The 255,931-nt window shown below is 43.4% G+C and overlaps 1 protein-coding gene across 5 annotated transcripts; it reads left to right on the top strand.

The window, feature by feature from the left end:
- Positions 1-31,726: 31,726 nt before the first annotated feature.
- On the top strand, positions 31,727-220,492 carry LOC110521846 (discs large homolog 1-like protein). 5 transcript variants are annotated; one of them, XM_090232125.1, is made up of 21 exons: positions 31,727-32,480; positions 47,144-47,449; positions 102,299-102,352; positions 126,870-126,920; positions 132,048-132,172; positions 136,128-136,297; positions 136,777-136,913; positions 142,440-142,584; positions 143,598-143,724; positions 150,384-150,540; positions 150,690-150,792; positions 190,668-190,782; positions 205,655-205,831; positions 207,533-207,590; positions 211,461-211,482; positions 213,460-213,510; positions 216,770-216,871; positions 217,216-217,388; positions 217,467-217,576; positions 217,735-217,826; positions 219,344-220,492. In XM_090232125.1, the coding sequence occupies exons 1-21, from the start codon at positions 32,379-32,381 to the stop codon at positions 219,448-219,450; spliced, it is 2,484 nt and encodes an 827-aa protein (XP_090088251.1). In that variant the 5' UTR covers positions 31,727-32,378; the 3' UTR covers positions 219,451-220,492. The 5 variants fall into 5 exon arrangements, 4 of the variants coding, with proteins under 4 accessions (XP_090088251.1, XP_090088254.1, XP_090088253.1 ...); XR_016495291.1 differs by lacking the exon at positions 211,461-211,482; XM_090232127.1 differs by lacking the exons at positions 31,727-32,480; positions 47,144-47,449 and adding an exon at positions 81,961-83,483.
- Positions 220,493-255,931: the final 35,439 nt, after the last annotated feature.

Genomic DNA, 255,931 nt, shown 5'->3' on the forward strand with positions numbered 1-255,931 from the left:
TCCGTCAGACTGCCAGATGATGAAGCGTGATTCAGAGAACACGTTTACACTGCTCCAGAGTACAAAGGCGACAAGCTTTACACCACTCCAGCCGACGCTTGGCTTTGCGCGTGGTGATCTTAGGCATGTGTGCGGCTGCTCGGCCATGGAAACCCATTTCATGAAGCTCCTGACAAACAGTTATTGTGCTGATGGTGCTTCCAGAGGCAATTTGGAACTCGGTAGTGAGTGTTGCAACCGAGGACAGATGCTTTTTACACGCTATGCGCTTCAACACTCGGCATACCCATTCTGTGAGCTTGTGTGGCCTACCACTTGGCGGCTGAGCCGCTGTTGCTCCTAGACATTTCCACTTCACAACAGCAGTACTTACAGTTGACCAGGGCAGCTTTATTTGGCCAGAAATTTGACAAACTGACTTGTTGGAAAGGTGGCATGCTATGGTGGTGCCACGTTGAAAGTCACTGAGCTCTTCAGAATGGGCCATTCTACTGTTAATGTTTCTCTAGGGAGATTGCATGGCTGTGTGCTCGATTTTATACAGCTGTCAGCAACAGGTATGGCTGAAATAGCTGAATCCACTAATTTGAAGGGGTGTCCACATACTTTTTTGTATATTCAGGCAGGTAACCTCGAGGTTAGAGCGTTGGGCCAGTAACTGAAAGGTCACTGGTTCGAAATACCAGAGCTGACAAAGTGAAGAACTGTTGCTGGGCCCTTGAGCAAGGCACTTCACCACAATTGCTCTAGGGGTGCTGTACAATGGTGACCCTGGCCATGACCCCACTCCCTGCGGTTGTCTAAGGGGAAGTTGGGATATGCAAAAACACATTTCAATCACATACGTGTGTGACAGGACAAATATAATCACCCACCCAAATTAATATTATTTATTCATCATATAATCCAGAATATCAGTTCAATAATCGAAAAATAAAGATATTAAGAAAACACAAACATAGAATATTTTCATTACTATGCTCACTCACCTGCTGGATATCTATGGACATGACCGGCGCTCCCTGATCAGTCCACAAGCAATGCACGGCGGTGAGTACAGGTCGGCGACACAAAGTAACTTTCAACTATACACAATGTTACAATTTTTTGTATCGCCTGTGATCTTTTATGCAACAACTGTAATGCATGTTAAGGCTCTAACAACAGGATCATGCTTATACACACAAGGAAATGACTCACAGAAATGTTTGCAAACATTTTCCATATGTGTTTGGCACCAATGAGGGGTTAGCAATGGAGTGAAATGTCCCACGTGACAAGCACTCTTCAGTCAAGTCTGACTGTTACAGTAATCATCATTAGGCCTGGGATTAAATACACCCACTCTCACTGATCAGAAGACTTTGATAGAGATGTTTTTGTTGTTTCTTACTTAGAGTAAGTCCATGTGTGCAGTGCATGTCTGTATTTGAATTGAAATAATGTGGATTTGTTTTTTTTGGGGTGGGGGGGGGGGTTCTCCTCTTATTTCTTTGTGGAATCCCTCTGGCTGTTCTGTTTAATGTTTTGCATGTTACTGCTTTAAAAAAAATAAAAAAAAATAACAAAACATCTGCATGGCACCAATCGTGTCAAGCCTGCCCTATCCGCCACAAAGCTGTCCACTGTTGCTTTGGAAGTGTTAAAGGATGACATAAAGGAAGCAGTACAATTTTATTTTCCAGATGAGACTTTTGTTCAGATGGCAAACACACTTTCCTGCAATGGTACCAACTCCTCGGTTGGAATGATCCTAACCTACGGATCGGATCCACTGGAGGTCTACCAGACAGTGTTGAAATACTTCTAATGATTGTTGTTCATGGTGAATTTGCTTTTACTTCCAAGTGTCAGAATGCTTGGTATAATGAGCACCTTACAGGGTTTGAGCTGTAATCCACACAGAAGCTTAACGTCATTGAGCGAAAGGAATTGGCAGACATCTACCCACTAACAGCATACGCTGTAGGCCAAAAGCACATGGTAACCCTGACGCATCATATTTGCCTGCAATATTAGGTAAATATATTTTTTAATTAAATAGTTTTAAATGTGGTGATGCTCCAAATACTCAACTAGTCTGAAGAAGGCCAGTTGTATTGCTTCTTTATTTAGCTCAACAGTTTTCAGCTGTGCTAACATAATTGCATAAGGGTTTTCTAATGATCAATTAGCCTTTAAAATTATAAACTTGGATTAGCCAACACAGTTGTGCACTGGGGCCTTCCACTCCTCTTCCTATTCTGGTTAGAGCCTGTTTGCACTGTTCTGTGAAGGGAGTAGTACACAGCGTTGTACGAGATCTTCAGTTTCTTGGCAATTTCTTGCATGGAATAGCCTTCATTTCTCAGAACAAGAATAGACTCACAAGTTTCAGAAGAAGGTCCTTTGTTTCTGGCCATTTTGAGCCTGTAATTGAACCCACAAATGCTGATGCTCCAGATACTCAACTGGTCTAAAGAACGGCAGTTTTAATTTTTCTTTAAACAGCACAACATTTTTCAGCTGTGCTAACATAATTGCAAAAGGGTTTTCTAATGATCAATTAGTCTTTTAAAATGATGAACTTGGATTAGCTAACACAACGTGCCATTGGAACACAGGAGTGATGGTTGCTGATAATGTGCCTCTATACGCCTGTGTAGATATTCCATAAAAAACCTGCCGTTTCCAGCTACAAAAGTAATTTACAACATTAACATTGTCTACACTGTATTTGTGATCAATTGTCAATTCCTGTTTAAAAAAACAGCTTTGTTTAAAATTTTACTCCATATACACTACTGGATATCTGAGATTATTTGTCAGATGCAAGCTATCTGGATGTCACTTTACCTAAAGAGGCAAGGTGGAGTTATACCCAGAATGTTTATACCTGTCAAAATAATATGTCCATACGGGCTTCGCTAATGCATATGGAGTCAGGTTTAAGGGACAATTTGGCATAGATTTTGTAACAATATGTGCAATATATGTTTTGAAAATGTTTTTGTTATTTTAAAACAGTTTGAATGAGGGTGTATTTGGCGAGACAGTCTACAGAGGTGAGGGCTCTGGGTGTGTAGTGCCTGGAAAACAACCTCTCACTCAACGTCAACAAAACAAAAGAGATAATTGAGGACTTCAGGAAACAGCAAAAGGTGCACCCCCTATCTACATCGACGGAGTACAGTGGAGAAGGTGGAAAGCTTCAAGTTCCTTGGCGTACACATCACTGACAAACTGAAATGGACCACCCACACAGACAGTGTGGTGAAGAAGGCGCAACAGAGCCTCTTCAACCTCAGGACTCTAAAGAAATGTGGCTTGTCACCTAAAACCCTCACAAACATTTACAGAGGCACAATTGAAAGCATCCTATTTGGCTGTATCACCACCTGGTACATTCAACTGCACCGCTCGCAACCGCAAGCCCCTCCAGAGGGTGGTGCGGTCTTCCCAACACATTACCGGGGGCAAGCTACTCGCCCTCCAGGACACCTACAGCACCCGATGTCACAGGAAGGCCAAAAAGATCATCAAGGACATCAACCAGCCGAGCCACTGCCTGTTCACCCCGCTATCATCCAGAAGGCGAGGTCAGTACAGGTGCATCAAAGCAGGGACCGAGAGACTGAAAAACAGCTTCTATCTCAAGGCCATCAGTCTGTTAAACAGCCATCACTAGCACATTAGAGGCTGCTGCCTATAGGCATAGACTATAAATCACTGGCCACTTTAAGGAATGGAACACTAATCACTTTAATAATGTTTACATATCTTGCATTACTCATCTCATATATACATACTGTATTCTATACTATTCTACGATATCTTAGTCCCTTAATGTTTACATATCTGGCATTACTCATCTCATATGTATATACTGTTTTCTATACTATTCTACGGTATCTCATTCACTTAATAATGTTTACATATCTTGCATTACTCATCTCATATGTACATACTGTATTCTATACTATTCTACGATATCTTAGTCCCTTAATGTTTACATATCTGGCATTACTCATCTCATATGTATATACTGTTTTCTATACTATTCCACTGTATCTTAGTCCGTTCCGCTCTGACATCGCTCGTCCATATGTATATAGTCTTAATTCATTCCTACTTAGATTTGTGTGTATTGGGTATATCTTGTATAACTTGTTAGAAATTACTTGTTATTACTGCACTGTCGGAGCTAGAAGCACAAGCATTCGCTACATCCGCAATAACATCTGCTTATCACGTGTATGTGACCAATACAATCTGATTTTATTTGTAGTTATACCCAGAATGCTTACAGACTACAAAATAATGAGCTCTCCACAAATGCATAAGGAGTAGGGTTTAAGGGGCAATTTTAGATTGAAGTTTGAAGAAATGATACAATGCTAACATTTATTTTATTCAATATAAAGGTGTTGAAGTTTGAAGTTGAACACTGTTGTTTCTTTTTCATATTCCCTTGTATAGAAACAATACTTTTAGTAAATTATCCCAAGTATATTGAAGTGACTATTTGCACCAGCTTTTTAAGTATAGTTGTGCGTATATATTTGAGTAGTAGGAACCCAATTTAAATACATTTTACTCACCTGAGTACCATAAGTAACTGAGCAAAAAACATTTGTAGATAAAACGTAGAATATCAATTATGATACTGAGTAAATTCAGCAAATTAAACTTACAATATTAGTTCTGTAACTGATTACATTAAGTATATCAAACATATAACATTAGTTCTGGCACTTGAAGGACTTAAGCAGGTAAAAAGAAACTGTTCTGAACCTGATAAAATTAAGTTGAATGAAAGGAATTTTTGAGATATAGTTAATTGTTTGCACTTATTATATTTGAGTTTGTAATACACTCAAAGTTAAGTATATTATACTTAAAAGATCCTCCTTGTTGGATTTACTTTGCTGATGCAAAAAGTTACCAAAATGCTTTTAAGTAGAAGGGGCACAATATTTTTGTGTGTGTTCTTGTACTGTACTTGTCTATTAATGTTATTTATTAAGTCATATTTGTGTGGACCCCAGGAAGAGTAGCTGCTGCTTTAGCAGTAGCTAATGGGGATCCTAATAAAAATACTAAGTACTAAATTAAGGCCTTAGTGTCTGTTGGTTCTCTTTTCTCTTCACGCAGGGCTGTTAGTCTCTTTTCATTTGCTGTAAATTATTCCATAAAGGTACATGGTGTCACTAAGACCTGATAAGTGAGGGTGGGGGGAGGTAGTAGCTTGATCTGGAGTGAATCTCTTTGGATGGATTACATAAGGAAGTTGACGAGTGTTAATATTCTGTCCCAAATTGCCTGACAATATCAGAATCTTATTCCCGGGGTACTTCCCCTAGACCAGAAAGCTACCACGCATCAGGTAGATGGGATAGCTCGCTGCCTTGTCCTCTTTCACTGGAAGTCTGCAAAGCCGCCCTCCTTCATGCAGTGTGTTAAGTAGGTGTCATTTGATGTCATTTCTGCCTCTGGAGGAGGTTAGGTACACTGTGCATGGGTCCCGACAAAAGTTTGACTTAACCTTGTCCCCATTAATACAATACGTGGAGAGCCGGTCTTTTACTTAGTGTAACTTGCATGGTTTGGTAAGCAGGCATGTCTGTTCTAGTGGCCATTTCATCTAATAAGAATTTTTGTTTCCATTGTTTTTGTTTCTATTACTGTTTGTTTCTGTTTTTCATTCCTATTTAACTTACTTTTATAGATTCTTTGGAGGGTGGGTGGTTTGGGGGGGGGGAGGGAGGGGATGGACAGATGGATGGGAGAATGAGGGTTGGGGTTGTTCTGTTTTTGTTGTTATATCTGAAAATCTATAAGGTGAAAAAAAAAAAAATAATAATAATCTTTATCCCAAATACAGATAACTGCTAAAAATAAAGGAAACACCATCATAAAGTGTCTTAATAGGGCGTTGGGCCACCACGAGCTGCCAGAACAGCTTCAATGCACCCTGGCATAGATTCTACATTCAAATGTCTGGAACTCTATTGGAGGGATGCGACACCACTCTACCACATGAAATTCCATAATTTGGTGTTTTGTTAATGATGGTGGAAAACGCTGTCCCAGACGCCGCCCCAGAATCTCTCATAAGTTTTGAATTGGGTTGAGATCTGGTGACTGAGACACACACACACACACCCTTTAAACACCTTATGCTCTTATTACACCGGCCAAACCCTAACCTGGGTGACGCTGGGCCAATTGTGCGCCGCCCTATGGGACTGTCATATAGCCTGGAAACAAACCAGTGTCTGTAGTGATCCCTCTAACACTGAGATGCAGTGCCTTAGACAGCTGTGTCACTCGGGAAGCAATGCTTTCAATGGACTTTGTATCCCTCATTTAATCAAGTGTGTATTTGGGCATTTACCTGTGGATTGTGATTTGACTATTTCACTACACTGCTTTCTGTAATGTGTACTATCTTCCAGTAGATGTCAGCACATCATTACTGTTAGCCAGTACACACAGCAAATGACAACTCAAGTGTGTGTGCATGTGTTCTACTCAGGGCCGGCTCTAACCTTATGGGGGTCCTAAGTGCGATTTGTTTGGTTGGGGGTGGGGGGTGGCACAGCAGAATGGCTTTCCAAGAGGTGTTGAGTGTTCCTGAATGGTCCAATCTCCATCCTGATTTAAATCTGCAAAACAAAATGAAATGTTATCCCTTTTTAGATTTAATTTTAAGGAAGCAAAATGTGTAGACATTGTGTGTAGACATTCAATAGCACCTGTGTGTAGGTGACAGTATAATGTGTTGTGGGCTGTTGGGTCAGTAAGCTTACAGTGCCTGCTGATCTTAGATTCCCCCAAAGCACACTTCACTGTAAGTAGCTCAGTGTCAAAGAGCACTGCCTGAGAGAGACCACTTTATCTGACATTCTATAGTGACACACGTGTGTGCGCACGCACACACAAACACACACTAAAGGCTTTGGATTAGATTACTTTATACAACTGTCTCATTGTAAATGCATGGGGAAGTTTGGAACTGTAGGATTATAGGTTAATCCTTTATTGTCTGTTCCCCAATCCCATCACCTTCTCTTCCTCTCTGCCATCTGATTACTCTAATAGCTCTATAATAAGCTCTAAATAAAGCTTTGTGATGGTGAATAATAGTGGTCTAATTCCCTTCACTATATGTATTTTCACTTCACCACATGGCTTTGTGTTTGTGCTTCTCTCAGAGGAAGCAGAGGTGTTGTAGTTGGCTGGTTCTCCTCTCTGCTCTGCTCTCTCAGTGGTTATAAGGCTGTGTTGTAAAGGCTGATATTGTTCTGACTAGAGGTCAACCGATTATGATTTTTCAAAGCCGATACCGATGCCGATAATTGGAGGGCCAAAAAAAGCCGATACCGATTAATCGGACGATTTAAAAAAAATGTATTTGTAATTGTAATGATTGTCATTGGGAGAAGGAGAAGAGGACCAAAGAGCAGCGTTGTACGTATTCATGATGATTTTAATAAAGATGAATACTGGAACAAAAACAACAAACCGACAAACGAACAGGTCTGCAAGGTGCAACAAAAACACTAAACAGAAAATAACTACCCACAAATCATAGTGGGAAAACAGGCTGCCTAAGTATGGTTCTCAATCAGAGACAACGATAAACAGCTGCCTCTGATTGGGAACCATACCAGGCCAAACACAGAAATACAAAAACATAGAACAAGACATAGAATGCCCACCCCAACTCACGCCCTGACCAAACTAAAATAGAGACATAAAAGGAACTAAGGTCAGGACGTGACAGTAACCCCTCCCCAATTCGAGACCTCGAGTGCGCCTCCACGGCCTGGTCTATCCTGTGCCTCCTCCGAGGACCAGGCTGCCTCTCTGTCTCCTCCCTCCAGGTTCTCCCGCCTGTCCGGCACTTCCAGAGTCTCCCTCCTGCCGGAGCTGCCCGTCAGTCAGGAGCTGCCAGAGCCGCCCTTCACTCCGGCGCTGCCGGAGTCGCCCTTCATTCCGGTGCTGCCGGAGTCGCCCTTCATTCCGGCGCTGCCGGAGTCTCCCGTCTATTCGGGGCCTGCTGCGAGGGTCCCCAGTCCGAGGTCGGCTTCGAGGGTCGCCGCTCCAAAGGAGCCACTTAAGTGGGCCAAGACTATGGTGGAGTGGGGTCCACGTCCCGCACCAGAGCTGCCACCGCGGACAGATGCCCACCGAGACCCTCCCCAGACCCTCCCCTATGGGTTTAGGTTTTGCGGCCCCTCACCTAAACCCATAGGGAAGGGTCTGGGTGGGCATCTGTCCGCGGTGGCAGCACTTTTTTAAAGTTAATATAATACATAAATAAAATCAATTTAGCCTCAAATAAATATGTTCAATTTGGTTTAAATAATGCAAAAACAAAGTGTTGGAGAAGAAAGTAAAAGTGCAATATGTGCCATGTAAGAAAGCTAACGTTTAAGTTCCTTGCTCAGAACATGAGAACATATGAAAGCTGGTGGTTCCTTTTAACATGAGTCTTCAATATTCCCAGGTAAGAAGTTTTAGGTTGTAGTTATTATAGGAATTATAGGACTATTTCTCTCTATACGATTTGTATATCATATACCTTTGACTATTGGATGTTCTTATAGGCACTTTAGTATTGCCAGTGTAACAGTATAGCTTCCATCCCCCTCATCGCACCTACCTGGGCTCGAACCAGGAACACGTCGACAACAGCCACCCTCGAAGCAGCGGTACTCATACAGAGCAAGGGGAACAACTACTCCAGGGCGAGTGACGTTTGAAACGCTATTAGCGCACACCCCGCTAACTAGCTAACCATTTCACATCGGTTACACCAGCCTAATCTCAGGAGTTGATACTGTAAGCTTGAAGTCATAAACAACACAATGCTTGAAGCATTGTGAAGAGCTGCTGGCAAAAAGCACGAAAGTGCTGTTTGAATGAATGCTTACTAGCCTGCTGCTGCCTACCATCGCTCAGTCAGACTGCTCTATCATATTGTAGACTTAATTATAACATAATAACACGCAGAAATACGAGCCTTTGGTTCATTAATATGGTCTATTCCAGGAAACTATCATCTCGAAAACAAAACTATTATCCTTTCAGTGAAATACGGAACTGTTCCGTAATTTATCTAACGGGTGGCATCCATAAGTCTAAATAATCCTGTTACATTGCACAGCCTTCAATGTTATGTCATAATTACGTAAAATTCCGGCAAATTAGTTCGCAATGAGCCAGGCTGCCCAAACTGTTGCATATACCCTGACTCTACGTGCAATGAACGCAAGAGAAGTTACACAATTTCACCTGGTTAACTTCTTGATGCACCCATCCCGTTAGCGTGATTATTGTCGTCAACATCCGCTGAATTGCAGAGCGCCAAATTCAAATTAAATTACAAAAAATATTTAATTTTCATGAAATCACAAGTGCAATATAGCAAAACACAGTTTAGCTTGTTGTTAATGCACCTGGCATGTCAGATTTCAAAAAAGCTTTTCGGTGAAAGCATACCAAGCGTTTATGTAAGGACATCTCTCTCAGCAGACAAAACTTAACAAACAGCTAGCAGCCAAGTAGATTGGTCACGAAAGTCAGAAAAGCAATAAAATGAATCGCTTACCTTTGAAGAGCTTCGGATGTTTGCACTCACGAGACTTCCAGTTACACAATAAATGTTCCTTTTGGAACAAAATATTATTTTTTATATCCAAAATACTTCCATTTGGTTGACCCGTTATGTTCAGAAATCCATAGCCTTGAGCGGTCACGACTGGGCAGACAAATTCCAAATAGTATCCGTAAAGTTCGTAGAAACACGTCAAACGTTTTTTTAATTATCAATCCTCAGGTTGTTTTTAGAATATATAATCGATAATATTTCAACGGGACGATAGCTTCTTCAATAGGAGAGAGCGAAAATGTCTGCTCCACTCTGTTGGTGCATGCAAAACGCTGATGGCAAGTTTACATCCTTTTTTCTCCCCAATTTCATGGTATCCAATTGTTAGTAGTTACAATCTTGTCTCATCGCTCTACTCCCGTACCGGCTTGGGAGAGACGGAGGTCGAAAGCCATGCATCCTCTGAAACACAACCCAACCAAGCCGCACTGCTTCTTAACACAGTGCGCATCCAACCCTCCCTAACCCGGACGACGCTAGGCCGATTGTGCATCGCCCAATGGACCTCCCGGGCGCGGACGGCTGGAACAGAGCCTGGGCTCGAACCCAGAGTCTCTGGTGGCACAGCTAGCACTGCGATGCTGCGCCACCCGGGAGGCCCCCCCCAAAATAATATATACTTCTGTGTATTGATTTTAAGAAAGGCATTGATGTTTATGGTTAGGTACACTTTGGAGCAACGGCAGTCCTTTTTCGCGAATGCGCACCACATCGATTATATGCAATGCAGGACACGCTAGATAAACTAGTAATATCATCTAGTTATAACTAGTGATTATGATTGATTGATTGTTTTTTTATAAGATAAGTTTAATGCTAGCTAGAAACTTACCTTGGCTTCTTACTGCATTCGCGTAACAGGCAGGCTCCTCGTGAGGCAGGTGGTTAGAGCGTTGGACTAGTTAACCGTAAGGTTGCAAGATTGAATCCCTGAGCTGACAAGGTAAAAATCTGTCGTTCTGCCCCTGAACAAGGCAGTTAACCCACCGTTCCTAGGCCGTCATTGAAAATAAGAATGTGTTCTTAACTGACTTGCCAAGTTAAATATTTTTTTGAAATCGGCGTCCAAAAATACTGATTTCTGATTGTTTTGAAAACTTGAAATCGGCCCTAATAGGCCATTCCGATTAATCGGTCGACCTCTAGTTCTGACTGTCAAGTAGCACGACCCAGCAACACTACTGTGTGTTTTAGACCTTGACTACAGTGTTAGTGTGTGTGTGCGCGTGCATGCATGTGTGTGTGTGTGTGCTTGGAAATGAGTGTGCTCTTCCCCACCCTCTTGTAAACCCAGCACTGTGGCCATAGAGTCCTCGGAGGGATTGAGTGATGTGTTGTGTTGTTGATTGGAGCCTTCTAGACTGTGCATTAGGGTGGGATGGGAACAAAAGACACAAGCGCGGATCAGAACAAGGTGGAGCCATTCACCAGGCTATTACCACATCATAAATGATTCATTTACATCATCATGTAAGTCAGTGATTCTCAACTGGGGGGTCGTGACGTCCATGGGGGTCTCGGGAGGATTTTATGGGGTCGCTGGACTTATTTTGAAAGGATACAGCTGCACTGCTTATTGTTGCTGACTTTACATGTGCAGTGCGTCCGCATTGGTGAAATTTCAGATTCCAAGGCTTTTCGCGCTTCACTCACTCACTGACCAATACAATAACGTTCTCACCCCCCACCCCCCCCCCCCCCCCCCTCATGTAGGCTCGCTGTCAGAGTAAACTCATGGACAAGTTTTTAAAATGTGCAGCTCCCTCTTCATCTACTGCTGTTTCCAATGTCAACAACAAGGCAGACAACTCGGTCCCTGTCAAGAAGAAAAAATACGACCCTCACTTCATCAAATATGGTTTTACATAGGCTCGTTCGTAAATTGAAAACGGATGCAGGTTAAAATATTATTGAAAAACAACTAATAACATTGTGTGACTGTGATATGAGAGTTGCGTGAATGTGAAATTGAGTCTTAATCTGAAGTTTGGATAGTAACATATAGAAATATGCTTAATCAGATGATTGAAATTTGGATAATAAGCTTTGATATAACGTTATCTTGGGGTTCCATTCCTTCACTGCCCATTATAGAATATCACAGGGTGGTAATGAGAGCAGGATGATATTTTAGAAAGCAGCGGAAGGTCTATAGTTCCTGAGAGGCTTGAATTTTGCCGTGGTCTCTGGGAGGTTAGAGAACAGTTGAAGATCCCATGATCCAGCTGGGAGTATGTTTGGAGAGCTGCTTCGTAGCTGTGAAGTCCTTGAAAAAACAAATGGAATGGTTGTCGTTAGTACCTAAGGATTTCTTATGTTTTATGTGGATTCTGTGAAGATATGAAAATATGATGAATTGTATGTGTGTATAATCAATTACTAGAGATTTGATAAAGTAATATTGGGAATATAATTAGATACAATTTAAACCACCCATATGTAGCCGTACGTAGGTTTTGAGTTGGTATCTTTAATGGATAATTTTTTATAAAGGTGAGGTTTAAGCAACCCCTCACTCATGCTGCCAAACATACCCTCGTAAAACTGACTATCCTGACGATTCTTGACTTCGGCGATGTCATTTATAAAATAGCCTCCAACACTCTACTTAGCAAATTGGATGTAGTCTATCACAGTGCCATCCGTTTTGTCACCAGAGCCCCATATACTACCCACCATTGCGACCTGTATGCTCTCGTTGGATGGCCTTCGCACATATTCGTCGCCAAACCCACTGGCTCCAAGTCATCTATAAGTCTTTTCTAGGTAAAGCACCGCCTTATCTCAGCTCACTGATCCCCATAGCAACACCCACCCGTAGCACACACGTAGTATATTTCACTGGTCATCCCCAAAGCCAACACCTCTTTGGCCGCCTTTCCTACCAGTTCGCAGCTGCCAATGACTGGAATGAATTGCAAAAATCGCTGAAGTTGGAGACATTCTGAACCTTGTTTGAAGTCAGCAGGTCACATGACCAAGGAGCTATCGACATTTTTAAGTTTGAAAAATTCATGTAAAAACGTGTGAGATGAAAATGGACAAACTAAAGGGTGTGCAATATAGATGGGTATTCAGTGGACATTCTGAACCTTGTTTGAAGTCAGTAGGTCACATGACCAATGAGCTATTGAAATGTTTAATTTTGAAAAATGTATGTAAAATTGAGTGAGATGAAAATGGACAAACTAAAGGATGTGCAATGTCTAGGCCCACTGAGTGGACATTCTGAAACGTGTTTGAAGTCAGTAGGTCATATGACCAAAGAGCTTTCAAATTCAAAAATGTAAATAAATAGTTTAAAATAGTGTGAGATGTAAATCGACAAAAAAAAAATGTGTGCAATATGTGTCTATGCCATCGGGTTAGCCTCAACCAGTTTTGAAAGTTTTAGGAGTAATTGTTAAAAAGCAGGACAAGTCGAGCAGGACAACTTCCTGTGAAACTGGAGAGCGCGCGCAATTCAAATAAACAATCATAAAAATTATGGACATTAAACATTTAGGTACATATACAGTATATCACAAAAGTGAGTACACCCCTCAAATTTTTGTTAATATTTGAGTATATCTTTTCATGTGACAACACTGAAGAAAGGACACTTTGCTACAATATAAAGTAGTGAGTGTACAGCTTATACAGTATAACAGCGTAAATTGCTGTCCCCTCAAAATAACTCAACACACAGCCATTAATGTCTAAACCGCTGGCATTTACAGTAGCTATTACAATGAAAACATGCCATGTGATTGTTTGAGGACGGCACCCCACATGATAAAATTTTTCCACCAGCACAGGTTTTTATAAATTCACAAATAGAGATTAAATATTACATTATTTTTTGAAAATCTAAAACTGATATTTCTTAATCATTTTGTTAGTTGCATGCCTGAAACCTTGAAAATAGACTGCTGACACCCTGTGGAAGCCATAGGAATTGCATCCTGGGAGTATGCCCTTATACTTGCCTTTGTAAGAGCATGGTCTCTCCAAAAAAAAAATTCTGGTTGGTTTTTCTTTGGATTTTCTCCTACCATATCTATTGTGTTATATTCTCCTACATTTTAATTGTTTTCTTTCCAATGGCCAATGGTACCAATTACAGTGGGGCAAAAAATTATTTAGTCAGCCACCAATTGTGCAAGTTCTCCCACTTAAAAAGATGAGAGGCCTGTAATTTTCATCATAGGTACACTTCAACTATGACAGACAAAATGAAAAAAAAAAAAGAAAATCACATTGTAGGATTTTTAATGAATTTATTTGCAAATTATGGTGGAAAATAAGTATTTGGTCACCTACAAACAAGCAAGATTTCTGGCTCTCACAGACCTGTAACTTCTTCTTTAAGAGGGTCCTCTGTCCTCCACTCATTACCTGTATTAATGGCACCTGTTTGAACTTGTTATCAGTATAAAAGACACCTGTCCACAACCTTAAACAGTCACACTCCAAACTCCACTATGGCCAAGACCAAAGAGCTGTCAAAGGACACCAGAAACAAAATTGTAGACCTGCACCAGGCTGGGAAGACTGAATCTGCAATAGGTACGCAGCTTGGTTTGAAGAAATCAACTGTGGGAGCAATTATTAGGAAATGGAAGACATACAAGACCACTGATAATCTCCCTCGATCTGGGGCTCCACGCAAGATCTCACCCCGTGGGGTCAAAATGATCACAAGAACGGTGAGCAAAAATCCCAGAACCACCTAGTGAATGACCTGCAGAGAGCTGGGACCAAAGTAACAAAGCCTACCATCAGTAACACACTACGCCGCCAGGGACTCAAATCTTGCAGTGCCAGACGTGTCCCCCTGCTTAAGCCAGTACATGTCCAGGCCCGTCTGAAGTTTGCTAGAGAGCATTTGGATGATCCAGAAGAAGATTGGGAGAATGTCATATGGTCAGATGAAACCAAAATATAACTTTTTGGTAAAAACTCAACTCGTCCGTGTTTGGAGGACAAAGAATGCTGAGTTTCATCCAAAGAACACCATACCTACTGTGAAGCGGGGGGGGGGGGGGGGGGGGGGGGAGGGGTGGAAACATCATGCTTTGGGGCTGTTATTCTGCAAAGGGACCAGGACGACTGATCCGTGTAAAGGAAAGAATGAATGGGGCCATGTATCGTGAGATTTTGAGTGAAAACCTCCTTCCATCAGCAAGGGCATTGAAGATGAAACGTGGCTGGGTCTTTCAGCATGACAATGATCCCAAACACACCGCCCAGGCAACAAAGGAGTGGCTTCGTAAGAAGCATTTCAAGGTCCTGGAGTAGCCTAGCCAGTCTCCAGATCTCAACCCCATAGAAAATCTTTGGAGGGAGTTGAAAGTCCGTGTTGCCCAGCAACAGCCCCAAAACATCACTGCTCTAGAGGAGATCTGCATGGAGGAATGGGCCAAAATACCAGCAACAGTGTGTGAAAACCTTGTGAAGACTTACAGAAAACGTTTGACCTCTGTCATGGCCAACAAAGGGTATATAACAAAGTATTGAGATAAACTTTTGTTATTGACCAAATACTTATTTTCCACCATAATTTCCAAATAAATTCATTAAAAATCCTGGGAATGTGATGAAAGAAATAAAGAAATAAAAGCTGAAATAAATCATTCTCTCAACTATTTTTCTGATATTTCACATTCTCAAAATAATGTGGTGATCCTAACTGACCTAAGACAGGGAATTGTTACTTTGATTAAATGTCAGGAATTGTGAAAAACTGAGTTTAAATGTATTTGGCTGAGGTGTATGTAAACTTTCAACTTCAACTGAATAATCAACCTCCTCCATATCCTGTAGTTTGAAGAAACTAAATTGAATTAAATAATATCCTAAAAATGCTCACCCAGCTGTCACTATTCATGTCAATCTCAATCTATCCAACAATGTCACCAACTCACCAAGATTCTGAATCCCACATGCATTGTATTAGGTTCATTCAAATCAAATCAAATCCAATCAAATTGTATTTGTCACATACACATGGTTAGCAGATGTTAATGCGAGTGTAGCGAAATGCTTGTGCTTCTAGATCCGACAATGCAGTAATAACCAACAAGTAATCTAACTAACAATTCCAAAACCACTGTCTTATACACAGTGTAAGGGGATAAAGAATATGTACATAAGGATATATGAATGAGTGATGGTACAGAGCAGCATAGGCAGGATACAGTAGATGGTATCGAGTACAGTATATACATGAGGTGAGTATGTAAACAAAGTGGCATAGTTAGTGGCTAGTGATACATGTATTACATAAGGATGCAGTCGATGATATAGAGTACAGTATATACGTATGCATATGAGATGAATAATGTAGGGTAAGTAACATTATATAAGGTAGCATTGTTTAAAGTGGCTAGTGATATATTTACATCATTTCCCATCAATTCCCATTATTAAAGTGGCTGGAGATGAGTCAGTGTCAGTGTGTTGGCAGCAGCCACTCAATGTTAGTGGTGGCTGTTTAACAGTCTGATGGCCTTGAGATAGAAGCTGTTTTTCAGTCTCTCGGTCCCAGCTTTGATGCACCTGTACTGACCTTGCCTTCTGGATGATAGCGGGGTGAACAGGCAGTGGCTCGGGTGGTTGATGTCCTTGATGATCTTTATGGCCTTCCTGTAACATCGGGTGGTGTAGGTGTCCTGGAGGGCAGGTAGTTTTCCCCCGGTGATGCGTTGTGCAGACCTCACTACCCTCTGGACAGCCTTACGGTTGTGGGCGGAGCAGTTGCCGTACCAGGCGTTGATACAGCCCGCCAGGATGCTCTCGATTGTGCATCTGCAGAAGTTTGTGAGTGCTTTTGGTGACAAACCTAATTTCTTCAGCCTCCTGAGGTTGAAGAGGCGCTGCTGCGCCTTCTTCACGATGCTGTCTGTGTGAGTGGACCAATTCAGTTTGTCTGTGATGTGTATGCCGAGGAACTTAAAACTTGCTACCCTCTCCACTACTGTTCCATCGATGTGGATAGGGGGGTGTTCCCTCTGCTGTTTCCTGAAGTCCACAATCATCTCCTTAGTTTTGTTGACGTTGAGTGTGAGGTTATTTTCCTGACACCACACTCCGAGGGCCCTCACCTCCTCCCTGTAGGCCGTCTCGTCGTTGTTGGTAATCAAGCCTACCACTGTTGTGTCGTCCGCAAACTTGATGATTGAGTTGGAGGCGTGCGTGGCCACGCAGTCGTGGGTGAACAGGGAGTACAGGAGAGGGCTCAGAACGCACCCTTGTGGGGCCCCAGTGTTGAGGATCAGCGGGGTGGAGATGTTGTTGCCTACCCTCACCACCTGGGGGCGGCCCGTCAGGAAGTCCAGTACCCAGTTGCACAGGGCGGGGTCGAGACCCAGGGTCTCGAGCTTGATGACGAGCTTGGAGGGTACTATGGTGTTGAATGCCGAGCTGTAGTCGATGAACAGCATTCTCACATAGGTATTCCTCTTGTCCAGATGGGTTAGGGCAGTGTGCAGTGTGGTTGAGATTGCATCGTCTGTGGACCTATTTGGGCGGTAAGCAAATTGGAGTGGGTCTAGCGTGTCGGGTAGGGTGGAGGTGATATGGTCCTTGACTAGTCTCTCAAAGCACTTCATGATGACGGAAGTGAGTGCTACGGTAGTCGTTTAGCTCAGTTACCTTAGCTTTCTTGGGAACAGGAACAATGGTGGCCCTCTTGAAGCATGTGGGAACAGCAGACTGGTATAGGGATTGATTGAATATGTCCGTAAACACACCGGCCAGCTGGTCTGCGCATGCTCTGAGGGCGCGGCTGGGGATGCCGTCTGGGCCTGCAGCCTTTGATCCTTTGATGTCAGTTCATACTGCAAAAGCTTTGATTGGTTGGAGAACGTCCTCTGGAAGTCACCACAATTACATTGTAGGTTTATGGAAGGGGGTGAGGAGCACGAGCCTCTTAAGCTTTGTATTGAAGTCAATGTAGTCAGAGGATGGGAAAATAGCTGTCCTCCCGCTATACCGTGGTGATACTCTAGGGGTGCTGTTGAGACTACTGTAGAACATTGCAAAACAGTGTGTTTTAATCAGGTTTTTGGTGATGTGAATATATTTTGTATAGTTTTATCTAAAAAGGATAACTTTTTAAATGTTTTTTTTTCTTCTGAAATTCATTGAGTAGGATGGTCCTCCACTTCCTTCTCTGAGGCTTCCACTGACCAACCACACACAGACACCACACTCACTCACAGCAGTAAATGGATAGGAGAGTGATCTAGAATGACTTCTCATTCACTCAGTCACTCGCCCACTGAGGGAGGGGAGATAAGAGGGAAAGGAAGCGGCAGAGAGAAGAGAAGAAAATGAGAGAAGAAAAGAGAGGGAATGAGAGGTCTTTGTTACACCCATTTCTCTTCCACTGGGTAATTCATAATTCAATGCTATGTAGGATAATACTGCATAATTTAAAGTAATTATATATATTCAAGTCTTCACAATACAGCCATAGAAAGGCAATGATCAAAGTTCTGCTTGATGAACTTACACGCTAAATGTATGGAACTCTTGACTAATGTGTGGCTTTTTCACTAAACCATTTAGTACTCAACATTTTATAGATTTGTCAAAGTGAAGCATGTCCTCGTTTATATGGAATTTTACAGCCAGGCTTTAAGCAACCTTGACAAACTGTCTGTCCATCCTTTGCTCTCCTTCTGCATGTGGAAATAGACAAACTTCACAAGGGACATTTCTGCTGAGTAAGAAGATTATAAACCCTGTGAGGTACAGGAGAGGAAGTTGTGCTGAGATGGACTGAACTACCTCCTTCCTATTTTTCTGAGATGGTGGAAGATTTCTCTGAGATGTATCTCTTTGAGATGTTATTTCTCCTTCTCTCTCTCTAATTTTATATATCTTTCTCTCTATTTCTCTCTCTCTCTCTCCCTGGCTGTGTATCTGTGGTGGCATCAATGTGGCTCAGCACTCTGTGATCTAGATAGAAGCTGATTGGTTGACAGGCCCAGAGCAGCGATTGGGATCTCCCCACACCTGCTTCCTATCTTCTAGCACTGTCATCAGAAAGAGGAGGACTGTATACGGTGTATGTCTGTCATTTTTTTAAAGTGCTGAATACACGAACACACACACACACACACACACACACACACACACACACACACCCCTCTGAATATAGCTTTGCCTTGTAACTTTCATTTTCCCCTCACTCAATATCCAAACTTATACATACAAACAACAACTTACAGGATGTAAGTTGTGTGCCAGCATTATTGTTTTCCACTTTTTGCCCATGGTATTTCAATAAGAAAGCATTAGATTGTTCCATTGTGTTAATGATGCCTGATTCATTGATTTCCACGTTTTTAGTTTATGTTTTGTCATGACGTGGCCCTTTTTGGGTATAGCTAGTGGCTTCCCCCTCCCCCTCTCTCTCCTACACCCAGGTTCTGTTATCTCAGGTCATACATTCCTGGAGGAGACTCTCTCCCCCTGGCCATGCAGAAAGAGACACATAGAGAGAACAAAGGATTTCTAATTTGAACTCCAATATCACCAAAATAATTATTTGATACTCTATGTCCACTCATGAGAAGGTGGGAATGGTCTGTGGACACTTAAGGGACAGGGTATGATGAGTGTGTTTCCTTTGTTGACCTCAGAGAGGACAGGAAACACACATGACTATATCGCTGAATATGAACATTTCTCAATTAGGGGTTTGCATCTACTTGTATAAAATGAATGAGTAAAGATAAAACTATTTGTGAAATGATGTTACATCATGGAAATGATCTAGCATCATGGAACAGCCCTTTTCTACTGTTACAAATAAAAAACCCTCCTGAAGAAATCCTCTTCAGAACATGCTTACTTCGGTCAGCTAAGGGGGCAAAGGTTTGAGTAGAGACCAAAAAAACCTCAGTGTCTGCTAAGGTTACCATGGTTGTTGAATTCCTAACCATACCATGTGGAGCATTGGCTACACAGGTGGAAATGGTTAAACTCTGAGACTATCATTCCCGACAGAATAAGAGCAAATCTTAGATACTTATTACTACTTTGCAGCTAGAAATTATGTCAACCTGGGATGCGAAGACCAACAACCGCCGAAACAACTATTTTATGAGAACATTTCTGAATGATACTCTGAAGGATACATTCTAACCACCTGTGACTTCAGGGAAGCAGCGAGAGAGACGCTCTGATGAACGGACTCTCCGCAGACTGCCAATTCCAACAGAGATCACGACGACACACTGGGCATAAATATATATTGATTGCAGTTATTCCCGAATGAGTGAGCGTTCATGTGCAAAGGATTAGCATTTCAATTAATATAATTATCAACTGTGTAGTGACTCCTTTTGTCTTTCCCGCCCTTTTCAGTCCACACCCACTTCTCTTTTGTCCGCCAAGCCGTCATATCGGTTTAGCCCACTAGGGAACCTCCCCTATCATTTCCTTGTAATCATATCTACTGTGTTGTTTGTTTATGCATTTCTGTGATTATTTAGTTAGTTAGTTAGTAAATAAATGATTAAGACAAAGGGTGTATGGATGATTCATACTAAAGGCTGGGTTCGTGCAGATAACCAACAATTTACGATGTTTGGAATTAGACTAACGTGAGGTAAAGAATAATTCATTCATTAAAAGACTAATTTATCAAATATAAAAATATATGATGAGTTATATTAGGAAAAAAAATTATAACTTTGTAATCTGAAGATTTTCCTTGGTGCCCCGACTTCCTAGTTAATTACATTTACATGGTTAGTTTAATCACATAATAATAATTACAGAGAATTGATTTGATAAAATAACAGTCTTCACTTTACTGATGCCAAAGACAGGACAGTTTTTTTCAAGATGAGTGATGAGAAGAGAATCGTCCAGCCCATTCGATATCACCCCCATATGCCTTGAAATATGCATTGAGATGGATTAAAAGTAAGTTTACATTATAATACTTCTAACAGCCAACGCTCTAGCTCCGCCCACAACTTCTGGAGTTTATAGCATTCCCAGAAAGCGTGGATTATTGAGTCATTATTCGTTTTACAATAAAGACAAGACATACCATTGTATTGTATGATTTGTGGATTTTTTCTCTTCTATACATTAGTTTATCCTGGACTAAACATACTTTTTTTTTTACTGTAATTTCGTTAGTTATGCTCCAACTTTTCCTCCATCTTTTGCCTACCTCAGTCATTTTTAAGTCTTTGTTCTAATAGTTAATATTTTTTTCTAAGAGATTGTGAGTTGGATATGCTCTCAACAAGGTTTTGTACAGTTGAAGTCGGAAGTTTACATACACTTAGGTTGGAGTCATTAAAACTCGCTTGTCAACAAACTATAGCTTTGGCAAGTCGGTTAGGACATCTACTTTGTGCATGACACAAGTCATTTTTCCAACAATTGTTTACAGACAGATTATTTCACTTATAATTCACTGTATCACAATTCCAGTGGGTCAAAAGTTTACATACACTAAGTTGACTGTGCCTTTAAACAGCTTGGAAATTTCCAGGAAATGATGTCATGGCTTTAGAAGCTTCTGATTGGCTAATTGAAATAATTTGAATCAATTGGAGGTGTACCTGTGTATGTATTTCAAGCCCTACCTTCAAACTCTATGCCTCTTTGCTTGACATCCCCAAGCATACTTCCAAAGTTGTGGCAAAATGGCTTAAGGACAACAAAGTCAAGGTATTGGAGTGGCCATCACAAAGCCCTGACCTCAATCCGATAGAAAATGTGTGGGCAGAACTGGAAAAGTGTGTGCAAGCAAGGAGGCCTACAAAGCTGACTCAGTTACACCAGCTCTGTCAGGAGGAATGGGCCAAAATTCACCCAACTTATTGTGGGAAGCTTGTGGAAGGCTACCTGAAACGTTTGACTCAAGTTAAACAATTCAAAGGCAATGCTACCAAATACTAATTGAGTGCATGTAAACTTCTGACCCACTGGGAAAATAAAAGCTGAAATAAATAATTCTCTCAACTATTATTCTGACATTTCACATTCTTAAAATAACTGACCCAAGACAGGGATTTTTTACTATGATTAAATGTCAGGAATTGTGAAAAACTGATTTTAAATGTATTTGGCTAAAGTGTATGTAAACTTCCGACTTCAACCGTATGTTCTCATTTCAAAAATGATGCAATTAGACAATGTACATGAAGCTAATCATTATACTAGATTTTGTACATGCTGACATTACATGTTTGGGTGCAAATCCCACCTTTGTAATCTAGGGGGTGAAATGTCTGAAAGCGGGAAATGGGATCCTTAGCTTAAACGTCTTTGGGACTTGGGGGCAGTATTGAGTAGCTTGGATGAATAAGGTGCCCAGGGTAAACTGCCTGCTACTCAGGCCCAGTTGCTATATATATGCATATTATTAGTAGATGTGGATAGAAAACACTCTGAAGTTTCTAAAACTGTTTGAATGATGTCTGTGAGTATAACAGAGCTCATATGGCAGGCAAAAACCAGAGAAAAAAAACAACCAGGAATTGGGAAAGCTGAGGTTTTAGTTTTCAAATCATTGCCTATCGAATATACAGTGTCTATGGGGTCTGGCTTCCACCAGATGTCAACAGTCTTTAGAACGTTGTTTGAGGCTTCTACTGTGAAGTGGGGGCTAATGACAGCTGAATGAGTCAGAGGTCTGGCAGAGTGGCATGTGCTGATCATGCGCGCTCACGTGAGAGTTAGCTGCGTTCCATCGCATTTCTACAGACAAAGGAATTCTCCGGTTGAAACATTATTGAAGATTTATGATAAAAACATCCCAAAGATTGATTCTATACTCCATTTGACATGTTTCTATAAACTGTAATATGACTTTTTGTCTGAACTTTCGCCTGGATTGCCCGCGCGTCGTGAGTTTGGATTGTGTACTAAACACGCAAACAAAAAGGAGGTATTTGGACATAAATTATGGACTTTATCGAACAAATCCAACACTTATTTTCGAACTGGGATTCCTTGGAGTGCATTCTGATGAAGATCACCAAAGGTAAGTGAATATTTACAATGCTATTTCTGACCTCTGTTGACTCCACAACATGGCGGGTATCTGTATGGCTTGTTTTTGTGTCCGAGCGCTGTACTCGGATTATTGCATGGTGTGCTTTTTCCGTTAAAGTTTAAAAAAAAATCTGACACAGCAGTTGCATTAAGGAAAAGTGGATCTAAAATTCCATGCATAACAGTTGTGTCTTTTATCAATGTTTATTTTCAGTATTTCTGCAAAATCACTGGATGTTTTGGAACTACTGAACATAACGCGCCAATGTAAACTGAGATTTTTGGATATAAATATTAACTTTATCGAACAAAGCATACATGTATTGTGCAACATGAAGTCCTATGAGTGCCATCTGATGAAGATCATCAAAGGTTAGTGATTGATTTTATCTCTATTTCAGCTTTTTGTGACCCTTCTCTTTGGCTGGAAAAATGGCTGTGTTTTTCTGTGACTAGGTACAGACCTAACATAATCGTATGGTGTGCTTTCGTCGTAAAACCTTTTTGAAATCGGACACTGTGGCTGGAATTACAACAAATTGATCTTTGAAATGGTGTAAAATACTTGTATGTTTGAGGAATTTTAATTATGGGATTTCTGTTGTTTTGAATTTGGCGCCCTGCAATATCCCAGAGAGATTAAAACATACTATTGCCAAGTTCAATGCCAGATACTTTTCTCCAAGAGGGTCTGAGTGGCACTTGGAGGTGCCAATGTGAAAATGAAGATGGTTTGCCCTAAGACTGCCACAACAATTACATTGCCTATGCTAAATGTGTTTAAAATAGTTGGGCTATAAGAAATACGTTTTATTCAATGGGTCTGGGGAAAGCAGAATGACAATATACTTCTCATTTCACCCATACAACAATATAGCTTATTTTTCAAGTACAGTATGTTTACAATATCGTAAACAATAGTCTTTACACATTTTCCAAATGACATTTTATATATTCATACGGTTTAAGGGGGCACTTTTGTCATGACGACAAGGTGAAGATGCTCTACACAAATGGCACAACAGAATCGTTCAGATTGACCGAAGCACAGCATATAGCAACCTTCTCATATAATTGAGGGATGGTCTCCATTCATATCTGGAAAAGGACAAAGTAGTAAAGGAGAAACAGGTGCTGCTGCAGCATTGCTTCTCTTCATAGTGGGAATCCAGTTGACATGAGTGTCTTGATAAGAGGTCAGCTGGTGAACCTACAGTAGTGTCATGTACTGTCATGTTGTGTCTTGTCTCTGTCCTTTCCCTTCACCCTGTCTCCCTCTGCTGGTCGTTGTTAGGTTACCTTTTCTCCCCCAATTTCCACCAGCTGTGCCTTGTCTCCTCCTAACCACCTCGTCACCCCGTTTCCCACCTGTTCCCTTTTTCCCTCTGATTAGGTCCCTATATCTCTCTCTGTTTTTGTTCCTGTCCTTGTCGGATTCTTGTTTGTTGTGTTTCATGTCTGAACCAGACTGTCGTCATGTTTGCTGTAACCTTGTCTTGTCCTGTCGGAATCTGCCGGTCCGTCTGAGCCTACCTATGTTTGGTAATTAAAGAAGCTCTGTTTAAGTTAATTCGCTTTTGGGTCCTCATTCACGCACCGTAACAGAAGAATCCGACCAAGAATGGACCCAGCGACTTCGGATCCTCTCCACTCAGCCGTCGGGATCCAGGGAGCGATGCTAGGCAGACACGAGCAGGAAGTGTCTGCTGCTCGACATGCCGTTGAGACCCTGGCCACCCAAGTCTCCAACCTCACAGAACAGGTTCACCATCTCCGCCTCGATCCACCGGCCACTTCCAGGGCTTTCGAATCTCCGGAGCCCAGAATCAATAACCCGCCGTGTTACTCTGGGGAGCCCACTGAATGCCGCTCGTTCCTCACCCAGTGTGATATTGTGTTTTCTCTCCAGCCCAACACTTACTCCAGGAGCACTGCTCGTGTCGCCTACGTCATATCTCTCCTTATTGGACGGGCTCGTGAGTGGGGCACGGCAATCTGGGAGGCAAGGGCTGAGTGTACTAACCAGTATCAGGACTTTAAGGAGGAGATGATACGGGTTTTTGATCGATCTGTTTTTGGGGAGGAGGCTTCCAGGGCCCTGTCTTCCCTATGTCAAGGCAATCGATCCATAACAGACTACTCTATTGAGTTTCGCACTCTTGCTGTCTCCAGTGGCTGGAACGAGCCGGCCTTGCTCGCTCGTCTTCTGGAGGGTCTCCGCGCAGAGGTAAAGGATGAGATTCTCTCCCGGGAGGTTCCTTCCAGCGTGGATTCCTTGATTGAACTCGCTATTCGCATTGAGCGACGGGTTGATCTTCGTCACCGAGCTCGTGGAAAGGAGCTCGCGCTCTCCGTCGCCCCCCTCTCCGCATCACTACCATCTTCCTCTGCCGGCTCGGGTGCTGAGCCCATGCAGCTGGGAGGTATCCGCATCTCGACTAAGGAGAGGGAACGGAGAATCACCAACCGCCTCTGTCTCTATTGCGGTTCCGCTGGTCATTTTGTCACTTCATGTCCAGTAAAAGGCCAGAGCTCGTCAGTAAGCGGAGGGCTACTGGTGAGCGCTACTACTCCTGTCTCTCCTTCAAGATCCTGCACTACCTTGTCGGTCCATCTACGCTGGACCGGTTCGTCAGCTTCCTGCAGTGCCTTAATAGACTCTGGGGCGGAGGGCTGTTTTATGGACGAGACCTGGGCTCGGGAACATGACATTCCTCTCAGACAGTTAAAGGAGCCCACGGCCTTGTTCGCCCTGGATGGTAGTCCTCTCCCCAGGATTCAGCGTGAGACGCTACCTTTAACCCTCACTGTTTCTGGTAATCATAGTGAAACCATTTCTTTTTTAATTTTTCGTTCACCTTTTACACCTGTTGTTTTGGGCCATCCCTGGCTAGTTTGTCATAATCCTTCCATTAATTGGTCTAGTAATTCTATCCTCTCCTGGAACGTCTCTTGTCATGTGAAATGTTTAATGTCTGCTATCCCTCCTGTTTCCTCTGTCTCTTCTTCACAGGAGGAGCCTGGTGATTTGACAGGGGTGCCGGAGGAATATCACGATCTGCGCACGGTGTTCAGTCGGTCCAGGGCCACCTCTCTTCCTCCACACCGGTCGTATGATTGTAGTATTGATCTCCTTCCGGGAACCACCCCCCCCCCGGGGTAGACTATACTCTCTGTCGGCTCCCGAACGTAAGGCTCTCGAAGATTATTTGTCTGTAGCTCTTGACGCCGGTACCATAGTCCCCTCCTCCTCTCCCGCCGGAGCGGGGTTTTTTTTTGTCAAGAAGAAGGACGGGTCTCTGCGTCCCTGCATAGATTATCGAGGGCTGAATGACATAACAGTGAAGAATCGTTATCCGCTTCCTCTTATGTCTTCAGCCTTCGAGATCCTGCAGGGAGCCAGGTTTTTCACTAAGTTGGACCTTCGTAACGCTTACCATCTCGTGCGCATCAGGGAGGGGGACGAGTGGAAGACGGCGTTTAACACTCCGTTAGGGCACTTTGAATACCGGGTTCTTCCTTTCGGCCTCGCTAACGCTCCAGCTGTCTTTCAGGCATTAGTCAATGATGTCCTGAGAGACATGCTGAACATCTTTGTTTTCGTTTACCTTGACGATATCCTGATTTTTTCACCGTCACTCCAGATTCATGTTCAGCACGTTCGACGTGTCCTCCAGCGCCTTTTAGAGAATTGTCTTTTTGTGAAGGCTGAGAAGTGCACTTTTCATGCCTCCTCCGTCACATTTCTCGGTTCTGTTATTTCCGCTGAAGGCATTAAGATGGATCCCGCTAAAGTCCAAGCTGTCATTGATTGGCCCGTCCCTAAGTCACGCGTCGAGCTGCAGCGCTTTCTCGGCTTCGCGAACTTCTATCGTCGTTTCATCCGTAATTTCGGTCAGGTGGCAGCTCCTCTCACAGCCCTTACTTCTGTCAAGACGTGCTTTGAGTGGTCCGTTTCCGCCCAGGGAGCTTTTGATCTCCTCAAGAATCGTTTTACATCCGCTCCTATCCTTGTTACACCTGACGTCTCTAGACAGTTCGTTGTCGAGGTTGACGCGTCAGAGGTGGGCGTGGGAGCCATTCTTTCTCAGCGCTCCCTCTCTGACGACAAGGTCCACCCATGCGCGTATTTTTCTCATCGCCTGTCGCCGTCGGAACGTAACTATGATGTGGGTAACCGCGAACTGCTCGCCATCCGGTTAGCCCTAGGCGAATGGCGACAGTGGTTGGAGGGGGCGACCGTTCCTTTTGTCGTTTGGACTGACCATAGGAACCTTGAGTACATCCGTTCTGCCAAACGACTTAATGCGCGTCAGGCGCGTTGGGCGCTGTTTTTCGCTCGTTTCGAGTTCGTGATTTCTTATCGTCCGGGCTCTAAGAACACCAAGCCTGATGCTTTGTCTCGTCTCTTCAGTTCTTCAGTAGCCTCCACTGACCCCGAGGGGATTCTCCCTGAGGGGCGTGTTGTCGGGTTGACTGTCTGGGGAATTGAGAGGCAGGTAAAACAAGCGCTCACTCACACTCCGTCGCCGCGCGCTTGTCCTAGGAACCTTCTTTTTGTTCCCGTTCCTACTCGTCTGGCCGTTCTTCAGTGGGCTCACTCTGCCAAGTTAGCCGGCCACCCTGGCGTTCGGGGTACGCTTGCTTCCATTCGCCAGCGTTTTTGGTGGCCCACCCGGGAGCATGACACGCGTCGTTTCGTGGCTGCTTGTTCGGTCTGCGCGCAGACTAAGTCCGGTAACTCTCCTCCTGCCGGCCGTCTCAGGCCGCTTCCTATTCCCTCTCAACCGTGGTCTCACATCGCCTTAGATTTTGTCACCGGACTGCCTTCGTCAGCGGGGAAGACTGTTATTCTTACGGTTGTCGATAGGTTCTCTAAGGCGGCTCATTTCATTCCCCTTGCTAAGCTTCCTTCTGCTAAAGAGACGGCACAAATCATCATCGAGAATGTTTTCAGAATTCATGGCCTTCCGTCAGACGTCGTTTCGGACAGAGGTCCGCAATTCACGTCTCAATTTTGGAGGGAGTTTTGCCGTTTGATTGGGGCTTCCGTCAGTCTCTCTTCCGGCTTTCACCCCCAGTCTAACGGTCAAGCAGAACGGGCCAATCAGACTATTGGTCGCATCTTACGCAGTCTTTCTTTTCGCAACCCTGCGTCTTGGTCAGAACAGCTCCCCTGGGCAGAATACGCCCACAACTCGCTTCCTTCGTCTGCGACCGGGCTATCTCCTTTTCAGAGTAGCCTCGGGTACCAGCCTCCGCTGTTCTCATCTCAGTTCGCCGAGTCCAGCGTCCCCTCCGCTCAGGCTTTTGTCCAACGTTGCGAGCGCACCTGGAAGAGGGTCAGGTCTGCACTTTGCCGTTATAGGACGCAGACTGTGAGGGCTGCTAATAAGCGTAGAACTAAGAGTCCTAGATATTGTCGCGGTCAGAGAGTTTGGCTCTCCACTCAGAACCTTCCCCTTAAGACGGCTTCTCGCAAGTTGACCCCGCGGTTCATTGGTCCGTTCCGTATTTCTCGGGTCATTAATCCTGTCGCAGTTCGACTTCTTCTTCCGCGATACCTTCGTCGCGTCCACCCTGTCTTCCATGTCTCCTGTATCAAGCCCGTTCTTCGCGCCCCCGCTCGTCTTCCCCCCCCCCCCATCCTTGTCGAGGGCGCACCCATCTACAGGGTCCGCAGGATTTTGGACATGCGTCCTCGGGGCCGTGGTCACCAGTACCTCGTAGATTGGGAGGGGTACGGTCCTGAGGAGAGGAGTTGGGTTCCCTCTCGGGACGTGCTGGACCGTGCGCTGATCGAGGATTTCCTCCGTTGCCGCCAGGTTTCCTCCTCGAGTGCGCCAGGAGGCGCTCGGTGAGTGGGGGGGTACTGTCATGTACTGTCATGTTGTGTCTTGTCTCTGTCCTTTCCCTTCACCCTGTCTCCCTCTGCTGGTCGTTGTTAGGTTACCTTTTCTCCCCCAATTTCCACCAGCTGTGCCTTGTCTCCTCCTAACCACCTCGTCACCCCGTTTCCCACCTGTTCCCTTTTTCCCTCTGATTAGGTCCCTATATCTCTCTCTGTTTTTGTTCCTGTCCTTGTCGGATTCTTGTTTGTTGTGTTTCATGTCTGAACCAGACTGTCGTCATGTTTGCTGTAACCTTGTCTTGTCCTGTCGGAATCTGCCGGTCCGTCTGAGCCTACCTATGTTTGGTAATTAAAGAAGCTCTGTTTAAGTTAATTCGCTTTTGGGTCCTCATTCACGCACCGTAACAAGTAGTTCATAAACAAATGAAAAGCAAACCTGATGTTAGAATATCACTTCTTCAGGTCACCTATACCATCAGGGCTCTTAATTATTTGCTTCTGTTTAGTTCATTCAGGTGTCATATAAAGATTACATCTATTGCTGGGGTTGAACAACCAACACAGCAGGTTGTCATATCCCATCGAGACCTTTTTCCTATGCTGTAATGTCCATACATAACTTTACTCATAAGAGCAGGGAAAATGTATCATTTGGTTATCAATGATAATTAGGGTTTCCTGAAATGCACAAAACCTTATGAATATATGATAACCACTGGAGTTTTGGGGGAAAATAATGTCCTCCAGGCTACCTGGACATCACATTGTACCATTTGCGTCTCCCCTGTCATGGCTAGAAGCGATCCAGCTTTTGTCAAGTTAACGTCATATTTGACATTTCGTAGCAGATTAGGAGAATTTAGGCAGCAGGTTAGGAGAATTAGGTTATGGTTAGGGTTAGCTAAAACGCACAAAAATTACTTTTGACAATTTGACAAACGCTGGATATCTTTTAGCCAGGAACCCTTTTTCAAGGTCATTTTTATTGATCTGTTGTCAGTGTCAGTAGAGTAGGCCTAGGCTACCATCTTATTAAAAAAGATTCTGCTAATTTCTCCGGTCATATAAAGTGTAGGTAGAATTGCATGAAATCTTTTGTCAAGTTAACGTCATATTTGACATTTCGTAGCAGATTAGGAGAATTTAGGCAGCAGGTTAGGAGAATTAGGTTATGGTTAGGGTTAGCTAAAACGCACAAAAATTACTTTTGACAATTTGACAAACGCTGGATATCTTTTAGCCAGGAACCCTTTTTCAAGGTCATTTTTATTGATCTGTTGTCAGTGTCAGTAGAGTAGGCCTAGGCTACCATCTTATTAAAAAAGATTCTGCTAATTTCTCCGGTCATATAAAGTGTAGGTAGAATTGCATGAAATGTTTATCTCACGCCACATTTTTCCAGTGCAAAGGAGACGTCCCTGATATAGCCTATAAACCTATGCCACCAAGCACTTACTAATAGCCTAAATTATCACTATCCAATCTACTCATAACATTAGGAATAGTATGATTACATTTGTCTGCAATTGTGATAATAGAGGCGTGCAATCCTTTGTTATAAAGACTAATTTATATGGTGAAATCATAGCTTCCCCAAAACTTTAAACTCACGCGACACATGCTAATTGCTAGACTACAAGTTATCTAGATAGGTCATTTTGGCTAACGTAGTGTTGTTGTTAACACCTGGTTAACTTAAGAGCTAAACTAAACTCGAAATCGATCAGACTTAACTTACCAGTGATGAAATGATCGTAGCAGACCCGTTACTGACAGCTGTCAGGGTTCAGGACTTGACAGGCAAAAAGGTTTATTCGCTTTCCTGACAGTTCTTGAGTCTTATCTTGATGTCACCAATGATGTTTCATGATTGAGGGTAATCTGTACACATCTTGTTTTTCGGTTGTCTTTCCTGCATTGTTAAAGCAGCCAAATACTCTACAGAAAATGACCGTGGTGATGAATCAACTAGTTTTAGGCACTGTTGTCATGCAGTTTGGGGTAGCCACTTGGTTGCTGTTGTCAGAAGAATTAATGTGGTGGTCTTCCAACATGGCCACCAGGACGCGTTGTACGTCAACTGCAAGCCCTCGATTCCGCTTTGATTTAGAAGATACTATTGCACAAACAACATGAAGATTTAGTCTACACCATCACTGGTATTACCAGGCTGTTAGCCAGGTAACTAGCGATTAGCATTAGTGGCTAACCTAGATTTAGGCCAAACTTTCTAAGAAAAGAGAAACTAGCTGTTTGCAGGTGTAAGAGAAACACAAATGAATGATGTAATTATAGAACACTAGGGGATTTATATTAAGAAGCAAAGTGAAAACAGCATCATTGTTATCAACATTGTTGCATGTGCTGCATTGACCATGGAGACTGGACTCAAGTGTCTCGTGGTTGAGGAACAACAATACCAGTATATCGTCAATACCAGTATATCGTAAAATATGGTATATTGCCAAGCCCAATGTAGAAATAAAAATGTTCAGCCTCTTTGGCAGGCTCCTTAAGTCTTGTAACTTTCTGCAGGGTTTAACTCCAAGGTGCTCTGCTGGCATGTACTTGCACATTTCCGTAACTTGAGTTATTCTGGCTAAGGCTAGGTCTAGGTTTAGCTCCCTAGGGGTAGCTGAACATGTTTAACTACACCAAGGTTGTGTGCACAATTTGTTTGGGTCTACTATATCCTTGCAGTCCTCTCTCTCTCCATCCTTCACTTTCTCCTTTCTACTCTTCGGGCTTCCAGTGTGTGTTATAGGGAGAGGTTCATTTCACTATGAGTGTGCTGCTTTGATATGCTCTTGGGAGAGTGGATAGGTTTCTCTTGACTCCTGAGATCACATCTCCCTTTCCTGGGTAACTTTCTCCTCTCCTCTCTTGTTCAGTTTGTTTGTTCGGTCAGTCCTGTCCACTGGTCTGTGTAATGAGCCCCTTCCCCTCATTTCCCCTCTCTCCTCTCCTCTCCTCTCCTCTCTGTTCCTCTCCTCTGTTGTTCAGTGTGTTTGTTTGGTCAGTCCTGTCCACTGGGCTGTGTAATAAGCCCCTCCCCCTCATACAGTCTCTCTCTCTCTCTCTCTCTCTTTGCTTGCTGCCCATGTTTGTGTTTTTTTTTTGTGTGTGTGTGTGTGTGTGTGTGTGTGTGTGTGTGTGTGTGTGTGTGTGTGTGTGAGTGCACAAGTCATGGCAGAGCCTCCACTGCAGCAGGTGGAGAGGTAGTGATGGAATGAGTGGAAACGCAGGATGAGCGAGAACACACGCGGTCCCCCCCCCCCACCTCCTTCCACATCCATCCCCCTGGCCCAGGGCTCTCTTTCGCTCTCCCTCTCTCCGCCACCATGGTTCTTCCCTCTCTCTCTCTCTGAGCTCATTGATCTGACTGCCTCAACGCAAAGCGCGAGTCAGCCGAGCAGAGAGCGAGGGAACGAGAGAGAAGTAGAGTGAGAGGCACAGACACAGCCTTTGATAGCTGAGCTGTGAGCTGGGCTCACAGAGAGAGAACTGGGACTGCTGTGCTGTGTACTAAGTAAGGAGTGAGACGGGGGAGACGGAAGGACAGAGACTGACGGAGGGAGGGAGAGGACGAGAGACTGCCTCTACCTTTGACTGCCTACAAGGATTATGAGGATGGTGGTTGTGATGAAGAAGAGACAGGGGGAGCAGGCTGGAGGCAGGAAGAGCCAGGACTGACAGACCGAAAGAGTGACAGACTGACAGTTGTACAGAGGGTTCCTGGCTCGGGGGGTGGGGAGGGTGGGGGTGGGGGGTGGGGGTGTGCAGAGAGAGAGAAAGAAAGAGAGAGCGAGAGAGAGAGAGAAACCATGATGGAGGTGCCCAGGCACTGACAACACTATGACACCCAGCATCAAGCACTCGGATTGTTTTACACCAATGTTGTGCCACTGTAAAGTAGCATGCACCAACAGCACCATCTCGCTTATGTTCGGATGCAAGGTAGGAGACAAGCACACACACACACACACACACACACACACACACACACACACACACACACACACACACACACACACACACACACCTCACACAGCGTGTATGCTCAGCGTGATGGAACAAAGTCTGTTTGATCTTCATACAGTTCTAGCTAGGGAAGCATGGATGAATGGTGGTCAGTATTTGTTTACATGTGTGTGTGAGTAAGAGGGAGTCTCTGTGTAATGTACTGTAATAGTCAGCCAGATGGGATCTGTGTGTAATATTTACCATGTGTGTAAAAGAGAAGAGAGAAAGAGATAAAAGAAGCGAGAGAAAGGGAAAGAGAGAGAGGGAGAAAAAGATGGTGTGACAGAGGGAGAAAGAGAAATGGAGGAAGAGTTGACCCAAACAGAGCTGTGTTAACCCAAACAGAGCTGACGCACATGCTCCAACAGCTCTCGTTAGGCTGCTCAGTCTGTGAGCAGAAGGAATCACCGTGTGTGTGTGTGTGTCTGTGTGTGCATGTATGTGTGTGTGTGTGTGTGTGTGTTAAGACCCTCATAGCTTTTAAGATCACATCAAGCATAAATAATGTTTGTATTTCCTCTCTGTGCCTTCACACACGCACACACTAGTGATGTGCTCACTTTAAGAAGCTCAAATTGTTAATCTGGTTGGAGTTTAGTCATGTTTTTCTGGCCACGCTAGACTGAAGCTGAATCCTGACACACTGACATATGACAGCCTCTGTGTGTGTGTGTGTGTGTGTGTGTGTGTGTGTGTGTGTGTGATTAGCTGTTTTTGAGTCTGTTGCATCAAGTCAAGCAGACACAGAGAATGTATCACTCCCAATGTCCTCGCCAAACCAAGTACGCATGTACTGTAGGATGCTTGCTGCATCATAATTAACATGTCATAATATTGATGCACATAAAGCATGCTTCCATGCCCTCAGTAGCGCCTCTTAAAATCATCCAAAACAATTATTCTCCATCTTATATGTTTTGCTGCCTTCCTATCGTTCTGTCTGTCTCCTATTTCTGTACATGTTTGTGCTTTTGTGTGTGTGTTCTCCCTGTGTTGTCATCCGCTTTAGAAAACTCACACAGTAAACCAAACAGCTACTTCAGCTGATTACGCAACAACCTCTCGCTCTGTTCCTCTCCTCTGGGGGGTTCCCTGCCTCCCCCATCCCTCCTCCTCACCCCTCTCACTGTCTTATGTCATAACACTCCAGCTAAAGCACTCTGGCTAAAGGCATCAGCATGGTTCAGTTCGGCTGGCGCCTAGCCGAACTTGGCTAGGCGAACCAAACGAGTGTGCTCACATAATCCCTTAAAAGACCTTTGCTTGAGAAATTAGAAAAAGCAGCAGTAGTACTGTTTGTCCATTTTGAGATGCTGTTGCCAGTATACACTTCCTTAAAAGAGTCAGAAATAATCAAAGATAACTCAAGAAATCGGTCATTAACCTGTTGAGTGTAGGGGCAGTATTTTGATGTTTGGATGAAACACATACCCAAATGAAACTGCCTATTTCTCAGGCCCAGAATCTAGAATATGCATATAATTGGGATAGGATAGGATAGGATAGGATAGGATAGAAAACACTCTAAAGTTTCCAAAACTGTCAAAATATTGTCTGTGAGTATAACAGAACTGATATTGCAGGCAAAAACCTGAGGAAAATCCAACCAGGAAGTGCCTAAGAGAAACGAATCTCCCTGTTCCATTGCATGCCTTCCCTCTATTTAAAGGGATATCAACCAGATTCCTTTCCCTATGGCTTCCACATGGTGTGAACAGTCTTTAGACATAGTTTCAGGCTTTAATTCTGAAAAATGAGCGAGAACGATCACATCGCGTCAGTGGATGGTTGGGTGCCAGCAGAGTTTTGCATGCGCTACAGCCTGGAGCAGACATTTTCTCTCTCTCTCCCATTGAAAAAGCTACAGTCCGGTTGAAATATTATCAAACAGAGGTCTGATTATAAAAAACGTTTGACATGTTTCTACGAACTTTACGGATACTATTTGGAATTTTCGTCTGCCCCGTCGTGACCGCTCGAGCCTGTGGATTTCTGAACATAACGCGCCAACCAAATGGAGGTATTTTGGATATAAAATAATCTTTATGGAACAAAAGGAACATTTATTGTGTAACTGAGAGTCTCGTGAGTGCAAACATCCGAAGATGATCATAGGTATTCGATTCATTTTTTTGCTTTTCTGACTTTCGTGACCAATCTACTTTGCTGCTAGCTGTTTGTAATGTTTTGTCTACATAAACGCTTGGTATGCTTTTGCCGAAAAGCTTTTTTGAAATCTGACACACCAGGTGGATTAACAACAAGCTAAGCTGTGTTTTGCTATATTGCACTTGTGATTTCATGAAATTTCTTTTTTTTTGTAATTTAATTTGAATTTGGCGCTCTGCAATTCAGCGGATGTTGACTAAAATGATGGGTGTGCCAAGATGTTAATTTGGACTTTTTTGCCAAGGAGGTCTTAGTTGCGTAATTTTATATCCAACTAAGATTGTTGGTGCAGTAATTGTCATTGAAAAAAATTGCATGAAAACGAGTTGAACGACAACAAAGACTTTATTGACGAATCCCTACTATTGACCAATCACAGACGAAGGGGAACAGACCTTTGCTATTGACTTCAGCTTGTCTCAAATAAATGTGCCCGGACTATCGAAAAAACCCTTACTGAAGTCCAAAACAAACAAAAAACATCACAATGTGGTCATAATATATGCACAAACTCTTCTGAACTGTTTCTGCTGGGAAGCATGCGGATGCCTTAATTAACACACTCGCCTCGCTCTACACTGGAGAAAATTATCTCTCAGAAGTGTTAGTAGGAAGGCAGGCCAGTACAGTGGACTGGTGGTTTTATTTATGTGAGTCTAACTCTTTGTTTCCCAACTGTTTCAGTGAAGACAGGACCTCCCGTAGCAGAGTGACTACCAGAGCTGTGTGGGTAGGATCAATTCAGTGTTAGTCTTGGTCTCTGAAATCTAACTGGTAGGGTAGAGCTGAGCAAGGCAGTGTAGTGCAGACCAGAGTACATGTTCATGTAATGCTCTGTACGTAATTGGCTGCTGGGTTGGCGTATGTATATGGGAAGGCTCAGGCTGGGTTGGTGTGTAAGGGAAGGCTCAGGATGGGAGTTTGTCTTTTAGAAGAAACGTCAGCCATGGGAGATGGAGAGACTGTTAGCGGCTGCAGTTCACCTGAATATGGAATTGCTGAAGACAAGTAACTTAATTAATAGATGACCCGAGAGACGAAACTCTTCTGTCTGGGTGTCCTCTGTCTGCTGCTGGAGGTTTCTAAATAAATCACAATTATTCAGTGACTGCAGGTTTACTCTTCCCTCTTCCTCCTCCTCCCGTCTCAGTGCTGTCAGTGTGTAAAGAGATTGGGAGGGGAGTTACTGCTCAGAGCGAACAGAGCTGGAGATGAAGAACAGCGCAGAGAGACGAGACAGTTCGATCCATTGCCCATTTCTTCCGTTCCACCAACTTCTCCATAGCTTCAACTGTACAGCTCTACAGGAAACAGACTGAGGCCATTCACTGAAACCAACTTACTGAACTGGGGTGTATGCAGAAAAAAGCTGTGTGTGCCTGCGTCCGTGCGTATGTGTGTGCGTACACATGTATCTACAGAACGTGCATATGCATGTACAGTTGAAGTCGGAAGTCTACATACACCTTAGCCAAATGCACTTAAACTCAGTATTTCACAATTCCTGACATTTAATCCTAGTAAAAATGCACTGTCTTAGCGCTAGTTGGGATCACCACTTTATTTTAAGAATGTGAAATGTCAGAATAATAGTATAGAGAATTAATTATTTCAGCTTTTATTTCATCACGTTCCCAGTGGGTCAGAATTTGACATACACTCAATTAGTATGTGGTAGCATTGCCTTTAAATTGTTTCATTTGGGTGAAACGTTTATGTTAGCCTTCCACAAGCTTCCCACAATAAGTTGGTTGAATATTGGCCCATTCCTCCCGACAGAGCTGGTGTAACTGAGTCAGGTTTGTAGGCCTCCTTGCTCGCACATGCTTTTCCAGTTCTGCCCACACATTTTCTATAGGATTGAGGTCAGGGCCACTTAAGGATCGAACCCTTTTTTTCAATTTTCACGTAAAATGACATACCCACATCTAACTGCCTGTAGCTCAGGATCTGAAGCAAGGATATGCATAGTATTGATACCATTTCAAAGGAAACACTTTGAAGTTTGTGGAAATGTGAAATTAATGTAGGAGAATATTATACATTATATCTGGTAAGAGATAATACAAAGAAAAAAACAACTGTTGCTTTTTTTGTTCCATCATCTTTGAAATGCAAGAGAAAGGCAATTATCTGATTTAGGACTAGGCACAATTTAGATGTTGGCCACTAGAGACAGCAGTGTATGTGCAAAGTTTTAGACTGATCCAATGAACCATTGTATTTCTGTTCAAGATGTTGTATCAAGTCTTTTTTTTCCTTCACCTTTATTTAACTAGGCAAGTCAGTTAAGAACAAATTCTTATTTTCAATGACAGCCTAGGAACAGTGGGTTAACTGCCTGTTCAGGGGCAGAACACTTTGTACCTTGTCAGCTCAGGGATATGAACTTGCAACTTTTCGGTTACTAGTCCAACGCTCTAACCACTAGGCTACCCTGCCACCCCAGTCTGCCCAAATATGCCTAATTAGTCAATATATACATGTTTCAAGTACATAAATGAGCGCTCTCCGCAAACAATAGATGGCATATTTTCACTGTAATAGCTATTGTAAATTGGACAGTGCAGTTAGATTAACATAAATGTAAGCTTTCTGCCCATATAAGATATGTCTATGTCCTAGGAAATGTTCTTCTTACTTACAACGTCATGCTAATCATATTAGCGCACATTAGCTCAATCGTCCTGAAGGTGGGACACCGATCTGTAGAGATCTTTAAGAGCTTGAGGCCATTCTACTGCCAATGTTTGTCTATGAAGATTGCATGGCTGTATGCTCGATTTTATACACCTGTCAGCTACGGGTGTGGCTGAAATAGCAGAATTTGAAGGAGTGTATAGTGTAGCTGCCATCTGATGGGCCTACCTACCGTACTGTACAGATCCCCCAGCATGCGTGTGCAATGGCAGAGTGGTACAACCTGCCATGTGGCATCCTGTCAAACAGCTAACCACCCACTCAGATAATCTCAGGTTGTAGCTATAGTAAAACATGATACAAACTGAGAAGGCTACAAACAGACGTACACTTTCTATTCTGTCCTTTGTGAGTCTAGCTGGGCTTGTTATGCCAGGCTATGTGACTGTGTGTGAGAGGCGGGGGCAGAAATAGGCAGGGTTTGCACGTGTGTGTGTGTGTGTGTGTGTGTGTGTGTGTGTGTGTGTGTGTGAGAGAGCTGAGGGGGGCGTCCCATAGCCAGAAGTGTACTGAAGGCCTCTCTCTCCTCTCCCTCAATCTCCAGTCACGCAGCCCAAACCAGCCCTGGCACAATGACTCAAAACCTCACACATCATGTCTGCTCCAGTCCTTACACTCTACTGCATGACACTAATTTACATAAGAGCCTGAGCCTCCCACTCAAACATAGGTATATTTATGGCTTGTTTCCCCGGTCCTCGAGGTACAGCACGCAATACAAGTGAGTGAGTGAGAGAAACCCGGAAAGAGGAGTGAGAGGAGAGGAGGAAAAGTGAAAATGGATAGAGAAGGAGAAGATAAGAGAATGAGATGATTAGCAGCATCTGATGTGAGGCTCATTAAGGAAGCCAAGAGACAAGGGGTTTTGCTCGCCTGAGATAGAGTATCTCATGATAAGCTGTAGATCACACTATTCACCAACAGTTTTCATCTTTATTTTTCGTAACTGTCGACATATTACCACAAATGGATGCTGGCACTAAGACCGCACTCAATGAGCTTCATATGGCCATAAGCAAACAGGAAAATGCTCATCCAGAGGTTGGCGCTCCTAGTGGTCGGGGACTTTAATGCAGGGAAACTCAAATCTGTTTTACATAATTTCTACCAGCATGTTAAATGTGCAATCAGAAGGAAGAACAACTCTAGACCACTTTTACTCCACACACAGAGACATGTACAAAGCTCTCCCTCGCCCTCCATTGGGCATATCTGACCATACAGTAGTTCTATATTCCTGATTCCTGCTTAAAAAGAAAACCGAAAGCATGAAGCACCAGTGACTTGGTCAATAAAAAAGTGGTCAGATGAAGCAGATGCTAAGCTACAGGACTCTTTTGCTAGCACAGACTGGAATATGTTTTGGGAATCATCCGATGACATTGAGGAGTACATCACATCACTCACTGGCTTCATCAATAAGTGCATTGATGATGTCATCCCCACAGTCACCATACGTACCCCAACCAGAAGCCATGGATTACAGACAACATCTGTACTGAGCTAAAGGGTAGAGCTGCCACTTTCAAGGAGTGGGACTCTAACCAAGTAGCTTATAAGAAATCCTGCTATGCCCTCTGACGAACCATTAAACAGGAAAAGGGTCAATGCAGGACTAAGATCGAATCGTACTACACCGACTCCGACGCTCATCGGATGTAGCAGGGCTTGCAAACTATTACAGACTACAAATGGAGGCACAGCCATGAGCTGCTCAGTGACACGAGCCTACCAGACGAGATAAACTACTTCTATGCTCGCTTCGAGGCATTTAAAACTGAAGCATGCATGAGAGCATCAGCAGTTATGGACGACTGTGTGATCACGCTCTCCGTAGACGATGTGAGTAAGAACTTTAAACAGGTCAACATTCACAAGGTCGCAGGGCCAGACGGATTACCAGGACGTGTACTCTGAGCATGCGCTGACCAACCGGCATGTGTCTTCACTGATATTTTCAAACTGTCCCTAACTGAGTCTGTAATACCAACATGTTTCAAACAGACCACCATAGTCACTGTTGCCGATGACACAACAGCCTGATCACCAACAATGATGAGACAGACTATAGCAGGGGTGTGCAACTCCAGTCCTCGGGGGACTGATTGGTGTCACACTTTTCTCCATCCATAGCAAACACAGCTGATTAATCAAATTGCATTCTAAACTGAAGATAATGATTAGGTGATTATTGGAGTCAGGTGTGTGTTAGCTGGGGTTGGGGTAAAACTGTGAAACCAATCGGGCCCCAGAGGACTGGAATTGCCCACCCCTGGCCTATAGGGAGGAGGTCAGAGACCTGGCTGTGAAGTGCCAGGACAACAACCTCTCCCTCAACATGATCCAGACAAAGGAGATGATTGTGGAAAAGGAGATGATACAGGAAAAGGAGGACCGAGCACGCCCCATTCTCATCGACGGGGCAGCAGTGAAGCAGGTTGAGAACTTCAAGTTCCATGGTGTCCACATCACCAACAAACTATCATGTCGTGAAGAGTCGTGAAGAGGGCACGACAAAGCCTATTCCCCCTCAGGAGACTGAAAAGATTTGGCATGGGTCCTCAGATCCGCAAAAGGTTCTACAGCTGCACCATCGAGAGCATCCTGATGGGTTGTGTCACTGCCTGGTATGGCAACTGCTCGGCCTCTAACCGCGAGGCACTACAGAGGGTAGTGCATATGGCCCAGTACATCACTGGGGACAAGCTTCCCGCCATCCAGGGCCTCTATTCCAGGCGGTGTCAGAGGAAGGCCCTAAAAATTGTCAAAGACCCCAGCCGCCCTAGTCATAGACTGTTCTCTCTGCTATCGTACGGCAAGCGGTACCGGAGTGCCAAGTCTAGGCTTCTTAACAGCTTCTACCCCATACGACTCTTGACCTGCTAATCAAAAGGCTACCCAGACCACTCTTATATGCTGTTGCTACTCTCTGTTTATTATCTATGCATGGTCACTTTAACTCTACCTACATGTACATATTACCTCAATTACCTCGACTAACTGGTGCCCTCACACATTGACTCTGTACTGGTACCCCCAATATATAGCCTCTTATTTTGTTTTAACTTATACATTTTTTACTTAACACGTTTTTCTTCTTAACTTCTTAGCATTGTTGGTTAAGGGCTTGTAAATAAGCATTTCACTGTATGGTGTTGTATGTGACAAATAACATTTGATTTGATTTGACAAATTACATTCTAGACGATTCTGTGCTCCCAACTTTGTGGCAATAGTTTGGGGAAGGCCCTTTCCTGTTTCTACATGACAATCGCCCCATGCAGAAAGCGAGGTCCATACAGAAATGGTTTGTCGAGATCGGTGACCTCACCCCATCAAACACCTTTGGGATGAATTGCAACGCCTACTGCGAGCCAGGTCTAATAGCCCAACATCAGTGCCCAAACGCACTAATGCTCTTATTGCTGAATGGAAGTCCCCACAGCAATGTTCCAACATCTAGTGGAAAGTTACAACACCAAACTGCAGTCAGGTCAAGACCCTGGTGAGGACAACGAGCATGCAGATGAGCTTCCCTGAGACGGTTTCTGACAGTTTGTGCAAAAGTTATTTGGTTGTACAAACCCAGTTTCATCAACTGTCCAGGTGGCTGGTCTCCGACAATCCCCCAGGTGAAGAAGCCGGATGTGGAGGTCCTGGGCTGGCGTGGATACAAGTGGTCTGAGGTTTTGAAACTGAGTGTACTTCCGTAAATTCGCTAAAATGATGTTGGAGGAGACTTATGGAAGAGAAATGAACATTAAATTGTCTGGCAACAGCTCTGGTCGACATTGTTGCAGTCAGCATGCCAATTGCATGCTCCCTCAACTTGAGACATCTGTGGCATTGTGTTGTGTGACAAAACTGCACAATTTTGAGTGTCCTTTTATTGTCCCCAGCACAAGGTGCACCTTTTTAATGATCATTATGTTTAATCAGCTTCTTGATATGCAACACCTGTCAGGTGGATGGATTATCTTTGCAAATGATAAATGCTCATTTAACATCTTGACACACCCATCCCGTTAAGCGGGATCATTTTCATCAACATCCGCTGAATTGCAGGGCTCCAAATTCAAATTGAATTACTAAAAATATTTAATTGTCATGAAATCACAAGTGCAATATAGCAAAACACAGCTTAGCTTGTTGTTAATCCACCGGGCGTGTCAGATTTCAAAATAGCTTTTCGGCAAAAGCGTACCAAGCGTTTATGTAAGGACATCTCTCTCAGCAGACAAAACATTACAAACAGCTAGCAGCAAAGTAGATTGGTCACGAAATTCAGAAAAGCAATAAAATGAATTGCTTACCTTTGATGATCTTCGGATGTTTGCACTCACGAGACTCCCAGTTACACAATAAATGTTCCTTTTGTTCCATAAAGATTATTTTATATCCAATTGGTCCATTTGGTTGGCGCGTTATGTTCAGAAATCCACAGCTCGAGCGGTCACGACGGGCAGACAAAAATTCCAAATAGTATCCGTAAAACATTTTATAATCAATCCTCAGGTTGTTTTTACAATATATAATCGATAATATTTCAACTGGACTGTAGCTTCTTCAATAGGAGAGAGAGAGAAAATGTCTTCTCCACTCTGTTGGCGCATGCAAAACGCTGCTGGCACCCAGCCATCCAATGACGCAATGTGATCTTTCTCGCTCATTTTTCAGAATAAAAGCCTGAAACTATGTCTAAAGACTTCACACCATGAGGAAGCCATAGGAAAAGGAATCTGGTTGATATCCCTTTAAAGGAGGGAAAGCATGCAATGGAACAGAGAGCTTTCAGGAAAAATAGCACTTCCTGGTTGGATTTTCCTCAGGTTTTTGCCTGCAATATCAGTTCTGTTATACTCAGAGACAATATTTTGACAGTTTTGGAAACGTTAGAGTGTTTTCTATCCTAATCTGACAATTATATGCATATTCTAGATTATGGCCTGAGAAATAGGCAGTTTCATTTGGGTACGATTTTCATCAAAACATCAAAATACTGCCCCCTACACTCAACAAGTTAACAGGGATTCAAGCAAATTTGCGCACAACATTTGAGATAAATAAGCTTTTGATGCATATGGAACATTTATAGGATCTTTTATTTCAGCTCATGAAACATGGGACCAACACTTTACATGTTAAGTTTATATTTTGGTTCAGTATATATATTTCTGAACGACTCTTCAGGTTTGTTTGAGTGCCTTGTCAATGAAGTCTCTCTTTTCTCTCTTGTTCTTCGAGCACATATTCATTAGGTATAGTTGATAAGTGAGCGTAGTTTGCGACCAATGTTTTATATTAATACACTAGATGACTAACAGGGGGTGCTGTTTTTAAACCCCCATGCCTCCATCTTGGGACTCTCCCACCATTGTAAATAACTATTTTGTAAGCTATAGAAATGTATTTATTAAAGGGATACTTTGGGATTTTGGCAATGAAGCCCTTTATCTAATTCCATAGAGTCAATGAACTCATGGATACCATTTTTATGTCTGCATCCAGTATGAAGGAAGTTATAGGTAGTTTCGCAAGCCAATGCTAATTAGCATTCGCGCAATGACTGGAAGTCTATGGTATCTACTAGCATGCTAGCAGTTACCATAGACTTCCAATCTTTGCACTAATGCTATATATGTATATAGAAAAACATATTCTTTAAAGTATAGTTTTTTAAAAGTTCTAACATTACTGTCCCCACTACAACAACAAAATGTTTAAATACATGTAATTTTTATTTAATTGAAGTACTGTATAATTCCATTAATTCCTATGGAGGACTGCTCCTTCTGAGGAGTGCCAATACGTCCGACCAGTGGCTTCAAAGCCTCTCATTGGCAAATACATAGCATCAGCAAGCCAGGGTTCGTGTACATCATTGTTTGCAACTCATCAATTAATTAATTAATTCAGTCATGAGAATGCATGTTTAGGCCTGTGCCAGGCAGTGTGATAGCTTAATAAATCAACTCCAGCACCCCTGATGAATAGAAGCGTGAGAATTTCCCATTCCATTCTCTCTCATCTAATCCTTAAGGCATCCGCATGCTTCCCATCTTCCCATCGGTCTTCGGCAGAGGGTTTTTTCGGCTGTTCGTGCACATTTTTCTTTCTTGAAGCAAGTCAAAGTTCGGTAGCTGGAGTCTTTGCCCATTTGTCGGTGATTGGTCAACTGTAGGAATTCTTCAATTAAGTGTTTATTGTCATTCAACGAGAGATCATTTTCATGCATATTTTTCACTTGAGTAATACTGATGTAAAATTGCGCGACTAAGATCTCCTCTGCAAAAAAATCTAAAATTTACGACAGATTTCTTAAGTTATCTTTGACTAATTTGGACTATTTTGAGGAAGTGTATACCAGCTACGACGTCTGACGATGGACAAACAGCACTATTTTGTCTCATTTTTCAAGTGAAGATATTTTAAGGAAGTATGTGAGCACACTCGATCGGTTCGGGCTAGGTGCCAGCCAAACTGAAGCATGCGGAAGGCTTTAGTCTGGCTAACACATAATGCTCAGCTTCTGGCTCAGCTCCTGACTTCAGTCTGCAATGAGTCGGCACAATGCATCGATAATGAAGGGGGCTGTGCTTTTACTGTTTGGCTCTCCGCTGTCATTCTCACTCAAACACCCACAGCAACACACAGCCCCTGAGCCCCACCCCTTTACATTACAACGGTTGAATTTTCAAATCCAAACAAATCCAAAAATGACATTTTTTTTCAGCTAGGTTATGCACACACAGATGTACAGTCTAACACAGTGGTATTTCCACTTTTTCAGCGGGGACACACCACCCCATATCTCTTCCACACAACCACACATTTTACATCAACAAATAACCTTCAATTAATTACATTTTCATCTCTCTGTTCAAAATGAAGAGAACCAATGAATACATTTACTCAATAGCATTTTATTTTTCAATGTTTTTTGATATGATACTTTTTTTACGTGCAGAACCCACTCCAACTTTGAATGCCGCTGCTCTAACAATGGAATGAACATTATCTCACAAAGCTACAGTATCAGGAGCACCAGTCTGCTTGTGATAATGATGAAGCAGAATGTAAACAGCTCAACTGAGCATACACATTCCCATTCGAACATCAAGTAATTTAGCAGTAGTACACATCCCAGACCTAATGTACTGTATCTTTGTGGGGTGTGTGAATATACCAGGGCATATTACTGCTGTTTGGGCCCTCTGCACTAAACCGGATTAGTACTGTGAGCTCACTGAGTCTTTTATTTTTAGGTGATTGACAGGGCTGGGAGGAGGGGAGAAGAGGAAACTGGAATGGGTTGACCCAGGAAGCAAATACAATACTTCTACTTACATCCTCTACCATTTGTATATGCTTTTCCTTAATGGCATGCTACATAAGTGTATTTTTAAATGTTTTGGGATGGCCATGTTCCCATTGCATTTTGAATGTTCTCACAATCAAATGGGAGCCAGCCCAAATGGTTCTGATTGGGTTGTTTCTTATTAGCTGGCATAGCTAATCTGCATAGTAAATTGCATGTCTTTTCTCCATCTAAGCACAAATGGTGTAGTCTTTGGTTAGAGTGCCTTCTATTGACCCCATGAAGCCAGAGTAGCCTTCTGAGTGGTCAGTTGGTTAAAGGTCAGACAGAGTGGATAAATTGCAGTATGGCTAGAGGAGAGGGATGGGATGGCACATACTTCCTGAGGCTGGCAGCTGAGTTGACACCGCAGCCGTAAACGGACTGCATTAAGAGTGTGTTTGAGTGTGTATGTTAGGGCATGTTAAATCATTTCCTAAGACGTTTTGGGATATCCGGATAGTCCATAGCGTGTTTTTTGTAACTTTGCTTATACTTGGACACTTGTTTGATGCGAAGCCTGCGCAACTCGAGAGAGATGGTGTGCGCTCCAGAATGGTGGGGGATGGGCAGGGGGCAGTGGTGTGTGTGACACTGGAGGGAGAGAGAGAAAAAGTAGCCACTGACTTCCGCTACAAACTTGTAAATGCAACAGGTTATCTCCACTACATGACCAACAGTATGTGTACACCTGCTTATCGAACATCCCATTCAAAAATCATGGCCATTAATTTGGAGTTGGTCCCCCGTTTTATTGCTATGACAGCCTCCACTCTTCTGGGATGACTTTCCACTAGATGTTGGAACATTGCTGCGTGGGCTTGCTTTCATTCAGCCACCAGAGCACTGGTGAGGTCGGGAACTGATGTTGGGCGATTAGGCCTGGATTGCAGTCGGCATTCCAATTCATCCCAAAGGTGTTCAACGGGGTTGAGGTCAGGGCTCTGTTCAAGCCAGTCAAGTTATTCCACACTGATCTCGACAAACCATTTCTCTATGGACCTCACTTTGTGCACACTGGCATTGTCATGCTGAACGGGCCTTCCCCGAACTGTTACTACAAGTTGGAAGCAGAGAATCGTCTAGAATGTCATTGTAAAACCCTTGAATGAATGAGTAGGTGCCCAAACTGTTGACCGTTACTGTTGATAATTGTATTTAATTGAGACAAAGCCTTTTCATTGTAAAAAAAACATTTCTCAAATGAATACTATCTCAAGTATTCGCATACTAACGTCCGTTCAAATATTAGAATAACCGTGCCCATCCCTAGCATGTGCGTGTGACTGTGTGTCATGAATTGCTGATTTTGTTATTGTTCCTGGAATGTGCTTGCTAAAAACAAGCACCTTATAGTTGAAGGTTATTTTCTTGAGTCCGAAAAGTGCATTGAAAATATTTTGTAACTGTGCATACTTTGGAGAGATGTGTGAATCCCTGGAGACACCAGTTAGACCCCTTATTGACAAATGCTGCGAAAATAATATTTGGATGATTTGGATGATGAACTGTTGCGTCCTTACCTTTTGTTCTGATAATTTCCCCATAATCTCCAAAGTGCTCCCTTTCAATTGCCACCATGGTTATGCATATGCTTCTCATATTTCTTCTGTTTGAAGCATTTCAATTTGACCCTGTTCACATATGCCAATTCTCAAGAGTGTAAAGGGTTAAAAAATCGCAATACTGCTGATTTCCATTTCTCCCTGGTCGTTAATTCATTGGCCAATCACTGGTCACTGATTGCCCAGAGAGTCCAAATAACTGGTGTTTTTTCCATGGTCTGAATAAATCCCACTACATGTCTGGTAGCGGCCCAGATTGACAAAGTCCTGTAGCGGTGCTGTGTTGGTTGATTGGGTGGGTATGTGCTGTCCCAGTGAGAGGCAGTGGTCAAAGTGAAAGGGAAGGGTTTTAGATGTGATCATGCTGTGTATTTTCTCAGCAACATTATTTTATTATTATTTGTTATGGCTATATCATCATGGAACAATGGGAAACACTCCTAAACATATTAGCGCCACACTGGTCCTACACCTGGGCTGCCCTACAGATAAAAACACACACACACACACACACACACACACCTCACACAGCGTGTATGCTCAGCGTGATGGAACAAAGTCTGTTTGATCTTCATACAGTTCTAGCTGAGTGACATTAAGCCCATTTAGAAGTGCTTAGTCCTCTTCCACTGTGACCTGAAAACTAACAGAAACCTGTCCCTCTCCCCTCTTTCCCCTTCACTTCTCTATTTTATCTTTGCCTCTCACTCCCTTTTTATCTCTTCCTTTCCCCTCACTATCCCATCTCTTGCCCTCTTCTCTCTGTCTCCCCCCTCTCTCTCCCCCCTTCATCTACCACTCTGCAGAAGTACAGGATTCAGGATGAAGATAGTTCAACCCCCCAGCAGGACCAAGGTCAGTCCCAGGTCTGTCCTCAGCACCCCTACCCTGGCTTGGAGGGCAGAGAGAGGGAGCTGCCGGGTAGCCACCACGGGACCCTCCGCAGCCACCATGGTACCCTGGACAGGCACCACCACAACAGGGGGGAGAGAGAGGGCACGGAGGGCAGGGGAGAGGGACTGCCAGAGCTGGCCCAGGTAGCAGAGAAGAAACTGTCCCGAATAGAGAACGTTCACGGATACGTCTCCCATGCACACATCTCCCCTACGAAGGTAGGACACAGCTATGTACTGTACATGTGTGAATTGTTAACACAGAGAAACATGCAATACATTATTGCATGCAACATGAAAGTGAAACGTAGCCTTTGTTGATGTACTGTATGACCCTGCTCCCCCTTCGTCCTCTTCTTCTTTCTCTTTATCTGGTCTTCACTTTCCTATTTACACACACTGTACCTTATCCCACACTCTTAGCACACACTCATACACAATATCATAATGGAATCCCCCTGCAGCGCTTGCATCAACACACAAAGCATAAGAGGAATGAGAAATGTTTGCATAGACTCCCCCCAGCAAACTGGGAACATTCCCAGAACATTAGCTAAGATTATAGTTAAGGTTTTAGCAGATAATGGTTTTGACAACAATATATTTTTTTATGTTTTAATTTAAATATTCTCTTTTTTTGTTGTTGAATTTTACCCCTTTTTCGTGGTATCCAATTGTTTTAGTAGCTACTATCTTGTCTCATCGCTACAACTTCCGTACAGGCTCGGGAGAGACGAAGGTTGCAAGTCATGCGTCCTCTGATACACAACCCAACCAAGCCGCACTGCTTCTTAACACAGCGCGCATCCAACCAGCCGCACCAGTGTGTCGGAGGAAACACCGTGCACCTGGCAACCTTGGTTAGCGCGCACTGTGCCCGGCCCACCACAGGAGTCGCTGGTGCGCGATGAGACAAGGACATCCCTACCGGCCAAGCCCTCCCTAACCCGGATGAAGCTAGGCCAATTGTGCATCGCCCCACGGACCTCCCGGTCGCGGCCGGTTATGACAGAGCCTGGGCGCGAACCCTTAACCACTGCGCCACCCGGGAGGCCCCCTAATTTAAATATTCTCTATAACAACCACCACAGAATATTCAAAAAAAAGTTAATTAGGTTTCCAGGTAATGTAATAGCACAATGTACCAGTAATGTTTTCCCAGCAAACCAAAATTGATTCTGTGAAAGCTCCCACATTTTGTCATATCACAAAAACTGTCCAGTTGTGCTGATGATAATACAATGTTTGTATAACACATTTGCGTGATGTTTCAAGAACGTTCCCAGACACGTTTTGCCTGTTCTGTAATGGGTCCCAGAATGTTTCATTGGGTTGTGGGAACAGTCTGGTGTGAACATTGTGGGGACATCACAAAAGATATGTCCCCAAAATACCAAATACTGTCCAGTTGTGCGGCTGATTTATACAATGTTTAATCTAGGGTGCTAAAAACATTCACCTGTGCTGGCATTCCGATAATGTTTGTATCAGAGTGCAAAAAAACAATCATTTTATGTTGCAAGAATGTTGACAGAACAGCCTTTCAGAGTTCTTTAAATGTTCCCAGAACATGAATTAGATTGTGGGAATAGTATGAGAGATTGGTTCCGAAAACAAAATATGCTCAGTTACATTCATACAATGTTTAAGTTAGCTTGCACAGGACATTCCCTTAATGTTGCAATAATATTAGTGGGATATTGAGACAGGTTGCACAAAACATTCCCACAATGTTGCATACTGTTCCACAATTTCCAAATAAGTACGTTTTTATGACATTCATATAATTTCTGTTTTAGGTTTAACATAATATTCCATTGATGTTCACGCTATATACATTTTACTTGTCTTGGAGGTCCTCCAAACATTTCTAGAACATTTAGAAAATGTTTTATCTAACATTCTCAGCATGCAAATTTGTAACTCCTTAAAGCAGATTGGAATACATCCCCATTATGTTTCTCCCCATTATGTTTCTCTCCAGATTGAATGGCAATTCACATTTGAGGACTGTATTGAAGTCCCACTACAAGGTGTGAAAGATACACATGGCATTTTAATTTCATTCATATGATACTGAAAAGCATTTAATCATACAAACACAAGTTTTACCATTCATTTGTTGACAAACTGCACATTATTTCATGGTCCTTTGGGCCTCTGTACGCCTATTTAGGCATTCCAGAAAAAATCGGACATTTCCAGGTACAATAGTAATTTACAACATTAACAATGTCTACACTGTATTTCTGATCAATTTGATGTTATTTTAATGGACAAATAAAAAGCTTTTCTTTCAAAAACAAGGACATTTTTCTAAGTGACCCCAAACTTTTGAATGGTAGTGTACACAGCAAGGCTGTCTTTCCCCTGGCCTCTATGCAAATTTTTACCAGACCACCCAAAAATTGGGGAGTAGTAGTTCACAAATCGATTTTATCGTGCAGAAAAAACATGAAGATGACAAAATTAAAATTAAATAATGTGCAGATTGTCAACATATGTGTACAAAAATATGGTTGTGCTTGTGTGATTAAAATGCCGTTCAAATGTCCTATGAATGCGAATTGCCATTAAATTTGGAGAGAAACATAATAGGGATATATTCCAACCTGCCTTGCTATGCTTTAAGGAGCTACAAATTTGCATGCTGAGAATGTTGTCGTAATATTTGGTAAAACGTGTGTTCTTGCAATGTTCTGATGACCTCCAAGACAAAGTAAAATGTATATTGCGTGAACATCAATCAAATATGCTATAAACATCATAAAAACTGAGTTTTTTGGAAATTGTGCAACATTGTGGGAATGTTCTGTGCAATGATGTGAATGTCACAATAATATTCTTGCAACATCCCAGACAACTCCCATAACTTAATTAACCTTAACCTTTAAAGAACCTAGACCAGGTGTTATGTCAACATTCTTACAGCATTATAGGAATGTCCTGTGCAACATAACTTAAACATTTTATGAACGTCATCACAACTGAGCATATTTTGTGTTTCGTGAACCTATCTCTTGTAATATACCCACACTGTTCCCACAACCAAATTACATGATATGGGAACATTTAAAAAAACTCAGTAAGGCTGTTCTTTCAACATTCTTGCAACATCAAAGGAATGTTTTATGCAACCTGATGCAAACATTATCTGAATGTCAGCACAACTGGACAGTTTTAGTGTTGTGGGAACATATCTCTTGTCATATCCCAACAATGTTGACATATCGTAAAGAAACATTCTGGGACCTGTTAAAGAACCGCCAAAATGTGTTCTGGGAATGTTCTTGTAACATCAGGTGAATGTTTTTTTACACCCTAAACGAAACATCGTAGAATCATCCGCACAACTGAATTTTTTTTTTATTGGTATTTGTATTTATTAAAGATCCCCATTAGCTGCTGCCAAGGCAGTTATTTAAACAACTTATTATGGCTGCAATCCCGTTAACGGGATCGATATGACAACAGCCAGGGAAAGTGCAGGGCGTCAAATTCAAAACAACAGAAATCTCATAATTAAAATTACTCAAACATCTTATACCGTTTTAAAGGTAATCTTGTTATTAATCCCACCACATTGTCCGATTTCAAATAGGCTTTACAGCGAAAGCAGCACAAACGATTATGTTAGGTCACCACCAACTCACAGAAAAACACAGCCATTTTTCCAGCCAAAGAGAGGAGTCACAAAAAGCACAAATAGAGATAAAATGAATCACTAACCTTTGATGATCTTCATCAGATGACACTCATAGGACTTCATGTTACACAATACATGTATGTTTTGTTTGATAAAGTTCATATTTATATAAAAAAATCTGAGTATACATTGGCGCGTTATGTTCACTAGTTCCAAAAACATCCAGTAATTTTGCATAGCCACATCAATTTAACAGAAATACTCATCATAAATGTTGATGAAAATACAAGTTATACACATTATTAATTATAGATATACCTCTCCTTAATGCAACCGCTGTGTCAGATTTCCAAAAAACTTTACGGAAAAAGCAAACCATGCAATAATCTGAGACGGCGCTCAGAATTTTTTTATTTTATTCGCCATGTTGGAGTCAAAAGAAATCAGAAATAACATTATAAATATTCCCTTACCTTTGATGATCTTCATCAGAATGCACTCCCAGGAATCCTAGTTCCACAATAAATGCTTGATTTGTTCGATAATGTCCATTATTTATGTCCAAGTAGCTACTTTTGTTAGCGCTTAGGTATACAAATCCAAACGCTTGTGCAGGTCGAGCATAACATCGGACAAAAACTTCAAAAAGTATTTGGGGGCTGGGTCGAAAGAGGCTGGGGCTGGGTTGAAAATTGACCAACCTCAGATTTCTCACTTCCTGTTTGGATTTCTTCTCAGGTTTTTGCCTGCCATATGAGTTCTGTTATACTCACAGACATCATTCAAACAGTTTTAGAAACTTCAGAGTGTTTTCTATCCAATACTAATAATAATATGCATATATTAGCAACTGGGACTGAGGAGCAGGCCATTTACTCTGGGCACCTCTGGGCACCTTTCATCCAAGCTACTCAATACTGCCCCTGCAGCCATAAGAAGTAACATTTAAGGAAGTTATATACACTTAAAAATATTACATTACATTACATTACATTTCATAACACTTTTCACAAAACATTAAATGTGTTCACTCAGGCCACTACTCTACTACCACATATCTACAATGCAAAATCCATTTGTATGTGTGTGTAGAGTGCGTGTATTATCATGCGTATGTGTAAGCGTGTGTCTGTGCCTGTGTGATTCTCTTTACAGTCCCTGCTTATCCATAAGGTGTATTTTTATCTGTTTAAAAAAAATCTGATTCAACTGCTTGCATCAGTTATGAAGAGACCTCTAGTGGCATGTCTTGTGGGGTATACATGGGTGTCAGAGCCGTGTGCTAGTTGTTTAAACAGATACCTCGTGCATTCAGCATGTCAACACTTCTTATAAAAACAAGTTGTGTTGAAGTCAATCTCTCCTCCACTTTGAGCCATGAGCAATTTGCAGGCATATGCACATTTAAGGGCTAGCCGCTCTGCCCTGTTCTGAGCCAATTTTACAAGGTCCCTCTTTGTGACTGAACAGTAGTCCAGGTGTGAGAAAACTAGGGCCTGTAGGACCCGCCTTGTTGATAGTGTTGTTATAAAGGCAGTGCAGCGCTTTATTACAGACATACTTCTCCCTATCTTAGCTAATATTGTATCGACATGTTATGACCATGACAGTTTAAAATCCAGGGTTACTCCAAGCAGTGTAATCACCTCAACATGCTCAATTTCCACATTATTTATTACAATATTTAGTTGGGGTTTAGTGAATGATTTGTCACAAATAAAATGCTTTTAGTTTTGGAAATATTTAGGACTAACTTATTACTTGCCACCCATTCTGAAACTAACTGCAGCTCTTTGTTAAGTGTTGCAGTGATTCCAGTCGCTGTAGTAGCTGATGTGTATAGTGTTGAGTCATCTGCATACATAGACACACTGGCTTTACTCAAAGCCATTGGCATATCATTAGTATAGATTGAAAAGAGTAAGGGGCCTAGACAGCTGCCCTGGGGAATTCCTGATTATACCTGTATTATCTTTGAGAGGCTTCCATTAAAGAACACCCTCTGTGTTCTGTTAGACAGGTAACTCTTTGTCCACAATATAGCCAGGGGTATAAAGCCATAACACATACTTTTTTTTCCAGTAGCAGACTATGATTGATAATGTCAAAAGTCTAACAAAACAGCTCCCACAATCTTTTCATCATACATTTTTCTGTCAATCATCAGTCATTTGTTTAAGTGCCGTGCTTTTTGAATGTCCTACACTATGGGGCTCCCGAGTGGTGCAGTGGTCTAAGGCACTGCATCTCAGTGCTAGAAGTGTCATTACAGACACCCTGGTTCAAATCCAGGCTGTATCAAAACCAGCTGTGATTGGAGTCCCATAGGGTGGCCCACAATTGTCCCAGGTTTGGCTGGTGTAGGCATTTCATTATAAGCATGCTGGAAGTCTGTTGTCAATTTATTTACTGTAAAATACCATTGTATTTGGTCAAACACCATTTTTTCCAAAGGTTTGCTAAGGGTTGGTAACAGGCTGATTGGTCGGCTATTTGAGCCAATAAAGGAGCCTTTAAGCTGTCATTGTAAATAAGAATTTGTTCTTAAATGACTTGCCTAGTTAAATAAAGGTTAAATAAAAAAAGACATGTTGATGATTTCATTCCTGTGCTGTTTGTAAGTACCCTGGTAGGGTGACTGATAACCCGAACCAGGTTGCAGGCACTGGCAACAGTTTTAAGCTTTTTCTTGAGTGGGCAGCTTGATGAAAGCCAGTCAATATTTAAAATCACCCAGAAAATAAACCTCTATGTTGATATCACATACATTATCAAGCATTTCACACGTTATCCAGATACGGACTGTTAGCACTTGGTGGTCTATAGCAGCTTCCCACAAGAACGGGCTTTAGGTGAGGCAGATGAACCTGTAGCCATGTTACAACAGTATTTAACATTTTGTGATATACCCACAATGTTCCCAACAGACCTTTCCCACAACCTAATGAAATATTCTGGGAACCTTTGAAAAACACATTAAATAATGTTCTAGGAACGTTCTTGCAACATCAGGTGAATGTTTTATACAAATATTATATAATCACCTGGACTGGACAGTTTTTGTGTCATGAGAACATTTGCCTTGACCTAACGAATGTTGTGGGAACTATCAAAAATACAGTTTTGGTAAGCTGGGCAGGTATTACACATAGTAGACAGCCATGGTAAGAACCAGAGATAGAAACAAGCAGTAGCGTATATGTATTCACTTGTTTGTGTGTTTACCATAGACTGTATTGTGTTTACATACTCTGTTGACTATGGTCTCTCTGGAAACATTTAGTCTTCAAGCCAAACCCTTTTAGATTCCAGGTAGAACCCTTTCGGTTTCTATGTAGCTGGAACCAAAAAGGGTTCTTCAAAGGGTTCTCCTATGGGGACGGCCAGATAACCTATTTAGGTTCTAGATAGCACCTTTCTTTCTAAGAGTGTAGTGTTGTGTGAGGTTCATTGTCAATAATGGATTCCTTCTCCCACCTAGTGGATCATTCCCATCACTGCAGCTGTGTGGACAATACTTCTATGCAAGTGAAATACTTTACTGAATCCCATATCGACCACTAGCACCTTGGCGCATGTAGTAGCTCGGTCAAGGTTGGATAGGTAAAAGAAATATAATAATAGCTCCACCTGGCCTTTTGAATTCTGGTTATATTTATTAAACTATTGACACAGACACTAAACATTGAAGTTCTGTACTAGATTTTAGCCATAAAGCTAATTTAGTAAACATACTGTCAGTGTTTTTATCAAGTAAACTATTCAATGATGCCTTTGACTCGTTTTAAAGATTCATTGTGACTAGTGTTTTGTTCAGTCTGTGGTCTGTGTGTCTCTCTGTGTGGTTATTTTGGTGGGGCCGCAGCTGGTGTGTTTGTGTTTGTGTGTCACAATATCATCACAGTGGTCTGCTTGGCTCTGTAGGCTCTAACAGATGGAGCAGCCATCTTGTTTCTCTCCAGGACTCTGGTACTGCAGGGCTCTGGACCCAAATGTACCTCATGTACTGGCCAACACAACACACACACAGAGAAGCATAGGAACAACTCTGTCATTTGGGACACACATTTTGCTACGGGGGTCAGGGGACATACCCCAAATTTTAAATGCTAATTTCTAGTGACTTTTGAGAAAAGGATACAGACAAAATATTAACTTACAAATGGGCAAATTTACAAGGCTAAGGGTGGCATTGCAGAGGGTCACTTACTCTGGTACAGTCCAATAAGTCTTAGGGCCATGGCCATTCATATTGTACTGAATATCAGTGTGACTGTGAATGTGGATATATTCAATTAACCTTTTCACATGTGAGTTCTAAATACACTACCATTCAAAAGTTTGGGGTCACTTAGAAATGTCCTTGTTTTTGAAAGAAAAAAAAATGTGTCCTTTAATATATCATTAATAACATGGAATTGTTTGGTTAGATTACTCGTTGGTTATGACTGCATTGTCGGAACTAGAAGCACAAGCATTTCACTACACTCGCATTAACATCTGCTAACCATGTGTATGTGACAAATAACATTTGATTTGATTTATATTTGAGGCATGCTATGCTAATTGTAAGGCGAGGATTAGCTAGATGAGCCAGACAAATGTCTCTCTTCGATGAGAGGCCAAGGTCAAGTAAGCAGACATTTGCGCATCTCCAGTCAGAACAGAACCTGGCCGAAGATTTTCCCTCTGGCATATTTTCCAGGTGGTGCCCACATTGCCTTCATTGTTGTTTTCCTTACTAATAATTACTTTGGACTTGTGTGCGTTCCTCTCAAAGTAAGCGCCTTATTACATTATAATATTTGTTTCTGTGTTGTCGTTTCTACTGTAGCACACGGTATGTATCTATTTTTGGAGCATAATGTATTGTACACTCCTTTACAGTTTTACTGAAGGAACAAACAGCAAGAAAAGACATGCCTATATGTGGTTGTCTATTTTATTGAATTAGTAATAGTGGTTGAGCAACAAAAACAAGTTTTACTAGAGAAAAGAAAACAGCAAGAAAAGACTGACAACTTATAAATATGCATAACCCATATTTCAATATGTAATTATTAAACAACAAAAACTAAATTCCCACCCCTTAAGGCATTTGCATCATGGCAGGTCACCTATCAAGTCTGTCAGTCAGTAATTGCTGCAGATGTGCTCAATAGTGCTTGAGCATATGGTACTCCCAAAAGCATGGCGAAACACACACGGGTGTGTCATAAGCTAAACACCTGTACTTTGGCAACCTCCTCTGCTTCCTTCTCCTGGTGCTGGACAGGCAGACTTTGCAGTGCCTCCGTGTGTGATTGCTTTGAGTAGCAGTTTGAGGGACTTCTGAGGGAAAATGCTGTGCATTGAGGTGTAGGCGATTGTCCGCAGCAGGACTGCCCCCAGTGGATGGACGCCGAGGGGTGTGGTGCTCCTCCAGCAGCTCTCTCATGAGCTTCTCTCTGTACTTTTGGTAAGTAATCACCTCACCTATGGGGGAGAGGGGAGAATGAGGGAGTGGTAAGGATGATGAGGGAGTGGTTTAGGTGGGTAAGATATTGTCAATATAAATGCATAATGGAACTGTAAGTGATTTGTATGTGAACTGTATGTCCAATTTAAAAAATATATTGTTCAGTAATCATCTCACCTATTAGCTGGCAGTGGTGAACTATGTGGCCATTGAGGACAGCAGTGTCGATCACATGGGGAAAAAAATCTTATACCAGTTGTGTGGGCGCATTCCACAAAACTGTTTATCATGTCCACCTTATTCAATGCCCCCATTTGGAGTTTATAGTCAAGCACAAAGTCCGGTTTGATCTTTCTCTCTCGTCAGGTGGTTCACCTTCCATGTGACCAACATGGTTGCTGTATGGACAGTGGAGAAGATATGGACATCTAGTTTGTCATACCACCTACTGCCAGCTGTCCTTGAACTCTACCTCTCCGCTCTGTATCTTCTTGCTTCCAAATTCTAGCATCCCATTCCTTTTTCAGCTAGACTGTGCCACAGGCCCCTGTGCTCTTGGAGAGCAGATGCTGGAAAAGTGTGGGACTGCTGTACCAATTGTCCACATACAAAGTGTGTCCCTTCGCGAGACGAGGAGCCAGTAAGCTCATCACCAAGCCCCTCATAATGTTGGATGTCAGTGGTGGACCCTGTGTAGACTAGACTATAATGACCTGTACAGATCCTGTTTTCACAAGACACATAACAAAGAACTAACAAACCTGTGCCTTTTGGAGGGAATGTATAGATGGAACTCCAGCAAACCCTTCCATAACATGAGGGACTTGTCAATAAATAGGTCCTTGTAAAGCACAAAGGGGCGGAAGCGTAGCCTAGTGTTTAGAGTGTTGGACTAGTAACCGGAAGGTTGCAAGTTCAAACCCCCAAGCTGACAAGGTACAAGTCTGTCGTTCTGCCCATGAACAGGCAATTAACCCACTGTTCCAAGGCTGTCATTGAAAATAAGAATTAGTTCTTAACTGACTTGCCTAGTTTAATAAAGGTAAAAAAGACCCGACCAAATGCTCTCCATGAGAAGGACTGTTACCAGGAAGTTATACATTTTGCTGATTGTGGTTGTCACCCATTTAGCATTTAGTCATTCCTGACTCTATCTTCTCCTGTAGCTACAAGGCATAGCGATTGGTCTCCTCCACTATGTCTCCCACCAGCTCCTCTGTCAAAAACAGTTTGAAGCACTCTGCCTCAACGGGCGATGGCAAGGGGTTTGCACTCCAGACTGGGACTCCTCAAAGCCAACAGCAGGGCCAGGAGGGGTGAAATGACTAGCGGCCTTCCAGCTACCTCCGTTCCCCATATTTCACCCACTGTTGGTCTGCCTCCATCACCAGCATCTTCAGAGAGACCTGGGACTTTGTTGGTGGGCAAGGGGTCCTCCGATTCAGGGTTCTCAATGGCCACAAGGTTTTTGGGGGGGGCAGTTCTTCATTGTCACTGTCAGAATCTGATTCCTGACTTTCATACCCAGAATTTCAGCATTTGTGAGTTGTCTCCTTTTGAAAAACATTGCTAATGATACAGCTTAGCCCATTAGCTACATACATAAAACAACAACACTCGCGTAACCTCTGACACTCACTCGGAGCCATTCAGTGTTGTTGTTTTATGTATGTAGCTAATGGGCTAAGCTGTATCATTGACTTCCGGCTAACGTGCTAATTGTATCAATAAATGATCAGAAAATGGCTTGTGTGGTAATCATTTATTTTTTTACTGTTTTATTCACATGTTTTCAAGTACTGGTGTTGACAAATAATGCATTCTGATTCTTGCACAGATTGTAATGGACACATACTGTATGATGTGTGTAAAACATTTTTTTTAAGGTTGTACTGATTATGATGAGTTAATGCTAAGGTAATTGCCAACTATATGTGGAGCCATGTTTGTTGACATTATACAAAGATGTTATAGCAAAACGAGGTGAAGGGAAGGTTCACTCGTCTTTTGAGTAAGAAGTGAATGATTCCACAAGTGAATGATTGTACACGACACACCCCCTTCAACATGCATACTGCAAACAGACCCAACTCATTTTGTCGCCTCTTCTTTGGTTGAAGCGAAAAAAATAACAAGGCGGATCGCACAAACTCTGGGATTACTTTAGACTTTTAGAAAGTGTTTTACTCAATTATTTCGTTCACTGGTGAGCTCACCCGTAATGTGATGAATTGTAAATAGTCATTGCTATTAGCGAATTCATATTATGGTTTCTGTCAGTAGAGAGTTAGCTAACTATGACCGCTTGTGTTATCGCACTCTTTCCTCAGTTAGCACTTGGACTAATGTAGCCTGCATTTTCCGATTTGGATGAGAATTGTGTTAAGCTGGTCCAACTTCTGTGAATGTCTGAACATTGTATCCCAAAATAAACTGATCACATTGAGGACATATAGTTGTAAGGACTGTGTTTGTGCAAATTGTTTCTGTGAAAATAAAGTGTGGCCAGCTCGAACGCTGACCATTGCGTCAATCGTATTGAGTAAATTGTTCTAATCACACCGGTTTGAGCATATGGCGCAGCGACCACCGTAGAATGCTCAAACCCTGTGCTCATATCTGCCAAAGGGTTAAACAACCACTTTGTACTCTGTCTGCTACTGTATGATGAATTTCCTAGTATTTTTATCACTTCCCCCATATCAGGTTGTTACTACTACTGCTGCTCTACATACCGTATGGTTTAAAACTTATACTATTTTCAACTTATAATACAGTTATTATACTGTAATAATAACTAGCAACATACACAGTGAAAAACAGTTGTGCGGGCCACATCTCATCATGAGGGACTGCAGTGGCTCTCCGGTCTGGGTACAGTACCCACATCCATAGGGCGTAGAGAAAATGTTGCAGTTATAAATCAAGTTTGCTGCAATTTCTACACATTTTGCCATGTGGTGGAGAGAAACATGTGCAGTTTTACAGCTAATTTCCTGCAATTCTACACATTTTGACATGGGTTGGAGTAAAATGTTTAATATATCTGAGTGAGAGTGACTAACAAAATCAATGGACCCCACCTCCCTCCAAGAAATGTTATTTGAGAGTATTGAAGTCTATCTGCTAATTTCATAGCTGATATGTCTCTTAAAATATATATAAAATAAAATTCTAACATATTTGCAGGAAGTGGTTGTGTAAATTGTAAAGGCTGTGTGGATACTCTGAATGCATTTCCATTGGGATGCATCGTGCACATACATATCACACTTCATATTCCTGGTGGCTCACACACATTTCTCATTCAACAAACGTTTCAGTTGGTTTAAAGCTCTCTCCATCTCAGGACTTGCACTCACTTTCATACCTGCTTGAGTGCCTACATGCTTTCGATTTCATACCTATGGCCTGGAAATGCTTCTTCCATTCACCATCACATTGTCTCTGTTCATCTTGCACACTCGATTCAATCTAAGTGTATTTTTGCATGGGGATCAGTCAGTGTGTGTGTGTGTGCGTGTGTGTGTGTGTGGTGTGTGTGGTGTGTGTGGAGTTCATATGTTCTCTTTGAGCTTGGTGTTCTACACAAGGGAGAAAATCTGTCTTCTCTCAGTGCTGTGTTCATAGTATTGTCTTCAGCAGGCCTGGGCAAAGGCCGGCCCGGGGGCCGTAAGCGTCCCGTGACCTGATTCGATACGGGCCCGCGGAATCATGCTCAGATCACAAAGAATTTGCGATAGTAAAGTTTTGAAAAACATATTTGTTATTCAAATTAAAAGCCCAATGAATACCTGCCTTTGTGTAATGATTTAACACCCACCGCTTGTGTAACATTTATTTTGAAGTCACGTATAAATAACAACTGCACAAGGACAGACAGTGACTGACAGGCTGACACACACATCACAGGTACAAATAGTAGCTAGCTAGAAATGGGCAAAAATCAGTTTTTCAAAGATTTCAAAGAAAAGGAAAGTAGACAATGAATGTAGGGTGTTCCAGCAAGAGTGGACATCCAAATATTTCTTTATTGAGGTATCAGGGAAAGCTGTGTGCTTAGTGTGCAAAGAGAGCATCGCTGTCTTGAAAAGACTACAACTTGTCCTGACACTTCTAGACTGTTACGGTGCGTGAATGAGGACCCAAAAGCGAATTAACGTAAACAGAGCTTCTTTAATAACAAAACAAAACGTAGGCTCAGATGGACCGGCAGGTTCCGACAGGACAGGACAAGGTTGCAGCAAACATGACGATAGTCTGGTTCAGGCATGAACAACACAAACAAGAATCCGACAAGGACAGGAGCAGGAACAGAGAGAGATATAGAGACCTAATCAGAGGGAAAAAGGGAACAGGTGGGAAAAGGGGTGACGAGGTAGTTAGGAGGAGACAAGGCACAGCTGGGGAAAAGAGGGGGAGAAAAGGTAACCTAACAACGACCAGCAGAGGGAGACAGGGTGAAGGGAAAGGACAGAAACAAGACACAACATGACAGTACATGACAGTACCCCCCCACTCACCGAGCGCCTCCTGGCGCACTCGAGGAGGAAACCTGGCGGCAACGGAGGAAATCATCGATCAGCGCACGGTCCAGCACGTCCCGAGAGGGAACCCAACTCCTCTCCTCAGGACCGTACCCCTCCCAATCTACTAGGTACTGATGACCACGGCCCCGAGGACGCATGTCCAAAATCCTACGGACCCTGTAGATGGGTGCGCCCTCGACAAGGATGGGGGGGGGGGGGAGACGAGCGGGGGCGCGAAGAACGGGCTTGATACAGGAGACATGGAAGACCGGGTGGACGCGACGAAGGTATCGCGGAAGAAGAAGTCGAACTGCGACAGGATTAATGACCTGAGAAATACGGAACGGACCAATGAACCGCGGGGTCAACTTGCGAGAAGTGGTCTTAAGGGGAAGGTTCTGAGTGGAGAGCCAAACTCTCTGACCGCGACAATATCTAGGACTCTTAGTTCTACGCTTATTAGCAGCCCTCACAGTCTGCGCCCTATAACGGCAAAGTGCAGACCTGACCCTCTTCCAGGTGCGCTCGCAACGTTGGACAAAAGCCTGAGCGGAGGGGACGCTGGACTCGGCGAACTGAGATGAGAACAGCGGAGGCTGGTACCCGAGGCTACTCTGAAAAGGAGATAGCCCGGTCGCAGACGAAGGAAGCGAGTTGTGGGCGTATTCTGCCCAGGGGAGCTGTTCTGACCAAGCCGCAGGGTTGCGAAAAGAAAGACTGCGTAAGATGCGACCAATAGTCTGATTGGCCCGTTCTGCTTGACCGTTAGACTGGGGGTGAAAGCCGGAAGAGAGACTGACGGAAGCCCCAATCAAACGGCAAAACTCCCTCCAAAATTGAGACGTGAATTGCGGACCTCTGTCCGAAACGACGTCTGACGGAAGGCCATGAATTCTGAAAACATTCTCGATGATGATTTGTGCCGTCTCTTTAGCAGAAGGAAGCTTAGCAAGGGGAATAAAATGAGCCGCCTTAGAGAACCTGTCGACAACCGTAAGAATAACAGTCTTCCCCGCTGACGAAGGCAGTCCGGTGACAAAATCTAAGGCGATGTGAGACCACGGTCGAGAGGGAATGGGAAGCGGCCTGAGACGGCCGGCAGGAGGAGAGTTACCGGACTTAGTCTGCGAGCAGACCGAACAAGCAGCCACGAAGCGACGCGTGTCATGCTCCCGGGTGGGCCACCAAAAGCGCTGGCGAATGGAAGCAAGCGTACCCCGAACGCCAGGGTGGCCGGCTAACTTGGCAGAGTGAGCCCACTGAAGAACGGCCAGACGAGTAGGAACGGGAACGAAAAGAAGGTTCCTGGGACAAGCGCGCGGCGACGGAGTTTGAGTGAGTGCTTGCTTTACCTGCCTCTCAATTCCCCAGACAGTCAACCCGACAACACGCCCCTCAGGGAGAATCCCCTCGGGGTCAGTGGAGGCTACTGAAGAACTGAAGAGACGAGATAAAGCATCAGGCTTGGTGTTCTTAGAGCCCGGACGATAAGAAATCACGAACTCGAAACGAGCGAAAAACAGCGCCCAGCGCGACTGACGCGCATTAAGTCGTTTGGCAGAACGGATGTACTCAAGGTTCCTATGGTCAGTCCAAACGACAAAAGGAACGGTCGCCCCCTCCAACCACTGTCGCCATTCGCCTAGGGCTAAGCGGATGGCGAGCAGTTCGCGGTTTCCCACATCATAGTTACGTTCCGACGGCGACAGGCGATGAGAAAAATACGCGCAAGGGTGGACCTTGTCGTCAGAGAAGGAGCGCTGAGAAAGAATGGCTCCCACGCCCACCTCTGACGCGTCAACCTCGACAATGAACTGTCTAGAGACGTCAGGTGTAACAAGGATAGGTGCGGATGTAAAACGATTCTTGAGGAGATCAAAAGCTCCCTGGGCGGAAACGGACCACTTAAAGCACGTCTTGACAGAAGTAAGGGCTGTGAGAGGAGCTGCCACCTGACCGAAATTACGGATGAAACGACGATAGAAGTTCGCAAAGCCGAGAAAGCGCTGCAGCTCGACGCGTGACTTAGGGACGGGCCAATCAATGACAGCTTGGACCTTAGCGGGATCCATCTTAATGCCTTCAGCGGAAATAACAGAACCGAGAAATGTGACGGAGGAGGCATGAAAAGAGCACTTCTCAGCCTTCACAAAAAGACAATTCTCTAAAAGGCGCTGGAGGACACGTCGAACGTGCTGAACATGAATCTGGAGTGACGGTGAAAAAATCAGGATATCGTCAAGGTAAACGAAAACAAAGATGTTCAGCATGTCTCTCAGGACATCATTGACTAATGCCTGAAAGACAGCTGGAGCGTTAGCGAGGCCGAAAGGAAGAACCCGGTATTCAAAGTGCCCTAACGGAGTGTTAAACGCCGTCTTCCACTCGTCCCCCTCCCTGATGCGCACGAGATGGTAAGCGTTACGAAGGTCCAACTTAGGGAAAAACCTGGCTCCCTGCAGGATCTCGAAGGCTGAAGACATAAGAGGAAGCGGATAACGATTCTTCACTGTTATGTCATTCAGCCCTCGATAATCTATGCAGGGGCGCAGGGACCCGTCCTTCTTCTTAACAAAAAAAAACCCCGCTCCGGCGGGAGAGGAGGAGGGGACTATGGTACCGGTGGCAAGAGCTACAGACAAATAATCTTCGAGAGCCTTACGTTCGGGAGCCGACAGAGAGTATAGTCTACCCCGGGGGGGAGTGGTTCCCGGAAGGAGATCAATACTACAATCATACGACCGGTGTGGAGGAAGAGAGGTGGCCCTGGACCGACTGAACACCGTGCGCAGATCGTGATATTCCTCCGGCACCCCTGTCAAATCACCAGGCTCCTCCTGTGAAGAAGAGACAGAGGAAACAGGAGGGATAGCAGACATTAAACATTTCACATGACAAGAGACGTTCCAGGAGAGGATAGAATTACTAGACCAATTAATGGAAGGATTATGACAAACTAGCCAGGGATGGCCCAAAACAACAGGTGTAAAAGGTGAACGAAAAATTTAAAAAGAAATGGTTTCGCTATGATTACCAGAAACAGTGAGGGTTAAAGGTAGCGTCTCACGCTGAATCCTGGGGAGAGGACTACCATCCAGGGCGAACAAGGCCGTGGACTCCCTTAACTGTCTGAGAGGAATGTCATGTTCCCGAGCCCAGGTCTCGTCCATAAAACAGCCCTCCGCCCCAGAGTCTATTAAGGCACTGCAGGAAGCTGACGAACCGGTCCAGCGTAGATGGACCGACAAGGTAGTGCAGGATCTTGAAGGAGAGACAGGAGTAGTAGCGCTCACCAGTAGCCCTCCGCTTACTGATGAGCTCTGGCTTTTACTGGACATGAAGTGACAAAATGACCAGCAGAACCGCAATAGAGACAGAGGCGGTTGGTGATTCTCCGTTCCCTCTCCTTAGTCGAGATGCGGATACCTCCCAGCTGCATAGGCTCAGCACCCGAGCCGGCAGAGGAAGATGGTAGTGATGCGGAGAGGGGGGCAACGGAGAACGCAAGCTCCTTTCCACGAGCTCGGTGACGAAGATCAACCCGTCGCTCAATGCGAATAGCGAGTTCAATCAAGGAATCCACGCTGGAAGGAACCTCCCGGGAGAGAATCTCATCCTTTACCTCTGCGCGGAGACCCTCCAGAAAACGAGCGAGCAAAGCCGGCTCGTTCCAGCCACTGGAGGCAGCAAGAGTGCGAAACTCAATAGAGTAGTCTGTTATGGATCGATTACCCTGACATAGGGAAGACAGGGCCCTGGAAGCCTCCTCCCCAAAAACAGATCGATCAAAAACCCGTATCATCTCCTCCTTAAAGTCCTGATACTGGTTAGTACACTCAGCCCTTGCCTCCCAGATTGCCGTGCCCCACTCACGAGCCCGTCCAGTAAGGAGAGATATGACGTAGGCGACACGAGCAGTGCTCCTGGAGTAAGTGTTGGGCTGGAGAGAAAACACAATATCACACTGGGTGAGGAACGAGCGGCATTCAGTGGGCTCCCCAGAGTAACACGGCGGGTTATTGATTCTGGGCTCCGGAGATTCGAAAGCCCTGGAAGTGGCCGGTGGATCGAGGCGGAGATGGTGAACCTGTTCTGTGAGGTTGGAGACTTGGGTGGCCAGGGTCTCAACGGCATGCCGAGCAGCAGACAATTCCTGCTTGTGTCTGCCTAGCATCGCTCCCTGGATCTCGACGGCTGAGTGGAGAGGATCCGAAGTCGCTGGGTCCATTCTTGGTCGGATTCTTCTGTTACGGTGCGTGAATGAGGACCCAAAAGCGAATTAACGTAAACAGAGCTTCTTTAATAACAAAACAAAACGTAGGCTCAGATGGACCGGCAGGTTCCAACAGGACAGGACAAGGTTGCAGCAAACATGACGATAGTCTGGTTCAGGCATGAACAACACAAACAAGAATCCGACAAGGACAGGAGCAGGAACAGAGAGAGATATAGAGACCTAATCAGAGGGAAAAAGGGAACAGGTGGGAAAAGGGGTGACGAGGTAGTTAGGAGGAGACAAGGCACAGCTGGGGAAAAGAGGGGGAGAAAAGGTAACCTAACAACGACCAGCAGAGGGAGACAGGGTGAAGGGAAAGGACAGAAACAAGACACAACATGACAGTACATGACATAGACGAAGCATGCAAAGAAACATAGGAATATGTCTTCTGAGCAGAGGGCAAGTGCATCGAAAGAGTTGCTTTCTCAGTTGCAAAAGTAGCAAGGACTTTTCACAAAACTTCATTCAGCAAACGACAGAATTGCAGCAGCTAGCTATGCACTGTCCCACAAAATTGCTAAACATAGCAAGTCATTCGCTGAGGGTGAATTCATTGAAGAATGTTTAATTGACTCTGTAGCAAAACTTTGCCCCGACAAGAAAGATCTGTTTGAAAACGTTTCCCTGTCAAGACGAACAGTTACACAGGGTGTTGAGGACATCGCAAAGAATATGGAACAACAGAAAGACAAGGTGAAGGATTTCACCTATTTCTCCTTGGCACTGGATGAGAGCAGTGATGCACATGACACGGCGCAGTTGGTGATATTCTTACGAGGCATAACCCCAGACTTTGAAATTACAGAGGAGCTTGCACCAGCGTGAGAAGTATACATCACTGCTGCGTGCTTTGAACGGTGAGTTCTCTCGTCGTTTTGAGGATTTCAAAGTGTTGGAAAATGACATGCTGTTGGTTTCCTCTCCTTTCACCCTCAATGTGGATAACGCTCCCACTGACCTGCAACTTGAGCTTATCGATCTTCAGTCGGATGCAGTGATTGGAGAACTATTCAAAACAATGTCACCTCTGAGGTTCTATGTATCTCTCGATGAACAAAACTGAGTCATGATCAGAAGATGTTTATACTGTTTGGGTCAACCTATGTAAACTCAGAAAAAAAAGAAACGTCCTCTCACTTAACATGTGTAAGTATTTGTATGAACATAACAAGATTCAACAACTGAGACATAACTGAACAGGTTCCACAGACATGTGACTAACAGAAATGTAATAATATGTCCCTGAACAAAGGGGGAGGGTCAAAATCCAAAGTAACAGTCAATGCAGCTGGTGGCCACACCAGATACTAAGTACTGCAGTGCATCTCCTCCTCATGGACTGCACCAGATTTGCCAGTTCTTGCTGTGAGCTATTACTCCACTCTTCCACCAAGGCACAGGCAAGTTCCTGGACATTTCTGGGGGGAATGGCCCTAGCCCTCACGCTCCGATCCAACAGGTCCCAGACGTGCTCAATAGGATTGAGATCTGGCTCTTCGCTGGCCATGGCAGAACACTGGACATTCCTGCCTTGCAGGAAATCATGCACAGAATGAGCAGTATGGCTGGTGGCATTGTCATGCTGGAGGGTAATGTCAGGATGAGCCTGCAGGAAGGGTACCACATGAGGGAGGAGGACGTCTTCCCAGTAACGCACAGCGTTGAGATTGGCTGCAATGACAACAAGCTCAGTCCGATGATGCTGTGACACACCGCCCCAGACCATGATGGACTATTCCCGCTCCAGAGTACAGGCCTTGGTGTAATGCTCATTACTTTGACGACAAACACAAATCTGACCATCACCCTTTGTGAGACAAAACCGCTCGTCAGTGAAGGGCACTTTTTGCCAGTCCTGTCTGGTCCAGCGACGGTGGGTTTGTGCCCACAGGCAACATTGTGCCGGTGATGTCGGGTGAGAACCTGCTTTACAACAGTCCTACAACCCCTCAGTCCAGCCTCTCTCAGCCTATTGCGGACAGTCTGAGCACTGATGGAGGGATTGTGCATTCCTGGTGTAACTCAGGTAGTTGTTGTTGCCATCCTGTACCTGTCCACGGGTGTGATGTTCGGATGTACCGATGCTGTGCAGGCGTTGTTACACGTGGTCTGCCACTGCGAGGACGATCAGCTGTCCATCCTGTCTCCCTGTAGTGTTGGCTTAGGCGTCTCACAGTACAGACATTGCAATTTATTGCCCTGGCCACATCTGCAGTCCTCATGCCTCCTTGCAGCATGCCTAAGGCACATTCATGCAGATGCGCAGGGACCCTGGGCATCTTTCTTTTGGTGTTTTTCAGAGTCAGTAGAAAGGCCTCTTTAGTGTCCTAAGTTTCCATAACTGTGACCTTAATTGCCTACCGTCTGTAAGCTGTTAGTGTCTTAATGAACATGCACCTGTGGAACGGTTGTTAATTGTTTATAGTTCATTGAACAAGCATGGGAAACAGTGTTTAAACGCTTTACAATGAAGATCTGTGAAATTATTTGTTTTGAGTTTATGTGAACAGACATGTTCAGTGATGAAATATAACATGTCAAGGCACAGATCAAATCTTACTGACTCTCACCTCTCAATCCTGCGCATAGCAACGTCAGGAACTATACCTGACTTCTCTGCTCTAGTCAATGCCCATCAGAGACTTCACTCCTCACACTGATTGAGTAGTTTTAAATGTAATATTGAACTCTCTCTTTCTTGTGTTTTTGTGCCTACCTGTTAACAAGAGTTCTGTCCACGGTGCTGAATGAACAGTGTACTTTTCCCTCCATGTAGTTCATTGCATGTTTAATAATGAAAAGACCTACCAAAAGGAGAACATGGATGTGGTTTATTTCTGTGCATGTTAAAAAAAGTTAAATAAGTAGCATATATGGACATGATTTGCAGTAGATATATCTGTCAACATAGTCATACACATGATGTATAATCCTGTAATATGATTCTGGCCCGCAATGGCAAAAATATACTCTTTAGTGGCCCTCCATGGAAAATAATTGCCCAGGCATGGCCTACAGTATCCATCTGAGCAATGATCTCAAAGCAGAGCAGGCAGCATCCTGGCTGGTGTCGATTTCATCTCATCATACTGATCTTCATACTGGCTGGCTGCTCTATGCATGTGGCCCTCTTTCAGTTGTCTCTGTATGTATGTGTAGACTCATTGCAGTAACAGGTTGAGTCCCTGTCCTCTGTACTGTAGCTAGTGTCGTTGGAGTGTGTCTTCGACGCTGGGTCACCTGTAGGCTATGAGGTGGTCCCTTTTCCTGACTTCTCTACACTACCAACCACGCCCTTCTACAGGTAACACCCACCGACCAACCACACTGTTAGTTCGCCCCGGAATGATAGCATCACTGTCAATTCTGCTTCTCCATTTTGCTTTGTATTTCTATTCAGTTTGTTCTTTCATTCGTTAATGGCGACATTTCTACTGTAGCTCTTCTATTCTCAGTATTCCTGCAAAATGTTGCTGTAACATTTTGAAAGCTCTAGGTGGCACGGTTGCCATAGAGAGTTTGCCAGCTTTCAGATAGATAGAGCAATGTTATTTCTGTTTACATGGATGTTCTGGCTTTGGATTGCTCATTTGTGTGGCTTTGTCATCATGTAGCTGGCTGTGCTGTCAGCTACATCCCGCCACAAGGAGTCACTAGAGCGCGATGAGCAAGTAAAGCCGCCACCGGCCAAACCTTCCCCTAACCCAGACGACGCTGGGCCAATGGTGTGCCGCCCTATGGTACTCCCGGTCAAGGCCAGTTGTGACACAGCCTGGGATCAAAACTCGGGCCTGTATTGATGCAGTGCTTTAGACTGCTGCCCCACTTGGGAGGCCTTCAACGTCATTTTCATCCAGGAAGTAGCCTAAGCTTTGTGTCATGAAAAATGTCCTCCTTGGAAATAGACCGATGAGCTGTTTGGCTGATGGTGATGGTTTCAGCGAACCGGTCATTTTTTGTACGATTTGTATTGCATGTTCCCTTCCCCTACCCATCAGTAGCCATCTCCTGTCCAGTGAGCCTAGTATATGTAATAGTAGAGGAGTCAGAGCTGTGATAATAGGACTGATGGCTCGTTCAGGTCAATAAGTACATTAATTCTCTTCAACTGCTCCATGTAATGCAGACTGGTGGAGGACACATTTCAGCAGCGCACCACCCTGAATTCCAACTAATTGCCTCCTATTCAACAGCCCTCTCTCTCTCTCGTTATATGTTGTATTGTGCTGTGCTCTGGGTCTGAGCCTATTAGGAGATGGTCCTGATGGGCTGGGTGCTATGCAGAGTACAGAGAGAGCACTTAGTGATCCCAGCACCTCTCTCTGTGTCATTAAGCTAAGCTATTAGGAACGCCAAAAAGATGGGCCGGTGCCTAATCAAGACCATAAGGAGAACCAAGGGACTGCAGTGGACCTTACTGGTAGGTAGGGAGGATGTATCTACTGTTTTATTGGTAGGTATGGAGTGTGTCTGTGTCGTAGTGAGACTAACAGCTTGTCATTGACTGACACTCTTAGCTGATGAACTGTCCAGTGTTCACTGCCCACTTACTCTTTATGCATGCAGTGAACACGTGGTTTCCAGGCCAGACCTCTTTTTTTTTTTTTTTAACCACTGTGAATGAGCAAACCACAGTGGTGTTTGTAGCTGGGTTTGTTGACCGCTGTATGGAGGTTTGTTGAGTGTTTATGTGCTAGAACTGCTTTTAAAAGTCTGTTTTCTGCTCTAAAAGACTACTTCTATGAAGCAGGCATGTTTAGTTTTGGAAACCACATTGTTATATTCTTATAGGAATGGTCATACTTTTGCTAAATGTAAAGCAGATTTGTTTTGGCGTCATGACGATGCATTGGTTTAGCTCCCTGTCCTGCTCTCACAACATGAGAACGCTCTCTCTGCTTTTCTAACAACACACACCCACACTATACGCCAGGAGTACCACACACACACACACACACACACACACACACACACACACACACACACACACACACACACACACACACACACACACACACACACATCCCAATCCTTCCACAGTAACACAATGCTCCCATAGCTCACAGACCTCAGCCCACTACTGTGGGTGTGATGCTGCTGCTGGACAGACAGACCGAGACAGATAGACAGAGCTGTGCTGCAATGTTACGTGAGCTGAGCTGCAGTAAGTAAGTAGCCCTCTGAATGAATTCTAGAGAGCTAAATAAACCCAGTTCAGTGTGCCCATCTGTCTCTGAGGTATGCATGTTGATGGTGAAGAACCAGTAATAGCAGCAGGAAGTGAGGCTTGACTGGGTGATGGATACTGTTCCCGTGCTTCAGTGGCGATGACGTGATGCTTCAGCTAGTGATTGATTAGAAGCGAGAGAGAGAGAGAGAGATATAGATGTTATAGAGCCACTATTTTTTACATGCTCAATTTACACTGAGTGTACAAAACTTTAGGAATACCTGCTCTTTCCACGACGTAGCGCAGGGGAATCCAGGTGAAAGCTATGTTCCCTTATTAATGTCACTTGTTAAATCCACTTCAATCTGTGTCGATGAAAGGGAGGAGACAGGTTAAAGAAGGATTTTTTTTAGAAGGATCTTGAGACATGGAATGTGTATGTGTGCCATTCAGACGGTGAATGGGCAAGACAAAAGATGTGTGCCTTTGAACGGGGTATGGTAGTAGGTGCCATGTGCACAGGTTTGTGTGTTAAGAGATGCAACGCTGCTGGGTTTTTCACGCTCAATAGTTGTTTCCCGTGTGCATAAAGAATGGTCCACCACCCAGAGTATATTTATGGTATTATTGTTTTCACTCATAGAATTCCAACATTTTATTCACACTCCAAGTATTTGTATTCATTCAAATGTACTTGCTTCATTAAAATGAGAGCTTTGTCTTGAAGCGAAACCATTTCAGCACCCTGCAATATTATCAGTGAATAAGTGCATGGTACTTCCATGAACCCATAAATCCTTCCATGAACCCATAAATCATTATTAATACGGTAATCCCACCACCATAGCATGGACCCAAGGCTTTTCCCAAGTCATCTAACTGAGCATCCACCTTTGATTTATATTAATGTTTGTGAGGTGAGAGACAAATGATTGGTGTGAACAAGAGCTCTGATGCTCGTTCTTTATTAGAGAGAGGAAGGGAGAGAGAGAGAGAGGCGATGGACCGTCTATCTCAAAGACAATGGTTCGATACCAATACCCCCCCCCCCCCAAATGGAGAAACTTGTGGTAGGGAGAGATATTTAACCTTAGAGAATGCGACATCAGTCGCGCGCAACAGAATCCGCCAAAGGATAGCCTACCACGTAATTCATTGACAAAGCTTTCCTTATATTTCTCATGCAACAAATATATACTTAGCATATGAGCAACAAATAAGAACCGCAAAACAATGTGGCTGTAATGTACCCATCCTCTGGCTGTGGTTCAATGTGAAGTAGTACTGAAGCTGGACTTTCATTCCATAATAGCAGTTTGACATGTAACAATCGCATATTCTTCAGTCATTTTCTGCAATTTCTTGGGGATTAATGATTAACCAGCGAAAACTAATTAAAACCACTGAACTAATATTTATACCAAACATTTGAGAGTCCATACACAGATCAGCTACATAGCTACACATCCATTCGCATACAATCTTACAAGAACCTAAAATGGTTCTTCAGCCCATAGGAGAACCCTTTGAAGAACCCTTTTTGGTTCCATGTGGAACCCTTTCCATAGAGGGATCTACTTGGAACCCAAAAGGGCTCTAAATTGAACCAAAAAGCCAAATAACCCTTTTGGAACCCTTCTAAGAGTGTACAGGAATTGTATCCTCCACGACACAATAACCAAGAAAAGAGTTAGCTACATTACTTCAGTTGCATGGCAAATATCTTTCATCTCTAGCATTTTTTTTACCTTTATTTATTTGGCGTTTGTTTTGGCGTTCTAGGCAAGTCAGTTAAGAACTAATTCTTATTTTCAATGATGGCCTAGGAACAGCCAGTTCAGGAGCAGAACGACAGATTTGTATCTTGTCAGCTCGGGGATTTGAACTTGCAACCTTCCGGTTACTAGTCCAACACTATAACCACTAGGCTACCCTGCCACCCCAATAAAGAAACATGACAGACTTTGAAACAGCAAGGCAAACTTACAGTAAATGCTTTAGCTAGATTATTTACATCCACAGGGTTTCAAAAGATAACAGCCTTGTTCGCTGGTTTGCTCAGGAGTCCATAAAAACAACACAATTACAATTCATACAAATGTCAAAAATGGCCATAAACCCAGCTAAATATAGCTAGCTTGCTAAATAGCGATTTTCATAAATCTACTTTATGACAAAAAAATATGCATTTGCATTCCTCTTAACTGTAAATGTTTTGCATGATTCATTATGAAGTTATAATTACTTACATTTGCCTTCGATCCTAGTATTTTTGTCAGCCATCTTTCCTGAAACAACTCTCCAGCCTTGGGTCGCAGTGCTTCATGGGAGTGTTGGGAATCAACACCGTGACGAGCTTTCAATTTTCATAATATGTACATACACTTTTCAATTGACATGACCAACGGACTGTCATGTGCCGAGAGAGAGTTTGAGGGCTTGGCAAAGGACATTCTTGCACTGCAGCTTAAAATTGACCATACATATCCTAGTAATGTTAACCACTAGCTAAGCATGCTTACAACAAACTATTCAACTATGCATTCCACTTTTCATCTTAACCATACATTTCTACACTCTTGAATAATACAATTATTAAAGGGTTCATTTTCTCATCCGTACAATCATAATTGTTTTGCTTCAAGACAAAAGCACAGTTACTGCTAGCTAGCTAGCTAAAGCTAAAAACATGTCTTTATCAAGTAACGTTAGCCTATCAAAAATGACTTGCTACCCCTCTCATACAAATATACAAGTACAGTAGACTTACCTTACAACAAATCCGGTTTAATTTTTTCATTAATATCATGCAAATCATTACATGTGATAAAAGCAAATTGTGACTGAAAATGTGGGTAATTCACTGTGAGTTGACATCAACTGTTTTACATGGCTCAGTGCAGCCAGCCAAAACACCATTGATCTTTTTTCCCCTTAAAGCTAAGGTGACAATTTTTAATGTGACAGGCTGTTACTGCAATTCCAGTTAACTCAATAAAACAAGTCTCAAAATACAGTACAAGGAAAATATCTATACTATGTCTTCAAAAACATTGCTCTGCTCTTACAATTTTTACTGTAGGAGTGTTTGGCTCAACAAGACAATTCTGTTTACACTGCCCTGCTCGGAGAGGGGTGCCTCTCGGAGGCTCCTCAGAGGAGAAACATCCTACTCAGTGATTTAAAAAAGATTTGTTTATTTTATTTATTTAACTAGGCAAGTTAGTTATAAAGACGGCCTAACCCGGACGATGCTGGGCCAATTGTGCGCCGCCCTATAGGACTCCCAATTACGGCCGGTTGTGATATAGCCTGGAATAGTGACACCTCTAGAATTTTGACACTATTAGTGACACCTCTAGATTTGAGATGCAGTGCCTTAGACCGCTGCACCCCTATAGTGAAACATTACAAAAGTTATCCTTTTTATATTAAACTATACAACATATATTCACGTCACCAAATAATTGATTAAAACACACTGTTTTGCAATGAAGATCTACAGTAGCCTCAACAGCACTCCCTGGATATCATCATGATGTAGCCTGAGGACAGCTATTTTCCTTCCTTCAATACAAAAGCTAGGTTCTCAATCCTTCCATAGGCCTTTACAGTAATTATAACTTCCGGAGGATGTCCTCCAACCTATCATCAGCATGAATTGACATGTTGTCCACCCAAAGGATCAGAGAATGAATCTAGTACTGAAAGCATAAGGTAAAGCCATCTAGCACAGCAGGACATAAAATGTGGTGAGAGAGAGAAATACAATAGTTGAACATGTTGAACAAATTAAATTTGGCCCACTCAAATACCTGAACGAACAGGAAGGAATGCTATTTATGTTAGCTAGCTGGCTAAGGCTATCCAACACTGGAACTCTTCCAAGTCAAGGTATGCTTTAGGTTTTATTAATTTATTGCCAATGGGGCCCGCCAGAGTGACAACGATGTACGCTGGGTGTAGCGGAGTAGCGGTTATGTTAAGGTTAGGCTTGGAAAGGTTTTTTCACCTGGTCAGACAGCTGTCGTGTACTGAAGTCCACAAGCGAAGGGAAAAGATGACGGGAGGAGACTGCGTAGATGCGAGAAGGAATTATACAACTAACAAAGTGATGATGCTGTTTTTATGTGGCTGCTATGAAAGTGAACTGTGTGTGCGGGTGATCAGAGGTGTATTTATTCCGCTGATTCTGTTTCTTATACGTTTCTTAAATGAAAGCAAACCGGGCTAAACCTATCTGAATCTGTTTAATAGAAACTCTTGTTTGCAAATCTTTGGACTAATAATTACACGCTAGATGAGCTAGATGTAAGTAAGAGTGTTCAAGGCAGTGTTGAATGTGTCTGCCACCTTGATTACTCCAATTTGTCTCTCGACCTGAGCACCTACTTCATAAACTAGAATTCATAGGCTAGGTTGTAGCAACCTCATGATGATTAAAGGGAAAATGTTAGTATCATGTAGTATCCTAAACCTATCAATGTTACATTGAGCTGGGTGAATGGAATATAAGAGACAGTCACCCAATATGCTGTAAAAGAAACGAGGCCATGCTCATAAAAAAATAATTGTCCTCCCTAATCTTAAACAACCCGACTGCCACTGCTCTCGAGGAAGGCTCACCTCCGGAGGTCGCGGTCGAGACGTAAGCAATGTGGACATTTACATTACAGTGATGTCACTCGTGAATATCTTGTGAATCTCTTTAACACTCGTCAATGTGAAAAGAGCCTAAGGCTGTAGACTGTTGAGCAGACCATTCACCAGGCAGGCTGTATTGCAGTGTTGGGCTGGGTTACATGGAACAGGAGATTGGAAGGTTCAACCTTACTGGTGTACTGTACCGGAGTACACGTTTCTCTGTTGGGATCACCTTGGAAATCTGACCAATTCGTATGCTAAAGCAATGGGTTACAGTCAAAACATGTTCATTTAATTATGTTGCACCTCCTTGGTTGCGCAGATACAATGTAGTTACACAGTTTACGTGGGGTACTTACACCGTGAACATAATTTGGCCAGCTTCCTTATTATTGTGCTGTATCTGCAACATGGATCAACTCAAAAAACGTTCTGGAAAATGTGCATGATGTAAGATCTTAATTTAAACCAGTTTGCTATGGTGGGAAAAAAAATCCTGCAGTAACAGGAAATATGAATTATTAGTGGATTATAATTAATGGATATTTTTGTAACGGTTGATACATGTCAAGTATGACATGTCCAAAGTGGAAATTCCAAAAATCAGAAGCCTTTTTAACATGTACTAACACACAGGCGTGATCTTTCTACAGTAGCCCCTGCACCGTACGCTCAAACCGGTGTGAATAGAACGCTTATTTAGAATGTCCAGTTTCGATTGACGCAACAGTCAGCGTTTGAGCTGGCAACACAGAAACATTTTGCACAAACACAGTCCTTACAACATTGTGTCCTGAATGTGACCAGTTTATTTTTGGATGTTCAGACATTCACAGAAGTGGTGACAGCATAACACAATTCAAAATAATTCTGCCGATGGGTAGTTTGTGCAATGTATAAGTAAATAAATAAAATAAAATAAAAATGTTATTGGTCACATACATATGGTTAGCCAATGTTAATAAACAAACTAGGCACATGTGGGCAGTCAAGATACAACATTTTGAACCGAAATACAATGGTTCATTGGATCAGTCTAAACTATGCACATGCACTGATGCCATCTAGTGACCAAAATCTAAATTGCACCTGGGCTGGAATAATACATTACATCCTTTCTCTTGCATTTCAAACATGGTACAAAAAAAATACAAAAGAACGCTTTTTCTTTTTATATTATCTTTTACCAGTTCTAGTGTGTTATATTCTACTAGATTCCTTTCACATTTCCATAAAGTTTAAAGTGTTTCCTTTCAAATGGTACCAAGAATATGCATATCCTTGCTTCAGTGCCTGAGCTACTGGGAGTTCGATTTGGATATGTCATTTTAGGCAAGAATTGAAAAAAAGGGCTAATCCTTAAGATGTTTTAATGTGAGTTTAGCTAAATGCCTGTGCTTCTAGTTCCTGACAGTGCAGTAATATCTAACAATTCCCCAACAACTACCTAATACACACAAATCTATAGGGATGGAATAAGAATATGTACATAAATATATGGATGAGCGGCATAGGCAAGTTGCAATAAATGGTATATTGATATGAGATGAGAAAATGTAAGAGATGTTAACATTATTAAAGTGGCATTATGTAAAGTGACTAGTGATCCACTTATTAAAAAGTGGCCAGTAATTTGAGTTTCTGTAGACAGAAGCTTCTCTGAAAGAAGATGATTTGTGTTTAGCAGTCTGATGGCCTTGAGATAGCTGTTTTTCAGTCTCTCTGTCCCAGCTTTGATGCACCTCGCCTTCTGGATGGTGGAGGGGTGAAAGGGAAGTGGCTCAGGGGTTTGTTGCCCTTGATGATCTTACTCAAAAGATGAGTGAATCATCCCTCACCTCATTTTGCTATAACATCTTTGGTCTGACAGACGTTTTCAGTCAGAATGCATTGTAAAATGTCAACAAACATGGTGCCACACATAGCTGGCAAATAGTTCAGCATTAGCTCATCATAATCAGTACATACAACCTTCAAAAAAGTATTTTACACAGATAATGTGTGTCCATTCCAATCAGTGCAATAATAATTTGTCACAAGCACTTGAAAACGTGAATAAAACAATTGTAAAAAATATGCTGCATACATACGGTATGCTACAGGAGAAACGACCACACGATATACAGAAATAAGGCACTTACTTTTGATTGGAACACACACATGTCCAAAGTTGCCAGGGGTAAAATGTTTGTGCTAGACTGCGCAAATATCTGCATACTTGATCTGGGAAAACACTGGGGAGGTGCTTAGGCTCTCATCGAAGAGAGAAGTTTGTATGGTTTAGTAAAGCCTCTAACATAAATTGTTTGCAACAGTGAAATGGGCTACTTCTATGTGAATTAATGAGGAGGTGCAACACACCTCAATTCAAACTGTTGTTAGAAAATAAAACGTGTTAGACAATCATTTCAAAACGACAAGTTGAAATATAGCCTATAGATAATTAGCAGGGAGCGTTTTGGATTGAGGGCAGCATGGGTTAACTGTCCTGTTGAGTAACAATCACATTTTGGAACAATCACATTCTGCAACAGGGAGATACAATTTTACTTTGCATAGACACTGAGTATACCAAACAATAGGAACACCTTCCTAATATTGAGTTGTAAATACCCGCATTTTGCCACAAGAACAACCTCAATTTGTCGTGGCATGGAATCTACAAGGTGCCGAAAGCAGTCGTCAGGGATGTTGGCCCATGTTGACTCCAATGCTTCACAGTTGTCAAGTTGGCTGGATGTCCTTTGGGTGATGGACCATTCTTGATACACACGGGAAACTGCTGAGCTTGAAAAACCCAGCAGCATTGCAGTACTTGACAGAAACCGATGCGCCTGGCACCTACTACCATACCCCGTTCAAAGGCACTTACATTTTTTTGTCTTGCCCATTCACACTCTGAATGGCACACATACACAATCCATGTCTCAAGGCTTGACAATCATTCTTTAACCCGTCTCCTCCCCTTCATCTACACCTGATTGAAGTGGATTTAACAAATGACATCAATAAGGGATCATAGCTTTCACCTGGCCAGTCTATGTCTTAATGTTTTGTAAACTCAGTGCATATCTCTGTCAGTGCTCACAGTGGAGAGCTGAGCTAAGATAAATACTTTTTACTCAGTCGGAAACACTCAGCGGTCTACAGCATCACTCTCATCAAATAAACATGCCCGGTGTACTTATTTAATTGGCAACGCATTATCTAACAGCTCCAATGTTTATAAGGTCAAGTAAGGAGGATGCAGATACAGACTGTGTGTCAGAGTTTTGACAGCTGCGCTGTCTGCCTGAGTACAGTATGTAACTGATAATTTAGGTACAGGAAAGTGTAACGGCTTGTATGCCTGTGTGTCATTCACGTGTATTGTGTACTGGGCACGGATGGTCATGCATACTGTGTGTAAAAGGTCTCAAGAAAAGCCTCCTGTAACATAGCGGGAAGGACTGGGAGGTAGACTCCAATGACACCACCTGTAGCTGTGGTTATCAATGTGCTAGTAACATTCTTCGAGGACACATGAATCTAGCAACATTTTACCTCATATCCATGTACTGTAGCAGTGTATGGACACAATCAGTGGCAATTTTAGCATGTCAATATAGACCCCCCCCCCCCCGTGGGACACTTACAATGTTGTTTTCTGTTAGAAACCATAATTTGCAAATCAATTCATTAAAAATCCTACAATGTGATTTTCTGGATTTTATTTCTCATTTTGTCTGTCATAGTTGAAGTGTACCTATGATGAAAATTACAGGCCTCCCTCATCTTTTTAAGTGGGAGAACTTGCACAATTGCACAATTTTGCCCCACTGTACATGGTGTAGGGCTCAATCAAGCTAATCGTCTTGACTACTTTCTTATGTCATTCTTGTTGGCACCAAAAGTTTAAAAGATTTTGATAGGGGATAGAATGTAGTCGTACCATCGGATTAACTGTCCATAAAAGCCCAGAGATCATCTTCAAATGTATGTGTGTGTGGCAAGGTTATTATAGTAAATGAAAACTGAAACTAAGATAAAAACAAAAGTTAACAACTATTTAGTAAATTGAAATAAGAAAATATTAATCGTTTTAGTTTTTTTCTTCTAATCTCTTTTCAAAAATCGAATGGTGTTTTCAAGTAAAACATTTCTAATGGGTTTTTCGAACTTCTGAATCTGGTGGGTAAATGCTGCCAGTAGATGCCGATGTTTCAAATAGTCCTAGCTTGTTCATCACTATCACTAGCTAACAGGGAAGAAATCTGAGGGCGAGCACAGAGCGGGACTGGGACAAGCTAGAACAGCTTGTGAAGTTCCTAGTGCCATTCGCAATCCATACCGACCAACTTGCTGAGCAGCTTGTGAAGTTGCTGGAGCCGTTCGCAATCCACACCGGACTTCAAACTGACAGCCAGTTCATGTCTGACGTGGTACCGTGACTTCTCAACTTTGAGGCACACTTACAGTCAACTACTGTTGCAAAACAGTTGGCACAGGTCCTCCCGAAGTCACTGCGTGAGCACTTTGCATGTATACTGAATCCTCTGGCAGCCACCTTCAATTCAACCCCTGCATCAGCTTGCCTGATGGATCCAAGTGTGTCTCTGGCACTTCGCTGAACAGAGATGGAGCCACTGATGAGGGAAGAGGTAGAGGGGGGCATGGTTACAGCGTCACCTCTCCTGTTCTGGCAGGCAAAGATAGCTGTTTATTCAAAGCTGTGCCCTGTGGCACTGGATCTGGTTTCTGCCCTTGTATCCCAAGTGTTTGTGGAGAGAATATTCTCTGTCGGTGGGCAACTCTCATCATGCTTGAGAAACCGAATGACCACCCCTCTGGAAGCAGAGTTTTCTTGAAGATCAAACAAGATTTTCTGGTTTGGTTATTAAACAGATTTCTTGTGTTTTTATTAACCCTATTTGAAGGGGTTAGTCAGTGATACAAAATATTACATAACATGTCAAATGTGCCATGACTTCATTTGTTGTTTCCTCTTTTTCTGTCAGATAAAAGTAAATGTACTTGATTCTTCCTCCATCTACTACTAAAGTTAAAAAGCATTGGATTGGTGTAAACATGGGCAAGAGAGTTTCCTTCCACCATATTTGTTGCACCCGTTTAGGGACTTGTACTTTAAATCAAAGTCATATTTGGACTGATTTGTAATTTAAACCTAACCAAACTATGTCCTGGCCACCTTTAGTGGCCAAAAGCCTGTGTTAGCATAGGCAGTGCCATTGAGGACTTTTGCCATTTTGATTTAGCCAATGGGCAGGACTTCCAACTTCATGGCTGATCCTGGCCCGTCACCATATGTATTACTGGCCCCCAGTGGCAAGAATTGACATCCCCAAAAAATAACTATAGGCCTACAACCCAGGCTACTTTCTGTCCCTAACACTAACACTAAAACTAAAACTAAATAATATAAAAACAAAATATACATGTTTTTATCAAACTGAAACTAACTTAAACTAAACTGTTTTAAAAAAAAAAATCTAAAAACGAATAGAAATAAAAAAAAATATTGAATCATATTATCATCCTACCCACAATCCATAGGAATATAAAAAAATATGTAGGACATGACCTGCAGGACATTTTGCCATATTCAACATAAAAAACTCCACACACAGGCCAATTATGTGTCTAAAGGCAAGTCTGTTTGTGACACCCCTTTCACAGACTTTCTTTTACAACCAGACAACCTACACATAACTGTATAAATGGAAATTGATCACCCCACAACCCCAATACCCCACCAGTCATACAGGAAGGATACTGACATTATCTCTGCTACTTGCCCAGAATGGCTGTGCAAACTGGTCAGGCCCCAGAACTACAACCACCAGTCTCCTCACCCTGTTAAGATACACTAATTTCCCGGTCACCTCAAATACTTATAATCAACATTGCACACTTAGTTTTAGTGTGGAGAAGAGGGCTGTACATACAGTATACACTCCTAGAGAAGCAGACTGTTGTATTACGGTTGCTTTCCTATAACTTGGTTACGCTACTGTCTGATTGTGTTGTAAGTGGCATGTTATTATATTTTGTGGAATTGCCCGTTGTTGATAAGTGTGTGAATGAGATTAAAACATGAACACACATTGAAAAGCTAGTTGGCTTAGGCAACTCAAACACAACAGAGGCATGGCAGTGCAACTCCCTAGATATACCAAGAACCTTATAAAACCCTTTTAAATACAGAATAACAGACAACCTTCCTCTAGGAGAGCTACTTGGTGTACAGGCTTTTGCTCCATAGTATTTTACTTTTTGGGATGTTAAGTGCCTTGCTCAATGCCACAATGGCAGGAGATATAATACATGGGATCAGCAGCAGCTTTCCATTGTCAATACCAGTGATAATAATGCATTTTATTTTGAAGTGTTTCCTTGCATCATACAACACCATTTTCAGTAACTTTTTTGACTTATGGTGTTACAGACCATTGTTCATTTTTGGACAAGTGACTTGAGCTATGTCCTAAGAACAAGTGGCTAAAAAAGTTAATGTCAAGCCCTGAGATGCATTTATTTCTCCTAGTTACAGTACAGCTACAGCGAGGCTGATCTGATAATCCAGACCTGACTGTAGGTGTCTTTACATGTGAATACAGACAGCACAGTGATATGTGGAAGAGGAGTCCTATTTAAACTCTCTCCCCCTCTTTGCTGTGCTCTGGATAATATATTTAGAGCAGGAGGAGCAGGAAAGGAGGCAGGGAGGAGGCAGGAGCTTTGTTGGTGAGGTTGCGGCTCTATTTGATGTGAAAGCTGATTTGCCATGGAGCTGGTCCCCAGGGAGAAGGAGAACAAGCTGTGACAATAGCTCTTACCACATTTGACACCTGTGGCGCAGGCTCCGGCTCTGAATGGAGAAGCAGAAGGATGCTTCTACTAATTCAGTGTGAGAAGAGTAAGAGGAGAAGAAGATAGGGAATCAACAGGCTTTCGCACAGACGTGGATCGTGAGTGTGTCTCTCCTTTTTCTATCTCATATTGGCACAGACTGTTGTTTTTCCATTCTGGATCGACGGCAGCAGTGTGTGTGTGTGGGAGACCAGGGAGCCGCAGTGTCTGAAAACACCTAGACTCACCATCACGCAGGACCAAAAGTCAACGTTTACCACACTGGACTGGCTAACGGCTTATACTTCCTTCCTGAATGAAACACACTCACCTGGAAAGTGTCCGCGGCATCTCACTGACTCTCTTCTTCTTCTTCTCTTCTCCATCTGTGTCTCCCTTCTGGACCTGCTAGCATGTTTAGAAAGAGGTGTTGGGTTTCAGTGTTATGCAATTCGTCTGCTGGCAGGGGCGTCAACAGCTTCCGTAATCATGTCTGGTGAAGCGAGGCTTGGGTTCTACGCCTGGACAATGGACCTGGAGTGGGCCCAATCAATGACTGCTCTCTGTGAAAGCTTTCCTGTGGCCACAAAGGTTTCTGATGAGTTGTAATACAGTTAAACTCTTCTGGGACTAAGTTAGGGGAAGGAGGGTGGTGAGTAGAGGAGGAAGAGGAGAGGAGTAGAAAACCCAGCCTTCAGATCAGAGCTCGGGATGGATCTCTCTGTCTCTCTCTCTTCCCTCCCTCTATCTATATTTAATGTAAGTGTGTAGGTTTAGAGGGGGGAGTTTCAGAGATGTTCTTCTGCTCCTAAGGAGGTGCTGTGATTGAGTCCTGGTCATTTGATTGCACTTTACTGGAGGTCCACTTACAACCAGGAAGCAAGGGAGAGGGAAGGAAAGAGAGCGAGAGGAAGAAATACAGAGAGAGCTCCCTGCTCTGTCTCCAAGACTTGTGAGGTAATCAAGCCTATTTCCTGACTTTTCGACAGGCCCACTCTCTTGTGCTATCATTCTTGAAAGGGAAGAAGACTCTATTTCTGGGGAGTTTTTGGGGGGTGCGATCTGTCTTTTTCGGTCCAAACTGCCTTCCCAGCTATTGACAATGTGGCGTCTGGTGTGTCCCCCTGTTTAGGGAAAGAAAGATGCCAACGGGGCTGTTTGTCTGTCTGTAGGTTGCAAACTAATGGATTACCCTTTGGACTTTTACTCTCTCTTATTGCTCAATAGGATGCAGTGAGTAATCTTATCCTTGCCTTCACAGCCCCCCACCTCCTCCTCCTCTTGTTCTTTCTCTCCTCTCCTCTGTGGCTGCCGGTTCAATCGCTCCATAGGCCAGCTGTTCTCTTGTTCCTGGCCCTGAGGTAAGAGAAGAAAAGAGGGGATTGTTATTCCTCTTCTTCCTTCCCTCATCTGCTCGCTCACTCCAAAGATGAATTTCATCTTTGGTAGCAACACTCAGTTCCCGCGGGGTGGGCGAAGCAGTGGGGGCGGGGGCCAGGAAGGTCCCAAGAAACAGAAGCAGGGGCCCAAGAGATGCTCCTCAGAAGAACTGCACTCAGAACACAATACGGGCTCACCTTCCTCCTCCTCCTTTTCCTCATCTCGCTGGCAGCAGCTCATCACCTTCATCTCAAAGAGAAACGCCTTCAGTGAATGCATCACGGCTGGAGGCACACAGGTAATACCAGCTCACATACCTGTACATGTACACCTGTAGTACCAACAGTGATACTGTAAATGTGATCGCAATGTGGAATCCCTGCTTTTGTTGACTGGTAATACTCAGTGTTGTGGACAAGGCAAGGGACGATTCTGGTGTGTTCAATTGTTTGGGCTTGATATTTGCTGTGTAGACTGTGGTCTTTGCTACTTGTGTGGCAAACAATGTGTCTATTTCTAGTAGATGTAGTAGAGCTGTCAGTGCTGGGAGCAGTGGCGAGAGCCCCACCCTTGATTGTCCACAAGGGTTCCAACAAGTCTTCTACTGTTGTTCTCCTCTGCCATTGTTCGGTATCCGGTGACTTGTCATGCAGTCCTGAACAGAACTACAGAGTTGATTCTCCTTTCATTCGCTCTGGAAGATGCCTCTTTGAAGATAGGCTAGCCAGCCGTGTCCATGGTTCCCAGTTGTGTGATGAGAATAGCATAATACGATGGTTTGAGTAGAGTAGTATAACGGCTAATCAGCCATACCAGTGATTGTCCCTCCCGGACAATCACTGGTATGGCTGATGAGTTTGTCTCTACCTCATGTTGAGAGTCAGAGGTCAGACCACTTTAAATGTATTTTCCGGTCTTATATGCTCATTGTTAACCCATCATTTTATACAGTTTGTTGAAAAGGGCGGTTCCGTCAGGCTAACACGCTCTCTTACCTCACTCAGGGGCGTGACTTGTCAGTGTGCAACGTTAATGTAAAACAATGATATTTTATGGCTTTTAAAATCATGTCCCTCTATTAACAAAAACACTTTAATCATTTTTCATACTTCATGCACAACGCATGGGATGGACACTTCATACATGTCGTTATACTTTCCAAGTTACAGTTGTCATGTCTCCAGTATCATTAAATTAGATGGCATTCTATTTTATCAAATCGATTACCTAACGTTTAATTGATTACGCGATTGAATTAAACCATGCAACAATTAAACCATTAATAACCTGATGCACCACAGAAGCATTAGTTTATATAGAGCAGCTATGTCCCGAATCCACTCTTAAAGATCTGAAGGTCTTTTATATCAATAGCAGTCAATCATGAATTATTCTTTACCTTCTATCAGTCTCATCTCAACGTCGTAAAATTCTTGGTTATCTGCACGAAACCTAGCATAAATTATGAATCAGCAATATAAAAATTGGCTTAATTATTTATTTACTAACTAATCAAATCACAGAAATACATAACAAACAGTATATATTATTACTAACAATGGTACAGTGCCCTGCAAAAGTATTCATCCCCCTTGGTATTATTCCTATTTTGTTGCATTACAACCTGTAATTTAAATTGATTTTTAATTGGATTTCATGTAATGGACATTCAAAAAAAAGTCAAAATTGGTGAAGTGAAAAAAAAAAAAAAACTTGTTAAAATATATGTATTTTTTTTACTGAAAATTGGTGAGTGCATATGTATTCATCCCCTTTGCCATGAAGCCCCTAAATGATATCTGGTGCAACCAATTACCTTCAGAAGTCACAGAATTAGCTAAATAAAGTCCACCTGTGTGCAATCTAATTGTCACATGATCTGTCACATGATCTCAGTAAATATACACCTGTTCTGAAAGGCCCCAGAGTCTGCAACACCACAAAGCAAGGGGCACCACCAAGCAAGCGGCACCATGAAGACCAAGGAGCCCAAAATACAGATCAGGGTTGGGTTATAAAAAAATATCCAAAACTTTGAACATCCCACGGAGCACCATTAAATCCATTATTAAAAAATTTAAAGAATATGGCATCACAACAAACCTGCCCACCAAGAGAGGGCCGCCCACCAAAACTCATAGATCAGGCAAGGAGGGCATTAATCAGAGAGGCAACAAAGAGACCAAAGATAACCCCGAAGGAGCTGCAAAGCTCCACAGCAGAGATTGGAGAATCTGTCCATAATAGCACTTTAAGCCATACACTCCACACAGCTGGGCTTTAAAGAAGAGTGACCAGAAAAAAAAGACATTGCTTAAAGTAAAAAATAAGCAAACACATTTGGTGTTTGCCAAAAGGCATGTGGGAGACTCCCCAAACATATGGAAGAAGGTACTCTGGTCAGCTGAGATTAAAATTGACCTTTTTGGCCATCAAGGAAAATGCTATGTCTGGCGCAAACCCAACACCTCCCATCACCCAGAGAACACTGTCCCCACAGTGAAGCATGGTGGTGGCAGCATCATGCTGTGGGGATGTTTTTCATCGGCAGGGTGTGTGAAAAGAGACAGAAATGAAGGAATGATGCATGGCGCTAAATACAGGGAAATTCTCAAGGCAGACCTGTTTCAGTCTTCCAGAGATTTGAGACTGGGACGGAGGTTCACCTTCGAGCAGGACAATGACCTTAAGCATACTGCTAAAGGAACACTTGAGTGGTTTAAGGGGAAACATTTAAATGTCTTGGAATGGCTTAGTCTAAGCCCAGACTTCAATCCAATTGAGAATCTGTGGTGTGACTTAAAGAGTGCTGTACACCAGCGGAACCCATCCAACTTGAAGGAGCTGGAGCAGTTTTGCCTTGAAGAATGGGCAAAAATCCCAGTGGCTAGATGTGCCAAGCTTATAGAGACATTCCCCAAGAGACTTGTAGCTGTAATTGCTGCAAAAGGTGGCTCTACAAAGTATTGACTTTGTGGGGGTGAATAGTTATGCACGCTCAAGTTCAGTTTTTTTGTCTTGTTTCTTGTTTGTTTCACAATAAAACCTATTTTTATCTTCAAAGTGGCATGTTGTGTAAATCAAATTATACAACCCCCCCCCAAAATCCATTTTAATTCCAGGTTGTAAGGCAACAAAATAGGAAAAATGCCAAGGGGGGTGAATACTTTCGCAAGCCACTGTATGTTAGAAATATTATTACAGTATTCGCTTTAGAATGTGTTCGAGTTTCTATGGGAAAAGCCTGTTGAAACAAGACATTCCTCTGGTGAACATTGGAGAGGGAGAGCTACATGTCAGTGCTTTCTGTTGTGGTGGTGTAGGGGTTGGTAAAGTTCTCTAGTTGCGCCATGATTGGCTCAGTGTTCTGTCACTCATGGGGACATTACATCACCGCAAAATCTACGGGGAGCGCTGCCTTAGAGTTACATTAGAAGTGCCCCTCCAAGAAGGCTCAAGGTCATCGGCCACAGATAAAGTTAAGTCAAATCACGTTATATCTACCGTAGCTTTGATTGGACTGATCATGTCAACATCATACTTTCAAAATCTTTGCTAACAAGCTAGCAGTCAGCATCATGAATCAAGTCGACAATCTACTGGCAAATTCTTTTCAATCCTTGTCATATGAAGAGACATTTTTAAGAGAAATTATAGATCATACGTATCAGTTCTCATCAGCCATTGGACATAAACATTACACAAGTTGGAAATCGCTGATTTAACAATTAGTTTTGCACGCCAGCAAAGCCACTACACAACACTAAACAATACATTAATTGCACTATAACGGCAACAAATGGGGCCCACAAACTGTTTGGGCCAACATAAAGCTGTCCCAACAGCAGAGCTTTATTTCCAGCACAATGGAGTAAATCCTTACCACCGCTACACATAGCTATCAGCGGAGCATTGTCTGGCAGCCAAACCTCGTTTACTGCAAATTTTGTCATCAAATAAAAGGGTTTACAATTCCGAGTTGGATGATCACTTAAAACTTATTCTCCCAGTCTGACATCCCAGTTGCAATGCGTGCAGTTAGCCACTGCCACCAATTCCTTCCAAACAACTCATTGTTGAATTTGCGATTTCCAAATTGTTGTGTAATGTTCATGTCCAATGGCCGATGAGCACCGTTACATTTTATCTATATTTTCTCTTCATTATTTCTCTTCATATGACAACAATTAAAAATTATTTGCTAGTTGATTTGATTCATGAATCATGATGATCAGTCGTATACAACAATCAGTCACAACAATCAGTCGTATATTGCACAAATATGGCCTTTATGGAAGAGTGGCAAGAAGAAAGCCATTTCTTAAAGATATCCATAAAAAGTGTTGTTTAAAGTTTGCCACAAGCCACCTGGGAGACACACCAAACATGTGGAAGAAGGTGCTCTGGTCAGATGAAACCAAAATTGAACTTTTTGGCAACAATGCAAAACGTTATGTTTGGCGTAAAAGCAACACAGCTGAACACATCCCCACTGTCAAACATGGTGGTGGCAGCATCATGGTTTGGGCCTGCTTTTCTTCAGCAGGGACAGGGAATATGGTTAAAATTGATGGGAAGATGGATGGAGCCAAATACAGGACCATTCTGGAAGAAAACCTGATGGAGTCTGCAAAAGACCTGAGACTGGGACGGAGATTTGTCTTCCAACAAGACAATGATCCAAAACATAAAGCAAAATCTACAATGGAATGGTTCAAAAATAAACATATCCAGGTGTTAGAATGGCCAAGTCAAAGTCCAGACCTGAATCCAATCGAGAATCTGTGGAAAGAACTGAAAACTGCTGTTCACAAATGCTCTCCATCCAACCTCACTGAGCTCGAGCTGTTTTGCAAGGAGGAATGGGAAAAAATGTCAGTCTCTCGATGTGCAAAACTGATAGAGACATACCCCAAGCGACTTACAGCTGTAATCGCAGCAAAAGGTGGCGCTACAAAGTATTAACTTAAGGGGGCTGAATAATTTTGCACGCCCAATTTTTGATTTGTTAAAAAAGTTTGAAATATCCAATAAATGTCGTTCCACTTCATGATTGTGTCCCACTTGTTGTTGATTCTTCACAAAAAAATACAGTTTTATATCTTTATGTTTGAAGCCTGAAATGTGGCAAAAGGTCGCAAAGTTCAAGGGGGCCGAATACTTACGCAAGGCACTGTATCTACAAATTCTATCTTTTGGGAAGGACAGAAAACAGTTTTCAACCAGCGATTGAGTTGTGAGACTCTGCTGTAGAGCTCATCACTCCACCTAACTTGGAGGGAGCCAGAGACAATTACTCGATGCCAACATCTTTCTAGCTGATTTACACGCTGAAGCTATGTTGCACTTGGTGATCTCTGACTGTTTCATCCTAACATCGTTGGTGCCGACGTGGATAACATTATCTCTACACTCGCCAGTTTTAGCTTTAGCCAGCACCATCTTCAGATTAGCCTTAACGTTGGTAGCCCTGCCCCCTGGTAAACAGTGTATGATCGCTGGGTGATTCGTTTTAAGTCTAATACTGCGGGTAATGGAGTCGCCAATGACTAGAGTTTTCAATTTGTCAGAGCTAATGGTGGGAAGCTTTGGCGTCTCAGACCCCGTAACGGGAGGAGTAGAGACATGTTTCTGTCGGCTGAATGAGCGACACCGGTTGAGCATTCCTACAGCATTTCTCTCCAGAAACTGTGAGAAAGTTGTCCGGCTGTGGGGACCGTGCTAGGGGATTTATACTAACGTTACTATCTGTACTTACTGGTGGCACAGACGCTGTTTCATCGTTTCCTACACTGAAATTACCCTTGCCTAACGATTGCGTCTGAAGCTGGGCTTGTAGCACAGCTGTCCTCGCCGTAAGGCGATCGTTCTCCTGTTTATTATGAGTACAGTGACTGCAATTAGAAGGCATCATGTTAATGTTACTACTTAGCTTCGGCTGTTGGAGGTCCTGACGAATCATGTCCAGATAAAGCGTCCGGAGTGAAAAAGTTGAATGAAAAAAAAAAGTTGAGGGAAAAACCAAACCAAATATAAACGGTAATTAAAAAGTAAAAAAAGTAAAGTTGTCAGGTAGCAAAGTAAGGTTGGCAACAAAACGCACAGCAACACGTAAACAAGTCTGCAAGTTGTGACCGGAAATGGCGTCAAAATCAGCTCAAAATCAGAGAACATGCAGTACAGAGTACAGTAATCCTCTATGGTTTTAGTCTTTGACAGAGTAGCGCTAGCCCCCAGAGACCACACATAACCAACCGTACATTGTAATCATCTTCGGACAAGAAGGTCTCTCTGGTCCTCTTCTCTCCTCCAATATGCGGGCTTTGTATATTGCCATCTTGCGTTGCCATGGTGATCGTCAAACGAAGCAAGGCAGATTTTTTTTACCGTCACGTGTTATTATTTGTTTATTTATTTTGACTCCACTAGCTGTGGGTTGTGCTGGTGCGTGTTGGGCACGCGTGTTTACACACACATACACGATGGTGGTGCATTTTCGATGGCTAGGCAGTGATGCTGTATCCAACACCAGAAGGCAGCTCACCTTAATCAAATAATAAACCTCCTCTGCTGTCCCTTCTCCCTATCAGCCATCTGCTCTGTATGATGCACACACACAAACACACACACACGCACACACACACACACACACACACACACTTAGACGCATCACACACTTAGACAAACATGAATTCAGACAGATGCACACACACACACAGAAGTGCCACCTGTTGTATTATTTTGTATTATTTTGTTACAGTCTTGGCTTCAATCAAATCAAGGTTTATTCGTCATATTCACAGTATACAGCGAGGGGTGTAAACTGTACATTGTTTACTTGTGAGCACTCCTCTTGACAGTGCAGTGAAAATATCAACAACAACTAAAAAGGGAGGAAGGGTCAGTGCAGAACGGACAGTTTGTGGTTGTATCACTGTGTCACTCTCACTGTGTGGGACGGAGACTCACTCTACCTCGCACATCAACTCTCCCACACGCACCACATACACATGCTCTCTCTCTTTCCCACATAATCTCCTTGAATTCTCAGTACCAAGTTATTTCCACCAAGGCATTGCCATACTCTCAGAGAACTACCTCATGCCCAAAGGAGAGTACCTTTGCCCTTACCTAGGCAGGCTTAGATACCGTTGCCTCCAGTTTACTGTACATTGGATATATTACATTTACTGTGCCAGCACAATCCTACTCTGTGCAAACCTAGAACCCTGAGCAGAATTGAGTTACAGTAGGCTCTCGATAAAGTTACAATATCACTTCTCCCAGTCAGTCGGGGCAATGGGACTGGAGTAAGTGATGTATATGAAAGCTCTTCAGATTATGTGGAGATTCTCCTGGATCTATCAAAGGCTGATAACGAAAGTCATCAGGTAGCAGAAGTGGCCTAGCCCTAGTTGATTGTCTTGACTCAGATGGTAATGTAACTGTAATGTAATATTGTAGTAATCTCATTCATTTCCATATACACTGAAACAGGGAGGGGGGAGAAAGAGGGGGGCGGCAGGTAGCCTAGTGGTTAGAGCGTTAGGCTGGGAACCGAAAGGTTGCTAGATTGAATCCCGAGCTGACAAGGTAAATAATCTGTCGTTCTGCCCCTGAACAAGGCAGTTAACCCACTAGGCTAGGCTGTCATTGTAAATAAGATTAACTGACCTTTTGGTTACTAGCCCACTGTTCAACCTTTTGGTTACTAGCCCAACGCTCTAACCACTAGGCTACCTGCCGCACACACTGGGTAGAAGTTGCCTATAGGCATAGATCTAGGATTAGTTTAGCCTTTCTGAATCTTAATCTTAACCATTCGGCAAGGGAAGCACAAAACTGATCTTAGATCAGTGTCTCTGAGAAGCTTCATCCTTAGTGTGAGTGCCGGTCCTTGTGGGCCTGAAGAGCCCCCTGGTGTTTAGTCTTGGTATGCTTTCTCCAGTGACTGCTAATGGGAAAGCCATTACTACAGTGGTTCGTTCCTAAAGAGAGAGTCCCAGCACATACAGCGTAATGCTACATTGTGGGCAGTAATATTGGGTTGGTCACAAGACAATCTGAAAGGCCTCAGATGGTTCACAGTGCATGGAAGTTTGAAACCCCTAAACCATACAGCCCCCCTGTACATGTGGGGGGGGGGTTGTGTTGGGTTATCCCAATACTTTACAAGGTGCTTTGAGACCTTGGGTGAAAATGCTGTGTAAATGCAGTCCATTATTTGTAATTACCCATTCCTGTAGTAAGTGTATCTCTCCCTCGCATGCCGTGCCTTTGTGTTAGGTTAATAATTACACATTTTACACATTTTGTCAATTTCTTTCTCTTACCCCCCCCCCCCCCCCCTTTCTTTTTAATGCAATTACTGGTCTTTCAGGGCTGTCCTTTGTCAGAGTGGTGTTTTTAGCAGTGCGATGCTAAGCTATTCTTCGTAGCCACTTTAACTGGCAGAATGAAATGGCCTATAGGGTTAATGCTTCACATACAGTAGAGACCTCTTGCTCTTCCCCTTCTCTCTCTCTCTTACCCTGATTTGCAGTCCTCCCCTTTGTCTCTCTGTTTCACTCACTCTCATCTCTCTTTCTCACTCAGTCGTATTCTTTCTTACTCTGGGTTTACAGTCCTCATTTCTTTTTCAGTGCCCTCAGTACTAGTGTTAGCTCTTTATAAAGACTCATGTACTAGCCAGTCTATGTGTCTCTCTGTGCATTACAATGGAACAAGTGAACAGTTCAAATTGCTCTGGTGAGGGCTAGCCATGATACACATGAATGCCACCTGCCTTGGAGCCTTATAGTGGCTTGCGAAAGTATTCACCCCATTGGAATTTTGTTGCCTTTACAACCTGGAAATACACCTTTTGCAGCAATTACAGCTGCATGTATCTTGGGGAATGTCTTCATAAGCTTGGCACATCTGGCCAATGGGATTTTTGCCCATTCTTCAAGGCAAAACTGCTCCAGCTCCTTCAAGTCGGATGGGTTCCGCTGGTGTACAGCAATCTTTAAGTCATACCACAGATTCTCAATTGGATTGAGGTCTGGGCTTTGACTAGGCCATTCCAAGACATTTAAATGTTTCCCCTTAAACCACTCGAGTGTTGCTTTAGCAGTATGCTTAGGGTCATTGTCCTGCTGGAAGGTGAACCTCCATCCCAGTCTCAAATCTCTGGAAGACTGTGAAACAGGTTTCTCTCAAGAATTTCCCTGTATTTAGCGCCATCCATCATTCCTTCAATTCTGACCAGTTTCCCAGTCCCTGTCGATGAAAAACATCCCCACAGCATGATGCTGCCACCACCATGATGCTGCCACCACCATACTTCACTGTGGGGATGGTGTTCTATGGTTTGTGCCAGACATAGCGTTTTCCTTGATGGCCAAAAAAGTCAATTTTAGTCTCATCTGACCAGAGTACCTTCTTCCATATGCTTGGGAACTCTCCCACATGCCTTTTGTCAAACACCAAACGTGTTTGCTTATTTTGTTCTTTAAGCAATGTCTTTTTTATGGCCAGTCTTCCGTAAATCCCAGCTCTGTGGAGTGCACTGCTTAAAGTGGTCCTATGGACAGATACACAAATCTCCGCTGTGGAGCTTTGCAGCTCCTTCAGGGTCATCTTTGGTCTCTTTGATGCCTCTCTGATTAATGCCCTCCTTGCCTCGTCTGTGAGTTTTGGTGGGTGGCATTCTCTTGGCAGGTTTGTTGTGGTGCCATATTCTTTCCATTTTTTTAATAATGGATTTAATGGTGCTAAGTGGTATGTTCAAAGTTTTTTTATAACCCAGCCCTGATCTTTACTTCTCCACAACTTTGTCCCTGACCTGTTTGGAGAGCTCCTTGATCTTCATGGTGCCGCTTGCTTGGTGGTGTTGCAGACTCTGGGGCCTTTCAGAAAAGGTGTATATGTACTGAGATCATGTGACACTTAAATAAAGTCCACCTGTGTGCAATCTAACTAATTATGTGACTTCTGATGGTAATTGGTTGCACCAGATCTTATGTAGGGGCTTCATAGCAAGGGGTGAATATGCACGCATAACTTTTCAGTGTTTTATTTCTTTTGATTTTTAAGAAAACTTTTTTTTTTCATTTCACTTCAACAATTTGGAATATTTTGTGCATGTCCATTACATGAACTCCAAAGAAAGAAAGAAATAAATTACAGGTTGTAATGCAACAAAAGAGGAAAAACACCAAGGGGGATGAATACTTTTGCAAGGCAATGTAGTTTTAGTGTAAGACTGCTAGAAGGGCAGAGAGTTAATAAACATGAATACCAAGTCTTTGCTTTGGTCATATGACCCGAGGTATTGTTTGTCCCATAGATGCTTGTGATTTACAAATATTAAACGCACATTGAGGAAATGTACCACATCGTGTATCTAATGTTTCTCTATATCAAATGGTGTACCCTTTAGAGATATGTGACCCAATATATGCAGAATTAGTACAGAGTGTAGGTCAGAAATAACTTATAGAGTTTAATTCTCTGTACAGTATGTACAGTACCACATCCATGATGACACACTTCTGTGCTCTTAGCGCCCGCTGTAGCGTGTTGTCTCTGTGTCGTCATACAGGGTAGACCCACAGCTGGTCATGACTGGTCACCTGTTGCCTTCCCATCCTGTTAAACACTATGGTATCTAGATAAATAAACCTCTCTCTTAAGGATAGACGTCAGGAGGACAGACACACTGGAGAAACAGTGGGCTCTTCTTCTTCACACACATCCAAAATGTGTGGCCAATAGCGCAGTCTCCACTGCTTCAAAATGAATATAGGGGAAACACTGCTAATGCTTTCATGAAAAGATAAACAAAAGCCTGTGAATGTAGATGTGAGCTTGACAGGTAACTATCACACTCCTCCTCCCATTGTAGGGAGCATGGAGGGTCAGCCACTGTCCACCGACGAGTCCTGATCCCCATATCACAGTCCCGGCTCCACATTGATTATTCATGCCTGTGTGCTGTCATGTGCAGTGCCCACTGGATCTCATTAATTGGTGAGAGAGGGAGAGGGAAAGAGGGGTGAGAGGCAGGGAGATAGAGCAAAAGAGATGGAGAGGCAGAGATGCTGAGCGATCTGAGAGGGAAGCAGTGCAGAAGAGAAAGAGAGAGAGAGAGAGTGAGTGAGAGAGAGATAGAGAGAGAGTGGAGAGAGGGGGCTGTAGCCAGAAGATAAGACTGTAGACTGGATATATCTGTGCTGTAGCCAGAGGATAACACTGGAGACTGGATATCTCTGCTGTGCTGCTGTGCTGTGGTCTCTCTCACCGGTAGCACGCTATACACCGCTAGCTAGCCTGCTACGTGAGACCGAAGAGGAAGACCAGGCTTTCAACTGTACCTACTCCTCATCTCCATCTCCAACTCTACCATTGCTACATCTTTTTTTGGACCTACCTTGGACCTTCGTCTAAGCCCCAGCCATGACCACCTACTATCATAATCACGAGTACTGCTGCGGAAGCCCTGAGGGTTGCAGTCCCAGCCCAGGAAAGGTGGTCTCTGGGCGGGGCAGGTCGCCTGGGAACCAGGCCCTGGGGAACCAGAACCAGCCCCGGGTCCAACACACCCAACAGAGGCTCCAGCAGACCAAGAGCCAGCTGGGTCTAATCCACAGACAGCAACAACACCTCCAACAACAGCAAATCCTGCTCCAACAGCAGCTCCAACAACCACAGATGCAGATTCAACATCTCCAACAGCTTCAGCACCAACAACAGCCACAGATTCATCACCACCAGCAGCTCCAACAGCAGGCACTACAACACGACCAACAACAACAACAACAGATACACCACCATCAACTACAACAACAGCAGCAGCAGCTACAGCGTCAGCAGCATCATTATCAACACTACCACCATCATCCTCACCAGATGGAGCAGACGCCCAACAGCCCTCCGTTGAACCTCCACCCGCTGCTCTTGCAACCGCTCCCCCTACAGAGCCCCCAGAGAAACTATAGCTCATGCACGCTGCCCGCCTCCATGTCTAAGAACCGGGGCAAGTTCACCAACCTGAGGGACAGCGTAAGGAAGAGTCCTACCAAGAGCACGGCCAAGGTCCGGGCCACACACAGGCAGAGTGGCTGGTGGTCCGATGACTCCCCATGGGCCACACTGTCACTGGAGAAACCACCCCAGGTATGTGTGTGTGCACAGGGGACCAACGTGGGAGAAGCCCTGTAGGTACACTACCGTTCAGAAGTTTGGGGTTACTTAGAAATGTCCTTGTTTTTAAAAGAAAAGCAAATTTTTGGTCCATTAAAATAACATCAAATTGATCAGAAATACAGTGCAAACATTGTTAATGTTGAAAATGACCATCGTAGCTGGAAATGGCTGATTTTTTAATGGAATATCTACATAGGCGTACAGAGGCCATTATCAGCAACCATCACTCTTGTATTCCAATGAAACGCTGTGTTAGCTAATCCAAGTTTATCACTTTAAAAGGCTAATTGATCATTGGAAAACCCTTTTGTCCTTCTTTAGACTAGTTGAGTATCTGGAGCATCAGCATTTGTGGGTTCGATTACAGGCTCAAAATGGCCAGAAACAAAGAACTTTCTTCTGAAACTCGGCAGTCTATTCTTGTTCAGAGAAATGAAGGCTATTCTATGCGAGAAATTGCCAAGAAATGGAAGATCTCGCACAACGCTGTGTACTACTCCCTTCACAGAACAGCGCAAACTGGCTCTAACCAGAATAGGAAGAGGAGAGGGAGGGCCCGGTGCACAACTGAGCAAGAGGACAAGTACATTAGTGTCTAGTTTGAGAAACAGAAGCCTCACAACTGGCAGTTTCATTAAATAGTACCTGCAAAACACCAGTCTCAACGTCAACAGTGAAGAGACGACTCCGGGATGCTGGCCTAGGCAGAGTTGCAAAGAAATAGTCATATCTCAGACTGGCCAATAAAAAGTCAATATTAAGATGGGCAAAATAACACAGACACTGGGCAGAGGAACGTTCCTCAGATCAGCCTCCATTTGCCGGGGCAAGGACTCCACAGGGATGATGGCCCACGTTGACTCCAATGCTTTCCACAATTGTGTTAAGTTCGTTGGGTGTCCTTTTGGTGGTGAACACAAACCGGTGCGCATGGCACCTACTACTATACCCAGTTCATAGGCACTTACATTTTTTGCCTTGCCCATTCACCCTCTGAATGGCACACATACACAATCCATGTCTCAATTGTCTCAAGGCTTAAAAACATTATTTAACCTGTCTCCTCCCCTTCATCTACATCTGATGGAAATGGATTTACCAAGTGACATCAATAAGGGATCATAGCTTTCACCTAGAGTCACCTGGTTAGTCTATGTCAAATGTTTTGTATACTCAGCATTTGTGCTAGAAGTTTCCTTCAATTACAGATCTAGGGTGGGTGGAGGATGGGGGGATATCCTACTGTGTCAGTATCAGGGGCAACCTCTGTCTATCCCAGTTTAAGCATTACTGAAGGCCTTCCAGTCTGTAAACCAGATCTTGAATGGAAGTTAATAATGGAGATTAATGGAACATCAGCTAGGTTTGTGTTCTCGTCCAAGGCACTTAAATGTGAAGTTCAGTTCAACTTGTTTGGGATGTTGAGACAGTAGTAAGAGCTGCAGGCTCTATTTCTGGACTGGGCTCCTTGATCAAAGATAACGATCCATGCTCATTTTTGTGCTGTCCTGCCGGCTAGGCAATGTTGTAACAATGCAGCTCCATTACTAAAGTGTTATGTAGCGACCTCACCGTGAGGCGTGTGTCAGGGGGTGTGTCAGGGGGGATCAGAGGGCTTTCATGTAGGAGGGCTGACACAGTGGCCTCCAGCCACAGGAAGTTAAGTGTGGCCTCAACCTGGCTCAGCCCAGTCCAGCTCAACTTAGCTCAGCATAGCGTGTGTGTTTAAAGTGCCTCCACCCCTTTCTCTCAGGGGGCCCTGGGCTCTCAGCATTAGGAATCTGCTGAGCAATAGTAAAAGAGTAATGCTGAGTGTGTGCGCATGTGACGTGTGTGTGTGTACTGTACTGTATGTGTGTGTGTGTGTGTCTGTCTACAAATCAAATCAAATTTAATTTGTCACAACCACATGGTTAGCAGATGTTAATGCGAGTGTAGCGAAATGCTTGTGCTTCTAGTCCCGATCTTGCAGTAATATCTAACAAGTAATCTAACCATTTCACAACATCTACCTTATACACACAAGTGTAAAGGAATGAATAAGAATATGTACATAAAAATAGATGGCTGAGCGATTGCCGAATGGCATAGGCAAGATGCAGTAGATGGTATAGAGTACAATATATACATATGAGATGAGTAATGTAGGGTATGTAAACATTATATAAAGTGGCATTGTTTAAAGTGGCTAGTGTTACATTTATTACAGCCAATTTTTTATTATTAAAGTGGCTAGAGATTTGAGTCAGTATGTTGGCAACAGTCACTCAATGTTAGTGATGGCCGTTTAATTCTCCCGGATCCACTAATTAGCATAGCGCAACAGTCAAAAAATATTACTAGAAAATATTCATATTCATGAAATCACAAGTGAAATATAGTGAAACACAGCTTAGCCTTTTGTTAATCACCTTGTCATCTCAGATTTTGAAATTATGCTTTACAGCCAAAGCAAGACAAGCGTTTGTGCAAGTTTATCGATAGCCTAGCATAGCATTATGTCCAGCTAGCAGCAGGATGCTTGGTCACGAAAATCAGAAAAGCAATCAAATTAATTGTTTACCTTTGATGATCTTTGGATGTTTTCACTCACGAGACTCCCAGTTAGACAGCAAATGTTCCTTTTGTTCAATAAAGATTATTTTTATACTCAAAATACCTAGGTTTGTTGGTCACATTATATTGAGAAATCCACCGGAAATTGCAGTCACAACAACGCCGAAAACAATTCTAAATTATATACATAATATCGACAGAAACATGGCAAATGTTTATTATAATCAATCCTCAGGTGTTTTTCAAATATCTATTCGATAATATATCAACCGGGACAATTGACTTTTCAGTAGGAGCGAGAGGAAAAATGACTACCTCTGTCTTTTACGCAAGAATCACTCTGAGAGCCCTCAGCTGGCCACTTACGCAATGTAGTCGTTTACGCTCATTCTTCAACATAAAGACGTGAAACTATGTCAAAATGCTGTAGACACCTTAGGGAATACGTAGAAAAGTGGTTGATATCCCTTTCAATGGCCAATAGAGGTGCATAGGAACACAACGGTTTCAACATAAGAGGCACTTCCTGATTGGATTTTCCTCAGGGTTTCGCCTGCAATATCAGTTCTGTTATACTCACAGACAATATTTTGACAGTTTTGGAAACTTTAGAGTGTTTTCTATCCTAATTATTTGTATATTCTAGCATCTGATCCTGAGAAATAGGCGGTTTACTTTGGGAACGTTATTTTTCCCAAAATAAAAATAGTGCCCCCTAGTTTCAAGAGGTTAACAGTCTGATGGCCTTGAGATAGAAGCTGTTTTTCAGTATCTCAGTCCCAGCTTTGATGCACCTGTACTGACCTCACCTTCTGGATGATAGCGAGGTGAACAGGCAGTGGCTCGGGTGGTTGATGTCCTTGATGATCTTTTTGGCTTTCCTAGCAACCACACAAGGGGCCATGTTGGGATACCAGAGACTTACTGGTGGAAGAATAGCACAGCCTGTTTGGAATGATGGAAAACATTTGTTTCAAATCTCTCTGATCCAGAAAAAAAGAGCGATATTCGATTTAAAAAAATTGTACGTACAGATCCATACAGCATAGCTAAAACGGAATGGTCCCAAAATGTGGATTTGTATCCATTTATTAGCTATTGTGACATTGTTAACTTACAGGCATACCATTTTTTCATTTATTCAAATGGGATTCACATCTTAGCAGCTAGGGTAAGTGTATTTGACACACAGTTTTCAGACCCCTCAACTTCTTCCACATTTTGTAACGTTACAGCTTTATTCTAAAATGGATTAAATACAAAAAGATCCTCAGCAATCTACACACAATAGCCCATAATGAGAAACTTCCTAAATACAGGTGTGGCAAACCTCTAGCGTCATAGTCAAGGACACTCAAGGGTGTAATCGCTGCCAAAGGTGCTTCAACAAAGTGCTGAGGAAAGGGTCTATCGATGCACTTATTAATGAAGCCAGTGTCTGATGTGGTAAACTCCTCAATGTTCCAGTCTGTGCTAGTGAAACAGTCCTTTAGCTTAGCATCTGCTTCATCGGACCACTTCTGTATTGATCTGGTACTTCCTGTTTGAGTTTTTGCTTGTGAGCAGGAGGATAGAGTTATGGTCAGATTTGCCAAATGGAGGCCGAGGGAGAGCTTTGTATGCATCTCTGTGTGTGGAGTAAAGGTGATCTAGAGTGATAAGGTGATCTAAGCCTAATTACCTTGACTAAATTTTCACGTAGAATTTGACTGCCTTCCTGACTTGTGACCGCCGGTGTGGAGGTTTATATGGTCTATGCAACAGCTCTAGTCACGCCAAGGTCCTTTGCACTCTGGAAAAGGGGACACTGTGGAGTTTTCAACCGTTATGGAGAGGTCTTGAAGTTGTCAGGCCTTCCCAGGGACGAAAAGCAGCTCCGTTTTGCGGGAGTTGAGCTTGAGGTGGTGGGCCGACATCAAAGCTGAGATGTCTGACAGGCATGCAGAGATGAGTGTCGCCACCTGACTTTCAGAAGGGAGGAAGGTGAAGAGTAGTTAAGTGACATCCACATAGCAATGATAGAAGAGACCATGTGAGTATATGACGGAGCCGAGTGACTAGGTCTATAGAGAGAAGAGGAGAGAGACTGGTACTGAGCCCTGAGGGACACCAGTAGTGAGAGCATGTGGTGCAAACACAGATCCTCCCAGATAGGATGCAATCCAAGAGTGTGCAGAGCCTCAGACACCTAGCTCTGAGAGGGTGGGGGAAGGAACGGATGGTTCACGATGTCAAAGGCAGTGGATAGAACTAGGAATATGAGAACAGAGGAGAGAGAGTCAGCTTTGGCAGTGTGGAGAGCCTCCATGACACAGAGAAGAGCAGTCTCGGTTGAGTGACCCATCTTGAAGCCTGACTGGTTAGGGTCAAGAAGATCGTTCTGAGAGAGATAACGAGAGAGTTTGTCAGAGACAGCATGATTGAGTGTTTCGGAAATACAATAAAGAAGGGATGCTGGTCTGTAGTTTTTGACATTAGAGTGGTCAAGTGTTCATCTGAAGAGAGGGGAGAAAGAGTTCAAGGCATAGGGTAGTTCTGTGTGAGTGGGACTAGTGGACTTAATAGGCATGAGGAGCGTCAATAGTGAATGAGGAGCGGATGTAGTTAGCCTTCTTCTCAAAGTGGTTGACAAAGTTGTCCGCAGAGAGGGAGGGGGAGGGGTGGAGGATTAAGGCGGGAGGATCTTACTAGGGAAATGGAAATTAGTTTCCTAGGGTTAGAGGCAGAAGCTTGAAATTTAGAGTGACACAAAGTGGCTAATGCACTGGATACAGAGGAAGAGAAGGTAAGCTGCCCGCAGCCCTGTTCTGTAAGCTCACAGAGTCATTCAGCCATGGAGCATGAGGGGAGGGTCGACCCGGCCGGGAGGAAAGGGGAGAGTGCGAGTCATGGGATACGGAAAGGGAGGAAAGTCATGTTGAAGACGCAGAATCAGGAGACAGGAGGGGGAATGATTCAGCAGAAGGGAGAGATGATAGGATAGAAGAGGAGAGAGTAGTGGGGGAGAGAGAACAAAGATTGTGACAGCGCACATAACCATCTGGGTAGGCGCTGATTGGCTAGGGTAGGAGGAGAGGGAGACAGAAAAGGAAACAAAGTAGTGATCAGAGACCTGGAAGGGGGTTGTAGTGAGATTAGTAGGAGAACAGCCTCCAGCAAAGATGAGGTCAATTGTATTGCCTGCCTTGTGAGTGGGAGGAGACTGGGAAACGGTGAGGTCAGAAGAGGCAAGGATGTTCACATCGTTCTTAGTACTCGGTCAGTAACACAGTAGTAAATACTGACTGCATCCTCCGTTGCACAGAACAACATACCAAATCCCCAAACTCTTATCAATGGATGCCCTTTGACATCCTCTCTGATGCTAGGTGGTTCAGCCCATTCTTCTCTCTCTATTTTCTCCTCTCATCCCCTCTCCATAATCTACGCACACATTTGAGCCCTCAGCAGCTGCCACTAGACAATCCAGACAATCCTCCCTCACTACCACATTATCATCACTCAGAACATTATCATATTGTCTCTCTTTCAACTTCTCTCACCTGTTTTCTCTCTCTCTCTCTCTCTCTCTCTCTGTCTCTCTCTCTCTCTCTTCCTCCCTCCCTTCTTGCCCTTCATCATGTGATGTGTTGTGTGTAGTTGTGTATTCTGCCTGTGTGTCTATGTGTTGTACCCTGACCCTCAACCTCCATTGCCATTGTTTAGCAGCCAGATGTGGTGGTCCCGCCCCCTCCCCCGTACCCATAATCCCTGTGATCCTTATACCAGCTGAGACCATTCCTGCCATCGCTCCACCCTTCTCTCCACCCGCACCCTGGTCACACAGGTCACAGGTCATACTCTCCTCTTTTTTTCTCTCCTCTTATCTGTTACTGTTTTTTTTTACACCCCTCCCATTTGGATTCTGTTTTGGTGGGGGTGGTGTAGTTTGAAGGATGAGTGTTTCTGGAGAGATATTCAGCTTCGGGTGGTTGTTTTTACCTCCAGACCTGTAGGAGAGATCAGCCCAGTGAAGCGCCAGAAGGAGTTGTCTGTTATTAAGGCTGTAGTTGGGGGTGTTTGGGTCCACGCCATAGCTGTAGGCTTCAAGCTTCAGGAGTTCGGCACAACAGAACACCATGTCATGTCGCATATGGACCCATTCTGCCGTGATAATCTCTAGCCGATGCTTTCAAAATGTTCTACCAAAACATGCGGAGAGTAAGTGATTATTTTGTCTCACAAGTTTTTTTGGGGGGCTTTGCTAAATGTATTTTTTTTTTTTGTTGTGTGAAGCTTTTGCAACATACTACCAGGGTAATCGCGAGGTGAAAAAAAAGAAGTACTTTCTCACTAAATATTTTGAAAAATTTTGTTTTTCTGTTGCAGGCAAACCCACGTCCAGTGGTGGTCAACACAGACAGTTTGGACACCCCCCCATACGTAAGTCTACATTTCTTTACACATGCACAGAAAAACACTGAACTGAAATTAGCCACAAATAAATGTATGTAGTTCTGTCCTTGAGCTGTTCTTGTCTATTGATGTTCTGTATTATGTCATTCTCTATTATGTTTTGTGTGGACCCCAGGAAGAGTAGCTGCTGCTTTTGCAACAGCTAATGGGGATCCTAATAAAATGCAAAACCAAATGGTTATTAGAGAACTCTTATTTAATTACCATGTTACCATGTAATGTCGACGATGTAGGCTATGTACCAGGAAATAATGGACTACAAATAGAGTGTAACCATCCTGTCCTTTGTTTATGAAGCACAACGTAGTTGCTGTTAAAGCGAAATACCATGTCAAAGTTATAATCTATAATTGTTACCAGCCAGAGCTAGAAATCAAAGATGCAAGCTACAGACATTGACTATTGTGTCTGATTTATCTACTGGGTGATTTGAACCTCTCTTTGTACAGTATGCAGCAACAACATTGTACTGTACATATTACATTAGAATTACTTTCTGTTACATTTCAATTGCCAGGCAAACTGAGCCTCCCGAATGTTTAGAATAGTGTATTTATCTGGGCTGGGGAAATGCCTTCCATTGAGATTGTTTATTGAGATTACAAGCCAAATAAGGATGTGTGGTCTAGTCTCTGTGCATAATTCTGCTGAGGGGAATATAGAATGTATACTCATCCCTTGTAAATCCGCTGCTCAATCTAAGGGTCAATGAATAGCACGTATATTACAGTAACTGCAGTTCCCGATGGAAATTGCTGGTGATGTGACGATTGCATAAGAACAGGTGCTGCCATAGCAGCATGGTACTATTAATAAAGAGAGGCCGTACTTTTGAGGGATACGGTTGAGGTGTGAATTACAATAACCAGGGTGCCAGTTTTACACAGAGAAGATCAATAAGGTGTGTGTGTCTGTGTGTGCGTGCGTGCGTGTGCATGCGTGTGTGTGCGCGTGCATTTCTGCCACATGACAAGATGCTTCTAAGACACCAGGGGAGTTACGGTAGCTATTGTTCTCTTCTGAGCAGGTGTTAGAGAGAGAGAAGCCAACTTCACTCTACTGTAGTTCTGCCATCAAACTGGCCACTGGCTACTGATAGTTTTTCTAACTAAACGTTGAGTTTGCTGCTACCTCCTCACAGGGAAAGTGCAGACCACCCTATGATAATAGATGTAAAACCCTTGGGTGGGTTGGATACAATACCTTGCATGTCGAATTGATTCTCTTCCCTCTGGTGTTACTCCCACCTGCTGGAGAATAGTTCTTTGCTCTGAGGGTCTTTGCTCTTACTATAGTCCTGTGCCCAGAGATTCCATTCTGTCTCAGCGCTTGGGTGTATCTAGTGTTGAATGCTTGACTTCGTCTCAGCAGCCTAGAGAGTGACTGTTTGAGTTCAGTAGTGTTGCTTGCACTGACTGCCTTGTGCATCTGTTTCCCTAGGACTCTGATGACAGCATCAGAGGCCTCAATTAAAAACGTTGAGTACGTACAAAATATACCCCAAAACATGCCAGTGTTCATGCAAAAGTTGCCATTTATAAAAACTGAACTTGAACAGAGAATTTGCTTAGCGTCCCACAAACTTCAGACCATGCATACGCACAGTTTCTAGTGGTTGAAGTACTGCATTGCAAGCAGGTAAGCAGCCTAGTATTTTGTGCAAATAGACAGGAATGCATTTGATATTTAAAGGCCTTAGAGTCTCATCAGGGAGCTTAAAGCCTGGGTTACAGGATCATACCCAAACAGCCCAAATCATGGACAGAGCCTTGTGTAACAGTGGCATGCTGGGGTTGGTTGGGAGATTAATTGTTGGGTGTTTATTTATTTTCCTTTTGCAACTTCAATTTAGGAACTCTAAACCTCTAATCCCTCCCCAGCACTGTCTGTGTGTATTATTTTATCCCTAACATTGTTGTTCAACCAAACTGATTGAAAGAAAAAGTGGAAAGGGAAGTTTCTACTACACCAGATGTCTTTAATTGGTCCTAATTTGGAGCCTATATGGCTACCCTGGCAGAGAGAGAGGGAGCAAGAGAGTGAGAGAGAAGAGCGATGTTTCTGAGATTTACCCTAATTTGGGGCCTGTATGGCTACCCTGGGAGAGAGCGAGCGAGAGAGGAAGGCCTTAGAGAGAAGGGGGATTGTAAAAGGGGAAGGGGGTACCTAATCAGTTGTCCAACTGAACGTATTCAACTGAGATGTGTCTTCTGTATTTAACCCCCTCTGAATCAGAGAGGTCAGGGCAGGCAGTATGGTCAGGCAGGCGGGTTCAGAGTCAAGGCAGGCAAGGGTCAAAACCGGGAGGACTAGCAAAAGAGAGATAAGAAAAAGCAGGCGCATGGAAAAACACGCTGGTTGACAAGACAAGACGAACTGGCAACAAACAAACAGGATTTCACCGGAATGAATACCCAGGGACTAATGGGGAAAACGGGTTGCACCTGGAGGTGGGTGGAGACAATCACAAAGACAGGTGAAACAGATCAAGGCGTGACAGGGTCATTCTCACAAATTCTCAAGTGTAGTTTTTAATAAATTTCCTTTCGGATCACTGAGATTAGGATCTGTACTTATCTATTTCTTAATTATTTATGTTTTTTGATGAGATATTATGCATGTTAACACAATTTCTTCAACTACCCACTCAAAAATTATCGTTGCCGCATCAATTTTCAACAACATAATGAACAAATAAATGGTTGACATTGCGCCCCTAAAAAAAAAAAAAAAAAAATGTAATTATTAATATTTATTTCATAATTTATCTCATTACCATAACACAACCTTTAAAAAATGTTTTTGTCACGTTCACTTGTGTATACATCTTATCTATTTGATTTATCTATACATTAAGAACAAAGGTCACACTACCAGATTAAGCCCAAATGCGTTTTCTTGTAATATTTCTTAAATATTGGTGCATTACGGTAATGATAAACAGGTTTCGGTAATGAGTGTTGCATAGTTTGCCATTGAAAATCTGTACTGATCTCAGAGATTCAGTATCCCAACAAATCATCAGAGTGTGCAATTAATTAATCCCAAATGATTTGTGGCTTGAAGTAAGTTAAATGGGGTTTATAGACCCCATATTTCACTGTTTTACAAAAAATCTATACAATAGGTTTAAGAAATGTTCTTAGTAATTAAATAAAGTTACCAGCACAGCACACCCATTGACTATATATTAGAATTATCGTATTATCATTGCCAAAATGAACGCTCTCATTACCGAAATTGACCTAAAAAGAACATAATAATGAGAAATGTGTGTTTCGGTAATGAGAGGCCATTAGCTCAATCTGCAGACAGCCATTATACTCTAGGCCGTCATTGAAAATAAGAATTTGTTCTTAACTGACTTGCCTAGTTAAAAAAAAAAAAAAAAAAGTCCTGTTGATCACTTCACTATTCCCTTTTTGTTTACAAAGCTTCCGACTTACATTGTTGAAGACTAAAAACATAACTTACCAAACCCGTTCGCAGGGTTGGTTATCTCTTGAGGTTCCTCGGGTTTCCACCGAATTAGCAAAATCTGTTTTTAGTTTTAATGAGCCTCACTGCTGGAACAATTTGCAGAACTCATCACAATTAGATGTTGTGGTGCCGCTTAGGCAGTTTAGGGTGTTAATTAAGGACCTATAGTAGTAGCTGAGGACTATAACTGTTTTTTTATGTTTTGTTTTGTGTTGATTGCTGTTTAACATTGTGTTGGTTGTTGTATTGTTGTGATCAGGGCACCCTTGAGAATGGGACCATGGTCTTAATGGGATTTCCCCTGACAAAATAAATAATAATATGAGTCAGCAAACAATTGACCACATCACTAAAGCCCATTCATGCCTCCATGTTATTGTTCTCTGACTTTTTTACAAATTTAGCTTTTTAGCCATTTAGCCATTTTAGCCCTCAACACAAGGGGGTGTTGAGAATAACAACCTCATTCTGAAGGCATATAAGCGAATACATGAACTTGTGGTCATCTAAGAACTACTACTCTAGATGATGCATGATGGGTGAATAAAACTCCATTTAATTACTGATTTTTACGTAATACATGTAATACTTTCATGTAAACTTCAACTAGAATTTTAAAAAATATATATGATTTACGGACAGTAGCAGCTTCCAGTGGATGGAATGAGCCGGCGCTAAGCACGTTATTTAGAAGAGGTCTGGGCAAGGAGGGCCATCCATCTGGAAAACCTCCTCCGGGAGCGTCGGCATCTTCATCGCTTTTCTCCCTCCTTCGGCGAGTGTTCGGGACCAGAGGCTGAACCCATGGAGGTAGGGGTGACATAACTTCCCGCGGCGGAATGACGCAGACGGATACAGCTGGGGCTCTGTCTGTACTGTGGCCAGAGAGGGCACAAGCGCCAGCGGTGTCCGTTACTTCAGAATCCGGGATCCACTAGAGCAGAGGGACGGTCACGTGATGTTACATCCCCTGGACCAGGAGTGAGTATTCCATCTGCTGCTCTTCCTGTTAGACTCTTTGTAATACCCATCACTTTGGCTGACTGTCCCTCATGCCCTGTGTCTACAGTTCTAGTGGATTCAAGATCTCTACTGTCAGCCTTTAGGATCTGGACCCATCACACACATCACCCAACCACTCACCCTCACCGTGGAGCCCAATCACCAGGAAAACATCCCCTTCTTCATCACCAGTGCACCAGTTCACAAGATCATCCTCAGAGTACCTTAGTTTCAGCGCCATAACCCTACCATCTCATGGTCGAGGATGAGAATCACCGACTGGTCACCTGAATACCGGAGGATCTGCCTCCCTGTGGTTCCACGTCGGTTGAGAGTCCTGTGGTTGCCCTCCAGCCCAACAATCCCAGAGAAATAGCAGAATCTAAGGGTGGTATTCTCAAGACCCGTGCTACCTGTCTCCCTCTTCATCGCCCCTGTGACTGTGCATTGACCTGTTTTCCGGTGCTACACCTCCATGCAGACGTACCTACCCTCTGTTGGTGGCTGAGACTCAAACCGTGGAGAAGTACAGTTTAAGTCTGAAGTTTACATACACCTTAGCCAAATACATTTAAACTCCGTTTTTCACAATTCCTGACTTTTAATCCTAGTAAAAATTCCCTGTCATTAGGTCAGTTAGGATCACCACTTTATTTTAATAATGTGAAATGTCAAAAAATAGTAGAGAGAATTATTTATTTCAGCTTTTATTTCTTTCATCACATTCCCAGTGGATCAGTTTACATACACTCAATTAGCATTTGGTAGCATTGCCTTTAAATTGTTTAACTTGGGTAAAACGTTTAGGGTAGCCTTCCACAAGCTTCCCACAATAAGAATTTTTGCCCATTCCTCTTGACAGAGTTGGTGTAACTGAGTCAGGTTTGTAGGCCTCTTTGCTCGCACACACTTCTTCAGTTCTGTCCACAAATGTTCTATAGGATTGAGGTCAGGGCTTTGTGATGGCCACTCCAATACCTTGACTTTGTTGTCCTTAAGCCATTTTGCCACAACTTTGGAAGTATGCTTGGGGTCCATTTGGAAGACCCATGTTTGACCAAGCTTTAACTGATGTTTTGAGATGTTGCTTCACAATATTCAAATAATTTCGTTCCTCTGAATGTCATCTATTTTTGTTTCTTCTGGCCATTTTGGACATTTCTCCAAAAAGTACGATCTTTGTTCCCATGTGCAGTTGCAAACCGTAGTCTGGCTTTTTATGGGGGTTTTGGAGCAGTGGCTTTTTCCTTTCAGGTTATGTCAATATAGGACCTGTTTTACTGTGGATATAGATACTTTTACTTGTGTCATGCACAAAGTAGACATCCTTACCGACTTGCCAGAACTATATTTGTTTGCAAGAAATTTGTGGAGTGGTTGAAAAACAAGTTTTAATGACTACAACCTAAGTGTATGTAAACTTCCGACTTCAACTTTACATTCAACAGAGTTTCATCCGCAGGTCCACGTCCCCTGCGTTGGCTGGTTTCTTCTTCGTTGAAAAGGAGGAGGAAGGATTATGCCCTTGTATCGATTACCGTGGACTCAATGACATTACCACAGAGTATCGGTACCCTCTCCCGCTGGTGCCGTCAGCCATTGAGCAGCTCCGCAGGGCCTGGTTCTTTACCAAACTGGACCTGTGGAGTGCCTACAATCTCATTCACTTCCGGAGGGGGATGAGTGGAAGATGCCTTTTGGCCTAGCCAATGTTCCGTCAGTGTTCCAGGCATTCGTCAACGAGGTGTTCAGGGACATGCTCGGACGTCAGGTGATTGTGTACATAGATGACATCCTGATCTTCCCGACCAACCTGGAAGATCACATCACTCACGTTCGAGCAGTCCACGAACGCCTCTTGGCTAACCACCTGATCATCAAGGCGGAGAAGTGCCAATTCCACCAGAGGGCTGTCCCCTTCTTGGGCTACAAAATCAGCCCGCAGGGAGTGAGGATGGAGGACAAGAAGGTAGATGCGGTAAGGTCATGGCCAGTCCTAATCACCATCAAGGTGTTACAATGGTTTGCCAACTTTTACCGCCGCTTCATCAGGAACTTCAGTGCCCTCGCCGCCCCTCTCACCTCCCTCCTCAAGAGTGGGCCTCGTAGGTTGGTTTGGTCTCCAGCAGCCAATGAGGCCTTTCGTGAGAATTGTCCTCTCACGTGCATCTACATTTCCTCAGGGATAAGGGATTGGCTACTGACCCGGGCACACGCAGCTGTCGTCGCTGGACCTCCAGGTATTTCTCGCACCATCCATTCCCTCACTGAGAAATACTGGTGGCCCACCTTGGTGCAGGAAGTTACGCGGTATATCAACTCCTGTTCCGTGTGTGCTCAAACTTAAGTCCCCCTGGAATGCTCAGCAGGGAAGCCCCTGCCGCTTCCCGTGCCTCAGCGACCTTGGTCCCATCTATCCATTGACTTTGTTAAAGATCTTCCTCCTTTTGATGGTTTCACCACCATTCTGGTGGTAGTGGATAGATTTTCCAAGTCATGTCAATTCATCCATTTTCCTGGTCTTCCCATTGATCTCCAGGTCGCTGAGGCACTCTTCCAGCAGGTCTTCCGGCATTATGGCCTTCCGGAGGACATTGTCTCGGACCATGGCCCCCAATTCACATATGGCGGGCTTTCTTGGAGAAGCTTGGGGTCATGGTTAGTCTCACACCCAGGTATCGGCCTCAGTCTAACGGGCAGGAGGAGAGGATGAATCAGGAGCTAGGGAGGTACCTGAGGAGTCACTGTCAGGACCTGCAGGGTGAGTGGGCACGTTTCCTTCCTTGGGCCGAGTACATCCAGAATTCTCTACGTAACTCCTCCACTGGGTTGAACCCCTTCCAGTGTGTTTTGGGTTTACAGACGGCCCTGGCCCCATGGACACCAGGCCCGACCATGGCTCCTGTGGTAGATGAGTGGTGATGGCGCGTGGAGGAGGTGTGGAACAATGTGCATGTGAGACTCCAGAGTGCCGTCAATCGTCAGAAGGAACAGGCACACCGTCACAGCAGTGAGACCCCTGTGTTCCATTCTGGGGATCGTGTTTGGCTCCCACTCCGCCTGCCCTGCAAGAAACTGAGCACCTGGTTTGTGGGGCCATTCAAAGTTCTCCGGAGGGTCAATGAGGTGACATACATACCCTCTTTTCATGTTTATTTTTTATTTTACCTTATTTAACCAGGCAGGCCAGTTGAGAGCAAGTTCTCATTTAGAACTGCGACCTGGCCAAGATAGAGCAAAGCAGTGCGACACAAACAACACAGTTACACATGGGATAAACAAACGTACAGTCAATAAAACAATAGAAAAGTCTATATGCAAAGTGTGGAAATGTAGTAAGATTAGGGAGGTATGGCAATAAATAGGCCATAGTTGTGAAATAATTATAATTTACACTGGAAGTGATAGATGTGCAGAAGATGAATGTGCAAGTAGAGACCCGGGTGCACAGGAGCAAAACAATAAATAACAATATGGGGATGAGGTAGTTGGGTGGATTATTTACAGATGGGCTATGTACAGGTGCAATGATCTGTAAGCTGCTCTGACAGCTGATGCTTAAAGTTGGTGAGGGTGATATATATTTCCAGCTTCAGTTATTTTTGCAATTCATTCCAGTCATTGGCAGCAGATAACTGGAAGGAAAGGCGGCCAAAGTAGGAGTTGGCTTTGGGGGTGACTAGTTCAATATACCTGCTTGAGCACATGCTATGTGTGAGTGCTGCTATGGTGACCAGTGAGCTGAGATAATGCGGGGCTTTACCTAGCAAGGACTTATAGATGACCTGGAGCCAGTGGGTTTGGCAACGAATATGAAGCGAGGGCCAGCCAACGAGAGCATACAGGTCACAGTGGTGGGTAGTATATGGGGATTTTGGTGACAAAACGGATGGGACTGTGATAGACTACATCCAATTTGCTGAGTAGAGTGTTGGCGGTTATTTTGTAAATGACATCGCCGAAGTCAAGGATCGGTAGGATGGTCAGCTTTACGAGGGTATGTTTGGCAGCATGAGTGAAGGATGCTTTGTTGCAAAATAGGAAGCCGATTCTAGATTTAATTTTGGATTGGAGATGTGTAATGTGATCTTTGAAGAAGAGTTTACAGTCCATCCAGACACCTAGGTATTTGTATTCTAAGTCAGAACTGTCCAGAGTAGTGATGCTAGATGGGTGGGCAGGTGCGGGCAGCGATCGGTTGAAGAGCATGCATTTAGTTTGCTTGCATTTAAGAGCAGTTGGAGGCCACGAAAGGAGTGTTGTATGGCATTGAAGCTCATCTGGAGGGTTGTGTCCAGAGAAGGCCCAGAAGTATACTGAATGGTGTCGTCTGCGTAGAGGTGGATCAGAGAATCACAAATACAGAGAATCACCAATATGTCTGCACAGTATTGTCTTTTATCAATGACAGTTATGATATCGTGTAGGACATTGAGCGTGGCTGAGGTGCACCCATGACCAGCTCGGGAAACCAGATTGCATAGCGGAGAAGGTACGGTGGGATTCGAAATGGTTGGTGATCTGTTTGTTAAAACCTCTTGTAACTACCCATCCCGGATTCAGGAGAATTGTCATCAACCGACACTAAGTAGCATAAGTACAAAAAATCTTACTAGAAAATATTCATATTCATGAAATCACAAGTGAAATATATTCAAACACAGCTTAGCCTTTTGTTAATCACCCTGTCATTTCAGATTTTGAAAATATGCTTTACAGCCAAAGCAAGACAAGTATTTGTGTAAGTTTATCGATGGCCTAGCATAGCATTATGCCTAGCTAGCAGCAGGCATTCTGGTAACAAAAATCAGAAAAGCAATCAAATTAAATCGTTTACCTTTGATGAGCTTCGGAAGTTTTCACTCACGAGACTCCCAGTTAGATAGCAAATGTTCCTTTTTTCCAGAAAAATTATTTTTGTAGCCAAAAATTTGTTCTTCACGTTTGGCTGAGAAAACGACTGGAAATTGCAGCACCGACAACGCCGAAAAATATTCAAAATTAGCTCCATAATATCGACAGAAACATGGCAAACGTTGTTTATAATCAATCCTCAAGGTGTGTTTCAAATATCTATTTGATAATATATCAACCGGGACAGAGCTTTTTTCAGTAAGACGGGTGGAAAAATGGCTACCTTTGTCTTTTGCGCAAGAAATACACAAAGAGCCATCAGGTGGACACTGACACAATGCTGTCGCTCAGGCTCATTTTTCAAAATAAAAGCCTGAAACTATGTCTTGTGATACTAGACACATTAAAGAAGCCATATAAAAAGGAATTTCATTGATATCCCATTCACTGCTCAATAGGGAAGCATAGGAAGGGACTCTTATTTAGAAACCGCTGCGTTCCTGATTTTTCTCATTCTTTTGCCTGCAATATCAGTTCTGTTATACTCACAAACAATATATTTACAGTTTTGGAAACTTTAGAGTGTTTTCTATCCTAAGCTGTCAATTATATGCATATTCTATTTTCTGGTCCTGAAAAATGGCCCGTTTACGTTGGGAACATTATTTTTCAAAAAAAAAAAAAAATGACCCCTAGACTCAACAGGTTAACTTGGCTTTCGAAGACTTTAGAAAGGCAGGGTAGGATAGATATAGGTCTGTAACAGTTTGGGTCTAGAATATCACCCCCTTTGAAGAGGGGGATGACCCCGGCAGCATTCCAATCTTTAGAGATCTCAGACGATACGAAAGAGAGGTTGAAAAGACTAGAAAAAGGGGTTGCAACAATTGTGGCAGATAACTTTAGAAAGAGAGGGTCCAGATTGTCTAGCACAGCTGATTTGTAGGGGTCCAAATTTTGCAGCTCTTTCAGAACATCAGCTATCTGGATTTGGGGGAAGGAGAAATGGGGGAGACTTGGGCAAGTTGCAGTGGGGGGTGCATAGCTGTTTACCAGGGTAGGGGTAGCCAGGTGGAAAGCATGGACAGCTGTAGAAAAATACTTATGGAAATTCTTGATTATCGTACATTTATTGGTGGTTACAGTGTTTCCTATCCTCAGTGCAGTGGGCAGCTGGCAGGAGGTGCTCTTATTCTCCATGGACTTTACAGTGTCCCAGACATTTTTGGAGTTTGTGCTACAGGATGCAAATTTCTGTTTGAAAATGCTAGCCTTTGTTTTCCTAACTGCATGTGTATATTTTTAGCATTTCGCTACACTCGCATTAACATCTGCTAACCATGTGTATGTGACAAATAAAATTAGATTTGATTTGATTTGATATTTGTTCCTTTCTTCCCTGAAGAGTTGCATATCACGGGGACTATTCGATGCTAATGCAGTATGCCACAGGATGTTTTTGTGCTTGTCAAGGGCAGTCAGGTCTGGAGTGAATCAAGGGCTATATCTTTTCTTAGTTAATTTCTTTTTTGAATGGGGCATGCCTATTTAATATGGTGAGGAAAGAACTTTGAAAGAATAACAAGGCATCCGCTACTGATGGTCAATATCCTTCCAGGATACCCGGGCCAGATTGATTAGAAAGGCCTGATCGCTGAAGTGTTTTAGGGAGTGTTTGGCAGTGATGAGGGGTGGTCGTTTGACCACGGACCCATTACAGATGCAGGCAATGAGGCAGTGATGGCTGAGATCCTGGTTGAAGACAGCAGAGGTGTATTTAGAGGGCATGTTGGTCAGGATGATATCTATGAGGGTGCCCATGTTAACAGATTTAGGGTTGTACATGGTAGGTTCCATGATAATTTGTGTGAGATTGAGGGCATCTAGCTTAGATTGTAGGACGGCCGGGGTGTCCCAGTTTAGATCACCTAACAGTACAACCTCTGAAGATAAATGGGGGGCAATTAATTCACATATGGTGTCCAGGGCACAGCTGGGGGCTGAGGGGGGGTCTATAACAAGCAGCAACAGTGAGAGACTTGTTTCTGGAAAGGTGGATTTTTTAAAAGTAGAAGCTTGAATTGTTTGGGCACGGACCTGGATAGCATGACAGAACTCTGCAAGCTATCTCTGCAGTAGATTGTAACTCCTCCCTCTTTGGCAGTTCTGTCTTGGCGGAAAATGTTGTAGTTGGGGGTGGAAATTTCAGAATTGTTGGTGGCCTTCCTAAGCCAGGATTCAGACCCGGCTAGGACATCAGGGTTGGCATCAGAGTGTGCTAAAGCAGTGAATAAAACAAACTTAGGGAGGAGGCTTCTAATGTTAACATGCATGAAACCACGGCCTTTACGGTTAGAAGTCAGCAAATGATAGCTCCTGGGGAATAGAAGTGGAATTTGGGGCTACAGGGCCTGGGTTAACCTCTACATCCCCATAGGAAGAGAGGAGGAGAAGGATGAGGGTACGGCTAAAGGCTATAAGAGCTGGTAGCCTAGCGCATTGGGGGGCAGTGAATAAAAGGAGCAGAATTTTGGGCGTGGTAGAAAAGATTCCAGGCTTAATGTACAGACATGTGTATGGTAGGATGTGAGTACAGTGGAGGTAAACCTAGGCGTTGAGTGACGATGAGAGAGGTTTCATCTCTGTAGGGACAAGTTAAGCCAGGTGAGGTCTCTGCATTTGTGTGGGGTGGGACAAAAGATCTATCTAAGGCATTTTGAGTGAGACAGTGAAATAAAACAGTAATCAATCAAAGGTGTTGATCAGGAGAGCAAAGACAATAACGGGTAAATGGTGATGAATGGGCAGAGCGGGTCAGTTGGGTACATACAGGTAAACAGAATGAGGTACCGTGTTATTCAAACAGTCCAGTTATCCCCCCCCCCTCCAGGGGGGCCGGGCGTATGCTGTCAGATCCCTATTGGATTCCCAACGTCGTGGGGTCAGTATCTGGTGGATTGGGAGGGGTATGGCCCAGAGGAGCGGTGTTGGGTTATGGTGGAGTACATTCTGGACCCCAACATCATCTGTGATTTCCACCATCGCCACCCGGACCGACTGGCTCCTCATCCTCAGGGTCGTCCCCCTGGTCGGCGTTGTCCTACGGCTGAAGCCGCATGTCAGAGGGTGGGTACTGTCAGGTCTGCTCCTGCTCCTCCTCTCCGGCGTACGACGTCGCCAGAGTACTAACCACCGGTCAATATATTACATGGATTTATTTTACGTTTTTGTGTTGAAGCCAGGAGATGATAAATGTTTTATGTTAATTAACGGTCAATTATCGTGAGACCTACAGTTAGTTGTTTGACAATCCCCGGCTGAAATGTCATGACCGCAACAGCCCTAGTGGTGTATAGTTGGGTTAGGGCAAGGACAGAGGCAGAGCAGTCATAGTGATGATGGTACTGTAGTTAGGCAGGGACAAAGCAGCCCTTCTGTGATCCTCTCTTTCCCAAACATGGCTATCACCTCTAATCCCATGGAGATTATCCCCCCGTGCCACACAGGAAGACAGCATTAGTGCTGTGCACTGCTCAGAAAGCCCTGCCGCCTCCCTGCCTGCCTGCTACAGAACGCTGCAGTATTCCCCACAGAGCAGAGGGGATTTCACATGGATAGCCAGCCTGCGCTGCCCTTTATTAAGCTGCTACTGAGGGGTCAGCTCTGCTCTGCTCTTCTCTCACCCACCCGTTGTTTGTTATAGCTAAAGTACTGCTACATACAGTACCAGTCAAAAGTTTGGACACACTTACTCATTCGGTTTTTTTATTTTTATTTTTTATTTTTTTTTAAACTATTTTCTACATTGTAGAATAATAGTGAAGACATCAAAACTATGAAATCAAACATATGGAATAATGTAGTAATCAAAAGACATTTTAGATTCTTCAAAGTAGCCACCCTTTGCCTTGATGACAGCTTTGCACACTCTTGGCAATCTCTCAACCAGCTTCATGATGTAGTCACCTGGAGTGCATTTCAATTAACAGGTGTGCCTTGTTAAAAGTTCATTTGTGGTATTTATTGCCATCCTAATGAGTTTCAGCCAATTAGTTGTGTTGTGACAAGGTAGGGTTGGTATAGAGAAGATGGTATTTTACCAAATAAGGCTAAGTCCATATTATGGCTAGAACAGCTCAAATAAGCAAAGCGAAACGACAGTCCATCAACACTTTAAGACATGGTCAGTCAATACCGAAAATTTCAAGTACTTTGAAAGTTTCATCAAGTGCAGCAGCAAAAACCATCAAGGGCTAGATGAAACTGGTTCTCATGAGGACCGCCACAGGTAAGGAAGACTCAGAGTTACTACTGCTGCAGAGGATAAGTTCATTAGAGTTACCAGCCTTAGAAATTGGCAATTAACCTCTCTGGGACAGGCAGGACGCAAATGTCCCACTTAGCCAATTGGCAGGTAAAATGCAGAGCGCCAAATTCAAATAAAATACTATAAAATTCAAACCTTCATTAAATCACACATGTAACATACCAAATTAAAGCTACACTCGTTGTGAATCCAGCCAACATATCAGATCTCAAAAAGGCTTTTCGGCGAAAGCATAAGAAGCTATTATCTGATGATAGCACAACAGTAAACAAAGAGAGAATAGCATATTTCAACCCTGCAGGCACCACACAAAACGCAGAAATAAAATATAAATCATGCCTTACCTTTGACGAGCTTCTTTTGTTGGCACTCCAATATGTCCCATAAACATCACAAATTGTCCTTTTGTTCGATTAATTCCGTCCATATATATCCAAAATGTCAATTTATTTGGCGCGCTTGATCCAGAACAAAAACAGCTTCCAATTTGCGCAACGTCACTACAAATATCTCAAAAGTTACCTGTAAACTTGCCAAAACATTTCAAACTACTTTTGTAATACAACTTTAGGTATTTTTAAACGTTAATAATCGATCAAATTGAAGACGAGTCTATCTGTTTTCAATACAGGAGGATCACAAACTAACGCTACTTTTTTAGTCTTTTCAATTCTCAAACAGTACACATAACGTTACCCTGATCCAAGATGGCCGTACTTCTTCATTACACAAAGGAATAACATCAACAAATTTCCAAAGACTGGTGACATCCAGTGGAAGCGGTAGCGGTTGCAAACAAGTGTCTTAGAAATCTCGTTTCCCAATGAAAACTCATTGAATAGACAGTGACCTCAAAGAAATTATAATTCTGGATGGTTAGTCCTTGGGGTTTTGCCTGCTACATAAGTTCTGTTATAGTCACAGACATGATTCAAACAGTTTTAGAATCTTCAGAGTATGTTCTATCCAAATATACTAATAATATGCTATCTTACATTCTTGGAATGAGTAGCGGGAAGTTGAAATTGGATACGCTATCTATCCAAAAGTGAAAATACTGCCCCCTATCCCCCTCAGAGTGCAGCCCCAAAAAATTATTCACTGAATTCAAGTAACAGACACATCTCAACATCAACTGTTCAGAGGAGACTGCATGAATCAGGCCTTAATGGTCGAATTGTTGCAAAGAAACCACTACTAAAGGACACCAGTAAGAAGAAGAGACTTGCTTGTGCCAAGAAACACGAACAAAGGACATTATATCGGTGGAAATCTGTCCTTTGTTCTGATGAATCCAAATTTGAGATTTTTGGAGGAGGAGGTGTGATGGTGTGGGGCTGCTTTGCTGGTGACAGTCTGTGATTTATTTAGAATTCAATGCACACTTAACCAGCATGGCTACCACAGCATTCTGCAGCAATACGTCATCCCATCTGGTTTGCACTTTGTCCTGTTGAAAAACAAATGATAGTGAGACTATGACACAAAACACACCTCCAGGCTGTGTAAGGGCTATTTGACCTAGAAGGAGAGTGATGGAGTGCTGCATCAGATGACCTGGCCTCCACAATCACCGGACATCAACCCAATTGAGATGGTTTTGGATGAGTTGGACTGCAGAATGAAGGAAAAGCAGCCAACAAGTGCTCAGTAATTGTGTGAACTCCTTCAAGACTGTTGGACAAGCATTCCAGGAGACTACCTCATGAAGCTGGTTGAGAGATTGCCAAGAGTGTGCAAAGCTGTCATCAAGGCAAAGGGTGGCTACTTTGAAGAATCTAAAATATATTTAGATTTGTTTAACACATTTTGGGTTACTACATGATTCCGTATGTGTTATTTCATTGTGTTGATGTCTTCACTATTATTATACAATGTAGAAAATATTGAAAATATTGAAAATTATAGGTAGGTAGTTGTGTCCAAACTTTTGACCAGTACTGTATAGAGAGAATTCTATTCGATTCTAATCACAGCCGTATATATCCCCCCCAAGCAGACACATCGATGGCTCTGAATGAACTTTATTTGACTCTTTGCAAACTGGAAACCATTTATCCGGAGGCTGCATTCATTGTAGCTGGGGATTTTAACAAAGCTAATCTGAAAACAAGACTCCCTAAATTTTATCAGCATATCGATTGCGCAACCAGGGGTGGAAAGACCTTGGATCATTGTTACTCTAACTTCCGCGACGCATATAAGTCCCTGCCCCGCCCCCCTTTCGGAAAAGCTGACCACGACTCCATTTTGTTGATCCCTGCCTACAGACAGAAACTAAAACAAGAGGCTCCCACGCTGAGGTCTGTCCAACGCTGGTCCGACCAAGCTGACTCCACACTCCAAGACTGCTTCCATCACGTGGACTGGGACATGTTTCGTATTGCGTCAGACAACAACATTGACGAATACGCTGATTCGGTGTGCGAGTTCATTAGAACGTGCGTTGAAGATGTCGTTCCCATAGCAACGATTAAAACATTCCCTAACCAGAAACCGTGGATTGATGGCAGCATTCGCGTGAAACTGAAAGTGCGAACCACTGCTTTTAATCAGGGCCCGACCCCGCCCTGTGCAACTGGGTACTGGACTTCCTGACGGGCCGCCCCCAGGTGGTGAGGGTAGGCAACAACATCTCCCCCCCGCTGATCCTCAACACTGGGGCCCCACAAGGGTGCGTTCTGAGCCCTCTCCTGTACTCCCTGTTCACCCACGACTGCGTGGCCACGCACGCCTCCAACTCAATCATCAAGTTTGCGGACGACACAACAGTGGTAGGCTTGATTACCAACAACGACGAGACGGCCTACAGGGAGGAGGTGAGGGCCCTCGGAGTGTGGTGTCAGGAAAATAACCTCACACTCAACGTCAACAAAACTAAGGAGATGATTGTGGACTTCAGGAAACAGCAGAGGGAACACCCCCCTATCCACATCGATGGAACAGTAGTGGAGAGGGTAGCAAGTTTTAAGTTCCTCGGCATACACATCACAGACAAACTGAATTGGTCCACTCACACAGACAGCATTGTGAAGAAGGCGCAGCAGCGCCTCTTCAACCTCAGGAGGCTGAAGAAATTTGGCTTGTCACCAAAAGCACTCACAAACTTCTACAGATGCACAATCGAGAGCATCCTGTCGGGCTGTATCACCGCCTGGTACGGCAACTGCTCCGCCCTCAACCGTAAGGCTCTCCAGAGGGTAGTGAGGTCTGCACAACGCATCACCGGGGGCAAACTACCTGCCCTCCAGGACACCTACACCACCCGATGTCACAGGAAGGCCATAAAGATCATCAAGGACATCAACCACCCAAGCCACTGCCTGTTCACCCCGCTATCATCCAGAAGGCGAGGTCAGTACAGGTGCATCAAAGCTGGGACCGAGAGACTGAAAAACAGCTTCTATCTCAAGGCCATCAGACTGTTAAACAGCCACCACTAACATTGAGTGGCTGCTGCCAACACACTGACACTGACTCAACTCCAGCCACTTTAATAATGGGAATTGATGGGAAATGATGTAAATATATCACTAGCCACTTTAAACAATGCTACCTTATATAATGTTACTTACCCTACATTATTCACCTCATATGCATACGTATATACTGTACTCTATATCATCGACTGTATTCTTATCTAATACATGTATCACTAGCCACTTTAACTATGCCACTTTGTTTACATACTCATCTCATATGTATATACTGTACTCAATACCATCTACTGTATCTTGCCTATGCTGCTCTGTACCATCACTCATTCATATATCCTTATGTACATATTCTTTATCCCCTTACACTGTGTACAAGACAGTAGTTTTGGAATTGTTAGTTAGATTACTTGTTATTACTGCATTGTCGGAACTAGAAGCACAAGCATTTCGCTACACTCGCATTAACATCTGCTAACCATGTGTATGTGACAAATAAAATTTGATTTGATTTGTATATACAGCTGAAGTTGGAAGTTTACATACACGTAGGTTGCAGTTATTAAAACTTGTTTTTCAACCACTCCACAAATGTCTTTATAAAAACTACAGTTTTGGCAAGTCGGCTAGGACATCTTCTTTGTGCATGACACAAGTAATTTTCACAACAATTGTTTACAGACTGATTATTTAACTCATATTTCAATGTTTCTCAAATCCAGTAGGTCAGAAGTTTACATACACTAAGTTGACTTTGCCTTTAACAAACAGCTTGGAAAATTCCAGAAAATGATGTCATGGCTTTAGAAGCCTCTGATAGGCTAATTGACATAATTTGAGTCAATTGGAGGTGTATCTGTGGATGTATTTCAAGGCCTACCTTCAAACTCATTGCCTCTTTGCTCGACATCATGGGAAAATCAAAAGAAATCAGCCAAGACCCCAGAAATAAAATTGTAGACCTCCACAAGTCTGGTTCATCCTTGGGAGCAATTTCCAAATGCCTTAATTAAGGTACCACGTTCATCTGTACAAACAATAGTACGCAAGTATAAACACCATGGGACCACGAAGCCGTCATACCGCTCAGGAAGGAGACGCGTTCTGTCCCCTAGAGATGAATGTAGTTTGGTGCAAAAAGTGCCAATCAATCCCAGAACAACAGCAAAGGACCTTGTGAAGATGCTGGAGGAAACAGGTACAAAATATTCTATATCCACAGTAAAACGAGTCCTTTATCGACGTAACCTAAAAAGCCGCTCAGCAAGGAAGAAGCCACTGCTCCAAAACCTCCATTAAAAAAAAGCCAGACTACGGTTTGCAACTGCACATGGGGACAAAGATCGTACTTGTTGGAGAAATGTGGTCTGGTCTGATGAAACAAAAATATAACTGTTTGGCCATAAAGGTCATCGTTATGTTTGGAGGAAAAAGGGAGAGGCTTGCAAGCCGAAGAACACCATCCCAACCGTGAAGTACGGGGGTGGCAGCATCATGTTGTGGGGATGCTTTGCTGCAGGAGAGACTGGTTCTCTTCACAAAATACATGGCATCATGAGGAACGGAAATTATGTGCATATATTAAAGCAATATCTCAAGACATCAGTCAGGAAGTTAAAGCTTGGTCGCAAATTTCTTCCAAATGGACAATGACCCTAAGCATACTTCCAAAGTTGTGGCAAAATGGCTTAAGGACAACAAAGTCAAGGTATTGGAGTGGCCATCACAAATCCCTGACCTCAATCCCATAGAAAATTGGTGGGCAGAACTGAAAAAGCATGTGCGAGCAAGGAGACCTACAAACCTGACTCAGTTACACCAGCTCTGTCATGAGGAATGGGCCAAAATTCACTCAACTTATTGTGGGAAGCTTGTGAAAGGCTACCCAAAATGTTTGACCCAAGTTAAACAATTTAAAGGCAATGCTACCAAATACTAATTGAGTGTATGTAAACTTCTGACCCACTGGGAATGTGATGAAAGAAATAAAAACTGAAATAAATCATTCCCTCCACTATTATTCTGACATTTCACATTCTTAAAATAAAGTAGTGATCGTAACTGACCAAAGACAGGGAATTGTTACTTGGATTAAATGTCAGGAATTGTGAAACTGAGTTTAAATGTATTTGACTAAGGTGTTGTTACGGTGCGTGAATGAGGACCCAAAAGCGAATCAACTTAAACAGAGCTTCTTTAATTACCAAACATAGGTAGGCTCAGATGGACCGGCAGATTCCGACAGGACAGGACAAGGTTACAGCAAACATGACGGCAGTCTGGTTCAGGCATGAATGACACAAACAAACAAGAATCCGACAAGGACAGGAGCAGAAACAGAGAGAGATATAGGGACCTAATCAGAGGGAAAAAGGGAACAGGTGGGGAACGGGGTGAATGGGTAGTTAGAGGAGACAAGGGACAGCTGGGGGAAAGCGGGGGAGAAAAGGTAACCTAACACGACCAGCAGAGGGAGACAGGGTGAAGGGAAAGGACAGAGACAAGACAACATGACAGTACATGACAGTACCCCCCCACTCACCGAGCGCCTCCTGGCGCACTCGAGGAGGAAACCTGGCGGCAACGGAGGAAATCATCAATCAGCGCACGGTCCAGCACGTCCCGAGAGGGAACCCAACTCCTCTCCTCAGGACCGTACCCCTCCCAGTCAACTAGGTACTGATGACCACGGCCCCGAGGACGCATGTCCAAGATTTTACGGACCCTGTAGATAGGTGCGCCCTCGACAAGGATGGGGGGGGGGGGGGAAGACGAGCGGGGGCGCGAAGAACGGGCTTAACACAGGAGACATGGAAGACCGGGTGGACGCGACGAAGATATCGCGGAAGAAGAAGTCGCACTGCGACAGGATTAATGACCTGAGAGATACGGAATGGACCAATGAACCGCGGGGTCAACTTGCGAGAAGCCGTCTTAAGGGGAAGGTTCTGAGTGGAGAGCCAAACTCTCTGACCGCGACAATATCTAGGGCTCTTCGTTCTACGCTTATTAGCAGCTCTCACAGTCTGCGCCCTATAACGGCAAAGTGCAGACCTGACCCTCTTCCAGGTGCGCTCGCAACGTTGGACAAAAGCCTGAGCGGAGGGGACGCTGGACTCGGCGAACTGAGATGAGAACAACGGAGGCTGGTACCCGAGGCTACTCTGAAAAGGAGATAGCCCGGTCGCAGACGAAGGAAGCGAGTTGTGGGCGTATTCTGCCCAGGGGAGCTGTTCTGACCAAGACGCAGGGTTGCGAAAAGAAAGACTGCGTAAGATGCGACCAATAGTCTGATTGGCCCGTTCTGCTTGACCGTTAGACTGGGGGTGAAAGCCGGAAGAGAGACTGACGGAAGCCCCAATCAAACGGCAAAACTCCCTCCAAAATTGAGACGTGAATTGCGGACCTCTGTCCGAAACGACGTCTGACGGAAGGCCATGAATTCTGAAAACATTCTCGATGATGATTTGTGCCGTCTCTTTAGCAGAAGGAAGCTTAGCAAGGGGAATGAAATGAGCCGCCTTAGAGAACCTATCGACAACCGTAAGAATAACAGTCTTCCCCGCTGACGAAGGCAGTCCGGTGACAAAATCTAAGGCGATGTGAGACCACGGTCGAGAGGGAATAGGAAGCGGCCTGAGACGGCCGGCAGGAGGAGAGTTACCGGACTTAGTCTGCGCGCAGACCGAACAAGCAGCCACGAAACGACGCGTGTCATGCTCCCGGGTGGGCCACCAGAAACGCTGGCGAATGGAAGCAAGCGTACCCCGAACGCCAGGGTGGCCGGCTAACTTGGCAGAGTGAGCCCACTGAAGAACGGCCAGACGAGTAGGAACGGGAACGAAAAGAAGGTTCCTAGGACAAGCGCGCGGCGACGGAGTTTGAGTGAGTGCTTGCTTTACCTGCCTCTCAATTCCCCAGACAGTCAACCCGACAACACGCCCCTCAGGGAGAATCCCCTCGGGGTCAGTGGAGGCTACTGAAGAACTGAAGAGACGAGACAAAGCATCAGGCTTGGTGTTCTTAGAGCCCGGACGATAAGAAATCACGAACTCGAAACGAGCGAAAAACAGCGCCCAACGCGCCTGACGCGCATTAAGTCGTTTGGCAGAACGGATGTACTCAAGGTTCCTATGGTCAGTCCAAACGACAAAAGGAACGGTCGCCCCCTCCAACCACTGTCGCCATTCGCCTAGGGCTAACCGGATGGCGAGCAGTTCGCGGTTACCCACATCATAGTTACGTTCCGACGGCGACAGGCGATGAGAAAAATACGCGCATGGGTGGACCTTGTCGTCAGAGAGGGAGCGCTGAGAAAGGATGGCTCCCACTCCCACCTCTGACGCGTCAACCTCGACAACGAACTGTCTAGAGACGTCAGGTGTAACAAGGATAGGAGCGGATGTAAAACGATTCTTGAGGAGATCAAAAGCTCCCTGGGCGGAAACGGACCACTTAAAGCACGTCTTGACAGAAGTAAGGGCTGTGAGAGGAGCTGCCACCTGACCGAAATTACGGATGAAACGACGATAGAAGTTCGCGAAGCCGAGAAAGCGCTGCAGCTCGACGCGTGACTTAGGGACGGGCCAATCAATGACAGCTTGGACCTTAGCGGGATCCATCTTAATGCCTTCAGCGGAAATAACAGAACCGAGAAATGTGACGGAGGAGGCATGAAAAGTGCACTTCTCAGCCTTCACAAAAAGACAATTCTCTAAAAGGCGCTGGAGGACACGTCGAACGTGCTGAACATGAATCTGGAGTGACGGTGAAAAAATCAGGATATCGTCAAGGTAAACGAAAACAAAGATGTTCAGCATGTCTCTCAGGACATCATTGACTAATGCCTGAAAGACAGCTGGAGCGTTAGCGAGGCCGAAAGGAAGAACCCGGTATTCAAAGTGCCCTAACGGAGTGTTAAACGCCGTCTTCCACTCGTCCCCCTCCCTGATGCGCACGAGATGGTAAGCGTTACGAAGGTCCAACTTAGTGAAAAACCTGGCTCCCTGCAGGATCTCGAAGGCTGAAGACATAAGAGGAAGCGGATAACGATTCTTCACTGTTATGTCATTCAGCCCTCGATAATCTATGCAGGGGCGCAGAGACCCGTCCTTCTTCTTGACAAAAAAAACCCCCGCTCCGGCGGGAGAGGAGGAGGGGACTATGGTACCGGCGTCAAGAGCTACAGACAAATAATCCTCGAGAGCCTTACGTTCGGGAGCCGACAGAGAGTATAGTCTACCCCGGGGGGGGGTGGTTCCCGGAAGGAGATCAATACTACAATCATACGACCGGTGTGGAGGAAGAGAGGTGGCCCTGGACCGACTGAACACCGTGCGCAGATCGTGATATTCCTCCGGCACCCCTGTCAAATCACCAGGCTCCTCCTGTGAAGAAGAGACAGAGGAAACAGGAGGGATAGCAGACATTAAACATTTCACATGACAAGAGACGTTCCAGGAGAGGATAGAATTACTAGACCAATTAATGGAAGGATTATGACAAACTAGCCAGGGATGGCCCAAAACAACAGGTGTAAAAGGTGAACGAAAAATTAAAAAAGAAATGGTTTCACTATGATTACCAGAAACAGTGAGGGTTAAAGGTAGCGTCTCACGCTGAATCCTGGGGAGAGGACTACCATCCAGGGCGAACAAGGCCGTGGGCTCCTTTAACTGTCTGAGAGGAATGTCATGTTCCCGAGCCCAGGTCTCGTCCATAAAACAGCCCTCCGCCCCAGAGTCTATTAAGGCACTGCAGGAAGCTGACGAACCGGTCCAGCGTAGATGGACCGACAAGGTAGTGCAGGATCTTGAAGGAGAGACAGGAGTAGTAGCGCTCACCAGTAGCCCTCCGCTTACTGACGAACTCTGGCCTTTTACTGGACATGAAGTGACAAAATGACCAGCGGCACCGCAATAGAGACAGAGGCGGTTGGTGATTCTCCGTTCCCTCTCCTTAGTCGAGATGCGGATACCTCCCAGCTGCATGGGCTCAGCACCCGAGCCGGCAGAGGAAGATGGTAGTGATGCGGAGAGGGAGGCGACGGAGAGCGCGAGCTCCTTTCCACGAGCTCGGTGACGAAGATCAACCCGTCGCTCAATGCGAATAGCGAGTTCAATCAAGGAATCCACGCTGGAAGGAACCTCCCGGGAGAGAATCTCATCCTTTACCTCTGCGCGGAAACCCTCCAGAAGACGAGCGAGCAAGGCCGGCTCGTTCCAGCCACTGGAGACAGCAAGAGTGCGAAACTCAATAGAGTAGTCTGTTATGGATCGATTGCCTTGACATAGGGAAGACAGGGCCCTGGAAGCCTCCTCCCCAAAAACAGATCGACCAAAAACCCGTATCATCTCCTCCTTAAAGTCTTGATACTGGTTAGTACACTCAGCCCTTGCCTCCCAGATTGCCGTGCCCCACTCACGAGCCCGTCCAATAAGGAGAGATATGACGTAGGCGACACGAGCAGTGCTCCTGGAGTAAGTGTTGGGCTGGAGAGAAAACACAATATCACACTGGGTGAGGAACGAGCGGCATTCAGTGGGCTCCCCAGAGTAACACGGCGGGTTATTGATTCTGGGCTCCGGAGATTCGAAAGCCCTGGAAGTGGCCGGTGGATCGAGGCGGAGATGGTGAACCTGTTCTGTGAGGTTGGAGACTTGGGTGGCCAGGGTCTCAACGGCATGTCGAGCAGCAGACAATTCCTGCTTGTGTCTGCCTAGCATCGCTCCCTGGATCTCGACGGCTGAGTGGAGAGGATCCGAAGTCGCTGGGTCCATTCTTGGTCGGATTCTTCTGTTACGGTGCGTGAATGAGGACCCAAAAGCGAATCAACTTAAACAGAGCTTCTTTAATTACCAAACATAGGTAGGCTCAGATGGACCGGCAGATTCCGACAGGACAGGACAAGGTTACAGCAAACATGACGGCAGTCTGGTTCAGGCATGAATGACACAAACAAACAAGAATCCGACAAGGACAGGAGCAGAAACAGAGAGAGATATAGGGACCTAATCAGAGGGAAAAAGGGAACAGGTGGGGAACGGGGTGAATGGGTAGTTAGAGGAGACAAGGGACAGCTGGGGGAAAGCGGGGGAGAAAAGGTAACCTAACACGACCAGCAGAGGGAGACAGGGTGAAGGGAAAGGACAGAGACAAGACAACATGACAGTACATGACAGGTGTATGTAAATTCTACTGTACCTAGTCCCTCACACCTCTTTCTTTAACACCTCCAGTTTGGGTTTTGAGGAATAGTGTGCCATCAAAATGAGACTTGCAGTGGGAAAGACGTTTGATCTTTCCATTCCACACCCTCTTCTGGGCCAATGGAGACAGCTCTCTTATGATCCCAACGATACTGATTGGCTGATGTCTTGTCTTTCAGGTGAATGGAACAGAAGCAGATTATGAGTATGAGGAGATCACCCTGGAACGGGTAAGTAGGAGGAACATCACATCGTAGTTGTTACTTTAAACCCATCATCCATGCCTAACGTTTTCATAAAATAGATGTCTCTTAAATTAAAGAGCCAATCACCAGTTGAAACAATAACAAAGTGAATTCCCTGCCACTGTTTTGGTAAAAAGCTGAGGGATGTGGCTGGAGAAATTCAGTCACTCTCAAATTCAAAGACAGAGCTAGGGATGACCATTCATGATATCACAATTATAGGTTTAACCATGTTTTAAGGCTATACATTGTACGTTTACATTTAATTTGTTTCCCAAATAATTGCCATAAAACAAGCTTATATTTTGGGTTCTGATGGGATATGACAAAGCTCATGAGGCATTTGTAAGTTATATTCTTTAAGAATCAATGGGTACATATCATTAATTTGTAATTCGAAAAATTGATGTAGCAACTGCTGATTGTCCCTTTAAGGTTTTAATGTAAATTAAAGATTTAAAATAAATTGAGGGTCTATATTTAAATGTAAAGGTTTAAATTTGAACGAAAATTAATTTAAAAGGTTAACCATGCAAGATATGTAATTTACAGTGCATTGCGAAAGTATTCGGCCCCCTTGAACTTTGCAACCTTTTTCCACATTTTAGGCTTCAAACATAAAGATGTGAAGAATCAACAACAAGTGGGACACAATCATGAAGTGGAACGACATTTATTGGATATTTCAAACTTTTTTAACAAATCAAAAACTGAAAAATTGGGCGTGCAAAATTATTCAGCCCCTTTACTTTCAGTGCAGCAAACTCTCTCCAGAAGTTCAGTGAGGATCTCTGAATGATCCAATGTTGACCTAAATGACTAATGATGATAAATACAATCCACCTGTGTGTAATCAAGTCTCCGTATAAATGCACCTGCACTGTGATAGTTAAATTAGATTCATTTTCAAACGCAGTTCAAGTGCAGCCATTGCTAGCACAAGCAATGTAGCGGGACCAGAATAGGATGTAGGTTTATCATCGCCAGCATCAGCTTTTAGCGGGTCAAGAGAGCCAAGGCCAAGCTGGTCCATCATGCCAGAAGAAGCAACTTTGACAGAGGAGGATACAGGTTGTCAGGTATCAGCGGATATGACCCTGAGCACAAGCCAGGCCGGACAAGCTATCCCCGGGCCGGACCGGGAGGAAGAGGTGCGGGGCGAGGCTAGAATCGTGGCATTTGAGGAAACAGTTGTAAGTGGGACAGACGGCCTTTTTACCTATCCAACTGACAGGGGGCATTATGCAACAAATATGGATGCAAAAGTTAAATGGCACATTATTGCATTAGGCTCGTGTAAGCCTACTGGCCCATTCCCAAGAGATGACGAAAGGTGGTGTTTTTCAGAGTTGTAATGCACCACTACAACCAAGGCTGGAATCAAATTACAATGTACTATGTTATTCGACCAAGCTAGATTGCGAGTAGTGTGAGCTTTGCTGGCTGTTCAGAGATTGGAGTGCCCCTTGTCTGATGCGTGGGTGAATGGGGTGAGAGATTGGCGCCATCTAACATCCAAAATAGCATGTCACGAGACATCCCAGATTCACATGGGTGTCTGTTTGGTATATGACCAATGGAAGCCCAATGGCACTATTGACGCAGAGATGGAGAGAGGCGTGCGTACGCAGCAAATTTCTGGCGACAGGTGTTGGAGCGCATAGTTAACTCACACTTGCATCATGTAATTTGGCTTTCAGAGGGCACCGTGAAAGCTGGGGCAGTCCAACAGTGGGAATTTCCTCAGTGTAATTGACCTTCTGTCATTTTACGACCCAGTTCTGATATAACTTTTAGAACGCCCGCATGGTCCTTTAACTATCTCAGTCCTCAAATCCAAAATGAGCTGATCGATATTTAAGCCGAGCGAGTGAAGTGTGACATTCAGGGAGAGATGCAGGAAGCCCCATTTTTAAATATTATTATGGACACCACATCGGATGTGTCCAAGTAGACCAGTTAAGTCAAGTTTATCGCTATGTGAGAGTGACAAGGGATGCAAATAATGTCGCCACAGATCTGACCATCACAGAGTCGTTTTTGGGATTTCTGGAGACTGCTGACACATCAGCAGCTGAGTTTCAACATAAAATCCAGGGCATTTTTCAAAGTGCCGAGAGCAGGGGTATGATGGAGCTACTGACATGAGCAGGGTCTATACGGGTGTGCAGGCCAGAATATCAGAACAAGAGCCGATTGCTGTTTATGTGCATTGCGCAGCGCACAATCTTAACCTGGCTCTCAACGACTCTGTCAAAAATGTGCCAGACATTAAACCGTTTTATGATACTTTTGAACTGTTACACACCTTCTTCTGGCATAGCATGAAGAGATGGTCAATGTTGAGTGGTACATTTTTATTTTGCATCAGAAAAAGAAAGTGTAACTCTAAAACGACTGTCCCACCCGCTGGTCATCTAGATATGATGACCGCCCTGAGTTACAGATATGTGGACGTAACGAAGGCCCTCACCAAGATTGTGCTTTGACGTGACGAGAAGGACGAGAGGGATGATGCAGCAGCACTGAAAAAGAAAAGGTTTTTAGACAAGGTTTTAGAAAATGTGAACGTCGTCTCAGCCTACTCAAGGACATGATGGAGGTCCTGTCCGGATTCCGACAGGATTTCGAGAAGGCCACAGTCACTGCAAAGACCCTAGCCGATAAATTGGGGAGCTCAGAACGCACTTGAAGACACTCTGAGAAGGAAGGCGAAGCTATGCGAGGACGAGCGACTGTCTGATGGGAGAGAAGTTTTAGAGTCAACGTCTTTAATGCAAACCTTGACAGCGTTATCCACCAGCTGTCAAACAGATGTAAATTTCTGCGGGCAACATCGAGTCTGTTTGACTCCATGCACCCCACTACCCTGGCCAACGCAGATGATGATGCGCTTTGCGAGACAGCCAGCCGGCTGGTAGAACACTACAGCAAATATATAACAATAGCAAAGCACACTACAGTGAGAGACCTGGCCAAGATGATTATTGTGGATTACAATTCTGTCACAGCTACATTTGGGGAAGTAGTTACAGCGATGCTCCTTTTTATGACTGCATGTAACGGTAGCCAGGGCCGAGCGCCCCTTTTCCAAACTGAAAATAATTCAATCATACCTGAGGAGCAGCATGGGACAGGAGAGACTGAGTGGGTTGGCCATTCTGTCCATTGAAAACACCAGGGCCAGGAGCATGGATTTGAATTGGGGTGGCAGGGTAGCCTAGTGGTTAGAGCGTTGGACTAGTTGACAAAGCTGACAAGGTACAAGAATTTGTTCTTAACTGACTTGCCTAGTTAAATAAAGGTAAAAAAAAAAAAAAGAATGCCATAGTCAACAACTTTGCAGAGAGCAAGATCTGTCGAATGCCAATCAAATGAGTGAGTAAGCTTGTATTTTTACAGGGCAGGCTACCCAGACAGTCTATATAAATCAAGCTTTATTGAGATTAGTTTACATTGCTTGTCAATCTACGACTATGCACGATCTGTCTTTGGAAACCATGTTCTGGTGCACTGCCGCTGAGCCATTTCAACGTCATCAAAGCCTATACGTTTAACTGGGCTATAAGAATAATAGTAAGCACATACGCATCACATACTGTTAAAATACACGCTGCCATTTAAGCAATCTGTTTGAATGCTCCACTTGATTGATTTGCTGGTATTTTTGCTATAGACCTCTGTGGGAGGAAGACCATTTGAAATACCAGTCAGTTTTGTCAGTTTTGCCGCCATGCATGACTTCAGCGAGCATGTACTGGGTCATTAGCTGTGTTTCCGTGTTTCTGTCAAGAGATTGATCTACATATGTATGTTTTATGATATAGGCTATTGCCTATTATTTGCAGATAAAATAGGATGTTTTTTGACCGCTTTGTGCTCTCCGTGGTGCTGATCGATTTATACGGGTTTATTTCTGATCGCGGTCCATGGTGCTGAATGTATCGGCTATATTGCGGCCTCTCTGGTAACGGCTTCAAATGTGCCCTTAGATTAGGTTCTGCTCTGCTGTTACAATGCTTAGTAATATTAACACAGACTTACCAACACAATTATTTACATTTTAAGGGAAATATGGGGGGTGATAGGGGCCCATATTTTTTGGGGGCATCTCGGGCCCATCATGATATTAAGCTATGCTACTGGTCCTAGCTATGGTGTTTAATATAATACCATATAAGTAATATAGCCCGTATTTTTCATTATTTGAAGTAGACGTGGAAATACATGTATATACTTACAGGATATACCTCAGGTCAAATTATGAAATACAAATGATGGAATAGAAATGTTTTATAATTGTATTTTAAATTAACTGAACAGTATACTCAATGTTGTACTTGAATGACTTCATTATAACATTGCAGTGCATTTACATACAGTACTGTTCAAAAGTTTGGGGTCACTTAGAAATGTCCATGTTTTTGAAAGAAAAGCACATTTTTTGGTCCATTAAAAGAACATCAAATTGATCAGAAATACAGTGTAGACATTGTTAATGTTGTAATTGACTATGGTAGCTAGAAACGGCTGACTACATAGACGTACAGATGCCCATTATCAGCAACCATCACTCCTTTGTTCCAGTGGCACGTTGTGTTAGCTAATCCAAGTTTATAATTTTAAAAGGCTAATTGATCATTAGAAAACCCCTTTGCAATTGTTAGCACAGCTGAAAACTGTTGTCCTGATTAAAGAAGCAATAAAACTGGCCTTCTTTAGAGTAGTTGAGTATCTGGAGTATCAGCATTTGTGGGTTCGATTACAGGCTCAAAATGTCCAGAATTACAGGCTCAAAATGGCCAGAAACAAAGACTCTTCTTCTGAAACTCGTCAGTCTATTCTTGTTCTGAGAAATGAAGTCTATTCCATGCGAGAAAATGTTAAGAAACTGAAGATCTCGTACAACGTGTACTACTCCCTTCAGAGAACAGCGCAATGCTAGCCTTCTGGGCAGAGTTGCAAAGAAAAAGCCATATGTCAGACTGGCCAATTAAAATAAAAAAGAAAAATTGGCAAAATAACACAGACACTGGACAAAGGAACTCTGCCTATGACATGTAACAGTTGATTTGAACCAAACCCATTTCTCTCTTCTGCCCCTCTATGTAGGGTAACTCGGGGTTGGGCTTCAGTATTGCGGGGGGGACAGATAACCCCCACATTGGAGAAGACCCCAGTATCTTCATCACCAAGATCATCCCTGGAGGAGCTGCAGCTCAGGACGGATGCCTCAGGTTGGTAACACCACAGTATATGGTTACATGATCCCAATCGCATTTCAGCCTATGAACTGAATCACATTGCAGCTTATGGGTCCATGGTGTGAATCACATTAACGGACTCCTGTTGATTCTCCCTGTGGAGTAAATGACTAATATATTTGATTCTCCTGGGTAAAGAATGAATGACTGATGTATTTGAGTCTCCTGGCTGTAGAGTGAATCTGATGTTTTTGACTAACCTGGCTGCAGAGTGAAAGATTTATGTATTTGACTCTTCCTGCAGAGTTAATGACTGATGTATCTGACCAAGGGTGAATGTAGAATTCATTTATTCCTTGTATGCGACCTCCTATGTGTGCGTGCGGATGCACCTAAAAAATGTACTGGCATAACAGGCCCTGCCCTGGATGTTCTGCCGTCCATGCGAGACAAAACATTGCCACCCCCCTCCTATCCACTCTGAACTAGAAAGGTGTACAGAGGCAATTTTTTAAAACATTTTCGAATAGTCGGAAGAATAGAACATAATAGCAGCCCAATTCATATTCCTATGCTACAAATTAAAACATTTTTAACACATCTGGTTAGTCAGCTATATAATCAGTTCAATGTCCATAACACATTTTCACTGATTAAATCACAAATGTCTCTATTACATTTGTTTTTTATATTTCTTTGTGCGCTGAATGGGGAAAAACTGCTTGCAATCAAGAGAAAAAGTCTCTCAGAAAAGTCTCACTAGAAAGGTGGATAATGAAAATAGAATTTTCAGGGAAGAATGGACTGAGAAATAGGCATACCAGAGTGTGTTGTTTGCAACAAAACGGTTGTTGTTTGCAAATAATTAAATATTATGAATTTAAACATGGCAACTTCAAAGGTTACCTTTTCACCCAATTGTAAGCTTCAACGGTTGGCTAGTCGTCCGTTGCTTAACCCAACAACAGAAGTGCCCATTAACCTGCCCATTAACATTGACGGGGCTGCGGTGGAGTGAGTCAAGAGTTTGAAGTTCCTTGGTGTCCACATCACCAACAAACTATCATGGTCTAGAACACACAAAGATAGTCGTGAAGAGGACACGGCAACCCCTTTTCCCCCTCAGGAGACTAAAACGATTTGGCATGGGTCCCCAGATCCTCAAAAAGTTCTACAGCGGCACCATCGAGAGCATCTTGACCAGTTGCATCACCACCCGGTATGGAAACCACTCGGCATCCGACCGTAAGGCACTACAGAGGGTAGTGCTTACGGCCCAGTAAATAACTGGGGCCAAGCTTCCTGCCATCCCGGACTTATATACTAGGCGGTGTCAGAGAAAGGCCCAAAAAATTGTCAAAGACTCCAGTTACCCAAGTCATAGACTGTTCTCTCTTCTACCGCACCACTGCGACATGTAAACTCTCGTTGGCTGGTCCTCACTACATATTTGTTGCCAAACACACTGGCTCCAGGTCATCTAATTATTTTCTAGGTAAAGCTCCGCCTTATCTCAGCTCACTGATCACCATAGCAACACCCACCCGAGCACACGCTCCAACAGGTATATTTCACTGGTCATCCCCAAAGCCAACACCTGCTTTGGCCGCCTTTCCTTCCAGTTCTCTGCTGCCAATGACTGGAACAAATTGCAAAAATCTCTGAAGTTGGAGACTTACAGTGGGGCAAAAAAGTATTTAGTCAGCCACCAATTGTGCAAGTTCTCCCACTTAAAAATTGCAAAAATTTGCAAAAATCTCTGAAGTTGGAGACTTACAGTGGGGCAAAAAAGTATTTAGTCAGCCACCAATTGTGCAAGTTCTCCCACTTAAAAATATGAGAGAGGTCTGTAATTTTCATCATAGGTACACTTCAACTATGACAGACAAAATGAGAAAAAAAATCCAGAAAATCACATTGTGGGATTTTTAATGAATTTATTTGCAAATTATCTCTCTCACTAACTTTAAGAGTCAGCTGTCAGAGCAACTTACCAATCGCTGCAGCTGTACATAGCCCATCTGTAAATAGCCCATCCAACCAACTACCTACCTCATCCCCATACTTGTTTTAGTTTTTCTGTTCTTTTGCACACCAGTATTTCTATTTGCATATCCTCATCTGCACATATATCACAGTGTATTTGCTGAATTGTAATTACTTTGCCTATTTATTACCTTACCTCCTTACTTAGATTTGTCTATTGTGTTATTGATGTATGTTTGTTTATCCCATCTGTAACTCTGTGTTGTTTTTGTTGCACTGCTTTGCTTTATCTTGGCCAGGTCGCAGTTGTAAATGATAACTTGTTCTCAACTGGCCTACCTGGTAAAATGAAGGTGAAAAAAAATGTAAAAATAAATAATAATAAAGTATTTTCTTAACTCTATTTGAACTGCATTGTTGGTTAAGGGCTTGTAAGTAAGCATTTCACGGTAAGGTCTACACACCTGTTGTAGTTGGTGCATGTGACAAATACGATTTGATTTGATTTGAATTGAACGCTTTATCTGGATACTTTTTATGTATTTCTAAATATAAAGCTAGCAATAAGTATCCTTTTTGCCCTTTTCTTTAACAAAAGGTATGGCATACCTTCACTCAATTTGAGCCCTGTTTTTAAACGAACACACCAAGCCCTTCCCAGACACGGAGGTATTTAAGGAGTGCATGGTGAAAGTATTGGAGGATTTGGCTATACCGACAAAATCTATGCATTGCATAATTGCGTCCATCAAACAGGTAAACCAACCTCTTATTTTTGTAGGAAAGAGTAGGCTTCAACAAAGGCATCTTGTTGCTAGTGAAGTCAAATTAAAATGAAGACAGTTGTTGAAATGAATTACTTTCAGCACCATTTGCTGTCCACGTCTGTTTGATTATGCCTCAGCCACTCAAAAGTGGATGTCTTCTCCTGCACACTCTCTCCTCAATAATAAGTTAATGATTGAAAAAGTGTCTCATGAAATTGTAATACATTTGGTCTCCAGTCTATGGGCTTCAGAAAAACCACATAGGCTACTACTCTTTCTACCGTAGGCTATATCATTTTGTTAAATTAATTTGATGGAGCGTGGTGCAGCGCCTCAGCGCTGAGTCTCTCCAATAGCACGCTGGGCATGGATAAGCTAAACATTTTGCACCCCTGCCTTTGACAAAGTGGGCTCTGCTTATAATAGGGCGGCATCAACACTCACCTACTGTAAATAGTCCTCATGCCACTGAGTGACAGAAGTTATCATTGTTTTTGGGCAGAATAATATGCGGTGTTATGTGTTGTTGGAGGTCTTGGTCAGTTTAGCTCGGAAAATGCCTCCTTGGACTGCCTAATCCTGCCCAATGGGCAGGCAGCCCGTGGGGCCTAATCATGTAATTATATTTAGAATCCATATTAATTCAATAGCATTTCTGTGGGCCTAGTCATAAAGATGTGTCAACTTGTATTGTGGCATAAACACAATCAGTCATGACTGTCAAACAATCACTTCAAATGGCTCCTTTACTAGGCTACCCGCATACATTCATCCACTCGCAACATATTTCCAGCCTCCAAATAGTTGTTCATGGAAAGAGACATCTGTTATCCAAAACATCAAAAAGTGAAATGACATTTAGTGATTGTCATTAGGCCAGAATGAATGCCTCCACTGCTGTCCGCATGCATTTCTGCCTTGGCAAATGTCAGTGTTCTCGTCTAACCACATCGCATTTTGGAGCAGAGGATATACTCTAGGCCGACCACCTGTTTTCAAGTCCATTCACTCATATTAATGCTTCTGCCATATGGTAATAATAAATAATGTTGTAATAGCCTACAGTTTTCTTAACATTTTGTTTTCATTATTGTAATATACTTTACCGGTACAGCATAACCTCACTATTTATTTTACCGTGATGCTGTACAGGACCATACCGCCTTACTTTCACCCCTGTATCTGACTCTTCTGGCTGCAAAGTTAATGACTGGTGTGTTTGACACTTCTTGCAGAGTGAATGACTGCATCTTGAGAGTAAACGAGGCAGACGTGAGGGATGTGACCCACAGTAAGGCCGTGGAGGCCCTAAAAGTGGCCGGCTGCATCGTCAGGCTCTACGTCCGCAGGAGAAAAGTCCTCTCAGAGAAGATCATGGAGATCAAACTTGCCAAAGGTCCTAAAGGTAAGAAAACCACGGAGCTCAAACTTGTCAAAGGTCCTGAAGGTTAGATAACCATGGAGCTCAAACTAGTCAAAGGTCCTAAAATTTAGAATACCATAGAGCTCAAAGTAATTAAAAGGACCAAAAGTTTAGAAAACCATAGACCTCAAAGTAATTAAAAGGTCCTAAAGGTAAGGGAGATTAAAGCTAGACACAGTGATATCATATCATCATACATCGCAGAGTGACTTCCTATACATAAGTCTACCTTAAAATGTGTTGAACTGATGGATACCTTTATGATGCTTGTTGTTGACTCTCTGACTCTCTGTGCTCCTAGTGATACCCTCTGAATGACACCCTGAGAGGATTAATATAGTTCCAATACGGTTTTATTGTTGTAATACACTCCCCTCACTCCCCTTCTCTCTCTCCCTCTCTCTACCCTTCTCTTTTCCCTTTCTCTCTCTTACTCTTTTCCTCCCTACTTCTGTTTCCAGGGCTAGGGTTCAGTATTGCGGGGGGAGTATGGAACCAGCACATCACAGGCGACAACAGCATCTATGTCACCAAGATCATTGAGGGAGGGGCTGCACACAAAGACGGGAGGTTGCAAATAGGAGACAAACTATTGGCTGTAAGGCCCTGTAACGTCATCTTCTCCTTACTGAAAGACAGTACCCACTGGGCAAAGACGTCAGTTCAATGTCTAGTTTTGATTTATATTTAATTGAGTTGTCAACTAACGTGAATTCAACCTGAAATCAACAAAAAAAATGAACCATGTCATTGGATTTAGATTTAAAGTTGTGGTCCACTGTAGCTCAGTTGCAACGACAGGATAGTGGGTTTGATTCCATCAATACGTAAAACTAAAACGTCAAATGCACACATGACTAAGTCGCTTTGGATAAAAGTGTCTGCTAAATGACATATGATATTATTATTTTTCATAAAGTTGAGTGAAAAACAGACATTTTCAAAATTCCTTTACATTGATTACTTTTTGCAAATCCAATCAGTTTTCCACGTTGATTCTAGGGCTGGGAATTCCCAGTGAACTCACTATATGATATTCTCACGATACTTAGGTGCCGATACGATATGTATAGCGATTCTCATTATGCTATATACAGTACCAGTCAAAAGTTTGGAGACACCTACTCATTACATGTTTTTTCTTTGTTTGTACTATTTTCTACATTGTAGAATAATAGTGAAGACATCAAACTATGAAATAACACATATGGAATCATGTAAACAAAAAAGGGTTAAACAAATCAAAATAATTTTTATATTTGAGATTCTTCAAAGTAGCTACCCTTTGCCTTGATGACAACTTTGCACACTCTTAGCATTCTCTCAACCAGCTTCATGAGGAATGCTTTTCTAACAGTCTTGAAGGAGTTCCCACATATGCTGAGCACTTGTTGGCTGCTTTTCCTTCACTGTGGTTTCATCTGTGGATTATCGATTCAATAACCCGACCTGGCTAGAACCACAGTTTAATTGTTCTCTGTATTTTCCTAGGCACACACATACACACACATTTATCTCCCTCCCAGTCCAACCTAGTTGGAGTTATGTTTAATACTTTAATTATCCCTTATACATGCTACATAAACTATAATCCCTAATGGTTAAGTTTCAGGGTAGAATTATTTAATCATTATCTTTAAACATATAGATTATTTTATCAATCCACCCTTAATGACTAAATAATACACACTGAAATATCAAACACCATATGTCATAAACCAAACCAATACCTGTATTTACGTTCAATAGTCATCAATGACTGTTCTATATCCAATTATAACTCTTCCTGTTAGGATTTTCATCATAGTCTTTATGAAAAGAACAGTTTGATCTAAATATTGAAGATAGTCTCATCTAACATTGGCTCCTCGTGGTTAAAAGAAACGGAGCCATCTCCTAGGCATGGAGATCTGTATTCGTCCTCCCACTAGTCAGAGCTCGGAATCGGTCCGTATCTCACCATCTGTTGCGTCATTGACTTCCCCAAAACCAACATACCATAACCCAAGATCCTCTTTCTTTACATTTTTAATGGTATTTTGTACCTTTATGGATTACAGTCAAAAACCCTCACCTTTACTATACTCCATCTGTTTCCATATTGGGTGTGTGGATTTACATGGCCTTCTCTCTCTGTGTGAGCTATGACCTGATTCCATGAATTACACAGGTACCTGCACAGATATCTTCCATAAAGGCCCATAGTTCTAGACTACCAAGGGGTCAGAGACCCCATTTGGTCTACATAGAACTCAACTGAGACATCCTTCCCTAGCTCTACTCTCACTTACTTTCTACCCAGATTAAGTGACCTTTTGTACTTTGGTAATACAAAATCCTCATCTTCTACACTATAGGTCAAGTTACCACCTTGTCTTCTCAGGTGGGTCATGGTGTATTAGGAATATGGCTCCCACAATCAGACATTTCAGACCGACCAGCACTCCTGTAAAGCCCCACCCCTTTCCGGAGAACATATCACTGGCTAGAGGCCAACCCATACTTTCACTTCTATTGAACGCACACAGTGAGGATCGGGCGGGTTAGGGAATCTTCGTTAGAGAGGTGACCTCCGAACCCTATTGGTATTTGGTTCTTCTCCTAACTCTGTGTTTGTTCGACAGTGTCAATGTGTCTTACTCTGTAATATGGACACAGGTGTCTCTTTCCGCTATTTGTACTGCACTAGTAGCTGTCACCAGTAGCACCTGGTATGGTCCTTTCCACCGTGGCTGTTTCCAGTCTTTTTTCTTGAGGGATTGGACCCAGACCCAGTCTCCTGGTTGGATTGAGTGAATCACCTTCTCCTGTAATTCACATGTTGGACACAAAATCTTGGACATACGGGTTTGGTTAACAAACAGTCTTCTCATGTGTTCTGATAGTATATCTTAAACTTCTATGTCTACCTGTTCTGGTCTCTCTAACTCTGGCATTTCTTTATGGTCTACCTGATTAGCTGAAATGTAATCCATTGTTTAAAGAAATAGATCCTAGTAAACCAACTCTAGGGATAATATCTTGACCTAATTTGTTAGCTACCATAATCGTGTCCGCCAAGGAAGTTGGGAAATTTTCTACCCATTTACTATATTTATCTATTATTAAAAAAAAAATGTTTTAAGTAGTTCGTTATCTCATAGGCCACAACGTCTTTCCTAACCTGCAGTGTTTCCTAACCTGCTCTACCATCCTTGCTCCCTGTTGACACTTGGCTCCGCCCATGTGTCAATATTGCCGCATATCTAAACAGTGACTTAGGTAGGCTGATACTGATCAATAGTAGCCAATTTGAAGTGCATATCTCTTCACCTCTCCTAGCTCTGCTAGCCCCCACCCTACCAGGTTCTGTTTGATGGTACTGCTTATCCTGGGACGCAACACAGGGGCCCCTCAGGTGTGTGTGTTTAGACCCTTCCTGTACTTCCTGTTCACCCACGACTGCATGGCCACGCACAACTCCAACACAGTGGCGGTAGGCTTGATCACCAATGGCGATGAGACAGCATAAAGGGAGGAGGTCAGATGTCAGTAAGACCAAGGGCTGTAGTGGAGCGGGTCAATAGCTTCAAGTTCCTTGGCGTCCACATCACTAAGGACTTAATATGGTCCACACACAACCGCACAGTTGTGAAGAGGTCACAATAGGTCCTCTTCCACCCCAGGAGGCTGAAGAGACTTGGCATGGGCCCTCGGATCCACAAAAAGTTCTACAACTGCACCATCGAGAACATGTTCACCTTCTGCACCACCGCTTGATATGGCAAATGCACTGCCCTCGATCGGAAACCGCTACAGAGGGTGGTCTGGACAGCCCAGTACATCACCTCTATATCAGCAGAAAGGCCCAAATAAGTCACCCAAATAAGTCACCCGATACCGTCTGGCAAACGGTATCGGAGCATCGGCTCTAGGACCAACAGGCTTCAAGACAACGTCTACCCCCAAGCCATAAGACTGATAAATAGTTAATTAAATGGTTACACAGACTATCTGCATTGACCCTATCTCAAATCAAATCAAATTTTATTTGTCACATACAGATGGTTAGCAGATGTTAATGTGAGTGTAGCGAAATGCTTGTGCTTCTAGTTCCGACAATGCAGTAATAACCAACGAGTAATCTAACCTAACAATTATCCAGACTAATAGCTACCTTACACACACAAGTGTAAAGGGATAAAGAATATGTACATAAAATATATGAATGAGTGATGGTACAGAACGGCATAGGCAAGATGCAGTAGGTGGTATAGAGTACAGTATATACATATGACGTGAGTAATGTAGGGTATGTAAACATTATATTAAGTGGCATTGTTTAAAGTGGCTAGTGATACATTTTTTACATGTATGGCAGCAGCCACTCAGTGTTAGTGGTGGCTGTTTAACAGTCTGATGGCCTTGAGGTTGAAGCTGTTTATCAGTCTCTCGGTCCCTGCTTTGATACACCTGTACTGACCTCGCCTTCTGGATGATAGCGGGGTGAACAAGCAATGGCTCGGGTGGTTGTTGTCCTTGATGATCTTTATGGCCTTCCTGTGACATCGGGTGGTGTAGGTATCCTGTGTGTGTGTGCCATTCAAAGGGTGAATAGGCAAGACAAAAGATTTAAGTGCCTTCGAAATGGATATGTTTCAGGTGCACCGGCTTGAGTCTGTGAAGCACTGCAACACTGCTTGGTTTTTCATGTTCAACAGTTTACCGTGAATGAAGAATGGTCCACCACCCAACGGACATCCATCCAACTTGACAGAACTATGAGTAGCTTTGGAGTCAACATGGGCCAGCTTCCCTGTGGAACGTTTTTGACATCTTGTAGAGTCCATGGCCCAATGAATTGAGGCTGGTCTGAGTGGAAAAAAGTGCAACGACAAAAAACTTTTTCCGTTCTGCACACACATTTTCTATAGGATTGAGGTCAGGGCTTTGTGATGGCCACTTCAATACCTTGACTTTGTTGTCCTTAAGCCATTTTGACACAACTTTGGAAGGATGCTTGGGGTCATTGTCCATTTGGATGACCCATTTGTGACCAAGCTTTAACTGATGTCTTGAGATGTTGCTTCAATATTTCCACATACTTTTCCTTCCTCATGACGCTGTCTATTTTGTGTAGTGCACCAGTCCCTCCTGCAGCAAAGCACCCCCACAACATGATGCTGCCACCCCCACAACATGATGCTGCAACCCCCGTGCTTAATGGTTGGGATGGTGTTCTTCGGCTTGCTAGCCTCCCCATTTTTCCTCCAAACATAACGATGGTCATTATGACCAAACAGTTATATTTTTGTTTGCCGCAGACCTAATGTTCTGGCTGTGCCGGGTGGAGATTATAACAGTACCGGGTGGAGATTATAACAGAACATGGCCAAGATGTTCAAATGTTCATAAATTACCAGCATGGTCAAATAATAATAATCACAGTAGTTGTCGAGGGTGCAGCAAGTCAGCACCTCAGGAGTAAATGTCAGTTGACTTTTCATAGCCGATCATTAAGAGTATCTCAACCGCTCCTGCTGTCTCTAGAGAGTTGAAAACAGCAGGTCTGGGACAGGTAGCACGTCCGGTGAACAGGTCAGGGTTCCATAGCTGCAGGCAGAACAGTTGAAACTGGAGCAGCAGCACGGCCAGGTGGACTGGGGACAGTAAGGAGTCATCATGCCAGGTAGTCCTGAGGCATGGTCCTAGGGCTCAGGTCCTCCGAGAGAAAGAAAGAGAGAATTTGAGAACATACTTAAATTCACACAGGACACCGGATAAGACAGGAGAAGTACTCCAGATATAACAAACTGACCCTTGCCCCCTGACACAAACTACTGCAGCATGAATACTGGAGGCTGAGACAGGAGGGGTCAGGAGACACTGTGGCCCCATCCAATGATACCCCACGGACAGGGCCAAACAGGAAGGATATAAGCAAGCATTTCACTGTGAAGTCGATACCTGTTGTATTCGGTGCATGTGACAAATACAACTTGATTTGATTCTTTAAGGGACTTAGATTAAGTTTTGTTGTGGCTTGTTAAAAATGCCAGCCTGTTTGCCTGCTATGTCAGCTACTGTATGTAACTACATGCTAAATCAACTGAAAAGCCAAATGACCACCTCTCTCTCCTTCCAGGTAAACAGCGCTTGTCTTGAGGAGGTGAGTCACGAGGATGCCGTGGAGGCCTTGAAAAACACCCCCGATGTGGTTTACTTGAAAGTGGCGAAACCCACCAGTGTCTTCATGAACGACAGCTTCGCTCCGCCCGACATCACCAACTGTGAGTGCACACACATACATACACACACACACGCACACATGATGATCACAATCTTTCCACTCATCCCAGGGCAGCTGTGACAGACAGCAGGTTATTTGAAAGGAGCCATGTGGTGTGGACCAAACCACATGGCTGGCTGCTGTTGCTGGATGCTGTCCCCCATAGCTACAGTAGTAATCCAGTAGTCACAGTGAGGGAGTAGGCCTATATCTTGACTAATTACTGATCATCAGAATTGGGCATACAGTAGTCGGTATAATGTGAGCCAATTTAATTATCGCTGAATATACTCCCATGGATGTCCCCCGGTCTGCACTGCACACTAAGAACTGAAATCAATCAATGACCAGTTGTGGTTTGATAGTAGCCTACATAGCAATATCAACCAACAAGGATGGCAGAGCAGAGCGTTGGTATTATTCACTTAAAACAATGCCTCCTGTCTCACAGTACTGGACTGATGAGGTTGTAGTTTGACTTTGACTAAACATAATGGGAAATATGACATTGGTGGAAAACATTGGTTTAATCACTGTTCAGGTCACATTCAAATAGGCTCTTTAAAACCTGTCACCTATAAACACCTTTATCATAGATATTGGTCACTTTTCTCACTTCAAGAAACTACAAGCATTGCTTTTAGTTAATATACCTATGATTGTATTATAAAATCCTTTATTTTTTAGTAGTTTTGCATTGTTGCCTAAGGCAACTCCCATATTTTACCTGGACAACATTATTGAGAGTTCTATTCTAGTGCTTATGCTATTATTGAAGATTGTGTTCATTTAAGGAGATTACCTACCCCTGCTAGCCATGTGTTTCATAGTTTCCTGATCTACCTCTCTGTCTACACCAGGGAAGGCTCAAGTAGAGAGTGAGTTATTAGCCTAGTGCAGCCCAGCTCCTCCCTCACTAAGCAGCATTTTATTACAGTTTATCAAAGCATTAGCCGTTAATGCTAACTTGCTATCTACACACTGAGGCCTGTTGTGTGTGTATTTTTTCTTTAGCATATTCCCCTCACAAGGACAACCATATCAGCCCGTCCAACTACCATAGCCAGCCCCATACCCCCGACACACCCGGACGCTACTCACCCATCCCCAAGAGCATATTGGGAGACGACGAGATCACAAGGTAAGCTGTGTGATAATGAACACACGCCATTTGACCACTTTTACAAAGGGTTTCAAATCAAATGTTTTTTATAACGTGCCGAATATAACAGGTGTAGGTAGACCTTACAGTGAGATGTTTACTTACAAGCCCCTAACCAACAATGCATGGACTATACATGGGGGTTTTGGTACAGAGTCAATGTGTGGGGGCACAGGTTAGTTGAGATAATACAGAATGTACATGAAGGTAGAGTTATTAAAGTGACTATGGATAGATGATAACAACAGAGAGTAGCAGCGTTGTAAAAGGGGGGTGGCAATGCAAATAGTCTGGATAACCTTTTGGTTAGGTGTTCAGGAGTCTTATGGCTTGGGGGGGTAGAAGCTGTTTAGAAGCCTCTTGCACCTAGACTTGGTGCTCCGGTACGAACAGTCTATGACTAGGGTGGCTGGAGTCTGACAATTTTAAGGGCCTTCCTCTGACACCGCTTGGTATACAGGTCCTGGATGGCAGAAAGCTTGGCCCCAGTGATGTACTGGGCTGGTCGCACTACCCTCTGTAGTGCCTTGCGGTTGGAGACCGAGCAGTTGCCATACCAGGCGGTGATGCAACCAGTGCTCTTGATGGTGCTCTTGATGGTGCAGCTGTAGAACCTTTTGAGGATCTGAGGACCCATGCCAAATCTTTTCAGTCTCACGGCTTAGTTTTTGCTCTGCAATGCACTGTCAACTGTGGGACCTTACATAGACAGGCGTGTGCCTTTCCAAATCATGTCCAATCAATTGAATTTACCACAGGTTGACTCCAAATAAGTTGTAAAAACATCTCAAGGATGATCATTGGAAACAAGATGCACCTGAGCTCAATTTCGAGTCTCATAGCAAAGGGTCTGAATACTTATGTAAATAAGGTACCTGTTTTTTATATTTAATACATTTGCAAAAATTTGCAAACATGTCGCTTTGATTATGGGGTATTGTGTGTAGAGTGATGAGGGGAAACAAATCATTTAACATTTTAGAAAAAGGGTGTAACGTAACAAAATGGGGGAAAAGGAAGGGGTCTGAATACTTTCCAAATGCACTGTACATAGGGCAGCAGCCTCTAAGGTGCTGGGTTGAGTAACCGGGTGGTAGCCAGCTAATGACTAAGTTCAGGTCAGGGTACTGGGTAGAGGCCGGCTAGTGATGGCTATTTAACAGTCTGATGGCCTTGAGATAGAAGCTGTTTTTCAGTCTTACGGTCCCAGCTTTGATGCAGCTGTACTGACCTCACCTTCTGGATGATAGCGGGGTGAGCAGGCTGTGGCTCAGGTGGTTGATGAGCTTTTTGACCATTCTGTGACATTGGGTACTGTAGATGTCCTTGAGTGCAGTCAGGGTACCCTCTCGAGAGCTGTGCGGTTGCGGGCAGTGCAATGCCATACCAGGCGTTGATACAGCCCAACAGGATGCTCTCAATTTTGCATTTGTAAAAGTTTGAGGGTCTTAGGAGCCAAGCCAAATTTCTTCATCCCTCTGAGGTTGAGGAGGCGCTGTTGCGCCTTCTTCACCACACTGTCTGTGTGGAGTGGTAGTCTGTTCAGATTGTCAGTGATGTGAATGCGCTCTGGAATATTGTCGGGCCCCGCAGCCTTCAGGGTGTTGACCTGATTAAAGACCTTTTTCATGTCGGCCTCGGAGAGCAAGATCACCCAATCCTCTGGGTCGGTAACCGCCCTCTCACCCCGCACGATGTTGTCAAAGCTTGCATAAAATGAATTGAGTTCATCTGGTAGAGAGGCATTGTTGGGCAGATCACGGTTGGATATGCTTGCTTGTGGGTAGAATAACAGTGGTCTAAGACTTTATCGCCCCTGGACTGGTGCACTTCACAGTGTAGATGGCATCATGAGGAACGCAAATTATGTGGATATATTGAAGCAACATCTAAAGACGTTAAAGCTTGGTTGCAAATGGGTCTTCCAAATGGACAATGACCTCAAGCATACTTCCAAAGTTGTGGCAAAATGGCTTAAGGACAACAAAGTCAAGGTATCGGAGTGGCCATCACAAAGCCCTGACCTCAATCCTATAGAACATTTGTGGGCTGAACTGAAAAAGCGTGTGCGAGTATGGAGGCCTACAAACCTGACTCAGTTACAACAGCTCTGTGAGGAGGGATGGCCCAACATTCACCCAACTTATTGTGGGGAGCTTGTGGAAGGCTACTCGAAACGTTTGACCCAAGTTAAACAATGCTACCAAATACTAATTGAGTGTGTGTAAACGTCTGACCCACTGGGAATGTGATGAAAGAAATGAAAGCTGAAATAAATAATTCTCTCTACTATTATTCTGACATTTCACATTATTAAAATAAAGTGGTGATCCTAACTGACCTAAGACAGGGATTTTTTACTAGGATTAAATGCCAGAAATTGTGAAAAACTGAGTAAATGTATTTGGCTAAGGTGTGTGTAAACTTCTGACTTTATTTACTCAGGGGTGTGATAAATTAGATATTTCTGTATTTAATTTTCAATAAATTAGCAAAAATGTTTCAAAACATGTTTCACATTGTCGCTATGGGGTTGTGTGTGTGGATGGGTGAAAACAAATATTTCATCCATTTTAAATTCAGGCTGTAACAACAAAATGTAACATCACTCAAGGGGTATGAATACTTTCTGAAGGCACTGTATCTCCTCCTCATCTTTCGACTACTCCTCCTCCAGCCATCCCTTTATCTGTCAGTCTCCAGCTATCTACCCCTTCTTTCCATCACTGTCCCACTCTTGTTCTCTCTCTGTCTCTGCTAACTCTCTCCCTCTCTATGCCCCATCTCTCCCTGTCTCCATCTCTGCCCTCTCCCCCCTATCTCTCTTTATCTCTCTGCCATCTCTCTGCCCTCTCTCTCTCTTGCTCTGTCTGCTGCTGGCAGATAAAGTTATGAAAGATGAATGGTGTTGAAGCTAGTGGGAGGCCAGCTGTGTAACTCCTAGGGAGATACGTCTGGGGGGCAGGGAGGTGAGCCAGACAAGCTCTGGTCACCTTGGGCGGCTTTCTCCTGCCACAGCAGAGAGAGCAAGAGAGAGAGACATACAGTGCTGTCATAAGTAGGAACAGATTGCCAGGCCACAGCAGGGACCACAGCAGTTCATTTCTCAGTCTTTCAGCCTCAAACACACCCACTGGAACTTACAGACAGATCAGACACTAAATATGATTTATACGTAGTCTACACACACACACACACACAGGATAGACACATACACAAACAGGCAGACAAACACACACACACTGAAGTGTGCTGCCAATTGTCTTGTCACTCTGCTTAGCTCCCTCTCCATGCTCGCTGTTGCCGTGAGCAATGAAATGAGAAAGAAAACAGAAAGACAGAGTGAGAGAGGCAGAATGTTTGCCCAAGTGAGAAAGAAAACAGAGAAAGAGTGGCAGAGAGAGAGGGAGAGAGAGCGTTAAGATCATAATGGTAGAGGTCATGTAAAAAACCTTGTTCAGTAAAATTGTACAAATTTCTCCTTGTAATAATGCCTGGTTTTGCCCTATGAGTCCTAACATCTCTAATACAAACAATAGGCCAGTGATCACTAATATCCAGGGAGAAAACACCACTAGCCACACATTTCTCTGGAGTATTTGTAAACATAAGGTAAATTCTTGTTGATTTAGTATAATCCCTCAGATTTGGATGTGTGGGTTTAGTAATCAACTGAGTGAGGTTTAGGTTATTACAAAAAGCCTTTAAACAGTCTGTCTTGGGTTCCCCAGGACAGGTTAAAGTCACCTACGACCACCTCCCCACCTATCCTAACCCATCTCAGAAGTAGAAAAGGAAGCTATTAAATCAGTTAACAAACATTTCTTAGTGGAGGAATGGCAGTAGACTTCCAGAACAGTTACTTTATAATTATAACCTAGTTGAAGACTTAAAGCTATAATTCAAATTGTTTAGGACTGGACAAAGCCTTTAAAAGAGACACAAAAAGGTTACTTTTTGTATAGATAGAATAGTGTGTTGTTGAAATCAGCCCTGAAAACTTTAAAACCACCAATAGTAAACTCAGAATCCACCATTTTCTAAGATAACCATGTTTCTGATCTAAATTAAAATATCTGGATCTGCCTGAGAAGCCCAGATCTTGGGTGAATTCCATCATCCCTGAAAAGTGTTTTCTGTTTCCAAATGGTATCAAAATTGTGGATAAAAGTAATGCCTGCAGATCGACAGACTTTCAGCCAGTCATGGAGCGCTAGCGGTCTACTGAATAAGCCACTTCTATGACCCAGTGGAGGAAGAGGGCCAGAGGTGAACGGACACTTCTTTAAGTCTTTCATCTTGTGAACAAGGTCTATCAAATATTTTTAAGCTGCTCCGATCTGGCCAACTTAATGTCATCCAACCCCACATTAACTATGACGCACACCTTCGTGAAGCAACCTGGTGATATCCTGATCTTTGCCCCAGGTACAGTCTTTGCCCCAGGTACAGATGTGTGCCTCACCATCGAACTCAACACAATCGCCGGAATGATCCGGCCTCTGTCGTGGCTCCAATCAGATTGCTAGGCCAGAGCCACAGATCTCACCTGAGAAGAGGGCTGAGACACAGGGTGCGTGCAGGCCGCAACAGCCAACAGCTCTGATCCAGAGAGCACGGCCTAGGGGAGGGGGGCCGCGGTGGTCCAGGTCTTGCCCAGACAGTTGCTTGACTAGGACAGTGAGAGGTAGCTGGATGGGTATCCACAGCCATGGAGGGAACATCTAAGTCCCCGGCAGAAGAAAGCGAGGACGGGCTCAAAGAGATTTGAGAGTCTTAAATCCGGACACGGGGGAAGAAGGCAGGCGCGCCTCGAACGATTCTTCTCTTTCTTTCTGCTTCCAATACGCATCCATTCACGCTCACCTGGAGTCGAACAATGCGCAGCCATTTTCTGGTTCAAGCTAGTATAGGGGTGCAATGGTGGAAATGTATCATAGTTGAGGAAGGTCCCATTATGATTCTCTTGGATGTTTTGATAGGAAGCATTTCAAGATGGCAATAGTCTCCAAGAATCTTTATTCCATTCAAGGTGCTCGGTCAAATGTTTTACTTCTTCATGAAGATTAATAATCCTTTCTTTAGCTGTATCAAGTTCAATACGTTTTTCACAAATCAAAGGTATCCATCGGACCTTTCCCCGCGACAACTACGAGCATGTCGCGGATTAAATTTGTTTTCACTGCTGAATGCCGACAGTCCAAGGAAACAAACATGTCCTGTTTCCGCCATTGTGAATCAATGAATGGGATGACGCTATAGCACAAAATCATTTTTGTTGAAATATTTCAGTTTTGTTGAAATATGTGACTTCTATCTCATTACTTCAGTGATGTGAGAAACGTTGTTGTTTGACGAGCAGGTGTCCACATACAAAGGTATGCTTGTCAGCAAGGGAGGTTTTTTTTAAATCAAATTTAACTGAATAGGCACAGGCAAAATCCTAGAGGAAATCCTGGTTCAGTCTGCTTTCCAATAGACACCGGGAGACAAATTCACCTTTCAGCAGGACAATAGCCTAAAACACAAGACCAAATATACACTGGAGTTGCTTACCAAGACGACATTGAACGTTCGTAATGTAAAATGGACTCGGGATAGTGAAGTAATGATGGTGAATATAAAGACGCAGCATAGCAGGGTCCTCTGCTGTCTATGTCTATGCTGCCTTTCTGAGGAAATAATGGACCAGGGGTACTCATTTGAGAAGGTCCAGTCATACAACTTTCCTAGGTGGCAATGGACCGGATGTATATTGTCATGTATCGGTGTTAGAAAATCCCCACCTCGCAACCCACGTGACCCCAGACTGTTGAAATTGTTCACACACCTCTTGTTGGTAGTTGAAAAGATAATTTCCTGCAATTGTACACATTATGCCATGGAACAAAAGGAAAATTTAGCCAGTTTTAAAACTAATTTCCAGAAATGTTCCATGTCTTGTGTGTGTTCATATGATACCAGGAGTCGAATGCCGACCGAGTTCCCCCCCAAAAAGTGCGACCCGTAGTCCGTATTGACCACGTTCTGGGTCCGGATATTGGTCCGCCTTTTGAGAATGGCTGTAACAGACCAGACAGAAGTGTAATGTTCGTAATCACCACTAGAGGGAATGCTACATCCAAAAATAGGACTGGAGTAACTAAACTTCACCTTTTGGGTCTGGGCTTCGACTTTGTGTGTGTATCAGTTTGTACCATGTGTGTGTACCACATGTACCATATGTGTGTACCACATGTAACATAGGTGTACCATATGTAACATAGGTGTGTGTGTTCTGATTTAATGGGTTGTACTTGTACTACAGTGTGGCTGTATAGTACCAACCTCTAACAATGTGTGTGTAATGCTATGTATACGGCAGGTAGCCTAGTGGTTAGAGCTTTGGGCCAGTAACTGAAAGGTTGCTTGATTAAATCCTAGAGCTGACAATGTAAAAATCTGTAATTCTGCCCCTGAGCAAGGCAGTTAACCCACTGTTCCCCGGGCGCCGTGGATGTTGATTATGGCAGCCCCCTGTGACCCTCTCTGCTTCAGAGGGGTTGGGTAAATGCAGAAGAAACATTTCAGTTGAAGGCATTCAGTTGTACAACTGACTAGGTATCCCCCTTTCCCTTATATTTGTGTGTGTGTTTCAGGGAGCGCAGGAAGGTGGTGTTACACCGTGGCTCTACAGGCCTGGGTTTTAACATAGTAGGAGGAGAGGATGGAGAGGGAATCTTTATTTCCTTTATCCTGGCTGGTGGACCTGCTGACCTCTGTGGAGAGCTCCGGAAAGGAGACCGCATCATCTCAGTAAGAACACACACACACGCGGAAATGTGATAGTCTCTTATTGATTTCTTGTGATTTATGAGTATTATTGACGAGGTTAAATTGACTGAAGATCTCCATTGACATGCCTTGTTCATTTGCTGTTCATTGATCAAACTGTGTGTGTGCAGGTAAACGGGGTTGAGCTCCACAGTGCAACCCATGAGCAGGCAGCTGCTGCTCTGAAGAACGCTGGACAGACGGTCAACATCGTAGCCCAGTACAGGCCAGAGGGTGAGAAATACTAATAGTCCTACAGCACATGTTTTGCCTGAGATCAAACAAAGACAGAAATTGACCAGAGGAGATATTTGCAGATTGATTAAGAGAGAGATCGACTGACAAAATAGAATTGAAAGAGAGCCCACTCATGGAGCCTGATGTGAGCGTGATCTGTGATGTGCGTTTGCTGTCCCCCGTGGTAACTGCAGAGTAAAAAAGGTCACAGCTCTGGTAAACAGGTTACACACACTGATTGGATTATCTACTCTGATGTCATGGCAACAGGACCCTGTTGGGGAAAGAGGTGAGAGTGGGCCTCCCTGGCAGGAGTGGAAGCCATAACACACACACTCACCTCACTCAGTGTCATGAGGGTGTGTAATTCCAAGGTTTTTCTTTATTTTTACTATTTTCTACATTGTAGAATAATAGTGAAGACGTCAAAACTATGAAATAACACATGGAATCATGTAGTAGCCAAAATAGTATTAACTATTTAAAATATATTTTATATTTGAGATTGTTTAAAGTAGCCACCCTTTGCCTTAATGACAGCTTTGCACACTCTTGGCATTCTCTCAACCAGCTTCATGGGGTAGTCACCTGGAATGCATTTAAATTAACCATGAATTCCAAGGCGATAAAAGTTCATTTGTGGAATTTCTTTCCTTCTTAATGAGTTTGAGCAAATCAGTTGTGTTGTGACAAGGTAGGGGGGGTATACAGAAGATTGCCTTATTTGGTAAAAGACAAAGTCCAAGAACAGCTCAAATAAGCAAAGAGAAATGACAGTCCATCATTACTTTAACACATAAAGATCAGTCAATATGGAAAATGTCAAGAACTTTGAACATTTCTTCAAGTGCAGTCGCAAAAACCATCAAGTGCTATAATGAAACTGGCTCTCATGAAGACCGCAACGAGAAAGGAAGACCCAGAGTTACCTCTGCTGCAGAGGATAAGTTTATTAGAGTTAATTAGATTCTCAGAAATTGCAGCCCATATAAATGCTTCAGAGTTCACGTAACAGACACATCTCAACATCAATTGTTCAGAGGAGACTGCGTGAATCAGACATTCATGGTCAAATTGCTGCAAAGAAACCATTACTAAAGGACACCAATAAGAAGAGACTTGCTTGGGCCAAGAAACACGAGCAATGGACATTAGTCCAAATGTGAGATTTTTGGTTCCAACCTCCGTGTCTTTGTGACATGCAGAGTAGGTGAACGGATGATCTCTGTGTAGTTCCCTACGTGAAGAATGGAGGAGGGGGTGTGGGGGTGCTTTGCTGGTGACACTGTATGATTTATTTAGAATTCAAGGCACACTTAACCAGCATAGCTACCACAGCATTCTGCAGCAATACGCCATCCCATCTGGTTTGCGCTTAGTGGGACTACCATTTGTTTTTCAACAGGACAATGATCCAACACACCTCCAGGCTGTGTAAGGGCTATTTGACAAAGAAGGAGAGTGATGGAGTGCTGCATCAGATGACCTGGCCTCAATCCTATTGAGCTGGTTTGGGATGAGTAGGACCACAGAGTGAAGATATTTTTTTTTTTTTAATCAGCCAACAAGTGCTTAGCATTTGTTGGAAAAGCATTCCAGGTGAAGCTGCTTGATATTTAATTTTTTTAAACTAGGCAAGTCAGTTAAGAACACATTATTTACAATGATAGCCTAGGAACAGTGGGTTAACTTCCTTGTTCAGGGGCAGAATGACAGATTTGTCAGCTCGGGGATTCGATCTAGCAACCTTCCAGTTGCTAGCCCAATGCTCCAACCACTAGGCTACCTGCCACCCCAATGATACAATGCCAAGAGTGTGCAAAGGGTTGCTAATTTGTTTAACACTTTTTGCTTGCTACATGATTTCATGTGTGTTTTTTAAGTAGTTTTTTTTCTCCAAAAAAACCCTTGAATGAGTAGGTGTCTTCAAACTTTTGACTGATACTGTACCTGAAAGTAAAGGCGTTCATCACAGTCCAACTACAGGACTATCACATTTCAGGAGAAGACCCAGATGCAGATGGTGTCGAAGTAACAAAACAAAACGGCAGGCCGTCTCGGGGTCAGGGCAGGCAGAGATCAATAACCCAGAGTGGTGTGACAAGGTACAGAACGGCAGGCCGTCTCGGGGTCAGGGAAGGCAGAGATCAATAACCCAGAGTGGTGTGACAAGGTACAGAACGGCAGGCCGTCTCGGGGTCAGGGCAGGCAGAGATCAATAACCCAGAGTGGTGTGACAAGGTACAGAACGGAAAGCCGTCTCGGGGTCAGGGCAGGCAGAGATCAATAACCCAGAGTGGTGTGACAAGGTACAGAACGGCAGGCCGTCTCGGGGTCAGGGCAGGCAGAGATCAATAACCCAGAGTGGTGTGACAAGGTACAGAACGGAAAGCCGTCTCGGGGTCAGGGCAGGCAGAGATCAATAACCCAGAGTGGTGTGACAAGGTACAGAACGGCAGGCCGTCTCGGGGTCAGGGCAAGCAGAGATCAATAACCCAGAGTGGTGTGACAAGGTACAGAACGGCAGGCCGTCTCGGGGTCAGGGCAGGCAGAGATCAATAACCCAGAGTGGTGTGACAAGGTACAGAACGGCAGGCCGTCTCGGGGTCAGGGCAGGCAGAGATCAATAATCCAGAGTGGTGTGACAAGGTACAGAACGGCAGGCAGGCTCAGGGTCAGGGCAGGCAGAGATCAATAATATAATCCAGAGTGGTGTGACAAGGTACAGAACGGCAGGCCGTCTCGGGGTCAGGGCAGGCAGAGATCAATAATCCAGAGTGGTGTGACAAGGTACAGGTCGGCAGGCAGGCTCAGGGCCGGCAGAATGGTCAAAAACAGGAAAACAGAAACTAGAAGGCGACAGGCGCAAGGGGAAAATCCACAGGTAGGCTTGACAAACAAAACAAACTGGCAACAGACAAGCAGAGAACACAGGTATAAATACACTGGGGAAGATGGGCGACACCTGGAGGGGGGTGGAGACGAGCACAAAGACAGGTGAAACAGATCAGTGTGCGACAACGACAACACTCCCCCTAACCAGGGCTTCTGTGCTACCTGCCACTGACATGAAAGTTCTTTTTCACTTCACTACGATTGGGTTACAGATTGGACACTGCAAGGCATGCTGATATTCCACTTGTCTACGGTACCTCAGCTCAGGTCATGTCTCTCACCTCTGTGGGTGTTCTGTTTGCTCTACATATCATTACCCTTTACTGTTTTTGGTCTGTCCACACTTGTTTCGGGCCCTTCAAAGGTAGAGGGGTTTTAAAGGGGTTCAGTGATTGTCAGATCTGGCCCTGACCAGAGGTTCAACCTTGACCAGGCCTCATTAAATCAGTATTACCCTATATATTTCTCTCTCTCTCTCTCTCTCTCTCTCTCTCTCTCTCTCTCATCCTCATCGTGCACTGTTGAGGGGCTGTAGAGTATCCTGCTGGCCATGTGGCTGGCTGTAGCCCCCCTTGCTGTAGGTTAAGGGTACTGAGGTGTAGTTAGTTAGTTATTTGCACATAGAGGAGTTAGTAAGTAGATAAGAGGCTTTCAACTAAATACTTCAACAGTAAAGAGTGGAGGGAGCTTGGCACCATAATGTGTCAAAGGATTCTGGGACTGAATGGGGAGTTGTAAGTACAGCTTGATCCCGATCCCGTCTCAGTTTCTAACGCCCATTTCTCGGCAGCTGAAAACCACGAAGGCAGAAAAGCCATACGGTGAGTGAGAAAACCAACCAGACAACAGAGCAGACAGGGAGTGTGTTAGCAGTGATGTGATCTATGATGAATGGTGGAGATTGTTTGTTTGATCATGGCAAACGAGACATAAATGTATGCACTTTGTGCATGGTGAGCTGCCATTTTGGAACTACACAGAAGTGAGGAGTTGGGGGATTGTGTGTGTGTGTGTGTGTGTGTGAGACTAGGGTAAGAGATTGAGATCAGTAGGGTTCAGTATTTTCCAAGTAATATTGATATGTGAATCAGTGAAGTTAGATCAGGCACTTAAGTAAAGAAAATACATTAAAGTACTACTTAAATAGTTTTTGGGGGTATCTACTTTACATTACTACTTATATTTTTGACAACTTTTACTTTTACTTCCCTACATTCTTAACAAAAATATTGTACTTTTAACTTCAAACATTTTCCCCGAATGCTTAGCAGGACAAGCACATATCAAGAGAACACATGGTCATCCCTACTGCCTCTGGCCTGGTGGACTCACTAAACACAAATGCATCTTATGTAAATAATGAGTGTGGGAGTGTGGCTGTTCATACATTTAAAAAAATAAGAACATGGTACTGTCTGCTTTGCTTAATATAAGGAATGTTCAATTACATTTACTTTTGATACTTAATATTTAATACCAAATACTGTACTTTTAGACTTTTATTCAAGTAGTATTTTACTGGCTTACTTTCAATTTTACTTGAGTAACTTTCTATTAAGGATGACTTTTGGGTACGTTTTCCTCATCTGAGATCAGGACACGTGTGGGTTTATTTATGTTATATATTGTTTTATTTGGACCTCCAATAGATTTAGCAGAAGCAGCAGCTACTCTTCTTGGGTCCACAAAAAAACACAAAACATGACAATGAATTAAACATTGATACACTGATAGACAAGGACAGTCTAAAAAAAAAAAATTCTCATAAAAACTAGAAGGGAAGCAGTTGATCTCTCATCAACCCTCAACCAGGAAAGACCGGCTTGCTTGTTAGTTCTGTATGTGCAGTTAAGGGCAAGACGTGCTGCTCTTTTGTAAGGCATCTGCAGCTTTACTAGGTTTTTCTTTGCTGCACTTGACCATATTACCCAAGATGGGACAAGACCAGAGCCTGAACAACTAGTACAGTTGATTTCTGTATCAAAAACAAAGAACATATTTTTTTATAACAGATGCAACATCTTCACAACAACTTTGTCAATATGACTTACCCATGATAGTTTACCATCCAATGTTATACCTGGGAGTTTAGCTTCCTGAACTTTCTCAATGGTCACACCCTTTATGCACAACTCCAGTTGAGGTTTAGGTCTTGAAGAATATTTTGAACCAAATACAATGCTTTTAGTTTGAGATGTATTTAAGACCCGTTTGTTATTAATCACCCATTCTGATTCTGATTGTAACTCCTTATTCAGAATTTCAGTGAGCTCACCGCACTGTACATATCTGATGTTAGAGAAGAAGCTTTCATTGAAAACACTCTCTTGGTTCCATGTGATGGCAGGTGATGTAAAGCCATAGCAAGTGAGTTATTTCAATAACAATTTATGATCAATAGCCAGGGTTGGGTAGGTTACTTTCTAAATGTAATCTGTTATAGTTACCAAAATTGTAATCAGTAACATAACTTTTGGATTACCCAAAACTCGGTAAAGTAATCTGATTACAAATGTATGTTACCAACTGAATTACATATATTGCAGGATAAATCAATGTTAAAGTTTACACAGCTGGCCATATATGGATGTTAAATTGTACTTTATGAGTTGGTTATGTAGACTTCTTCTAACCCATCGCTTTCTACTAAATATAATAATACGATTAAATTATATCTTTACCTTGAAAACCAAAGTGTAGCAGAATTCCAGTCATTCCAATAAATGTTACACCCCTTGATCATCAAGAATAGGACTTGGAAATATGAAAGTATTGTTTTACCTGAGCATGACCAAATTGTTTTACCTGAGCATGACCCCAAAACTAAGGACTTATTAGTCAGCCCTACTCTGTTGTTTATGGTTTTGTTGTCATGGAGGACTGATTGGGCTCATTGGTTCGTGTTGAAAAATAAATGCTGCACTCATGGAATGGCATGCTTTGCCAAGAGTTTGCAGAGCTTTTATCAAGGCAAAGGGTGGCTACTTTGAAGGATCTAAAATATGTTTTAATTTGTTTAAACTTTTTTGTTACTCCATGATTCCTTATGTGTTATTTAATAGTTTTAATGTCTTCACTAGTATTCTACAATGTAGAAAATAGTACACATAAAGTAGGTGTGTCCAAACTTTTGACTGGCACTGTATATATCATTTATAAATCCAAAAATAGATGTAGCAACTACAGATTACCCCTTTAAGTCTATCAAAAGTGTGCGAGTTTGAGCATGTGTCCATTAGGCCTATGGATTAATTTATTTAATCAGAATGAATTAGATTGAGCAATGAAAGCCCCACTTTTATTCCATAGGCTTGGATTCGATTGTAGCTGTTACAAGAGCGCATTTTTCACTGGCTGTCCACTGGTTTCAAAAACAATGATTGAAAGGCAACTTAAAAACTTCTTGAATTCAACCATTATTGGGTTCAAATACACATTTAAATTTGTGAACAGCCATCCACAACAACCAAAATCCGTAAGGTACAAACAACTAAATGAGAGAGCAGCAGTTTGATTCACCACAATGTAGATGTCAATAATAAGTTATATCCGTAGTATTGCCGTAGACTACACCACTACTGTCATCCTTTCCTCCAAGCGTTTATTCAAGTTGGATCATCTTTGGATGCCGACAACAGTCACACCATTAGAAGACGTAGCTTGGACTGTAGCCTACAAAAGCCTATTCCTGCTCTTTTCCCGCGATCCGTCAAACACATTTGGTGTGTCATCATAGTGGTCTCTGACTTGTGGTCAGACTCGCTCAGGCGGAACAAACTTAAACTTGCGCCTTTTTTCAATGCTGATTTGAATGTCATTGAGAAAACCGAGAAGTGTCAAAGATTTAAAGTGATCCTGGAAGTAATCATCTAGTTTTTCAAAAGTACCGGTAATCTGATTACAATATTTTTGCTGGTAGCGTAACCAATTACAGTTACCGTTCAAAAAAAAAAAATCCCTTACATGTAACGGATTACATGTAATCAATCTGTTACTCCCCAACTCTGTCAATAACATCAAAGGCTGCACTGAAATCTAACAATACAGCTCCAGCTATCATCTTATTATCCATTTCTTTTAACCAATCGTCAGTCACCTGAGTCAGTGCAATACAAGATGAGTAAACATCAATCGATCATGTAATTTCAGATATGTGAGTTTAGCCCATCCATTTGGCATATAGTTAGATAGCTAGCTTGCTTCATCAGGGATTAGGCTTTTGGAAAGAGCTTGACATCACGTTTCAAGGTAAGACCCAGATGCAGACAACGTCAAAATAACAACAGTTTATTAATCCAACAGGCGCAGGCAAAGACAGATCAAGGGCAGGCAGGGGTCAATAATCCAGATAGGTGGGGCAAAGGTACAGGACGACCGGCAGGGTCAGGGTAGGTAGAGGTCAGTAATCCAGATAGGTGGGGCAAAGGTACAGGACGACAGGCAGGGTCAGGGTAGGCAGAGGTCAGTAATCAAGATAGGTGGGGCAAAGGTACAGGACGACAGGCAGGCTCAGGGTCAGGGTAGGCAGAGGTCAGTATTCCAGATAGGTGGGGCAAAGGTACAGGACGACAGGCAGGCTCCGGGTCTGGGTAGGCAGAGGTCAGTAATCCAGATAGGTGGGGCAAAGGTACAGGACGACAGGCAGGATCAGGGTAGGTAGAGGTCAGTATTCCAGATAGGTGGGGCAAAGGTACAGGATGACAGGCAGGCTCAGGGTCAGGGCAGGCAGAAAAGGTCAAAACCAGGAAAACTAGAAACCAGGAACAATCGAGAGACAGGAACAGAGGGAAAAACACTGGTAGGCTTAACCAAACAAAACAAACTGGAAACAGGAGATAAAGGACTGTGAGACATGGGTTTAACTCTGGACACTTGATTGGTGGGGTGTATACAAAGGGTACGGGGCAACAGAAGACGAACAGCAGAGGCCAATGGGCCGATAAACCTGGTGGGGAGTTTGCGAGATTCCACCCGGAGGGGCAGATCCCGGGTGGATAGCCATACCTTCTGCCCGAGACGATACCGGGGAGCCGGGGTCCGATGGCGATCCGCTTGTCCAGAGCATTCTGGACCTCAGACTGGGGTGAAGGTTCACCTTCCAACAGGAAAGCAACCCTAAGCACACTCCAAGAAGACTAGATGCTGTAATCACTGCCTAAGGTGCTTCAACAAAGTACTGAATAAAGGGTCTGAATACTTATGTAAATGTGATATTTCCGTTTTTTTTATACATTTTGCAAAAATGTTTGTTTTGCTTTGTTATTATGGGGTATTATGTGTAGATTGAGATAATTAAAAAATATATATGTATTTTAGAATAAGGCTGTAATATATGGGTTATTCTTAACCTTTTCCTTGGTAGTTTATAAGAAATATAATATGGAATATGATGCTTTAATTATACAACCACTTTCCTCACTTTCTCAGTCTACTTCTAGCATGTTTTCATCTGTCTGTTTTTCATCTTGCACTCCTCTTTTCGTTTATTCTGCATGCACAAGCAGGCCCACGTCGTGTAGGACTGGAGATGCATCCCCAAGGCCTCATTTGGTTCAATTTTCACTCTGACACAAAATGTCACAGACACAAACCGTAGCTGGTAGTACAGATCTCCCACACAGCACACAGGCAGCTCATTAGGGTAGTGTTTCTCCAGTCCTCGAGAAGCCCCAACAGCACACATTTTTGTTGTAGCCCCGAAAAGCATACCTGATTCAACTTGTCTACTAATCATCGAGCCCTAAATGAGTTGAATCACCTGTGTGAGTCTGTCTTTTTTGCTCATTTTTATCAAGTGTGCCAATAATTGTTGACCTGACTGTACGTATACCATAGTAGCACTATATAAGGGGACTAAGAGAGAGAGAGAGAACTGTGTTTTTAAACTGGGCCCCAGTCCCCAGGCCTCTGAGTGTTACTCACTGGTCTAACTGACATGGATGCTAATTGCACCGTCCTCAATGAAAATGCAAATTAAAGATTTAATTCATTAACGAGCTGCAGACTGTTTTCCTGGGCATTCAATGCAATTAAAGGACATGCCGTCGGTGCAGCAGTGCCATCACAGCCGATATAGAGCCATTTAACTGTAGTGAGTTATATATGAACAGTTGTATGTGTATGATTTGTCTGCTGTTTGTCCTTATCATTCATGTGGCAATCAGCAGTTGAAACAATAACAACGCCTCTCCCTGCCCCTGTTCAGTAAAAAGCTGAGGGAAGGAGCTGGCAAAATGTTCAAATTCATAGACAGGCTGCAAGGACTGACCACCCATGATATCAAAATTATAGTTTAAACTATGTTTTGAGGCTATATGGCATTTGTTTAAATTTGCATTATTTACAAACATTTAAATAAAACAAGCTTATATCCGGGGTTCTGATGGGGTAAGACAGTTCAACTAAGCTCAAGAGGCATATAAATTATATTCTTCAAAGAATCAATGGGTGCATATCATTAATACAAATACAAAAAAAATGGATGCCTTAACTGCATATTGCCCCTTTAACTACAGTGCATTCGGAAAGTATTCAGACCCCTTCCCTTTTTCTACATTTTGTAACATTAGTCTTATTCCTAAATGGATTCAATTAATTTTACACACAATACTCCATGACGACAAAGCGAAAACCGGTGTAGGGATATTTTAGCAAATGTATAAAATAAAAAAAAATAGAACAGAAATACCTTATTTACCAAAAACCCAATGGTCACTCTGACAGAGCTCCAAAGTTCCTCTGTGGGGACAGGAGAACCTTCGTGAAGGAAAACCATTTCTGCAGCACTCCACCAATCAGGCCTTTACGGTAGAGTGGCCAGACGGAAGACACTCTTCAGTAAAAGGCACATAACAGCCCACTTGGAGTTTGCCAAAAGGCACCTAAAGGACAAGATTCTCTGGTCTGATAAAACCACGATTGAACTCTTTGGCCTGAATGCCAAGCGCCATGTCTGGAGAAAACCTGGCACCATCCCTACGGTGAAGCATGGTTGTGGTAGCATCATGCTGTGGGGATGTTTGTCAGTGGCAGGGCCTGGGAGACTAGTCAGGATCGAGGGAAAGATGAACTGAGCAAAGTACAGAGAGAACCTTGATGAAAACCTGCTCCAGAGTGCTCAGACTGGGGCGAAGGTTCACCTTCCAACAGGACAACGACCCTAAGCACCCAGCCAAGACAACACAGGAGTGGCTTCTGGACAAGTCTCTGAATGTCCTTGAGTGGCCCAGCCAGAGCCCAGACTTGAACCCGATCTAACATCTCTGGAGAGTCCTGAAAATAGCTGTGCAGTGACGCTCCCCATGCAACCTGACAGAGCTTGAGAGGATCTGTAGAGAAGAATGGGAGAAACTCCCCAAATACAGGTGTGCCAAACTTGTAGCGTCATACCCAAGAAGGCTTGAGGCTGTAATCTCTGCCAAAGGTGCTTCAACAAAGATCTGAGTAAAGAGTCTGAAAACTTATGTAAATGACATATTTCAGTTTTTTTGTTTTAATACATTTTTGGGTATTGTGTGTAGCTTTGATGAGGGAAAAAAATATTGAATCCATTTTAGAATAAGGCTGTAACCTAACAAAATGTTGAAAAATTCGGAATACTTTCCGAATTAACTGTATGTCTGCTGTTTACTTTTTTCCTCTCACCTCGACACCAACACTTTGAAAATACAAGGACGTGTCCAAATCCATATCAAGAACCGACCGACATAGATACTTCCACAGTGTAAAGTCATGGCCACTTCGGCTCCGTCATTTTAAGTGGTTTAGTGACAGCATTCCCTGTTTCCGGTTTCTGGTTGATGACAACAGCTACACAAATATGACAACAGGTTGAGTTAATTTTACGATGTTGACGTAGATATTATTTTGAGAAAAACAAGGCCGTTTGAGGCCACTGTAGTAATTTGAAAAAAGGCCATTGACACCCGCTATGGGTTCTAAAGGGTTAAACCAGAATACACCATTTCCACATCCCCTATTATGTTTCAAGGCTGTGCCAGCCCAAATGATACAGGCTGGGGTGGCTGGGGTATGGTAATGCGTTAGCAGAGTAGAGAGTTCTCCAGCCCCACACCCGTCACTAGTCATACCCAGCCAAGTGATTTGGAAGTAAAATACCAGGCAGCCTGTGCATATGTTGTGGCTGTAATGCCTAATTCCCTGCATGCATTAGCAGTCAGATGTGAGGGAATAATGGGGACTTAATGCTGGGCTGTGTTTGGCTGAGGCGGTTGTACTCACTCTCTCCTTCCCTGGCACTTAGCTAAAGACCTTTAGTCTGGGAGGGCTGTTGTGTGTGTTAAAGTGTGCGTGCTTGCGTACATGTGTAGGTTGAGGGTGTTCATAGATCATGCTGGTGTTTGGTCAGAGAGAGGGTCTCTTCATCTAGTTGACCAGAGGACCAGTGGGTTCCCAGACCTGGTACAGTCTTGCTATAGTTACTTATTCTGGTACACAGAGAACAGCACCGCACATGCCATGCCTGATGATCCACAGAGACTTGTTCTGTCTCCCAGCTGAAACAGCAGATGTGCTTAATGACTGTGTATGCAGGGGTGGGCAATTCCAGTGCTGAAGGGCCTGATTGGTGTCACAGTTTTGCCCCAGCCCCAGCTAACACACCTGACTCCAATAATCACCTAATCATGATCTTCAGTTTAGAATGAAATGTGATTAAATCAGCTGTGTTTGCTAGGGACGGAGAAAAAATGTGACACCAATCAGCCCCTCGAGGACTGGAGTTGCCCACCCCTGGGTAATGGGTTACTGGGTTCGCTGCAATGTGTGTGTCTGACTGAGCCTGCCGTGCTCAGTCAGGGGAACCAGGTATAGACTTCCTACACAGAGGCTGAGTCCCGATCCAAAGGCATCGGCCTTGTCGATACCTCTCATTCTACCTTCCCTTCAGCCAAATTGAAATGAGATGAATCGACACAATGTTGGATAGTACTGTTTTCCTAAGTGCTCTTTCTAATAAAAGGACAACGATTTGACCTACAACTGGATCGTATTGTTGGAAGTTGGTTGTGTCAGTCAGACAGACAGTTAAATCACTGTGCCACTTACAGTTCCTGTTGATCCACTCCAAAACAGCACACTTTGATCAGCACGACTTAAGTGAGCTCAGGGATCTGTGCCTAATGGTTGGAGGTATGTGTGTGTGTGTGTGTGTGTGTGTGTGTGTGTGTGTGTGTGTGTGTGTGTGTGTGTGTGTGTGTGTGTGTGTGTGTGTGTGTGTGTGTGTGTTTTAACACCCTAATGGGATGGCTGCGGTATTAGTCAGTGTTATGTACACTGCACTGGAAGAGCTTAAAAGCAGACAGACATACACAAAGACAGGCTGAGTGTTAGTCTTTCAGGAGCTGGGCTTAGGTGTTGCTGTAAGAGATTAAACATGAGATCTGCCTGCCTGCTCATGGTACAATAATCGCTAAACTCTTAGTTGATTTTGTCACAAATCTGAGAGTGTTGATACTATACTCTCCTATATGGGGTTGCTTTCTCTCTCTCCTATGCCGTTTGAACACTGTAGAAATGCTGCCTTTATTCTCTACTGTCGGATTTCCTTTCTCCCTAGAACATTACATGAAATGTAATTTCATTCGATTGTTATACTATACATCATTAAGCGGCAGCACTAATGGAGTCAATGGTCTGAATGTGAAACTGAATGATGATTGATGGTAAAAGAGGAAACTGGAGTCCTGAGAAACAATCAATGTTTCACAGATCCTTTTGCCCTCTATTGATGTGCACAGAAGGAGCACAGACAGTACTTAAAGGGATACAGCCAGGCTAGTATAAGCATTGATAACCCTAAAGCAATGCCGTCCAATGTCACTCACTTCACGCTGTCTAAATTGTAGGCCAAAATCATCAACTCATAATAACTTTGCCCATCGCTTTCGCTAAATATAAGACAGTGTTGTAAAAATACTTGAAAGTACTACTTCAGTACTTTACTATTTATATTTTTGGACAACTTTTACTTTTACTTCACTACATTCCTAAAGACAATAATTAACTTTTTACTCCATACATTTTCCCTGAAAAGTACTCATTACATTTTGAATGCTTAGCAGGACAGGAAAATGGTTTAATTCACACACTTATCAAGTGAACATCCCTGGTCATCCCTACTGCCTCTGATCTGGTGGACTTACTTAACAGGGTGAGTGTTGGAGCGTGCTCCTGTCTATCCATAAATAGAGTAAAATAGTGCCTTCTGGTTTGCTTAATATAAGGAATTTGAAAGGATTTATACTTTTACTATTACTTTTGATTATTAAGTATATTTTAGCAATTTTACTGGGTGATTTTCACTTTTACTTCTATTAAGGTACTTTTACTAAATTATGACAATTGGGTACTTTTTCCACCACTGGACTTTGATATTCTGTGTATCAGAAACCCATACTAAGCAGCGGGGGGAGAAATGCAGTGAAGACACTGAGATAGAAAGTTTCAGCCATGTTAGGAACCAGGCCGTCTACCCATCAGAAGGCTTCAGCCGCAGCTGGCCCAGAATAGCTCAGGAGAGAATGGGTGTAAGACAACCAGAAGTGTTTTTTAGCAATTACAGTTGATATCATCATTGTACCATGCTTGAGTTGGCATCAGTGTCGCTGCTGAGACATTGTAAGACAACCAGTTTGTGGCGTAAAAGCTTTCCCCCAGAGAGTAATATTGTTACTGAACGATCTTGTTTAAGACTGAGCTGGCCATTTATCCAAATGGGTGACACTTCCTTCACAAAAACAACAACATTGAACTGTGCAAAAAATACCATAAAATTCGGTATGCACTGCAGCATGATTTATGCAGTAGATTTTCTGCAACAATGTCCACGAGAGGGAGATTTTAGATTGTCTGTCAGTTTGTGGTGTTTGTAGACAAGGAGGGATTGGAACCAGATCATAGTATGAATAAAACCATTGATCCAAACTATTGTCAGCCTAACCTGGAAGACATTAAGTATGAGTTGTTTTGTCAGGATAGCCTTCTGGACTTTAAACACATACTAGAGTACTATTCATTAGCTTTCACCTTCTATTCCTTCTCTCCTCTTCTCTCTTTCTCTCAATCGCTCTGAATGTAATCTGAGTAAGATTAGATCTTCCCATCCCAACGCACTACAGAACAAACACACACACACACTCATACACACACATTCAAGGTTGTCATTTAAAAAATCTTGAAGTATCACTTTAATAAACAAAATAAAATATATATTTTCATTATACTACTGTCATCAACATTTTTATTAATTTTAACACTTTAAAATTGACATCAATAATTGCAAAACTCAACCAATTGCAAAACTCTAAGTTCTTAGAATGGAAATTCTTCATACACCCATGACTTGTATTACTATTCTGAACCATGTTATGTGATAGTGATGACTGTAAATTGCAGCCTTGGCATGTCAGTGTCAGATTGGAGAGAGAGAGAGAGCACCATCTGTGTGTGTGAGATGGAGGCTGCCAGTGTGGGGCCAGTGTGCCAGGGCAGGGACCCAGACCCAAACTGGGGCAGGAGCACAGGGGGGCAGAGCTGGGCTCCGGAACAACCAATACCCTTCTACATAATTAACGGTGTGTGTGTGTCAAATCAAATTGTATTGGTCACATCCATGTGTTTAGCAGATGTTATCGCGGTTGTAGCGAAATGCTTGTGCTTCTAGCTCTGACAGTGCAGTAATATCTAACAAGTAATATTTAACAGTTTCACAACATATACCCAAAATACACATAAATTTAAGTAAGAAATGGATTAAGAATATATATATACATATATGTCAGACCGGCATTGGACTAAGATACCGTAGAATAGTATAGAGTACAGTTTACACACATGAGATGAGTAATGCAAGATACGGAGACATTATTAAAGTGGCTAGTGCTTCATTTCCTTAAAGTGGCCAGTGATTCCTAATCTATAGGCAGCTGCCTCTGATGTGCTGGAGATGGCTGTTTAACAGTCAGTGGTGTAGTATAGAATACAATACAGTATATAGTACATATGAAATGGGTGATGCAATATGTAAACACAATTTAAAAGTGACTAAGATACCTTAGAATTGTGTGGAGTGCAGTTTATACACATGAGATGAGTAATGCAAGATACGGAGACATTATTAAAATGGCTAGTGGTCCATTTCTAAAAATGGCCAGTGATTCCTATTCCAGGTCTATAGGCAGCCGCCTCTGATGTGTTAGTGATGGCTGTTGATGGCAGTAGTCTGATGGACTTGAGATAGAAGCTGTTTTTCAGTCTTTCGATTCCAGCTTTGATGCACCTGTACTGACCTCGCCTTCTGGATGATAGCGAGGTGAACAGGCAGTGGCTCGGGTGGTTGATGTCCTTGATGATCTTTTTGGCCTTCCTATGGCATCGGGTGCTGTAGGTGTCCAGGAGGGCGGGATGTTTGCCACCGGTAATGCGTTGGGCAGACCGCTCCACTCTCTGGAGAGCTTTGCGGTTGTGGGTGGTGCATTTGCCATACCAGGCCTTCAGAAGGCCTGACAGGATGCTCTCAATTGTTCATCTGTAAAAGTTTGTGAGGGTTTTAGGTGTTAAGCCAAATTTCTTTAGCCTCCGGAGGTTGAAGAATCGCTGTTGCCCCTTCTTCACCACACTGTCTGTGTGGGTGGACCATTTCAGTTTGTCTGTGATGTGTATGCCGAGGAACTTGAAGCTTTCCACCTTCTCCACTGCGGTCCAATCGATGAAGATTAGGGGGGTGGTCCCTCTGCTGTTTCCTGAAGTCCACGATCATATCCTTAGTTTTGTTGACGTTGAGTGAGAGGTTATTTTCCTGGCACAATACTCCCAGAGCCCTCACCTCCTCCCTGTAGGCTGTCTCGTCATTGTTGGTAATCAAACCTACCACTGTTGTGTCGTCTGCAGACTTGATGATTGAGTTGGAGGTGTGCTTGGCCACGCAGTCATGGGTGAACAGGGAGTACAGGAGGGGGCTGAGCACGCACCCTTGTGGGGCCCCAGTGTTGAGGATCAGCGGAGGGGAGGTGTTGTTTCCTACCTTCACCACCTGTGGGCGACCCGTCAGGAAGTCCAGGACCCAGTTGCACAGGGCGGGATTCAGACCCAGGGCCTCAAGCTTGATGATGAGCTTGGAGGGTACTATGGTGTTGAATGCTGAGCTATAGTCAGCATTCTTACATATAGGTAAGCCACTTGTCCAGATGGGACAGGGCAGTGTGCAGAGTGGTGGCGATTGCATCGTCTGTGGATCTATTGGGGTGGTAAGCAAATTGAAATGGGTCTAGGGTGGCAGGTAAGGTGGAAGTGATATGATCCATTTCTCTAGGTGTGTGTGCGCAAGCAAGCGTGTGTGTGTGCGCCAGTGTTTAATTTGGTCAACAATAACTATGACAAAAAATGAATGATGATAACGAGACGAGATGCACCCTCCAAAAAATAAATAAATAAATATACGTAGTATATTATAGATATATAAATATATATACGCAGTACCAGTCAAAACTTTGGACACGCCTACTCATTCAAGGGGTTTTCTTTATTTAATTTTTCTACATTGTAGAATTATAGTGAAGACATCAAAACTATGAAATAACACATATGGAGTCTTACTGGAGTCAGTAAGTACCCACCCTGTACCTTGACGACAGCTTTGCACACTCTTGACATTCTCTCAACCAGCTTCACCTGGAATGCTTTTCCAACAGTCTTGAATGAGTTCCCACATATGCTGAGCACTTGTTGACTGCTTTTCCTTCACTCTGTGGTCCAACTCATCCCAAACCATCTCAATTGGGTTGAGGTTGGATGATTGTGGAGCCCAGGTCATCTGATGCAGCACTCCATCACCCTCCTTCTTGGTCAAATAGCCCTTACACAGCCTGGAGGTGTGTTGGATCATTGTCCTGTTGAAAAAAAAATGGTAGTCCCACTGAGCGCAAACCAGATGGGATGGCGTCTTGCTGCAGAAAGCTTTGGCAGCCAAGCTGGTTAAGTGTGCCTTGAATTCTTAATAATTCAGACAGTGTCACCAGCAAAGCACCGTCACACCTCCTCCTCCATGCTTCACGGTGGGAACCACACATGCAGAGATCATCCATTCACCTACTCTGCATCTCAGAAAGACACTGAGGTTGGAACCAAAAAGCTCAAATTTGGACTCATCAGACCAAACGACAGATTTCTAGCGGTCTAATATCCATTGCTCATGTTTCTTGGCCCAAGCAAGTCATTTCTTCTTATTGGTAGTGGTTTCTTTGCAGCAGTCTCCTCTGAACAATTGATGTTGAGATGTGTCTGTTACTTGAACTCTGAAGCTTTTATTTGGGATGCAATTTCTGAGGCTGCTAACTCTAATTAACTTGTCCTCTGCAGCAGAGGTAACTCTGGGTCTTCCTTTCCTGTGACGGTCCTCATGAGAGCCAGTTTCATCATAGCGCTTAATGGTTTATGCGACTGCACTTGAAGAAACTTTCAAAGTTCTTAAAATTGTCTGTATTGCCTGACCTTCATGTCTTAAAGTACTGATGGACTTTTGTTTTGCTTTGCTTATTATGGACTTGGTCATTTAACAAATAGGGTTATCTTCTGTATACCACCCCTACCTTGTCACAACACAACTGATTGACTCAAACACATTAAGAAGGAAAGAATTTCCACAAATTAACTTTTAACAAGGCACACCTGTTAATTGAAATGCATTCCAGATGACTAACTCATGAATGTGGTTGAGAGTATGCCAAGAGTGTGCAAAGCTGTCATCAAGGTAAATTGTGGCTACTTTGAGGATTTTAAAATATGACACATTTAGATTTTTTTAACACTTTTTTGGTTACTACATGATTTGATACAGTGCCTTGCGAAAGTATTCGGCCCCCTTGAACTTTGCGACCTTTTGCCACATTTCAGGCTTCAAACATAAAGATATAAAACTGTATTTTTTTGTGAAGAATCAACAACAAGTGGGACACAATCATGAAGTGCAACGACATTTATTGGACATTTCAAACTTTTTTAACAAATAAAAAACTGAAAAATTGGGCGTGCAAAATTATTCAGCCCCTTTACTTTCAGTGCAGCAAACTCTCTCCAGAAGTTCAGTGAGGATCTCTGAATGATCCAATGTTGAGCTAAATGACTAATGATGATAAATACAATCCACCTGTGTGTAATCAAGTCTCCGTATAAATGCACCTGCACTGTGATAGTCTCAGAGGTCCGTTAAAAGCGCAGAGAGCATCATGAAGAACAAGGAACACACCAGGCAGGCCCGAGATACTGTTGTGAAGAAGTTTAAAGCCGGATTTGGATACAAAAATATTTCCCAAGCTTTAAACATCCCAAGGAGCACTGTGCAAGCGATAATATTGAAATGGAAGGAGTATCAGACCACTGCAAATCTACCAAGACCTGGCCGTCCCTCTAAACTTTCAGCTCATACAAGGAGAAGACTGATCAGAGATGCAGCCAAGAGGCCCATGATCACTCTGGATGAACTGCAGAGATCTACAGCTGAGGTGGGAGACTCTGTCCATAGGACAACAATCAGTCGTATATTGCACAAATCTGGCCTTTATGGAAGAGTGGCAAGAAGAAAGCCATTTCTTAAAGATATCCATAAAAAGTGTCGTTTAAAGTTTGCCACAAGCCACCTGGGAGACACACCAAACATGTGGAAGAAGGTGCTATGGTCAGATGAAACCAAAATTGAACTTTTTGGCAACAATGCAAGACGTTATGTTTGGCGTAAAAGCAACACAGCTCATCACCCTGAACACACCATCCCCACTGTCAAACATGGTGGTGGCAGCATCATGGTTTGGGCCTGCTTTTCTTCAGCAGGGACAGGGAAGATGGTTAAAATTCATAGGAAGATGGATGGAGCCAAATACAGGACCATTCTGGACAAAACCTGATGGAGTCTGCAAAAGACCTGAGACTGGGACGGAGATTTGTCTTCCAACAAGACAATGATCCAAAACATAAAGCAAAATCTACAATGGAATGGTTCAAAAATAAACATATCCAGGTGTTAGAATGGCCAAGTCAAAGTCCAGACCTGAATCCAATCGAGAATCTGTGGAAAGAACTGAAAACTGCTGTTCACAAATGCTCTCCATCCAACCTCACTGAGCTCGAGCTGTTTTGCAAGGAGGAATGGGAAAACATTTCAGTCTCTCGATGTGCAAAACTGATAGAGACATACCCCAAGCGACTTACAGCTGTAATCGCAGCAAAAGGTGGCGCTACAAAGTATTAACTTAAGGGGGCTGAATAATTTTGCACGCCCAATTTTTCAGTTTTTGATTTGTTAAAAAAGTTTGAAATATCCAATAAATGTCGTTCCACTTCATGATTGTGTCCCACTTGTTGTTGATTCTTCACAAAAAAATACAGTTTTATATCTTTATGTTTGAAGCCTGAAATGTGGCAAAATGTCGCAAATTTCAAGGGGGCCGAATACTTTCGCAAGGCACTGTATGTGTTATTTCATAGTTTTGATGTCTTCACTATTATTCTTCAGTGTAGAAATTTTTTTTAAATAAAGAAAAATTAGTAGATGTGTCCAAAAGTTTGACTGCTATTGTAATTCTAACACATTACGAGAATTCTACGTGAGACTAATGGACATTCAAGTTGACATGAAGCTTCTTTTCATCTGTTTTGTCCAATCATAAGCATGCATTTCTTTGCAGAATACTTTCTGCAATCCTCTCATTGGCCGATAATGTCTTTCAGTTGCGCATGCTTCGTGAGCTCAATGAGCTGAACTGGCTTTCTCACACACGAGCGGTCACTTGAATCACTCCTCTCTTTTGAACTGATGCACAGCCAGGACATTTCAATTGTAACTTACCTCTATTTGTTACGGTGCGTGAATGAGGACCCAAAAGCGAATTAACGTAAACAGAGCTTCTTTAATGACAAAACATAGGTAGGCTCAGATGGACCGGCAGATTCCGACAGGACAGGACAAGGTTGCAGCAAACATGACGATAGTCTGGTTCAGGCATGAATAACACAAACAAGAATCCGACAAAGACAGGAACAAAAACAGAGAGAGATATAGAGGACTAATCAGAGGGAAAAAGGGAACAGGTGGGAAAAGGGGTGACGAGGTAGTTAGGAGGAGACAAGGAACAGCTGGGGGAAAGAGGGGGAGAAAAGGTAACCTAATAACGACCAGCAGAGGGAGACAGGGTGAAGGGAAAGGACAGAAACAAGACACAACATGACAATACATGACAGTACCCCCCCACTCACCGAGCGCCTCCTGGCGCACTCGAGGAGGAAACCTGGCGGCAACGGAGGAAATCCTCGATCAGCGCACGGTCCAGCACGTCCCGAGAGGGAACCCAACTCCTCTCCTCAGGACCGTACCCCTCCCAATCAACTAGGTACTGATGACCACGGCCCCGAGGACGCATGTCCAGAATCCTACGGACCCTGTAGATGGGTGCGCCCTCGACAAGGATGGGGGGGGGGGGAAGACGAGCGGGGGCGCGAAGAACGGGCTTGATACAGGAGACATGGAAGACCGGGTGGACGCGACGAAGATATCGCGGAAGAAGAAGTCGAACTGCGACAGGATTAATGATCTGAGAAATACGGAACGGACCAATGAACCGCGGGGTCAACTTGCGAGAAGCGGTCTTAAGGGGAAGGTTCTGAGTGGAGAGCCAAACTCTCTGACCGCGACAATATCTAGGACTCTTAGTTCTACGCTTATTAGCAGCTCTCACAGTCTGCGCCCTATAACGGCAAAGTGCAGACCTGACCCTCTTCCAGGTGCGCTCGCAACGTTGGACAAAAGCCTGAGCGGAGGGGACGCTGGACTCGGCGAACTGAGATGAGAACAGCGGAGGCTGGTACCCGAGGCTACTCTGAAAAGGAGATAGCCCGGTCGCAGACGAAGGAAGCGAGTTGTGGGCGTATTCTGCCCAGGGGAGCTGTTCTGACCAAGACGCAGGGTTGCGAAAAGAAAGACTGCGTAAGATGCGACCAATAGTCTGATTGGCCCGTTCTGCTTGACCGTTAGACTGGGGGTGAAAGCCGGAAGAGAGACTGACGGAAGCCCCAATCAAACGGCAAAACTCCCTCCAAAATTGAGACGTGAATTGCGGACCTCTGTCCGAAACGACGTCTGACGGAAGGCCATGAATTCTGAAAACATTCTCGATGATGATTTGTGCCGTCTCTTTAGCAGAAGGAAGCTTAGCAAGGGGAATAAAATGAGCCGCCTTAGAGAACCTGTCGACAACCGTAAGAATAACAGTCTTCCCCGCTGACGAAGGCAGTCCGGTGACAAAATCTAAGGCGATGTGAGACCACGGTCGAGAGGGAATGGGAAGCGGCCTGAGACGGCCGGCAGGAGGGGAGTTACCGGACTTAGTCTGCGCGCAGACCGAACAAGCAGCCACGAAGCGACGCGTGTCATGCTCCCGGGTGGGCCACCAAAAACGCTGGCGAATGGAAGCAAGCGTACCCCGAACGCCAGGGTGGCCGGCTAACTTGGCAGAGTGAGCCCACTGAAGAACGGCCAGACGAGTAGGAACGGGAACGAAAAGAAGGTTCCTAGGACAAGCGCGCGGCGACGGAGTTTGAGTGAGTGCTTGCTTTACCTGCCTCTCAATTCCCCAGACAGTCAACCCGACAACACGCCCCTCAGGGAGAATCCCCTCGGGGTCAGTGGAGGCTACTGAAGAACTGAAGAGACGAGATAAAGCATCAGGCTTGGTGTTCTTAGAGCCCGGACGATAAGAAATCACGAACTCGAAACGAGCGAAAAACAGCGCCCAGCGCGCCTGACGCGCATTAAGTCGTTTGGCAGAACGGATGTACTCAAGGTTCCTATGGTCAGTCCAAACGACAAAAGGAACGGTCGCCCCCTCCAACCACTGTCGCCATTCGCCTAGGGCTAAGCGGATGGCGAGCAGTTCGCGGTTTCCCACATCATAGTTACGTTCCGACGGCGACAGGCGATGAGAAAAATACGCGCAAGGGTGGACCTTGTCGTCAGAGAGGGAGCGCTGAGAAAGAATGGCTCCCACGCCCACCTCTGACGCGTCAACCTCGACAACGAACTGTCTAGTGACGTCAGGTGTAACAAGGATAGGTGCGGATGTAAAACGATTCTTGAGGAGATCAAAAGCTCCCTGGGCGGAAACGGACCACTTAAAGCACGTCTTGACAGAAGTAAGGGCTGTGAGAGGAGCTGCCACCTGACCGAAATTACGGATGAAACGACGATAGAAGTTCGCGAAGCCGAGAAAGCGCTGCAGCTCGACGCGTGACTTAGGGACGGGCCAATCAATGACAGCTTGGACCTTAGCGGGATCCATCTTAATGCCTTCAGCGGAAATAACAGAACCGAGAAATGTGACGGAGGAGGCATGAAAAGAGCACTTCTCAGCCTTCACAAAAAGACAATTCTCTAAAAGGCGCTGGAGGACACGTCGAACGTGCTGAACATGAATCTGGAGTGACGGTGAAAAAAATCAGGATATCGTCAAGGTAAACGAAAACAAAGATGTTCAGCATGTCTCTCAGGACATCATTGACTAATGCCTGAAAGACAGCTGGAGCGTTAGCGAGGCCGAAAGGAAGAACCCGGTATTCAAAGTGCCCTAACGGAGTGTTAAACGCCGTCTTCCACTCGTCCCCCTCCCTGATGCGCACGAGATGGTAAGCGTTACGAAGGTCCAACTTAGTGAAAAACCTGGCTCCCTGCAGGATCTCGAAGGCTGAAGACATAAGAGGAAGCGGATAACGATTCTTCACTGTTATGTCATTCAGCCCTCGATAATCTATGCAGGGGCGCAGGGACCCGTCCTTCTTCTTAACAAAAAAAAACCCCGCTCCGGCGGGAGAGGAGGAGGGGACTATGGTACCGGCGGCAAGAGCTACAGACAAATAATCTTCGAGAGCCTTACGTTCGGGAGCCGACAGAGAGTATAGTCTACCCCGGGGGGGAGTGGTTCCCGGAAGGAGATCAATACTACAATCATACGACCGGTGTGGAGGAAGAGAGGTGGCCCTGGACCGACTGAACACCGTGCGCAGATCGTGATATTCCTCCGGCACCCCTGTCAAATCACCAGGCTCCTCCTGTGAAGAAGAGACAGAGGAAACAGGAGGGATAGCAGACATTAAACATTTCACATGACAAGAGACGTTCCAGGAGAGGATAGAATTACTAGACCAATTAATGGAAGGATTATGACAAACTAGCCAGGGATGGCCCAAAACAACAGGAGTAAAAGGTGAACGAAAAATTAAAAAAGAAATGGTTTCGCTATGATTACCAGAAACAGTGAGGGTTAAAGGTAGCGTCTCACGCTGAATCCTGGGGAGAGGACTACCATCCAGGGCGAACAAGGCCGTGGACTCCCTTAACTGTCTGAGAGGAATGTCATGTTCCCGAGCCCAGGTCTCGTCCATAAAACAGCCCTCCGCCCCAGAGTCTATTAAGGCACTGCAGGAAGCTGACGAACCGGTCCAGCGTAGATGGACCGACAAGGTAGTGCAGGATCTTGAAGGAGAGACAGGAGTAGTAGCGCTCACCAGTAGCCCTCCGCTTACTGATGAGCTCTGGCTTTTACTGGACATGAAGTGACAAAATGACCAGCAGAACCGCAATAGAGACAGAGGCGGTTGGTGATTCTCCGTTCCCTCTCCTTAGTCGAGATGCGGATACCTCCCAGCTGCATAGGCTCAGCACCCGAGCCGGCAGAGGAAGATGGTAGTGATGCGGAGAGGGAGGCAACGGAGAACGCGAGCTCCTTTCCACGAGCTCGGTGACGAAGATCAACCCGTCGCTCAATGCGAATAGCGAGTTCAATCAAGGAATCCACGCTGGAAGGAGCCTCCCGGGAGAGAATCTCATCCTTTACCTCTGCGCGGAGACCCTCCAGAAAACGAGCGAGCAAAGCCGGCTCGTTCCAGCCACTGGAGGCAGCAAGAGTGCGAAACTCAATAGAGTAGTCTGTTATGGATCGATTACCTTGACATAGGGAAGACAGGGCCCTGGAAGCCTCCTCCCCAAAAACAGATCGATCAAAAACCCGTATCATCTCCTCCTTAAAGTCCTGATACTGGTTAGTACACTCAGCCCTTGCCTCCCAGATTGCCGTGCCCCACTCACGAGCCCGTCCAGTAAGGAGAGATATGACGTAGGCGACACGAGCAGTGCTCCTGGAGTAAGTGTTGGGCTGGAGAGAAAACACAATATCACACTGGGTGAGGAACGAGCGGCATACAGTGGGCTCCCCAGAGTAACACGGCGGGTTATTGATTCTGGGCTCCGGAGATTCGAAAGCCCTGGAAGTGGCCGGTGGATCGAGGCGGAGATGGTGAACCTGTTCTGTGAGGTTGGAGACTTGGGTGGCCAGGGTCTCAACGGCATGTCGAGCAGCAGACAATTCCTGCTCGTGTCTGCCTAGCATCGCTCCCTGGATCTCGACGGCTGAGTGGAGAGGATCCGAAGTCGCTGGGTCCATTCTTGGTCGGATTCTTCTGTTACGGTGCGTGAATGAGGACCCAAAAGCGAATTAACGTAAACAGAGCTTCTTTAATGACAAAACATAGGTAGGCTCAGATGGACCGGCAGATTCCGACAGGACAGGACAAGGTTGCAGCAAACATGACGATAGTCTGGTTCAGGCATGAATAACACAAACAAGAATCCGACAAAGACAGGAACAAAAACAGAGAGAGATATAGAGGACTAATCAGAGGGAAAAAGGGAACAGGTGGGAAAAGGGGTGATGAGGTAGTTAGGAGGAGACAAGGAACAGCTGGGGGAAAGAGGGGGAGAAAAGGTAACCTAATAACGACCAGCAGAGGGAGACAGGGTGAAGGGAAAGGACAGAAACAAGACACAACATGACAATACATGACACTATTAGAAACAATAATGTATTTGATCATTTTTGCTTTCATATAGGCCATTTCTGCTCTGATCACATCAGAAGTTCTATTTTGCCATGTGCACTGGGCAAATGCGAGTTGTGATATATTTTTTCTGATTATTATTATTTATTATTTAACCCCCTCCGACAGTTATAGTGGGGTGAAAATTAGAGTTGTAAATTGTTTAACCTATAGCCAAGGCCTTATAGCCTAAATTATTAATTATGGCTGACATTGGTTACTATCTGCCACTATAGCCATGTTGCCAGCTAAGTTATAAGAGGGGACAATAGGCCTAGTTGGACAAGGCTAAGAGGTACATACAGTATTATGTGATTATAATGACTGTGACTAAAACTAGACTAAAATCATCCAGAGTTTTAGTTGACTGATAACAACTAAAACTAATGAAGGATGAAATGACTAAAACACGGCTAAAAGACTAAAAGGCATTTTAGAGATACTGTGGTGCAAAAGGAGCAAAATAAATAAATACAGTATGGGAATGAGGTAGATAGATGGGCTTTATACAGATGGGCTATGAACAGGTGCAGTGATCTGTGAGCTACTCTGACAGCTGGTTCTTAAAGCTAGTGATGGGAGATGGGAATCTCCAGCTTCAGTGATTTTTGCAGTTCGTTCCAGACATTGGCAGCAGAGAACTGGAAGGAAAGGCAACCAAAGGAGGAATTGGTTTTGGGGGTGAACAGTGAGATATACCTGCTGGAGCGTGTGCTACGAGTGGGTGCTGCTATGGTGACCAGTGAGCTGAGATAGGGCGGAGCTTTACCTAGCAGAGACTTGTAGATAACCTGTAGCCAGTGGGTTTGGCGACGAGTATGAAGCGAGGGCCAGCCAACGAGAGCGTACAGGTCGCAGTGGTGTGTAGTATATGGGGCTTTGGTGACAAAACGGATGGCACTGTGATAGCCTACATCCAGTTTGCTGAGTAGAGTGTTGGAGGCTATTTTATAGATGACATCGCCGAAGTCAAGGATCGGTAGGATGGTCAATTTTACGAGGGTATGTTTGACAGCATGACTGAAGGATGCTTTGTTGCGATATAGGAAGCCAATTCTAGATTTAATTTTGGATTGGAGATGCTTAATGTTAGTCTGGAAGGAGAGTTTACAGTCTAACCAGACACCTAGATATTTGTAGTTATCCACGTATTCTACGTCAGAGCCATCCAGAGTAGTGATGCTGGATGGGCGGGCAGGTGCGGGCAATGATCGGTTGAATAGCATGCATTTAGTTTTATTTGCGTTTAAGAGCAGTTGGAGGCCACGGAAGGAGAGTTGTATGGCATTGAAGCTCGTCTGGAGGTTAGTTAACACAGTGTCCAAAGAAGGGCGCGAAGTATACAGAATGGTGTCGTCTGCGTAGAGGTGGATTAGAGAATCACCAGCAGCAAGAGCGACCCGAGAATTTAACCCTGTGGCACCCCCATAGAGACTGCCAGAGGTACGGACAACAGGCTCTCCGATTTGACACACTGAGCTCTATCAGAGAAGTAGTTGGTGAACCAGACGAGGCAATCATTTGAGAAACCAAGGCTGTTGTGTCTGCCAATAAGAATGTGGTGATTGACAGAGCCTTGGCCAGGTCGATGAATACAGCTGCACAGTAATGTCTCTTATCGATGGCGGTTATGATATCGTTAAGGACCTTGAGCGTGGCTGAGGTGCACCCATGACAAGCTCAGAAACCAGATTGCAAAGCGGAGAAGGTACGATGTGATTCAAAATGATCAGTAATCTGTTTGTTAACTTGGCTTTCGAAGACCTTAGAGATGCAGGGTAGGATAGATATAGGTCTGTATTAGTTTGGGTCTAGAGTGTCTCCCCCTTTGAAGAGGGGGATGACCGCGGCAGCTTTCCAATCTCTGGGAAACTCAGACGATACGAAAGAGAGGTCGAACAGGCTAGTAATAATGGTTGCAACAATTTCGGCAGATAATTTAAGAAAGAGAGGGTCCAGATTGTCTAGCCCGGCTGATTTGTAGGGGTCCAGATTTTGCAAATCTTTCAGAACATCAGCTATCTGGATATGGGTGAAGGAGAAATGGTGGGTGCGTGGGCGGGTTGATGTGGAGGGTGCCGGGCAGTTGACCGGGGTCGGGGTAGCAAGGTGGAAAGCATGGCCAGCCGTAGAGAAATGCTTATTGAAATTCTCAATTATAGTGGATTTGTCGGTTGTAACAGTGTTTCAACTTAGGTTGGGGTCCTTTAAACTTGTTTTTCAACCACTCCATACATTTCCTGTTAACAAACTATAGTTTTGGCATGTCCGTTACGACATCTACTTTGTAGATGACACAAGTCGTTTTTTCCAACAATTGGACAGATTATATCACTTATAATTAATTCACTGTATCACAATTCCAGTGGGTCAGAAGTTTACATACACTAAGTTGACTTGCCTTTAAACAGCTTGGAAACTTACAGAAAATTATGTCATTGCTTTACAAGCTTCTGATAGGCCAATTGACATCATTTGAATCAATTGGAGGTGTACCTGTGGATATATTTCAAGGCCTACCTTCAAACTCAGTGCCTCTTTGCTTGACATCATGGAAAAATCAAAAGAAATCAGCCAAGAACTCAGAAAAAATTGTAGACCTCCACAAGTCTGGTTCATGTTTGGGAGCAATTTCCAAATGCCTGAAGGTAACACATTCATCTGTACTAATAATAGTACGCAAGTATAAACACCATTGGACCACGCAGCCGTCATACCGCTCAGGAAGGAGACGCGTTCTGTCTCCAAGAGATGAACATACTTTGGTGCGAAAAGTGCATATAAATCCCAGAACAACAGCCAATGACCATGTGAAAATGCTGGAGGAAACAGACACAAACGCATCTATATCCACAGTAAAACGAGTCCAATATTGACGTAACCTGAAAGGCCGCTCAGCAAGGTAGAAGCCACTGCTCCAAAACCACCATAAAAAAGCCACACTACGGGTTGCAACTGCACATGGGGACAAAGATCGTACTTGTTGGAGAAATGTCCTCTGGTCTGATGAAACAAAAATAGAACTGTTCGGCCATAATTACCATCGTTATGTTTGGAGGAAAAAGGGGGATGCTTGCAAGCCGAAGAACACCATCCCAACTGTGAAGCACGGGGGTGGCAGCATCATGTTGTGAGGGTGCTTTGCTGCAGGAGGGACTGGTGCACTTCACAAAATAGATGGCATCATGAGGAACGAAAAGTATGTGGATATATTGAAGCAACATCTCAAGACATCAGTCAGGAAGTTAAAGCTTGGTCTCAAATGGGTCTACAAACCAGGAGGCCTACAAACCTGACCAGCTCTGTGAGGAGGAATGGACCAAAATTCCCCCAATTTATTGTGGGAAGCTTGTGGAAGCCTACCCAAACATTTAACCCAAGTTTAAATAGTTTAAGGCAATGCTACCAAATACTAATTGAGCGTGTAAACTTCTGACCCACTGGGAATGTGATGAAAGAAATAAAATATGAAATAAATAATTCTCTCTACTATTATTCAGACATTTCACATTCTTAAAATAAAGTGGTGATTCTAACTGACCTAAGACAGGGAGTTTTTACGAGGATTAAATGTCAGGAATTGTGAACAACTGAGTTTAAAAGTATTTGGCTAAGGTGTATGTAATCTTCCGACTTCAACTGTATGTGAGAATGCTATTCATTGACTACAGCTCTGTGTTCAACACCATAGTGCCGTCAAAGCCCATCACTAAGCTAAAACCCTATGACTAAACACCTCCCTCTGCAACTGGATCCTGGACTTCCTGACAGGCTGCCCCCAGGTGGTAAGGGTAAGTAACAACACATCCACCATGCTGATCTTAAACACGGGGACCCCTCATGCGTGCATGCTCAGTCCTCTCCTGAACTCCCTGGACAGGCATGACTCCAACACTGTCATTAAGTTTGCAGATGACACAACAGTGTCAATGGCCTGATCACCGACAAGACATCCTGTAGGGAGGAGGTCAGAGACCTGGTCGTGTGGTGCCAGGAAAACAACCTCTCCCTCAACGTGATAAGGACAAAGGAGATGATTGTGGACTAGAGGAAAAGGAGGACCGAGCACGCTCCCATTTTCATCGACAGGTTGAGAGTTTCAAGTTCCTTGGTGTCCACATCACCAACAAACTAACATGGTCCAATCACGCCAAGACAGTTGTGAAGATGGCACGACAAAACCTATTCCCCCTCAGGAGACTGAAAAGATTTGGCATGGGTCCTCAGATCCTCAAAAGGTTCTACAGCTGCACCATCGAGAGCATCCTGACTGGTTGCGTCACTGCCTGGCATGGCAACTTCTCGTCTTCCGTCCGCAAGGCACTGCAAAGGGTAGTGCGCACGTTCCAGTACATCACTGGGGCCAAGCTTCCTGCCATCCAGGACCTCTATACCAGGCGGTGTCAGAGGAAGGCTCTAAAAATTGTCAAAGACTCCAGCCACCTTAGGCATAGACTGTTCTCTCTGCTAACGCATGGCAAGCGGTACCGGAGCACCAAGTCTAGGTCCAAGAGGCTTCGAAACAGCTTCTACCCCCAAGCCATGAGACTCCTGAACATCTAATCAAATGGCTACCCAGACTATTTGCTTCCCCCCCCCCCTTTTACACTGCTGCTACTCTACTAACCGGTGTCCCCGCACATTGACTCTGTAACGGTATCCCCTGTACATAGCCTTTGCTATTGTTATTTTACTGCTGCTCTTTAATTATTTTTCTTAAATCTGCATTGTTGGTTAAGGGCTTGTAAGTAAGCATTTCACTGTAAGGTCTACCTGTTGTATTCGGCGCATGTGACAAATACATTTTGATTTGGTTTGATATACACAAGGTGTGTGCTTTTCCAAATCAAGTTTTTTATACATTTGCAAAACATTTCTAAAAACCTGTTTTCGCTTTGTCATTATGGGTTATTGTGTGTAGATTGATGAGGAAAATAAACAATTGAATACATTTTAGAATAAGGCTGGAACGTAACAAAATGTGGAAACAGAGAAGGGGTCTGAATACTTTCCGAATGCACTGTATATGTATGTTGCACAGGGCAGAGGGCTGCTATGACTATGTCAGCCCTGAAGCAAGTTGCCTTGAACAAGGGGGAGGGGTGAGCGCAGGAGTGATAGGAGGATGGAGAGAGGGAGAAATGCAGTGGGAGAAAAAGAGGAGGTGGGAGAGTGTGTTAGCATCTGTTGGTTTTTAGTTCTGGCTGACAAAAGCTGGAAGACAGACAGAGCGTAGTATCTCTACACAGACACACACATGCACGGGAGCCAACGTGGAGCAGACGCTAGAGAGAGCTCGTCTTCACTACCACACACTCACACGCCGGCACTGGAACACACACTCAGAGAGTAGCGACCAGGCGCTAATCCAGAGAGAAAAACAGTATTTTCACTCTTTCGCTCTCACCAGTGAGAAGCTATTCCTCAGCAGAGCAGCATGTAAGTACAGCCTTGTCTTTCAGAGATAAAACAATAGACATAGTACATTGGGCAGCTTGATTCCTTTCGTGTGTGTGTGTGTGTGTGTGTCTGTGTGTGTGTGTGTGTGTGTGTGTGTGTGTGTGTGTGTGTGTGTGTGTGTGCGTGCGTGCGTGCGTGTGTCTGTGTGTGTGTGTGCGTGCGTGCGCGGAGCCCCAGTACGATTGGATTACTCAGCCTTAATTAGATTCTGTGTACAGTAATGGCTTGGGGATGGGTAGTACGATACGGTACACGGCTACGCACAGACAGCAAAGTGCTCTGCTCAGCTCCTTTCTGCTGCCTGCCGCTATGTCTGAGATGAAAGAGGAGACAAACACACATGCTTTAGCACGCAACACAGCAGTTTTCTGTTTCGAAAAAGGCATTTTTAAGACTTGTTAGGAATTCAGCAGAATTCTCCCTCTTCTGGTGTTTCTATGTGACTGTTGTTTCAAACTGGATTTGCCCCATAGGGTTTTAGGGGGGGGGGGGGGTGTGCTCGCCTTAGTTTCACCTTTTAATACAACTGCCTGTGTGTGTGTGTGTGTGTGTGTGTGTGTGTGTGTGTGTGTGTGTGTGTGTGTGAACCTTTTATATAATCTAGGAAGGATTTTTAGAGTAAGTGTTTTTCTGCCTCCTATGTTTTAATGTTTGTTGCTGTAATAATCCAGGGCGTTTCTCTTGACAGTTGTTTAAAATATTACTGCACTGAAGACGGCTAGGAAACAAGACACGGTAATAGATTTGTAACCTTGGAAATTACGTCTGTCACATATGTGGCCACAAAAAAAGAGGGCCGGACTGGGCAGAGCGATGCACCCTATGACAACTTCGTGTTTTTTTTTTTTTTGGGGGGGGGGGTTAAAATAAATGGATTTATTCCTGTTTTGTGGCATTTCGCAAAGCCTCTATGTTATACCGATCACACTATACATTTTTGTTGTGTGTAGACGTGGTTGTCCTTGTTTGATAGAGCCATCGGACGTCTTTCAGTGATTTTCCTATCAGCAGATTCATTGCTAAATGTACAACGTGACACATTTTTTCCAGTTTCTGAAAGACTACAACCCAAGATGGGCTTTTTTTGAAAGGGATGCAGACAAAACACACATTCCTCTGGTCAAAACTGAAAGAACTGACCAGACCACAATGGCTTCAAAGGATTCCTCTCATCAACACAAGTTCGGTGTACAGTGCCTTAGAAAAGTATTCAGACCCCTTGGCTTTTTCCACATTTTGTTACTTTACAGTCTTATTCTAAAATGTATTAAATTGTTTATTTTCCCCATCAATCTACACACAATACCCCATAATGACAAAGCGAAAATCGTTGTTTTTACATTTTTGCAAATGTATTACAAATGAAAAAACGAACATTTACATAAGTATTCAGACCCTTTACTCAGTACTTTGTTGAAGCACCTTTGGCAGCATTTACAGCATCGAGTCTTCTTGGGTATGGCGCTACAAGCTTGGCACACCTGTATTTGTGCTTGGGGTCATTGTCCTTTTGGAAGTTGAACCTTCACCCCAGTCTGAGGATCTGAGCGCTCTGGAGTAGATTTTCATCAAGGATCTCTTTGTACTTTGCTCCGTTCATCTTTGTCTGGATCATGACTAGTCTTCCAGTCCCTGCAGCTGAAAAACATCCCCACAGCATGATGCTGCCACCACCATGCTTTGCTGTAGTGATGGTGCAAAGTTTCCTCCAGACGTGACTCTTGGCATTCAGGTCAAAGGGTTCAATTTCAATTTCATCAGACCAGAGAATCTTGTTTCTCATGGTCTGAGAGTCTTGAAGTGCCTTTTGGCAAACTCCAACCGGGCTGTCATGTGCCTTTTACAGAGGAGTGGCCCGATTGGTGAAGTGCTGCAGAGATAGTTTTCCTTCTGGAAGTTTCCCCCATCTCCACAGAGGAACTCTGGAACTCTGTCAGAGTGACCATCGGATTCTTGGTCACCTCCCTGACCAAGCCCTTCTTCCCCGATTGCTCAGTTTGGCTGGGTGACCAACTCTTGGAAGAGCCTTGGTGTTTCCAAATTTCTCCAATTTAAGAATGATGGAGGCCACTGTGTTCTTAGGGACCTTCAGTGCTGCAAAAATGTTTTGGTACCCTTCCCCAGATCTGTGTCTCGACCCAATCCTATCTCGGAGCTCTACAGACAATTGCTTCAACCTCATGGCTTGGGTTTTGCTCTGACATGCACTGTCAACTGTGGGACCTTGACAAGTGTGTGCCTTTCCAAATGTTTTATTTATTTATTTCACCTTTATTTAACCAGGTAGGCAAGTTGAGAACAAGTTCTCATTTACAATTGCGACCTGGCCAAGATAAAGCAAAGCAGTTCGACACATACAATGACACAGAGTTACACATGGATAAATGTGTAATAAAACAAACATACAGTCAATAATACAGTATAAACAAGTTTATATACGATGTGAGCAAATGAGGTCAATTGCATTTACCACAGGTTAACTCCAATCAAATTGTAGAAACTTCTCAAGGATGATCAATGGAAACAGGACACACCTGAGCTCAATTTCTAGTCTCATAGAAAAGGATTCTAATACTTACGTAAATAAAGTATTTCGGTTTTTAATATTTATATATTTATAAAATGTAAAAAGAAATGTTTTTGCCCTGTCATTATGGGGTATTGTGTGTAGATTGCTGAGGAATTTTTTTTATTTGATACATTTTAGAATAAGGGTGTTATGGAACAAAATGTAGTAAAAGTCAAGGAGTCTGAATACTTTCCTTAGGCACTGTAAAGCGAAGAGGATTCAAATCAGCGTTGGATTTAAATAGAAGCTCATCTACAGCAAATGCCAGCACGAAGATGCAGGCAAATACAGTAGCTTGGTGAGTTATTTTTCATGCAAGCCATCTAGCTGGCTAGCTTTTAGTTTATCTACTGAAACCGATATTGTGGGGGGAAATATATACATTTTTATGTTTGCTAACTCAGGTAGCTAGCTAAAATGATTGCGGTCCTATCTTGCATGATGCCTAACAGTTGTGAATAACAATTATTGGCAATTCAGAAAACTAGCTTGCTAAGTTTACTAACAGTGAGGACAAACAATACAACAATTTACAGTTTTTACATTTCTAAAACTGATAAACTGGCTTTACTAGAAACATTTCTGGCTGTAGCTAGGTACTATCTGCCTACCTAGGTATATTTGTAGGGTTTGGTCACTGCAACGGTTGAGGGTTATGCCCTATTTTGGTCTATTAGGCTATATGTTGTCCCAAATGTAATTTCTGCCTGTGCACATGTAGTCACATTGTATAGTGATTGGAGACAGGCGCAGGAATACGTAATAGTTTTTAAAAATGTTCTACACCCAAACAAAAGAGCAACGTGTAAACCTCTAAATAATACACGGGACGAAACCCGTAAAACGAGTGCACAATAACACGTAGCATGGAAGCCGATACAATAGCACAGGTACTCACACGACCAACGGACATGATAACAATAACAATAACCGACAAGAAGAATGGGGAACAGAGGGCACATACATATATTCATACTAATCAGGCGGAATGGGAAGCGTGCGTAATGAGACAAGACAGTCTGGGGTTGGTGGTAATGAATCCAGTTCAGTGATGCCTAGAAGGCCGATGATGTATACCTCTGGAGCTGGTTAACGGAATAGGAAGCAATACCTTGGGGATCCGTGACAGTACCCCTTCCCCCCGACGCGCTGCACTACCAGCGGGACACCTCGGGGACGACCACAGGGACGCGGTGCGGGCCAGTCAGGGCACCAAAGCTGAAAATCCCTGGTCAGCGAAGCGTCCAGGATGTCAACCGCAGACCCCCAGCAGTGCTCCTCTGGGCTGTACCCCTCCCAGTCGATAAGGTACTGGAGACAACCCCGCTCGACACCTCAAATCCTGGACTTCATGGACCGGGTACGCTGGACCTCCCTTGATGTCCAGAGGAGGAGGCAGGGCAACAGTGGGTCCAGCCTCAACGAGGGGACCAGGCACCACTGGCCTGAGGAGAGACGCATGAAAAGTCAGGTTAATGCGGTAATCAGCAGAGAGTTGCAAATGGTACGTTATCTCAATAACCCTCCTCGGGACTTTAAACAACCCAAAATAACCACAGGCTCATCTTCCGGCAGGGCAGGCGGAGGGGCAGGTTCCGGGTGAAGAGCCGCGCATGGCCCACTAGAGAAGAGTGTGCACAGCGTTCTAGGTCTCCTCTGTGCCGACGAAACCACTCGTCCACCGCAGGGGCCTCGGTCTGCCTCGGATGCCAAGGTGCCAGGGCCAGCTGATACCCCAACACGTGCTGGAAAGGAGTGAGGTTAGTGGAGTAGTGGTGGTGTGAATTCTGCTTGTAATCAGCCCAAGGTAGAAAACTTTCCCGCTTTTCAGTCCTGACAGTAACACCTCAGGAACCTGCCCACTTCCTGATTGACCCTCTCCACCTGCCCATTAGCTTGAGGGCGGTACCAGGAGGTGAGACTGACTGTGAACCCCAGGTGTTCCATGAATGCTTTCCATACGTATGAGGTGAACTGAGGGCCATGATTTTACACAATGCCCTCTGGGTTGCAGGAAGATGTGCGTAAAAAGAGCCTCCACGGTTTGCATGGCAGACGGGAGCCCAGGCAGAGGAAGGAGGCGACAAGCTTTGGAAAACTGGTCCACAACTACGAGAACGGTGGTGTTACCCTTGGAGGGAGGAAGGTCAGTGACAAAGTCCACCAAGTGGTGAGACCAGGGTCATTGTGGAACCGGCAGGGGAAGGAGCTTTCCATAAGGGAGGTGTATGGGTGTCTTAGACTGGGCAAAGATGGAGCAGGAAGAGTTGGATGTCCCTCGCCAAGTTTGGTCACCAGTACTTCTGTCAGGCAAGCGATGGTACGGCCTATCCCAGGATGACTCGACACAGGCGCCCAGGTAAGGAGGCGGTCCCGCACACCCATGGGCATGTAGGTGTGGTTCTCCGGACACTGTGCGGTGCGGGTTCCATATGCAGAGCTTGCAGGATGTCGGGGTCCACTTCCCACACCACTGGCGCGATGATACAGGACGTCGTAGAGGTGAGACAGGGTGTCCGCCCTTGGCGAACCCCAGGAATTGCTGGACTTCTTTCACAGAGTTGGGGATGGGCCATGACCTGACTGCACTGAAGCATTGCTCCTCCATCTCCACTCCCTCCGTGGATATGAAGTAGCCCAAAAAGGACACGGACCGCTGGAAAAACAAACACTTCTCTTGTTTTACATACAAATCATGCTCCAACAGTCTTCCCAGCACAGACCTGACAAAGGAGACATGCTGGGCACGGTCAGCAGAATAGAGCAAAATGTTGTCTATATAAAACACTACGCCCCGTTCCAGCATGTCCCGAAACACTTCGTTAAAGGCCTGGAAGACTTATGGCGCATTAGACAGGCCAAAAGGCATTACAAGTTACCCGTAATGGTCCGTGGTTGTGGAAAAGGCCATTTTCCATTTGTCACCTGCACAAATGCGAACCAGATTGTAGGCGCTCCTCAAGTCCAGTTTCGTGAAGTACTGCGCCTGTGCATTTATTTGATAACTGTTGGGATGAGAGGTGAAGGATAGCGGGAACTTAACGGTGGCTTTATTCAGAGTTCGATAATCAATAACAAAAAAGAAGCTTGAGGAGCCTGGTGACAAAAAGGGGAAGATAAAACCCTGTGGAAGGCTCTCCTGTGCGTAAGTCTCCATGGCCTCGGTCTCCACATAGGAGAGGGGATAGACGTGTCCTCTTGGGAGGGCTGCGTCAGACCGCAGGTCAATGGCACAGACCCAGGGGCGATGAGGAGTCAGGCGTTGTAGCCTGGGTCTTAGAGAAAACCCAGTGCAGATCTTGGTATTTCTCCGGTAACTCCACTTGAGGGTGTGGTCCGGATTTTCCACCATAGTGGTGTTGACAGACACCACGAGACACCACCCCTGACACTCCTTCGACAACCCAGCAGTCTCCCCTCTGACCAGGAAATAACAGGGTTATGCCAACTCAACCAGGGGAGACCTAAAACAACAGGGTGCGTGGGGGTGTCTATAATCAAAAGGTGATCTATTCTAAATGAGTGTCATGGGTCAGCAGAGAAACAGGAACAGTGATGTGATGTACCAGCTCTGTCCCTATTCAATGATTATCCAGGACTCAAACCGGAATGGGTGACTGTAGGGGAACCAAAGGAATGCGTAATGCAGTGAACTATCTAAAAGATTCCCAGCAACTCCGGAATCAGAGCTAACGGAAGTGAGGGGCTAGGGTATTTAAATGGGAAAACACACTGGTTGAGTTGACAGAAAAAGGAGGGGAGATCTTGCATCCTACCTGGGTTGGAGCAGGATAATTCCCTGGCCTGTCACCTCCTCGCCTATTAGTGGATAGAGGGCAGGTCAGGGAGAAATGACCCCTTTCTCCACAATAGGAGCAGAGGCCCAGATTCCTCCTTTTCCTATGCTCTGCCTCAGGCAAACACGCAGAGCCCACCTCCATCAGCTCTGGCCATGGAGCAGGTGTAGCCATGGGCTCCGGATTCCGTACAGGTCTTCATCGGGACCACATGAGGTTGTCCAAACGAATCGACATGTCGACATGCTGATGAGCTGGTCAAGTGACAGGTTGTCATCACTGTAGGCTAACTCCAGCTGTGCTGGAAGTGGGAAGTCGAATTTCAAAACACTGCCTATTCAAATCCCTGATAGTTATGGATTTGCATGCACTTCCCGGGGCTTCCACTAGATGTCACCGTCTTTAGATCCTAGTTTTAAGATTATACTGTAAAGGAGGGGCTCATGAGACCTCTTTTAGTGAGTGGTCTAACAGAGCGCCTCGGTCTCATGAAGCACGCTCCCGAGAGAGTTAGCTCCCGTTCCAAATCTTTTATTCAGACAATGAAGTTCTCCAGGTGGACCCTTATTTATGATATATGTTAAAAACATCCTAAAGATTGATTGTAGACATGTTTTGACTTGTTTCTACGACCTGTAACTTAATTTTTTTAGTTTTTGTCATGGAGGAAATGGTCGCTCCTCCATGAAGATGGATTACTGGGCTGAACACGCTAACAACAAATGGGTAAATGATGGACTTTATGGAACAAATCGGTAATTTATGGTCGAACTGGGATTCCTGGGACTGCCTTCTGATGAAGATCATCAAAGGTAAGTGAATATTTATAGTGTTGACTCCAAGATGGCGGAATTGTCTAATTGTTTATAAGCAGGTACTGAGCGCCGTTCTCAGATTATGCTTTTTCTGTAAAGTTTTTTTTTAAATCTGGCACAGCGGTTGCATAGAGGATAAGTCCATCTTTAATTCTGTGAATAACACTTGCATATTTTATAAATGTTTATTATTGTCACGCCCTGGTCTTAGTATTTTGTGTTTTCTTTATTATTTTGGTCAGGCCAGGGTGTGACATGGGTTATTTATGTGGTGTGTTTTGTCTAGGGGGGTTTTATAGGTTATGGGATTGTGGTTAGTGGGGTTGTCTAGAAAAGTCTATGGTTGAAATATATATAAAAAATATTTTGCGGCTGCCTTTTCAGCGGAATGTTGAGGTGGAACGCCCGTCCTAGACAGGTTTTAACCAGAGTAAAAGCTACTGGTAGTCCTCTCCTATTATCAGAATTCCTCTTCTCTTCTCAGAAAAGATGAGAGAGATTTGGTCAGACGTTGCAGCCAGAGAGACATAACCCGTGCTCTCTCTCTCTCTCTCTCTCTCTCTCTCTCTCTCTCTCTCTCTCTCTCTCTCTCTCTCTCTCTCTCTCTCTCTCTCTCTCTCTCTCTCTCTCTCTCTCTCTCTCTCTCTCTCTCTCTCTCTCTCTCTCTCTCTCTCTCTCTCTCTCTCTCTCTCTCTCTCTCTCTCTCTCTCTCTCTCTCTCTCTCTCTCTCTCTCTCTCTCTCTCTCTCTCTCTCTCTCTCTCTCTCTCTCTCTCTGGAACACAGACTCAGCCACAGAACAGCAACTAAACTAAAACCCTTTATATCTACTCTGCACAGCAGGCATGTTGACGCAAGGACTCTCTTCTGCATTCTCTCATATTTAGTGGCAAAGCAAGTGGAATAGATAAACTAATGTGAAATAAACAAATCAGAAATGAACAGTAAACATTATACTCACAAAAATGTAATTTCTCTCTTCATCCCACTGTCTCTTTCTCTCCCTTTAACTCAGAGTACAGTAGTTGCATCTCTCTGCCGTAATGCATTCATCACGAGAAAATAATAAGATCTGCTGTATACCCAAAACAGTCATACATATACATATATATATATACATATATATATATATATATATATATATACACACACAAAAGTTGATGACAGGTGTATAAAATTGATCTCACAGCCATGCAATCTCCTTGGACAAACATTGGCAGTAAAATGGCCTTACTGAAGAGCTCGGTGACTTTCAACATGGCACCATCATAGGATACCTCCTTTCTAACCAGTCAGTTCATTACATTTCTGCCCTGCTAGAACTGCTTAGTTAACTGTAAGTGCTGTTATAAGTGGAAACGTCTAGGAGCAACAACGGCTGAGTCGTGAGGTGATAGGCCACATAAGCTCACAGAACCGAGTGTTGAAGCGCATAGAGCATAAAAATAATCTGTCTGCGGACTACCGGGTTCCAAACTACCTCTGGAAGCTACGGCAGCACAAGAACTGTTCGTCGGGAGCTTCATGAAATGGGTTTCCATGGCCGAAAAGCCGCACAAAAGTCTAAGATAACCATGTGCAATGCCAAGCGTCGACTGGAGTGAGTAGTGTAAAGTTTGTCGCCATTGGACTCTGGAGCAGTGGAAACACGTTTTCTGGAGTGATGAATGACTCTTCACCATCTGGCAATCCGACGGACGAATCTTGGTTTTGGCGGATACCAGGAGAACGCTACCTGCCCCAATGCATAGTGCCAACTGTACATTTTGGTGGAGGAGGATTAATGGGCTGTGACTCTTTTTCATGGCTCAGGCTAGGCTCCTTAGTTCCAGTGAAGGGAAATCTTAATGCTACCCCATACAATGACATTCTAGACGATTCTGTGCTACCAACTTTGTGGCAAAAGTTTGGGGAAGGCCCTTCCGTGTTTCAGCGGGCAAAGTCCATGTATAAATGGTTTGTCAAGATTTGTATGGGAGAACTTGACTGGCCTGAACAGAGCCATGACCTCAACCCCACCAAACACCTTTGGGATTAATTGGAGCGTCGAATGCGAGCCAGGCCAAATCGCCCAACATCAGTGTCCGACCTCACTAATGCTCTTGTAGCTGAATCGAAGCAAGTCCCCGCAGCAATGTTCCAATATCTAGTGGAAAGCCTTCCCAGAGGAGAGGAGGCTGTTATAGCAGCAAAGGAGGGACCAACTTCATATTCATGCCCATGATTTTGGAATGAGATGTTTGATGAGCAGGTGTCCAAATACCATTGGTCATTCATTGTAACTTTCCTCTGCAGAACAGAGCCTTCTTTCCGTACAACAGATTTTCTCCGTCACTTATTTTCCAGACTATTGCCAGTTTTCAAATTTTCATGTTATTAATTTCCTCTTTTTCCCTGTTTTACAGAATACAGTCAGTTTGAAGCCAAAATCCATGAACTTCGGGAGCAGATGATGAACAGTAGAATCAGCTCAGGCTCTGGCTCTCTACGGCCCAGCCAGAAAAGAACGCTCTACGTCAGGTAATTACTACTCTATAAAACCTTTATAATTTCTTTGTCAGGTACAACTACTTGATAAACCCTTATGATCACGTCTATGACTTCATCTGTTAATGTCCTTCTCTTCATCTGCACTGATCCAACAAGATGACGCTGCAGTGGAGAGCAGCGGTTTTACGGGCTCCTGACCAATTCTTCTTTTTTGCGTGTTTTTTTTAATGCTGATCTTAACTTTTTTTGTACAAAATGTCTCCGCTATCATTTCCTATGACCGAAAGCAGCTTCTGGAAATCAGAACAGCCTCGATCACTAACCTCAATTTGGATGACAAGTTCTCCTTCAACGAGTCCGCAGCTCTGGACGTTCTGCATACTCCAGACCAGGCCCTAATCCCCAGGATTCGAAAGAGGAAGTGATGGCACAAAAGAGGCAGACGAGCCGGCATCCTGACGAGACTACGTTGGCGAGCAAATAAACTGCCTCTACCCTCCATTCTGTTAGTGAAAAAACAAACTGGACGAGTTCCGTTCAACACTATCCTATCAGCAGGACCAGAGAACTGTAATATTCTCTGTTTAACGGCTGAACAAGGACATCGATGATATACATCTCACTGGCTTTTCGGCAGCTTGAGGGGGGAGTGGTGTGTCTCTTTGTTAACAACAGCTGGTGTGCGATTTCTAATGTTAAGTAAGTCTCAAGTTTTTGCTTGCCTAAGTTAGAATACCTCATGATAAGTTAAGGATCATACTATTTACAAAGCTGTCTATTTACCACCTCAAACCGATGGTGGTACTAAGACTGCACAGGGCCAATTGTAAAATGACACCCCCAGAAGCGGCACTTTCGTGGCTGGTGATTTTAATGCAGTGAAACTGAAATCCGTTTTACAAAAATTTTACCAGCATGTTACCTGCACAACTAGAGGCGACAAAATTGTAGATCACCATTACTCCACACACAGAAACGTATGCAAGGCTCTCCCTTGCCCTCCCTTTGGAAAATCTGACCATAACTATATCCTCCTGATTCCTGCGTACTAGCAAAAACGAAGTAAGGAAGTGGTCCAACACTAGTTTGTTCATTTGCACAATTTCTCTCGTTCACTTTTGCTGGGGAAATGTCCACACTCACTGGAAATGACATTCGGTAGCTACTAGCTATGCTTGGATAACTTTATGAGCGGAATTTGCCTGTATTTGCAATTAGTTTGTTTTCGCTCATTAGCATTTAGCTAATAGTGTCTCTGGGATAACCCTAATAGGTTGTGCTAATTATGTTAGCATTCTGGTTATAGAGGCCTAAGGGGGATTTCTTGCATTTTTGGTGCCACCTTGTGTGCTATGCCGGTAATCCCGTACATCCCCAGATGAGAGAAGGATGGTAAGATACTGCCCAAGCCTAATTAGAAGGCAATATCCTCACTGAGCTAAAGGCTTGAGCTGCTGCTTTCAAGGACCAGGACACTATTCTGGACACTTTAAAAATCCCTCTACGACCTCCGCCAGCCATAAAACAGGCAAAGCAGCAATACAGGACTAAAATCGAATCCTACTGCGCCGGCTCTGACACTCATCGCATGTGGCAAGGTTTGCAAACTATCACAGATTACAAAGGGAAACTCAGCCGTGAACTGCCCGAGCCTACCAGACAAGCTAAATTACTTCTATGCTCGCTTCAAGGCAAGCAACACTGAACCATGCAAGAGAGCACCAGCTGTTCCATATGACTGTGTGATCTCATTCTCCATAGGCGATGTGAGTAAGACCTTAAAACAGGTTAACATTCACAAGGCTGCGGTGCCAGAGGAATTACCAGACACGTACCCAGAGCATGCGCTGACCAGCTAGCAAATGTCTTCACTGACATTTTAACCTCTCCCTGATCCAGTCTGTAATGTGTTTCAAGCAGACTGCCATAGTCCCTGTGCCCAAGAACGCCAAGGTAACCTGTCTAAATGACTATCACCCTGTAGCACTTACATCTGTAGTCATGAAATGCTTTGAAAGGCTGGTCATGACTCAACACCATCATCCCACCACACTGGACCCACTCCAATTTGCATACCACCCCAACAGATCCACAGAAAACATAGTGCCCTCCAAGTTCATCACTAAGTAGGACCCTGGGACTAAATACCTCCCTCTGCAACTGGTTCCTGGACTTCCAGATAAGCCGCCCCCAGGTGGTAGGCAACAACACATCCGCCATGCTGACACAACACAGGGGCTCGTCAGGGCTGCGTGCTTAGTCCCCTCCTGTATTCTCTGTTCACCCATGACTGCGCACAACTCCAAAACCATCATTAAGTTTGCTGATGACACGACGGTGGTAGGCCTGATCACCGACATAGATGAGACAGCCTATAAGGAGGAGGTCAGTAACGTGCCAAGACAACAACCTCTCCATCAACGTCAGTAAGACAAAGGACCTGATCATGGACTACAGGAAATTGAGGGCAGAGCACGCCTCCATCCACATTGACAGGGCAGTAGTGGAGCGGGTCGAGAGGTTCAAGTTCCTTGTTGTCTGCATCACTAAGGAATTAACATGGTCCACACACACACACATTCGTGAAGAAGGCAGGACAATGCCTCTTCCCCCTCATGAGGCTGAAAAGATTTTGCATGGGCCCTCAGATCTTCAAAAAGTTATACAGCTGCACCATTGAGAGCATCTTGACTGGCTGCATCACCTCTTGATATGGCAACTGCTTGGCATCCGATCGCAAGGCGCTACAGAGTGTAGTGTGAATGGCCCAGTACGTCACTGGGGCCTAGCTCCCTGCCATCCAGGATCTATGTACCAGGCGGTGTCATAGGAAGGCCCAAAGGATTATCAAAGACTCCCGTCACCCAAATCATGGACTGTTCTCTCTGCTACCGCACAGCAAACAATACCTATGCACCAAGCCTGGAACCAACAGGACCCTGAACAGCTTTTTACCCCCAAGCCAAAAGACTGCTAAATGGCTAATAACTAAATAGCTGCCGGACTATCTGCATTGCCCCTTTTTGCACTCTTGACTCATCACATACTCTGCTGCTTATGTTTGTTATCTATCTATCCTGTTGCCTAGTCACTTTACCCCTACCTGTATGTACATACTGTATCTACCTAAATGACATCGTATTGACTTGGTACTGGTACCTTCATGTTGTTTATGGTGCAGTGCAATGTTTTAGTTGGTGATGTGGACACCAAGGAACTTGAAACTCTCGACCCGCTCCACTACAGCCTACCACTGTTGTGTCGACTGCAAACTTAATGGTGTTAGAGTCGTGTTTGGCCACACAGTCGTAGGTGAACAGGGAGTACAGGAGGGGACTAAGTATATACCCGAGGGTCCCCAGTGTTGAGGATCAGTGTGCCAGACGTGTTGTTGCCTACCCTTACTACCTGGGGGTGGCCCGTCAGGACTCCAGGATTCAGTTGCAGAGGGAGGTGTTTAGTCGCAGGGTCCTTAGCTTAGTGATGAGCTTCGTGGGCACTATGGTGTTGAACGCTGAGCTGTAGTCAATGAACAGCATTCTCACATAGGTATTCCTTTTGTCCAGGTGGAAAAGGGCAGTGTGGAGTGCGATTGAGATTGCGTCATCTGTGGATCAGCACTGCAGCACCACACCTCTGCCCATGTATAAAGCTAAGTTATCGTTAGTCATTGTGTATTTATTTCTCTTGCTATAATTGTTTCTATTATTTTTCTGTTTTTCTCTCTGCATTGTTGGGAAGGGCCCGTAAAGTAAGCATTTCACTGTTAGACTACACCTGTTGTTTACGAAGCATGTGACAAATAGAATTTGTTTTGATATGAAGGAACTTGACAGGTGAAAAAGCAGACACCTGATAGACCTGCACCATACTGCTTCCATCTGTCTTGTCAGATCAGCAAAGATGAAGTGACAGAGATGAGCAACTTTAGATTATACGTGCTATATATAATATATAAAATTGTCTGGAGGCTGTCGTCTATACTCTTTGGGTACTTCGACCACCTCATTTACCTGCATGATGCTATCAATGCACTTTACCACCACTGTGGCTTTCAGTCCGAGGAGGATAGAAAAAGGAAACATTTATTGTCCACAAAATGACAGTCAATATTCCACCCATATGGATGGAGCACAGGAGCACTGACCCTGAGATTGATTGAGTCTCTGTCTGTGTTGACGCAGGCACACGGACAACACTACACACGCACACACTCAGGCCTTTTCACCACCATCTGAAATGATCTGATCTGCTGCACTGTTGATTAATGGCAGAGAACCCATTGTCCTTTTAAGTTGACTGGAGCCCCGATATGGCTGGCCTTCCTCCATTATTATGCAGATAGCATGATAATACAGACTAGGTGTATCAGGGCTAGTTTGACTGGGCCATTCAGGCCTTATCTGCATCTGCCCAGCCTGCCTCCTGTACACAGCAGGCCCAGGAGAAGGTATAATGTCACTGTTACATGCCCTACCTTGGTCCACAGGGAGAACAGTGGTGTATAAGGACCAGGGATAGAGAATGACACCCAGATCTTTAACCTCGTGTCACAATAAGACATTAAATCAGCTGTCACAAGACCTTTATCACACAGACTCAGGCAAAGCCGGGTGTCTCCAAACACTAATTTTATATGAGTAGTAATTTTGGACATGGAGTTAAAATATCATTGTGGAGTAAGCAGATCCAATCTGTTGTAACATTATGTACTGTATAACACCGGAAATACACAACGCACAAAATTGTTTACTGCAAGAAGCCACACTGAATTTCTTCAACAGTATGTACACAGCATACCACATTTTGTACCCTACCCTGTCTTTGCCAGTGGGCTCTGATGCAGTCTTAAGTTATCTCTTGTGTGTTCAACAGTGCACACTTGAACAGTTTCATCCTCCCCTGGGTGCTAGCCAGAGCACACTGATGCACTCCTTCCGCACTCTTGACCTCTCTGGAGCACATGTGCAGTCTTATTATTGGCCCCGAGAGGGCTGGAGGTTGACTCATTGACCCAGACCGTACTGTAGTGAAGACTTCACAGTTTTCTCCCAACCTGAGGAGCTCCTGTCAATCAGACCCACATGACCTGCTCTACTGGAGGAGAGTTTAGGGGTTAGAGGTCAGGGACAATGAAGCGTCCTGGGACTACAGTATATACTGGTTAAAACAAACTGGCTCCAGACTAGAGAAACTCTGATGTGACAGCAGTCGTTATACCTGCAGTACAAACATACACTCTGGAAATGCATTTGATTTGATTATATACAGTTAAATTCACCAGATACAGTAATCATTATTCCTATTTGCCAAAGCGAATGCACATCTATGAATCAGAATGTTGACGGTGTATTGTCGAGAATCTTGGTTTGGCCGAGGTTTGTTAGAAAACAGAGCAGTGGTACCAGACAGGAGATCAGCAGACTGGGTGTGACATATTGGGGCTTAGTGAGGCCCCTGGGCAGTAGGCAGCAGGCTGAGAAGAACTGTGGAGAGGACAGATGAAGAGACTGGCCATGACATCAGGGCTGTGTTAGGCCACTATAACCTTTACAAAGAGGAAATGTCTTGTGCTTGCTGGAGCAGGGCATTGGAAGGGCAGTGTGTTGAGTGTTGGGCTGCCCTTTGGGTTCAGAGCTGGCAGCACTTGATTTGAAGGTCTGCTTACAAAGCCGATTGTGACATGGCTTTTCAGTGGTGTCAGTTTCACTCAATGCGATGGTTTTGGTACGCATGCCCTCCATAAAAGGCCTCGCTCACAGTATGCCGGAGAAGGATGTATAGAGGGATACGCGGAGAAGGATGTAGTCCCAGTGGTTTTGATTCCCAGTTTCCCGAACAGGATTAGTCTCTCTGCTGGTGGATCTTTAGGAGATTGAAACCAGAACCAGTCCCTAAAACCCTCCTCCTTACTTTTGCATTGACACATACTTCCAGAAACAGAATATCTACTGCATTATGGAAATCCAAGCTTTGCAGAATTATCTCCTTTACAGCAGTCTAGAACTGCATGCAGGAAGTCATAACACAGACGGACAACAGATGACATGCAGAGAATGGCTAGCATTCCACTGCTCAAACATCTACCCTGAGTTCTAAGTTATTATGGGTTTTATTAACAACACCTCCCACTCCACATTAGAATAGCTCAATCAGTGATCCGTTTAGCTAGAACTATAGCTCAGGGGCTGTGGTACACTATAGTATCCCCTAGGGGGCAGCCCTAAATTATACTCAAGGGGCTGTGGTTCCCACAGGGCTCTACAAAGGCCAGGATTAGCAAAAAATGACAGCAGGATAATTTTGGCCAATTTGCCGTTAGGCAGCCCTGTGGATCTGGTGTATTGTAGCTTTTAGCATCCTCTCTAATTTGTGCTGCCTTCCATCTTATTACAGCAGAGGAGAATCATTCTCTCTACTATTATTTGGACATTTCACAATCTTAAAATAAAGTGGTGATCCTAACTGACCTAAGACAGGGAATTCTTACTAGGATTAAATGTCAGGAATTGTGAAAAGCTGAGTTTAAATGTATTTGGCTAAGGTGTATGTAAACTTCCGACTATAACTTTACCTGTCTCAAGACATTTATTTCACACAGAGTGCAAGTGTTTGTGCTCAGTACAAAGGTGTGACAAACTTGAGAAATTCTTATTATCAGACTAAAACTTCTTCAGGCTAGGGTCTATTTTTCTCCACTTCCTGTCTGACTGACGTGCCCAAAGTAAACTGCCTGTTACTCGGGCCCAGAAGCCAGGATATGCATATAATTGGTACCATTGGATGGAAAACACTTATTTGTAGAAAGTTTGTAGAAATGTTAAAATAATGTATGAGACTATAACACAATAGATATGTTAGGAGAAAACCAGATTTTTTTTTTTGAGAGAGAGAGCCCATGCTCTTACAATGGAAAGTATAGGGGCATTCTAGCTCTCAGGATGCAATTCCTATGGCTTCCACTAGATGTCAACCGTCTTTGTTCAACGTTTCAGGCTTGTTTCTTCCCAAACGAGGAAGATTTTTGAGTTTTAGTACTGGGATACAGACTTGGAAATCAGTCTGTGCGCGCACGACGAAGAGGATGCGCACCTGCTAATATTGTTTTCCTATTGAACATACTTCTTTCCGTATGAAATTATATAGTTTAATTACATTTTTGGGTACCTAAGGATTAGACAGAAACATATTTTGACTTGCTTTAACAAAGTTTAGCTGTAGCTTTTTGGATTCCTTTCTTTGCATGTTGAATGAGTGAATTACTCAAATCGATGGCATCAACTAAAATGACTTTTTGGGATATAAAGTAGGATGTTATCTAACAAAACGACACAACATATTTTAGCTGGGACCCTTTGGATTGCAAATCAGAGAGATTTTCAAAAAGTGAATATTTAAATCTCTATTTGTGATTTTATGAAGCCTGTGCCGGTGGAAAAATATGTTGATGTGGGGCGCTGTCCTGAAACAATCGCATGGCATGCTTTCGCTGTAAAGCCTATTATAAATCAGACAATGCAGTTAGATGAAGAAGAACTTAATCTTTAAACCGATATAAGACACTTGTATGTACCTAAATGTTTAATATCCATAGTTTTTATGTTTATTTATTTGAATTGCGCGCCCTCCAATTTCACCGGAAGTTGTCGTCTAGCCCTAAGAAGTACATTAAAATTATGTAACATTGGCAGGCACATTACTGGTTATTGCTGCTCGTTGTTCTCAGTGCTCGATTATTTAATTTGTTTTTAACCTGCCATGCATATCTTTAAAAAAATACAAATATTATACCATAATTTAATTACGGCTGTTACTATAGGATTATTACACTAGAAAGACACTGTACAGTACAGTAAGTGTGATCGCTTCTGTTTTTCCTACAGTACCTAGACTGTGTGGACCTGTAGTAGACACTATCTAATGTTTTTCCTCTTTTAGTATCCTAGTATTCCCATTTCTCAGTGCTGGAGTACATCCCTGTTTTATTGATGAAGGAAAGGCATGGGGATGATGCAGCCTGGACACTAGGGGATGGCTGTTACTTCAGCTCCAGTTCCTAAGCAGGCAGGCAGACACACACACACACACACGCACACACACACACACACGTTCGTGCCCTACTCAACATCCTGGATCTCTGTGGGCTGATTTGTCTCAGGAAAGCCACGGTTGCTTAGTCAGAACACACACACACACAATGTAAAGGTTATGCGGTTGGAAAATCTCTCCTGAGCTGTCTATAGTGTGCTGCATATGTTTATTATTGCATCTATTCAGATATGGATCACATATTCCATGCACACCTGCTCAGTGCTCAGTCATTGTGATCTGTATCTTTTTCCATCCATATTTATCATACTTCTTCCGTCTCTCGTAGACAAAAATAGTAGCTACAGACTCTCTGACCAGGACTTTTTGGACCTGTAAAACAATCACATTTTTGCTAACTTTAACAGCCGACTAATTAGCTTGCTGCCAGTTCTTAGCAAACTTATGGAAGTTATTGTGTTTGACCAGATACAATGCTATTTCTTTGTGAATAATTTAAGAACTGACTTTCATCATGCTTATAGGGAAGGACACTCAACATGTACTGCACTGACACAAATTACATGATTGGCTGAAATACATTTACAAGATTGTGGAAGCTGTATTGTTAAATTTAATTTAGTTACATTTAATTTAGTTACATTTTAGTGCAGCCTTTGATATTATTGACCATATTTGTTATTGAAAAAAAAATGTTGTGGCTTTATGTGGGAACTCCTTCAAGACTGTTGGTAAAGCTGGTTGAGAAAATGCCAAGAGTGTGCAAAGCTGTCAAGGCAATTGGTGACTACTTTGACTACTTTGAAGAATCTCAAATATAACATATATTTTGATTTGTTTAGCACTTTTTTGGTTACTACATGATTCCATATGTGTTATTTCATAGTTTGGATGTCTTTGCTATTATTCTGCTATGTAGAAAATAGTAAAAAATAAATAAAACCCTGGAATGAGTAGGTGTGTCTAAACGTTTGACTGGTACTGTATATATACATGTATTTTAAATTGAAGTTCAATAGAAATTCAAATGAAATTGTATTTCATATTTTCAATAATTTGAATGATCTTCTGTTTTTATTTCTTCAGTTTTTGTACTGAAGAGAAAATATCCAATCATGATTTTTCTTTGGCGGTCTCTGGGTCTAATAAAAATGTAGTTAGCTCAGTCAACCATTAGCTAGGCCTTCAGAAGGTAGACAGGAGGCCTCTGCCATTCTACTGTATTCAAGTAGAATTTTGGCGTGACCAATCACATTTTTACTTGGAATAGGTGGGACCTAGCCTGGGTACCAGTCACTTTAGCTAATTTGTACTCCATGTCATATTCAAATATGAACATTATATCATTAATGAGCAAGGAGAACAGAGGATTCTATCCTGATTCGATCACCCTCACAGCTATCACAACGATTATGCAAATATTGGACTATCACTTTTTTTTCTCCATAGAAGAGGTGTTTTATGTTTGTCCAGATGAAACCAGTCTTTCAAAAGTTGCGAGCTCGTGTCTAAATTCTCAAACTAAATATATACTGCAATTCCAACCATAAAACGTCTAAGTCTCAAAATGTCTCAGCCTAAAAATACAACAACTTGCCTAGCTAAATAGTAATTCTATTTTCGAGGCTCCACGTGTTGTTGTGGAAAATGTTAAGTTATTTCCAACAACCAATGAACAACTCGGCCCTAAATCCAGTGCATATTGAACGTTGAGATTGCCGAAAGTCCAGTCTCTGTGGCAATGACAAGGAGTGGCAAGGAGTAGAATATTAGCTAAAGAGACTGGTACTCAGAATAAGGCAGGGACCATAGCTTAGTGTGTGGCACCGTTCTTCTGGAAGGTCACTGACAAGCCTAGTTTTCCCATGCTTTTGTTGTAGTGCAGGGTTCCCCAACAATATTACCCCCCCCCCCCAAATTAATTAGGAATAATATTTGTTTCATTAAACAAAAAAATCAAGGACCCGAGATGCAAAAACTCACAAATGCAATGTCTCAGGAAGGATGTTACCCTACCTAAATAACTTCATGAGGAGAGAGAATGCAGGAGACAGTCAACTAATAAAGCAGGCAGCGGACCATTTTGTGGTGCTGAAATGTAAAGCTGTAACTGCAGTGCAATCAATAGGAGGGGAACAGCGCCTGGTGCTGAAAATATAGCTAACTTGTTATGCAAGTCTTCCACAGCAACAGATGGAGAAAACCTACACCAGTCAAGTAATTCATTTTAACAATAATCTTCATTTATTTCAATATTACTTTACAAAACAACAAGAGGGCTTAATTGGAGTCTATTTCTTCTGATCCTAGGCCTATATAAAATAACTTAACTGGCTGAGGTAGGCTGAGGCTTTACAGCATATTTCACAATAACAAAAAGATATGGCCTAATAGAAGTCAGATTTTTTTTATTAGGCCTACTTACAGTTGCAACTGGCCAAAAATGTAGCATCCTACATAAAACAATAATTTAAAGAAAAAAAAGGTGCTGTCTGTATCGGGATCGCCTGCTTATTTAACGACAGAATAGAACAGCTTGAGACCTAAATATCCATAGATAAGCACTCACAATAATGTTAGTATTTACTAAATACAGTCATATAGGCCACATACTGACTTACTCAATGGGAAAAGTTTATTTTCTCCTCGGACACAATCTTGTGGATGTCGCATGAGATGGGTGTGATTTTGATGCGCAGGCTGTCCTCGATTGAAAACCGGTTCCTGTCGTGAGTCTATTGCATTCATAGAGGAAAATGAGTACTTGCAGGTGTAAGTCGATCCTAACATTGTTAGCACATACTGTATAATGCAAGTTCCTTTATTGTGCTGTAGTCCTCTGAGAATTACACCCAAAACGCACACAAGGATTCGGCACTCCTGAGCTCATCCTTGATTTGGCTCGATTTCTGGAATTCAATCAGCTGAGATTGAATTGCAGTCTCATCCAGCGAGGGTATCATTTTCTTAGCAAGGGAGGAGAATTCTCCACCTGGGTGGACAGTGAGAGGTTCACGTACAAACGCAATGATATCCTTGGGCATGTCGTAGTCTTCAGATCTGGTGGAGAAGTTGTGCCTCAGCTGCTTGATGAAATCTTCCATCAACTCTGTGACAATGCTGCGGCCTGGTCCCTCTGCCTGTCATTTCTTCAGTTTGCTGAAGTGCAGTAGCCTTCCAGATGGCAAGTCCAAATCGAACAACTCAGGCTTCCTCGTAATGGCCTCAATTTTTTCCACCATGTCCACGACTGTTTTCACTCTTCCTTGTAACTGGAGATTTAACTCGTTTAAGTGACAGAATATGTCAGCCAAAAAAAGCAGTGTTTGTAGCTTGCCGTTAACTCTTCAATGATTTCTGCGTCGAGCCTGTCTGGGGCGGGAAGGCCACTTTGAAAGTTCCATGGTTAGATTTATAATGACGTCTGAGATTGAATCCCTCGCAAACGGCGACATTGTCATTGCAAATAAGACACACTGGCTTGGCATTGGGAATTGATGGTAAGATGAATGCATATTTCTCTGTATATTCTTCCCTGAAACATTAGTGTCTAGTTTGAGAAACAGACGCCTCACAAGTCTTCAACTGGCAGCTTCATTAAATAGTATGCGCAACACGCCAGTCTCAACGTCAACAGTGAAGAGGGGACTTCGGGATGCTGGCCTCCCAGCATACCCCAGTGTCCCGAGAACCCCGCAGGGAGACGGGAAAACATGCTGGTAAGACAAGACAAAATGGCAGACAGAGTACACAGGTTTAAATACACTGGGGATAATGAGGAAGATGGGTGACACCTGGAGGGGGTGGAGACAAGCACAAAGACATGTGGAACAGATCAGGGTGTGACACTTTTTTTAACATCACATGCAGCCAAACAAGTCCTGCAAGCTCTGTTTTTTCCACATCTTGAGTATTGCCTAGTTGTATGGTCAGGTGTGGACAAAAAGACAGAGAAAAGCTGCAGCTGGCCCAGAACAGAGCAGCATGTCTGGGCCTCAAATGTACACAGAGGGACAATGTCAATAACATGCATGTCAGTCTCTACTGGTTCGGAATGGAGGAGAGATTGACAGCATCACTGCTGGTCTTTGTAAGAAGTATTGATGTGCTGAATTGTCTGTTCAACCAGTTAACCTTTTACTGCAGTGGGCTAAATTAGGGTCACACAGTGTGTGTTTCTTGGTAGTCTTAAACAAATCTACTTTGAAACAAAAGTGTACACCTCACTCACTGTTATGGGCTTAAAAAAGAAGACACATGTACCATGTCAGATATAGAGTTGAAATGTATTCAATGGAGTTTGCATTCCAATATTATATATACCCATCACAGAGACTGAAATCTAGCAAAACCGTTTAACATAGAAAAACCGGATTTTCAGCAGTTTTTTCGTAATGTTTATTTATTATTCAATTATGGAAAATATAACATTCCACCCATGAGACCACTAGAAGGTGATTTGGTCATTTGACTGTAGGAAAGGGGTATCACACAGCTGAAAAGCCCATACATACCCCACAAGACAAACAATCAGGGGTCTTTTCACAGTCCCAAGTCCAGAAAAGAGGCTGGGAGACGCACAGAACTGTATAGAGCAATGACTACATGGAATTCTCTTCTACCTCAGATAATTCAGGTAAGCAATACATCAGTTTTAAAAACAGATAAAACACCACCTCAAAGAGCAACACGGACTGTGAAGACACACACACACATTACTCTGAGTATTTTTCATTTGTTATTTTTCTTTATTTTAAATAGTCGTATTGTTCTTTAGTCATAGTGTTCTTAGTTTACATTTGTGTTGCTGTTTCCTGTCCATTAGTGTTCTGTATTTCGTCATGTTCAATGTTTTGTTTGGATCCCAGGAAGAATAGCTGCTACTTCTTCAACAGCTAATGGGGACCCGAATAAAAATCATAAAATCATCACTCAATGTCGGGTGTAAAATCATGCTCACTCACTTTGACTTCCCTTCCCTGTGTGTTGTATATTTATATATATATATAAAAAATACCTACACTCACCTGATGCAGACAGTTTCTTATGAAGCTTCATGCAATCCTTGTCTTTCACACAAGGCTCCTCCTTGACTAATACAGTGCCTTGCAAAAGTATTCACCCCTTTGGTGTTTTTCGTATTTTGTTGTATTACAATCTGTAATTTAAACTTTTTTTTATTTGGATTTTATGTAATGGACATACACAAAATAGTCCAAATTGGTGAAGTGAAATGAAAATGAAAAGTGCAAAGAAATATTTTACTGAAAAGTGGTGCGTGCATATGTATTCACCCCTTTTGCTATGAAGCCCCTAAATAAGATCTGGTGCAACCAATTACTTTCAGAATTCCCATAATTGGTTAAATAAAGTCCACCTGTCTGCAATCTAATTGTCACATGATCTGTCACATGATCTGAAAGGCCCTGTAACATCACTAAGCAAGGGGCACCAACAAGCAAGCGACACTATGAAGACCAAGGAGCTCGCCAAACAGGTCAGGGACAAAGTTATGGATAAGTACAGATCAGGGTTGGGTTATAAAAATATCCAAAACTTTGAACATCCCAAGGAGCACCATTACATCCATTATTAAAAAATTGAAAGAATATGGCACCACAACAAACCTGCCAAGAGTGGGCCGCCCACCAAAACTCACAGACCAGGCAAGGAGGGCATTAGTCAGAGAGGCAACAAAGCGACCAAAGATAACCCTGTAGGAACTGCAAAGCTCCACAGCAGAGAGTGAAGTATCTGTCCATAAAACCACTTTAAGCCGTACACTCCACAGACCACAGAAGAGTGGTCAGAAAAAAGCCATTGCTTAAAGAAAAAAATAAGCAAACACGTTTGTCATTCGCCAACAGGCATGTGGTTGACTTCCAAAACATATGGAAGAAGGTATTCTGGTCAGGTGAGACTAAAATTGAGCTTTTTAGCCATCAAGGAAAATGTTATGTCTGGCGCAAACCCAACTCCTCTCATCACCCCGAGAACACCATCCCCAAAGTGAAGCATGGTGGTGGCAGCATCATTCTGTGGGGATGTTTTTCATTGGCAGGGAGTGGGAAACTGGTCAGAATTGAAGGAATGATGGATGGTGCTAAATACAGGGAAGTTCTTGAGGGAAACCTGTTTCAGTCTTCCAGAGATTTGAGAGGGGATGGAGGTTCACCTCCCAGCAGGACAATGACCCTAAGCATACTGCTAAAGCAACACTTGAGTGGTTTAAGGGGACACGTTTAAATGTCTTGGAATGGCCTAGTCAAAGCCCAGATCTTAATCCAATTGAGAATCTGTGGTATGACTTAAAGATTGCTGTACACCAGCGGAACCCATCCAACTTGAAGGAGCTGGAGCAGTTTTGCCTTGAAGAATGAGAAAAAATCCCGGTGGCCAGATGTGCCAAGCTTATGGAGAGATACCCCAAGAGACTTGCAGTTGTAATTGCTGCAAAATGTGGCATTGGCATTGGGGGGATGAATAGTTATGCACGCTCAAGTTCTGATTTTTTTTTGTCTTATTTCTTGTTTGTTTCACACAAAATATGTTGCATCTACAAAGTGGTAGGCATGTTGTGTAAATGAAATGATACAACCCCCCCCCAAAAAATCTATTTTTATTCCAGCTTGTAAGGCAACAAAATAGGACAAATGCCAAAGGGGGTGAATACTTTCGCAGGCCACTGTAGCTCTCTAATAATGTGAAAAATGTATTTTATACAGTACTGTGATTTTTCTCTCTCTGCAGGGTCGATTTGACTATGCCAAGACAAACGAGACAGTTCCACCATCATCTATTGTAGTTGTTTGTCTGTAGGGCATTGTTTGATGTAATGTTGGTTCTCCTCCAGGGCCCTGTTTGACTATAACAGGACAAAGGACTCTGGGCTGCCCAGCCAGGGGCTTAACTTCCACTTTGGAGACATCCTTCACGTGGTGAACGCCTCCGATGACGAGTGGTGGCAGGCAAGGCACATGACCCACGAAGAAGAGGTAGATGAGGTCGGAGTCATCCCCAGCAGGAGGAGGTGAGAGGTCAGGGTTGCTCAGGTTAGAAGCTGCCGACAGGCACAGATCTAGGGATGGGCAACATGCCGGTCCCTGATCAACACTAGACTTCTCAAACTTAAATCTTATTTTAGTTTGAATTAGTAGGCATCTTGTCAGTTAGCATGGCATTACTTTAAATAAGCCCTCTTACTCACCAGACTCAGCCGTTTGGGGAATTCAGTTTTAAAACCCTATTGCATGTCCTGTGCTTGCTCAGAGTGCTCACTGTATGCGTGTGCGTGTCAGCACAGCCCAGTGCTGGTCTTATCCCTGGACACAGCATGGTGCCACTGCAACTGGCAATGCACCGTAACGCCATTATGGGGGCAGAGAGTATGTTAACATACAACCACTATTTTTTTTGGTTTAGCCGAGAATTGTACTGGGGGGGTTTTATAAGTCTTTCAATGAAAAAAAAATAAAAAAGTCCAGTTGAAACAAACACACCTATTAGCCTTACACTTCCTATGTTAAATCAGATGTTTCATTATAGACTTGAGTCTCTCTCTGTATTTCTCTCTTACTCTGTCACGCTTCACCTCTATTTCCTCCCTCCGTCGCTCTCACCTGGAAGTGAGGAGTGATGGACAGATAATTGACTTCTCACCTGACTCTGTTTCATCTGTCTCCTTGGAAGCTGGATATGATGAGATGGCAGCAGTTGCAGGGTGTTTTGTAGAAAGTTGAATATCATGAGAGTGGGAGTCTATGTTAAAGCATGAGTCATTGTGAGGATAGGCCAACAGGATTGTAGATTCATATGATAGTGTTGCAGTGTGAGCCTATTTACCTTGAGCATGGCAATGTAAAACTGTTTCCGATACTTGCTATTGTAAAGGAAATTAAGATGAATATAACCTGTAAAAAAAAAAATATATATATATATATATATATATATATATATATATATAAGAAAAGAAAAGAGAGCCCGTAGCAGACATTGAACATCCGTGCTTTGGAGAGTAGCTTGTGGCAGCTGTTAACCCACATGCAGGCTTAAAGGAAAGCTGTGCTACACTAGCTGTTGAGGGCAGAGCAGAAGACAGTTAGCTTTTCTTATCTGGAGCTCTGAGTTCTTTTACTCTTCTCCCTCCTGCTCTCCAAGGCGTTGACACATTCTCCCGTGATGTCCTCATTTAACAAAGGGAACTAGGAAGTAGGAGGGAAATGATTTACATTCTAAACTAAAGCTTTATAGAGCTCTGTAGAATTGCCTTGTAGGATGAAATAAAAAAAAAAGAAAAGGCCATGCAAAGAGTCTCGTTGTTTTCTAAACGTCTTTAAGAACGATTTTGGATTTTGGAAATATTTCCTTCGGGTGTCTCATTTAAGTGAAATGAAAATGCAGCAGGGACTTAATTACTGGTAGATAAAGTATCTTCGGGTGCTGTGTTGTAATGTTGCATCCAAGGCTCACTTAGCGGGAAATAAAAACGGTTGCCCTCAAGGCAACTGTTTTTATTCTTCTGATTACTGAATCACCCCTTTCCTCTCTACTCATCAATCCCAGCAGGGTACTGTGAAAGTTACTATAGAGATGGAACCGGGATTTGAGTCTTCACACACAAGCAATATCCCGTTTCAAGGCACGATTATGTTAAATGTTTCATCAGTGACCCCATGGGTGTAGCCCTCACTCCCTCGCTTTTCAGCCCCTCTCTCTCTCTTCTCTCCTGCAGGGTAGACAGAGCGCGGTTAAAGACTGTCAAATTCAATGCCAGGTCTCAAGACAAAGGGGTGAGTTGATCTCTGTTACATTATCAGTGTTGTTATTGAAATATTGTTTACAATGTAGCAGACGGGGGGCCGGGCTGGCCCACAAGTGACGAAAGTGTGAAGTAGCACAAGCTTAGACCAAGATGGACCTTTCTCCAAGGAAACAACCCAGGACTTTTATTCAGGAAATGAAACAGAATGCTCCACAGAGCTGGGTAACAATAAAACCAAACCAAAAACCTAGCTCCTCTTTGAGCCAGGTTAAACAGCCACCACCCAACCTCCAAGCTAATGATATTCAGGTGTGTGTAATTAAGCTCTTACCCTTCAGGGCCATCCTCTATTCTGGCAAGCAGATGTAGCCAACGAGCAGGAATATACCGGCCATCACACACCCGCACTCTCACTCCATCACAACAATAACATACTCTTCAAGATAGTTTAAAAAGAAAACTGAACATGCAAGTATTCTTCTGCCTTAATTTTGTATGTTTTTAATATGGGCAGAGTACTAAACTTGAGATACACACAGATTTCAAGTCAGCGTTCTATCCATAATTTTTTAATAATTTTTTACATTTTATTTCACCAGGTAGGCTAGTTGAGAACAAGTTCTCATTTGCAACTGCGACCTGGCCAAGATAAAGCATAGCAGTGTGAACAGACAACAACACAGAGTTACACATGGAGTAAACAATAAACAAGTCAATAACATAGTAGAAAAAAAATAATCTATATATATTGTGTGCAAAAGGCATGAGGAGGTAGGCAATAAATAGGCCATAGGAGTGAATAATTACAATTTAGCAGATTAACACTGGAGTGATAAATGATCAGATGAACATGTGCAGGTAGAGATACTGGTGTGCAAAAGAGCAGAAAAGTAAATAAAATAAAAACAGTATGGGGATGAGGTAGGTAAATTGGGTGGGCTATATACCGATGGGTTAGCTGCTCAGATAGCAGATGTTTAAAGTTGGTGAGGGAGATAAAAGTCTCCAACTTCAGTGATTTTTGCCATTCAATCCAGTTGCAGGCACCAGAGAACTGGAAGGAAAGGGGGCCAAATTAGGTTTTGGCTTTAGGGATGATCAGTGAGATACACCTGCTGGAGCGCATGCAACGGGTGGGTGTTGCCATCGTGACCAGTGAACTGAGATAAGGCAGAGCTTTACCTAGCATAGACTTGTAGATGATCTGGAGCCAGTGGGTCTGGCAACGAACATGTAGCGAGGGCCAGCCGACTAGAGCATACAGGTCGCAGTGGTGGGTGGTATAAGGTGCTTTAGTAACAAAACGGATGGCACTGTGATAAACTGCATCCAGTTTGCTGAGTAGAGTATTGGAAGCTATTTTGTAGATGACATCGCCGAAGTCGGGGATCGGTAGGATAGTCAGTTTTACTAGGGTAAGTTTTGCGGAATGAGTGAAGGAGGCTTTGTTGAGAAATAGAAAGCCGACACTAGATTTGATTTTGGATTGGATATGTTTGAAATTAGTCTGGAAGGAGAGTTTGCAGTCTAGCCAGACACCTAGGTACTTATAGACGTCCACATATTCTAGGTCGGAACCATCCAGGGTGGTGATGCTATTCGGGCGTGCGGGTGCAGGCAGCGAACTGTTGAAAAGCATGCATTTTGTTTTACTAGCGTTTAAGAGCAGTTGGAGGCCACGGAAGGAGTGCTGTATGGCATTGAAGCTCGTTTTGGAGGTTAGATAGCACAGTGTCCAAGGAAGGGCCAGAAGTATACAGAATGGTGTCGTCTGCGTAGAGGTGGATCAGGGAATCGCCCGCAGCAAGAGCAACATAATTGATATATACAGAGAAAAGAGTCGGCCCGAGAATTGAACCCTGTGGTACCCCCATAGAGACTGACAGAGGAAGCTATTATTTTCTATCCATATAACCTAAATTAATGTACTAATATCTGACTGTCTGAGGCTGTCTGTGTAAGAGTCTGAGGCTGCATGTCTACCGTGATCACTGTTCAGTTCTCCTAGCCACAACACTTTTGTTATATTTCCCACCTGACTCAGTGAATCTCCCAGAGGAACACTGTGCTGCGTTGAAACAGTGGTGGGTTCCAGCACAAATTCTGTACAGCTCTAATCAGTGCCCAAATTCACAAAGCGTCTCAGAGTAGAATTGCTCATGAAGGATCAGATGTTTTTTCCTATTCATCGTGATCTAAAAAGCAAAACTGATCATAGATCAGCACTCCTACTCTGATTGCTCTAAATTCAGGTGGTGCAAGTGTCAATCGCAGGTAAATTGCACTTTCGCCATATAAAAACTTGGGGACTGGCATTTTCCACCCATTAGGCCAGGTTCGGCAATTTGCCTGTCTAATATCAGCTCGCTTGCGCTGAGGTGGGAGGGGAGGAAATGTTTGCCCATACATAACCTCACCTCCACCATGGGGCTCTCTGTTCACAACATTGACATCAGCAACTGCTCGCCCACACGACGCCATTCATCTGCCATCTGCCCGGTACAGTTGAAAACGGGATTCATCCGTGAAAAGCACACTTCTCCAGCATGCCGGTGGTCATCGAAGGTGAGCATTTGCACACTGAAGTCGGTTCCGATGTCGAACTGCAGTCAGGTCAAGACCCTGGTGAGGACAACGAGCATGCAGATTTGCTTACCTGAGACGGTTTCTGACAGTTTGTGCAGAAATTCTTCGGTTGTGCAAACTCAGTTTCATCAGTTGTCCGGTGGCTGGTCTCAGACGATTCTGCAGGTGAAGAAGCCGTATGTGTAGGTCCTGGGCTGGCATGGTTATACTTGGTCTGCGGTTGTGAGGTCGGTTGGATGTACTGCCAAATTCTCTAAAATGAAGTTGGAGGCAGCTTATGGTAGAGAAATTAACATTCAGTTATCTGGCAACAGCTCTGGTTGACATTCCTGCAGTCAGCATGCCAATTGTATGCTCCCTCAACTTGAGACATTTGTGGCATTGTGTTGTGTGACAAAACTGCAAATTTTACTGGCCTTTTATTGCCCCCATCACAAGGTGCACCTGTGTAATGATCATGTCGTTTAATTAGCTTCTTGATATGCCACACCTGTTAGGTGGATGGATTATCTTGGAAAAGTAGAAATGATCACTAACAGGGATACTAAATTTGTTCTCCAAATTTGAGAGAAATACGCTTTGTGTGTATGGAACATTTCTGGGATCTTTTATTTCAGTTAATGAAACTTTACTTTAACATGTTGCGTTTTATATTTTTGTTCAGTGTACATCACCAATGTTTTATTAAAATATCACCAGCTGATAAACCGTCAACAGACATTCCCCTTTGTTTATATTAGACATTATTTTTGTCTAGCTTCTGTGACCGGTTTGGACACATTATGTGCAATGCCCATTGCATGAAAGGTGTAATTGACTGTAGGAAGTCTGTTTAGCAACATTAACTTTGTCTAGCAACATCCTTTTGTCAGATACATATTCCACTTCACTCTGTTGGACCCAACTGTCAAAATTGTGAGAATTCCGATCACTGTCTGTGGTGCTGAACAATGTTACTTCTAAGCTGATGGTGCCGCAGTAGCCCTGAGACTGTCCCGGGACAGCAGCACAGAACAAATATTAGCCAATTTCCCTTTTAACACTGTCAACGTTTCCCTTTACTGTGGCAATTGTGATGGAATCAACGTAATATTAGCCGCTTTAAATGCAACATACCGAAACAAAACCAACTATGCAAGACTCAGTATGCCAAACTATGCAATAGTTTCTGCAACAGAATCGGAGTAGGATTCAGTGCAGTGCAGCACTGCGGTTGTGCATGACGGTTGAACAGCATGATGTGTTCCAGTAATGAATATCTCTCTTGTGGTTGTGTCTCCTGTTGCTTTGCTCTCTGACGACTACTTCACAGGTCCCTGACAACAAAGCACTGAGTAAGTCTGTCACACAACCATCTGAAGCTTGTAATATATTGTATAAATTGTCATTTAAGCCTTAGCCATGACATCCAATGCATTGTCATCAAAATCTCTCTCTGGCACCCAGCCTCTATTTTGACAATCGTCTTAGTTTGATTACATAAAAACATTTATACAAAACAGTGTGCTTTATTTCTATTCCGTTCAAAGCCCAAACAGTACCTCTAAACATACATTGCATCCATGTAACACGACCCAACACTCATATTTCTAACAGATCATCTTGACATCGGCCTCTGTACACTGATCAGCATTTACACTGTGGTTAGCGTTACATTATGACCAGCACACTGAGTCAGTGTGATGTCACTAAATCAATGGTGACTCGTCGGTGGGTATTGTACTGCAGATCATGTATGCTGCTTTAGCATTGTTATAGCAGGCTCCTCAACAGTATTGGTATTTGTTTCCCCTTACTCAGCATAGATAGGCCAGTTTAGAGACACATAGTCTGTCGAATAATGTACTGTAGGGGACATAATCGACAGTCCTGACTCCTGTGTAGTCCAGAAGACTTAACTCTGATGATCCAAAGTTTTAATCTTAAAACTAATATAAAAAATGTTTTAAAGAATATAAAATCACAAAACTACAATAATGTGGTGTCAGAATCACCTTTTTGTTGGGGATCTTTTCTGTTGAAAATATCCCTATTCTACCCCCTTGGCATTGTTAAGACCCTTCAGTATGGTTTTAACCGTAACTTTAGTTCACCTTTATTTCTTCACGGTATAATCTTTTACAAGAGACCTGTTCTGAGACGGCCACAGTGTTGGAAGGAAAAACACACATTAGCATGGTGTATAAAGCTCTATGACCTTGACATGGCCATGACATGCACCTTGACGTGATTTGATAGGATGACCTGCTCTGATAAAATTTTAGGATGAAAGAGGAAGGTCTCACAGATTATACCGTCACGCTGCCCTTCACAAAAGCTAACTTGAGAGGGTATCGTTTTTAGAAAGTACAATATTCACACCTCCATCTTCAAAACGTTCCTAGCACTGCCCTCTCCTGGTGATCCTGTGTGTCTTCATGTTGTGACCTTGTATTACATGAACTCAATAGACATCAGTGGGAGCGGGCATCTGTATCTACATGTTTCTGTGATGCTGACATTCCCTTTGTTATACTTTCAGAGCATGCAACCTCTAATGCCAGCGATAGTGAAAGTAATTACCATATGTCTTGGTGTCCCCCTCCTTCCCTCCCTCAATCCCTACCTCCGCCGACGGGCTGCCTGTATTCTTTCATTTGTTTTGCATGTCTCCATCATCTGTTTTATGATCTCTTCTGTTTGTTTGGTCTGAGCAGCATACTCCGAGGATCACACATGTTAGAGTCCCCATGCTACTTCAGGGATGCATGTTGAAATAGCAGTCGTATTAGGACAGTGGTTCTCAATAAGACTCATGAGACCATAGGCTTACTGGTAAAATTCCCATGCAGGGTTCTTCAGGGGTACTCTGGACAGAGCTACTGTAAATGTATTTGGTGGTACAGTAGCCAAAAAAGGTTGAGAACCACTGTATTAGAACAGTTACTGGATTGATATGAAAACAATGTAGAGCTTTACCAGTGTATTTGAGTGAGAGGAACAGAGTCTGCTGTTGTGACTATACAGCTCGTGTTCTGCTTTCTCTACTGCAATTAAATACTTTTTAAGAAATCTGCTCATGCATATTCACAAGCTTCGTGGCATGCACATTAGCTACTCTTTTAATGTTCTGTACAGATGGAGCGAAGGGTCATTATGTTAACTCCATTTTGATACGCACACTTATAACAGGGACAGGGAGAATACTGACCCACACACACACACACACAGCTTGCCAACAGCTGGTCTGACTGGTCTAACCATAATCACAGTATCTACTGCATCGCCACTATTTGTCTAAACATGGCCGCCTGTTCTGTCCGTCCTATCAGGTGGCCAGGAGGAGTACGTCCTGTCCTACGAGCCGGTCACACAGCAGGAAGGTAAGACGCAGCTTACATTATCATCTCTGTCACACATCTGACAGCAGCAGTATCACAGGATAGCTCAGCTCTCACTGCCCCATTAGAGTTAGTTATCTCACTTGGTTACGGTATCTTAGTTGGTTTGTAAATCATAGTTAGTTAGCTTAGAATTAGTTACAGTGGCAGGCGAAAGTATTCACCCCCTTGGCATTTGTCCTATTTTGTTGCCTTACAACCTGGAATTTCATTTACACAACATGCCTACAACATTGAAGATGCAAAATATTTTGGGGGTGAAATAAACAACAAATAAGACAAAAAATCTGAACTTGAGCGTGCATAACTATTCATCCCCCCCAATGCCAATACTTTGTGGAGCCACTTTTTGCAGCAATTACTGCTGCAAGTCTCTTGGGGTATGTCTCGCTTGGCACATCTAGCCACTGGGATTTTTGGCCATTCTACAAGGCAAAACTGCTCCAGCTCCTTCAAGTTGGATGGGTTCCGCTGGTGTACAGCAATCTTTAAGTCATACCACAGATTCTCAGTTGGATTGAGGTCGGAGCTTTGACTAGGCCTTTCCAAGATATTTAAATGTTTCCCCTTAAACCAGTAGTATGCTTAGGGTCATTGTCCTGCTGGAAGGTGAACCTCCAGAGATTTGAGACTGGGATGGAGGACTGAAACAGGTTTCCCTCAAGAATTTCCCTGTATTCAGCACCATCCATCATTCCTTCAATTCTGACCAGTTTCCCACTCCCTGTCGATGGGAAAAACATAGATGGTGTTCTCAGGTTTGTGCCAGACATAGTGTTTTCCTTGATGGCCAAAAAGCAACATTTTTGTCATCTGACCAGAGTACCTTCCATATGTTTGGGGACTTTACTACATGCCTTTTGGCAAACACCAAACGTTTGCTTATTTTTTTTCTTTAAGCAATGGCTTTTTTCTGACCACTCTTCCGCAAAGCCCAGCTGTGGAGTGTAAAGTTTAATGTGGTCCTATGGACATATACTCCAATCTCCGCTGTGGAGCTTTGCAGCTACTTCAGGGTTATCTTTGGTTGCTTTTTTGCCTCTGACTAATGCCCTCCTTGTCTGGTACGTGAGTTTTGATGGGTGGCCCTATCTTGGCAGGTTTGTTGTGGTGCCATATTATTTAAAACATTTTAATAATGGATTTAATGGTGCTCTGTGGGATGTTCAAAGTTTTGGATATTTTTTTATAACCCACCCCTGATCTGTACTTCTCCACAACTTTGTCCCTGACCTGTTTGGCGAGCTCCTTGGTTTTCATAGTGTCGCTTGCTTGCTGGTGTTGCAGACTCTGGGGCCTTTCAGAATATGTGTGTACAGTTGAAGTCTGAAGTTTACATACACTTAGGTTGGAGTCATTAAAAATTGTTTTTCAACCACTCCACAAAATTCTTATTAACAAACTAGTGATTTGGCAAGTTGGTTAGGACATGTACTTTGTGCATAACACAAGTAATTTTTCGAACAATTGTTTACAGACAGATTATTTCAGTGTATCACAATTCCAGTGGGTCAGAAGTTTATATACACTAAGTTGACTGTGCCTTTAAACAGCATGGACAATTCCAGAAAATGATGTCATGCCTTTAGAAGCTTCTGATAGGCTAATTGACTCAAACGGTATCAATTGGAGGTGCACCTGTGGATGTATTTCAAGGCCTACCTTGAAACTCAGTGCCTCTTTGCTTGACTTCATTGGAAAATCAAAAGAAATCAGCCAAGACCTCAGAAAAAATATTGTAGACCTCCAAGTCTGGTTCATCCTTTGGAGCAATTTCCAAACACCTGAAGGTACCACGTTCATCTGTACAAACAATCGTACGCAACTATAAACACCATGGGACCACGCAGCCGTCACACCGTTCAGGAAGGAGACTCGTTTTGTCTCTTAGAGATGAACGTAATTTAGTGCGAAAAGTGCAAATCAACCCCAGAACAACAGCAAAGGACCATGTGAAGATGCTGGAGGAAACGGGTACAAAAGTATCTATATCCACAATAAATCAAGTCGTATATTGACCTAACCTGAAAGGCAGCTCAGCAAGGAAGAAGCCACTGCTCCAAAACTGCCATAAAAAAAGCCAGACTACGGTTTGCAACTGCACATGGAAACAAATATCGTATTTTTTTTAGAAATGTCCTCTGGTCTGATGAAACAAAAATATAACTGTTTGGCCATAATGACCATTGTTATGTTTGGAAGGAAAAGGGGAAGGCTTGCACGCCAAAGAACACCATCCCAACCGTAAAGCACGGGGGTGCCAGCATCATGTTGTGGTGCTTTGCTACAGGAGGGACTGGTGCACTTCACAAAATAGATGGCATCATGAGGAAGGACAATTATGTGGATATATTGAAGCAACATCTCAAGACATCAGTCAGGAAGTTAAAGCTTGGTCGCAAATGGGTCTTCCAAATGGACAATGACCCCAAGCATACTTCCAAAGTTGTTGCAAAATGGCTTAAGGACAACAAAGTCAAGGTATTGGAGTGGCCATCACAAAGCCCTGACCTCAATCCTGTTGTGGGCAGATCTGAAAAAGCATGTGCGAGCATGGAGGCCTACAAACCTGACTCAGTTACACCAGCTCTGTCAGGAGGAATGGGCCAAAATTCACCTAACTTATTGTGGGAAGCTTGTGGAAGGTTCCCCAAAACGTTTGACCCAAGTTAAACAATTTAAAGGCAATACACTCGATTAGTATTTGGTATCATGTAAACTTCTGACCCACTTGGAATGTGATGAAAGAAATAATATATGAAATAAATGATTCTCTACTATTATTCTGACATTTCACATTCTTAAATAAAGTGGTGATCCTAACTGACCTAAGACAGGGAATTTTTACTAGGGTTAAATGTCAGGAATTGTGAAACTGAATTTAAATATATTTGACTAAGGTGTATGTAAACTTCCGACTTGTCTACTGAGACAATTAGATTGCACACAGATGTGGACTTTATGTGACTTCTGAAGGTAACTGGTTGCACCAGATCTTATTTAGGGGATTCATAGGAAAAGGGGTGAATGCATATGCACCTACTTCTTTTCAGTTACATTTTTTTGCACTTTTGAAACAAGTTATTTTTTTCACTTAACCAATTTGGACTATTTTGTATATGCCCGTTACATGAAATCCAAATAAATATCTAATTAAATTACAGATTGTAATGCAAGGGGGTGAATAATTTTGCTTATACAAGGGCAGTATTGATACAGTAGATCCATCTTGTCTCTCCAGTGAACTACACACGACCCGTCATCATCCTGGGGCCAATGAAGGACCGTATCAACGATGACCTCATCTCAGAGTTCCCTGACAAATTTGGATCCTGTGTCCCACGTGAGAACCAACATTTTTGTTACATACACAATTTTATGTTTTTATTTACATTTTAGTCATTTATCAGACGCCCGTATCCAGAGCAGGTTACAGGAGCAATTAAGGTTAAGCACCTTGCTCAAGGGCATATTGACAGATTTTTCACCTCGTTGGCTCAGCGTTATGAACCAGCAACCTTTTGATTACTGGTCCAACGTTCTTAACCGCTAGGCTACCTGCCATCCTATGTTGACCCTTGTCTTGTACCTAGAGGTGTGATAACGAGTTTGCAAGAGTTGTCGATAATTAAATGTATCAAACAAAGATAACTACATTTCCATGAAACAATCTGTTTGGTTTTCCAGACACGACCAGACTAAAACGGGATTACGAGGTGGATGCCAGAGACTATCATTTTGTGGTGTCCAGGGAGCAGATGGAGAAAGACATCCAGGATCACAAGTTCATCGAGGCAGGCCAGTACAACAACCACCTGTATGGAACCAGCATCCAGTCTGTACGGGAGGTCGCTGAGAAGGTGAGTAGAGGAGGATGTGTCAGCAATATGGCTGTTGTGATGTGATGAGTTGTCTTATCTATTGCTCTTTATCTCCAGGGGAAGCATTGCATCCTGGATGTTTCAGGCAACGCCATCAAACGACTACAGTCGACCATGCTCTACCCCATTGCTATTTTCGTCAAGCCCAAGTCTGTGGAGAATATCCTGTAAGTTGTTTTGATTCAACATGTCATTTTCATATTAAGAGGCCAAAGCAATGGCAATTAAGAGTTCAGACTCACTGTGTTTTTATTCAGTCACCTATTAGCTGTACATAGGGCAATGTCTTAGTCATCCTTTCTCGCGCTCTCTCTCCTCCCTATAGAGAGATAAATAAGAGGCTAACAGAGGACCAGGGGAGGAAGACGTTTGACAGAGCCATAAAACTGGAGCAGGAGTTCACTGAGCACTTCACTGGTGAGTCCAGCCCCCCACACCAGTCCATTCTCAACCTGCTTCACACACTACATCTATTTCCGCACTTAGCATGATGACAAGTGTCTGTAGCAGATCCCTGAATTAAATAATGGGCAAAATACGGGAAAGCCTGTCCTTCCTATAATATATACTGAGTATAAAAGTACAAAACATTAAGATCACCTCTTTCCATGACAGACTGATTCGATGAAGCTGTGATCCCTTATTGATGTCACTTGTTAAATCCACTTCAATCAGTGTAAATGAAGGCAGGTTAAAGAAGGATTTTTAAGCATTGAGACATGGATTGTGTACAGTGCTTTGCGAAAGTATTCGGCCCCCTTGAACTTTGCGACATTTTGCCACATTTCAGGCTTCAAACATAAAGATATAAAACTGTATTTTTTTGTGAAGAATCAACAACAAGTGGGACACAATCATGAAGTGGAACGACATTTATTGGATATTTCAAACTTTTTTAACAAATCAAAAACTGAAAAATTGGGCGTGCAAAATTATTCAGCCCCTTTACTTTCAGTGCAGCAAACTCTCTCCAGAAGTTCAGTGAGGATCTTTGAATGATCCAATGTTGACCTAAATGACTAATGATGATAAATACAATCCACCTGTGTGTAATCAAGTCTCCGTATAAATGCACCTGCACTGTGATAGTCTCAGAGGTCTGTTAAAAGCGCAGAGAGCATCATGAAGAACAAGGAACACACCAGGCAGGTCCGAGATACTGTTGTGAAGAAGTTTAAAGCCTGATTTGGATACAAAAAGATTTCCCAAGCTTTAAACATCCCAAGGAGCACTGTGCAAGCAATAATATTGAAATGGAAGGAGTATCAGACCACTGCAAATCTACCAAGACCTGGCCGTCCCTCTAAACTTTCAGCTCATACAAGGAGAAGACTGATCAGAGATGCAGCCAAGAGGCCCATGATCACTCTGGATGAACTGCAGAGATCTACAGCTGAGGTGGGAGACTCTGTCCATAGATGTAAGTGCCTTTGAGCGGGATATGGTAGTAGGTGCCAGGCGCACCGGTTTGTGTCAAGAACTGCAACACTGCTGGGGTTTTTTGCGCTCCGCTGTTTCCTGTGTGTATCAAAGGTCTGTCACCCAAAGGGCATCCAGACAACTTGACACAACTGTGGGAAGCATTGGAGTCAACAACGGACAGCATTCCTGTGGAACGCTATCAACACTGTGTAGATTCCATGTCCCTTGAATTTAATTTGTTCTTAGGGCATAATGGGGTGGTGCAACTCAATGTTAGGAAGTTGTTCCTAATGTTTTGTGTACTCAGTGTATGCATTTAGTATCTTTGAGATGTAGTAAGTAGCCTTGCTCGAGCCTTGGTTTGTGCGAGACGGAACGGCTCATACGATCAGGAACCTATATCCTGTTTCTGTAGCATGAGGCAGCTTAATCCTAAATTCCTAGACCAAACGCTAGTCTATCACTGCGATGTAGTGATGTGTTTAATGTATATCCCCTCTGTGTCGCTGCAGCTATAGTCCAGGGGGACTCTCTGGAGGAGATCTATAACACGGTGAAAATCATCATCGAGGAGCAGTCAGGACCCTTCATCTGGGTGCCTGCCAAGGAGAAGTTGTGAAAGGAGTGAAAGGAGGACAGAAGAGAGTACCCTTATTTTCTTTAAGTGGTCTTCATGTCTTCTCTGATTTTACGTCTTTTACGGCCCTCTTACCCCCCCCCCCCCCCCCCCCCACACACACACACACATACATGCATGCATACATATATACAGTACACACACGTCTCCATCTTTCTCTCACACACAAACACCACCCTGCTCCCCTCTGTCACACTGGCTAGAGAGCTGATCACGCGTTGGAGTTGATGATCTATCTTTCTCTCTCTCACACACACACACGCACAAAATTATTTAATGCTGTCTCTTTCTCTCACACACAAACATACACTCTCTGGGGTGTTCTTGCGCTGTCTCTGACTGGTGTCTGGACCTTGTCTCTGGATGTTTTTCATGCTTATGGGGGGATTTGGTTTTGGTACAATTCCTTAATGTTTAAGGAACATGATTTTAGATGCAATATTAATTATATATTTTTCCCTTTTTTTTCATGTATAGGTTCTTCAAAGGAAATGACATGAGGCAAAACTTAGCACGTTATAGTTTTAAAGAGCATGTTTCGGACATGTTTTCTTGTCACGTTTTTGTTCTTTATTTCTCATTTGGACTTGTATCTGAACTGCATTACTCATCGCCATTATTTTTCACATGTTGTATATCCATGCACACCAACGTACGTCTCTGCTCATCTGAAGCAGCCATGCATACCTGTTTTAGTCTTTTCGAACTGCGCAGAGGTAACTAGGTGAGTAGTTTTCTATCATTAGCCGCCTTCGTTCACTACGATCCATGATGGTTTTAATCTATTCATGTCACTAAGCTTTTGGGGGGGGGGGGTCTACTTCCCGACCAGAAATAGAGTGAATGAATGAATGGCTGTTTTTGAACTGACTCCAGGTGTCCATGTATTAATATTAGGAGCAAAACACTGACGCAAAATAATGAATTGTACACTGAGATTTTAACTGATATTTAACCTTCAGTCTACTGCCTATTTTGTTATAATAAAATGTCTATATTGAGCTTTACTTATACTCTTACAGATATGGGGAATTATGTTCTTTGTTGTTGAAGGTACAGTTTATGAATATTAATATATAACAGAACCAGTCAAAAGTTTGGACACCTACTCAATCCATGGTTTGTTTTATTTTTTAATATTTTCTACATTGTAGAATAATAGTGAAGGCATCAAAGCTATAAAATAACACATTGAATCATGCAGTAACATAAAGTGTTAAACAAATCTACAGTGCCTTGCGAAAGTATTCGGCCCCCTTGAACTTTGCGACCTTTTGCCACATTTCAGGCTTCAAACATGAAGATATAAAACTGTATTTTTTTGTGAAGTGTCAACAACAAGTGGGACACAATCATGAAGTGGAACGACATTTATTGGATATTTCACTTTTTTAACAAGTCAAAAACTGAAAAATTGGGCGTGCAAAATTATTCAGCCCCTTTACTTTCAGTGCAGCAAACTCTCTCCAGAAGTTCAGTGAGGATCTCTGAATGATCCACTGCAAATCTACCAAGACCTGGCCGTCCCTCTAAACTTTCAGCTCATACAAGGAGAAGACTGATCAGAGATGCAGCCAAGAGGCCCATGATCACAGGTGGGAGACTCTGTCCATAGGACAACAATCAGTCGTATATTGCACAAATATGGCCTTTATGGAAGAGTGGCAAGAAGAAAGCCATTTCTTAAAGATATCCATAAAAAGTGTCGTTTAAAGTTTGCCACAAGCCACCTGGGAGACACACCAAACATGTGGAAGAATGTGCTCTGGTCAGATGAAACCAAAATGGAACTTTTTGGCAACAATGCAAAATGTTATGTTTGGCGTAAAAGCAACACAGCTGAACACACCATCCCCACTGTCAAACATGGTGGTGGCAGCATCATGGTTTGGGCCTGCTTTTCTTCAGCAGGGACAGGGAAGATGGTTAAAATTCATGGGAAGATGGATGGAGCCAAATACAGGACCATTCTGGAAGAAAACCTGATGGAGTCTGCAAAAGACCTGAGACTGGGACGGAGATTTGTCTTCCAACAAGACAATGATCCAAAACATAAAGCAAAATCTACAATGGAATGGTTCAAAAATAAACATATCCAGGTGTTAGAATGGCCAAGTCAAAGTCCAGACCTGAATCCAATCGAGAATCTGTGGAAAGAACTGAAAACTGCTGTTCACAAATGCTCTCCATCCAACCTCACTGAGCTCGAGCTGTTTTGCAAGGAGGAATGGGAAAAAAATTCAGTCTCTCGATGTGCAAAACTGATAGAGACATACCCCATGCGACTTACAGCTGTAATCGCAGCAAAAGGTGGCGCTACAAAGTATTAACTTAAGGGGTCTGAATAATTTTGCACGCCCAATTTTTCAGTTTTTGATTTGTTAAAAAAGTTTGAAATATCCAATAAATGTCGTTCCACTTCATGATTGTGTCCCACTTGTTGTTGATTCTTCACAAAAAAATACAGTTTTATATCTTTATGTTTGAAGCCTGAAATGTGGCAAAAGGTAGCAAAGTTCAAGGGGGCCGAATACTTTCGCAAAGCACTGTATATATATTTGAGATTCTTCAAAGTAGCCACTCTTTGCCGTGATGACAGCTTTGCACACTCTTGACATTCTCTCAACCAGCTTCATTTCAATTAACAGGTGTGCCCAGTTAAAAGTTAATTTGTGGAATTTCTTTCCTCAATGCGTTTAAGTCAATCAGTTGTGTTGTGACAAGGTAGGGGTGGTATACGGAGGATAGTATTTTACCAAATAAGGCTAAGTCCATATTATGGCAAGACCAGCTCAAATAAGCAAAGAGAAACAACAGTCCATTACTTTAAGGCATGAAGGTCAGTCAATCTGGAAATTTCAAGAACGTTAAACATTTTTTCAAGCGCAGTCACAAAAACCATCATGTGCTATGATGAAATTGGCTCTCATGAGGACCGTCACAGGAATGGAAGACCCAGAGTTACCTCTGCTGCAGAGGATAAGTTCATTAGAGTTACCAGCCTCAGATTACAGCCCAAATAAATGCTTCAGAGTTCAAGTAACCGACACATCTCAACATCAACTGTTCAGATACGATTGTGTGAATCAGGCCTTCATGTTCAAATTGCTGCAAAGAAACCACTACTAAAGACACCAATAATAAGAAGAGATTTGCTTGGGCCAAGAAACACAAGCAATGGACATTAGACCGGTGGAAATCTGTCCTTTGGTTCCAACCGCTGTGTCTGTGAGACGCAGAGTAGGTGAACGGATGATCTCTGCATGTGTGGTTCCCACCGTGAAGCATGGAGGAGGTGTGATGGTGTGGGGGTGCTTTGCTGGTGACACTGCCAATGATTTATTTAGAATTCAATGCACACCTAACCAGCATGGCTACCACAGCATTCTGCAGCAATACACCATCCTATCTGGATTCTGCTTAGTCCCACTATCATTTGTTTTTCAAAAGGACAATGACCCAACACACCTCCAGGCTGTGTAAGTCCCATCTGACCAAGAAGTAGAGTGATGGAGTGCTATGTCAGATGACCTTGCCTCCACAATCACCCGACCTCAACCCAATTGAGGTGGTTTGGGATGAATTGGACCGCAGAGTGAAGGAAAAGCAGCCAACACAAGTTCTCAGCATATGTGGGAACTCCTTCAAGACTGTTGGGAAAGCATTCCAGGTAAAGCTGGTTGAGAGAATGCCAAGCGTGTGCAAAGTTGTCATCAAGGCAAAGGGTGGCTACTTTGAAGAATCTCACTTTGAAGAATCTCAAATATAAAATATAGGATAGGAATATGGGTTAAGTTTGGTAACCAGACACATGTAAACCCTGACTCTGAACTCCAGTGACTGGCTGAGGTGTAAACGGTGTGTTGGTGAAGCAGTGTAAACTAACCAATGTTGTGGCAGCTGGTTCTTTCTCCCTGTCCATTCCACTTCCACTTCCCCGTTAGTTTTCCTTTTCATGTGATGTGCATGGTTTAAATATTAAATAAAAAGACAAGGGGGGAAAAAAAAGGAGCCTGTTCACCAAGGATTGTGTCAAGGTCATATCTTCAAGCTCTGCGTGGGGATCATCCAGACAAACACAGCAGAATTGTGTACACACACAGCAGTAGACAGTCCTCAAGTGTGTTCGTATCTGAATGGAAAAGAGCTGACAGCGCTCTCCAAAGCGCAATGCCTTTACATGTCCTCCGGATGGCGGCGTGCTGGAATCTTCCCTCCTGCTTCCACAAAGATGATTGTTTTCTATACAACTTCTTCTTCATCAGCTCACCACAGCTTTCTATCTCACTTTTGGATTCGAGTCTGTAAATAATCCCCTTCCTGATTCATTCCATTTGTTATGAAAAGAACTGCCAATAAACCCTTTCTCCTAATTTGCAGTGTTGTGTGACTACATTGCGGTGTGATGTGTCTCTCTCTGCCTCTGCTGATACTCTTAAGCTAATGGTGTCCTGTTTTTTAATTGAGTTAACTCTACTCAGACAGAAACAATATTGTCAGTGTAATTCAGAGGTTCCAGGATACACAAAAGCATTAGCATGAACCAAAAGTGACAAATTAAAAGCGATAATACTTTATTTCCATGTCTACTTTGGGTCCTTTGTGGAGATAAAAACACTTGCTATATTATGTGTTTAATATATTATTGGAATTCATTCTTCGCAGGCATTTTATCCACTGTTTCACACGAAAATGTATAACGTGTAATCTATTTTTATTTTGTGCGTGTGTGACATGAACATGCCTGGTGTGTGTCTGCTGTTTTAAGAAATGTCTCAGTCTGCTAGTGTGATTGGCTACAAAATATAATCAATGAGAACTTGGCACACAGACTCTCTCAGGATGTTAACGGGTTCATGTCCTAACTGTAGGGTAAGCAACATTTATTTCCTGTTATGAACAACTGAAGTTTGATGGGGCAATAAAGTACAGGAATCTGTAAGAGGTCAAAGCTTGTGCAAGGCTACTTACTTATCTGTAAGAGGATGCAGATGGATGGAAATAAGTCAGGTAGTTGATATGTAGTACCACCGGACAGGAGACATCTGATTATTTCATGATGTAGTCTGTTGTTGTCAGTTCTGACCTTTATTTCCTTTGTTTTGTCTTTATGGTCAGGGCGTGAGTTGGGGTGGGCAGTCTGTTTGTGTTTCTATGTTTTTTCTATTTCTGTGTTTGGCCTGATATGGTTCTCAATCAGAGGCAGCTGTTTATCGTTGTCCCTGATTGAGAAGCATATTTAGGTAGCCTGGGTTTCTCTGTTGGTTTGTGGGTGTTTGTTTCCTGTGTCAGTGTTTGTGCCATACGGGACTGTTTCGGTTCGTTTATATTCACTTTATTGTTTTTGTATTTCATAGTGATCCGTCTTTTCTATTAAAACACGGACACTTACCACACTGCGTATTGGTCCGATCCTTGCTACACCTCCTCAGACGAAGAGGAGGAAATCTGCCGTTACAGTTGAGTATAACATGTTCAGTCCCAACATTCAGACCAAGAGGATTATTGAACAAGACAAATAATAACAAATAAAGTGTCATTTTAAAAGGTTCAGTAACTTTTTGTTCAGCTCACTGTGCAGAACATCTGGGGTTTCTCCTTGTACTCTGAAGGGACTGCCGATCCCACTTTTGGAACACCAGCTCTGAACTGATCTCTCTGTCCCCAAAATACAGTGCCTTGCAAAAGTATTCAGACCCCTTGGATTTCTTCACATTTTATTGTGTTACAAGGTGGGATTAACATTTATTTAATTGTCAGTTTTGTCAACAATTTACACAATACTCAAAGTGGAAAATTAATTTTTTTATATATATTTTTTAGATTAATACAAATAAAATAGTCATTGCAAAATGATTCAGCTCCCTGAGTCCATATATATTACAAATACCTTTGGCAGTAATAATAAGCTGTGAGTCTTCTTGGGTATGTCTCTAAGGATTGTGCAAGATTTTCCTATTATTATTTTCAAAACTCTTCAAGCTCTGTCAAGATGTTAAGAATCATGGCTACTGTATTTTCAAGTCTTGCCATAGTATTTCAAAGCTGAAACTTGTTATCTTGGTAAGCAACTCCAGTGTAGAATTGGCCTTGAAGTCCGAAGTTTACATACACTTAGGTTGGAGTCATTAAAACTAATTTTTCAACCGCTCCTCAAATTTCTTGTTAACAAACTATAGTTTTGGCAAGTCGGTTAGGACATCTACTTTGTACATGACACATGTAATTTTTCCAACAATTGTTTACAGACAGATTATTTGACTTCGTTCACTGTATCACAATTCTAGTGGGTCAGAAGTTTACAATACACTAAGTTTACTGTGCCTTTAAACAGCTTGGAAAATTCAAGAAAATGATGTCATGGCTTTAGAAGCTTCTGATAGGCTAATTGACATCATTTGAGTCAATTGGAGGTGCACCTGTGGATGTATTTCAAGGCCGACCTTCAAACTCAGTGTCTCTGCTTGACATCAGGGGAAAATCTAAAGAAATCAGCCAAGACCTCAGAAATAAAATTGTAGACCTCCACAAGTCTGGTTCATCTTTGGGAGCAATTCCCAAACACCTGAAGGTACCACGTTCATCTGTACAAACAATCATACGCAAGAATAAACACCATGGGACCACGCAGCCGTCATACCGCTCAGGAAGGAGACGCGTTCTATCTCCTAGAGATTAACGTAATTTAGTGTGAAAAGTGCAAATCAATCCCAGAACAACAGCAAAGGACCTTGTGAAGATGCTTGAGGAAACAGGTACAAAAGTATCTATATCCACAATAAAAACGAGTCATATATCGACATAACCTGAAAGGCAGCTCAGCAAGGAAGAAGCCACTGCTCCAAAACTGTCATAAAAAAGCCAGACTACGGTTTGCAATAGCACATGGGGACAAAGATTGTATTTTTTTGGAGAAGTGTCCTCTGGTCTGATGAAACACGAATAGAACTGTTTGGCCATGATGACCATTGTTATGTTTGGAGGAAAAAGGGGGAGGCTTGCAAGCCGAAGAACACCATTCCAACCGTGAAGCACGGGGGTGGCAGCATCATGGTGTGCGGGTGCTTTGCTGCAGCAGAGACTGGTGCACTTTACAAAATAGATGGCATCATGAGGGAGAGAAATTATGTGGATATATTGAAGCAACATCTCAAGACATCAGTCAGCAAGTTAAAGCTTGGTTGCAAATGGATCTTCCAAATGGACAATGACCCCAAGCATACTTCCAAAGTTGTGGCAAAATGGCTTAAGGACAACAAAGTCAAGGTATTGGAGTGGCCATCACAAAGTCCTGACCTCAATCCTATAGAAAATGTGTGGGCAGGACTGAAAAAGTGTGTGCGAGCAAGGAGGCCTACAAACCTGACTCAGGAGGAATGGTCCAAAATTCACCCAACTCATTGTGGGAAGCTTGTGGAAGGCTACCTAAAACGTTTGACCCAAGTTAAACAATTTAAAGGCAATGCTACCAAATACTAATTGAGTGTATGTAAACTTCTGACACTCTGGGAATGTGATGAGAGAAATAAAAGCTGAAATAAATAATTCTCTCTACTATTATTCTGACATTTCACATTCTTAAAATAAAGTGGTGATCCTAACTGACCTAAAACCGGGATTTTTACTAGGATTAAATTACAGGAATTGTGAAAAACTGAGTTTAAATGTATTTGGCTAAGGTGTATGTAAACGTCCAACTTCAACTGTAGGTTACAGTCCTGTTGAAAGATGAATTCCTCTCCCAGTGTCCGGTCTAAAGCAGACTGAAGCAGGTTTTGCTCTAGGATTTGCCTGTGTTTAGCTCTATACATTAATTTGTATCCTAAAAAACTCCCCAGTATTTTCTGATGCCAAGCATACCCATAACATGATGCAGCCACCACCATGCAAAAATAATGAGACAGTTACTCAGTGTGTGTTGTGTTGGATTTCCCCCAACATGGGGCTTTGCATTTAGGCCAAATGGTGTATTCCTTTGTCATGTTTTTTTGCAGTTTTACTTTTGTGCCTTGCTGCATATAAGATGCATGTATTTCGTTAATTTGTGTTACCTTTTCACTTTGCCATTTAGGTCATTATTGTGGAGTCACTTCAATATTATTGATCCATCCTCAGTTCTCTCCCATCACAGCCATTACTCTGTGTAGCTGTTAATAAATCCTCCAACAGTTCGATTCCTGTCCTGCAGCTCATTCAGAAGGACGACTGTACCATTCAGGTGTCTGGGTGGTTTAATACATAATGATGTCTTCACTATGATTCTACAATGTAGAAAATAGTAATAAAAAAAAATGAGTAGGTGTATTAAAACTTTTGACTGGTACTGTGAAAATCTCTCTCTTCTCTAGGTTACTCAGGTGAGTTGTGGGAAATTGACCTACAGTCTAAAGACTTCCAGCTCCTATGCCCCCAGAGCGCCAGGGTGGAGGTGACCCAGTATGGCCACTGTAACCTGGCCCGGGTCCCCTCCCACGTCGTCATGGTACGGCCGACACCAACATCTACACACTCTAGGCCCTGCTGGACAAAGCACATGTAAGACGGACTGGGCCATTGTTTGGTTGACTGACTGTACACATGTAGCATAACATATAGAATCAAATAAATACCCCAACGCAGCTTTCCCCGTTTCTAGTGAATAAAATAATCAACTAAATCAGTGCTAAGAGGCTAGCAAGCACCTCATACAACACTGTTGCATGGGGCATTCGCACCGGCTTGTCATTATTTTTTAATTTTTTTTTATTTAACCTTTATTTAACGGTGACTGCCTAGGAACAGTGGGTTGTCATGTTCAGGGGCAGAACGACAGATTTTTACCTTGTCAGCTCGTGGATTATGTTAGCTAATTGCCATGTCAGGGTGACATCCAGATGGTAACCAATACTACAAGTTACTTATCCGCGCCCATTGGAATAAACATTGTCGTGGGAATATTGGTTCAACAATATCTCTCAGGTACCGGAGCCTGTGAATTCAAATATTTATTTATTACAAAGTAACAAGCCAAGTTGGTCCATGGAGCAACTCGGCTTGTTACTTTGTAATAAAGTCTATTTGAATTCACAGGCTCCGGAGCCAAATCAGAGCAAAATCAGAATATCACTGCACAATGCAGTATGACCCCAACCAAGACCCTTTATTAGAACAACTTTGGATAATAAATGCCAATGGGAAATCAGTACCAATTGTCTCAGTACATAATTATAGGAAAACAGGGGGCACCAATGGGTGTAATGGACAGGGATGGTTCAGACTTTGGTGGACATATTTTATAATATTTCTGATTCCGTTCCACACATTACATTGCTAGTAAATAAGAGAGCTATATCAAAGGATTTACGTCCCATGATGAAACAAGCAAAAAATAAGCAAGTGGAACAAAACAGACAATCTGTTATCACTCTAAAGATAAGGCTTTTATTCAAATACTGGCCACAACAGTAATGAATGGGGACCTAAATGAGGTAGAAGTTACAGCTAACCAGCAAGTACAATTAGGAGAAGGGAAAGCACCAGACAACCAGCAAAGGCAGGAAATGGAAGAAAGTGTACCGAGTGAGGCATGGTCACAACATGATACTGATGTTGAATGCATTAAAGTAAAACCAGACGCTAAACCCCCCTGGAAAGCCTAATTCTATATGAAACCAGAAGAAGGTATAAGCATGACTAATAGAAGGGCTAATAGAAGCAGGGGTATTAATAGAAACACAGAGCTGCTGTGATACACCTCTATTGCCAGTCCTTAAAGCAGATGGAAAGAAATGGAGACTGGTACATGACTTTAGAGCTGTAAATGACATAGCACAGGACTGGCTTGCGGAAGTTCCAACCCTCACACGCTGCTGACCAATGTTCCCCCAGGTGCCAAGTACCTTACAGTGATTGATTTATGTGGAACATTTTTTAGTGTGCCCCTGGCGGAGGAGTGCATACCTCTGTTTGCATTTACGTACTAAGGAACAGTAAACATATATACTGACTCAGAAAAGTGATGGAACACACAAATTGTAAAAATTAATGATGGCATTGATATATCCTAAAAGGTTAGTGATAATAAAATGCCAAGCACATAAAACATTTAATGACTTCATTGTTAAAGGAGATAACGGAGCAGATGAGGCAGCAAAAATCACATCTAAATGCACCATTTCAATATTAACAGCCCCAATGGTTATCATTGAATGTATACCTCAGCTAGATTACATAATTAGAATACAGGAACAAGCTGGGCTCTGTGAGAAATCCATGTGGCACCATAGGGGGGCAACCAAAGATGGCAAGGGACTATGGAGATCCCATGAAGGAATCAAAAAAGGCACCCACTATTTTGCTTAATTTGCTTATTACTGATGCACATGGTTTTTACCATTGCGCAAGGTGGGAAGTGATAGAAGAGATAAGAAAAATAAAAAAACAAGGATACTGGTCACCATATCTACAGGCAATGGTAGATGATGCACTAATGAGATGTGAAGTATGTGCGCAAAACAATGCACAAAAAGGGATAACCACACCCCTGGACCCAGAAGGACCATTCCGACATAGTCTATTACTCTATGTGGATATGATAAAGAAGGTAAATGGTAAAAGATACACGTTGGATATAATAGATAGATTTAGAAGATGGGTAGAAGCAGTACCATCAGCAGATCAGGAACAGTGATACATTTTTTTACCAGATAAGTAATACCCAGAATAAATGGAACCCTCAAAGCTAAACTGAATAAAAATCTGTGCTAGCGCAAAGCTTAATTGTGGATGCACTCACACTTGCTCTAATGAGTTACCGCACGCAAACTAACAGAAATACGCATCTAACCCAGCATGAAATGCTTACGGGTCGACCCATACCAGTGCCAGTTCTAAGAGGGCCCTATAAAGGTCCCTCATTAGAGTGATTAGAAATGGAGTTGAAAGCATAAGTGAGACAACTTCTATACATGAAGTTATTTATCTCCATGAAAAAGAGCGAGAACCTACACCAGGACCAGAGGTTCCCGGTCCGATGATCCCAGGAGATCGGGTCTACAGCCGAGTGTTCCGGAGGAAGTGTAACGAGCCAAGACGAGAGGGTCCCTACAAGGTGGTCCTAGCGACACCAACAGCCATCCAGGTGGAAGGAAGCACTACGTGGTACCATCTAAACCACTGCACCAGAAATCTGGAGGGAATCGGCACACCAGCGAGCCATGAGGAAGCTGAAAATATTGATACACCAGGCAGAAGCCAGGAAGAATCAGAGGGAGAAGAGGACCGAGAGTCAACAGGCACTGAACACCCAGAGAATCAGAGGAGGGGGGAGAGTGACATGTGCACTGTTCTTGATGGGATATCTACTCTGGCAGACTCCCCAAACACAGGCGATGATGCAGGAGAAGGAAAAACAACAGGAAATGGGTGGGATTTCCCCACCATCGACTTCTCTGCCCTCTCACGGTCCTCCTAACAGGGATCTGGTAAAAGAACAAATATGGAGGGAAGTAGAAGAAAACAACTGGTATGAATGGGCTCAATATACAGCATCTAAATTAAGACAGACAAATTGCTTACTGTGTGCGCCTTCTCCACTGAAAGAATAAGCGGTCGTACCTAATCCTTATGATTATAGGGACTGTGCTGACTTTAATCAAAACCTTTGCTGTTTGAGAAGATCATAAAGGCGTCATTGTCCAGTTGAATGTGTGTCATATTTGGGTAATCCACACTATCAGCGATACGACAACCAAACAGGCTAGGGAAAATGGTGTCAAGAATTGGATGTACAGGTGGAAGCACAGAAGTTAGAGACCCCACATGAATATTGAATAGATTATAAACAACCTTATGAATGTTTTAACAGCACAGAAGGACAGCATGAGATGGGGAAGTTTAGAGGCACATGGCACTTGACTAAATAACACCAATTGGAATGCAAACGCAACAGAAAGGACTACGTATCAAGCAGCCGGAAGTTGGGTGGGAAGAGTAATTACTCACGATAATTGTCAAAATCATACTCTAGCACGACCATTAATTGCACCATATGAAGAACAGACTGTGGTAGTGGCAGAATTCTTCTGGGTATGCGGAGGGAAAAGATGAAGGGCAACATTACCGAAGGGATGAACAGGCCTTTGTGCAAGGGTTAGGTTGATTCAACAGATAACTGTCACTGAATGGAATTCTAGTGATACTAAGCAACAAACTACAAAACATAGAGTAAGGAGCGAATATAAGTCTGACCCCAAGGTCTATTTAGATGCAATAGGACAACTTAGAGGAATCCCCAAGGAATACAAAGCAAGAAATTATGTTAAGTCAGGATTTGAATCAATATTTATCTGGATAGCATCAAAGAAAATCTAGAATGGAATAATTATATTTACTATAACCAACAAAGATTCATTAATTATACCGACTCTGCATTGACAGTTTGGGAGAACAAGTACAGGCCACAAGCAGAATGACATGGCAGAACAGGCAGGCAGGCCTTGAATTGGCTTTTAGCAGAAAAAGGTGGAGTTTGTGTTATGTTTGGAGATAAATGCTGCAACTTCACCCATAATAACACTGCCCCAGATGGTTCATTTACTAAGACAATGACCAAGATGAAAGGACTATGACAGGAAGTAAAGGACAATGATGGACATGATTCCCATGCCTGCGACTGGTTGGACTCAATCCTGGGAAAATGGGGAGCAATGTTTGCAAAAATGTCAATCATGATTGCCATAGTGGTGATGGAGAGTGGTATTCTGTTGTGTTTGACCTTTTCTGAAATCTCTCCGAACCCCAGTAAAACAGATGACTGTACAGACAGTCATTACCAACCCACCTGTGGAGGTGTGCCCTGTCCCTGGAGCTCCAGGACAATACACCAACAAAAAGGGAAAACCGTGTAATGCTAAAGGAGAACCATTGGACTGTCCATTTGGAAGTCCTGAATGCATATGGTGAGTAGCTCCAGGTGGAGGATGGGCTTGTCGTGTCTATCCGGAACAACAACAGTTGCTGGAAACTGACAGAGATGGTGATCTTCTGGACACGTACCTAGTACCCGAACTATATCAAAGATGATGAGGACCCTAACCCTGATCACAGGTTCTGACCAAATGTAGGAGTACATCTAGAGCGTAAACCATGGCCAAAAAGAGGGTTTTTGTAAGTGGTGCTCACAGGGATGCAAAGAAAGAGATTGACATCATCATCCTCTTGAACCATTGGATTGTGCAATGTGTCAAAGGGGTGATTTCCCCATTGTGTTGTGATGAAGAGTGTGTATAGTGAATATACATCTATTCAGTATGTCAATATTTGAATGACACTATAAATGATGTTAGACCTTCTGAGTATTTGCTTTGTCTAAACATGTATGTAACATAGGCTTTTTCCGGCTACAAGAGTCCACGGACCATGCCCTTAATCATCCGACAGGTTTAACACTTATGCTAAAATGGTTGTTGGAGAGGTGTTCGTGAGGGAGGGCCACATGTTTAGGTGTCATATTGAGAATGATATTATAAGGATTTGCGAGGTTGAGATGATTGTTTTTATTGTATTCTACATAAATGAGAAAACCTCTGGCAAAGCAGTGCATGCACATGCTCATACACAGTATGATAAAGGACAATTGTCTGGAGGATGGATCTTTTACTTCTTTCTAGCTATATGTGAAAGGAGACGTTTGGTCCTGATTCCCCAGTATGGTTGAGGAAGAGGAGCAATGGTTGATAAGGAGAAAGGGAGGCAGATTGTCTCCATAGCAATACATACAGAAGGTGCTTCTCCTTCTCACTTGTACTGGATCAACTTTAAAGGTTTTACTTAGTACGTCCCAAAGGGGAGGAATATATGGGTGTTTTCTGTTAGGAGAATGTGTTTCTTGTTAAAAGGCTGAACAGCAAAAAAAGGGGGTAATCAAAGGAACTATGTGTAATCTCGGATTAAGTGTTTTATTGGTATAATTCTATAATGGCCTTTAGTTATCTGTACTTAATCCTATAATAGCCCGAAGTAATATTATAGTCCGATAATGGCATGTTGCAATCTTAGAATTGCCTATAGTAATCTGTACTTATTATTTGTTGGAAATAATGTATAGGCGCACCACCAATATAATTGATCCAAGGAACTGGAGGGGAGGGGAAACCCCGCCAAGAGAAACTTAGATTTGGAAACAATGGTGGAGTAAAGCCGAGGGGAAATGGTTATTAGCATAAAGTGGAGGGACTATGAAACTTGAATAAAGCATGAATCTGTATAAAAGGAGTGGACTGAGACAAAGTCGATTTGATTTCACAGGCTCCAGTATCTGAGAGATATTATTGAACCAATATTTCCACAACAACATCACTTTCTTTTACAAGTTAACTAGTACCATGCTGATGTTGTTGCCAGCTAGTCACCATAAACTAGAGTGCCTTGCAAAAGCATTCATCCCCCTTGGCAATGCATTACAACCTGTAATTTAAATGGTTTAGTTTAGTTAATTTCTAAACATGTCAAAGAGAGTAACAAAACATTAGGTAGATGTATTTTTTTTAAATTGGCTCTGTTTTCTTCCGTCGAAGGAGAGGAGGACCAAAATGCAGCGTTGTTATCTTTATACATCTTTAATGAAGATGATAAATGAACAATATACAAAAATCGTGAAAAACCGAAACAGCCCTATCTGGTGCAAACAAACACAGAGACAGGAACAATCACCCACGAAACACTCAAAGAATATGGCTGCATAAATATGGTTCCCAATCAGAGACAACGATAAACACCTGCCTCTGATTGAGAACCACTCCAGGCAACCATAGACTTTTCTAGACAACTCCACTAACCACAATTCCATGACCTACAAAAAAAACTAGACAAAACCAACACATAATTCACCCATGTCACACCCTGGCCTGACCAAAATAATAAAGACAACACAAAATACTAAGACCAGGGCGTGACAGGCTCAAACTCCCCATCACACTGTGAACTTCATCACAGCGTCAAGGGATCAGGAAGTTAGACCTCTAACCCATCGGGAGAAATCCCAGTAATCCAGCAGACCCAATCTGGTGAGATTTGTAACGAAACAGAACAAAACAAGCAACACAACAGTACACTCCTACATGTATGACTCGATACACTCCTTCATATCACTATTCCCCCATTTTTGACACAAAACTCACAATGTGAGTAATGTGTTAAAATAACAAAACACCACTACTGGTTAAAAATAAAACAAAACACTTTCAAATAACAAAATTGAATTAGAATCACTACCCATAATAACTCCATAAAGAAAATAAATGTGTACCCATACAGTCATAGGAAAATAAACTTAAGACAGCTGTCACGAACCTCGCAGAAGATGGTGCCTCTTCCTGTTCGGGCGGTGCTCGGCGGTCGTCGTCGCCGGCCTATTAGCTGCCATCGATTCCCTTTCTGTTTGTTTTGGTTGTTGGGTAATTGGGTACACCTGTTTTGTATTAGGGTTTGTTTGTAGGGTATTTAAGGACACTAGGCCCGCTAGGTATTTGTGCGGGCTTGTTTTTTGTTACTCTGTGTTTGATGGTGTGATTTATTCGAGTCTTTATTCGCCGGACTATTTTTGTCCTGTTGTTTGGACTGGCAACTTATATATGCCCTGTGTGTTGGCGTGACTGTTTTGTTGCGCTGGTGAATTAATTTGACAAACGACAGAACTCTGCTCTCTGCGCCTGATTCCACCCACCACTCCTAGTTGATCGTAACAGAAGCCCGCACCAACAGAAATGGAGTCAGCAGGAGCAGCGACCACCCCTCTCCCCACTATGGAGGAGCGCGTCCATCACCACACATCTGTCCTCCATCGGATTGGTACCGCGATGGATCAGATGATGGAGAGGATGGAGCGATGGGAGAGGAGTGGTCTACCGACGTCTACCCCAGCTCCCCCACTGCCGACACCACCTACTCCACCTACGTCGTCCTCTGGGTCCGGCGCACTGCGTCTCTCCCCCCCGAGGGAGTACGATGGAGCGGCGGCTGGGTGCCAGGGATTTTTGCTCCAGCTAGAGCTCTACCTGGCTACCGTGCGTCCGGCTCCCTCGGGTGAGGAGAGTGTGAGCCTGGACTGGGCTAACGTGGTCTGGAACAGTCCAAACTCAGCTCGGGACAACTACCTGGAGTTCACCCGCCGTTTCCGAGCTGTGTTCGATCATCCACCAGAGGGTAAAGCGGCGGGTGCACGACTGTTCCACCTCAGACAGGAGACGAGGAGCGCGCAGGACTTTGCGTTGGAGTTTAGGACCCTCACTGCTGGTGCTGGGTGGAATGACAGGGCCCTGATGGACCATTACCGGTGTAGTCTCCGGGAGGACGTCCGCTGGGAGCTAGCTTGCAGGGACACAACTCTCTCCCTGGATGAACTAATAGACATATCTATTCGATTGGACAACCTGCTAGCTGCCCGCGGGCGTTCAGAAGGGGTCCTGTTAATTCCACCTTCCAGCTCTCCCACTCCCACTCCGATGGAGTTGGGAGGAGCTGCCTCTAGGGGGATCAGAGGGGACTCCTCCTGCTCCTATTGTGGACGGAGAGGACACACTTCGGACCGGTGTTGGAGGACTCCCTCTGGGAGTCGAGATGGTCGGCAGAACACTCCTCGGCCACCCCAGGTGAGTAAGCACCAAACTCACCCAGAGCTCCCTGTTGGTCACATGTTTTTGTAAAAAAAAAAAATCCTGCGTTTTTCCCTTCTATTCAGCATAAGGCGCTAGTCGATTCAGGCGCAGCTGGGAGTTTTATGGATCGTGGACTCGCCCGTAAATTGGGTATTCCGTTAGTGCAGATAGACCCACCTGTCCCCGTGCACTCCTTAGATAGCCGACCGTTAGGGTCAGGGCTGGTCAGGGAGGCCACGATTCCGCTGGACATGGTAACGCAGGGGAATCATAGGGAGAGGATCAGTTTCTACCTTATTGATTCACCTGGGTTTCCGGTGGTGTTGGGGGTTCCCTGGCTGGCTATTCACAATCCCCTTATTTCCTGGAAACAGGGGGCTCTTAAGGGGTGGTCAGACGAGTGTTCAGAGAGATGTATAGGAGTTTCCATCGGTGCCACGACGGTGGAGAGACCAGGTTTCCACCGTGCGCATTCCCCCAGAATATGCCGATTTGGCTATCGCTTTTAGTAGGAAGAAAGCGACCAAATTACCACCCCATCGACGGTGGGATTGCGTGATAAACCTCCAGGAGAACGCTGCACTTCCCCAGAGTCATGTGTACCCACTGTCACAGGAGGAGACGCTGGCTATGGAGACATATGTCACGGAAGCTCTGAGACAGGGGTACATTCGGCCCTCCATGTCACCCGTCTCCTCGAGTTTCTTTTTTGTGAGGAAAAAGGAGGGAGGTCTGCGTCCGTGCATTGATTATCGAGGTCTCAATTCGATCACAGTGGGTTTTAGTTATCCGCTACCTCTCATCGCTACGGCGGTGGAATCATTCCACGGAGCGCGTTTCTTCACAAAACTGGACCTCAGGAGCGCGTATAATCTGGTGCGTATTCGGGGAGGAGATGAGTGGAAAACAGCGTTTAGTACCACATCAGGCCACTATGAGTACCTCGTCATGCCGTATGGGTTGAAGAATGCTCCAGCCGTCTTCCAATCCTTTGTAGATGAGATTCTCAGGGACTTGCATGGGCAGGGTGTGGTAGTCTATATTGATGACATCTTGATCTATTCTGCCACACGCGCCGCGCATGTTTCCCTGGTGCGCAAGGTTCTTGGGCGACTGCTGGAGCATTACCCATACGTCAAGGCTGAGAAATGTGTGTTCTCCAAACCAGCCGTTTCCTTCCTGGGTTATCGCATTTCCAGCTCGGGGATGATGATGGAGTGTGACCGCGTTAACGCCGTGCGTAATTGGCCGACTCCGACCACGGTAAAGGAGGTGCAGCGGTTTTTAGGGTTTGCCAATTACTACCGGAGGTTTATCCGGGGTTTTGGCCAAGTAGCGGCGCCCATTACCTCACTGCTGAAGGGGGGCCGGTGCGTCTGCGGTGGTCAGCAGAGGCTGATGGAGCCTTCAACCAGTTGAAGGCACTGTTCACTGGGGCTCCCGTGCTGGCGCATCCGGACCCTTCGGACCCTTCGTTAGCATTCATAGTGGAGGTGGATGCGTCCGAGGCTGGGGTTGGAGCCGTGCTAGTCTCAGCACTCGGGCACGCCACCGAAGCTCCGTCCCTGCGCTTTCTTTTCTAAGAAGCTGGGTCCGGCGGAGTGGAACTATGATGTGAGGGACCGGGACTTACTAGCTATGGTAAAGGCCCTGAAGGTGTGGAGACACTGGCTAGAGGGGGCTAAACACCCTTTTCTCATCTGGACTGACCACCGTAATCTGGAGTATATTCGAGCAGCGAGGAGACTGAATCCGCGTCAGGCTAGGTGGGCCATGTTCTTTACACGTTTAAGATTTACGATCTCTTACAGACCAGGTTCCCTCAACACTAAGGCCGACGCGCTGTCCCGTCTCTATGACACCGAGGACCGGTCCATCGAACCCACTCCCATCCTTCCAGCCTCTCGGCTGGTGGCCCCAGTGGTATGGGAGGTGGACGCGGACATCGAGCGGGCATTGAGGGTTGAACCTGCGCCTACACAGTGTCCGACTGGTCGAAGTTACGTACCGCTTGGTGTCCGTGATAAGTTGATTCGGTGGGCCCACACACTACCGTCTGCGGGTCATCCGGGGATTGATAGGACAGTGCAGGGTCTTAGGGGGAAATACTGGTGGCCCACCTTAGCTAGGGATGTGAGGCTCTATGTCTCTTCCTGTTCGGTATGCGCTTACTCTGGTAAGGCTCCTAGGCACCTTCCTAGAGGGAAGTTACAGCCCCTCCCGGTTCCACAACGGCCATGGTCCCATCTCTCGGTAGATTTCCTTACTGATCTTCCCCCATCTCAGGGGAACACTACCGTTCTGGTCGTTGTGGATCGGTTCTCTAAGTCCTGCCGTCTCCTCCCATTGCCTGGTCTCTCTACGGCCCTACAGACTGCAGAGGCTCTATTTACCCACGTCTTCCGGCACTATGGGGTTCCAGAGGATATTGTCTCCGATCGGGGTCCCCAGTTCACGTCCCGGGTTTGGAAGGCGTTTATGGAGCGTCTGGGGATCTCGGTCAGCCTTACCTCTGGTTATCACCCCGAAAGTAATGGGCAGGTGGAGAGAGTAAACCAGGAAGTGGGTAGGTTTCTGAGGTCGTATTGCCAGGACCGGCCAGGAGAATGGGCGAGGTACGTCCCGTGGGCAGAGTTGGCCCAGAACTCTCTTCGGCATTCGTCCACGAACATGTCGCCATTCGAATGCGTCCTGGCTCCGTGGCATCAGAGTCAGACCGAGGCTCCTGCGGTGGAGGAGTGGGTACAGCGCTCTAGAGAGACCTGGTGGGCAGTCCAGGATTCTCTCAGGCAGGCCAGTGAGCGGCAGAAGAGAGATGCTGACCGCCACCACAGTGAGGCCCCGGTGTTCGCACCAGGGGACAGGGTCTGGCTCTCGACCCGAAACCTGCCCCTCCGCCTGCCCTGCCGGAAGCTGGGGCCGCAGTGTGTGGGGCCATTTAAAGTCCTGAGGAGGATAAACGAGGTGTGTTATAGATTGCAACTTCCCTCTTATTATCGTATTAACCCCTCGTTTCATGTGTCTCTCCTCAGGCCGGTGGTAGCTGGTCCCCTACAAGACGGTGAGGTACCGGAGGTCCCTCCACCCCCTCTGGACATCGAGGGGTCCCCGGCGTACACAGTACGAGCTATTCTGGACTCGAGACGCCGGGTGAGGGGCCTGCAGTACCTCGTGGACTGGGAGGGGTACGGTCCGGAGGAGAGGTGCTGGGTACCGGGGAGGGACATTTTAGATCCTTCCCTCTTGAGGGATTTCCACCGCCTCCACCCGGATCGCCCTGCGCCTCGTCCTCCGGGTCGTCCTCGAGGCCGGGGTCGGCGCGCTGCGGGAGCCGCGCGTCAGGGGGGGGGTACTGTCACGAACCTCGCCGAAGATGGTGCCTCTTCCTGTTCGGGCGGTGCTCGGCGGTCGTCGTCGCCGGCCTATTAGCTGCCATCGATTCCCTTTCTGTTTGTTTTGGTTATTGGGTAATTGGGTACACCTGTTTTGTATTAGGGTTTGTTTGTAGGGTATTTAAGGACACTAGGCCCGCTAGGTATTTGTGCGGGCTTGTTTTTTGTTACTCTGTGTTTGATGGTGTGATTTATTCGAGTCTTTATTCGCCGGACTGTTTTTGTCCTGTTGTTTGGACTGGCAACTTATATACGCCCTGTGTGTTGGCGTGACTGTTTTGCTGCGCTGGTGAATACATTTGACAAACGACAGAACTCTGCTCTCTGCGCCTGATTCCACCCACCACTCCTAGTTGATCGTAACAACAGCCTACCCTTATTCAAAGGCAATGCCCTCTCCTTCTTCCCGTTGATCTGAATCACAGATAGGGCTATGAACCATAAACTTCATCATAATTATTAGTATTACTAACTAGCCTTCAAATCAGTATTACAAATTACCTTAAAATTCATTGTCCTAATGGCTTTCCAGACGAATATTTCATACATTTTGTATCCCATGTTCACATTTATTTCTTATAAAAATGTAAATGTGTTCAATTAAAACTCTGAAAATAAAAATCATCAGAAAATTCCATGTATGTGCCCCTTTAAGATACCTCGGCACTAACCCGTGAAAACCCACAAAGGAAATAGTCCACTCAATAAGTCAAACACATATTAACACCACTAACAAATATTCATAGCATTTGTGTTGTGAGTGGGTATTTTCAAACCATATAGCAAAAACAACAAAAATAACCAGGCCAGTTCTCTTTACTGCGTCCCTTACAGCCTGATATAGCCCAGCGAGCACGACTCACTTTCACCAGCAGACTAAAAACATGGCATTAGTAGTCTATCCAAAAACCACCAATAACTAATAACATATGTCCATTCAAATTATTAAAAGCCAATGTCTTAATTTCAGTCTACCCAAACACTATTACTCTATATTATTAATAACAACCTCTTTCACACTTATTAAACATCCATGACTTTGCAATTAACATGTAATGCCCAAATAAAATCCATCCGTCAATTCATAAAGGGAAAAAAAGACATCTAATAGTTCACAATGATAGAGCCTCTTTCTGTCCACAACATCAATCCATTGCTGTTGTAGCCTTGTTATCATGCAATAATTAATACCCATACTTAGTTACCAACTATGATCATTGTCACAGATCCATAGCAATTTCCCATCTGCTATTATTAAAATTAATTAGATTTAGTAACTGTCCATTCTGATTTGGTAATAAAACAAACACTTGCAAATTGTTACAAACATATATTCAATGCATATCTATGTCATTATTATTTGATTCAGTGATTTAAATTACGACATCATTCCTCTGAGCCTATTATATCAGGCGATTAAAGAGTCATTCAAAATCGAACTAAGCAAGCTGTAAAATTGTCCAGTTTATATCTTCAAACAAAACACTGGCTGCTATAACTTTCTAAAGAAAAAACACATCCATTAACTCAAAACCATATCTTGCGCCTTGTAATAAAAGCAAATGATATTTTCTCGTGCAACATATTTAAATTAATTTACTGCATCACATTAGCTCTGCAAAGATAATTAGCTTAATGGAAACCCTAATTTGGCGTTGTATGACCTATAAGTTACGTCAAGATTCCATCTTAATTCACTGTAACTGTAAGGGAAAAGCATCTATTCAATAAATATAGCAACTCATCTCTTACTGCAAAAAAATACATTTTCAGGCCTTAAGGGCAGTTTTCTCTAGTTGTATTATGCGGACGGAGAAAATCCCATAAGCATTTAAAAACAGTCATATAATGCTTTCATAACCTTATCTCTTATCAAACAATCCATAAAGGGGACCAACGCAGAATGTACATCTACATCTGGGTGAGCAAGTTAGTATATTATTCATAATTTTGTTCCATCATTCTTCATCAAATCTCTAGTAATCGATTATACACACAAACAATTCATCATTATTTAAATATTTTTTTCAAGATTTTTTTCTCGTATCTCCACAGAATCAATATATAACGTAGAAATCTTAGGTAGTCACATTAATGAACCACTCCATGTGCATTTTCCAATGATTCTCCATCCATACTACTCCCAGCAAAACCCAAAATGTTAGTTTCCCGGGACGCTGCCCGGCGGACCATAGGAATAATGCTCCACCCGTATCCTCAACGGTTCTCTAGACTTACAGAAATTACAGACTTGTCGCTACTGTCTAAAATAACATGGCACGCTCAATACCACCCTGTGATATTCTATGATGGGCAGTAATGGACGGAACCACAAGATAACGGCATAAATCAAAACGTATTATTCACATTTAAATCAGTTTATTATACAAATTCAAATCTCTTATAACGCAATTTTATATATGTTATTATCCAAACTTCAGATCAACATTTATTTCTACACTCACACAACTCTCATATCACATTCACAACTCTCATATCACAAACCTGACGTGTTTCCATTAGTCACAAGGGATCCCACAGCCACAAATATCGTAAAAATTTATGAAAACAAAAATGTGCTTTTTGGTGTTAATTTAAGGTTATGGTTAGGCAGTGAAGGAAAAGTACTCAATGGTCATGTTTGAGTAAAAGTAAAGGTACCCCAAGTAAAAGTTACCCAGTAAAATATTACTTGAGTAAAAATAATTTGGTTTTAAATATACTTAAGTATCCAAAGTAAATGGAATTGCTTAAATGTACTTAATTAATCTTGATACTACCCATCCCGGGTCCGGTAGCGTAATCATCAACTGACACTAATTAGCATAACGCAACGGACATAAATATTACTAGAAAATGTTCATATTCATGAAATCACAAGTGAAATATATTGAAACAAAGCTTAGCCTTTTGTTAATAACCCTGCCATCTCAGATTTTGAAAATATGCTTTACAGCCAAAGCAAGACAAGCATTTGTGTAAGTTTATCGATAGCCTAGCATAGCATTATGACTAGCTAGCAGCAGGCAACCTGGTCACGAAAATCAGAAAAGCAATCAAATTAAATCGTTTACCTTTGATGAGCTTCGGATGTTTTCACTCACGAGACTCCCAGTTAGATAGCAAATATTCATTTTTTCCCAAAATATTATTTTTGTAGGCGAAATAGCTCCGTTTGTTCTTCATGTTTGGCTGAGAAATCGACCGGAAATTGCAGGTCACTACAACTCCGAAAAATATTCCAAATTAGCTCCATAATATCAACAGAAACATGGAAAACGTTGTTTATAATCAACCCTTAAGGTGTTTTTCAAATATCTATTCAATAATATATCAACCGGGACTGGTAGCTTCTTAGTAGGATAGAGAGAAACAATGGCCGCATTTGTCCTTTGCGCACAAAACACTCTGAGAGACTTCAGCTGACCACTGACGCAATGTTGACGTTCAGGCTCGTTTTTCAAAATAAAAGCCTGAAACTATGTATTGTGACACTAGACACATTAGGGAAGCCATAGAAAAAGGAATCTGGTTGATATCTCATTCACTGCTCAATAGGGACGCATAGGAACACAGAGCTTTCTCAATAAGAGTCCCTTCCTGATTGGATATTTCTCAGGCTTTCGCCTGCAATCAGTTATGTTATACTCACAGACAATATTTTTACAGTTTTGGAAACTTTAGAGTGTTTTCTATCCTAAACTGTCAATTATATGCATATTCTAGCATCTTGTCCTGACAAAATAGCCGTTTACTTTGGGGATGTTATTTTTCCAAAAATGAAAATAGTGCCCCCTAGATCAAAAGTAAAAGTACAAACCATTTCAAATTCCTTATATTAAGGAAGAATTTTATATTTTTATGTTTAATTGACGGATAGCCAGGGGGACACTCCAACACTCAGACATAATTTACAAACTAAGCATTTGTGTTTAGTGAGTCCACCAGATCAGAGGCAGTAGGGATGACCAGGGATGCTCTCTTGATGTGTGTGTGAACTGGCCAATTTTCCTGTCAAAATGTAGCAAATACTTTGGCAGTCAAGGAAAATGTATAGAGTAAAAAGTACATTATTTTCTTTCGGAATGTAGTGAAGTAAAAGTAAAATTTGGCAAAAATATAAATAGTAAAGTACAGATACCACAAAAAACTATTTAAGTAGTACTTTAATGTATTTTTACTGAAGTACTTTACACCACTGTGGTTAGGCATCAAGTTAGCAGTGTGGTTAAGGTTAGGTTTAAAATAAAATTTTAAGAAGAGAAACTGTAGAATTCAGTGGAGGTTTCTGAGGGGAGTACGGCTCATAATAATGGCTGGAATGGAGTCAATGGAATGATATCAACCACATGGAAATCACATGTTTGATACCATTCCAATGACTCTATTTGAGCCGTTATTATGAGCCGTCCTCCCCTGAGCGGCCACCACCGGTATAAATATGCAGGGTTAATTACTTTGTGGATGTGGTAACTAGTGACGATCCACTCCCCACTAAATTGGCAACACTGGCTGGCAGTAATGCACCATAACGTTGGATGCCAATCGCCGATAAACCTCACAGAAGAAGACACCACGTTACGTGTTGACGTTTCCTATCTGGTTGTGTGTTCCACTCCTGTCTTTGGTTCTACCAAATATATTTATAAATAACCCAAGATTGTTAATCTGTGTCGTTTACAGTGGGAGAAAATGGAAGCATAGTGGGCAGAAAAAGCTAAGAAGTGGGCAAAGCCAAGCACACACTAGCGAGATCTTATTGGCACGTTGTAGCATTCCTTGCATATTTCCGCTAGGGAACGCCTCTACTGTGAAGTCTGGGTGTGCACAAACTCAATTCGACTTTGCACTCCTATACAATGCAATTAAAAAAACAAATACTTTGGCAAAGCATCAAGTCTATAAAACTTAGTGCACTGTGTTCGTCAATTCTTTAGTTTTGGGAATAGAAAAATGTATTACGATCAGATGTTTACTCGATGACAAAATTAGCAGAATGTCGGCCGAATTTCAACTAGTTCCATCTTCTCCCACTGGACTGGACTTCCTCTCACTAGCATATTTGGTGCTGAGAAAATGGATACTTCATCTTTATAGCCCTAGTGACGTGTCTGGGTTATCCCTTCTCTCTGTGGTTTTAATGTTGTTAGCATTGGAGCCATCATTGTTAGCAAGAACAATTTACATTTCTCCATTTCATCTTTGAAACACGATGTCTATTAAATTAAATGCATTCGTCGCTACGTTGATGTAAGTGAATATAGACCAGCATTATAAGGTAAGAATGGTGAAATCAAGAATCGACTGAATACTTTTTCCAGTTAACTATCGTTTGTTAGCTAGCTAACGTTAGCCCATGATCATGACTCTCAGTTCCATTACATTACACATAAGTCATTGGACGAAGGCGTCTTCTCCACTTCCTGCCTGAATGATGTGCCCAAAGTAAACTGCCAGTAGCTCAGACCATAAAGCCAGGACATGCATAGAATTGATAACATTGGAAAGAAAACACTTCAAAGGTTGTAGAAATGTAAAAATAATGTCGGAGAATATAACACAATAGATATGGTAGGATAAAATCCGAAGAAAAACCAACCAGAATTTATTTGAAAGACCATCCTGTTAGAAAGGCAAGAGAAAGGTCATATTGAAAATTAGCTCCCTGGATGCAATTCCTATGCCTTCCACAGGGTGTCAGCAGTCTATGTTCAAGGTTTGAGGCTTGTAACTTCAAAAACTAATAAAAAATAAGTTTTAGTAGAGGGACACCGTCTTGACATTTCGCACCTGCTAAAATCGGTTTCCTATTGAACATGCTTCTTTCCGAAATAAATATTATAGTTTGATTACATTTTAGGGTATCTGAGGCTTAATTAGAAACATATTTTGACTTGTTGAAAAAAGGTTTAGGGGTAGATTTTCGGATTCGTTTCTCTGCAAGTTGAACGAGTGGATTACTTATATCGATGGCGCCAACTAAACAGACCTTTTGGGATATAAAGAAGGATTTAATCTAACAAAACGACACTACATGTTATAGCTGGGACCCTTTGGATGACAAATCAGAGGAATATTTTCAAGAAGTAAGTGAATATTTTATCATTGTGTGTGAATATATGAAACCTGTGCCGGTGGAAAAATATTTTGATGTGGGGTGCCGTCCTCAAACAATCATATGGCATGTTTTCGCTGTAATAGCTACTGTAAATCGGGCAGAGCAGTTATATTAACAGGAAGTTAAGCTTTCAGCCAATATAAGACCCTTATATGTACATAAATGTTTAAAATCCATAATATTTATGATTATTTATTTGAATTGCGCGCCCTCCAGTTTCACCGGAAGTGAACCCCGGGACCCCTAGCCCTATTTACACAACAAGTAGCAGCAGTGCACAATATGGAGGGGGGGGGGGTGGCAGGAAGTTTGGCTCCAGTGATATACTGGGCGGTACTCAATACCCTCTGTAGCACCTTACTGTCAGATGTCCATACCAGGCGGTGATGCAACCGGTCAGGATGCTCACGATGGTGCAGCTGTAGAACCTTTTGAGGATCTGGGGACCCATGCTAAATCTTTTCAGTCTCCTGAGGGGGGAAAATGTTTTGTTGTGCCCTATTCACGACTGTCTTGGTATGTTTGGACTAGAGGTCGACCGATTAATCGGAATGGCCAATTAATTAGGGCCGATTTCAAGTTTTCATAACAATCGGAAATCTGTATTTTTTTTCATACCTTTATTTAATTAGGCAAGTCAGTTAAGAACACATTCTTATTTTCAATGACGGCCTAGGACGGACTAGTTAACTGCCTTGTTCAGGGGCAGAACGACAGATTTTCACCTTGTCAGCTCGGGGATCCAATCTTGCAACCTTACAGTTAACTAGTCCAACGCAATAACGACCTGCCTCTCTCTCTTTGCACTCCACAAGGAAGTAACAAGGAAGCCTGTTACGCGAATGCAGTAAGCCAAGGTAAGTTGCTAGCTAGCATTAAACTTATCTTATAAAAACTATCAATCATAATCACTAGTTAACTACTCATGGTTGATGATATTACTAGATATGATCTAGCATGTCCTGTGTTGCATATAATCTGACTGAGTATACAAGCATACAAGTATCTAAGTATCTGACTGAGCGGTGGTAGGCAGAAGCAGGCGTGTAAACATTCATTCAAACAGCTCTTTCGGGCGTTTTGCCAGCAGCTCATCGTTGTGCGTCAAGCATTGCGCTGTTCATGATTTCAGACTATCAACTCCCGAGATGAGGCTGGTGTAACCGAAGTGAAATGGCTAGCTAGTTAGCACCCGCTAATAGCGTTTCAAACGTCACTCGCTCTGAGCCTTCTAGTAGTTGTTCCCCTTGCTCTGCATGGGTAACGCTGCTTTGATGGTGGCTGTTGTCGTTGTGTTGCTGGTTCGAGCCCAGGGAGGAGCGAGGAGAGGGACGGAAGCTATACTGTTACACTGGCAATACTAAAGTGCCTATAAGAACATCCAATAGTCAAAGGTTAATGAAATACAAATGGTAAAGAGAGAAATAGTCCTATAATTCCTATAATAACTACAACCTAAAACTTCTTACCTGGGAATATTGAAGACTCGTGTTAAAAGGAACCACCAGCTTTCATATGTTCTCATGTTCTGAGCAAGGAACTGAAACGTTAGCACTTTTACTTTCTTCTCCAACACTTTGTTTTTGCATTATTTAAACCGAATTGAACATGTTTCATTATTTACTTGAGGCTAAATTGATTTTATTGATGTATTATATGAAGTTAAAATAAGTGTTCATTCAGTATTGTTGTTATTGTCATTATTACAAATACATTTTTAAAAATCGTCCGATTAATCGGTATTGGCTTTTTTGGCCCTCCTATAATCGGTATCGGTATCGGCATTGAAAAAATCATAATCGGTCGACCTCTAGTTTGGACCATGACACTTGACAGTTGGTCCGCGCATGCTTTGAGTACACGTCCTGATAATCCATCTGGCCCAGCGGCTTTGTGAATGTTGACCTGTTTAAAGGTTTTGTTCACATCGGCTACCGAGAGCATTATCACACAGTCATCCAATACAGCTGGTGCTCTCATGCATGCTTCAGTGTTGCTTGCCTCGAAGCAAGCATAGAAGGAATTTAGCTCATCTGGTATGCTTGCGTCACTGGGAAGCTCGCGTCTGGGTTTCCCTTTGTAGTCCGTAATAGTATTCAAGCCCTGCCACATCCGATGAGCGTCAGAGCTGGTGTAGTACGATTCAGTCTTAATCCTGTATTGACGCTTTGCTTGTTTGATGGTTCGTCTGAGGGCATAGCAGGATTTCTTATAAGCGTCTGGATTAGTCTCCCGCTCCTTGAATGCGGCAGTTCTAGCCTTTAGCTCCATCCGGATGTTGCCTGTAATCCATGGCTTCTGGTTGGGATATGTACGTACGGTCACTGTGGGAATGACGTCGTTGTTGCACTTAATGATGAAGCTGATGACTGAGGTGGTGTACTCCTCAACGCCATTGGATGAATCCCGGAACATATTCCAGTCTGTGCTAGCAAAACAGTCATGTAGTCTAGCATCCGAGTCATCTGACCACTTCCATATTGACCAAGTCACTGGTACTTCCTGCTTTAGTTTTTGCTTGTAAGTGGTAATCAGGAGGATATAATTATGGTCAAATTTGTCAAATGGAGGGCGGTGGAGAGCTTTGTATGCATCTCTGTGTGTGGAGTAAAGGTGGTCTAGGATTTTTTCTTCCACTGGTTGTACATGTGACATGCTGGTAGAAATGAGGTAAAACTGATTTAAATGTTCCTGCATTAAAGTCCCCAGCCACTAAAGAGTGCCGCTTATGGCCTTATATAGTTGGTTGAGAGCGAGTGCAAGCTTCGTTCTGTGGTGGTAAATAGACGGCTACAAATAATATAGATGAGAAGTCTCCTGGTAGATAGTGTGGTCTAACAGCTTATCATAAGGTACTCTACATCAGGTGAGCAATACCTCGAGACTTCTTTAATATTAGACATTGCGCAACATGCTAGAAACATGATGTCATGTTGCTAGCTAAACGGTTAGCATAACAGGCTAATTAATTCCTACCTTGCTTGCCATGGCTTTAGCTAACCAAGCAAAACAGACGACAGGTTTGGTATGATGTAGTTAGCTAGCTAGCTTTCAATATGACCTGACCAGCTAAAATTCCTGCTAGCTATCTAGTTTAAACTCTGATTAGCATTCGAGGGCTGACTGTTCTCATAAAGGTTTGTGTAGTACAAAAATTAATGAAGGATCCAACTATGTTTGTATGTAATTAATATCATATCTGACTACTCCAGTACTGCTTGTCCATGTGCTAGCTAATAGCAACAAACCCAGGCGGGCTGTCTAAATGTTGTGTCAACATCCAACAGAGATCAGCTTGATGGTTGCATAGTAACGGTGTCTCCAGCCAGAATTCTAATCGAGCTGGCACCAGTTGTGAAACTGGGCTGATCTGTCCCAGGTTTCCCTTGACCTAGCTCAAATTTGAGAATTCCATTTGAGCCAGCTTGAATTTGGCTCTAATTTTAAGTGCCAGTGGAAACTGAGCTTTATTGTCCCCAGCACAACGTACACCTGTGAAATGATCATGCTGTTTAATCAGCTTCTTGATATACCACACCTGTCAGGTGGATGGATTATCTTGACAAATGAGAAATGCTCACCAACAGGGATGTAAACAGATGTGAACAAAATCTGAGATATGCTTTTTATGCATATGGAACATTTCTGGGATCTTTTATTTCAGTTCCTGAAACATGGGACCAACACTTTACATGTTGTGTTTATTTTTGTTCAGTGTAATTAGCATAGGTAGTCCATTGTCTTCTGTAAACCAATGATGTAACATGTAGGCTGTTCACCCATAAAATTATTGATTCATTCAAGGTTTATACCAATAGAAAATTGTCAGAAAAACAGTAACCCAAAGCACGTCTTCACCATATGATTAACGTTAGATGATTTACTGAGAATTTAGCATGTTTAGAGTGAATGGAATGTGACAGGCATGATCAAAAAGTGGTGAACTGTGGCGCAGCTCTGCGGCAGAACGTCAACTGACAAGCAAATCCTGTTTTTTTCTACATTCTACAGCAGTGAGTGAACACCCTAACATGTGAATATGGCTGCGCGAGAACCCTATAAAAAGTGTATCAATTTAACCTTTTTTTATGATTATTATTTCTCTGTTATGAAAGATAACTTCCTAAACATTATACTTCCTAAACCGTACCGCAAGCGATACATAGTAATGTTCAGACCAAGCTTCAGAGATCTTAAGGGCTTGTAAGTAAGCATTTCACAGTAAGGTCTACACTTGTTGTATTCGGCGCATGTGACAAAAAAGTTTGACTTGATTTGGAATTTCTGGAGGCAATAGAAATGCAATTTGAGCTAGCCCATCAAGACCAGCCCAACCTGGGTTGACTTCAAAGAGTCAATGGAAACAGGACTTAAAAGGCCACTCCAAAACATAAAGTTTTGTCACACAACACAATGACACAGCTGTCTCAAGTTTTGAGAGACCGTGCAATTGGCATGCTGACTGCAGGAATGTCCACCAGAGCTGTTGCCAGAGAATTTTATGTTCATTTCTCTACCATAAGCCACCTCCAAAGTTGTTTTAGAGAATTTGGCAGTACGTCCAACTGGCCTTATAACCACAGACCATATGTAACCACGCCAGCCAAGGACCTTCACATCCAGCTTCTTCACCTGTGTGATTGTTTGAGACCGGCCACCCGATGAAACAGTTTTTTTTATAAATGAAGAATGGTGTTGTGTGGTTGAGAGGTTTGCTGATGCCAACATTGTGAACAGAGTACCCCATGGTGGCGGTGGGGTTATGGTATGGGCAAGCCTAAGCTACGGACATAAACACAAATGCATTTTATCGATGGCAATTTAAATGCACAGAGATACCGTGGCGAGATCCTGAGGCCCATTGTCGTGCCATTCATCCGCCGTCATCACCTCATGTTTCAGCATGATAATGCACGGCCCCATGTCGCAAGGATCTGTACACAATTTCTGGAAGCTGAACATTTCTGCTTACTCACCAGACATCACCCATTGAGCATGGATGGGATGCTCTGTATCGATGTGTGCGACAGTGTGTTCCAGTTCCCACCAACATCCAGCAACTTCGCACAGCCATTAAAGAGGAGTGGGGCACATTCCACAGGCCACAATCAACAGCCTGATCAACTCTATGCGAAGTAGATGTGTCACGCTGCATGAGGCAAATGGTGGTCACACCAGATACTGACTGGTTTTCTGATCCATGCCCCTACCTTTTTTAAAGGTACACTATATATACAAAAGTATGTGGACACCCCTCCAAATTAGTGGATATAACTATTTCAACCACATCCATTGCTGACAGGTGTATACAATCAAGCACACAGCCATACAATCTCCATAGACAAACATTGTCAGTAGAATGGCCTTTTCTGAAGAGCTCAGTGACTTTCAACATGGTACTGTAATAGGATGCCACGTTTCCAACAAGTCAGTTTGTCAAATGTCTGTCCTGCTAGAGCTGCCCCGGTCAACAGTAAGTGCTGTTATTGTGAAGTGGAAACTTGTAGGAGGAACAACGGCTCGAAGTGGTAGGGCAACATAAGCTCACAGAATGAGGCAGCCGAGTGCTGAAGCGCGTAGCACATTAAAATCCTTGGTCTTTGGTTGCAACATTCACTACAGAGTTCCAAACTGCCTCTGGAAGCAATGTCAGCACAAGAACTGTTCGTCGGGAGCTTCATGAAATAGGTTTCCATGGCCGAGCATCTGCACACAATCCTAAGATTACTAATGCCAAGTGTCGGCTGGAGTGGTGTAAAGCTCACCGCCATTGGACTCTGGAGCAGTGGAAATGTGTTTTCTGGAGTGATGAGACTTCACCACCTGTCAGTCCGACGGACGAATCTGGGTTCGGCGGATGCCAGGAGAACGCTACCTGCCCGCCCCAATGCATAGTGACAACTGTAAAGTTTGGTGGAGGAGGAATAATGGTCTGGGGCTGTTGTTCATGGTTCGGGCTAGGCCCCTTAGTTCCAGTGAAGGGAAATCTTAATCCTACAGCATACAATGACATTCTAGAGAATTCTGTGCTTACAACTTTGTAGTAACAGTTTGGGGGAAGGCCCTTTCCTCTTTCAGCATAACAATGCATCTGTTAGCAATTTATGTTATTCTTTAATAACACAAAGCCCAAAGCAAATCAGGGGGTGGAAAATAGGTATATTCAAAGAGGATAAATCATAGATGTTATGCTGAGAGGTAGATGGTCTTTCCTTCCCTGTCCTCAGTGATTCTCTCCACAGAACAAAGAACAGGATGTCCTTTATAACCCAGCCCTAGCCTGTGGTTGACCAATTACAATTCCTTGCAATAAAACTGGGCCAATGGCCTAAATAACAAGTATCCTATTTCAGGCTCACTGTATAGACAAATTCCTCCCATACCTCTAACCCATTGCTCAATAATCCCCTATGACAGAAAAAACTATATTTACATTGATCAATAGTACTCTTGACTTTGTCCTCTTGACCTCTCATTTTTTTATTTCCCCTTTATTTAACCAGGTAAGCTAGTTGAGAACAAGTTCTTATTTGCAACTGTGACCTGGCCAAGATAAAGCATAGCAGTTCGACACATACAACAACACAGAGTTACACATGGAATGAACAAAACATACAGTCAATAATACAGTAGAAAAAAGAAAACAAAGTCTATATACATACAGTGAGTGCAAATTAGGTCAAATAAGGGAGTTAAGGCAATAAATAGGCCATGGTGGCAAAGTAATTACAATTTGGCAATTAAACACTGGAATGGTAGATGTGCAAAAGATGGATGTGCAAGTAGAGATACTGTGGTGCAAAAGGAGAAAAATAAATAAATACAGTATGGGGATGAGGTAGATAGATGGGCTGTATACAGATGGGCTATGAACAGGTGCAGTGATCTGTGAGCTGCTCTGACAGCTGGTTCTTAAAGCTAGTGAGGGAGATGGGAATCTCCAGCTTCAGTGATTTTTGCAGTTCGTTCCAGTCAGTGGCAGCAGAGAACTGGAAGGAAAGGCAACCAAAGGAGGAATTGGCTTTGGGGGTGACCAGTGAGATATACCTGCTGAAGCACGTGCTACGAGTGGGTGCTGCTATGGTGACCAGCAAGCTGAGATAGGGCGGGGCTTTACCTAGCAGACTTGTAGATAACCTGTAACCAGTGGGTTTGGCGACGAGTATGAAGCGAGGGCCAGCCAACGAGAGCGTATAGGTCGCAGTGGTGAGTAGTGTATGGGGCTTTGGTGTCAAAACGGATGGCACTGTGATAGACTACATCCAGTTTGCTGAGTAGAGTGTTGGAGGCTATTTTATAGATGACATCGTCGAAGTCAAGGATCGGTAGGATGGTCAGTTTTACGAGGGTATGTTTGGCAGCATGAGTGAAGGAAGCTTTGTTGTGAAATAGGAAGCCGATTCTAGATTTAATTGATTGGAGATGCTTAATGTGAGTCTGGAAGGAGAGTTTACAGTCTAGCCAGACACCTAGGTATTTGTAGTTATCCACGTATTCTAAGTCAGAACCGTCCAGAGTAGTGATGCTGGATGGGCGGGCAGGTGCGGGCAATGATCGGTTGAATAGCATGCATTTAGTATTATTTGCGTTTAAGAGCAGTTGGAGGCCACGGAAGGAGAGTTGTATGGCATTGAAGCTCATCTGGAGGTTAGTTAACAAAGTGTTCAAAGAAGGGCCAGAAGTATACAGAATGGTGTCGTCTGCGTAGAGGCGGATTAGAGAATCACCAGCAGCAAGAGCGACATCATTGATGTATACAGAGAAGAGAGTCGGCCCGAGAATTTAACCCTGTGGCACCCCCATAGAGACTGCCAGAGGTCCGGACAACAGGCCCTCCAATTTGACACACTGAGCTCTATCAGAGAAGTAGCTGGTGAACCAGGCGAGGCAATCATTTGAGAAACCAAGGCTGTTGAGTCTGCCAATGAGAATGTGGTGATTGACAGAGTCGAAAGCCTTGGCCAGGTCGATGAATACAGCTGCACACTAATGTCTCTTATCGATGGCGGTTATGATATCGTTAAGGACCTTGAGCATGGCTGAGGTGCAGCCATGACCAGCTCGGAAACCACATTGCGTAGTGGAGAAGGTACGATGTGATTCAAAATGGTCAGTAATCTGTTTTTTAACTTGGCTTTCGAAGACCTTAGAGATGCAGGGTAGGATAGATATAGGTCTGTAGCAGTTTGGGTCTAGAGTGTCTCCCCCTTTGAAGAGGGGGATGACCGCGGCAGCATTCCAATCTTTGGGAATCTCAGACGACACGAACGAGAGGTTGAACAGGCTACTAATAGGGGTTGCAACAATTTTGGCAGATCATTTTAGAAAGAGAGGGTCCAGATTGTCTAGCCGGCTGATTTGTAGGGGTCCAGATTTTGCAGCTCTTTCAGAACATCAGCTATCTGGATATGGGTGAAGGAGAAATGGTGGGTGCGCGGGCGGTTTGCTGTGGGTGTGCCGGGCAGTTGACCGGGGTAGTGGTAGCCAGGTGGAAAGCATGGCCAGCCGTAGAGAAATGCTTATTGAAATTCTCAATTATAGTGGATTTGTCGGTTGTAACAGTGTTTCCAAGCCTCAGAGCAGTGGGTAGCTGGGAGGAGGTGCTCTTATTCTCCATGGATTTTACAGTGTCCCAGAACTTTGAGTTTGTACTGCAGGATGCACATTTGTTTAAAAAAAGCTAGCCTTAGCTTTCCTAACTGCCTCATACTCTGCGTTGAGTATTAATCTTCAAAATATTCTTACTCCCCCCAAGACCAGATTAAAAATAAATATATTAAGTATATTTTTAGAAAACAATTTAGAAAACACGAAAAAATTGACAGTATAAAAAACATTAGCAGTAAGCATAAAATCATTCACATTAAACACCTTGCATTTCTATAAAACACAAAGGGCATATTGTACTTCCTGTTACAATAAGAAATAGATTTCAAAAAACGTTAGAGAAAATAAATATTAACAGGTGTGATAATGATGTCCCTTACAATTCCTACCAAATCCTGTATTAGGAGGAAACTCACAAAAAAATTGTGTCTACTAGACAATAATATTCAATCATCCTATTGGCAAGGTCTTCATTCACCAAGTCCTTTAAAAGCGACCAGCTCTTCCACACTGGTATCAGTCCCACATAGATAATTTCTAACAGTTATGTTCTGACAGTCTGCCGATAGTGATGAATTTTTCTTCCGTTCTTGGGTCAAGGGAAATTGCTTCAGCTTCAGACTGTAGATTCTCATAACCTGCAACGAAGAAAACAAAAAAGTGAAAGTAACATGTCCTGATTTCAAGAGAAATTGATATTTCACAAATATTTCCCTAAGTAAGCATGTCCAGATTTTCAGGAAAACTGACATTTCACCTAGATATCCCTAATATGATGACTGTGGTGTACAACATAGAATCTTATCAGGTTCTGACCATCTTACTATGCTTCTTCACCCGAGACTGGCCCCCGATTTCTAATCAATCAGTTCTTTATTCTCCAGGCTCCGCTTTGTCATCAAAATGGACAACCTTGCAATGAGTGACATGTATCCATTATGATTTTCCCTGGACCTTTATTGCCGACCTCATTATGAGCAAAACTTTATAAGGACCTTCACATTTTGGCCCTAATGTCTCTGTTAAAATATTTTTACCATCACCCACTGTCCTGGTACTACATCATGTCCCCCCTCGGGACTTATTCCCCACGCCTCTTTTACTGGCCTCTCTGCTTCCCCTACTGCATTAGAGAGTTGTATGCAATAGTTAAGCATTATGTCACTCATAAAGTGAATGTCTGCTTTTCTCAAATGTAACGTGTCTGTCACTATCACATTGTCCATTGCAGTAACTGCCCATTGCAGTAACTGCCCAGCCTGCTTTCCTCACACCCCCCCCCCCTCCACAATGCTTGAACCGTCTGTGAATAAGATAAACTCAGGGTTTTCCAACGGATGACGCTTAATAAACCAATCAGAGAGCTGATCCAAAACCAACTCACACCAGTCATGTTCAAGTAATGTGGAATCTGGAGGAAGCATCAGAGTAGCTGGATTACATGATGTGCCACATTGTATGATGTTAGGAGCCTCCACTACTTTAGTAGCGGCCATAGCTTTCTTGCTAATGGGATGTTGTTTTGTGCAAGGTGGAGCAACACCTGTCAAACACACTGGTTCCATATCCAAAGTTGCACACTCATTTTTTGTCGTAGTCCAAAAAGGATGGTTCTGAACTGTAGATCCCTGCAGTTGTGTAATTTGCCACATCACCATTCCTTCAGAAATGTTCAACATAGAGTCAAGTTGCATAATAACATCAAGTTCTAA

The sequence above is a fragment of the Oncorhynchus mykiss genome, chromosome 4 (genome assembly GCF_057628025.1).
Source record: "Oncorhynchus mykiss isolate SJ-2025 chromosome 4, ASM5762802v1, whole genome shotgun sequence".
Classification (NCBI taxonomy): domain Eukaryota; kingdom Metazoa; phylum Chordata; class Actinopteri; order Salmoniformes; family Salmonidae; genus Oncorhynchus; species Oncorhynchus mykiss.

Excerpts from the sequence above, each read along its gene's own strand:
- LOC110521846 (XM_090232129.1), top strand. The coding sequence starts at position 94,625 with ATGACCACCTACTATCATAATCACGAGTACTGCTGCGGAAGCCCTGAG. Across the intron at positions 126,921-132,047 it reads AGGAGATCACCCTGGAACGG|GGTAACTCGGGGTTGGGCTT; the intron begins GTAAGTAGGAGG and ends CCCTCTATGTAG. Across the intron at positions 150,793-190,667 it reads AGCCCAGTACAGGCCAGAGG|AATACAGTCAGTTTGAAGCC; the intron begins GTGAGAAATACT and ends CCTGTTTTACAG.